Here is a 288,358-nt window from a genome sequence, read left to right as displayed (position 1 = left end):
AATTTTTCTAAAGAAGTCACAGGTATGTCTTCAGAGAAGCCAAAAAAATAAATAAATAAATAAATCCTAAGCAATAAAATGAGTCCAGGGCTGGGGTTATGGCTCAGTGGTAGTGCTTGACTAGCATGTGTGAGACTGAGTTTGATTCCCAGCACCACATATAAATATATAAAATAAAGGTCCATCGATACCTTAAATAAATAAATAAATAAATAAGTCGATTCTATAGTATAATAAATATTGAAATGTATGATCCAAAAAACACGTTTGTGTATCTATACCTGCTACACAGAAAAAGTGGATTCCAGTTCCAGCTTTGTCACTTAAGAGGCTAAGATAAAACACCTAGCCCCTTTGAGCATCAGGTCTTATCTTGAAACTAAAAAACATAAGCACTTAATCAAGATGTCGCCAAAATAAAAAGGCATAATGTATGTGAACATACTTCATGACCTGCAAGAGGCTATAAAGGCAGTTTGAGAGCCCAAACTGGATAATGGTTCATACTTGAGTTGAAACAGATTGACAAAGTCCCCCACTCCAAAATCTTAGCATCAAACAAAGTATTATTTTTATTAAATGCCTTGTATTATTAAAGGAGATTAACTGTAACTATTTCTTTGTGGGTAGGAAGAATATGGTTAGGAAGACGTCAACAAAGAATTACTGCTTTGCATAAACACAGTGGTGTCTGAACATTTTCTTGTAGAGTTAAGTGTAAGTTAAGCTACTGCCAGTAGCTTGTTAGGCCATTTCCTTTTGGCAACATCCTCTGTTCTTGCTAATAGGAAAACTTGTCATGCCCCAAACTGGTGTGAAGACAGAAAGGGTTCAGCTCTCGCCACAGCAGTGTTCTTAGCTGATCACCAAAGCAGAGTATCAACAGAAGGAAACCAACTCGGGGCTTCCGCTACAGGACGACAAAACTAATAGCTGAATATGTCAGTCTCAGGCTTCTTTTAATCCTGTGAAACCTGGGGTTGGGGTGCACGGTATTGATTTTTTTTTCTTCCCTAAATGGATAGAGCTAATGGGAGATTTGGTATCGTGTGGCTATAGCCTTAGTGTGTATTCATTAAGCATCTCAAACTGTAGGTCATATGATTAAGGTTCCAATGCTCTTTCAGTTCTCAAAAGATCAGAAGGAAACCTGGTATTGCTTCCTGTTCAGAAGGCCGCCAGCATGAGCACGGTGGAGGGAGGAGGAATTCAGCAGATACCACAAGGCCAAGAGCAGCTTTGCTGCGTCAAGTCTCTCCCTTCTGTGCTTCAGACCTTCCAGGCGGAGGAGATCAACTCTGTGAGTCTTCTCTTCTCTACTTAGAAGAGGTTTCCTGAGGATTCCTTAGCAATCACAGGTCTTCCTGGCCCTGTCCAATACAAAGACCATTTCTCCAGGTATGCAGCCATGTTTTGCAGAAACACTGGAAGACACACAGAAATTAAGGGCTCACCCTAAAACTGAACGTTTTTCCATTTGAAAGAATGCTTTGTTTTTCTTGGTCCTGCCTTCCTGGGATTTTCTCTTTAAAGCAAGCAGTCATTCTTTTTAAAATTAAATTATCTCTGGAAAACCCTGGAATTAGGCATCAGGGTGTGAGTGTATCAGGCAGGTTATATTTGAATCAGGTTTGCATCGCATCTTGCTCTCGAGTGCCTTCCCTGCACATGCCACCTCCCTGCATCCTGGGGCAACTACATGAAACAGTAATTGTCCATTTACATACTTGAACATGAGAACTCGACCTCTCTGTGCCTTGGTGTTCTTATTTGTAAAATGGGGAGAGTAAGTATTTACCTCGTGCTATTAGGAAATAGCACAGTATAAACATTCCATAGCAATTGCCATTATTATTATGACTACTTGACGGTGAGCACCTTGAACAGGGGTTCTGGATCCAACTCCCAATGCGATGGTGCCAGGCACAGAGTCAGTGCTCAGTGAACATAGGCAGATGGTTAAATGAATGTTTCAACTAGTTGAGCAAGCAGCTGTGAGAACAAGAATGCAACCCAGAGTCTCACTGAAGGTAGGTTAAGAACTTGCTAGATTTTTCTGGCTTAGGATATTCATTGGTGCTTCTATGTCCAGTACAAAAGAAGTGTGTGCGAATAGGAATGGGCACACAGGAGGACTCCACGCTTTAATTGTTGATCTAGTTGTTCTGTGTTGGTTTTCTTGTGGTTTTGTTTTTGTTTGCTTTCTTGGCAGTTTTGAAGATGGAACTCAGGACTTCGCACTTACCAGGCAAGTACTCTACCACTGAGCTATACCCCCAGCCCTGTTGATTTAGTTATTTTAAGAACACATGCATTTATGTATTTGAAGCTGAAAGAGTGTTGATGGTACCCAGCTACAGAGAGACCCAGCACCTGTTGAAGAAAATTAGAGACACAGAAAGATCCTGGGGACCCCAAAGAGGGTTTTTAGAAGCAGGAGCCATTCAGAGCTACAGATGCTGTGAGGTGTAGATCGTGTTGCCACAGGAGGATTTTCCTCAGGAAGATGTCCAAAGCCACAGGGACACCAAGGAAGAAACTGCACTTGGGCTTGCTGTTACTGGGAGAGAATGACCTTAGGGCCTCCGTGGGGGCCATGTGCCAGAACACCCAGGAACAGGCAGGGAGACAAAGTGCTTCAGGCTCCAGGCTATTCTGTCTTGCAACTCATGCCTTTCTAGTGGAAGGTAGAGATTGGCACATTGCAGTGTCTTCCTCTTAAGGAGAGAGAATAGTGGACACTGGGGTCTCGGTCAATCACCTTAGGGAACTCCAGATTCTGGGTCCTGTCCTCACTTTTTTACTCCATTGTGAATGAGGAAAATTTCCTGATTGCCAAATGCTACTTTAATCACATTCTTGTTCAATTTTTCCCCCTTTAAGCATTAAAAGGACGGTCTTATTTTAAAACACAAATCATGAACGTTTTTCATAAGATATTTATCCCTTTTTTGCTAGAAGCTCACTCAGTAAGCTTGGGCAAGTTATTGAACTTAGCCTTCTTCTCACTCGGTTTTCCCATCTATGAATTCTGACTCCCTTTCCATTAAATATGGATAGTGTTGATCTCTACCTGCTGACTCTCCCCTTTGTGTTGGTATTTTATATTCATGGAAGCTCAGCAAGGAACAAAATATAGAATTCAGTGCAGAGTGTCTGTCCATTGGGTTTTCATTCAAAATTCAACAGGTAGACAGAACTCCCGCACAAGGAAACGATGAGGCGACTCAGGGGAGGCAAGTAATGCTGAACATTAATGATGCTTGGATGTGGGCTGCCAGGCTCTGAGAGTCAAAGATGGTCTTTTCAAAGAAAGTGAGCCTGGAGAGGTGAGCAGCGCCTGCCAAGGTCATGCTGAGCAAGTTTTGCAGCCCCCAAGTCGGTGGAGTCTGAGCTACACAAACACAATAAACTTCCTCCTCCTAGAACCAGGTCGGTATTTCCATGCTCAACTTTATGAGATGGAGACAAATGCAATTCTACAACTGCAAATGAGAAATTTATCTAAAAAGCAAGTAGATCAACAGCATGATATTAAGTACCTAATGGGCAAAGATGAGATCAGAAAGCACAAAGGCAGCCGGGTCTTTTGGGGCACAAATGGAGTTCCAGCTACTCAGGAGGCTGGGGTGCAAGGATCACTGAAGCTCAGGAATTGAAGACCAACCTGCACAACAAAAGAGTGAATGAATAAAGGTTACTAGGCAAGTTCCCTGCCCTCAGAGTTAAGCATATTCTTGGTAAAACAAATTGCTATAATTGGTATGTCCCCCAAAATTCACATGTTAGAAGTTTGATTCCCAAATTCATATGTCAATGGGGTTTGGAGGTGGGGTCTTTGGGAAGTAATTATGATTAAACAGGTCATGGGAGTGGATCCCCATAACTGCATTAGTGGCTTTTCAACTAGAAGAAGAGAAACCGGAGCTACCCATGTTTGCTGTGACCATGTGACGTTCTCTGTCATAAACAGCAAAAGGCTCTCACCAGATGCCAGCACCATGCTCTTGAACTTGCCAGCCTCCACACCATGAGTTAAATAAACTTCTCTTCTTTATAAATTACCAGGTCTCAGGTATTTTCATTATAGCGGCAAAACACTAAGATGCAGATTGGTTAATCTAAAAGACCATATTTGTGACGATGTAAGTGCTAAGGACTGATACCACCTAAAAGGGTTGAAGGATTTATGGAAAGCCAGACCTGATGGTGTACTGGGTACATTTTCTAGCAAGTTGTAGTTGTGGCTGGACCATGAAGATTGGGTAGAACTGTGGTCAGGAGAGAGGAAGCAAAATATAGCAGTGTGCTAAAGCCAACCGGAGCTCTCCAGAAAGCTGGTTGCTACATGTTCAGGAATGTTGTGAGCCATTTGTTAAACATGGTGATTACTAAAACTTAATTTGCAAAAACTTAAAGAAAAATAAATTATATTTTAAAAATAATAAATACTCAGAACTCATCACTTCCTAATTCTTTTATAATTTATTGTTATCTATTCTTAACGATATTTCTAACTATTTAATCTCTGTGGTGAAATGTAGGGTGTGCCAGGCTAGCTCAGGCACAGGTAAGAGCCACGGAGTCAGAACCCAGAACCCGGGAGTTGGGTAAAAGCAGGTTTGTGGCGAGCAACCTGCAAACTCGTTTATTGCAGGAAAAACCAAACACTTTATAAACTTTTTGCCCAATCACAATGTGCCACAGGGGAATCAGACCACCAGGCCCCTATACAGATTCCCTTGGTAACACTAGGTCAATTGGGGGCAGTTGTTTACATTCCTAGGTGGTAAGAGTGGAATGCTCCTCTCTGCAAGTTGGCACACTTGAGACATTAACTGCTGCAAGCCAAGAACTAGGATTTCTCCCAACATTGAAATACTACATAAGAGTGTGTTATTGCCCATCTCTTTTTGACTTCATGGTAGGAGTATTTATACAACAAAAATCTGATAACAGTACAAATCAGAGATTGATTAAATGTTCTATTGACTACTAAGAAAGTCATGCAAAAAAAATACAACCTAAACTTAAAATACATTGGTCAGGGTTGGGGATGTAGCTCAGTGATAGAGAACTTATCTGGCATGTACTGACCCCAAGTCAAATCCCTAGTACTACAAGAGCAGGGGGAGATAGATAGATAGATAGATAGATAGATAGATAGATAGATAGATACAAAGATACATAGATACATGGATAGATACATAGATACATTGTGGATGATACCAAAACATTGAGGAAATTTTTTTCTACCACTTGAAAATTATTATCTGATTCAGCAAGAATTCCCTCAGGTCACTGATAAACAGTGAAGTTCGGCATGCTCATTAATGTGAATAAAAATGTCAACCAATCATCATGTTAGAACTACAATGAGAAAGCTGGTTATTAAACATTCATCAGCACACCCTTGGGGGAAGGCCATATCATAAGGAAACCACAGTACATGCAACATGGCAAAGCTGAAAGGCATAGAGTTGTGTGGTGGAAGTGACATGGGCTGTAGTCATGGGTTCAAATTCCAGCTCTGAATTCTGCAGTTTACTAACTGTGAAAACTGGAGCAAACTACATTACATGACTGAGCCTAAGTTTTTTCGTATGTAACACAGACAGTGAAGTCAACCACACTGTGTGATTATGAGCACTAGAAAGACCATAGTATTAAATGCCTAGAAGAGCATCAAGTGCATATCACACACCCAATATTAATGCTAAATATTACAGTGCAATGTTCTAAAACCCACGGAAAATTGATTAAGCAGTGGGTTTATTTAGAGGATGGATGGGAGCATCAAGTCTTGAATTCCAGGTAAGAAATATGGAAATTATTATGTAAATATTTGTGGGTCATTAAAGGTTTCTGATGGGGACACTATTGTGGGTTAAAATGATATCATAAAAGTTGGGGATAGCACTAGCTTGTGACATAAAATACTGTCTTCTACATGTGGGCATCTAATAAACTGCTTAACAATAAACCTCATTTTGGCAGATTCCAAGATGTCTTCTGAATCAAAGAAAGATTAAGTTTTACTTAATATAATTTGGGTGTTAGTGTACCTCAGCATATTCTAATACTTTAGAAATTTAAAAATTTATACCGGGTAGCTCTATAGTAATACCCCATGAAATAATGTACCAGATTCATGGTTTTTCTTTTTGTACACAACTTTTCATCAAATAAATCCCCAAGACCTGGGGTTCTGCCTCCTTAATGTCTCTTGACCCTGCCTGCCACTGACCTTCCCATTGCCTTGTCTGAAATCAGTGGGTCACAACCTTGGTCCCATACTGGAATCACCTAAGGAACCTTTAATTTAAAAAGGGCCAGGGGGCTGGAGCTGGAGCTCAGTGACAGAGCACTTGCCTAGCATGTGTGAGGCACTGGGTCTGACTCCCAGCACCACGTATAAATAAATAAATAAATAAATAAAACAAGGGTAAAAATCAACAACTAAAAAAAATACTTTAAAAAAAAAAAGTGCCAGGGTCTGGTTCCTGCCTCCAGAGATCTGATTGGTCTAATTGGTCTAATTGGTAAGGTAAGGCTTGACACTAGGGCATTTTTAAGGTTCCCGAGGGTTCTACTGTGGGGATAAGCCTCAGTCACCCTCTCAGGATTGCTCCCCTGAATCAATGCACAAGTCAGCTGCCTGGTCCCTGGCCTTCAGGGTTGAGTTCTTCAGTTCTCTACTGTGATTTCAGAATGATCTTTGAAAAAACACTAATTTATCAGGCTACTCTTGCTTTTAAACCCTTCAGTAAGTAGCTCTCCAGTACCTGATACAGCCCAATCTTATTAGTACCAGCCTTCTTCTTTAACCACACACACACACACACACACACACACACACACACCCCTAAGATATTCCAATAATAAAAGGAATAATGACAAATTCAAGGAAAAAATTCAAACCAGAGTGACCTGGCCTAGGGAAGTCGTGGTAAACTCAGATATTTAATGACAGTTTATAAAAACACTGGTCAAAAAAAATTCCCAAGGTAACTGCTCTGCCACATTGAAGGTGCATGGGAGCTTCGCTAGAGAAACCAGCCCAGGCGTAGGAAGCAGCACTCCTTAGAAAAGGGGGGAATCTGGACAGACACATACCCAGGGAGAAGACCTGGAAGGGAGAGGCAGAGACTGTGTGACACCACCCCAGCCAAGGGAGGCCGGAAGCTGACAGCAACCACCAGAAGCTGGGGAGAAGCGGGAACAGGTGCTCCCTGGCAGCTCTCAGAAGGAACAACCCTGCCCACACCGACCTTGACCCTGAATCCTTCAGACCAGGAGAATACATTTCTGTTGTTTAAGCTACCAGTGTGTGGCACTTTGTTTCAGCAGCACTGCATACCTAATCCACCTCCAAGATGGCTTCTTGGTCTAAGAGCGTCTGTCTCTCCACCCACCCAGCCCCAGATCCCTCCTGAGCTTTAATCTCCAGCCATCAAGTCCCCTGACTGCTCTATTCTTTCCTGCCCTCCCTCTACCTGCAATGCCCATTCCCAGACCCTGTACCAGAGGGATCCAAGGACTCCTTAAAGACCAGCACAAGTGGCCATCCTTTCTCTTGTCACTACACCCCACTCCCTCCCAATCAAATGTCCACCATTCCTCCTTAGACACACCATGGCTGTCATTTGTATCCAAAATCACTCCATATCCTCCCAGCTCATCTCTTACTCCAGTTTTTGCTGCTGCAATCAGTGCCTGGCCCACTGCCTCTAGCTTCATGCAGTTGTCATCTGGCTGCTCCTGTCTTCAGCCACTTTGTTTACCTCTCACTTCCTGCTCCTGGCCTTCTCTGATACCAAGACTGGAACATCCATAGAAATCCACTGAATACACACCTGGGTCACCCACAAGAACTGCAGGGGATGTCATACCTCTGGGACCACTCATGTACCCTCTTCTCCCCTGTGCAAACTGTTCTCAGTCACATTTCATAAAGCTCCTCAGCAGCACCAGAGTTTGGACACCAATGGCTTGAGCAGTGGCCAGCTCCAAAAGCATCCTCTTGTATTGGTTTTCCCACCTTCCTGATCCTCACCCTCGGCCCCTCCCTGACAACTGGTCCACGCAATCATCTCCAAGTAAACTACCCACAAGCATGTGTTTTCTATGGCTCCATTTTTAGACAAATACAGCCTAAGACTATGTTTAAACCATGTGAAATTGCCAATATTTGATCATTTCTGACTTATGGAGATGCCAATTTCATGTGATCCAATCTGACTGATGATTATTTGTTTGTACTTATGTGTTTTTTTGTTTGTTTTTTGTTTGTTTGTTTGTTTGTTTTCTGCCATCCTGGTGATAGGAGTGCCCTCCCACCAAGCTACATCCTAGTTCTTTTTATTTTTATTTTGAGACAATATGTTACTAAGTTGCCAGGACTGACATTGAACTTGTGATCCTCCTGTCTCAGCCTGCCAAGTCACTGGGATTAAAGTCATGCAATATAGCAACCAGCTTACTGATGTCTTTTCAAACAGAATTTAGGCTTCTTGAAGTGAGGGAGTGATGCCTTTATCATCTCTGCATCTCCAGCAGCATCAAGCAATGTGGTTCTTCAATCCATGTTGAATAAGTGATCTCCTCAGGATAGCTAAGGAAAAGTTTAAGGTAGGGATTCTTCTGTAGATAATGTCAGGATAATAAAGTTAAATCCCCACCTCACACCTTATATCAAATAAAGATGAATAAAGGGTTTAAATGCAAAATAGAAGCAATTTTTTAAAGGATGACAGATACAGCTTCTAGCCTGGTGGGAGAGGCAAATACGAACCAAAGTTCCACTGTGGCGTGGGTAGAGCTCCCCTAGCAGAAGCATGGGGCTGGAAGAGCACCAAGTTGGACTGAGCTCAGAGGGTGCGAAGGGAGGTAAGCGCTACGCTAAATTCTGGAAGACACAAGGAAAGGAGTCAGAAGGACTGGAGGAAGTGTATTCCAGGCAGAGGGAAGAGCCCAGGCAAAGAAATGGAGGTGAGAGGGTCTGACTGGAAGAAATAAAAGCAATCGTCTTGAAGCTTTCTGTACAGACACTAAGGAATCCATGGGAGTTATCATATTCTGGCTTTGGGGGAAATTAAGTCAAATATCACACAAGTAGCTGCTGAGCAATTGCTCAGAGGTGACATTGGAGTCCTTGCTGTCTTCTTGGGGGTGGACTGGGATCTCTGAGCCATGCTACCTCCCTGGGGTTACTACAGCACTAATCTGCACATGCACCAGCTTTGACAAGGACATCAAAACTTGTTTGGCCCATTCATGAAGAGCATCTAGATTCCAGGGTTGGATGCTGCACAAAATGTACAAGTAGAAACATTGTCCATTCTCTTTGATGGCTTGTGAGAAAGCTATTTTGTAAGTCCTGGGAGCTCTTTGAATCACATGAACCAGCATGGATATCAGGTCAGAGAAACAGGATCCAACAAGGGGCCAGAGAACAGGGAATAAACTAGACTTGCCCATTGTTTTTCAGGGTAGGTTAATTGTAGACTATCGTGCTTCTTTTTTTGGTCTGTGACAACTGAAATGTTTTCCCTACACAAAGTCCAATGTTTATGCCCATTTTACCCTAATGAATTGCTCTATGTAATAGTAAGGCAGTTCTTTTCAATTCAAACTGATAACTTAAGATAACTTTAATGTCCTGGTCCAAGAATCAGTCAAATTGAACCAAAACACTTTGTAACAACCATAGCAATATTTTAGTGTGCATCTTTAAAATACCCTTAAGATAATAAAGTATGTATTATGCCATGAAATTCTTTAAAACCAGAGAGAATGAAGTAAAAGAACACCATGATAGTCTAAAGAGGACTAACTAGTGTATTCCATGCTCCTTCCAATAGCAATAGCGATTGAACATGAATGCCGATAAGACATAATTGTAGGCTTGTCATTTATCACAAACACCAGGAAAATTCACTTAGCTTCAGGAACTTCTGTCACTAAACGGTAGATATAAAAATATCAACATCTTTAAATCACCTATTGTAAGATACCTGTCTTCAGTCACCTGTCTGCCGTCTTCAGACTTCTGATAGGATAAATTGGAGAATGCTGATTAAATCACATCATCACTAACACGCTCGAAGAATTGTGACAGTCATATATTCTCTAAGTTACAACTGTGTTTTATTTATAGCTCGTGTCAAAAATGCCTTGGGGCTTTTGCTCTTCAATTCTCTAGCAGTTTATTTCTTCAAAATTGTGCCCATGTTTTACAGCAAGATCCACAGCAATAAAGCAAGAAATCAGAAAAATCAGCATTGGATATCAACAGTTTAACATTCTCTGCACCCTGGGACAATCCAGAGACAATCGAAAAAAGGTTCTCCATGACCTTGCAGTAGCTGCAAATCACTGTGATCTGAATTAGAATAGCCTCCTCTTCAATAATACATTACAGACTCAGTACATTTAGGCATCCTTGGGGTTTCTCAGTGGGAACTAAGATTATTGCAGCGCAAACCTCATTTTTCTTATCACACAGCTTCCATCAATACATTTATGATGTCTTGTAAAGCACACAATAGAGGGTACACCTATGTATCAGGCCCACATTTATCCACAAGAGCTCAGATAGATACATAAACCAATAAATTCTAAGTAACTAAATGAAAGTGCTAACTAAAATTCTTGTCCAGTGGGTGAATGCATCACTGATCACAGTCAAGATCTGTCCTATTAGAGATTAGGTGAGAAAGCAGACAAGAGTAAGCTAGCAGAGGTCAACTGTAAAGGCCAGAGAGGCAGAGAGGCTGCTACAGCAGATGATGCCAAAAGGCCAAACAAAACCCTTGGCATTAGCTGAGAATGAATCACAGACCATCAGGGGTCCCCATATTCAAGCAAGTTTCTATAGGAGAATTCCCCCCAATAAAAGCAATAAAAAAAAAATAGAAATGCAATGTGTCCCCTTCAGAACCAAGTGCAGAACTTCAAAGCCACATTGAAATGTCAGCATCCATTGCTGGGAGTCCTGCTGGGGACCTCGCCAGCACCCAGTGCCCTCATTCTGCCCTGCATGCACACACATGCACATGTGCGCAAGTGTGCACACACACACACACACACACACACAAACACACATGCACCCTCGTCTCCAGCTTCCTTCTAAGCTAAATGATTCACACAAATCTGTCCCTCTGTAAGATGATAAATTACCATATATCATGATTATAAAAATAAGGGCTAATACATATGCAGTGACAACTGGATACCAGCCACTATGCTTCATGTGGCCTGAATGTTACCTCATGTCATTGTCACCTCAGCTGAATGCAGTGAGTACTATCAATAACCCTCATTTTATTGAAGAGGAGTTCAAGTTTAATGAATTAGACACTTTGGAAAGTATCCACCCGATTCGCAATCATTTTCCCATCTCTTCGAACACCCATCTTTGCCTCACAATCCAGATTGATGATTCCTCAAGAAACACTTGACTGACTCTGTCAGTCAGTCCACTCAAAAGCCCAAATCTGAACTGAGAGCAAGAGAGATGGAAAGTTGGTTGCTGAAAAGAGGAGGCATAAACTTCTGCTGACCCCAGCAGCCCCTGCAGTCCACAAGCAACCTTCCAGAAAACTTCCTTCTTCCAAAGCTACATTTCTTTGCCTTGTTGTGCTCCCCATGCTTCTGAAGTCAAGAGGGAGCAACATCCACTCCAAGAGCTGAGATGGAGCTATATATACACAAGGAAGATCTTGCACCCTCCAGCCTTGGCCCTTTTGTTAGCAGGAGCCGGGGTTGGAGAAAAATCAGCACATTCTGGCAAGACCCCTTCACCCTCCCTTCTCCCATCACTCTGGCTACCACCCTGTGTCTTGTGATCACCAGTTCCTTTATCCCTGTTACACCAGCACCACAGAAGCCAGGACTCCAAAGCATTCTTACATTCCCTTTTTTGACCCCTGTCTCTCACCATCACTCACTGCAAACTTCTAAAATCTTTCCATGGTGCCCACTTGGTCACACAACCCATCCTTAGCAAATTGCCTCCATTCACTGCCTCTTCTGGGCCCAATTTCTTCACCAATGCTCCTACTAAAATCTAAGGGTGATGTTTCTACTGAAACCCATCTAAGGTGGACTTTAATTTCCAGGATATACAAAGAACACAAAAAACTTAACACCAAAAAGACAGATAACCCAATCAATAAATGAGCAAAAGAACTGTACAGACACTTCTCAGAAGAAGAAGTACAAATGGCCAACAAATATATTTTAAAGTGTCCAACATGTCTAACAATTAGAGAAATGCAAAAATCAGTATACTGCAGAGACGCAGCCACATCAATGTTTATAGCAGTTCAATTCACAATAGCTAAGCTATGGAACCAACCTAGGTGCCCTTCAACAGATGAATGGATAAACAAAATGTGGTGTATATACACAGTGGAATATTACTCAACCTCAAAGAAAAATGAAATTATGGCTTTTGCCAATAAATGGATGGAACTGGAGAATATCATGCTAAGTGAAATAAGCCAATCCCAAAGAACCAAATGCCGAATGTTTTCTCTGATATGAGGATACTAATTGACACAAGGCAGGAGCGGGTGGCTAGGAAAGAATAGAAGTACTTTGGATTAGACAAGGGGAAATGAAGGGAAGGGAGAAAGAAGAGCAAAAGGAAATGATTTTCCTATGTACAAATGTGAATCTCACCGTCATGTACATCCACAAGAACGGGGTCCTAATTAGAATAAGATAATTATACTCTAGAATAATTAGAAAATTATTCTATGGTATAATTTTATCAAAATGAATTCTATTGTCATATATAACTAAAAAGAACCAATAAAAAATTAAGTTGGACATTCTCTCCCTCATATCTCTTAAACCACTGGACTAGAGATGGGATAGCTATCCTCTGCTCCTCACTGACATTTCTAGATTTTTCTTCTTCCCTAAACCTCCTCCCCCACGCTCGGTATCTTGTCATTGTATTATTCCCACTCAGTAGCCCTCCTTGTGACAGCAACTACTGAGTCCCCTGCCCAAAATTTCTCCCCTCATTCCTCTAAAAATTTTCCTCCGGATTCACCGCACATTTCTCCAACAGGACTCTCATCAAAAGGTTTGGCGATTTTAAAGTCCACGTGGGTGATCTTTCTCCATTCCTTAGGCTCTTGTCCTCCACCCTACCCCAGCTGCTCACTCCCTGGGTCACAGCTAGACCTAGTCATCCATTACCAGTACCAGCATCAATAGCAAGCATTCCAACTGACATGGCCAACTACCCATTTCCCAGGCATCTCCAACTTAGCACATCTAAAATCCAACTGTCTTTCCCCAAAATCTGTTCCAACTGCTGTCTTCCCATCTCAGGCCAGGGCAACCTCATTCTTCCAGCATGCAGTCTGTCAATAAATCCTGTTGAATTTACCCTCAGAGTATGTGCAGCCTCCAACCACACCTTACCAACTCACCACGGTCACCTGGTGTAAACCGCCGTGATCTCTCACCCTGCCCCCTCTCCACCTAGGCCAAGTCTCTTTTCAACACAGTACCCAAGGGGACCATTGAAAATATAAGTTCAATTATGTCTTTCTTTCTTCAAACACACTCCCTTGACTTTCTATTACATTAAGTGTAAAAAAGCAACCTAGTTATAGTAACTTATAAAACCTCATATTTGCTGGCCCCCCAGCACTTCTTGGACCTGCCTCCCATTAGACCCTCCGTATTTATGCTGCTCCAGTCCCTCTGGCCTCTTCGCTGCTCCTTCACCATGCTAGTTATCTTTTGCCTCAGAATCTCATTCCTTCTCACACCTCAACTTGGAAGTTCTTTCTTCCAGATTTCCACTACTTTCCTCTTTCTCTACCTTCCACTCTTTACTCAGATATCACCTTCTCCTTGAGGCTTCTGTGAGCCTACATAAAATTGCCGCACTGCCTCACACACCATCTCTCCCTGCCTTGAAATGTCCTGTGCCTCTTTCTTGTTTTATATCTCAGCATGACACTGAAACTTCATTCTATACAGTTTTACTTCTGTGTCTGCCTCCACCTGGTGAAAGGCCAACTGCTTGAGGGGGTGGGTTCTTGCAGTTTTTTCCACTGCTGTACTCTCAACACTACAACAATGTCTGCCACATAGGAGCTACTCAATAAATTGTTTTAATTAGCGGGGCACACTAGCAGTCACCTATAATCCCAGCTACTTGGGAGGCTGAGGCAGGAGGATCGCAAACTCAAGGGAAACCCCAGCAACTTAGCCAGACCCTGTGTCAAAATAAACAAAAATAAAAAGGGCTGGGAGCCAGGCATAATGGCACATGCCTTGTACTCCTAGCAACTTTGGAGGCTGAGGCCGGAGGATTACAATTTCGAAGCCAGAGTTAGTAAATTAGCAAGGCCCTAAGCAACTTAGTGAGACCCTGTCTCAAAATTAAAAAAATAAAAGGGGCTGGGGGTGTGGCTCAGTGGTTAAGTACCCCTGGGTTAAATCCCCAGTATCAAATAAATAAATAAAGGGTTGAGGATATAGCTAGGTGGTAAAGCACCCTGGGTTTGATCCCCAGTACCACAAAGGGAAAAAAAAAGTTTTAATTAATGAGTGAATAAACAAGAGCAAATAGAGATAGGCAGGCGAAGCAATTTCCAAGGTCACAAAGCTAGTCAGAGTCCTAAGCATGTATTTATCAGAGCTGCACTCTACACTAAAGACTTCCCTGCCTCTCATAATCACATGCTTGGGATAGCTTACAAATATACACAATGAAATGGTAAATCCTCTGATGATGAGTTTGTTATGCCTTTATTGGAAAGATGAAGAGACAAAGAGAAGCCAATTTGGAATTGTTTACATCAGAGCAAACTCTGTAAAAAACCAGCTGGTGAATATGTCATGGTGTGCAGGCCATTTGATGCCAATGACTCAACCTTGTCTTTGGAGCACAAAAGCAGTCATAGACAACACATAGAAAAGCAGGCACAGCTATCTGCATTCCATAAAACTCATCGTCAAAAACACAGATGACAGACTGGATTTGACCCACAGTCCATAACTTGTCAATCTCTGATTTAAATCTATAAAAATGCAGTTAGGCCGATGGGTAATTGTGTCTCAAATCTTAGGCCATTACAGGAAACAATGATGTAAAGAGAATCAACTTTTAATTTGTTCAGTTCTGGGTTCAAATTCTAGCCCTGCCCTGTGCTATCTATGACAATGGGCAAATTACCAACCTCTTTAAAATTCAGATTGCTAAATGGGCACGGTGGTGCACCCCTGTAATCCCAGCGGCTCAGGAGGCTGAGGCAAGAGGATCATGATTTCAAAGCCAGTTCAGCAACTTAGAAAGGCCCTAAGCAACTCCAGGAGACCCTGTCTCTAAAGAAAATACAAAAAAAGGACTGGGCATGTGACTCAGTGGTTAAAAACCCCAGAATTCAATCCCCAGTACCAAAAACATAAAAATAAAAAAATAAAGTAAAATTCAGATTGCTCACCTGTCAAAGGGATAAATAATCCTTATTTGGCAGGGTTGTTATGAGGCACAAATGAGATGGTATATATACAGTTGACACTAAATTGTACATAGCAGTTGCTTAATAGTGATGGTTACTATTTTTAGGTGGCTCCTGTGAATCCCAAATAGACTATAGGTCCCTTAGGGTTGAAGGCGGTTTTTTTAAATTCAAGGTCACTTTTATATCTAGTTCTGGCCAGGAGATGTCCCTACTGAGCATTTTGTGAAAGACAAACAAAAGAACACATCGTTTTATTTTTTTTTATTGTAAACAAATGGGGTACAACTTGTTTGTGTGTTAGGACACATCACTTTACATAAAGCCTGGTAAACTTCTGAACTCAAGAAGTAACACTGATGTGTATAAACACCAAGTTCTAGAAGCATTTAAATAAAAGAGACCTAAGAATGCTGTGGCTGTGGAATTATGATAATACTATTGAGGATTATTTAGCCAATATAGTTTCATCCGTGTTTTCTCTAGCCCTCTGTTGGTCTGGGGTAGACACTGCAGATCCCCTGGGAACCAAGCTACGCTCTCTGGAGGATGTTAGCAGAACTGCATCTCCCTGAGCCCCTTAGAACTCAGACTCTTTCACCCTTAGAACTCAGACTCAATATACAAATCTGCAAGAGCCCTGCAAGGTGACTTTCCTGCGGGCACATGTTGCTGGCTTGACTGTTGCAGGTGGTTCTATAGCTAAGGCAGAGCTTTCCTGTGTCCCCTGTGGGTGGCAGCCCCCTTGGTGGGCTCATTTCTGCAGTGTGGTTCTTGGTGGGGCTAGAAACTTCTTCCCTGGCCTGCCCAACAAAGTGTATCCAAGCCATGTCTATTCAAGTCAGAGCAATCGCTTTGATCTGGAACTGAACCTGAACCTAGCTCCTTTACTAGGTGCCTCACCGGCCAACTCAGATCATCAGTTTCATGGTCTAGAAAAGACAAAAAATGACCACTGACAGGTTCCTTTACACAGAGAAAAGAGGAAACGCTTGCCTTTTCCAACCAAGTGAAATGCAGGGACAAGCTAGAGGTTGAAACAGTATGAACAGAAGCAAAGGGAGAGGCACATGTTTCCCAAGAGTCACCCCTCTACCAGAGAGGCCTGCTTGAGGGATCACAGGCCCCTCATACAGCGGGGCAGCCTTGGTGCCATCCCCATTGGGAGCACATGGGGGGAGCGGCCCTGCCTGGTACACGGCACAAACACGGGGAGATCACAGAGCTACTCCCCAAGACCTTGAGGCTTTCAGGAATGTCCACATACCTGCGGGGTAAGGTAAAGCACAATCAACAGATTGGAGAACCGTGTTGAAAAGGAAAACCTCAGAATGCAGATTGCTCACTGTCAGGCGCCTATCATTCGCCATTTGCCTGCCTCTCGCCTGTCCATCGCCTGCCTTACACCTATCCATCACCCAGCGCACGAGGTTCACCTCCCAATCATCTGACAACAGTCAGCAAACTGATCGCCAACTGCCCCTGGAGCACCAGCTGCCTGCTGTTGCCTGGAAGTTCTCTGTCACAGTACCTGCACGTTTGGTTACACGTGGCTGCCGCCATTTTGATACAACAGCCAGACCTCGTAGGACCCCTGGCCGGACTGACTGAGCTCCCTCTCCAGGATCCCTCAGCCCGACCCATCACTCCCTGTCTCTGGGGCCCTCACATCGACTGACTGCTCCCTGCTGCCAGGATCCCCAGACCAACTGACTGCGCCCTATCACCGGGACCCCAGACCCGCCTCCAGGATCCTACAACCACACCAAACACACCCAACCTCCAGGACCCCTGCCTGACCAACCGCACCCCGCCTCCAGGACCTCCAGCTGATCACGTCCACACCCTGAGCTGCAGCTCCCCATTTGCCAACACATTTGGAAGCCAGAGCAGCCATCTTGGATAATCCTGGAAGCCATAGCTCCAATCTTTAGGTGGGGCAAATCCCATCCTGAGACGCCTGCTGGAGGCTTGAAGCTCATTGTCAGGTACCTCTCATGCATCAGGTTACTGAACACTGGGAGGTTTCATTACTAAATGACTGTTATACTGTAGATTTTCTTTTTTCTCCTTATTGAAAAAATTTAAGTTTTTATTTCTTTACTTTTCTTGTTCTCTTTTCCTTTTGTTTACCTATTCCCTCAGAGTGTCTTTCTCCCTTTTTTGCATGCTAACATCCAATTTCTTTTGATTACATTCTCACCCTTTCTTTAATCTAGAACTTCTGTATATTCTTTTCTTATCCCATTAACAGTCAAATTCTACATCCCTCTGCATTCTCTTTGTCCTCCATTAGAAACTGCAGACCTTATTGCAAATCTGTTTGTTTTACTGAAGATAATATTTGAATTCATTCCGTTTATTATGACAATTTTGTTATTGTCCTCATAGGGGCTATTTGGTCTAGGATTGCATAGTGTCTGAATTGGGCACTGCTAATATTGATCTCCCCTTAAAGAAAGAGTTTTGGAAACCTATAGGGCCACTATAAGCCCATAGGGGGAAATCTGCAATACCCCAGATCTGCACTGCTATAGGGGAAGATACATGAACAACATGAAAAAACAAGGGAAGAAAATGATACAAACAAATCTAGATTCTATATTAATAGAATCCAATGACAGTATGTTAGAAGAAATGTCAGAAAAGGACTTCAGATTATACATGATTAAGATGATTCACAAAGCAAAGGATGAGATAAGAGAGCAAATGCAGGCAATGAATGATAATACCAATAAGCTGAAAGAGCAAGTGCAGGAAGCAAAAGATCATTTCAACAAAGAGATACAGATTCTCAAAAAAAAAAAAACAAGCAGAAATCCTTAAAATGAAGGAAACAATAAACCAAATAAAAAACTCAATGGAAAGCATCACCAAAAGACTAGACCACTTGGAAGACAGAACCTTAGACAATGAAGACAAAATATTTAATCTTGAAAATAAAGTTGCCCAAAAAGAGAAAATGGTAAGAAATCATAAACAGAATTTCCAAGAACTATGGGACATCATGAAAAGACCAAATTTAAGAATTATTGGGATTGAGGAAGGCACAGAGATACAAACCAAAGGAATGAACAACCTATTCAATGAAATAATTTCAGAAAATTTCCCAAACCTGAAGAATGAAATAGAAAATCAAATACAAGAGGCTTACAGAACACCAAGTGCACAAAATCACAACAGAGCCACACCAAGGCACATTATAATGAAAATGCATAATTCAAAATAAAGATAGGATTTTGAGGGCCATGAGAGAAAAGCATCAGATTACATATAGGGGGAAACCAATATGGATAGCAGCAGACTTCTCAACCCAGACTCTAAAAGCTAGAAGGGCCTGGAACAACATATTTCAAGCTCTGAAAGAACATGACTGCCAACCAAGAATCCTATACCCAGCAAAACTAACCTTCAGATTTGAAGATGAAATAAAATCCTTCCATGATAAACAAAAGTTAAAAGAACTCCAAGCGCCCACACAGAACACCTGCCTGGAGGAAGAGACGAGTGACGGGTCACTGGGGCTTGGAGCATATGTACGAGGCTCCAAGTGACTCTTCAGAGGAGGGGTCGCATAGCCAAGTGATTAGGTGCAAAGCACGGTCCGAGCCGGGGATCTAAGCACCTTTTCTTGAAAGAGCTACACAGAGACCAGCTGAGGGGTGGAGCGAAGGTTCCAGGACTGTGGGCAGCTTCTCTGAGGAGGGGCCACCTAAGGAGACTCGTCTGCGAAGGGCAGGGCTCCCAAGCCCAGGAGGTAGGTCCAGGCCCCTGGAAACGCTGCTTGGGAAGGCTGCCCTGCACAGGCAGTAGTTGTGGACTGAGGAGAACCTCTAGGAGGGGAACGGACTAGTGAGACCTCCCCACCGGGTGGGTCTTCCCCGCCGAGTGAGGTTTTCCCACAAAGACAGTAAAACCAGAGACACAGGCCCAAACAGGCATTGCCTTAGCCCGCAGTCTAGCTCCCCTTTGGATGACCATTGGTCAACAAGTAGAGGCACCTCTGCCCTCTAGCAGGGAATATACCCCACCTGAAGACCACCACCCCTAGAGAGGCAGCTACCTAGGGGAACACCGAAGTATCAACTTCCTCTAAGACTTCAGGCTACTGAAGGATAAGAGGGGATACACTAGCAATCTTCAGGGACATTATAAGTCAATAGAGGAAATCTGCAACATCTCTGCAGTCCACTGATACCTGAACAATATGAGAAAACAAGGGAAGAAAATGCCTCAAACAAATCTGGATGTTATATCAATAAAATCCAATGACAGCATGGCAGAAGAAATGTCAGAAAGGGAGTTCAGAATGTACATAATCAACATGATAAGGGAAGCAAACGATGAAATGAAAGAGCAAATGCAGGCATTGAATGAACGCACCAATAGACAGTTAAAAGAGCAAATACAGGAAGCAAAAGACCATTTCAATAAAGAGTTAGAGATATTGAAAAAAAACCAAACAGAAATCCTTGAAATGAAGGAAACAATAAACCAAATTAAGAACTCCATAGAAAGCACAACCAATAGGATAGAACACCTGGAAGACAGAACCTCAGATATTGAAGACAAAATATTTAACCTCGAAAACAAAGTCGAACAAACAGAGAAGATGGTAAGAAATCATGAACAGAATCTCCAAGAACTATGGGATATCATGAAAAGGCCAAATTTGAGAATTATTGGGATTGAGGAAGGCTTAGAGAAACAAACCAAAGGAATGAACAACCTATTCAATGAGATAATTTCAGAAAATTTCCCAAATCTGAAGAACGAAATGGAAAATCAAGTTCAAGAGGCTTACAGGACTCCAAATACACAAAATTACAACAGACCCACACCAAGGCACATTATAATGAAAATACCTAACATACAAAATAAAGACAGAATCTTAAAGGCTGTGAGAGAAAAGAACCAAATTACATTCAGGGGGAAGCCAATACGGATATCAGCAGATTTTTCAATCCAGACCCTAAAAGCTAGAAGGGCCTGGAATAACATTTTTCAAGCCCTAAAAGAAAATGGATGCCAACCAAGAATCTTATACCCAGCAAAACTTACCTTCAGATTTGACAACGAAATAAAATCCTTCCATGATAAACAAAAGCTAAAAGAATATACAAAAAGAAAGCCAGCATTACAGAACATTCTCAGCAAAATATTCCATGAAGAAGAAATGAAAAACAAAGAAGCAAATCAGCAAAGGGAGGAGATATCCTAAAGGAACTCTCAAATAAAGAGGAACCAAGTCGTGTCAAAAATAAGCAAATAAATGAATAAAATGAGTCAAATGACCGGGAATACAAATCATATCTCAATAATTACCCTGAATATTAACGGCCTGAATTCATCAATCAAAAGACATAGACTGGCAGATTGGATAAAAAAGAAAGATCCAACAATATGTTGCCTGCAAGAGACTCATCTCTTAGAAAGAGATACCCAAAGACTAAAGGTGAAAGGATGGGAAAAAACTTACCATGCACATGGACCCAGCAAAAAAGCTGGGGTATCCATCCTCATTTCAGATAAAGTGGACTTCAAGCCAAAGTTAATCAGAAGGGATAAAGAAGGACATTTCATAATGCTTAAGGGAACCATAAATCAGCAAGACATAACAATCATAAATATCTATGCCACAAACAGTGGCTCACCCATGTATGTCAAACAAATCCTTCTCAATCTCAGAAACCAAATAGACCACAATACAATAATACTAGGTGATTTTAACACGCCTCTCTCTCCACTGGACAGATCTTCCAAACAAAAATTGAATAAAGAAAACTTAGATCTCAATAACACAATCAATAATTTAGACTTAACAGACATTTATAGAATATACCATCCAACGAAGAGTGAATACACTTTCTTCTCAGCAGCACATGGATCCTTCTCTAAAATAGACCATATATTATGCCACAAAGCTAATGTTAGCAAATACAAGAAGATAGAGACACTTCCTTGTATTTTATCAGACCATAATGGATTGAAACTAGAAATAAATGAAAGAGCAAAAAACAGAAATTACTCCAACACCTGGAGATTAAACAATATGCTATTATATGAGGAATGGATAACAGAAGATATTAGGAAGGAAATTAAAAAATTCTTAGAGGTAAACGAGAACAAAGAAACATCGTATCAAAATCTCTGGGACACTATGAAAGCCGTACTTAGAGGAAGATTTATTTCATGGAGCGCATTTAATAAAAGAAGTAAAACTCAAAAAATAAATGAACTAACACTACAGCTCAAAGCCCTAGAAAAAGAAGAACAGACCAACACCAGAAGTAGTAGAAGACAGGAAATAGTTAAACTGAGAGCTGAAATCAACGAAATTGAAACGAAAGAAACAATACAAAAAATTGACAAAATAAATAGTTGGTTCTTCGAAAAAATAAACAAAATTGATAAACCTTTAGCCACACTAACAAAGAGAAGACGAGAGAAAACCCAAATCACCAAAATTCGGAATGAACAAGGAAGTATCACAACAGACACGACTGAAATACAAAACATGATTAGAAGCTATTTTGAAAATCTATATTCCAACAAAATAGAAAATTTCGAAGATATCAACAAGTTTCTAGAGACCTATGAATTGCCTAAACTAAACGAGGAGGACATGCACAATTTAAATAGACCAATTTCAAGTAATGAAATAGAAGAAGTCATCAAAAGCCTACCAACAAAGAAAAGTCCAGGACCTGATGGTTTCTCAGCCGAGTTCTACAAAACCTTTAAAGAAGAGCTCATTCCAATACTCCTCAAACTATTCCATGAAATAGAAGAGGAGGGAACCCTCCCAAACTCATTCTACGAAGCCAATATCACCCTGATACCTAAACCAGACAGAGACACATCGAGGAAAGAAAATTTCAGACCAATTTCCTTAATGAACATCGACGCAAAAATTCTCAACAAAATTTTAGCAAATTGCATACAAAAATGTATTAAAAAGATAGTGCATCATGATCAAGTGGGTTTCATCCCAGGGATGCAAGGTTGGTTCAACATCAGGAAATCAATAAATGTAATTCACCATATCAACAGACTTAAAGTCAAGAATCACATGATTATTTCAATAGATGCAGAAAAAGCATTTGATAAAATACAGCACCCCTTCATGCTCAAAACACTAGAAAAAATAGGGATAGTGGGAACGTTCCTTAACATTGTAAAGGCCATCTATGCTAAGCCCATGGCTAATATTATTCTTAATGGTGAAAAACTGAAAGCATTCCCCCTAAAATCTGGAACAAGGCAGGGATGCCCTCTCTCACCACTCCTATTCAATATCGTCCTTGAAACTCTAGCCAGAGCAATTAGACAGACCAAAGAAATTAAAGGGATACGAATTGGAAAAGAAGAACTCAAACTATCCCTATTTGCTGATGATATGATTATATACTTAGAGGAACCAGGAAATTCCACCAGAAAACTCTTAGAACTCATAAGTGAATTCAGTAAAGTAGCAGGATACAAGATCAATGCTCATAAATCCAATGCATTTTTATACATAAGTGATGAATCTTCAGAAAGAGAAGTTAGGAAAACTACTCCATTCACAATAGCCTCAAAAAAAATAAAATACTTGGGAATCAATCTCACAAAAGAGGTGAAAGACCTCTACAATGAGAACTACAGAACACTAAAGAAAGAAATTAAAGAACACCTTAGAAGATGGAAAGATCTCCCATGTTCCTGGATAGGCAGAATTAATATTGTCAAAATGGCCATACTACCAAAAGTGCTATACAGATTCAATGCAATTCCAATTAAAATCCCAATGATGTACCTTGCAGAAATAGAGCAAGCAATTATGAAATTCATCTGGAAGAATAAGAAACCCAGAATTGCTAAAGCAATCCTTCGCAGGAAAAATGAAGCAGGGGGTATTGCAATACCTGAACTTCAACTTACTACAAAGCAATAGTAACAAAACGGCATGGTATTGGTACCAAAATAGACAGGTAGATCAATGGTACAGAATAGAAGACACGGACACAAACCCAAACAAATATAATTTCCTCATACTAGACAAAGGGGCCAAAAATATGCAATGGAGAAAAGATAGCCTCTTCAATAAATGGTGCTGGGAAAATTGGAAATCCATATGCAACAAAATGAAAATAAACCCATATCTCTCACCGTGCACAAAACTAAACTCAAAATGGATTAAGGACCTCGGAATCAGACCAGAGACCCTGCATCTTATAGAAGAAAATGTAGGTCCAGATCTTCAACATGTCGGCTTAGGACCAGACTTTCTCAACAGGACTCCCATAGCACAAGAAATAAAAGTAAGAATCAACAACTGGGATAGATTCAAACTAAAAAGCTTTCTCTCAGCAAAGGAAACTATCAGCAATGTGAAGAAAGAGCCTACAGAGTGGGAGAAAATCTTTGCCAATCATACTTCAGATAGAGCACTAATCTCCAGAATCTATAAAGAACTCAAAAAACTCAACACCAAGACTACAAATAATCCAATCGACAAATGGTCTAAGGAAATGAACAGACACTTCACAGAAGAAGACCTACAAACAATCAACAAACATATGGAAAAATGTTCAACATCTCTAGTAATAAAAGAAATGCAAATCAAAACCACCCTAAGATTCCATCTCACCCCAATCAGAATGGCGATTATCAAGAACACAAGCAACAACAGGTGTTGGCGAGGATGTGGGGAAAAAGGTACACTCATACATTGCTGGTGGGGTTGCAAATTAGTGCAACCACTCTGGAAGGCAGTATGGAGATTCCTTAAAAACTTGGAATGGAACTACCATTTGACCCAGCTATCCCACTCCTTGGCCTATACCCAAAGGACTTAAAATCAGCATACTACAGAGATACAGCCACATCAATGTTCATTGCTGCTCAATTCACCATAGCCAGATTGTGGAACCAACCTAGATGCCCTTCAGTTGATGAATGGATAAAGAAACTGTGGCATATATATACAATGGAATATTACTCAGCCATAAAGAATGATAAAATTATGGCATTTGCAAGCAAATGGACGAAATTGGAGAATATCATGCTAAGTGAGATAAGCCAATCTCAAAAAACCAAAGGAAGAATGATCTCGCTGATAAGTGGATGGTGATACATAATGGGGTGTGGGAGGGGTTAGTTTTAGGGTTAGAGTGAGGGTTAGGGAGGGGGGCAAGAATGGGGGAAGGAAGGACTGTATAGAGGGAAAAGAGGGATGGGAGGGGTGGGGGGAAGGGGAAAAAAATAACAGAATGAATCAACCAACATCACCCTATGTAAACGTATGATTACACAAATGGTATGCCTTTACTCTATGTACAAACAGTGAAAGAACATGTATCCCATTTGTTCACAATAAAAAATAAAATAAAAAAAAAAACCATAAAAAAAAAAAAAAAAGTTAAAAGAATTTACAAATAGAAAGCCTGCACTACAGAATGTTCTCAACAAAATATTCCATAAGGAGGAAACGAAACACAACAATGGAGGTCACCAAAGGGAGGAACTACCTTAGAGAAAAACCACTCAAAGGAGAAACCAAGCCAACTTAAAAACCAAAAGTAAGACCAAATGACTGGGAATACAAATCATATCTCAATAATAACCCTGAACGTTAATGGCCTAAACTCATCAATCAAAAGACACAGACTGGCAGAATGGATTAAAAAGAAAGACCCAACAATATGCTGCCTGCAAGAGACTCATCTCATAGAAAAAGACATACACAGACTAAAGGTGAAAGGATGGGAAAAAAGCTACCATGCACATGGACTCAGTAAAAAAGTAGGGGTTTCCATCCTCATATCAGATAAATAGACTTCAAGCCAAAGTTAGTCAGAAGGGATAAAGAAGGACATTTCATACTGCTTAAGGGAACCATAAATCAGGAAGACATAACGATAGTAAATATTTATGCCCCAAACAATGGTGTATCCTTGTACATCAAACAAATCCTTCTCAATTCCAGGAATCAAATAGACCACAACACAATAATTCTGGGTGAGTTTAATGCACCACTGTCACCACTAGATCGATCTTCCAAACAAAAACGAACCAAAGAAACCATAGAACTCAATAACACAATCAATAACCTAGACTTAATAGACATATATAGAATATTCCATCCATCAATGAGCGGATTCACTTTCTTCTCAGCAGCACATGGAACCTTCTCGAAAATAGATCATATGTTATGCCACAAAGCAGCCCTTAGGAAATGCAAAAAATAGAGATACTACCTTGTGTTCTTCAGATCATACTGGACTGAGAGTAGAAATCAATGACAAAATAAAAAACAGAAATTACTCCAACACCTGGAGACTAAATAATATGCTATTGAATGAAACATGGATAACAGAAAACATCAGGGAGGAGATAAAAAATTTCTTAGAGGTCAATGAGAATGACGATACAACATATCAAAATCTCTGGGACACTATGAAAGTGGTACTAAGAGGAAAATTCATTGCATGGAGTGCATTCCAGAAAAGAATGAAAAGTCAACAACTAAATGACCTAATATTACAGCTCAAAGCCCTAGAAAAAGAAGAACAGAATAACAGCAAAAGTAGTAGAAGACAGGAAATAATTAAAATCAGAGCTGAAATCAATGAAATTGAAACAAAAGAAACAATTCAAAAAATTGACAAAACAAAAAGTTTGTTCGTTGAAAAAGTAAATAAAATAGACAAACCCTTAGCCACACTAACAAAGAGAAGGAGAGAGAAAACTCAAATTACTAAAATTCATGATGCAAAAGGAAATATCATGACAGACACTACTGAGATACATAACATAATGAGAAGCTACTTCGAAAATCTGTATTCCAACAAAATAGAAACTACCGAAGACATTGACAAATTTCTAGAGACATATGCTCCTCCCAAACTGAACCAGGAAGACATACACAATTTAAAACAGATCAATATCAAGCAATGAAATAGAAGAAGCCATTAAAAACCTACCATCCAATAAAAGCCCAGGACCAGATGGATTCTCAGACAAGTTCTACAAGACCTTCAAAGAAGAACTCATTCCAATACTTCTCAAAGTATTCCAGGAAATAGAAAAGGAGGGCACTCTACCAAACTCATTCTATGAAGCTAATATCACCCTCATACCCAAACCAGGAAAAGACACATCAAGGAAAGAAAATTTTAGACCAATATCCTTGATGAATATAGATGCAAAGATCCTTAACAAAATATTGGCAAACCATATCCAAAAACACATTAAGAAAATCGTGCACCACAATCAAGTGGGGTTCATCCCTGGAATACAAGGATGGTTTAACATCTGTAAATCAATAAACGTAATCCATCATGTCAATAGACTTAAGGATAAGAATCATATGGTTATTTCGATTGACGCAGAAAAAGCATTCGACAAAATACAACACCACTTCATGCTCAAAACACTAGAAAAAATAGGGATAGTAGGAACATACCTGAAGATTGTAAAGGTTATTTATGCTAAGCCCATGGCCAACATCATTCTTTTTTTTTTTTTTTTTTTTTTTTTTTTGTGGTGCTGGGGATCGAACCCAGGACCTTGTGCTTGCGAAGTGAGCACTCTACCAACTGAGCTATCTCCCCAGCCCCCAACATCATTCTTAATGGAGAAAAACTGAAACCATTCCCTTTAAAAACAGAACAGACAAGGATGTCCTCTTTCACCACTTCCATTCAACATTGTCCTCGAAACTCTAGCCAGAGCAATTAGACAGACTAAAGAAATTAAAGGGATACGAATAGGAAAAGAGGAGCTTAAGCTGTCACTGTTTGCTGATGACATGATTCTATATTTAGAAGATCCAAAAAATTCCTCCAGAAAACTTCTAGACTTCATCAATGAATTCAGCAAAATAGCAGGCTATAATATCAACACACATAAATCTAAAGCATTTTTATACACAAGCGATCAAACATCTGAAAGAGAAATGAGGAAAACAATTCCATTTGCAATAGCATCAAATAAAATAAAATAAAATACTTGGGCATCAATCTAACCAAAGAGGTAAAAGATCTCTACAGTGAAAACTACAAAACATTGAAGAAAGAAATTGAGGAAGACCTTAGAAGATGGAAAGATCTCCCATGTTCTTGGATAGGCAGAATTAATACTGTCAAAATGGCCACACTACCAAAAGTGCTATACAGAGTCAATGCAATTCCAATTAAAATTCCAATGATGTACCTTACAGAAACAGAGCAAGCAATTATGAAATTCATCTGGAAGAATAAGAAACCCAGAATTGCTAAAGCAATCCTTAGCAGGAAGAGTGAAGCAGAGGGTATCACAATACCAGAACTTCAACTGTACTACAAAGCAATAGTAACAAAAACAGCATGGTATTGGCACCAAAATAGACAGGCAGATCAATGGTACAGAATAGAGGACATGGACACAAACCCAAACAAATACAATTTTCTCATACTAGACAAAGGGGCCAAAAATATGCAATGGAGAAAAGATAGCCTCTTCAACAAATGGTGCTGGGAAAACTGGAAATCCATATGCAACAGAATGAAACTAAACCCCTATCTCTCACCCTGCACAAAACTCAACTCACAATGGATCAAGGACCTTGAAATCAGACCAGGGACCCTGCATCTTATAGAAGAAAAAGTAGGTCCAAATCTTCAACTTGTTGGCTTAGGATCAGATTTCCTTAACAGGACTCCCATAGCACAAGAAATAAAAGCAAGAATCAATAATTGGGATAGATTCAAACTAAATAGCTTTCTCTCAGCAAAGGAAACTATCAGCAATGCAAAGAGAGAGCCTACAGAGTGGGAGAAAATCTTTGCCACTCATACTTCAGATAGAGCACTAATTTCCAGAATATATAAAGAACTCAAAAAACTCTACACGAAGAATACAAATAATCCAATCAACAAATGGTCTAAGGATATGAACAGACACTTCACAGAAGAAGATCTACAAGCAATCAACAAACATATGGAAAAATGTTCAACATCTTTAGTAATAAGAGAAATGCAAATCAAAACTACTCTAAGATTCCATCTCACTCCAATTAGAATGATGATTATCAAGAACACAAACAACAATAGGTGTTGGCGAGGATGTGGGGAAAAAGGTACATTCATACATTGCTGGTGGGGTTGCAAATTAGTGCAGCCACTCTGGAAAGCAGTGTGGAGATTCCTTAGAAAACTTGGAATGGAACCACCATTTGACCCAGCTATCCCACTCCTTGGCCTATACCCAAAGGACTTAAAATCAGCATACTACAGAGATACAGCCACATCAATCAATGTTCATTGCTGCTCAATTCACCGTAGCCAGATTGTGGAACCAAACTAGATGTCCTTCAATTGATGAATGGATAAATAAACTGTGGCATATATATACAATGGAATAGTACTCCGCCATAAAGAATGATAAAATTATGGCATTTGCAGGCAAATGGATGAAATTGGAGACTATCATGCTAATTGAGATAAGCCAATCTCAAAAAACCAAAGGACGAATGATCTCGCTGATAAGCGGATGATGACACATAATGGGGGGTGGGAGGGGGGCAAGATTAGAGGAAGGAGGGACTGTATAGAGGGAAAAGAGGGGTGGGAGGGGTGGGGGGAAGGAAAAAATAACAATGAATCAAACATCATTACCCTATGTAAATGTATGATTACGCAAATGGTATGCCTTTACTCCATGTACAAACAGAAACAACATGTATCCCATTTGTTTACAATAAAATAAATTAAAATAAAAAATAAAAAAAAGAAATAAGTGGAGTTTGGGGCTGGGGTTATGGCTCAGTGGTAGAGCACATGCCTGGTATGTGTGAAACCCTGCGTTCCATCCTCAGTAGTGCATATAAATAAATTAAATAAAGGTCCATTGATAAAAAAAATTTTTTTGAAATAATAATAATAATGGAAGTGAACATTTGGGATCACTTTGAAGGGCATACTTTGAAATATATACACCTTCCTTCATGGTACATATGTTGTATTTTATATTTCATAAGTCCCGTGTATATATATCTGTGCTGTACATACCTTGTTCACTGATAAGATTGTAATCAATATGAAGATATTACTTCTTCCTCAAATGTTCATGAACTTCAGCATGCTATGCTAAATAGCACTGGCATGTTAATTTTTTTCAAGAGTTATAAAATTAGACAGCTTTTTGCTTTTAAGAAAATCTAGTAAAAGAATAATAATAAAAACTAACATCCAGTTTTTCCCAATACATTATGATGAAACTCACTGGTAATAGACTATATTTGGACTTTTTTATTTCACAAAGGAAAATACATTTATTGAGGCTACATTTCCTCGGTCTCTTACTAAAAAAAAAAAAAAAAAAAAATTTCAACCTCTGTGATTTGAAACACCCATTGTTTGTTCCAAAAACAAATGCCATGTGGAGCTGTATCAAAATGTATATATTAAATCACCAGATATTCTATAGTCAGAGGCTGTGGAAACTAGCAAAATTAATAAATATTGCATAAGAAACAAACTCTACCTTATTATAGTATTCATAAATGAAGATTTTCCAAAATAGTATTTATGAGGAAAGGATTTACATAAATGATGCCTAAAATTGCTATTAAAAATAGCCAATAAAAAACAAATCACATTGATATTTACATCACTGGTATTATATTTAACCACTAGTGCATTTTATAGATTATTTTTACACTCTTATTTAGTAATAAATAACTTGGAAAAAAAAAAAAAGAAAAGGAAAACTTCACTTTTCTTTACTCTCACAACACTTTACTTCAGATTCCAAGTACGTGGGGTTTTCCCCACACCAACTCATTCTCCTACTCTCTACATGCCAACCAAGCATCCATAATTCAATTATGATACCAACTACTTGGAGTTAGTGCAGATCCCCCAATCTCAGTCCTGGAAGACTCCTCCACTCCAGACCCCAATCAAAAGCAGTGAATCCCCAGGGAATCCCCATACTTCTGTCCAACTTGGCTACAAATTGAGAGTTTCCCCTGACTCCTCCTCATGTTCAGTATTTTTGCCATAATTCACAGAAGTCAGGAAAACACATTTATTCATTTATTATAAAGGATATGATTCACCATACAAATGCACAATCAGAAGAAGAGGTGTGTGGGGAGAGGTCAGGAAGAATCCCTATCCCAGAAACTCCTACCCCTAGGGAGTTGGGGCACATCACCTTCTTGGCATGTAGATGCAGTGACCAACCTGGAAGCTTTCTGAATCCTGTACTTTAGGGATTTTGACAGAGGCCCCTTCACATAGACATGATCAATTATTAAGTCAGTCTCCAGCTCTCTTCCCCTCCCAGAGGTTGGAGGATAGGCCTGAAACATTCAGGTTTCTAAGCATGGCTTGGTCTTTCTGGGGACCAGCCTCCATTAAGGAAGCCACCAAGAATCACCTCATTATAACAAAAGATGCTTCTATGACCCAGAAAATTATCAGGGATTGGGGACTTCTGTTTCAGGAATAGGAGACAAAGACCAAATGTTAGAATATAAGATGCTCATCACACTCAGGAGATTATAAAGGCTTGAAGAGTTCTGTGAATGTGAAGAGAGAGTCTACAGATAGGGAGAAAATCTTTACCACATGCACCTCAGATAAAGCATTAAGTGCTAGGATATAGAAAGAACTCAAAAAACTTAACACCAGATAAACAAACAACCCAATCAATAAATGGGCTAAGGAACTGAACAGACACTTCACAGAAGAAGATATACAATTGATCAACAAATACATGAAAAGGTATTCAACATCTCTAGCAGTTAGAGAAATGTAAATCAAAACTACACTGAGATTCCATCTCACTCTAATCAGAATGGCAATTATCAAGAATACAAGCAACGATAAATATTGGCAAGGATGTGAGGGAAAAGGTACACTCATACATTGCTGGTGGGATTGCAAATTGGTGCAACCACTTTGGAAAGCAGTATGGAGATTCCTCAGAAAACTTGGAATGAAAACACCATTTGTCCCAGTTATCTCACTCCTTGGTTTATATCCAAAGGACTTAAAATCAACATGCTACATTGACACAGCCACATCAATGTTTATAGCAGCTCAATTCACAATAGTTAAACTATGGAACCAATCTAGATGTCCTTCAACAGATGAATGGACAAAGAAAATGTGATATACATATATATGATAGAATATTACTCAGCTTTAAAGAAGAATGAAATTCTGGCACTTGTTGGTAAATGGAAGGCATTAGAGAATATCATGCTAAGTGAAATAATCCAAACCCAAAAAGCCAAAGGCCCAATGTTTTCTCTAATACGTGGAAGCTAATTCACAATAAGAGGGGATGGATAGGGAAGAATAGAGTTACTTTGGATTAGGTAGAGGGCATGAAGGAAGGGAAGAGGTATGGAGGAAGAAATGATAGTGGAGTGAAACAGACATTATTACCTTACATACAGGTATGACGGCATGACTGATATGATCCTGCAATATGTATAACCAGAAAAATTAGAGATTATACTCTATGTATGATCTATCAAAATATATAAATGCATTCATATAAATGTCATGTACCACTAATAGGAACAAACAAAATTTTAAAAATTTTTAAAAAGAGTTCTTAGGACAGATGGATGAATGGGATGTTGGTGGATGGATGGATATCTCAGTATTTCACAAATAATGTAAGGCAATATAATTTTTATGTTTGAAAATGGATTCCATACAGTACACTTATCTAAACTCTTAATTATTCAAAGAAAAACTCTAATATTATATGTCAAATCGTGAGCAATGGTTACTTCCCACAGGAAATGGGGAGAGAAGGAAGGAGGGGGAAGCTTCACTTTCTCTTTAGGACATTCAGTCTTGTGTGAATTTTTAAACATGGACTTTTTTGTAATTAAAAAAAGAGAAAACTTTTTGCAGCCTCTTCTTTTATCACAGCTGTTCACCAAGTGAACACAGTCAGGTGTGAAGAGTTGATGTCAAAATGGGTTACACTCTGATTTGCTCCAGGAACCTTCTATTCAAACACAAATACAAGAATATTCTACAGGTTTGCCTCTGTCATTTCTGAGAAAGAGTACATTGGTGACATCTGGATGGTAAATTAGGCCTGTTCCTCAGACCAGCTGTTCTTAAACTGAACAAACATCCGAATCATGGGATGGGGGAAACTTGAAACACGGATTTGCTGGGCACACCTCTGCAGCTCTTGTCAAATTACATCTGGGATCAGACCCAAGAATTTGCATTCCTAGCAAGTTCCCAGGAGCTGCTGATGATGGTTGGACCACACCTTAAGACTCTCTGCCCTAGACCCTCTTACTGCACCTGTGGCCCCAGGCCCAGCAATATGGGAAGCATCCAGGAGCTGGGATCCTGAAGCAGACTCTGCCTCCTAACAAGCTTCCCAGAGGTCTCACAACCACATGGCAGTCAGAGAATACAACTCTAGATGTCCAGGGCCTTTAGCCCCAGCAGTCTGAGATGTTTCCCCAAGCACAAAACCTTCCATGGCTCCCACTCAAGTCCTGGGCCTGTGGTGCTGAGGCAGAGCAGAGTCCTCTCAGCACTCAGGCGTTGGGATTAGAGGGAGGAAGAAGAAGATTCTGATCTGGACAAGAGAGACCTACAGCCTCCGAGTGCTGTGCAGCAGGGAAACACCTTGTTCCTTTATGCACATGTCCATAGCCCATGTGGAGCCATCTTTTCAACACAGCTGCTGAACTTTGTCCTTCTGACCACACAGAGAGGTAGAGGGCTGGACCCCATGCTGGATGGAGTCCCTTACCAACACCATGCTAGATACCCGCCGCCACACACACATACACACACACACACTAAGATCTTCCAGCTCTGTTATGTCCTTTCAGAGATGAGCAGTCTATAAAGACAAGCAGAGTAAAAGTCAGCCAATCTGAAGACTCTCTGAACACTTCAGAGACAAAAGCATGATTTCCACCAAGTAATTTCATCCCAGAGCCCACAGACTTAGGTCTATAGTGCAGGCCACAGGTCATCCCAGTTTTACTGCATTATAATGGTCAGTGTGGCTGTGTCTTTATCTACATCACCATTTGATGAGGTCTCCTAGAATCCTGAAATTCACACTTTGTTCCTCTAATCCAGTAGACTCAGAAAAGAGTAAGTGCTTCCCTCCCACCCAATACCTGTCCCTCAGACCTCCCAGACCTGCCTCTAAGCCCTCTCCTGAGATAGGGATTACCCAGCACCTAGGAGTCTGTGGAATTTCACAGGATATGACCACATCAAAATGTGAGCTTCTTCCCTAGAAGGTGAACCAGGAGGGGAAAATGGAAATTGCAAACAAACAAAAAAGTTTACATCTAAATAGGTAGGCAGTCTTTCTTTTTCTAATCTAGCAATGTGGTTCTGCATAACTCATTTGAAAAGATCAGTGCCATTCCACAGAGACATAGAATGGTGTCCACTGGTCACCAAAACACAGCATCCAGAAGTGGATAACTTGTTGAATATCTGGACAAAAAATCAAATTAAAAATTGGGGGTCAGGTCTGTGGCTCAGGGGTACAGCACTCACCTAGTACGTGTGAGGCACTGGGTTCAATCCTCAGCACCACAAAAAAATAAAATAAAAAACTTATTTAAAAATAAAATGGGGGAGGATGAAAACAGTAATTCCCAAGTGAATAAGCAGGTGCAATCCTTCCATAAATTGCTCTTATTGGGGCTTAGAAAAAAATTCCTAACCCTTCTCAATACATCACTTGTTGAATAGCTATAAAAATTGTACAGCATCACCTCATTCACTTTCACAGCAACCTTCCGTAGTGGTATGGTCCTCTTTTTCACACTGATAGGAAAAACTGAAGCTCAGGGATGTTAACTGACACCAGACCCTACAGTTAGTCAACTGGGTGGGCTGATTTCAGCTAGTAGGCTTAATCTGTAGTCTAGACCACCTTCCAGTCTTGGGGCCTACTAGGGCATTATCACTTGAGGAAGAAACAGCAAGCACAGGTAGGGAAAGAAGATCCAAGTGCCCCTGGAAATACTGGAGGGACAAGCTACCTTTGCATAAAGGTAAGAATCACTGTCTTCCCACTGTGTGTCATGTCTCAGGGTATGTTAAGGAGGTCCAATGGCTCATGCGTGGTTTTGGTACATGGAGAGGAGTCACTCCCAGTGAAAGGAAAAACAAAGTCATGCCTCAACTCCAGACCAGCTCATGGTGGCTGCCAGCTGCAGAAACACTTCACTAGGTCATGACTCAAGTGTTAGTACTGACTGCTTTGACATGCGAGGGGGCCCCCATCATCAGCCCAGAATGACAGCACAAGGAGACTTTCTGCTTCTCAGTCCTGCTATCTATGAGAGTCATTCTTCATTGCCAGAATGACAGATTGCTTTGTGTCACGCTGGGGAAAACATGCGCATGCGCATGCATGCAAACAGGTAATGCTTCAAAGAAGCTCAGCTTGGCTTGACAAGCATGCGGTGATGTGAATTAGAGAACTCTGCTCACATATATAATTCCACATGGGAAAGGGAGGCTGGTTTCTCTTGTTAAAACAATGAGGACTTAAAACACGTCATAGAGATGGCCACCTCTTCATAGGTAGAATTGTCCCCCTGTAAATACCAACTCCACAAACTTGAAATCAGACACTGCTCATTGGAAGAGTTAATGCCACTCACGTATGAAGTGCAGAGAGCACCCAAATCAGCAAGAGAACAAAAGAAATAGAAATAGTGGACTGAAGAAAGACAAGGGCAAGTGTGATTGATAAGTTAGCTCAAAACTGGCCTCAAAGTAAATAATATATAACATAAGGGTCACAAATTGACCCAAATGTCTTGGGACAAAATAGAGCTAAGGAAATTACCCACTGATTTATTTATTATTATCCTAATCATAGATAAGTGTTATCTTATTGAAGATCTACTATGTACCAAGCAAGATAAATGTTATTCCCATTTTATGTATGAGAAAACTGAAACTTGAAGAGGTTAAATAACCTGAAACAAATCCTGCAGATGATGAATAGATGGTGTGAACCCAACGTTGAGCTGAATCCAAAGCACATCAATGATTTCTAATTGGGAAATGGCTATAATTTCTTAATACTACAAATTGGAAAAAAGGCATCCAATTCAAGGTTTCCACAGAAGGGCCTGGAGCAAACACTGGTGGTGATCTGTCCAGTATCCATTCCCCTTTTCTCTTTCCCCTTCTCAAACCTCAATTATGTTAGCTATTTAGTTATCCAGTTTCTGATTTCCAGATGGGGTCCTGATTGATCTAAGGTAATCCTCGAGGGCATTCTCTTAGCACTGTTTCTGGTGTAAGGGTGAGCACATGACCTTACATGACTAGTTACACTGAAGGGAGGGGTATAGGTTTAATGCTTGGGAGCTATTCCTCTCTTTCCCGTGGATAGAACAAGGATTCATCTTGCACTCTGGCCACTGGCAGCCATATTGTGACCATGAAGAGACCCACCTGAAGACAAGGCCAACACCCCAAGGGTGGCACTGGGGTAAGATGGAAAAAAGCTGTGTCTGAGAGGAAAGGCCCATTGAAAGCTGATGGTTTAACCAGTTTTGAAAACTGTGGTACTTATGAATTTCTTATTTTGTGAAATAAAATGTCTATTTTTAACTAATTTGAGGCAATGTTTCTGTCACTGATATATGAAAGTATCCTATCTGATTCGGGCTCCATATCTAAATTATTTTAATAACTCCCCAAGCTCCATATTCCACAATTAGAGACTTATTCCTTTGAATATTTATGTTCCCCAATAGGTAATAGGTTTTTTAAAAAGTACATAATCTTGGAGATTTTTTTTTCCTTAGTATTGTACCAAAAAAAAAAAAAAAAAGGATTTATTAAAGAAAATACTAACATGTTTAATCACATAAAAAGTTGAAACTTTTGGATTTATAAAGCCTACAGGGAAATAACCTAGAGAAAATTTTTTCCACATATAATACAAAGAGCTAATATCCTTTCGATATGAAAAAGCTCTCAAATAGATGAAGTCTCCAAGAGAAAAATGTCCAAAGGTTATGAAAAAGCAATGGATACGAAATAGATTTTGTAATGTTCAATTGTACTAGGAATCGAAAGAACACAAGTTAAAATATGTTCATTTACTAAACTTGCACTTTTTTCCTTATTAAGGAAATGCTGGCTATCAGTCATGCACCTCTGCTCTCCGCATCCTTCAACAGGCTAACCTCAGCTTGTCGCCATGGCAGAGACAGAGAAGGGATGCCTGTCTTAGAACTGGCACGCCGTCACCTCCACTGCAGTGCACGGGCCAACCAAGTCGAAGACCAGCAAAGATTGAAAGGAAATCAGTTCTGCCTCCTGGTGAGAGGATTTGCAAAGTCAAATTGCTAAAACTGTGGTTACAGGAAGGTAGAGAATTGGGCCAATTTTCAATCAGTTTATCACAAGCCTGTATAACAGTATCACAATCACATTTAAATTTTTTTTGTTTATCTATCTGCCATAGATAGATATTCAGATAGACCTATATGCTCTCACACACAGAGACATACATGTAGTGTGTGTGTGTATGTAGGTCCATAGACCATCCATAGAAATCCATTCCAGTTGAACAGGTACTACACAAAAGAGAATATTCAAATCACCAGTAAGACTATAAAAAAATGTTCAACAGCATTACTCACCATGGAAGTATAAATTAAAACCATCAAACACCTGCATCTACCCACCAGAATAGCTAGAATACCAAAACAAAAACTGGCAATAGCACATGTGGGTGAGTATGAAGTTACTGGGACTGGCACACTGCCGTTAGGAATAGTAACTGGTAGAACCACTTTGGGTGTGCATGAACATATGCACACCCTGTGGCCCAGCAATGCCACGCCCAGGCATATGCCCAAAAGAAAGGCACATAAGTACATCAAAGGACATGCTTAAGAATACCCACACTGCCACATCTGTTTCCTACCACTCCAACACTTGACACGGTTCTGTTGGAGTAGAGGACTCAACACTTGACACGGTTCTGTTGGAGTAGAGGACTCAACACTTGACACGGTTCTGTTGGAGTAGAGGACTCAACACTTGACACGGTTCTGTTGGAGTTGAGGACTCAACACTTGACACGGTTCTGTTGGAGTAGAGGACTCAACACTTGACACGGTTCTGTTGGAGTAGAGGACTCAACACTTGACACGGTTCTGTTGGAGTAGAGGACTCAACACTTGACACGGTTCTGTTGAAAGATCATCCTCCCTCTTGGGGGCCATAGGCATGGCATGTCTCCATGTGTAGTTGCTTTTTAATATTAATAATCAATATATCATTCATTAGAAACTTATTGGAAAACATTGGGAAGGTTTTACTGTATTGAGACACAAAACAGTACACAATAAAAATTTAGTAGTAATACATAAGTAAACTATATGAAAATAAACAATTGTAGCTATACTCGAGTTAAAAGGAGCCTGTGATTACTTTAGTGTAATAATTTCTAAATATAGATGGATAAAGAGGCATTCCTCTGAGCTTGGATGCGGTGTTTAACCTTTGTTGCCTTCTTAGTGTCAATAATTGACTCAAGAGATACTTTACATAATAAAAATATTTGGGTTAGTCATAAATATAATTTGTGTTTTTCCTACGTTTAGTCTAATTCTTTGAGAATCAAAATAAGATTGTAGTCTGCCATTAAATGCAATAGAATAGACTAAATATTAACTATAAGTTGATTTCTTTGCCCTTGTTAATAATAGTAAAAGCTTTCACTGTTAAACACTGGAGTTCACAGGTAAGGGTAATTTCTCAGAAAATCTAGTGACATGTTTGTTCTGGAGGTTGAAGGTTGGCAGATGTGGTGCCCTCAGTTTGGCTAGGGGACAGGGTTGTTTTGGTCTGGCTGAGAAATAAGGTTGTTTTGATCTAAGCTATCATACAGAAAGAATGTGTACTTTGAGAAAAAGCATAGATTATACTTTTGAAGGTTTTTATCAATTTTGAACTAACCATAAAATGATATAATCATTATTAAAGAAAAAAATGTATAAAAAGGCTGGCAGAAAAATAAAGATAAGGATTCAGCCTCAGAACACTTAGTGTCTCTGTCTGCTGTTTCTCCACCATGCCAACACCTCCCATCCACCTAGGAACCCTGACCACTGCTAGGGCTGGACCCCAGCACCACGCCACTATATTCATAATAGTCTTAATAAATCCAAATGTTTCATCCACAAAAGAAAAAACAGTGAGGGTATTTTTTTCACAAAGTAGAATATTATACAGCAATTCAAATAACAACTACTGCTCCTTACAACATTGATAATTCTATCAGACATAATGTTGAGCCAAAAAAGCAGATCAAAGCAAAGTATATATTTATGATTATATTGATAAAAAACTCAAACACAGGCAAAACTAACCTGCAGTTATGGAAATCAGAATATAAATGACATTTAAAGAAGAATGAAATTATGGCATTTGCAGGTAAATGGATGGAACTAGAGAATATCAAGCTAAGTGAAATTAGCCAATAACAAAAAAACAAAGGCCAAATGTTTCCTCTGATAAACAGATACTAATCCATAATGGGGGGAGGTGAAGGAACTTTGGATTGTGCAGAGGGGAGTGGGGGGAGGGGTGGGGCAGTGGGGATGGGAAGGATGGTAGATTGAGACAGACATTATTACCCTATATACCTGCATGATTACACTCTTGGTGTGACTCAGCACCATATACAGCCAGAGGAATGAGAAGTTATGCCCCATTTGTGTACAATGTGTCAAAATGCATTCTATTGCCATGTGCAAGCAATTAGAACAAATTTTTTAAAATTCAAAAAATAATAATATAAATGGCTTTTAGCAACAGGCTGGTTGACCCAGACCAGACACAAAGAAAGCCCCTAGAGTGCTAATTACTAGTCTCAATCTGGGTTGTGGTTTTACAAGGCAAAAATTCAAGCTATTTACTTAATGCTTGGGGTCTTTGTCCTATATATTTCATATTTAGTGGGAGTTACAAAATAACAGAAAGAATCAGATTTTTTTGGAAGCTGTACTGTATAAAATTGCAAATGCCTCCCAGGGAGAGTTCTCATTGTAACCACAGAGCACTGGCGAGGTAGTGCTCTGGTGAGGAGGCACTGGGGGGTAGGGACTGAGAGCCAGGTGAGCTTGCAGTGCTGGCCCATCCCATCCAAGGCCCCATCCAAGACACCAGGCCTCTGTGAGGGCAGAGGAGGAAGGCTGGGAAACAACCACGCAGCCTCCGTGACGGCAGAGGGCCTGGGACACAGGCAAAGGCGGCTCCTGGCTGACAGCAAGACCCATTGGAGTGTCCTGCCTCCAGACAGCTCTGTTACCCAACTTCTTGCTTCTCTGCTTCCTGACCTCTGAGGATGAGGCTCAGCGTTCATGATCTTTCTGGCCTTTTTGAATGACCTACGCACACTGAGCAGAGACTGCAACGTCCAATTCTAGTGAGTCACAGGAAACATGTCATGAGAAATGACGGTTAAGTTTAGAGGGACCCAGATGTACTCAGCAGAAAAATCTCATTCTCCTACCTCTCTCCATTTTCTCTCTCCTGTTTTCTCCTGCTTCCTCTACCCAATCCCTCACTCTCAGTCCACTTAGGATCTTCTCATCGATAAAAATGAGATCCATGCTCCCTTGGCTTGAGGCTGCTTACTTGATATTTGGGACAAGATGCTACAAGGAAGAATATACATAAAAAGATAGAACTCATTCTGGGGCACTCTGCCATCAAGCAGATTGTTAATATAAATCACTGCATTTCCATAACATGGGCAAATTGATCATTTCATTCATGTAGACTTTGTCCAAGAGTTTTTTTAATTGTGCCACAATTTGTCTCAAAGAGGTTTTAAGACACATGATGTTAACCACCATAACCTTCAAGTTGAACTTCAAGCCTGAACCCTATCTAGGTTGGCAATAAATTTGCTTTACTAAAATGTAACAAAGTAGCTCACTGAGGTCTGCAAACATAGCTTACAATAATCAAAAGGGACATAGAAGAAAATGATGGGAAAGTAACTTCTGAGGTGAAAAAAATCAGATAGTGTGCCTTTTCTGGAGAGAGAAAACCCACCTACAACATTGATTTGCTTTACAGTCACCAGGGTCTGTTCTCCTATAACCTTGTATGACTAAATCCTGGCAAGGAGACTCTTGGGAGATGATGTTGACTTCCTTGTGTCCCATACTATGTAAACCAACCAACAACCCAGTTAAAATCTAACCCAAACAGAGGATTGAACATGTTTGTTTGTTTTTGTTTTGTGTTTGTTTTGTTAATAGGCCAAAGTCAGAGGAACTTCCAAGTACCCCCCCGGCTACCCTACCCACACGTCATGACTACCCCACAGGAAAAAGGAAGGAGGATCCCCAGCTACTCTCCCCTCTAATCCTGAGACATCCTGCTCAAAGCAACACTGCTACCTCCCTAGAACCTCGAAGCTAACCTCAGAGACACTAAATTTTAGATTTTATAAACCAGCTAAGGGAAAACTTGTTCTTCCTCTCGCCAATCATAGCTGTGTTTTTGCTGATGAGGGTGTTCTAATGCCACAACTAGACATGGAAAGAAACAAAGGGCAGATGTGAGGAACCCAGACCTGTTTTCATTTTCATAAGAGTATGAAGTCCCGATAGCGTATGGCCCAGTCTGCTCCCTGGATCTTCATTCATTCACCCAATTGTGTGCCCTATTAGCATAAGCTGGAAACTATGCTGGGTGGGGAAAACAGATTTTTTTTTTCAATATTTTTAGCTGTAATTGGATACAATATCTTTATTTATTTTTCTATGTGGTGCTGAGAATCGAACCCAGTGCTTCACACAACCTAGGTGAGTGCTCTACCACTGAGCCACAACCCCAGCCCAGAAAACAGATACTATTTTTTAAAATATTCTTTTAGTTGTTGATGAACCTTTTTTTTTTTTTTTTTTTTTTTTTTTTCAGTACTGGGGATTGAACCCATGGCCTTGTGCTTGCAAGGCAAGCACTCTACTGAGTTATCTCCCCAGCTGATGGAGCTTTATTTTATTTATTTATATGTGGTGCTGAAAATCAAACCCAGTGCCTCACTCATGTGAGGTGAGTGCTGTACCACTGAGCTACAACCCCAACCCCAGAACTGATGCTATTAATAAGCTATAATCCCTGGTCGTGAGAAGCTTAAGCAGTGAGAAGACCTGTATTTGTACACATGCTCAAAAACAGGTCATTATTACTGAGTGTCCAAGTGCCATGGCTGGGGATGTGAGGGCCTCTAACAAGGCTAGCAGTGAGACAGGGCAAAGGGCAGGTAGCTAGCTGATCGTTTAAAAAAAGGAATTGAGTTGCTAAGAGCTAACCTGCAGATAGCACTTCCCTGCTTCACTGGTTGTTAACACCTCCAGGGTAGGGGAAGGATCACACTTTCCAACGTAAGGAATTACCCCCTGGGGCTACTCTTTCCTACCTTTTGGGCACATAGGCAGGAAAGAAAGAGAGGGTGAGGGGGTCTATAAAAAGGCAAGACACCCCCACTCCCACCGGTACCAGCTCTGGGTCCCTGCTGCTCTCCGGAGAAGTCTATCTCTGTCTCTCTGTTCTGTCTCTTAAATAAAACTAGCTTTCTATGCTTGTCTCAGCATTTCTCAGGTGTTTAATCTTCAACACTGGCAGAACAAGGACCCCAATCCTGATTTCCAAGATCGGTATCAGTAGGTGAAAGCACATGAAAGAGGCTAGAAAGAAAGAGAGAAAGAAAGAGGAGAAAGAAAGAGAAAGAAAGAAAGAAAGAAAGAAAGAAAGAAAGAAAGAAAGAAAGAAAGAAAGAAAGGAAAAGAAAGAAAGAAAGGAAGGAAGGAAGGAAGGAAGGAAGGAAGGAAGGAAGGAAGGAAGGAAGGAAAGAAGGAAGGAAGAAAGAAAGAAAGAAGGAAAAGAAAGAAAAGGGAGACATCATGGACCAGCAATGCTTTATTCATCACGGAGGGGCACATCTTGGTGTGGGGTAGGGGGTGGCAATGGGACATCTCTGAGGATATGGTTTTCATATGGCCTTAGCAAAGCCAGGTCATTGGAGGAGCTAGTTACTTTTGGAGGACCCTCTTGACCAGCAGGCCAGGTAACGGGAGGAGTTTGGGGTGGAACGGAGGACAGGTAGGTCACCATATCCTTCAGCGAGTAGACTTGCATCCACCCAGAGAGAGAGGTCCAGCCCTCAGCCTGTTAAGTGTTAGCTTATGAGGAAACACTTCTTGGTGGATGTGAATAAATTAGAGATCTTGACATGGGAGATTATTTTGGATTATCTCAGATTATCTTGGATTATCCTGTTGATCCCTAAATCCAATCACAAGCATCCTTATAGGGAAAGTCAAAGTGATGGAGTGATACGGCTCAGGCCAAGGAATGCCAGCAGCCCCAAAGAGTTGGCACAGTCAGGGATGGGTCCCCCCAATACCCCTGCCCCTGCCAGAACCTTCGGAAGAAATGAGGCCCTGCCTGTACCTGGATTTCAGACACTGCCCTTCAAAACCACAACAGGATAAAGTTCTGTTCTTATGAACTACTAAGCTTGTGGTAATTTGTAACAGCAGCCACAAGGAATTAATATGCCATAAGTTGGGAAAGACTTTCCAAGAAAATAATGCCTGAGCTGAGTTCTAACAGGGCCAGGTGACAGGTGAGAAGTCTGAGGTTGATTGTGGCTGGTGTGTAAAATTCAAGAGGGTGAGAGACAAGAGAGTGGTCACAGGCCAAACTACCAGAAGCCCCGTGTTTTTGTTACTTCTGTTTTATGTAAAGTTTCTTCTTGGTGAGTGAAAGGCAGCTATTGCAAGGTGGTAAGTCATTTCCAGTCTAGAGCTAACATTCTAGAAAGGTCTCTCACTGAGCACCAAGGAGACTTTCACCACCACACCCACATTTCAGTTTATCAGGAAATGTCTGAGCACTATATTCCGATATACCCAAATTCTTTCCCTAGAGCCATTGTTACTATTCAGGTCCCATGTGTTCCTCTGCTTTTCTTCTTGTCTGTCCGTAGGCCTCCCCAACACAGCAGTTAGCGTGCCCCTTTACACCGGAAGTCACATTGCACCACTGGACTCCTTCCCATTCCACTTACAGTGAGATGAGATCCGAAGCCCAACCAATGCTCCCTTGTGCTCTTTACTACACCCCCAGCCTGGCCTCCCTTGCCCACTGGCTACAGCCCCAGTGTCGCTTTGCTGCCATTCTCTGGAGGCACCAATGAAGTCCTGTCTGAGGGCTTTTCACAGATTCTTCCCTTTGCCTGGAAAGATTTGTCCCCAAGCTATCCATGACCTCCTTTGAAGTCTTTGCCTAAATGCCACCATCTCTATGAGTCCCACTTTACTACACTGGGGTTTTGTTTTTCTTCTTCATGTTGTTTTGGTTTGGGTTTTTTGGCACTGGGGATGGAGCCCAGGGGTACTCTATCCCTGAGCTATATCCCCATTCCAAGTAGCCCAGGATGACCTCAAACTTGTGATCCTTCTGCTTCAGCCCCACACACTATATTTTATGTTGCAACCCTCACCCAAGACACTTATTCTCCTTACCCTGCTTTTCTTCTCTCTTTTACTTATCTTCTAACATATCTATAATTTATTAATGTCCATCTCTCTAAAATATCATAAGCTCCTTGGGGGACCTTTTTGGTGTTCACTGTCATAACCCAAATACCTAGCACACAGTAGGTGCTGACACATAGTAGATGCTGAGTAAATATTTGGCAAGTGACTAAGTGAACAGAAGAATGTGACTGGGTGGAAGAGAAGGCACCTGGAGGTTAGGGAGCCAGATGAACTCAGGCAGCTACAGGGTTCCTGACTGTAAAATTATGTGATCAAGGACCAAGACAACTTGAAAGGATGGGAGAAAGAATCAAGTCCTGAAAGTGAACTAACAGGCCCAGGAAGAATTTTTGGGACCAGACTGTGTCTGAGTTCAAATAAATTTTCATAAATATTCTGAAATGGGCTATTTGTTATTCAACAAATATTTATTAGGTTTTTATGGTGTTAGAGGATATTCAAACATCAAATCTTGAAAAATTTTGTTTGATAAATGAGATCTCTAAAAAATTATCACATGTCCCAGAGGAAATTTTTAAGTAGGGTATTCATAAGAATATAGCAACTATAAACAAGCAATGCTCAGAAATCCATTCTCATATATTGCTTGCTGAAGTTTAAATGTAAGCAACATTTCTGAAAAGCATTTTGGTAATACATGCCAATAGCCTGTAAAAAATATATTATTGCTAGACGTGGTGGTGCACACCTGTAATCCTAGTCACTCAGGAGGCTGAGGCAGGAGGATAATAAGTTTGAAACCAGCCTGGGCAACTTAGCAAGACCCTGTGAATAAAAATTAAAATTCAAAGGTCTGGGGATGTAGCTCAGTGGTACAGTGCCAATCCCTACTACAAAATTAGTAATAATTTTTGAGGAAATTAGCTAACAACTTCCCCAAATTAGCAAAAGATACAAAGTTACTGATTAAAGAAGCTTAGCAACCTCTAAAGGATAAAACCAAAGAAATCCACACCCAGACACATCATAATCAAACTACTGAAAACTAAAAACAGGAAAAAGTCTCAAAAGTTGTAAGAGAAAAATTATGCACTACTTACAGGGAACAATTTAAATAATTGCAAATTCCCCCTTAGAAATACTGAAGATTAGAAAGAAGTAAAGGAGTAAAATTATTTAAACGTCAAAATTAATAACTCTCAGAATTCCTGTATCCAGGATAATTTTCCTCAGGACTGAAGGTAAATTCATTCCCAGATGAAGGTAAACTAAGAGATTTCATTAAAAGACACTGAAAAAAAAACATTAAAGGAGGTTTTTCAGACAGCAGGGAAATGAAACTGGAAAGAAACTTGGATCTTTAAGAACAAGGAAGAGAAATGGAAATGGTAAAATATCTGGTAAGTGTAATAAATCATGATTCTTGAGTTCTTTAAATTCTGCGTGGCAATTGAAAACAAAAGTGATAGCATTGTCTGGGGTGTGTCATATGTAAATGTGATCTATGGGATAACCATCGTGTACACAGAGGAGGGTAAAGGACCTGCCTTGGTGATGCTGGAATAAGGATTTAATTAATGGGAAAGATGTTCATGCTCTGGATGAGTTGGGAGCAGGCAGACTGTTCTTCAGACCAGAACAAGCCCTGTGACCAAAAGACCCAGCCCCATCCTCACCTCCCAAACCCAACTTTATCCATCTTTCCTTCCAAATCCAAAACCTTTCCCACCTTTTCTTCATGGTACACTCTCAGTAGTTGGTTTACGGCTATCTGGTGGTCTTTAAAACAAACAATAACTGATTCTACTAATAACGACATCAACCATCTATTAAGTATCTTCTGTCAGACTCTGCACCAAGTACTGCTATCGCTAATTCTTACAAAACCGTTAAGTAGGTAATAGTGTTCACTTGTTTCCTCTTGGCAAACGAGGAAACAGACTCAGCATGTTAGCCATTTTTATACTTGTTTTATCTACAATGACTAGACTTACTAGGTTTTTCTAAGGTGTACCTTCCCCGGAACATTTTGTAGGTTCATTAAAACCCAAACTCGAATGAACTTACAAACGTGTTTCAACTTTAATCTTTGAATTAGATAGCTGACAAAATCAGGCTGGTTGTGTTTATTTTAAAATTGAGTTAGCACACAAACCTGAAAGATATACAGGTCAATAAAATGTTTGGGAGCTGGTAGGTCTTGGCTCTAGGCCACCTCTTGGATCCCAGATAGCATGCAAAAAAAAAAAAAAGCTGAGATAGTTGGGAGGCATTTTGTGCAAGCCACAGAGCAGTTCTTGATTCCTAGTGAGATCGGAATGAAACAATTTATGTTTCCAAGCGTGGATACCTTGGCTTGACTTTGCTGCTGCATACTTATGTGATTTCTTGTGCTGCAACCCATCCCAAGTTCAAAGTCAGATGGATATATCTTAGACATACATGTTGGAGAAAATCAATTTCTATGACAAAGGGTGCGATTCCTATCTTGTCTTGGGGCAGTGTTGGCAGCCCTGTCTGAGCACAGCATGTCCATTCCTGAAAGGCACAGCTCTCTGTGTACTGTAAGTGCTAGTTACCACGGAATGTTTTAGACTGAGCTGTAATGTGCACGGAAAGAAACCATATCTAATCATTTCATTAAAATATCTGAGGGAACTTTTCATGGAGGAGGCCCATGGCATTGGGCCTTTTAGGAGAAGTAGAATTTGGATGTGTACAACTGAGACTGGATGAGATGGGGTATGGAGGGCACTCCAAGTAAAGAAGACAAGAACTGGAAAGGGGCCATGTGGTGGGGACAGAGTTTGGAGCTCAGAGTACGTAATCAAAGGAGGGAAACTGATGGGGCCTGCATGAGGCAGGACTCTTTCAATGACAGTTACTCAAACCCAGTTTAAATTAGGTAAATCAAAAAAGGTAGAGAATTCAATATCTGTCATAACTGAGATACGTAGGAATGCAGCAGGCCTCAGGCATTTTAGATCCAAGGGCCAAAAATGTCCTCAATTTCTCTCTTCCCTTTCCTTAGCCGTGCTCACCAACAGAGGCTGGTCTTGCTGCCTCTGACTCTGTCCCTCCACAGATCAACTTTCTCCAGGTAACCTTGTAGGTCTGGGGGTCTGGAAGGTAGGGAATGCACTCAGTCATTCCCCCTGGCATGCCGCATCCCAGGGAGGAGCTTTGCTCAGAGGACGATGGAAAGTCATGAAAGATCTGATTCAGGGTGGTGGTGTGAGCAGCCTTGAGCTTAGCAAGACCACTGTGCACAATGGTGAGACACGGGAGGCTGATGGGAGAGCGTGGAATAATCAGAATGAGAATGAAGACCTGAAGCCAGGAGTAGTGGGGAGGGTGGAGAACGTCTGCCCTGTGAGGAATGCTCACAGCAGCAGGACCAGGTGGAAGAGGGGCATAAACCAGGCTACTGGCCAGTTTTCGCAATTGAGCTGCCATTGGACGGTGATATCATTCACTAAAAGGTGGGCTATGGGAGAAGGTGAGCTTTCTCAGGGTCAAGTCTAAAGTCTTTGTTGCCATAAAGCAGCATTAACTTTGCCCCTCCCTGTTAGGCTAATCAAGTCCACGTTAGATAGAAGGGAAAATATAGACCCACAGAGAGTCCTGCTGAGAACATGTTGTGGGAGAAGTTGGGCGTATGGAGCCGGAAATCACACTCCGTCATTTTAAAAACTTGTTATTTTTGAGGCCCCAAGCTCCAGAAATGAATTCAGAAAGAAAATGGAAAAAAAAAAAAAAAAAAGATAGATAGCAGGAGCGCGGCCTCCACTAAAAAAAGGCTGTCAGCTGAAACCAATTTGGACAGCTCAGCTCAGTCTCGGCTCATGAACTTCACTTTACCTCAGAAGAGGCCTTCAGCTCAGCCTCGGTATACGCACATGGACACACACAAACACACACACACACACACACACACACACACACACACATCCAGAAGGCAGCACTGGGTTTCACAGCTATTCAGCTATTCCAAAGAGAAGGAAGCTTGCTTTGTTTTTTTAAGTAATAATCTCTGTTTCTGGCCTCACTAACTGTGATTTGTAATGAGAAATACATAGATAAGGTCTTTATCCAGTTTTATGGCATAAAGCTTCTAAAATCTTTGAAATGTCTTGAATCATAAATGTCTTGGGGAATGCTAATTAGAAAACTGTGACGGGGGCTCCTGGACAGCCCCTGGATGCAGGGGAACCAACCATGTGATCAGACGGTTAGAACTTTGAGTCCCCCATCCTCCGCCCTCCTTCAGAGAAAGGAGAGGCACTGAAGGTTGAGCTGATCAGCGTTCATCAGCTTACTGTCACTGTGACAAAATTCCTGACATAAGCAAATTATAAGGAGAAGCTACATTCTGGCTTACAGTTTCAGAGGTTCAAATCCATGGTCAGTCAACTGTGGATTTTGGGCCCGTGGCAAGGCGGAACATCATGGTGGAGCAATGCTGCTCACCTCATGACTGCGAGGAAGCAAAGACGAGAGGAATAGGCCAAGGTCCCAATATCCCTTCAAGGCCACGCCCCCAGTGACCTAACTTCCTCCCATGAGGGCCTCCTTCTGAAGGTTGCACCACCTCCCAACAGTGCCATCCTCTGGAGAACAATCTGAGCCTTCCGGGAACACCTGTACAAACCATAGCCATCACCAGCGACTGATTTCATCAGTCATGACTGGGTAATGAGCCCCCATAAAAACTCAAAAGGACAGGATTCAGAGAGCTGCTGGGTTGCTGAACACATGGAATGCATCTAAACACCCAGAGAGGGCACGAAATCTCCAAGACCTTCTCCCACACCTTGCCCTGCTTATTTCCAAATCAGCTGTTCATCTCTAGCTTTTATGACATCCTTTATAATAAACCAGTAAAAGTAAGTAAAGAACTTTCCTGAGTTCTGTGAACTGCTCCAGGAAAGGACTGAACCTGAGGAGGGGGTTGTGGGAACACCCAATTCACACCTGGTTGATCAGAAACATAGGTCATAACCCGGGATTTGGGATTCACATCTGAAGTGGGGAAGCAGCCTTATGGGACTGAACCCTTACCTGTGCTGTGGGATCTGACTCAACTTCAGGTAGATAATGTCAGAACTGAATTGAATTGGATACCCAAGTTGTTTCTGATGGAGAATTGGCTGTTGGGGGATATATCTCCTGACTTATTTTGGTGACCTGAGGTGAAGTATTCTATGTTGAGTGTTAAAATATAGTAGGAGAAAACAACTAGTTTGCTTTCCTGCTACAGTATTCTACAGATGTTTTCAACTTAATATGTCAAATAAGAAATTATTATTTACAGCCTCTCCCTCCTCAAAAAAATTCTTCTCTTGCCTCAGGCTTTGCCATTTCCCTTAATGGCACCACCCTCAACCCAATTGCTCAAACCCAAATGCTAAACATCATCCTGAGTTCTTTCACCCTCCCACATATGATTCATCAGTGTTAGTATCCTGACACGCTACCTCCGAAAGGGAACTAATAATCTACTCACTATCCTCCTTTTTATTATCCAGTCACATATATTGGCATCTATGTACCAGGAGGTATATCCAAGGTATTTGGTAGCTGTATGTTTAAAAAGTTTGGAAGTCACTCATGGTCTATCAGATTATGGACCCTGCCTACTTCTTCATCTGATCTACTACCATCTCACCATCTTTCTTCAGTCCCTGAGAAGTGTTGTGCTCTTTTACACATTAGATCTCAGTGCTTGCCATTAACTCCACCTGGATCATTCTTCTCCCCACATTTTCCATGACTGGTTCATCATCATCCTTTAATTCTCAGTTTAAATAGCATTATCTCAGAGAGACCTCCTCTGCAAACCTCTGTAAACCTTGTTTTCTTGGGTTTTCCATCACAATACACTATGGTCTGAATGTTTGCACTGCCCCCTCAGTATTCATGTTTAAAACTAATCCCCAATGCAATAGGACTAAGAAGTGGAATCTGTAGGTGACCAGGTCTTGAGGCTAGAGTCCTTACAAATGGGATTAATGTCCTTAATAAAAGAAGCCTGAGAGAGCTTGTTGAGCCTTCCACCATGTGAAGACTCACATAAGGCACAATGAATGAGGAAGTGGGCCCTCATCAGATTCTGCATCTGCTGAGGCCTTGATCTTGGACTTCCCAGTCTCTAGAACTGTGCCATAAACTTTGTTGTTGTTGTTGTTTTTTAAAATAGATTACCCAGTTTGAGGTATTTTGTTATAGCAGCTGACACAGACTGACACTGGACATACTGATTTTTTCTAATGAATGCCTTTAGGTTGACTTGCTTATCATCAGTTTTTCCACAAGAGTATAAGCTTTTTGAGGACAGGAATGGTTTGTGTGTGTGACAATGCCCTGTATCCTATGTGCACCTACCTTAAAAAACCCCACAGAAAATCATGGTAATGAATGAGTGCCTGAAGCATTACTTTGTTTTGCAAAGTAGCAATATCTTTATTTACAAAATAATAGAGTTTCACAGAAACAGCTCTCTGTATAAGCATAAACTTTATAATTACACAGAACCCTGTAAATGATGTTAAGTGTCTGGCCTAGTCAAAGCCCATGAAGGGCCTACTTTGGGGGTGACATCTTTCCCTCCCCTCACTCCATTAGTGATCAGCCAGGAGTCCCAAGATAGGTCATGCCTAATTTGCATAAAGAAGCTGATTGCAGCTGCCCAGCTCAATCTATCCCAAAAACCAAGTTGTGTCCTCTCATCTCAGACACCTCCCACAGGGATAGATCTGTTAAAAGAACATAAAATCAAGGAAAAAGAAACTGAGATGAGTATCAGACACATTCCTAAGCACCAAACCTTCTGGCATACATTAACCATCACCAATGTTGGCAGTTCCAGTCTAAAACCACACATAGACTTGAATGCACTTTTTAAAAAATCTTGTGAAGCTTTTTGTAAAAAAAGAAACACACTTTGGAACTTTGGTTATTCTCATGGTGAAGACAGTGGACAGGCATCTTCATGGGGCAGATCTTTGGCAAATTCATCCCCAACTTGTCCTGGATGTTTGCCGCAGTCAGACAATAGCCTTCACACAAGGTTGTTTCTCAACCAATTATTTCTCTGCAGCAGAACTCTCTCTTGGGATCTCCACAGTAAACTGAGTTTCAGAAGCTATTTCTCTCTACTTTCATACTTTAATATAAGCAACAGGACTTTTAAAAACTAAGACAGTTGACTAGACAAGTGTGAAGGATATTAGGACCAAAGAAACAAAACAAAACAAAACAGACTCTGGTTAGCCAAATTACAGTTCAACCCCTTGGTGCTTCAGTGAGAGAACATGGGGAATGGCTGGTGGCCTGGGCACAAAGGTGCCATAGGAAGGGGACGCTCCCAGCAGGGAGACTGCAGGCCCATCCTGCTTCAAATAAAATGCACATAAATATGATTAACTTGGGCCTTCTTCCCTTTTCATGCCTTATAAGAAACAATGCTTATGAGAACATACCCACCACTTTACAAAACATTCTTGAGTACATGTGCTTGAACTGAAGAGTAAGGTCAATGTCAGACAAAACTGAGGCCTCTTCTCTCCTTGAGCCCCAGATCCACCGGTGTACCAGGTACACTGCCCTTGAGCAGAATCTACTTGCAGCATTTCTATATTTACAGAAGTAATAAGACTGCATGCTACTGGGGGTAGAATTGTATCCTCCAGAAAATGTGTAAGCCCTAACCATTACACATAAACAGGGTCTCTGCATGTAATTAGTTAAGACGAGCTCATGCTGGAACAGGATGGGTCTGGTGTTCTTAAAAGGAGGAGAGACCCAGGGACACACACACACACACACACACACACACACACACACACACACGGGTAGAATGTCTCATGGTAATGGAGGCAAAGATTGCAGGGCTACATCCATAAGTCAAAGAATGTCAAGAACTGCTGGCAACAGCAGAAGTCTAGGAATGGAATAGATCCCCACTCCTGGGGGGTCTTCAGAGAGAGCAGAGCCCTGCTGACATCTTGGTTTCAGACTTCAGCCAGACTGCAAGAGAATAAATTTCTGTTATGTTAAGCCCCCTTATTTGTGGTGCTTTATACGGACAGCCTTGAGTCAAAGGATACAAAGAAAACAAAGTATTTCTAAAATGAAAGATAGCTCTAAGATTTGGGGATTTTATGAATCATAATTAGTAAGAGACCTGGAGGACCTGAAACACCTAAAGCAACTCCTATTCCTTGAAGGGAAAATATTCTGACAAAACTCTAATTCATCTGAACCAATGTCATCCCAATCCTTGGAACAAAAAATAAGACCTGTCTGGTTTGTCAAGCAATTAAATTGCTCATTAAACTTGCCACCTGATCTGGAAAACAGAAAAATCACATTAGAATGATGTTAAAAGATGTTCTCATTGCGTATTTTAGTATCTATATTTTTTAAAGTCATGTACTGATAATGAAGTTACATTAGCCTTTTAAGACATCTTTGAACATAAATTGTATTAACTTGGATATCTCAGTAGGTTCAACAGGAGTAATAGAATTATCACCGCCAGAAGCCATGACTTCCTTGGAAATGAAGATTGTATTTTTCCAAATACTATAAATAATGATGTTTAGAAGCTCTGTAATCATTGAATCAGAGAGCTTAAATTTTCATCTGTATTTTTGAGATGGCTTGTAATGGAAATAACATTCTGAAAAAAATATACCCAGAATGTAATTTAGTGGTAGTTAAATACTGGAAAGGAAATTGCTATGGTTGAATACCGGGTCATGGACGGAACACAGCCTAGAGCAACCTAACTAGTGGTAAGAACTTGGTCCCCTCACCCCCTCCTTGAGCTTTGGAATTGCTCACCTGGAAAGTAAGAGTGGGAAGGGATCATTTCCAAGATTCTTTCAAACTCCCCAATAATGTTGACTGTGGACAATTTATTCTTAATTCTTCTGAAGCATATGGACTCAGGATATGCCAACTTCAGTGCTTCTACTTCCAAACAGGCTCTCCAGAGGCTGGGACTGGAGGAAGAAGTCTTATTGAAACAGCCTCCTGCCTCTGGTGCCTCAACCCTGATTTGTGAAGTCTGTTCACCGCACTCACCACTGGGCTGCACTCACTAAGCCCTGAACAATGAGATGGCACCAGCCCGAGGCAGCAACCTTTCCTAACTGCACGAGGCACCAGACAGGCTAGCCGAGGCCTTGCTGCCACTAACCTCAATTTCATTTTCTTTGAAAGGCTGCCAGATTCCTTTGTTTCAGAGAAGATAAATAAAGAATATACTTATTTTAGTTATTGCTATTAATTTGTTAAGGTTCTTATTATCACTGTTCTGAAGAATTGATGGGCAGATTGCTCACTGTCAGCTCCTATCATCTGCCATTTGCCTGCCTCTCGCCTGTCCATCGCCTGCCTTACACCTATCCATCACCCAACGCATGAGGTTCACCTCCAGATCATCCGACAACAGTCAGCAAACTGATCGCCGACCGCCCTTGGAGCACCAGCTGCCTGCTGTTGCCTGGAAGTTCACTGTTACAGTACCTGCACGTTTGGTTACACGTGGTTGCCGCCATTTTGAGACAACAGCCAGGCCCTGTAGGACCTCTGGCCAGACTGACTGAGCCCCATCTCCAGGATCCCTCAGCCCGACTGATCACTCCCTGCCTCTGGGGCCCTCACATCGACTGACTGCTCCCTGCTGCCAGGACCCCCAGACCAACTGACTGAGCCCTATCACCGGGACCCCAGACCGACTGATTGCACCTGGCCTCCAGGATCCCACAACCACACCAAACACACCCAACCTCCAGGACCCCTGCCTGACCAACCGCACCCCGCCTCCAGGACCTCCAGCTGATCACGTCCACACCCTGAGCAGCAGCTCCCCATTTGCCAACACATTTGGAAGCCAGAGCAGCCATCTTGGATAATCCTGGAAGCCATAGCTCCAATCTTTAGGTGGGGCAAATCCCATCCTGAGACGCCTGCTGGAGACTTGAAGCTCATTGTCAGGTACCTCTCATGCATCAGGCTACTGAACACTGGGAGGTTTCATTACTATATGACTGTTATACTGTAGATTTTCTTTTTTCTCCTTATAGAAAAAAATTTTTATTTCTTTACTTTTCTTGTTCTCTTTTCCTTTTGTTTACCTGTTCCCTCAGAGACTTTCTTCCTTTTTTGCATGCTAACATCCAATTTCTTTTGATTACACTCTCACCTTTTCTATTATCTAGAACTTCTGTATAATCTTTTCTTTTCCCATTAACAGCCACATTCTACATCCCTCTGTATCCTCTTTGTCCTCCATTAGAAATTGCAGACCTTATTGCATATCTGTTTGTTTTATTGAAGATAATATTTTAACTCATTTTGTTTATTATGACAATTTTGTTATTGGCCCCATAGGGGCTATTTGGTCTAGGATTGCATAGTGTCTGAATTGGGCACTGCTAATATTGATCTCCCCTTAAAGGAAGGGCTTTGGAAACCTATAGGGCCACTATAAGCCTATAGGAGGAAATCTGCAATACCCCATGCACTGCTAGAGGGGAAGATACATGAACAAGATGAAGAATTGATGGAAAGTTGCATGCACATGAAATTAGGGAACTCTCAGGCCAAAATGATTAATTACAGATAATTTCAAAATTCTAGTTGTGGTCATTGCAGTACACTGACCTCCATAAATACAGCACCAGGACAAGTGGGAGCCAGACAGGCACTGGGTGACTGTCTTGCCAAGGAAAACAACTAAATGTGAGCAAATGGAGCTTCTAAGAGGTCAAGAGATAGAACATCATCATTTGTGTTTTTTGTGCAGAACTGACAGGAGCACAAGAAACACCCAGATGCTTCAGGCAACTTTGCATTTTCTAAGGACTCAGAAATGGAAGACCATGTTTGCTAAAGAAAAAGGGAAATTTGGGCTGGGGAGATAGCTCAGTTGGTAGAGTGCTTGCCTTACAAGCACAAGGCCCTGGGTTCGATCCCCAGCACCGCAAAAACAAACCAAAAGGAAAATTTGAATTCATGGCAAAGGTGGGCAAGGCCCATTATGAAAGAGAAATGAAAATCTGTATCCTTCCTAAAGTGGAGGGAAAAGAAGTTCAAAGATTCCAATGCACCCAAGAGGCCTCCATCAGTCTTCTCGTTCTGTTCTGAGCATCGTCCCCAAATTAAAGAACAAGTGGCCTATCCTTAGGTGATGCTGCCAAGAAACTGGGAGTGATGTGGAATAGCACTGCTACAGATGACAAGCAGCCCCATGAAAACAAGGCTGCTAAGGCAAAGGGAAAGAATTCCGCTGTCTACCAAGCGAAGGGAAACCTGATGCAGCAAAAGGGGAGTCATCAAGGCTGAACAGAACAAGAAAAAGAAAGACCATTCAAGGTTGTTAAATTGTTCAGCTCTAATAAAGTTAGTTTCATGGTTTGTGCTGTGATCACGTTAGCCTAATTACAGTGTATCTCAGTTTTTCATAGTCAAATTGATTAAAACCAATGGAAAAAAAAAAGAAGATCTTAGAAGTGCTCACAGGAAAAGGGCCATCTTTTGTGCAGAATGATAAAGATACAGGCAGGAGGATTGCAAGTTTGAGTCCAACCTCAGGAGGTTAGTAAGGTTGCCCTTGGGAACTTAGTGAGAACATCTCAAAATAAAAGTTAAAGAATAAGAACTGAGGATGTAGCTGAGGGGTAAAGTGAGGCCCTGGGTTCAATTCCCAGTACCAAAAAAAGAAAAGAAAAAAGAGACATCTTGATGAAAACAAAGTATATCTTTAAATTATAGAAAGAAAAACAAACCAGTAAATGCAGAATTCTATAGACAGAAAAAAAAAATCACAAAATATTGAGACAAAAACTTATTCAGCCTGCAAAGGTGAAAGAATCCATCACCAGTAAACATGCACTCTAGGAGCAAACCTGGATCTACACAAAGGAGCAAAGAAAACATGAATTCTAATCTGTGACTTTTTTTTTTTTTTTTAATTCTTCATATGATCTCTTTAAAATAGAACTATTTAGGATTGGGGTACAGCTCAGTGGTGGAACACTTGCCTAGCAAACATGAGGCCCTGGATTCAATCCCCAGCACTGGGGGGAAAAATTAAAAAAGAATAAAAAATTATTTAAAACAAAAATAACATTGTGGGCTGGGGAGATAGCTCAGCTGGTAGAGTGCTTGCCTCTCAAGCACAAGGCCCTGAGTTCGATCCCCAGTACTGCAAAAAAAACTAAGAAAAAAAAAAAAAAAAAAAACATTGTGGGGATTTTAGCATGTCTTACATAAAATGCATGAAAAAAAAAAAAAGCAAACATCTGGGAGTGGGAAAAGAATGTTATTGTTAAGGTTCTTATACAAAGTGATGTATCACTTTGTAGACTATGATAAGTCAGGTGCACTTGTACTCACCTTCAATCCCAGTTACCTGGGAGACTGAGGGAGAATCACAAATCCAGGGGCCAGGCTGGGTAACTTCACAAGCCCATCTCAAGATAATTAATAAAAGGGCTGGGGATGTAGCTCAGTGGCAGAGCACCCTTGGGTTTGATCCCCAGTACCAAACCAAACCAAACCAAAAACCCATAACTGTAAAAGTATAACGAACAGCTCTAAAATTACTTGAATATCAAAACAAAGAATTATAGCTAATAAGCCAACAATGATAAAATGAAAATGAAATAATAAAAATTACTCAGCAAGTTCAAAAGGCAGATAACAAAGAAAAATGGAACAAAAAAATCAAGGAGGTAAAAGACATCAGTATTACTGGTCTAAACACTCCTAAAAGGCAGAGATTGTCAGACTGGATTAAAAAACCATCAGCCTAGCCCACCTGGTGGTGCCTAACTATAATTGCAGGATTTTTAAATTTTGGGTCAGGGTCTTATTTAAGTTACTTAGGGCCTCGATAAATTGCTGAGGCTAGCTTTGAACTTGTGATCCTCCTGCCTCAGCCTCCCAAGATGCTGGGATTACAGGCATGTACCATTGTGCCCAGATTGCTTTCATTTTTGCAGTGCTGGGGATTGAATCCAGGACCTCACAATGGTGAGGCAAGTATGCTACCACTGAGCTATGTTCCCAATCCAAAGTTTGAGGTAAAAGGATGGGAGCTGGGGTCTGGGGCACATGCCAGTAATCCCAGTCATTCGGGGAGCTAAGGCAGGAGGATTTTAAATTGGGGGCCAGCCCTGGCAATTTAGCAAGACCCTGTCTCAAAATAAAAAATAAAAAGGACTGGGTCTTAGCTTAGTGATAAATCATCCCTGAGTTACAAAAGAAAAAAAAAAAAGGATGGAAAACATCATGGTAGTCCTAAAAAAAAAATATTTTTTAAGTACTAGTATTAACATCATGGAAAAAATTTCAAAGCAAAAAAAAAATTATCAAGAATAAAAATGGCATTATCATTTAATAATGATGTGTCAATTTAACAGAATTTAACAACCCTAAACATTACAAACCTAATAACAGCTTCAAAGCACATAAGCAAAAGCAGAATTACATCCACAATCTAGTTAGGGATTTTAAGAATTCTCACTAATCGATGGGGTGGGGGTTGGGACAGAAATATAGAAGACCAGAAGAAGATACAATCTTTTGAAGTGCACATGGAACACTTAACAAATTGGATTATTTGTGGGCATGAAAGTTTAAAAGAAATCAAATCACACCAAATGTTTCCTAGCCTCAATGGACTTAAGTTTGAAATCAGTAACACATAGATCTTTTGAAATCCCCAAATATTACAACACTAAATAACGAACATTTAAATAACCCATGAGTCAAAGACAAAACCTACAGGAAAATCAGAGCATTTTTGAACTGAATGAAAATAAAGACACAACATATTAAAGTGTGCTGGGATGCAGTCAAAGCAGTGCTGAAAAGGAAATTCATAAGACTAAAATGCTTGTATTGATAAAATTCTCAATGAATGACTCCAGCACACACTTTAAACTGTAAGAAAAACAAGAACAACCAAAAATAAGCAGAAAAGAAATACTAAAGAGTAAAAATAAGTGCAATAGAAAATAGATAAAAGCAAAAATCTGAGAGAAAATAGCTAAATTGATAAATCTGCTAAACTGATCTAGATAAAAAGATAGCAGGCCTACATAGAAAAATCCATATATATATATATATCATCATCTCTGGACCAAGTAAGCCATGAAGTCTCACACAATCCTAAATCTATACATCCAACAGGTAGTTTATGTTCTTAAAGTGACACTTTTGACTAATAGGCTGTCTCACTTAAAAGACCACCCTGAGGTCATACGGTTCCTTTTACCAAACAGGGAGCTACACTTCTCATAAAGGGAAGAAAGCATTCCACCTGCTGTTAAACACAAAAACCTCAATTTAGGTGGTGATTTTTTAACCCTGGAAGAGCCTATAACCATCTCAGTTATAGAAACCTGTGAATCTGGAAATATATGTCCCAGAAATAGATGAAATTACTACTCAACAGTGGATAGATTTTAAAATTTTCATTTTATTAAAAATATAGCAACATAATAGCAGCAGCATCTGATAAATCTTTACTAGTACCATTTAAAAGTAATCCTACTAACATAAATATACACCACCTATGCAGAATCTTAATGTTTACATTTTAAACTCTTCCCTTGAAAATCTATAGCACTGTTCTATTGAGCTCATCAAGGTTAGGAAGATAATTATTTAACTATTAAATTGATTTATACAGCTACACAGTATATTCAAATTTAACCTTTTGTGGAAATCATGAATTCTCTAGCTTATTCTCTGAAAATGTTACCTACCAGTACCCCTAAACTGGTAGAAATCACTCTCTTCTAATTCTTTTAGTATGGTTTTCATGAATTTGAATTTACATAGTTACAAAATCACCTAACTAGCAAATAAAAACTAATCAGTAATAGAAGGAACTAACACTCATCCTAATCCTGGGGAAATAAAATTTAGAGGCAAAATATGTGAAGTCTCCTCAAAATTGACAATTTTCCAAATTACAATGTTAACTAGACATAAATTTTAAAATCAGGCAACATATTAAAAATCTACTTAAAAGTATTTTAAAATGTTACATTAGATGTTGGAGGGGAAGCCCAGTGGTAGAACACTTGCCGAAGTCTGATCCCCAGCAACCTCCCAAAAGGAAAGGATGTATTACATATAAACTATAAAGGTATCTAACCTATTAAGTCCCAAGTTTTCAATTCTCTAAATATTTCAATGAAATTGATATAAATGCATCAAAATAGTTTGGAAATCATAGTCTAGATCTTAAATGTCCTTTACATATTTTCAAACATTCTAATCACTCACCTATTACTTTTCTCAAAAGAATAGACCCCTAAGAACTATTACTTCAAAGTTATTATAAGTGGTATACTTGTTGCTCCACTTATGGTTTTATAGGTGGTCATTCCACATCAGGGATGACAGAAAAAAATGGGTTAAACTGGAATGGAAAGATGTGTATTAGGTACTATATCTAACCTGACCAAATATGAATCAAAAACCATAAATGGCTTTAGCTTTTATTTCTAAAATATTACTCTTCATGCAAAATCACCAATAAAAGTATTCTAAGAAAACAACAAAAATTTCACCCATAAACCCAAGATGAAGTAGGGAAGTCAGTTTTGTTTTTAAAAGATTACTTTATTACATTTATACTAAACTCCTGCTTCCAGAAATATAATTTAGCCCTTTTTAGAGCACTAACTTTTGAATTCTGAAAATAAGTCAAAGTGACTATGACATTAGTAAATAAACATATGAAAATACTAAACATATAGGTAGTGAAAACAAAAAAAATATTTAAACACAAAGAGTACATGATCACTGTACTTTCACTTTGTAGGAATGGCTCAACTTCATAACCCACTCAGTTAAAATCAAATACTATCTTTTACCATGAAAATACAAGAAATAGCCTCACTGAAATGTTATTAAATGCATCCCTCCAAAGGAATTTATTTTAATTGCTAACTCAACTAAAAATGATTAAATGAAAACAATCTGCATTTATAATACAGTGCAGATCCAAAAACTAACTTTTAAAAGCCTATTACTATACTTTAAATCCTTAAATTTGAATAATCTCCTCAGTTGACAGCAGATTTGGATCAGTTTTTTTGTTTTCTCAATTTTTAAAATAAAGATAGCAACATACACATACATAGGAATGATTGAGGTTCTTGAAAATGATTTATATCACAAAAGAAATTATTTTCTTGACAAAATAACCTTTTGGTTATAAATACCAGTTTTTATTTTTAATTGAGCATGTCAAAATTTAAGCTTCTGACAGTGAAAATCAAGGCAGACACTTCTTCAAAAGAAGAATTCTAAACATGGGCAAAGTCACAAGATGACCCGATTATAAGCTAAATCAGATTAGATGGAAAATAGTAGCTAAGGAGATAAATGTAGAAGTTAAGGATTTGCAAGTTTTCACACACGAAACTGACTGGCTAGCTTATGAAAGACCTGTTACACTTCAGCAAGCATTGCTGAAGTACGATTTAAGGAACAGAGTGTCTTCTCTGTATAATCAAGCTTAAAAAGAATCACAGAAGGTATGAAGTGTAAAAGGGCTGTCTTTTTAGCCTTACCTCAAGTTTTCCTGACAACATCTACCTGGGAGATGAAAAGAAATAGCCTTAAAGGAAAAAAATCAAAATACCTTTAAAGAAAATAATAAACAAATGGAAACATGTCATCTCTCAGTGAACAAAGAGAACTCATTCTGTCTCACATACACACACAATCTCTAAACCCTAGAAGGCTTTGCTTCCATGTAAGAAAATGTCAAATCTTGTATTCCTAGATTCTCAGCTTTTTAAAAAGAAAATTTTTTTGTAGTTGTAGATAGACAACATGGTTTTATTTTATTTATTTTTACATGGTGCTGAGGATCAAACCCAGAGTCTCACACGTGCTAGGCAAGCACTCTGCCACTGAGCTACAGCCCCAGACCCATTCTCAAGCTTTTGAAAATCACTCTTTCAAAATCAGTATGATTATTTTAAAGCTGAATAAATATCATCAGCACGAAAAACAAAATTAGTGGCAGGAATAAAATTAAATATTAATTTCTAACATTAAAAGAGTCCACAGTACAAGAAAATATTTTAACTTGAAATGATTGATTTGTAGATAGATATCACACAAACATACACTCTCCATGTCAAAACAATCTCTGTGCCAACTAAATCTACTAGAGCAGGATGAAAATTAAGATGTTTTGAAATGTATAAACAACTACTTTCCTCTAAAATACTTAGCTTTATTAGAGAAATGGTACTAAAAATAACAGATTCAAACAACATTTGCTCTATTCTACTTACATATCATAAATAAGACAGCTGTTGATGCAAGACACACACTCCTTCACAATCTTTCCATATACACCCAAGCATTCTTGTATTAGAATAAGCTGTTTACCAGCCAACCTTATGTGGTTGAATGATTAAAATGACCACCTATACTTTACATAGTAAAGCATTTTCCAAAATTTTAATGTACACAGTGACCAAAAAGGAAAAAAAAAAAAAAAAACAAAACAAAACACAGTAATTCTGAACACATGAAGTTGATTAAGCAGCTTCATAATCAAACCAGGCTTCATAACTTGCAAAAAGAACAACTCTTTCCATTCTCCACCAAATACTTAAGTTTCAACAGTATTAACATTTAAAAAAACTCAAGTTGAAACCAAGTAACTAACATGCTACTTAACTTTTTAAATCTATAAAAGTAACTCATCCCATGAGGTAAGGCAACTGAGTAATTTGATTGTATTAGATTGCATTAAAATAATTATACTTGATTTTTAATAAAATGCTAATTAAAAGTACTTTTGGAAATATAACAATAATGAAAAGAGTTCAGAAACTACAAGTTAAAGTTTTGGGGGGGAAAAATTAGCAATGTTGTCATTTTACTACTTGCATACTTTCTGCAAAAAGTGAATGATGGATGACCAATATCTTAAACTCAAGTAAACATAGTCTTAAAAACAAAACAAATAACCTCCCAAATACTCCTTGCCCTCAAGTATAATTTCTGCACATTGTTTATGGGAAAATGATTGAGAGGTAATAATTAAGGCCATCCAATGTAGTCAACTGAAAGGTTTCCTTTGATTTGAGGAAAACAGAGCATGTCTCATTTTTAGTTATCACAGTATAAAACTGATGGTCCCAAAACTGCAGTTGTTTTAAACTTGAAAGTCAGTCTTGAAAACAGAACTTCCTTCTCATATGAGGTGAACTAAGTAAGCTCTTCTGACATACCACTTGCACACTTCTCTATGGGTGTGAATATCTAGATTCCATATGAATTGAGAATGACAAGCACATATAAAATTCTAGAAAACAGTATACCACATTGTAGAAGGCACTAAAGCTTCAGCTTGTGCTCCCATAGCCCATTTTGAAAACCCAGTTTCCTTTTTATGAGGGCATCTTTGCCACCTACAGCTGACAAGTCACACTGCAATATTATTCATAATAAACTTGGAAATGTCAAGAAAGTTCAAAAAGAAATGCTTACTTTGTGGGTAGACCCAATGATTCTAAACACTGAATACTAATACATTATTATTAGTATTCAACACAGTTGCTCTTCCTTTTGAAAGAGAACAGTAGCATGCATTGTCAGTTGTTTCTTAATCCACTTATTTAAGCAATTTTAATCTGTAAAACTATTTTAAAGAAAAACTGTTGTCCTAAACAGTGAGCAAAAGAAAACACAAGAGTGAGAATTTAACACAATCACTGTAAATCCTGTGAAGTAAATGTTAAAACTTCTTACATACTTTGCACTTAACAAGGGTGTGTATATATTTGCACCAATTTCAAGCACATCATCAAACTGTATATAATGAAATTTTTTTTTAAAAAAAGTAAAACAATACAAAATTCAATAACTAGCTTTTTTTTTTTTTTTTTTTTTTTTTTTTTTTTAAAGAGCCTCCAATGTTTACCTCCAGTCTTTAGGGAAAGTACAAATTTGGATCAATGATGTTTAATTTATTTGCAATGGTTCTTGGCAAACACTAACAAATCACATGACGTGTGTCAGCCACCATGGAAACACAGTTTTTATAAGATGAGGGGTTTGGGTAACATCTGGTATTTTCATGATGTCCATGCTTTATTTTCTTACTCAGTAACAAGATGTCCATAACATCACCTAACAATTAGAAAAGCTGTTAGCCTCTAACTTCATACTCGGCTAGATTTCTTCCCTGTTTACATCTTGTTGAGAATTAAAAGCTTTGGATTTTATTCCACCATTGAGTGTAGAGGTGCATAAGACGGTCCTATACTGCTTCTGTTTTGGTAGAGAGGTTTTCTTCATTTGGTTGACAATTCCCATTTTGCTGTACTTTGTTTTCCTCAGTCCTTGGTACGTCCTTATCATCTACTTCTTTGACCACACTTGAATCTGGCTCTTTATTGTGCTCCTTCTCCTACAATAAATATGAAGGTATACATTTACTATTCCCCTCAAGAGTTACCAGCTATGATGGCTAAATGACATATCTTAATCTGTGAATTAATAAAATTGGATGATTTACTTCCATTATTTTTTCATTAAAAAGAACATGCAAGATGTATCAATTTGACTATTGCACTTCTCATAAAACATGAGCAACTAAATTAGAATAGACGAACAGAAATCCTAAGGAAGAACACAATAAATGTGGACAAGACTTAAAAAAGTGAGATTAACCTGTTGAAAGCATGAAATAACTTCCAAAAATAACATAAGAAGCAAAAATAAAGGAATGCAAAAAAGGAAGTAAATATTCCTCTTAGAGAAGACTGTTCAAGAACAGTTCGAATTCTAGTCTCAGTTTAAAGGAGAATACATGAGATCCAAGAGTGGCACACAGTAAATGCTCAATAATTATCATCAATGACAACCCTAACTCTCTACCAGTAGGAAATTACACAATGAAAGTCCCAGAACTCAATTTCCAATACAAACACATTTTATGAAGATAGATAAGAAAACTGACATAATTCATAAGCACTTACAATATTTGTGCAAGAAAAAGCTTACTTGGTAGAATTTGGTTTTCCAATACATAATTCAACAAACCTAATTTTAAATATGTATTACAAAGTCAATGACTAAAGTCTTGTCAAATTTGCTGAAACATATATTGAGGAAAATGGCATCAGGCAGAAATTTTAACAGATAAAAATGTGTCAAATACATTTGATGCCCAGAGATTTTCTAAAAATTTTCTTATTGCATGCCATTTTCTGATTCTCTAAAATAAGGAATGCAATTGTTTAAATCTTAATTGGTTCTTATGTCTTCAAACTTTAATGTGGAAAAATCAGTAATTTATAAATATTTTTAAATGTCAAGGATATAAAAGACGGTTGCCCTCAAGAAGCATTCAGTCTGACAAAGAACAATCTCAATTAATTATTCAGTGCCAAACACTGTTAACTACTGCTTACTTTAACTGAAGTACTATTCTTCTCCAGCTTCTCCTTTCCATCTCTATCATTAGAACTCTTTCTTGTGGAGGTTGAACGCTCTCTCTCTCTTCTTTCACTGATGTGGTCCCTTTCTTTTTCTCTCTTTTTATCTTTCTTATTTCTGCTGTAAGAATATTCATAAGTCAACTTTTAAGAAATCAGACACATACCATATTATTTATCCTTATCTAATACAGGGTATCTAAAATAATACATTATAAATAAACTTGTTAGTAAGTTGGTATGACAAAGTAACAAAAAACAGGTTCTATAACCTGACTTATTCCACCCCTTCACCCTAATGTTTTTTAAAACTACACCAGTTTTTTGCAGCAGCCATCCAATGTTTACATAAAAAACAATTTGGTACTGCAAATGTATTACTTTTATAATATTCAGGATTTATTTATCTACTAGAATAAGGATAAAATAAAACCAAATAGCTAATTTGTACCAGTGGGTTCCTTACCCATGAATTCAACCAACCACAGATTAAAACTATGTGGGGCAGCAACTCAGGAGGCTGAGATAAGAGATCAAGGCCAGCCTGGGCAACTTAGCAAAACCCAGTCTCAAAATTATTAATAAAAAAAAGGGGGGGGGGGCAGGGGAAACTGCATCTGTACTAAACATTTAGACTTTTTTTTTGGTGCTGGGGACATGCATTCTACCACTAAGCTACACACAGCCCCCTACAGAATTTCTTGTCATTATTACCTAAAACAGTACAGTATAACAACTACTTACACAGCATCACAGCATTTCCACTGTATTATATTCTATATTGTGTATATTCTATAAGTAATTTAGAGATAATGTTTACAAGAGGATGTTCACATTATGTGTAAATACTATCTTCTGTTTTATGTTAGGGTTCAGCATTCATGCATTTTGGGATCTACAGGGGGTCCTGGATGCAATACCTCAAAAATACTGAAGAGAGACAGTGTTCTTTTATGAATCTTTTCAAAGTAGTATATGAATAAGCAGAAAGGGAAAAAAAGGATAAAGAATCAGATGTGGCTCCCAGGCAGGGCTGAATGACCATCAGTAAAACTTTGAGGTTCTAAGTGTATCACCTTGGAAAGTGAGAAAACTGGATCCACAGCTCATTCCATACAACAGAAATAAATCTAACTGGATTAAAGACCTATTTTCAAAACTATTCAAGTTCTAGAGATAAACATGGATAAATTCCTTTACAATCTGAGATAAATCTTTTCGAAACATTTCTCCTATCAATTTATTTTAAACTCCAGGTATAAGCTGGGTGCAGAGGTGCATGCCTGTAATCCCAGTGGTTCAGGAGGCTGAGGCAGGAGGAGTGTTGAGTTCAAAGCCAGCCTCAGCAACTTAGTGAGACCCTGTCTCTAAATAAAAAATAAAAGGGCTGGGAATATGGCTCAGTGGTTAAGCAACCCTAGGTTGCCAAAAAAGAAAAAAAAAAAACTTCAGGTATATAAAAGGAAAATTTATAAATCTGCCTGTTTATAAGGCAAAACAATAAAACACCATTAGCCTATTCAAAGGAAAAAGCCCAAAAATACTACTTGAACATATGTGTATTTATCTTTAAATGTAATTCTTAAAATCAAGGGAACAATAACCTCAAAATAAAATACTTGGGAATAAATTTACAGACTTACTCATAAATTTACATCAATAAACCTAACTATATAGCACAAACCCTATAACCCACCATTTCTGGAAATTTTTCCTATACACCAGTACACTACAAAACAATGTTAAGTCCAAAGTTGTTCATTACAGGATTACACAGTATGAAACAAGAAAATTTGAGAAAACCATTCTACTGTAGGCTGGTAAAATAAATCAAGGTACCACCATGCAAATCTAATTCCAAGCGTTTATAAAAAGGAATGAATTCTGACTGACCAATATGGAAAAATTCTATAATAGTTAAGTAAATTGTGTACAACAGTATATATTTGTTATTTAATGAGAAAAATAAAACATTCTCATATTGTATAGTATACAAAACTGGAATGACACACAGAAAAACTTTCATTATTTATGGAGACAAAACAGATGAGCACATGGATGAAATTAAGTATTCTCATCACGAAACTTTTTATATTTATTTGTGAAGGATACAAATGTATTTACTCATTCAAAATATAAAATTTTAAAAACAGATTAAAAAGAAAAAAAACAAATTCTTTTTTAATTTTTCCTGCTTCCTTTTCTTTAGTTTTGGCACTTGTTTTCTACCTACCTCCTAGGTGATGGAGACCTAGAAGACTTCCTTTTTATGTTTTTTGACGTTCTTGGTGATCTGGAAGAACTCCTGCTCCTCCTCCTACGCCTTTCCCTAAAAGTCAAAAACGTCATTTTAAAAAACAAATGAAATAAAAGGCAATTCAAAAATACAAAGCAAAGGGGTCCCTGGTTGAACTTTCAATTAAGTAGTATTCCTCATAAGTCAGTTTTTGTATTATAGTTTACTATTATTTACTTTTTGTAGTGTAGGGATTGAACCCAAGTCCTCACATATACAAGTGTTCCAACATCCCCAGCCCCTTAAAGGCCAGTTTAAACCCACATCCTTTATAAACATATTCTGTTATGTAATTTTAGGACAGGTCAAATTATGAGTCATAAATTTTATAGAGGACAAAAGAACCTTTACCTAAGATTTCATATTAGAAAGAATGGAGGGCCTCCTTTTCCATGTGGTATATCTGAACAATAATTTCTTGAGTAGGTAGAAAAAATATTGATGGTTTATTCTCTCAAATACGTCTTTCTCAGATCCTAAAATGTTTTGCCTATTAGATCCTTTGTCATGCATCTAGCTCCTTGCTGCCCCACTGTGGATTATTGTGTAACAAAATAACAGGTAAATTAGAACTGAAGGGCAAATTAGTCTGCAAAACTAAAATAGGCCCAAGTATTAGAATGTCTCCAAAAAGGTATTTAAATCAGTATCATTTTACAGAAAAATTGTTTTTCCCTCCAGTCTGTCATTTTACTATTGCTGTTTTATTAATTTAAAACTCAGTACACAAGTTGCTTAAATATAGGTAAAATAGTTAAAATCTGGGATTTAAATATGGCAAATTAAGAAATACAGACTGTTAATTATTATTCAAATTATTTTGCTTATTAGTAAATGATGTATACATAAAACTACTTCATTTTTAAGAGTGATTCACTCAAAAACAAAGAACTTCACCATGTTCATAATCCAAGGGATGAGATATAAGAATGTATTTATTAAATGCCAATTGAATCTAATGATACCCTTTCATACCCCTTTTAAGGCGCCCTGATAATCAAGAACCACAGAGTTGAAACAAATCAATTCTCTGGATTTCAATTTCTCTTTACTATCTTATATTTTTCATTTATAAAATTAAACACTAAACAATGCTCACATTATTAGTGGTACATATGGTAAGTTTTTTGGGTTTTTTTGTTTGTTTGTTTGGGTTTTTTTTTGCAGGGCTGGGGATTGAACCCAGGGCCTTGTGCTTGCAAGGCAAGCACTCTACCAACTGAGCTATCTCCCCAGTCCTATGGTAAGCATTTTAAAAGACCAAAAAAGCTCAAGGGTTTTGAGAACATAAGTATCATTTAACCCAAGTTTCGTTTGGTTGGTTTTGTTGTTGTTTTGTTGGTAATGGGATTGAACCCAGAGGTGCTCTACCACTGAGCTACATCCCAAGTCTTTTATCTTTTTTATTTTGAGACAGGGTCTCAATAAGCTGCTGAGGCTGGCCTTGAACTTACAATCTCCCTGCCTCAGCTTCCCAAGTTGCTTAACGGATTACTCATGTGCCACCATTCTCAGTCAAAGCCTGGTTTTATTCAACTAAAATAAAGATAATAACTCACACCTTACACAGTTGCTATGAGGATATAGGATAACAGGAAAGTTCACAGGTTCTGACACATAGTAGGTACTCAATAAGTACCACCTTCTTCCTTTTTAAAAAATGCCTTGAGGTGGTAGGGATTAAGCCCAGGTCTCACACACGCTAGGCAAGGCACTCTACCACTCAATTACACCCTCGTCTTCTTTTCCTTGGTTTTACTTTTATTGACAATAACTTCAAAGCATTAAAAAAGTTTTAAATGTCGAATTTTTCTGGAAAAAAATACAGATTAGGAGACACTCGAAAAGTCTTCAATAATTGATTCAATGTGCTTAAGTGTGGACAATATTTATCTTTTTATTTTGGTCCCCATTTTAATACATATACAATTGCTTTGAACTTTATGGTTCTCAGGCACATTTTAAAAGCAGATACCAAATACCAGTTATAGAATTCTCAAATTTACCAGGCATGATGGAGTATGCCTGTAGCTCCAACTACATGGGAAAGTTAGGCAGGAGGATCACAAATTCAAGGCCAGCCTACTGTTCAAAAATGAAAACTTCTGGTGGGGATATAACTCAGTGGTAAAGCACCCCTGGGTACCACTCCAGTACCCACCCACACTCACACACACAAAATAAAATGATAAAACAATTTCTACAAAGAAGGGAAAGACCTAAAAGATACTAAAGTACAGAGCAGATGGCAAATTTCCTATAAGTTTCCCAGGTTCCTCATATTTTAAAACAACAATAGTTTTCTCATAAGCCTACTGTAAGAACTAAGTAAGCAAAGACACCAAAGAAGTCTATTGAAACAAAATACCTAGTACATGGTAAAGCACAGGTTTAACACAAGTCAGGAATTTCCATTTATTCATAATTATGGTTTTATTTAGAATAAGGGATGTGGGTTTAAATAACCTAGAGGAAGGTTCTCACTTTGCAGTTGTTACTATGGCAACCTGCTGCCGCCTGGTGGCAGTGTACTTATTAATAAATCGAGAGAACATTTTTTTTGGACAGTGCTAAGGAAAACAACTAATCCTCAAAATTAACAAATAACTGAAATTTAAGTGTCATGTACGCAACATGTGAGAGAGGTAAAAATTAACTCACATGACAAAGAACTAACAATGCAACGCGAGAAACCATTTTGCATATTAAAACTTATGACAACATTCTTAAGAAACACAGAAGCCTAAGAGGTTAATTCTTCTATTTCTTAATACCTTCCCCAGACATTCTACCCTCCAAGAAAATAGCAACAACACTGATACTAATTTCTGAGCTAAAATAGTGCACTCTGAGGTTTAACTAAAACTTTTTAAATAATCTTACAGACTATCATGTCTTCCTCCTAGCAGGTTCAATACTGTGGCAATCGATAGAGAAAACATTTACTTTCTAATTACAGAAAAATGTTCTGTCTTTACTGTACTGGTTCTACTTGTATAGAATAATCTTTTTCCCCTCAGTTTAACACTTATATTTTAAATTGTTATCAATTAGCCCTTGGCAAAAAAATTTAAACATTATCAAACCTGCTGGAACTCCGAGACCTTCTTGAAGCATTATAACTTCTGGGTGGTGTTCGGGATTTTTTATCCTTCTTTCTTTTTTCATCTAATTCTTTGGATCTGTCCTTGTCTCGTTCTTTCTCTTTGTCCTGGTCCTTTTCCTTCTCTTTGTCTCGCTCCTTTTCATGCTCTTTTTCTCGCTCTCTCTCTTTTTCCTTTTCTTTGTCCTTTTCCCGGTCCTTTTCTCGTTCTTTATCCCGGTCTTTGTTTTTGCCCCGTTCCTTTTCTTTTTCACGTTCCTTTTCCCTTTCTCTCTCTTTTTCCCTTTCCTTTTCTCTATCTTTCTCTTTTACTCTTTCCTTTTCCTTGATCTTTTCTCGAGTATCTTTCCTCTTGTCCCTTGAAAAATAAGCAAAAATAAATAAATTTATAACTAAAAAAATCCTACCTCCCAAAAGGGCATCACATTCCTCCCCTCTTTCCTCAACAATTACCAACACAAAACAATTTACAATGGCTAAAGACATTATATATTCATTTCTATATAATTCCAGTGTACATGAAGCTGCAAAATGAAGTGATTACCAGGGTGAGTTGAGTAGTTTGGAAACCCCATGAGTCAAACTGACCATCAGATTCAAATCAGTGGCAATCAATATTAATCCTAGATTACTAAAACAATCAGAAAAAGAGTTTTATTTCTCATCAAAAGCCTAAACCACAGCAGAAAAGGCAATAATAAAACCAAAGAAAAAATTATCCCTAATTTTCCTAAAACTCACCGAGAACGTGAACGACTCCTTGACTTCCGTCTCTCCCTTGATTTAGAGCGTTTTTTATGTGGGCTCTTAGATCTACGTCTCTCTTTCTGTCTTGAACGAGATCTGTTATGGGATCTACTCCTGAAGAAACAAATTATTAAAAAATCAAACTTTACTCTTAGAATTTCATTTTTAAAAAATCTTTCAAAATAAGAGAATTTTAAAAAATCCTTCCTAACTATGTCTATCAACTTTTAAAAATTCTCCCTATATAATGCTTTGGTTAAATTACCAGAGAAAGTTAACTTATTTGAAACTTTTATCACCTATTTCATTGACTAGAACACAAAACGAAGAATTTAATAGTTATTCTCTATCTCAGATTTTAGTTGATATTTTAAGGTGTGGCTTTTTTTTTTTTTTAACAAATTATTACATGCCTCAAATTAGCAAAGACTATTTTTCCCATAGTCCAAGTTTTGACACCAAAACTGTCTTTAACACTTGACTGTAAGTTGGTTATGACACCTTAATGGGGAATAGTGGTTATGAGGTTCTTTTCTACAAATTGCTGTGTACTGTTTATCACAACACCCAAGAATAGAGTACATATAAGGAAACAATACTGGTCGGTCAATGTGTGTAACAGCAAAACAAAAAATCATTCTGCATGAGGTAAAACTACATAAAAATAAAATGTGAAGATTTGTGATGCCTCTGTGTTACAGCTGTAACTATGAACACAGCTATTAAAAGAACCCATTATTAATGGAATTTTTTCATAAAAAAATGTTATTTCAATTTTGACTAGACTCCCTTTCCCCACTGAAATAATTGTTTTTAAAATTTTTTTTTTCAAAATGAACTATCTCAGGCACTATTTATTAAAATACAACAAAAAAGAAGCACACAACTTAAAAAAATAAAAAGTGATTAGACTCACCAGCTTTGGAGTCTGACAACCTGGCTCTAAAGTCCAGCTCTGCCACACACTAGCTGGAGAGTGCTAGCAAGTCACTAAACTCTCTAACTCTGTGTTTATTTATAAATTGGAATCAGAATCACACTTATACCTACCATGAGGATTAAATTAGATGATGTATGTAAAACTGGCTTGCAGTCTCTGGCACAGAGTAAACACTTAAATCTCAATTCTCAATATTACTATCATCATCATAAAAAAATAATGTAAGTTTAACATAAATGTAAACTTTAAATTATAGCTTTATTTATTCCAAGGTCAAATGAACTTCCACAAGTACGCCGCACATAATATACACAAATATCTATTTGAGAAATATATAAATGGCCATTATTGTGATATGCTATAAAACCAGAAACATCTCCAGTTCCATTACTAATAAAAAATTTTTTAAACATATCTTTCAGTTAGTCCAATGTTTTAGGTTGTTTTCCTCAGCACTGGGGACTGAGACCAGTGGTACTCTACCACCAACATACCCCCACAGCCCATTTTGTGTTTGAGATATGGTCTTACTAAAAAAATTGAGGTTAGCCTCAAACTCACAATCCTCCTGCCTCAGCCTCCTAGGTAGCTGGGATTACAGGTATGTACCACCTCACCATGCTCCTACAGCTAATTTTCAACTGCTCATCTATTATACAGCTGTAAAAGTAATGTACTTGAGGAAAGAAATTAATTCATTTTTTTACATGAACCCATCTTTATAACATTTTTAATACAAGCTGAGTTTGTTGAAATCTTTACCACTAAAAACCTAAGACACATGAAGGTCAAATAGCAGGTATTAAGGCAGAAGTAAAACTAGAGTACTCTTAGCCCATTTACAGGTATTCACATTGCTTCTATGAACCCAATAAAAAATCTTAAGACTGTTCTAGTTAGCCTTGCTAAAAATATAAATAATTTTTGATTCCTCAAAGCACTGCTTGCCAACATTAAGCAAAGAAACTTCTTTTAAAAAATTAAGGATAGCCCTAATAAATATAAGTTAATAATAAGGAATGGATCGCTTGGCTTCTTATCTTACCCTGTAGGTTCTGAGAGTTCAAGTCACTGCCCAAGAGTTATCATTATATTTTAATTGTGACATTAAATATTTTCAGATCTCCATGCCACCCACTAGTAGTTTTCTGATTAAGAACACTAAAAGCACTCAAGAGTAGGTCCAATCCAATGAAAGATGAAGACTTACCATTAGCAATTTCATTTTTTAAATAATTTACAAAATTATATTTTAAAATTAAATTGTAAATAAGTAGCAACTTACCATCGTGCTGTATCAAAGTTCCTCTGTTAATCAGTTGTTTTCCATAAAACATTACAAAATGTCTTATAGTTCCTATGCTCCTCTATAAAGGTTACTTAACTTAAAAATGTAACAATTCTAGTACTACCTACCTCTCCTAATGCTATCTCTATAAATAAAAAAATATAAAAAGGTATACTCATACATTGCTGGTGGGATTGCAAATTGGTGTAAACACTATGGAAAGTGGTATGGAGTTTCCTCAGAAACTTGGAATGGAATCACCATTTGACCCAGCTATCCCACTCCTCGGTTTATTCCCAAAGGACTTAAAAGCAGCATTCTACAGTGTGTGGCCACATCAGTGTTAATAGCAGCTCAACTCACAATAGCTAAGCTATGGAACCAACCTAGATGCCCTTCAACAGATGAATGGATAAAGAAAACATGGTATATATAAACAATGGACTATTACTCAACCTTAAAGAAGAATGAAATTATGGCATTTGCAAGTAAATGTATGGAACTGGAGAATATCGTGCTAAGTGAAATAAGCCAAACCCAAACAACCAATAGTGAAATGTTTTCTCTGATATACGGATGCTAACTCACAATAAGGAGGAGAGGGACTAGGGAACAATAGTTAGTCTGGATTAGGTAGAGGGGAGTGAAGGGAGGAGAAGGGGATGGAGGAAGGTTAGCAGAATGAATCTGACATCACCCTATGTATATACATAACCATACAACTGTTGTGATTCTACATCATTACTACCAGAAGTACGAGAAATTTATACTTCATTTATGTATGATTTGTCAAAATGCATTCTACTATCATGTATTAGAACAAATACAAAATAAAAAAAAAAAGGTATCAAAATTTGAACAAAGTGGAAACACATCTCCGGGTCCTAGCTAGAGACAAAATGACAAGAGACCCTTCCTCCTGCTTATAAACGGAAGTAACAGAGAAAGGAGGAGGAGGTATTGGTGAGTAAGCACAATTCTCATTAAAGTTGACACATCATAATTGTACATATCTGTGAGGTACAGTGTGACAATTCAATATATGTATAAAATGTACAGTGATCAAATCAGCTTAATTTAGCATTTCTACCTCCTTCCATTATCCAACTTCCTCCAATATCCCTCCACCCTTTCAGTAAACAGATGCCTACTTTTTAAAAAAATTTTTGTAGTTGCAGACGGACATCATGCCTTTATTTTATTTGTTATTTTGATGCAGTACCACGGACCAAACCCAGTGTCTCACACATGCTAGGCAAGTGCTCTGCCACTGAGCTACAGCTCCAACCCCAGATGTCTACCTTTATGAAAGCAAATTTTTTATTTGTCTTTCTGTGCCTGGGAAAGCATGGTTCTAGAAGAATCTGAAGATGGTGAATAAGGAGAAGAGGTGGGCCCCATAAGCAAGACCTGAGGATACCAGCTCCCACTAGCAGAGAAGGGAAAGTTAAGACCTGCTATTCCCTCTCTGACTCATGGGGATTAAGGGAGCTTCTTTCAAGTCAAGATCCTCAAGTCAAACATTTTTCAGTAAGAGATGTTTTTCTACTCCTTTAAAAAGAATAGAGAACTTGTCCTCTTTTGTATGTTTATGAGCTTTGTCAAGGCTGTGTGTCTATGTGTATGTATAAAAGTAGAACATGCTGATCAAACACACACACACGGTACTAATTTCCATTGCTATATAGATAGATCTATAAGAAAACAACTCTCATGAATATCAAGAACAAGAATTCACAAACTTCAAATAAGACTGGATGATACCCTTGAAGGGGGGACTAACCAAATATACAGTACTTAAAATAAAACAAGAACCTTAGAGCGAACAGTGGATAAAGTGGATAGCTCAATTATTTGTCTAATTTCAAAAGCACACACAGCTTCACATAGATTACCTAAGGAAACGACGATGTTAATCACTGAGGTTATTAACACTCTCTCTCTCTCTCTCTCATTAGCAATCCCTCAAAATGAGATTCTTTTTCCTCAGTATAGTTATTATTCTTCACACAGTTTTATATTTCCTTGTTCTTCTTTATACTGTCAACACACAAAAATGTCCAGTCTAGCACCACTGGTACTCCAACTCTGCCTTCTGCTGCACTGCCTTATTTTTTGTAGATAAAACAACTTCCTTTACTTGATTCTGCATTTGCCTCACTATACCATCTTGTTGACAGTGAAACAATTATTTCAGAGATTTTGAGAACTGATTAATAGACCTATATACCACTAAATGGCTAGAAGTATGATTACTAGAAACAAAGTCTATTTTCCTTTATCATTCACTGAATCTCTGATCATCATAAAAAACAAAGTCAACTGGCCATGCTGGCAAGGCTCAACACATAGCACACTGTTTTTTTTCCTTCCTTCTCCTTAATCCCTCCGCCTTCTCCAATATTGACACAACATGCACACATACTTTCTCTCCTTCCTTAAGCATCACATGCAATTAGGATCCACTACATGTATACTATTCAAAAAGTCCCCTCCACACTTAAAAAACAATAGAATGTATCACTTCAGAGATGATACTTGAGGCACTTGCAGTCAAGATGGTATTACAAGTTTACATTTTGAGATCTCCTTTCCAAACACAAAGTAATGACAGACAAGAGAGGAAATAAAATGCCAAAAGTATAATCAAATATAGGAAAAGAAATAGTGTTTAAGGACAGGACAACCCCCAAGATGACACTGCAAGTTACTCTGGGGTTTCAGCTCCAAAAGTGGTCAGAGGAGGGTTCTTATCACCAAGAGTACCAAGGACTTAAGGTGCTCCATTTGACACAGGGTATTTGAAACCAAGATCTGGGGTGTTTTTCCACAGACCTGGAGAGGACTGGGAAAAGAAAACAAAAAAAAGCTGCAACTTGAACAATATTTTCAGCATAACCACTAAATATGTTTCCTTTTCTCAAAAGAATGAAAATTTTCTGCCACTTCTGTGTAAAGACTATGTTTAGAAATTTATCAAGATAGCATCTTTAGATAGAAAGCCAACTTCTGAAATGGAAAACTAGCTGAACTATAAAAACTAAGTATAAAACAAAATTTCATTCTTAACTATAGTCTTATAAGCAGAGCAATATGTATTAACACTAACGAAATTTCTAAATTCTGATATTTTGACAAAAATCCATAAAATCTCAACTATTTTAAATAAGAAACTAAAAAAAAAAAAAAAAAGAAAAAGAAAAAAAATGACAGTAGAAATTCTCACCTGTGTTTTGACTGTGATCTTTTCCTTCTAGAATGGGATTTTGAGCTAGACCTGGACTTTGAGCGAGTGTGGGAACGAGATCGACCGCCTTTTCTTTCATTGCTCTTTCCAGACTCTGGGAGGAAAAAACCACTTTGCAGTGTAAGCTCAGAACAATTAAAGATCCCAGTTAATAATTAGGCACAAGTGGAATGTACCACATATAGTGCAAGGGGCCTACTCTCTGTACATCCTCCTCCTGTGCAATTATCCTTCAGAAACATCCAAGAAAGTCATTGCATAAACTCGTTGAGTGCAGCCACCCTGCAGCAGTACATATAAACCAGATGATTATAAACAGCTGTTCGTAATATTTTGTTGCTGCCATAACGTACGATTAAAACATGTCTGTAATTCCTATGACAGTGATTTTAAGTCCTTTCTGTTATTTTGCTAGAATCGAAATTTAAATTCCGAGTGTTAATTTAGAATATCCACTCAAAGGTTAACCACCTAGACATTTTTAGACTGGATTTTAAAATCACTTTATTGAGCAACACTAAACTTGAATAAGTGTTCCTTTACCCTGCTAAAACAGTTTTCTGTATTTTTCTAAATCACAGGCTCTCTCTTCTAGGTTTAAAATTATAACTTTGAAGCAAACCTGCGTAACATTTTAAATATATTTCCTCTTTTCTTTTAAGCCTCATAATAACACACTTTGCTTTCAGGAAATCATTTTGAACACTGATTTTGCTATTAAAAAATAAAGGGCTAATAAACTCTGGCTAATGTGCCTTGATTCAGCATTATGGGAAAAAAGACAACACTTGTGTTAAGTTATTCTTTGAGTAAGTCACTTACTATTTTTTGAGTTTCAGTCTTCTTATTGGTAAAAATGAAGGGACTGAACAATATTTCTATAATTCCTTCAGGTTCTAAGATTCTATGATCTTTAAGCTATGACCTATATAACAACACTGTGGCCTTACCTGGTTCAATAGCTGCTGAGATAAATGACTGAGCCTCTCGTACTCGCTTCATTACTTCTTCTAACTCCTTAGCTGCAGCCTGAGGTGTCATCTCAGGGGGTTTTACTATTGCATTGTTGGAGTGATTTATTCTAAATTAAAAATATTAGCATATCACAAATGCACACCATATTTTGTAAAACACGAATCAAATGTTCATATGATACACTTACTGATGAGTCTAAGGACATCTAAGAAGCACATTAAAATGATATAGCTAAATACAGAATAAACAAAAACAACCTCAAAACCATAATTCATCTCTCTTCCCCACCTCCAGTCATGCTAAAAAAAGCTGTAAGCAAGGAAAAACAAAAAAAACTAAATCCTAGCTGACTTCTTTAACACAAATAGACCAAAATAAATGTTTTCCATATAGCTTAGAATTAGAAATGCTGATATCAATATTTAAATAAATCATTTCTATCCTTATATTAGGAAATTTTGTTGATAACCTGTGCACCTTGGTAGGACGAAGGGAAAGCTGTACATAATGTGCACCATTTTAGTCAACCTTATTCCATGGTTGAGACAGACACAGCTTTGAATGTGGGAGGCATCTTAAAACTTCCCTACTAGGCGAGAGTGGTTTATCTGGTGCATGCAACGAATGAGATTTGTCTGACTCCATTTACCCCATTTCAACACTGACACAATCAGCTCCCACTAAAAACAGTAAAATCCTGACCAAAGTGCATAACAAAAACCATCACCTATTAAATCAGACAAAACTACACTTGACTTAATATCTGACAGAAACAAAATTTTTGGTCTTAAGTATCTGAAAGGCTATATCAACTTTTTTACAAACAAGGATATAAGCAAATCTTAAAAGTCCAATGTCTCAATTAAAACATCTCTGGATACTTGATATTACTTTCTTCCTGGGATTTGGAATATACTGAAATTCATATTACCAGAAATACAGTAGTTCAGCCCATATGTTAAATTGCCCATTAGTCTAGAGTCATATTATAAAGCCAATTGACTAATTAAAATTGATACAGAGAATCGTTATGCAGGGTACATAAATAATGTTAACAGTAAACTAGATCTTAAAAACAGAAAATGAGAAAATGTCTCCAAATACAACTTTAGGATTTTAAAGGCTAAAATGGCATGTATTTCATTTATACTTAACACAGTCTTCCTTTCCACAAATTGCCAATTACTATTAAAAAGAAAAAAAAAGCCTTAATTACATCAAATATACTTTAAATTTTTTTTAAATCATTAAAATTTCTTGTTTAGTATTTCTTACTTCAGTGGCCTGTCTCCAAACATAACTCCATTAAAAGCAAGGGCCCTTGGTACAGAATTTTGGTCTGCAAATTCCACAAAAGCAAACCGAGTTGGCTGAGTCTCATCACCTGCCATCCGCACAAACTTCACTTCTCCAACTTGTTTAAAAAATTCAAGTAGTTGATCAGCTGTTGTTGTCTGAGGAAACGAAATGACAGTTTTAACAGAGCTATTACATTATCAATCACTATGACTTTTAAGAAGAGAAAAAAGAAGAACTATTGCCCTGTTTCTTCTTAAATTAGTTACCTGGGAATTCAAATTTCCAACATAGACTGTTCTCCTAATTTCATCAATTTTGGAAGGATCTACATTTCCCATAAGTGGTGGCTGTGGTATCTCTCCAAGTGTTGCAATATTGGGGTCTAGTGCAGCTGCTGGTATAGCTCCCAAACTGCTAAGTGAAACACCAAGCTGTAAGAAGACAAAACAAACAAAAAAACAGAGCACATATTTTCTATTAGTATCCAAAATTACCATTCTCTAATCTTGACAAGAATGGATCAACTCAACAAGAATGGAAGGAGATTAAAAAAACTCCTAACATTAAGCCATGTATATTTCTGGATTATTAAAACAGGAAAATCACATTAGTTTCAAACCTAATTGAAATACAACCTATTTCTTAACTAACAGGGAATTTTAACTACCTTTAAGCTTGACACTAAAATGAATAACTGATTTTCAATGTTCAAGGTTAAGTTATCCCCTATAAAGTTTCTATAAACAATGAATTATTACTAATACTAAACCACTGCTCCTAGAAGCCTCTGGCCACAACATTCATCATCAATAATAAACATACAATTCTGTTTCATGTGTTTCTGTTTGAAGCCACCTGAGTTGATATGTGTTGATTCATCAAGACTGAATTCATGATCAGCAACACAACAACTTAGAAATTTATCCAGCATACATTTTCTTCATAAGGTACCTCACAATCTACCTGAGCCTTTACTATTTAGCACTTCATTTGAGGGCCTATCTAAATAGCAAAATCAACAAAAGGCACACACAATCTTAAAATGTGGCACTAAAGAGATTGTAGAAGTACGCTTGTTTATAGCATGAGTGCCAAAACAAGAAGGCAGTGTCACCTTGTTTAACATCATCTGGGAATAGTACGTCAAGCAACTCATATTTCTCATCACCCTATGTATCTGCAAATGACCACAAAGCACTACAAATAATGATTTTTAAGGTTTCAAAAAAACTTTTACTTAGTAAGTGAATTCATAAATATAGAATCTACAAATAATAAGGATTAACTATATTGGTCATTCAAAAACACCAATTATGTGAGTTCCTATCAATGACAATTATCACAGTATATCATTTGGCTGAGTTATTAAGTTAATTCTCATACAGTAGGCATTACCATTATGCCAATTTCACAGGTTTATCCAAAAAAAAAAAAAAAATAACTCAAAAGAAATTAATTTGCCAAATGTTACTAAGACACCAAGGGGTAAAGGCAGGATACTAGTATGGACAACCTCAAGTGAAACAGAAAAATTTACCTAAATAAAAATCTAAAATAGTAAGTTCTTATTTATAATAGTAAGAAGCCAGAAACATTTTGTTCTTTTTTTGGGGGGGGTGGATGGGGTAGTAATGGGAACTGAAACCAGGGGTGCTCTATCATTGAGCTACCTCACCAGTCCTTTTTGAATTTCATTTTAAGACAGGATCTCACTAAATTGCTAAGGCTGGCCTCAAACTTCAGAGATACTCCTGCCTCACCCTCCTGAGGGGCTGGGAACACAAATAATTGTCTAAGGTCTTAATTCAACAGATTAAACAGTTCAATGTTTACCCCTTTCACACGAGGGATCTACTTATGTACAGTACAATACTTACAGTAGTCAAGGGATTAGGAGTTGGTATGGGAAGCAATCCTGCACCAGGCATCAGACTTGTCATAGTTGGAGCAGGAGCCAATAAAGAGAGCGCTTTCGATTCCTCTGGGATTTTACCTGCAGAGGCAAGTTCCAAACATTACCGAGAGCAGAAACACCACACCAACTTTACACTATGATTTTACAATTACCCTTGCACTTAAAAAATAATAATAATAAATGAATCTATCTATCAGATCCGTATAAAGAAATAAATAAGAACTTAAGTCTTTCCTTTTATCCTGGCTCTACTAGGAAAAATAAAAGTGAGCAAAACTTCAAAGACTAACAATCTCATTAATGGAATAATATTTTAAAAATTGAATAATGTAGACAATTATTTAACACTTTGAGCTATGGGTCACCTGTACTGGAAACTTAATGTTCATGAACCAAACGATATCAAGCATGGACGCTTTCCCAGGACGCTGTTTTCGCGGTGATCGAAAGTTGTGTTACACATGACAACCGTTCGTGTTGGCTGCATCACTAATAGCACACAGAACATCAGATACAGAAAAGAAGAACATTTTTTAAAGTTTAATCCCCAGAAATGGCAAATAACCAAATTAGTCAAAAAAAAGAAAAAGAAAAAACAAATATGTGCGAATTGAAACTTGTTCCTTAATGAGTGCCCCTATTCTGTTACTGAAACTACCTTCTTGTGATGCAAACAATTGTGATAACCCTCCAACAGATTCAAGTTCAAATAAACAGAAGAAAACATAAACCTACTTCACGTAGTCAGCTTCAATTTAAAGGAAGCCTACACCCATTTTGTTAATAAGGCATCTCACCAACAACAATCAATGATGCCTAAAAAGAATCCAGTTTCAAAGAATATAACTGGGGGTTGGGGGATCACAAAAAATCTATAAGAACAATGACAAAAAAAAAATCCCTAGTGTCAGGAAACATCTTAAAATTTAACTTTTAGAACCAATTTACATATACTTATCTGAAGAGAAATGATTAATGTTTAAATGTCTTGCTTATAAACATTTAAATGGTTAATAACAATGGTAACACTAAAAAAACTTAAAACAAAAAAAAAAATGCCTACAACCTAAAAGATGAAAAATTCACTCTGAATTACATCGTTTGCCTTATAACCGCTGATTTTAATCAAATAACTTTTTTTTTTTTTCAGTGCTGGGGATTGAACCCAGGGCCTTGTGCTTACAAGGCAAGCACTCTACCAACTGAGCTATATCCCCAGCCCTTAATCAAATAAAATTTTGATTAAGACTGCAACTTTCACACATTTTTATCTTAGCAAAAAAAATTCTGAAAAAGTTGACTAAGTGTAGATATATTTAGAAGAATTAGTCATGCTGTAGTTGGCTAAGCATTTCCATTATGAACTTGTCAAAAATGTTTTAAAATAGTGTACAAAAATCACACTAAGCTGAAATATATGTAGTAAATTTTCAAAAGCACCATGCCTGGTTTCAGTGGTAAAAATCCTATTTAAAACAATCATGTGCAGAGAGATGAATCTCTGAACATTATTATCTGAATATATCTCTAAATATGGATAGAATTCAAGATGGAATTTAAAACTTGCTTTAAATGTTGGTTGTCTTATCTACTGGAACAAAATAAAAGGTACATTGTAGTAGCTTTAAGAACTCTGTAGCATCTAAGTTTGTATTACTTTGCCTAATTTCAAAGTTACTTCATTATTTCAATGTAAATTCTGACAGAATAGATTTTTTTAACATGCATAAAGATAAATGAAAAGTAGGTAGGCCTTATTGAAGACATTAAATAACAACCTATATTGTACGTGTTAGTTACTAGTATTAACACATGTATTTTTGTATACCCACATTGATACTATACTATTTATACTGATACCACACTCTGTTATATAGATTTTTTTTTTAAAAAAAGGTTTGTAAAAGCTGAACACCCTTGATAAAACTGTAGTCCTGAGGTGAAAACCCTATGCTTCAAAAAAAAATGAGTTCCAAACTTAATATTACTTGTCAATTAATAAGCCAAAATATCCATATATAGTGCAGAACAATTATACAAACAAAAAGGGGATTTAAATGGGCCAAAAGTTGATCACTTAGTATTAGGAAGTCCTACTTTTGGCTTCAATACCAGAAGGCTGTCAGACTGTCTTTCATAAGAGTAATGAACTACTATAAATCTACAACTCTACACTCAGTAATACTTTTGTCTTATTCTATTAAAGGTATTTTAAGAAAAAGTTCCACTGCTCAATTTCCAAAATAAAATCCTATCAAATTTATCCTCTAAATAATATCAGAGTATATAAGTATTTCAACAATCAAATTTAGCATTTTTCCCAAACTGTATTCCTTAATAATGGAAGGAAAAAGAGTATCTCTCATATTACTAAAGTGAGTCCTAACCTCAAAAGCTATTTAGAAACTGGTAACCTCTGATTTTCAACAAAAAATTCAAGCAAACAGAAAAACACACACACAAATAATCAATAGTTTCTCAAATATCTGTTCCCCAAATAGGCAACAAAGTCTTCATAAAACAAGGAAATAAGTTGTATAATAAACAATCATAAAAATGAAAGACTTTTCTCCCTATCCCCACATTGTAAGAAATTTGCTTATTTTCCTTGATGATTTTGTATGCCTAAAATTCAGGGGGGAAGGATGAAAATTAGAAGTCATTCGTTCATTTTTATGAGCGATACAAACTTGGGGGGAAAAAAACTACAAAAATATTATCCTAAGATCAGGAAGTGTTCCTAAGATCTTTATGAGTGTTTGAATGTTTCAAGTATAAAATGTACCTGATCAATCTATATACACCAATTAAGACTCACACTAAGGTACTCAACACTATATTCTAATTTATTGCATGAAAAATTTATTTTGTCTTAAGGTTGAGCTGTGTTAATTATCTCCCAATATAATTTGCAACACGTTATGAACCTTAATGGAATACCATTTACAAAGAACTGGAAAACCAGCTCACAAGTTAAAGTGAAAGAGATTTAACATAACAAAAACAAAAACAAAAACAAAAAAAAAAAAAGGGACAAAATAAAGAAAAAGAAATGAAATTAAAGTAAAACAATAAAAAACAGAGACAGGGCGTCCATCTTCTGCGGTTCAGACTCCGATCTCATTTCCCCAATGAAGGTTTCACTTGACGGCAGGTTTAGTGGCATGGCAAACAATGCCTAACTCAGGCAAGTGTAACAGGTCTGCCTTGGCCAGTCTAGTCATCTAATAATGCACAAATATCACATAGAGAAAACATACAAAACCAAATTAATAGTCAAAATCCATCTACCAGAAAATGTGGACATAAAGTTATGACTGATGATTAGGCTGACGCCTTCGTTAATGTTTGACCTTATCTTTCGTAAGTGTTAACATTTATAAAAAGAAATCTGAAATGCACGCAACAACAAAAAGAGATCATATTTAGACAAGTATAATGAAAGTATATTTTATTTTGAAATGGCATGTTTTATTAACAATAGTTAATGCTTAATAAGTATGAAACTGTTACACATCAAACATTACTTTTACGGATTAGGACCTTCTCATGTTACTACCTGAACTAAAAAACAGTCAACTAAAAAAACTTTTCTTAAAATTTTTTCTATGATTTCTCTCATTTATATCATGATTGTTTCTAGGACATCAAGGAAAGAATGCAGTCAGTGACATTCAGAGCAGACTGCTTGCCACACACCACATCTCTTCTTAACAGAACTTCCTCTTCTGTAATGCTTTCCTTGGGTTTATTTCAAACCCACTATGCTATCTTTTGTAGTACAATAATGCATTATTTCTTTCCTGGCAGTGCATAATCACTTTTAACAGCTCACTGTGAAATTCTTCAGGTTCCATAAATTCATCTCTGTTGTACTTAATGTTAACTAATGAAAAATGTGTATCTAAACATTTTTCTAATACCAGTTATTTTATGTTAATGTTCTGAAATATTTACTTATATATATAACTAAATTACTATGAAAGTATGCTTAAATTTTCATGTTTGAAACAGTAAGTTTGTCTCTAATGGTAATATTAAAAATACTTAAAAATCTATAAAAAATGTGCATTTATTCATCTCTATGAAGTAAAACAAAGATTAAAAGGGATATCAACATGCCCATAACCTTGTCCATTTATGACAAATCAGTCAGGGCTTATCTGATACAAGAAACATTCTATAGGAATATAGCAAGGTTCAACAAAGCAACACTGATATAAAATTCTTCCTTCCAATTCAATGTGATCCAACCCTGTGCTGTTGGTTTAATTTTGATATGATATTTCAGTTTAATAAACTTTCTACTTGATTTTCTTTTTAATGAGGTTTCTTGGTATGAAATTTCAATATAAACTATACCATTAATCAGTTTTTTTCCTAATTCATTTTCCAATTTTGGGCTCACTGTACTTCTACAGAACTGTACTTCTACAGATAAAGATATATATAAACAAATAATTAACTTTGATCCATTTTTATTTTCCCTAACTACTCTAATCCCCAAACATGATAAAGACCCTTTCAAATTTACCTGGAAAAAAAAAAAAAGAAAGAAAGAAAAAAGAAAAAGAAAAAAAAAAAAAGCCAGAATGTCCTATTCTGGGACTTCAAAAATACCAGCCTGGTACTCACTGTACTTGACTAAAATGTTTTTGACGTCCCACAACAGACATTCTGAAATAAGAATAAAACCCTGAAAGTGTAGCAAACTGCTTATTATACGTAAAACTGTTTTAATGTTAACCTGGTTACTACGAGAGGTGTTAAAAACTATACATGAAAGTCCATCAAATTGTTTCTTGGAAACTACTGTTGTAAAATAAGTCATCATCATCCACCAGAAGTATCTACTTGTAAGGGCATTTAAATTTATAATAATCCAATTCTAAATCCATGTACACATGCCAGAGTGCTCTAAATAAAAGTTAATAACACACCTGTTAAACTGTTAAAATTCAGCATAACTTATTATATAAGAATAGTTCTGTAAAAAAATAAGTTACTAAAAACATTAGTAATAATTAGCTTTTAAAGCAATCATAAAATTTAACAAATAAACATAAGACCCTTGGTCCTATTCCTATCTTCGACAAGTATTTTCTCAATGGATGCTTTCAAAAATTGCTTACCATGATTTTTTTTCAGTTATCCTCCAAAAAGAATCAATTTTTTTTTGTTTTGTTTTGTTTTTTTTTTTTTTGGTGCTGGGGATTGAATCCAGGGCCTTGTGCATGGGAGGCAAGCACTCTACCAACTGAGCTATATCCCCAGCCCAAAATGGAACCAATTTAAAAAGTAAATTCCAGTTGAATAGCACACTAAATACTGAATATGAAACAATCATCTCACAGTAAAAATAAGTTACCTTAAAAGAATACTTGAAGATACAAATTATGAATATTTTTTCTTATAAAGATCACTTAACCCCAATTGTGCAAAATGTATATACTTATTTGTAATATTATTAGTACTATACACACAGGTGGATGCTTACTTCTTTGTACTTTTAAAGTCAGTTCCCTTATCAAGTTAACTATTTTTTTTTTAACTGAAAAAGCTCTCTTCACACTCTGCAAATTTACTACAGAAAACTAAAGCAAACAAGAAGCCAAATACTTTATGCAGTTGTAAAATCTTAAACATATATAAGTAATAAATTAACCACTTTAATTTTCCATTAGGTAAAACTCTTTCCTTCTCCAAATTTCATTCTTGCTGTCTCACACACACACACACAGAGTACTGTCTATTTGCTAATTTGTAGAAAGCCAAAAGGCTATAGTAACAGAACAGAAATTAAAATAATAGGAAGAAAACATGAGATACTAACCTTCTGCACAAGGAACAACTATCAGAGCTCTGTCAATAAAAACCGTGTTAGTTAGATGCTGGGCCACACCAACACTTGATGGGTCACGAAACTTAACATAACATACTTTGGAGGAAAAAGCAAGAGGAGCGTTGCTGCAAGATAAAAACAAAAACAATTGGACTAATAAACATTTGCTTGGTTTTGTCATTTTCATTTAAAATCTTTCTTACATCTTTACATACTCTTAACCAACCAAGTCTTAGGAAATTGTTGCTAAGAATAATTAAAACATGAAAATGGCAAAACTCAGTCACTTCATTGGGGTATCTCCCACCAGACAGAGGCAATCTAGGCAGGCCTATAGCCTTATACATATATATAACATGAAACTTAATCAGTCCTAAATCTCAGTGAAATGTGAAATTAATTGATGTAATCCAAAAATGTTCAATGTGTCATCCTAAATAGGCAAAAATCCCTTTATGAAAGCTCCACTTCTTAAGAATTCAAATTTTGTAACCATCCCAAACCTTAAATGTGATTCCCAAGCATTTACATCACTAAAAGCAGGGTTGGGGGTATACATAGCTCACTGGTAGAGAACTTGCCAAGTGCAAGTCCCTGGGTTCATCCTCAACACAAAAAGCAAAAGTCATTAAAATTTAATGGTGGTCTTAAAAACAACCAGGTAATATGGAATTAATTAAGTTTTTTTGCATATACCAGTTAGTTTCAGGATAAACAGCAATGTGATTTTCCAGACCCTCCCAAAAAAATTATAAACAAAATTTTACACATTTTGCTGTTTTAGTAAACAATGTAGACTCTAATTCACTGATTCAATTCCATCTAGGGCAGACCTATAGTAAAAAGGAACCAAACACAGCACAAATAAAAGGAACTTTTCCATAATATGAATCTATCTTGTTAGATTCCAAAATTTACTACTCTCATGGACATTTTGTCAATATATCCATAATTATTTTTCATTAAAGTCTGTAACTATAGCAGGAAAAAAATATACCTAATCTATAATATAAATGTCCACTCATTTGAAACATTAAGATATTTACACTAAAAAAAAGAGATCATATGAAAAACATCATGTATAACTGGGATAATAATAGTAATTTACTGTGGGTTACAAAACATTTCTAGGAAGTTAGCCACATCTCCAAACTAAAAGTGGCAACGTCAAGATTTAAAGTCTAATCATGTAAACCCAAATCTCATGAAACCTTAATCATTCAACCAATCAAGAATTTTAAAACCTTTCCAAGGGGCTAAAGGTCTTATAGCTCAGGGGTAGAGTAAGAACATGCCCAGCATGCTCATGTACAAGGCCTTGGGTTCAATCCCCAGCATACCTCTCCCCACAAAAACACCATTTTGAGTTACTATTTAGTCATTCCACAAACATTAGTCATTTTTAAATTCAAAAATCTTTCTCTGTAATCCCTCACATACAGCAACAAATCCATCTTTAAACAATGTAGAATAACCACATTAATGGTTAAGTTTTCATATATGCTATTAAGTCAAACACATAAATGTATTTGCATTTAGAACTTGAAACTATATTCATTGCTCACATAATTGCTAAGGCTAATGAAGTTGATTTAAAAAAAGAAAAAAACTACCTCTTTCCTATTCAACTCAGTTTACTTCCTCTGCCTAAAAATCATCAAATCCAGGATTCATACCAACCCTCATCAAAAAAATCCCCTTACCCACCATCTGAGTCAAAGCATTTCATATATTGCTTTAGAGGTAACTATGTCCACAATCACACTTACCCACCATTACCAAATCCCCAATTTAAGCCTCTCCTGAGTTCTAGACACCCAGATCCACGGGCTGATAGTACATTTTGATTCGCCCCTAACTCATTAAATCCAAATCCCATTCTCCTTCCATACCAACCCTGCCCTTTGTCCTTTATTTCATATCTCAGTTAAAAATGTCATCACATTTCTTCCCAAGTCTGTAATTCAGGAGGTCACAGTAATTCATGCTGTTTACCAAATATTTCCAAAGTTCCCTCTGAGTACATGGTAAATTCCATTTCTCTATTCCTTGAACATAGGTGTGGCCCTGTAACTTGCTTTGGGCCAATTAAATATGAGCAGAACTAATTTGTCTATTCTGTAAAAGTTTTAAGAACCACTAGTTGGCTCTTTTTCTCTGAACAGTGACTAGTTATGTTCAAAAGATGAATGGATGGTAGATTCATCAGATTCATCCAAGAATGCCCCCAATGAGTACAATTCCAACCCCATCAATTTAGTCTAAGAAATAATCTGAGATTTGACTTGTTTCTAAAACCCTGCCTATCCTGACAAACCACCCTTGATCTTTTCAGCATCTCATCCTATAGGTCAATAAATCCTGCTGAGTCTACCTCCCAACTATGGTCACATGAATTCTTTCATCATTCTCATTATCAATGCCTTAATTCAGGCCTTCGGCACTTGCCACCTAGATTACTATAATGGTTCCTAATCAACCACACTGCATCCAACCTCAACCCCTTATAGCTATTTTTCCACAAAAACTGACCCTTCTAAACCCTAAATTGCATCACGACACTCCACAGATTACATTTCCTCAAAGGCACCCTTCTGGTTCTCGCTTCATCAACTAAGTATATCCAAAACTCCAGGCAAAGAAATACCTGTAGTTCTAAGAAAACATCCTAAACACCTGGGTCTCTGCACCTGCTGTTCCATAGGGCAATGATGCCCTGACTTTCCTTTTTAACATAAAAGTTCACTTTTCTTCAAGGCTCCAGTTTCATGTCCTCTGGTAAGTCATCTTAAAATGCCTCCAGCCTGTGCTACCCAAGACGTTCTACATAGCTTCAGCACAGGAATTATCACAATTTCCTTATGTGAAAACCCTCAGAAGAGCCTACTGGCTTCTCTAGTCACAATTAATCAGCCCATCACAAAAGCCCATTCCACTGACTGACCAATAACCTAAAATTTGGGTAGTCAGGCTTGACTAAATGAACTTGAAACACTCAGATCTTTCTGTTAGGCTGAAAAGTGGCTCAGGCAGATGATGAGGGAATACAGAATGGATCTGCAAAGAAACTGAGCAGATATACAGAAACATACCTAACAATAAAGCCTCTTTAAAGAAAGAGGCAGACAGTCACCTTGATTTTGATACCTTTCTGGTTCCCAGGTCCACTTCCCAGGAGGCCTAGCTGTTCTATACTCATTATCAAAATTCTCTTTCTTTTTGATAAACAATGTCTGTTCTTAAGGCAGATTGGGTAACACTGTTTCTGTCCTTTGCAACCAAAAAATAAAATCTACGATTACAATGACCTACTATTACCCTAGCAATTGCAACAGGAATACTCTTTTAGCCCTGAAATCTTCATGAACCTGATAAGCAAGTCAACACTTTAGTTACCTAAACTGAAGATCCTTTTGTGAAAGAAAGAAAACCAAATCATCATCATTAAAAATTAAAAACACACTGCCAAATATCCCTAGTTGAAACCCACCTCATTTTAAACTTTGAATTTTAAAAAAATCCACAGAAATAGGAAATCTGAGACTGATTTGCAAAACAACTACATATGAAGACATGACACCAAGACCTGAGAAACCTGGGAACTGGTTAAAAAAAAGTTTGTCTATTCTGTTCTAAAAGCCATTATTAAGCATGGAAGCCAGGTATGGCTACATTGCAGCTTTACCCATTTTCTTAATCTTTATCTCCAATTACCAATTTAAATAAACTTACATTTTATTTTATAAAAACTTACATTTACTTTATAAAAAAGTAAATATTTAAGATTTTCAAGAAAAATAGTAACATTTTATTTTGAACACAATACTAAAATATGACAGTGGCAGCCTCCACAGAGATGATAAATCTCAGCAAACAAATGTGTATTTATTTACAAATCAGCCTGGTTCCAAACTTTATATTTAGAACTTTCTCTCTAATATATCTAAACCAATAAATTTTCTTTCCTTTTTTCTGTGTTGGGGAATCAAACCCAGGGCCTCATAACATGCTAGGCAAGCACTATCATTGAGCATCATTTCAAGTCCCTAGATTTACTTAAACAGGATTGTCTTTTTTTTTTTTTTTTTTTTTTTTTTGGGTGCTGGGGATCGAACTCAGGGCCTTGTGCTTTATGGCAAGCACTCTACCGACTGAGCTATCTCCCCAGCCCCAGGATTGTCATTTTTTATTTAGACATTTTGACAGTTTTAATTTTTAAAAACAGGTTTCAGATTCCAACTAGTCTAAACATAAGACTCCACAGAAAGTAGCAATACCCAGATTTAGCAGAGCTTGATGTGACTGTTAACTTTGTCTTCTTTCATTCAACATGATGACGACAAATACACATTTTAAAAGCCCAGATGGTATATATCCTACATTTTACATCAACGTACACTGGACATTAGTATACATCCTTTAGAGGAAATACAGAAAATAATAATAAACATGGGCAAAATGGGAGTTTTATGTATGGAAATATTACTTGATGCATCATTTTATCACACGGCTTCTCCACAGGGCTCCAATGATATTTAGACAGCACAATTTCTCCTTATAAAAGGCTTTCTTATGAACTACTAACACTGCTAATAAGCCCACTAATCATCACTGCTGACAAAAACAACCGAATGATGCAGCTAAAATATATCAATATATATCATGATATAATTTCCAAATATAACACAGGGTATATTAGTGTTTAAAAATTACTATAAACAAAGCATGGGGATATGAAAAATGCTATTACAGTTTAAGTGAAAAAAGTTTACAATTGTTAACTATACGAATCCTTTGATAATACATTATAATAAACACATAAAAAGACTGGAAGGAAATATATGCAAATGGAGGGGTTGTGATGGATGGTAGGATCACAGGTGTTATTTCTTTTTTCTGTATTTTCAACAAAGTGGTTATATTGATCATATTAATTTTTTAACCTTATAAGCTTAAATAAGTAGCTGATAGATTTTACCTTTCATTCTTGGAACTTTGAAGACTAGAGAAGTGAAGGAAACCAGCAAGCAAAAATAACACAGATAAAATCTCCAGTGTTAGAAATCAAGACAGGATTACCCTTTGGGGGTTAGTCACTTGAAAGAGAATACAGGGGACCTGTGAGAGTGCTGAACTCCTGACTGGTGTGCTAGTTACCTGGGCATGTTTACTCCGTGAAACCTCATCAAGCTGTACACTCACAATCTGTTCATTTTTCTGTCTGTACATTACACCTCAATAAAAAGTGTGCCAAAAAAAAACAAAATTTCTTACTTGTGTAAAATAGTTTTAATAAGCTATGAAATTAATCTACTGTGCAAAAAATTAAGTTACTCTGGATACTTAACCACCTGACAGCACAAAAAAGAATGACAAGTTACAAATAAGAATAATGTTTATAATAAATGCTTATAAAAATTTCAATATTTAAAATGAAAATGAAATTGAATTACTGGCTTATGCCAAAAGAACTAAATTTTAAAACTGAGTTTTCATTTTAGCAACTAAAATCATCATAATTTTTTGGGGGGGTGGGATAGGTACTGAGGATTGAACTCAGGGGAACCACTGAGCCACATCTCCAGCCCTACTTTGCATTTAGAGACAGGGTCTCACTGAGTTACTTAGCACCTCACAGTTGCTGAGGCTGGTTTGGAATTCTGGATCCTCCTGTCTCAGCCTTTGGAGCCACTGAGATTACAGGTGTGCACCACCAGGCCCGGCTAAAATCATAATTTTTGTGGTGCTGGGGATTGAACTCACAGCTACACACATGTTGCACAAGCATTCTACAGTGAGCTACATCCCTGGTCCCATGAAATTTTAGTAAAAGTCCATTTTCACATTCAACAAAACAAATTTATTTCCAACTTCAAAACAAATGTCTATTCAGCTTCCAAAAACTAATTTTAAAAATACTGTTTTTAGGATAGTTCAAAACAATTCTGTATCTTCAATACAACTACCCCTGCATTTTTGTCCAGTCCAGCCCAAATTTGCAAACACATCTTTAACACAAGGAGTAGATAATAACTTCATTATGAAACCGAAAACCTGTTAATAAGTGTGTCAATATTGCTACAAAATAAGAATGAGGGATCTCATATTGCACTTACAGAAAAATTAAGGAATTCGCCTTAGAAGTATTTTCTTGGGTGGAGGGGGGGACACACATTTATGGTACTGAGAACTGAGCCTGGGGCACTCTACTACTAAACTACATCACCCGTACCTTTTAAATTTTTATTTATTTATTTATTTTGAGACCAATTTTTACTAATTCACCCAGGCTGGCTGGGAACTTGAGATCCTCAATAGGCCTGGCTTATGTGTATTATATTTATGCTACAATTTAACCAACAGTTTATGTCATACTAACTCTATTTTAATGCAACATCTTTAACTTTTAAACTCCAAGTAATAACATTTAATTTTTTTAAAAAAATTCCATCACTAAAGGTCAGATAATAACTGGCAGTGTATTATTACCCAGACCCAGGATTCAATCATATAAATGGTATTGGCAATGAAGATTACTCTGTGATATACTTCCTCTACCTATGAGATACCACAAGGTTAATTCCCAGGGGTTCATGGAGAGACTATTTTAATGACTGACTCCAATTCTTCCAGGATACAGCACTCCTCCAAATACTTCTCAATTATGAAACACTGAGTACTTAAGAGACGGCCGAAAGCATCTGCAAAAGTTAAATAATACATTCAAAGCTATACTGCCATGGCTAATCAATCAAAATATGTATGTGCACTTATGCATTAGTCTGGTCAAAAATATATTACTTGAACAAAGAAACAACCTCTATAAACTCAGATTATGGTCTATTCCACCAGACAGATTGGAACTATAACAGTGTTAAAGTCATGAAGGACTTTTTAAAAGATGATGAAGAGGGGCCTGTTCTAGATTAACTAAGTGTCATAGCTGGTCTCTGATGACACGCTAGATCAAAAAAAGAAGGGGGAAAAAAGTAGTATTAGAATAGGAAAATTTTAATAATCAACTGTAGCAAAAAATTAAACACACTTGAAAGGAACATGGATGTTCAATGTATTATTTCAACTTCTGCACGCACGAAATATTTCAAAACAAAAAAGGAAAACGTATGCATCACTGTGAAATCAGTCAAATCAAATGAAAATTTTTTAAAGGAAAGACGTTCTGGGCAATTACTTCCGCTTCCTTCAAAGGATTTTGATATAACGAACAAAATACTGTGGTTCTTAATGTCCCAAGATCTACCTTTAAAAATAATAATAATAATAAAAGACGTTTATGTACGAAAATCCCATACAAGTTTCAGGTTTTCCGATTAAACAATATTCCATAAAGGGGGGGGGAGGCAAATTTACCACTTCAAATACACTACTTGGGAAGTGGCTGTGGCCTGCGAATGCCAGTCAAGATCTGGACTTTAAAAGTACACCAACAGTAGAGATAATCCTCCTCCGATTTACACTTCAGGTTCGGTCCAGCGTAACCATTCAAGAGGAAATTTTAATCTATAACCAAGACACGGTCTTTAAGAACACGGCCGGGCTAGGTTAGATAAACCAAAATGATGCTGTTTCGAGTTCGCCCTGGGTAACAAAAACAACCAGAATTTCATCTTGTCATCAGCCGCAGGTTTCCTGGTCATCACTAACAGCCTGGCACCAAGATCTTAAGACCTGGGTAGTTGCTCAAGTGCAGGCTCCGCGATTTTCAGAGTGCAAAAACGTTATCAGGCGTTTGCCATGAGGGCTATTCCGGGCCCACCTGCGGCCATCTTAAGTGGGGGTGGGGGAGGGATGGGGCATTGAATTCAAAGACCAGGCAGCGAACACAAGTCCCGGAGGCACGAGAAAGGAAACCACCGTAAGTCCTTTGTAAGGGCTCGGTGCAGAGGCTGAGTCTCAAAACCTGAGTAACAAGGACAGCAGGACCATGGGGCTGCGGGCCCCGTTGCCCTAATCAAATATGGGCACCAAGGTAAGCCCAGGCGATCACGTGACGGCGCCGCGGGCCCGCGCTCTCCCCCACGCCTCGGTTCCAGAGGTCTCTATGGCGCCCGCGCCCCTCCCCCAGCCGAGCTCCTGCACTTACTCCGGGGGGTAGAGCCGCAGCTCCTCGATTTCTCCTAGGAAGGAAAAAAGCGTCCGCATCTGCTCGCTAGTCACCGCCGACGATAGATTCGTCACCTGAATTACCGCCGTGGGGGTAAGGCCGAAGCCTAAACCCAAACCGAAGCCTGCCCCGCTGTTCATCCCGATCCCACTGCCGCTGCCTTCCCGCTCCCCAACGTCTACGACGCGTCAGCGACCAAGCCGGGAAAGCAGAGGACGCGCGGCCGCGAGCGCGCTCCCGCTGGCGAATTCACGACGCCGGGCAGGTCTAGCCGCCCATTTCACAACTCCCCTGCTCCCGGGGCTGCGCGCGCCTGCCGGAAGCGTCGCCGGGGCAACTCGGCGGGTCTCCCGCGGCTGCGCCCTCCGGCCCCTGGGCTCCTTGACGCGCTTACACTACTCTTCTCTCCGTCAGGATTTTGATCGGTGATTTTGGGGGCTTTTGTTTGTTTATTTTTTTCCCTAAAACTCAATCATGTTCTCCTGCTCTTGTCGGCGTGGAGGACCCCGGTCTTTCCGGTCTTTAGGTCGGGCTGGGAAGTCAAGCGGCCTGGCCTGCTGATGCCACCGGGGCACCACGGACAAACTGCAGCGCAGCATTGTTCAGTACAGCGGCTCCCACGTCGCCTATCTTTACGAAAAAAAAAAACAACAACAACAACGAGAGCCATCCTAATTGTGAAAAACCCTGGAGATTATCACAAAACGTGGAGGTTCCGATTGAAGTAAAGAAGGAGGCAGTGAATCAAAGTTTCTGCGATTGTTTATAACGTGATTTTTTCACTCGTTCTGCAGATATTAGTGTTTATTGTTATATACTGGACACTTAGACAAGGACACGTAAGGGACACAGATCGTCCACTTAGAACTTGCAGCCTGATGAAAGACAATATGTGAGTCTAGAGTAGCTCTTCTCAAATTGCCGTCAGCCACACAACCCTGAGGGTCCTGAGAACCTTTCAGTAGGTTCTCAAGGTCAGGGCGAGTTTCATACCACTAGGTTTTGTTAACTTTTTTCATTTTACTGACTTTTGCGCTGATGATCTAAAAGCAGTGGTAGACACCTTAGCAGGAACCAAGACAATGTCACCAAACTACTAGTAGTTAATATTTTGTATTTCTCACCTCCATCCAGGCACACCACACAAAATTCAAGATTTTTAAAGATTTTCTCTTAATGAATATTCTTCACAAAGGAGTAAAAAATAACTAATCTTATCAAATCTGCATCCTAGAATATAGATCTTTCAAATAAGTGTGAAGAACTGGAAAGTACTGCTATATGTTAGGAATAGTTGTCTCTAGTAAAAGCACTTATTTGAATTTTCATATAAAAAATACAAGTTTTTCTAAACATGTATTTGTCTCCTTGAGCTTAAAAGCTTGCCAGTACTTTTCTGCTGAAATCACCAATGATGTCAAGAAATGTATTTCTTAAATTATGTATACATAATGAAACATGACAACATTTGAACATTCTGTACAACTTAATAAACAACTAATTTCCAAATAACCAATGTGTGCTATTACCAAAAACAAAGATTGTTGCTTATGCAAGATAAGACTGACAGATTTCAGTGTAGTGGAGTATATAAAAGTTTGATTTATATATATGGTTTCAAACTAATCCACATTGCAACTGTATTTTAACAATCTACCACATGCCAAGTTTGGTGTAGTATCAAAGAATAGATTTATCCAAAAAGGCTATGAACATAGTTTTTTTTTTTTCTTCTTTTTTAACACTTTATCTGTGTGAGGTCAGATTCATTTCTTTCAAACAAAACATACTGCAACAGATTGAATGCACAGATATAAGAATAAAGCTGTCTTCTAGCAAGTCAAATATTAAAGAGGTTTGAAAAATAAAGCAATGCCACTCTTCTCACAAACTTTTCTTGGAAAATGTCATTTTGTCTTAAAGATGCATCATTTAGCCAGCTCGGTGGTGCACACCTGTAATCCTAGTGACTCAGGAGTCTGAGACAGGAGGTTCACAAGTTCTGGGTCAGCCTTATCAACTTAAGGAGACCCTGCTCAAAATTTTAAAAAGGACCAGGGATGTAGCTAAATGGTAAAGTGCCCCTGGGTTCAATTCCCAGTGCCCCGCCCCCATGAAATCATATATATTAGTGCAAAGAGTTTATAAATGCTACTTGTTAATGAGTTTTTTAAATATCAAATTTTTTAGTCAATTTCTAATGCAGTAAATATGAATAACTGCCCCATACATCAAAGTTGTTTAGGGTTCCTAATAAATTTTTTAGAGTGCAAAGGGTCTGAAGACCAGAATGGGATAAACATACGGGGAATTGGGAACACATAGGGAGGGCCCTTAAACTTAAGTCTTTTTTAAAATATTTTTTTTAATTTCATTTTTGGTTGTAGGTGGACACAATATCTTTATTTTATACTTTTGTGGTGCTGAGGATTGAGCCCAGGGACTCATGCTAGGTGAGCACTCTACCAGTGAGCCATGTGAGCCATAACCCCAACCCCTAAACTTAGTCTTAATGGAAGAATTCCCAGAGCTATTGCTTGAACTGAATCTTTTTTTTTTTTTTTTTTTGGGGGGGGGGTACTGAGGATTGATTGAACCCAGGGACCCTGAACCACTGAGCCACATCACAAGCCCTTTTTTTATATTTTATTTAGAGACAGGATCTTGCTGAGTTGCTAAGTAAGTGCCTTGGTAATCTGCTGAGGCCGACTTTGAACTCACAATCCTCCTGCCTCAGCCTCTCCAGTTGCAGGGATTACAGGCATGCGCCACCATGCCTGATTTGAAATAAATCTTGAAGGAGAATTATATAGAAAAGGATGAAGGGAGGAGCAGTAAAGTGCGTTCCAGACTGAATATACAAAGGCAGGAAAGTATGTGAGAACCCAAGCAAGGTCTAGAATATTCAAAGCTTATTGTTACTAAACCAAAAGCTGAAAATGACTAGAGACAAATGCAAAAGAATAAACCTTAGTGAAGGATGTGGTGGTGCTATTGAAGACCTTGGAGCAAGAGAGTGGCTACAATCAGATTCACATCTTAAAATAATCACTGTCACCGAAATGTGGAATTACAGTGGAAAGGGTGGAGACTAGAAGCAAAGGGTCTGGATTACAGTCTTGCAATAACCTGGATCAGCTATAATGAGGTCCTGAGCAAAAGTAAGTAGTGGTAGTACTGGAGAGAAAAAAAAAGTTCCAAATATGGGGATCATTAAACCCACTTGAAGATAAAAGGATAAAAGCTATTCACTCAGAAAAATATATGGATATACACTAAGTTTTAGCTACAATTACTAATGCTTTTTGGTCCTCCAAAAGCCGTACCTTGGATCTCGTGGTTTGACAACAACTAGAACAGCAATTTTCAGACTTCAATGTGCATCAAGAAATCACCTACGTGGCAGGACATGGTGGTTCACACCTCCCAGCAACTTGGGAGGCTGAGGCAGGTGGCTTGCAAGTTTGAAGCCAGCCTTTGCAACTTAGCTAGGCCCTGTCTCAAAACAAAATATTTAGAGGGTGTAGTTCAATGGTAGAGACCCCCCACCCCCCAGGCCTGATTCCCAGGAAGGGGCCTCAGGGGTAAGGATCACCTAGAGGGCATATCACTGCCCATTACTGACCCCACTCCCAGAGTTTCTAGTTGGGCAGGTTTGGAGTGGAGCCTGAATTTTTTTTATTTGTTCTAATTAGTTATACACATGACAGTGCAATGCATTTTGACATATCATACATAAATGGAGTATAACTTCTCATTCTTTTGGTTGTACATGATGTAGAATTATTCCAGTCAGGTAATCATATATGTACATAGGGTAATAATGTCCAATTCATTCCACTGTCCTTGCCACCTCCATATCCACTATACTCCCTTCACTCCACTCTAATCCAGAGTACCTCTATTCTTCCCTAACCCCTCCCCTTATTGTGAATTATCACCTGTATATCACAGAAAACATTTAGCCTTTGATTCCTTGGGGTTGGCTTATTTCATTTAGCACAATATTCTCCAGCTCCATTACCAGCAAATCCCATAATTTCATTCTTCTTTAAAGCTGCGTAATATTCCATTGTGTATATATATTCCACATTCTCTTTGTCCATTCATCTGTGGAAGGGCATCTAGGTTGGTTCCATAGTTTAGCTATTGTGAATTGATCTTCTTTAAACATTGATGTGACTGTGTCACTGTATTATGCTGCTTTTAAGTTCTTTGGGTACAAGCTGAGGAGTGGAATAAGTGTGTCAAATGGTGGTTCCATTCCAAATTTTCTGGGAATCTCCATACTGCTTTCCAGAGTGACTGCACCAACTTTCAATCCCACCAGCAATGAATGAGTGTACCTTTTCCCCCACATCCTCACAAACATTTATTGTTGCTTGTATTCTTTATAATTTCCATTCTGACTGGAGTGAGATGAAATCTCAGTGTAGTTTTGATTCGCATTTCTCTAATTGCTAGAACTGTTGAGCATTTTTTCATATGTTTGTTGATTGATTGTATTCCTTTTTCTGTAAAGTATCTTTCAGATCCTTAGCCCATTTATTGATTGGGTCTTTTTTTTTTTTTTTTTTTTTGGTGTTAAGATTTTTGGGTTATTTATATATTTGGGAGATTAATGCTCTGAGGTGCATGTACTAAAGATTTTCTCCCATTCTGTAGGCTCTCTCTTCATGTAAGAATTGCTTTGGGTATTCTGCATCTCTTATTTTTCCAAATGAATGTCATGATTGCTTTTTCTATTTCTATGAAGAATGTCATTGGAATTTTAATATGAATTGCATTAAATCTGTATAATTTTTTGGCAATGTTAATTCTGCCTATCCAAGAACATGGGAGATCTTTCTATCTTCTAAGCTCTTCTTCAATTTCTTTCTTTGTTGTTCTGTAGTTTTCATTGTAGAGGTCTTTCACCTCTTTCGTTAGATTGATTCCCAAGGTTTTTTTTGTTTGTTTGTTTGTTTGGTTTTTTGTTGTTGTTGTTTTTTTGAGGCTATCGTGAATGGGGTAGTTTTCCTAATTTCTCCTTCTGTGTATTCATCACTGATGTATAGGAACACATTTGATTTATGGGTGTTAATCTTGTATTCTGCTACTTTGCTGAATTCATTTATTAGTTCTAGAAGTTTTCTGCTGGGGTTTTTGGATCTTCTAAATATAGAATTATGTCATCAAGGGCTGGGGTTGTAGCTCAGAGGCAGAGTGCTTGCCTAGCATGTGTGAGGCTCTGGGTTTGATCTTCAGCACCACATTAAAAAAAATTAAATAAAGGTATTGTGTCCATCTACAACTAAAAACATATTTTTTAAAAAAGAATTATGTCATCAGCAGATAGTGATAGTTTGAGTTCTTCTTTTCTTACTTGTATCCCTTTAATTTCTTTCTTTCTACTTGCTCTGGCTGGAGTTTCAAGGATGATGTTGAATAAACGTAGTGAAAGAGTGCATCCTTGTCTTATTCCGGTTCTTAGAGGGAATGTTTCAATTTTCCTCCACTTAGTATGATGTTGTGGAGCCTGAAGTTTTAACAAATTCCCAGGCGATACGGCTGCTGGTGGTCTCAAGCCTGGATTTCAGATCACAAAAACAGTTTACTTAGCCCACCTGGTAATCTACTGTTGATAGTAAAGCAAAGGGAGAAGTTTGGGTTTCTGATTTGGAGGAATGGGTGAACAATGCTGTAAGTAGAAAAATACCAGTGAAGAGTAACTTTGTAAGAAAAGAGTTGAAATATTGACATCTGTTAGGAACAGGTTTCTGAAATGAAATTTAGAAAACATGTCTAGAACTAAGATATAGATTACGATTTAATACTTCAAGTGACACAGTTAATGCCAGTAACACTTGTGGCGAAAGTGCAAGTCTTAATACCAAAGGGATAAAAACAACAAACGGCCAAGAGCAAAACAAAGACCAGGAAGAGCCAGGAAAGAGGATAGTCACACAAATAGAAGGAGGCAAAAGTTTTCGTATGTAAAAAGTAAGAAACAGGAAAAAATGATGGGAAACATCAAATTCTGCAAAGATGACAAGACCAGCAGATGATGTGCCTATCAGTAGATACAGTGTATCAGCAGATACAATGTGACTAATGAGACCAAAGCTCCACCAAGCAGTTCAGGGAAGCAGAGGCAACAGTCTCATTTCTCCAGTTCAATTTCATGAATCGCTCTCTCTCTTTTTTTTTTAAGTGCTTCTCTGGGGAATCCTAAAAGCAAACTTATTCAATGCTTAGTACTCTTAGAAAGTTACATACAAGTAAATAAATATTTCATCTCCAGGATTTACTCCAAAAAGCAACTTTAAAGTATGTGTCCCTTCATGAATCTCTTGATGAAGCTTCTCAACCCTGGGCCTATCCAAGCCCTGCCAATCACAGACTGCTCCCCCGACGTCTGAGATACATTTTAGAATTCCAACCTCTGTGCCCTGTTCTGTCTTTAAACTCGGATCCATTCTCATGGTTCCAATATTTCTTCATCACCAGGACTCTAGGTTTCATCAGTATATAACCTAACACCTTCTAAAACAAAATAAGACAGGCAGTGACAATGTTTCAGTGGCAATAAGGGCTCCTCATAAGGAGGACCAGACCCATAAGAGCCACCCAGAAACCAAAAATAAGAGAGAGAAGCTACAGCAAATAAATGGGGAAAAATTAGAAATATATGCATTAATTGTTTAATGTTTCTATTAGACTGAGAATCAGGAAGTGACTTTGGAGACAGTAGTTTCAGAGAGTACAGAGAAAGGAAGAGAACATTTAAATGGAATAGGTACATGAACTCTACCTACAAGAAGAGGCTTAGTGACTTTGTTTAGTCTGCTTGCTTTGCTGTCAAACAAGATGTCTTATAAATCTATTCCATGGAGTTTGAAAGGACATTGTGACAACAGGTAACAATTTAGAAGTAATTTCAGGTAAGGAAGTGTCAATACGTAGTCCTATTTTTGAAAGAGGAGTGCCAAATAAGACTTAGGATAGCAAGAGAGCACTGAGAGAAGGATTCATAGGTTGTACTTGTACTAGAAAGAATCAGAAAAGGAGGGAGAGTTGTGCCTGTGTGTGTATGTGTGTGTGCCATCTATATGTCTGATGAGTGCACACACACATTTGTGGTATGTTTTAGAATAAGACTCTTCCAGAAATTAAGCAGAAATTCATGTTCTTCTGTGATAAACCACCTGACCTTTTTCTTTCAGGATCTAGAATTCTCAATTCATGATATCTTTCATGGGCTAGTTCTGGAACTTTACCATAGGCATTGCTCTGGCTAATTTAAACAGAAAGGAAAATATAGACAGTGATGGCAAGGGTATTTCACAGAGTGGAAGAAATAATTGTACAACCAATCTTGAGAAAGTATGTGACCAGAACGTGTTTAGAAAGCTTAACAGACTTTGGCCACTCTAAGCAAGACAGAAAAAATATATATGCTATGTTTTGGATGTATCTCCCAAAGTTCATATGTTGGAAACAACCCACTGCAAGTGTTGAGAGGGAGAACTTTCAAGAGGTGATTACATTATGAGGACTCTGCACTTAGAAATGGGTTATGGGTTACTGGCTTAAGTCACTGTCATAGCAGTGGGTTCATTACTGTGAACCCACTTGGCATACTGAGTCAACACCTTCTAAAACAAAATAAAGTTTAAACTTCTAATGAGTTCCATTGTTTAGCTCTCTCTTGCTCTCTCCTGTGTTCACAGGAACACACACAAGGGCTCTCTTGCCCTTCTTCCTTCTGCCATGGGATCATGTGGCAAGAAGCCCCCCTCCCCACGCAGGACCCTCAAACTTGGACCTTTCAGCTTGCAGAACTGTAAAAAATAAATCTCTGCTCTTTACAAAGTAATGAGTCTCGGGTATTCTGTTATAGCAGCATAAAATGGACCAACAGTATTTAATAGAATTGTAGACAAACTGCACAAACAAATCTTAAAAAGGAAAGTGACCAGGGCATCTCTGGGAGGTTTAACAACAGACATTCATAGGCCACCTCAAAAGTACCGTCAATCAGACAAATCAACTCCAATAGCTCTCCAGTTCACACAACCACTGATCTGCCTCTTTCCATCCATTTGCCTCTGCTGGAGAGTATGTATAAATGGAATTGACAACATATATTCTTTAGCATCTGGCTTCTATCACTGAACATGTTTTTTAGGTTCATTCATGCTAGAGTATGTATCAGAGTTTATGATTGTTTATTGCTGAGTAACAGTCCATTGTAGAATATTCAAAATGTTTATTCAACGGTTAATGAGCATTTGGATCATTTTCATTTTTGTGTTATATGCCACTATGAACACTCATACACTCATTCCTCTTGGGTAGATACCTAGGAGGGTCATATAGTAAGTTTCTTTTTAAAAAAAAATTTTGTAGTTGTAGATGGACAGCAAGCCTTTTTATTTATTTGTTTTTGTTTATTATGTAGTGCTAAGGATCGAACCCAGTGCTTCACACATGCTAGGCAAGCACTCTGCCTACTCTGAGCTACAGTCCTGGCCCTAGTATTTCTTTAACTTTTAAGAAACTGCCAGACTGTTTTCCAAAGATGCTATACTTTTTCTTGTTTGTTTGTTTTTAGTGATACTGGGGATTGAACCCAGGACCTTATACATGCTAGGCAAGAGCTCTATCACTGAACTACATCTCCAACCCATTCTTAATTTTATTTTGAGACAGGTTCTCAACAACTTAGTGAGGCTCTAAGCAACTTAGCAAGACTCTGCCTTAAAATAAAAATAAAAATATAAGAAAAAATGAAAGAGCTGGGGATGTAACTCAGTGGTTAAGCACTCCTGGGTTAAATCCACAGTACAAAAAAGTAAAAAATAAAAACCCTCCCAGGATTGTGATAAGGATTGCATTGAATCTGTAGTTGAATCTAAGGTTTCCCATCCACGGCTATGGAATGCCTATTTATTTAGGTCTTCCTCACTGTCTCTCTGCAGTGTTTTATAATTGTTTTACCCTTGTTAAATTCATTCCAAAGTATTTGACTTTTTAATGTTATTGGGAGTGCGATTGTTTTCTTATTTCATTTTTTAATCTTATTATTTTTGGAGGAGTGGGTTTCTTTTTTTTTTTTTTTTTTTTTTTTTTTTTTTTTTGTCTTTTTTGGAACTGGAGGTTAAACCCAGGGTTTTGCAAATGTGAGGCAGATGCTTTGCCACTGAGCTACATTCCAGACTTTGATTTCAGTTTTGGACTGCTCTTAGTATGTAATTTTACTCTAGTAAAATAATTTGATTATTAAAATTTGTGCATATTGATTTTGTATCCTGAGACCTTGCTAAAGTAGTTATTTTTTGTTGTTTCTTTTGGATTTTCTATATACAGGATCATATTGTCTGTCAATAGGAAACAGTTTTATTTATTTCTTTCCCTGTACTCTGTATATCTTTATTTTTTATATTATTATACTGACTAGAATCTCCAGTGCAAAGTTGACAGAAACAAGAAGGACAGACATCTTGGTCCTGTCCTGATCCCTAGGGGAAGGCTCAATCAGTAAATATGAGGCTAGCTCTAGGTTTTGTTTTGTGGTTGATGTTGTCTGACCTGCAGGGGATCAACCCCAAGGCCTCCCACATGCTAGACCAGCACCTCACCTCTGAGTTGTACTCCCAGTCCTCAGCTGGTTTCCTTGATTTTAAGGAGACTAACAGTGAGGATGCTCCTTTACAATACTAGATTGTTAAGTTTTTATCATGCATAAATGTTGGATTTTTTTTGCATCTACTAAGACAATTATATGATATTTCTAGGATAAATGCCACATGGTCATGGTGATTAATCTTCATTATATGTTGCAAACATTTAAATATATATCATATAACATATTATTATGGTGCAATTATCTAATTATATAATTTATAATTTGTTGGCAAAAATGTGTTCAAATTATACCTGATTATCCTTCCAATGCCTATAAGATCAGTAGTAATGCTCTCTTTTTCATTTCTGATATTGACAATTTGCCTTCTCTTTTTCTTGGATGGCCTAGCTAGAGGATTATTGATTCTCTTGCTCTTTTCAAATAAGCAAATTTAGTTTCAGTGATTTTTCTCTATTGCTTTTCTGCTTCCTATTTCATTGATTTCCACTCTGATTTTATTATTTCCTTGCTTCTGCTTGCTTTGGGTTTAATTTGCTCTTCTAGTTTTTTAAGGTAGGAACTTACATTGTTGGTTTTAGACTTTGTTTTCTAATATCATTTAATGCTACATGTTTTTCTCTAAGTAATGGGAAATACTCCCTTTAGGTTGTTGGGCAGGTCTGACTGTTCAGCAGCAGGCGTCTCACCCAGAAGCCCTACCATACAAATTCAAGTTGCTTTTTGTTACTGATTTATAATTTGTTTTGGTTAGAAAACATAATATGAATAATTTTAAATTTACTGAAATTTGTTGTATGGCCTAGTATATGTTCTATCCTGGAGATGGCTCCATGTGCACTTGAAAAGAATGTGTATTCTGCTGTTTGGTAAAGTGTTATGTAAATGTCACTTAGGTCAAGTTGGTGGACAATGCTGTTCAAGACTTTTGTTTCCCCTGGGTGCGGCAGTGGTAGCACACACTTATAATCCCAGGGACTCAGAAGATTGTGTCAGGAGGATCCCAATTGTGAGATCAGTCTTGGCAACTCAGTGAGACCCTGTCTCAAAATTAAAACTAAAAAGGTCTGGGGGTGTAGGTCAGTGGAAGAGTCCCCCTGGGCTCAATCTCCAGTATTTCCTTGTTTGATATGCTATACAGGATCCTAGCACAGGAGAAGCTGCCCACACTTCAGAAGCATGGTGGTGGGCAGCTATATGCACTGCAGGAGCTGGGTTCTGGTAAAAGCATGCATCTTACAGGAGCTGCCCAGTGAAAGCACACTAGAACCAGGAAGAAAGTCCTTTCATGCTGCAATGATGTTCCAGTGCCCTCTACTGAAAAGGTAGATTTGATATTATGCCATCTAGCAAAGGAAAAAATATACAAAGGGCCCAGAATCGTTTTCACAGAAATGAAAATCAAGGGTGTATTTGGAGATAAGAAGTAAGCAAATTTGTCACCTCTGTTGTGTGTGGCCACTAATGTCCCTGCTTTGTTTTTTTAAAATTCTTATTGTATCTTTTAGCTTGTTTCCTATATGTTGTCCCTCTCTACATAGTCTGGTAATCACTGGTCTGAGAATGTGCTGAAACAACTCAAACAAGTAAGGTTTCCAATCCTGTCTGTGGATGTGGATGTGGGTTCTTGAGTACATTCAAAATTCAAGCAGTTTTCAAGTCTGTCCCATGTGTTACTTCCTAGCAGGCCTTTTCAGGTGTCCCACACACATGCACACAGACTACCAGTTAGCTAGAGCTGTGCAGAAAGCCTGTCCAACCTCCGTATGGCTCTCTTATTGACTGCAATATTTCTTGCTAGTCAGCAGGTCTACCACTCACCCAACCAGACCCGTAACCTGTGAACATTCTCCCTTCATTTCCTATCCAGTTTGCTACCTTTACTGCAAGTATTGGGTGGTATTTTCTGCTGATTGCTCTGTAAACAGTAAACCCCCTTCGGCAGTGAAGCTGCTAGATTCCATGGCCAGCTCCATCTTGGTAGACTTCATGCCATCAGAGCATGAGGAGGAATGGAGATAGGAGCACCCCAGACGGTGCTCCACAGACTCCCCACTGCTCTTACTCGAGGTTTAGCAGTTTTTCATAAATAAGCACTTCTCAACTTGCTTACTTAGTCAACTTTCCAGAATCCTTAAACAGCTAGTTTAGACAGTTGTCCAGTTGTTTGTGGGGAGATCATCTTCCAACCTCTTTACTTCATTATGACCAGAAGTTCCCACCAATGGACTTCTTTATATATATATATATATATATATATATATATATATATATACATGCAATATATATATATATATATATATGCAGGTGGCACATGGTGCCAATTTTTGCAGATATTCCAACTCAAGTTTACAAGTTACACCTTTGCCACCGCCTTGGCTAAATCTTGAACTAGTACACAATTCAGTCATGCAAGAGTGCTGATCTTTGCATGCTTAGATGTGGCATACTTGTTTTTGATAGTCATATGCTTTGTAAGCCCATGCTTCACCATGGCTATTTGTAGCCAGGTGCTGCATAATAGGAAGAAAAGACTCTTTGGTATGTAACAGGTAATGCTATAGAGTTGTTGTCCATTCACCATTATCAAGAATTTTCAGTGCTAAGCCAAAAGCTCCTGCTGCAATTTGAGGAGGAAAGTGCACCATACCGTAGTCCAACATAGTTCCATCAGGTATTTAGCCATAGTATGTTTCTCAACATCAACCTCTCCGATCCTAGAGGCTCTATGAAGGAAGTGCAGTGGTAGGGGGCAACCCAGACCAAACTTTAAAACTCTCAGAAACTTCATTTCCATCTATCTGATTTGGTGCTTAGTGTAAGTGTTGTTAGTCACAAAAGCAAAGTCGCCAATTTCTGGAGGGTACATTTCTTCGTATTTGCTTGCAATAAACATGGCAGTGACACCAACCAGCTGCAGCATCTTCTTGGGCACATAATTATCCTACAACGAGAATTTCACCTGGATAAATAACACGTACTTGAAAAGGAGATACAGTTATGAAGGAGACATACAGCAAAATCTTAACTAATGATGTCCTATCTCTTGAGAGATTTTAGCTGAAAAATCAGTTTCTTGGACTCAACTAGGATCCTAGAATGGAGAACCCTTAGTTACTGAACCAGCTCACCTGCATGAACCGATCAATAATGGCAACAGTCATATACATGGTCTCCTGCAGCAACCTGAATTTCATTTGAACCTGTACTAGCCAGTCAGGATGGCTCTCATGTTTCCAGTGACTTCCCGACCCAGTAGCTATTTTGGTCTCACTGATTGTTCTTCTTCAAGTTGTCTCAGATAAGCATAAATATCCTTTACATATTCACTACAAAGGTTTGGATCTGCTCCCTCTTCTGCATCCACATCATTCACTGCAAGAATTACATCAGAAAAAGCCTGACAGAGATATTCTTCTGCAGGAGCACATCCAGATGCTTCCATTGGGCTTGGAGAGGGAGTATCAACCAAAATAGGTTCATGCAAAAGTTTTTCTTCCTTGACAGGCTCAGGTTCAGGTTCTGGTTCAGTTTCAGGCTCTGGAACACACACAGGTGCCTTTTCCAGAGGTTTTGGAAGTTTCTAAGCAATAACTTTTCCAGTAGCTGATGGTTTTGCTTCCTTTTTCAGAGGCACTCTAGCCTACAGCTGTTCACTGACTTTATTGCCAATGTCTCCAAGAGCTGTTCTTGGCCTTAGTCCAGGCTTGGAGGCTGCAGCAGTGGCCACAGGGACACGCTTTGCACCTGCCATACTGATCTTGGCCTTATTTTCAGCATTAATTTTTGTGTTCCTGGTGACTTGGAGCACCATGGCTTTCTCTTCACCAGACAGCAGTTCAGCTGGCAGAAGCAGGAACAGGAACACCGGAGCCTCGGACCAACCAAAGACCTGACCCCACCACAGATAAACAGCCGTTCCTCTGCAGCACGCCCCTCCAATGGACTTTAAAATGAACATTTATTCACCTCTGGGAGAAGGTTCATAACACTTGTCATTTATGTGAGGCTCCTAAGAGGTGCAGCCATATGACCAAATCTCAAGGAAACATAAATTGTTGGTTTAAGTATCACAAATTTCTCTCATTACATACCAAATTTTCTGTATTTTTCAAATACAGAAAATAAAGCACAGAGTTCCACTCAACATACACTTGCTGAGACTGACTGTCAGGCACTACCCCAGGTGCTAGGGTGACAGCAGTGAACTAAGAATCCTCTGGCCTCATGATAGTGTTCCAGGGAATTCAATTCCAGAGGCTGGGAAATGTCCAAGATCACATGACCAGTGAGTGAAGGCTCCAGGCTGGTTGACTTCCCAGGCCTTTCTACTTTGCCTCTCAACCATAACTCAGGTGTGAATGATGTTTTTCAATGTACAGTGAATTTTAAACAATTTTACCTTGCTTAATCCTCTTAAACATACTTTCAGGAATCTTTGAAATTAGCTGGGAGTGGTGGCTCATGCCTGTAATCCTAGATACTTAAGAGGCTGAGACGGGAAGATCACAATTTTGAGAACCGCTTGGGAAATTTAGGGAGATCTTCCTGCCTCAGCCTCCTGAGTAGCTGGGTTTACAGGCCTGCATCACCACAACTAATATACTTTTTACATTCTTGGAAAAATTTTTGAATAAGTAACACATGCACAGGATGAAAAACTCAAAAGATGCAAAAAGATAGATAGAGTCTCTCTCACTCATGTTTCCCTTTATACCACTTTACCACTTGTTAACATCCTTCTTGGCCAGACACTTAACTGGGTACCTATAGGTCTTAACCAAAATGTTTCAAAGTAACCATATATACACACTATATAGTGTTAAGGCCATTATAAAGGTAGTTGAATTTTTAAAATAAGTCTTTCTTGACTTTTATCCATAGGAAATTGCATTGATCATATGAGCCATACTAAAACCCCTTCCTGACTTTCCTGGTTTTAAAAATGAGGTAATAGCTGGCACAGTGGTGCTCTTGTAAGCCCAGCAACTCAGGAGGCTGAGGCAGGAGGCTCCGGAGTTCAAAGCCAGTCTCAGCAAAAGAAAGGTGCTAAGCAACTCAAATGAGACCCTGTTTCTAAATAAAATACAAAATAGGGCTGGGGATGTGGCTCAGTGGATGAATGCCCCTGAGTTCAACCCCTGGTACCAAAAAAAAAAAAAAAAAAAAAAAAAAAAGTGGGGAAACAGTCAAGCAAGAATTACTATAAACTAGGGCTAAAAGAATAAAGTGACTTAGTCCTTCAATTAAAATTAAGTGTAATGACAAATTAGTAAAATGGTGAAAAGAATATAGATGTTCATACTACTAATTTTTCAAGTTTCTCATATAAGTTTCAATTTTTCAAAGTAAAGGTTTTGGGTGTAGCTCAGTGGAAGAGGACTTGCCTAGCATGTGAGAGGTCTTGGGTTCAATCCCTAGCACCACAAAATAAATATATAAATAAATAAGGCGATGACAAGAAGATATCTAATTTTTAAAACATTTAAATTTAATTCAGGCATGATGTGTTTCCCTCCCAAAACAAAGGAGCATATTAAAATTCTAATTTTAAAATGAGATAAATTTTAATTGACTTTTTTCTTCCTGTTCTGGGGATCAAACCCAAGGCCTGGCAAGCACTGTTTCACCCCCAACCAACCCCCAAACAATTTTTAATTTACAAGAATGTTAGGAGTCATCTATGAGCTGTGTGTGAACTGAGCAATGTTCCAGCCATTAGACAGAGAAGCCGCTCCTTTGGGAACTCCTGGGCAGAACCCTGCAGTTCCAGAATGGCCAAATCACCCTGTCCTAGCTCACAGCTCCAAGTTCAAACCCAGCCCCTGAGATGGAAGTAACCCGCCAAGAACCAAATGCCAAATAACCTGTTTACTGCAAGATCCCTGCCACACCTAGAAGCAAGCACTGAGAGACTCCTCCCACACTGAAACCTTATACCTACTGATCCCTTTTGATCTGCACCATTATAAATAAAGAAAGTGGGGCTTCTTCTCTGTTAGAGCCAGACCCTCCTGGTCGGCTCAACTGGTCACACCCCTGCTTAAAAGATATTTTTGCCTTTTGACTTTATTTTCTGATTTATTACTTTCAGAGCTTTCATTTCACAGCCAGCCCATCCCTCTAAGAGGTACCCACTCCCTCACCCACGAGACAAGAGGGACCTTAACTTTACGATATGGTTTCTTTAAAAATCAAGCTTCCTATGTGCACATGTATTGATTTTTTTTTAAAATTTTTATTTTTTACAGACTGTATTTTGATACATGGAGGAACTTTCAGTTTCTATAAAACACAAACACACATGCTGGTTTTGGTGAGGGATACCTTTAATTGTAAGTGAAGTGGGCCTACCAGGATATATGTGAGAGTCTAGGTCTTGAATTAGAAAACTGAACTAAAAATAATTTGCAAAATTAAGTTATATGCATGTTCCAATATACTGCAAAGAACCCCACCACTCTATATAATTAATATACACCAATAATTTTTTTAAATGCTACCAATGGAGAAAACTTATAAAAGGGTAAAGATATATATATATATATATATATATATATTATAATATATATAAAGGGCAAATACATATACATATTTTTATAACTTCATGACAAAAATGCTATATTCAGTTATGACATTTGCCTTTTTATCTGTAGAATTCTTTTGGATGTTTCATGTACACAATTAAGTTGTTCTGTATAATCATATGGTAATCATATTTCCTTTCATTTCTTATACACCTTGTTTTATTGTATTTGTAATGATGTTTTTAAAATGTTAACTACAGGTACTCATATAATTCTGGAAGAATCATTTCACCATTAAATGAAATCAAGTGGGTTGTGCATGGTTTTTATCTTTTTTTTGGTTTTTTTGGTTATTATCATATGAATAAAGATGTCTCTATTTGTTTTGTTATGGGTTTATCACTAGCAATAAATTTTATTAAATGATTTTATACATCTAAAACATTTGCAAGAACGTGTTTCTTCAACACAAAGAAAACCAAGTTAATGACAGCGAGGTTTTTAGACATGAGTTTAATTAAGACCCAATTATTTTTAGCATTGAATTAACTGAGAGTTGTTATATAAGGAATTGAGTTGAGAAACAGGAAAACAGTAGCAGTTCTATTTCTTCTCTAAAAGTAGCATTTATAAAATCCCATTACTAATGGGATTTGCATCTTCAATGTTTTGAAAATATACAGAAGCATAAAATAATCCATTTACTATCTGATCATTCAGAAGTCTGTTAAAATTATGGTGTATATGCAGCTAGCCTTTTTGTATACATATACACATATTTTTACAAAATGATCCTGTGCCAGTCTCCTTGGTTGTGTTCTGTGTTTCCTGAATCTTGTTTTTCTTGGTTTTCTTTTTCAGTTTGCTGGACTATAGCCCTAAGTGATTTCCTAAGAGGGTGTTATGTCACTAAGATTTGTCAGGTCTTATGTATCCAAAAATGCTTTCTTCAATTGACAGTTTGATTGTCTACCTGAGTGCGAATAGATAATTATTCAAAGTGATTTTTCAGTCACTGTTCATCTTCAACCATTGCTCATCCAGCATTGCTAACAAAATATTATCAGATATCATCCACAGAATTTTCAGTGGTCAGTTTTTCCTCTCTACAAGCTTTCAGAATTCACTAGAAAAGCCATCTGAAGCATTTTAGAGGGGCAGGAAGAAGAGAAGGTTTTAAAATACAAATTATTTAATAGTTTAATAGTTATGTACATATTCAGATTTTATATGTCTTCTGCAGCCCGTATGCTAAGTTATACATATGTGTATGCATGAATATTTTAGAAATTTGAACATGTATTAAGCTTTGCAGATTTATTGGCATAAAGTCACTCCAAATTTTACTTTATGGCCTTTTTAATGAATGAAAGGTCTATCATGGTGTTCCCTTATTCATTTCTCTCCTTTTTTCCAAGGTCTCACGAATAATCACTTCTATTAGTTTTTAAAAATGTATTTGTTTTCTATTTTATGACTTTCTTATCTTGAGATCCCTTCTCTTTTGGGGGGTTTAGTATGCTATTCTTTTTCTAATTTCTTTTTGATGGAAACTTAAATGATCGCTTTTGAGTTCTTTTTTTTCTTTTCAATGACGTAAATTCTTGTAACATCCTCCCAGAATAAGATAAAAAATATATTCAGCATAAAAAAGCTACTTCATGTCCCTTCTAATCAATAATTCCCCATTATTTTTACCTCAATTATAATAGATCAGTTTTACCTGTTTTTGATTTTTCCTGAGGATGAAGTCATACTCTTATGTACATCTTCTTATGCTTAATTTTGTGGTTTTGAGATTGATATTTTGTTATGGATATTATAAGATAGGTATATATATATATATATATATAAAACTTTGGAAGAAACTACCAAAGGATTTTCCAATTGGTTATATTGTGTAATACCCAACAAATAATATTTGAAAGTTTTCATGGAAATGTTTTTATTTTTCTTGGGTAAATGCCTAGGAGTGGAATTTCCAGTTCATATAATTAATTCTTTAACTTTTATAAGAAAGCATAAAATTTGGAAGGAGGATCTGAAGATGTGGTCATGTTCCTGTATCTTTCCATCGTTTCTGTTTACAAGCATGATTGTGGAGGTGTAGGGCTGTTCGTACTTGGAGCTGCATGGAAGATACCAAGGTCCAAGCTTCAAGTGTGCAAGGGGTCAAGACACAGTTCATCTGTTTTTATCAGTGCAGATGCAGCAGGTGCAGAATGGTTCTACAAATGTTCTGGCACCAGATTCCTAATCCCTGGATTATAGTTATGGTGGTTTGTTCCTGGATATAACAGTTTTTGTGGCAGCTCCAATTCCTGGATCACAGATAAGGCAGTATATTTACAGAGCCAAGAGCTGCTGGAATAACTTCCAAATTCAACAGCTTATTACCAATTGTGGCAGAAACAGCACCTCCCAACTAGGCTAGTTTTATAATGTTGTTCTCAGAGTCATTTTTTTCAGTAGCCCTTATAGAGATCTTATAAGCACCAAGTTTTTCATACTGAATTCCATTCTATTGTAAGTAGCTATAATAATGTCTTAGTCTGTTTTGTACTACTGTAACAAAATACCTGAGGCTGAATAGTTTATAAAGAAAATAGATTTATTTAGCTCACAGTTCTGAAGGTTCAAGATGGCACTGGCATCTACTCAGCTCTGGTGAGGCCCTCATGGGAATGACATCAGGGACCAAACATGTCTGAGAGGTAGAGAGATCACATGGTGAAACAGGAAGCAAGAGAGAATGCTAAAACAACCAACTTGCTTTATTATTTTGAAAACTAATCCACCACTCAAGACCAGCATTAATCCCTTGGGATAGTAATGCCCCCCATGACCTTCACCTCACCACCGTCACACTAGGTACCAATCCTCTAGCATCCGAAACTTTGGGGGACACATTCAAACCATAGACAAATGATAGCAAGTATTTCTGGTATCTGAAAGACACATTATACACTGAATATAAAATAAAGCAACACAAAATGTCTAAAAATAAGACAGGGGATATATCTGAGGGGTTAAGCACTTGCCAAGTATACACAAGGCCCAAGGTTTGAATCACAGCACTGCAAAAAGAAAAAAAAAGTCTAAAATTAATAATGGTAGGCTAAAAAAAAGCAAGAGATCATGATCTTTTTGTTGATTAAGGTTGAATTCAGAGTGAGAATCAGTAACTGTGAAATTAAAATTATTATATATCCCAAATACACGAAATCAGTTTTGCTCAAAATTATACTTGAAACCACAAGCCACAAATTTATTTGGCCCCTAATGAGATTCTTTACTTTATTTAGTTTGAGATAGGGTCTCATTATGTTGCTCCAAATGACCTCAAACTCCTGGGTTCAAGTGATCCTCCTGCCTCAGTTTCCTGAGTAGCTGAGACTACATGTACCGCCTCACCCACCACCACTCCTGCTAATGAGATTCTTTTAGTGAAGAAGTTGTTGACCCAAGGAAATTTGAAAACCTCAAACACTGAGTTTGCCTTCAAGTTTTAGGGATTAATGTTGAAAAATATTTAATTTTGTTTACCATAAACTTTAAGTTAAACCTTACTTATTCTGTATTTGGCATCCTAAACTTGAGTTTCTAAACAATTTTACTTAAAATACACATGAAGAACTTCTCTGCAATATTCCAAGGTTTGTGCCTATGATTTTTTCCAAGCAATACTGACCTGTCCTTGGTGTTATGTGAATTTGTTGTAGATAAACACATTCATTTGTATAGTGAATTGTTTTGTTGGCATACGGTTCTAAATTTATTGGCATAAGGTTGTTCATAACATATTTTATGATGCCTTTATTTTAATATCTGTAATGAAGTTTCATTTTTTATTTCTTTTTAAAAAAATTTTTTATTTGCAAATGGATCTTTTATTTCATTTATTTACATGTGGTGCTGAGTATCGAACCCAGGGCCTCACACATACCAGGCAAGTGCTCTACTACTGAGCCACAACTCCAGCCCCTCATTTTTCATTGCTAATGTTATGCCTTCTCAAGCCCAAAATAAAAGAAAATAAGATCTGGTCACATTATAGTCAGATTATAGAAAGAGAACAATAAGGGAAAATAATAAATGCAGTTAAAGACAAATGGCTTCTTTCACATAAAAGAATACTAATAAGAATAGTGGCTAATTCCTCTTCAGAATTAATGAAAATTAGAAGGGAATGGGAAAAATTTATACTGTTGAAAGAACAAATGACAACTTGGAATCATATATCCTGCAATATATGACGAAATAAGACATTTTCCTAAATTGGAAACTGAAATAAATTGCAATTAGTTCACCTCACAATGGCACTGGTATCCACCTGGAAGCTGGGTTACTCAGAAGACTAGATGGAAGGATCACAAGTTTGAAGTCAGCCTGGGTGACACAGTAAGACTCTGTCTTTTTTTTTTTTTTTGCGGGGGAATCATACTGGGGATTAAACCCAGGGCACTCAACCACTGAGCTACATCCCCAGCCCTATTTTGTGTTTTATTTACAGACAGGGTCTCACTGGGTTGCTCAGTGCCTCACTTTTGCTGAGGCTGGATTTGAACTTGCAATCCTCCTGCCTCAGTCTCTTGAGTCACTGGGATTACAGGCTTATGCCATCACACCCAGCTAAACTCCATCTTTAATAATAATAATAATAATAATAATAATAATAATACTTTCCCTGAGTATAGAATTCCACTGATTCTGCTACTCTTTGGGTTGCTCCTTTTGCTGTTGAAAAATCAGCTGCTAGTCTATTTGTTAAATACTTGTCTTGATGATATTCTGTTGCTGTTGTTGTTGGTTTTTTCCCCTGATTTATTTTAAGATCTTCCCTTTAATTTCTGTGTTCTAAAGTTTTATTATAACATTTAGATTTTCCTGCTGGGACTTCATTTGGTTTCTAAGTCTTTGGATTTGCTCACTTTGGTTTTGGTCTGAGACTACCATTCTTCCTTGTCAGTTCACAGATATGTTTTAAGATTTTATTTAAAGGGCTTCATTCAGAATTGTTTTCATTGTGAAAGTTTGCCCAGGATCTGATCTACCACATTATTCAAATGAGAGAATGTCTCTTTTGAAGATGCCAAATTCAGCAACCATATTTTAAGTCTTTAAGTATATCCTCTCATTCCTATTCTTTTATTATAGTGTCTCATTCTTTTTTAAAAAAATTTTTAGTTGTTGATGGACCTTTATTTTATTCATTTATTTATATGTGGTGCTAAGAATCAAACCCAGTGCCTCACGTGAGCTAGGCAAGCACTCTACCACAGAACCACCACCCCAGCCCTATAGTGCCTCATTTTTTATGGACATACAGTCTTCAAAAATCTTTTAAGAAACAACTTAGAGCCAGGCATGGTGGTGCACGACTGTAATCCCAGCTGGTCTGGAGGCTGAGGCAAGAGGACCACAAGTTTGAACCCAGCCTCAGCAACTTAGCGAGACCCTGTCTCAAAATAAAATAAAATGAAAAAAATTTTAAAAGATTGGGGATTTAGCTCAGTGGCAGAGTACCCCTGATTCAATTCCCAGTACTGTAAAAAATAGATAAAATAGAGAAAACTTAGAATTTTAAAATTTTATTTATTTTCCTTTTACTGTTCTCTTTTTAATTTAATTTACTATTCTTGTGATTCTTTGTTGTCAATTTATATGTATGAATGAAGGACTAGTGGCAAGTGTGTAAGTAGTCCTGTTCCTTCATGGGTCTCTCCCCAGCTTTGAAAGTCTTCTTTGAGCTCTTTGTGCCAGAAACTGTCATCCTGCAAATTTCACTAATGTGTAAAAAGCAAGAAGCCAACAATCAGTAAATCCCAGAAAGAAAAAAAAAAATTTATGCCTGGAGTAAATATGGGGCCCTTGGTACTTGTAGCCCAAACAGGGAATGGGGTCAGAACAATTATTCGTGTATAGACCTGGGTTAATTTAGACCAGGATGAGAAAGTCATGGCAGTCCTGCTCAGTACTGTGCATGGTGTGTGTGCACGGCTGAGGAGTTAAAGGAGTGAGCTGCCATCTATGAAATTATAACTGAGTGCCTCCGACTCAGAATCCTGCCCAGGTGGAAAAATAGTTTTTTCACTGACTAGATGAGGCAGGGAATTGAGAAATAAGGGAATCTACTAAGTGCCTGGTTACAGCAGCTGGGCAGGACCTGTTCCACAGACATGCCAGATGGGGATTTTGACTGGGATACACATCTATAAAACAGGAATGGAGGGAGGGAAGATAGAACCCTCTCTTGTTTCTGTCATGAAAGGATGTTGCATTTTGTCAAATAATTTTTTCTGGATGAAACAATCATGTGGATTTCTCCCTTTCTCCTACTAAAATGATGTATCTCATTGATTAATTTTTGCATCTTTAACCACCCTTGCATTCCTGGGATAAATCTCACTGGGTCATGGTGGAGAATCCTCTTACTGTGCTGCAAGATTTAATTTTAAGCTGGCATTTTGTGAGGACTTTTGCATCTATGTTCATAATGATACTGCTCTGTACTTTTATTGTGATGTCTTTGTTTGACAGTTATCAAGGTTAATACCACCCTCATAGGACAAGGTATTAAGTGTTTCCTCCTTTGTTTTCAGAAGAGTTTGAGAAAGATTAATGTCAATTCTTTTTTTTTTTTTTTTTTTTTTTTTCCTGTATTGGGGATTGAATCCAGGGGCACTTAACAACTGACCCATATCCCCAACACTTTTTTATATTTTATTTAGAGACAGGATCTCACTAAGTTGCAATTTAGGGTCTCTAAATTGCTGAGGCTGGCTTTGAACTCACAATCTTCTTGCCTCAGCCTCCTGAGCTGCTGGGATTACAGATGTGTGCCAATGTACCCAGCTACTTCTTTAATCATTTGAAGATACCTTGTCCTGGGCTTTTCTTTCTTGGAAGTTTCTTTGATTCAATGTCTTTATTGTAAATTACATTAACTATGAACAAAGAAAGTTTTATTTTTTCATTTCCAATCTATGTACCTAATGAAGATACCTTGTCCTGGGCTTTTCTTTCTTGGAAGTTTCTTTGATTCAATGTCTTTATTGTAAATTACATTAACTATGAACAAAGAAAGTTTTATTTTTTCATTTCCAATCTATGTACCTTTTCTTTTTCATTTATTACTGCATTAGTAAGATGTCCTCTACTTCCATTTTGAGGCTGCCCAAGTTTTTGAGACTTCCATTTTTAAGTTGCCCAAGTTGGCCTCAAGCCCCAGGAATCAAGCAATCCTCCTACCTCAACCTCCAAAGTACCTGAAACTAAGGCTACTAGGAATTCCAGTACAATGTTGAATAGCAGTGGTGACACAGTGTGTTCTTTTCTTGTTCTTAGTAAGAAAAGTATCTAACTTCTCACCATAAGTATGCTTGCTGTAGCTCTTTTGTAGTTGTTCTTTAAAAAAAAAATCTTTTTAGCTGGATAAGGTGGCACACATCTACAATTCTAGTAACTTGGGAAGTTGAGGCAGGAGGAGCGTAAGTTCAAGGTCAGCCTGGGCAACTTGGTGAGACCCTGTCTCAAAATAAAAAATAAAAAGGGGTGGGGATATAGCTCAGTAATAGAGCACTCCTGGGTTTAGTTCCCAATACTATAAAAAAAAAAAATGGCTGAGGCAAAAAGTCCCATTTTATTTCAGAAAGTTTCAGATAGATACAAAGTAAACAATAGTCTCATTGCCCTCCATGTCTAATCATCAGGTCTAACAATTATCCACACACTGATGTTCTTGTTTCAGCTCTATCTCTATTCATAAGACAGAACACATGTGACTTCTCAAAAATTGTAATTTATTTTTATTATTCATATTATGAAAATCACTCTTTGGGGGATAGAGATTATGAACTTTGACAAATGAAGAAAGTCAGCAGCCACACAAAAAAGATGCAAAATAATTTTGTCACTAAAAAATATTTTCCCATGCTGCCCTTTGTAATCAAACCCTTCTCTCCTCCCCAGTCCTGGACATCCACTCATGTTCTCCATCTCTATAGTTCTGTTCAGTATATAGCACTTTGAGACTGGCTATTAAAGTTTGGTTGAATGACTAGAAACAATGACACATGTCTGTAATCCCAGTGACTCTCAGGGGTGAGGTAGGAGGATCACAAGTTCAAGGCCAGCCTCAGCAACTTAGCAAGACCCTCTCTGAAAGTGAAAAATAAAAAGGGTTGGGGACGTAGTTTATTGGTAGAGTGCCCCTGGGCTTAATCCCCAGTACTATAGATAGATAGATAGATAGATAGATAGATAGATAGATAGATAGATAGATAGATAGATTTTAGATTTACCTATGTTGCTGTATGTAAGAATAGTTTGTTTCTTTTTATTTCTGAGTAACATTCCACAGTGTGAATGTACCAATTTGTTTATGTGTCCATCAGCTGAAAAACATTTGCGTAATTTCTTATTCTGGTGATTGTGAGTAAAGCTATTAAAACATTTGCATCAGGGTTTTACATGAATAAAAGCATTCATTTCACTTACATTGATTTTCAAATGTTAAAACAGTGTTGCATTTCTGGGATAAGCTTCCCTTGGCCATGATGTATCATCCTTTTTACACGTTGCTGGATTTTTTTTTTTCCTTAAGAATTTGGGGATATTTATCGAGTTCTTTGTTAAATTTATTTCATTTTTTTCATTTTATGTGGGTGATACTAGGGATTGAACACAGGGGTGCTCTACCACTGAGCTACATCCCCAGCCCTTTTTATTTTTTATTTTGAGACAGGGTCTTGCTAAGTTGTCCAGGCTGGCTTCAAACTTGTGATCCTTCTGCCTCAGCCTTCCCAGTCATTGGGATTATAGGCATGTGCCACTGCACCTGGCTCAAGTAATTTTGGATTATGAGGAGGGTACTTGGGACATCATGTTGTGAGGCGTGAGTCTCTGGGTCCTGTGTTAAAACCCTCTGGAGAATATGTGTATGTTAGGTCTAGACTGCAAACTCTGTCCCACTTCCCATGAGTCCTGGTTCTACTGTGACTTCAGTTTTCAAAGCCTTTGCTCTGCTATTTTGGACATGTCCCATGCTGCTTGTTCTCAGGGAAACCGGGTGGCTATTTTGTTGCTGTTGCTTGCTTGTTTGTTTTTATCATAAATTTTAAAGACTTTGCTATCTCACTTTGCATCTATCTTGCCAGGGAATAACTCAAGAAGGGGTCTTTTGTTTTTTTCACTCATAGAATTATGAAAAGCTATGTGCTTTTCATGATTGTTTCCACCCTCTCTAATCCCCAGAGCCCCACTTTCCTGATCCTCTTGTTAAAAATATGAGTTTTCTCCTGGTGTTTTAGCTGCCTACACTGCCATGCAATTCTGCATGACTGAAGCTACCCTTTGAGAAAAGTAGTGAGAGAGAAAATTTCAGCAATTTCCATAACACTTTTTGAACACATGATCCCCTTTCTTCTGTTTTTCTGGCCATGAAGATGGGTTTGCTCTTGAAGTTTAAAGCATCTGAAACTCCACCATCACAGAGCAGTTCGGTGATCTGGCCACCCCTGGGGAAAAGCTAGGAAGAAAGAAACAGATTTCCTCACAGTTGGTGAGATAGTGTTAATCAGTTTTTCATCACTGTACCGAAATACCTGAGAAAATCAACTCCAAAGAGGAAAGTTTTATTCTGGCTCATGATTTCAGAGGTTTCAGTCCATGGTTGCTTGGCCCCTTCACTTTGGGCCTCTGGCAAGGCAGAGCATCATGGCAGGGAGGACGAGGTGGAAGAAAGATGCTTACTTTTTGGCAGCTGGGGAACAGAGGAAGGAGCTAAGACAAAATACAGCCCCCGAGGGCACACCCTCAAGGATGCACTCCCCTTCAACTAGTTCCTACCTCCTACGGTTTCCACCACCTCCCAACAAGTCCATTAAGCTATGAATCCACCAACAGATTCATCCACTGATGAGGTTGGAGCCCTCATGATTCAAACACTTCCCCAGAGCCCCACCTCTGAACACGCCGCGCGGGGGACCAAGCCCTTCAGCACATAACCCTTTGGGGGACATTCCATATCCAAACCATAATACACACTTTCCACCCCACGGGGACCCCATTTTCCTTCCTCTGGACAGAACGACAGTTTCCCTCAGAGTTCTTCCTGCCCATGCTCATTTCAAGTTGTACATCATTTCTGCCCTGGAAGGTGAAATAGAAAAGAAGAAAAGCTTTGGTGACTGATCCCAATACAGGCCATTTTTCAAATTTTAACTACCCTCTCATTCTGCCTGCTGTTGTTGACTTTCCATGGAGATCACATAGCCACTTTTTGCATCTATCCAAAGATTTCAGTTGGGATCTCTGTATGGAGAGAGGATGGAAAGAACTTGCTTATCACAACATAACCATTCATGTGATTTTTAAAAAATTCCTCTCAACACTCAGGACAGAGATGCTTTTTCATAGTTTTTCTGGGCTGTGGGCACAGTTTTTCTAGTTCAGAGGATCAGCATTTGGAAGCACCAGACTCTGTGTCCCGGTGTGGTTCCAGCTCACTAAGCTCCCAGGGACCACATGTACCTTGTGAGGCTGCTGAAATCCTGACAGACTCAAGACTCTATAGTTACGACTCTGTGGGAAGCCACACTAATCCTGGACCAGGTTCCCTTTTTTTTAATTAATGGACGATTTCTCTTCTTCCTTTTGTGTTCCTCATTCCTTTCTGCATCATCAACCATCCATTTGGGATCATTTTCCTTCCATTTGAAAAATAATTTTCAGAATTTCGGGTCTCCTGGTGGTGAGTTTTCTTAAATTTTGTTCGTGTCACAACATCTTTCTTAGGCTATTTTCACTGATTACCGGATTGTGTATTACCACTTGTTTTCTTTTCTCTCATTGAATTTATTGTTCAACTATCTTGGTCTTATTATTTTGATTAAAAACCAGCAGTGTATCAAACTATGGCTCCTTTGAAGGGAACTTTTTTTTTTTTGGCTGATTTGAGGATTTTCATCTTCATCTTCAGTTTTCTACAGTTTCACTATAGTGTTTAGCTGTGAGTTACTTATTACTTATCCTCCCTAGGATTTGTTGATTTCCTATATCTGGATGTTGAAGTCTTACATAGTTTTTGAAAATTCTTGACCTTTATCTGATACTATTACTTATTCAAATACTCTATTAGCCAAATTTTCTAACTGGTTTTTAGTTTATTCTTTTGTTTCTGAAACCTGTTGATTACTGTTTTTTTGTGAGGTTGTCTATGCATTTATACTTTTTAAAATTTTTATAATTTCTAAATGCAATTTTGAAGTTTAGGCAATTTTCAAATTTGTCATAATTTGTACTATTTCCAGAATTTCTAAACCCATTTCATGAAAGTTGCTCACCAGCTTTCACTTTATAATAAAATAAATTCTCAATTTCCCACTCTAAATAGTTCTTTTCAGATATTTTAAGACCATTTTGCAAGATTTGATGCTGTGATTGCTCCCTTCTTGAATTTTTCTCCTCTCATGGGGTCAGAGACACCACTTTTATATAATTCTCCTTGTATTCACTTCTTTTCCTCCTCCTCTTCTCTTTCTTCTTCATCTCCTCTCTACCCCTTCCTTTTCTTTTTCTTTCTCTTACACCCCTCTTATTTTCTCTCTCCCTTTCTTTACCTATACAAATTTCTACTTAGGGTAGGGGTCTTGGTTGAAGATACTGAAAGGAAGATCAGTATGAATGTCAAAATCAAAGACAAATACATGCAAGTATCAGGGTCTCTGACTCCAAGAGTTGGCACTGTTCTTTTTTTTTTTTTTCCTGCCCTTACCTGTCCTTAATTTTGACATTCATACTGAGGTCTGATCAGTATCTTCAACCATGATCTTTATTCTAAACTAGAGATTTGTATATCTAACTGCTCCTGTTCATCTCTCCTTGATGACTTATAAATTGTTCCAACTCAAAATGCCCAAAAGTGAGCCATTATTATTTCTGGTCGACATATCAAACCTGCTACTCTTTGCCTTTGTCACCCTCCCCAGTTACACACATTCCTTCAGACTCTCAGCTGCCATGCATGCTATGCTACAGCCTGTTAGACTGCGCTAGTTCCTCCAAGGAGCCGTAGTGTTTATTTTTCATGCTTATTGCAGAATGACTACTGTGCTACATAAGTGTATTAATGCCATCCACAGTTCATTGTCCCTAACCTATTCCTGTGAGTCAGCTAATCTCTGGCACTAACTATTACATGGACACAAAAAGGTGCATGGCACCAAATACCCAGCCCCCTCCCACCCCATCAGCTCACTTCTGAGTCCTGGATAGAGGGCTGTCTGGGCTGACAAGTCTTCCTTCTCAAGGGATGTGGCTTTCAGGAATAATAATGTCCTTGCTGCCTCCTGGACTCTGACTTGAATCCTCGGTGCTAATCTTTCCTATCTCAGTGGTAAATAGAGGAGTGAGGTTGGACAGGAGGGTGCTGTCCTACCAGGAGTGGTGAACATAGTTCCCAGTGTATGACTCCTACCCCCTCTCCTGCTCACGAGCCCTCTACCACAAAGTTGATACGTAAGAATTAGGCAATGGACCTCTCATATATATATTTCCTCATATGATTATGTAGGAAGTGGGAGTCTTATTATTCATTGGTTTAACTACTTTAGTATGGGGAGACAAGTTTTTTGTTTTTTCTCGCGGTGCTAGGGATTGAACTCAAGGCCTCACTCATGCTAGGTGAGTGTTCTACCATTGAGCTACGCCCCCAGACTTTTTTTAGTTTTTATTTTGAGACATGGTTTTGCTAAGTTCCTCAGGCTGGTCTCGAACTTGCAATCCTTCCTGCTTCAGTCTCCCAAGTGACTGGGATTACATGTGTGTAACAACACACCCAACAGGACAAGTTTAATAAAATTTTTCATCAAACTGGTTTATGATGACATTTTTTTTTTCTTGCGGTACTGGGAATCGAACTCAGGGCCTTGTGCTTGCAAGGCAAGCACTCTACCAGCTGAGCTATCTCCCCAGCCTATGATGACATTTTTTGATTCATGATGCATTATTTCTAGCAGAAATGTAATTTTGCCCTTAACATAATTAGAACTTTAGCTTTTATTTTAAGTCTAGAAAAATATATATAAAGGGAATTTGCATGCTCAGACTGATGCTTACTTCATATTTTTCTTTTTAAAATTCCTGGGTGAGATAATCACAAAACAGAATTTCAAGAAATATTTTTCACAGCCTTTTTGCCTTGCTTTCACAACACTTCTTCCTTGACCTGGAATGTAGTTTGCAGGCGTTTCTGCGACAAAGTATCACAAACTAAGGAACTAGAGTCACCGATATTTATTGTCTCACAGTGCTGGGGGCTAGAAGTCTGAGATCAGGTTGTGTGGGTAGGCTCTGCTCTCTTTAAAGGTGCTGTAGAAGGTTATGTTCCAGGTCTTATTCCAGTTCCTGATAGTTCCTTGGCAGTGGCAACACCCCCAAGATCCTCCAGTCTTCACAGCGTTCTGTGCATGTATGCATGTATGTGTCCAAATTTCTGTCCTTTAAAAGCATACTCGTCACACAGGATATGAAGTCAATCTTACTGTAGTATGAGCTCATCTTAACCAATTACATGTGCAATGACTTTACTTCCAAATAAGGTTCCTTCCTGAGGTAATGGAGGTTAGGACTTCTATATATGACTTTAGGGAGTACATAATTTAATCCATAACAAATGACTTTCCTCATTGGTTCATCTAAAAATGTCTGCTCATTTTTCATGGGTCATGGCACCTCTGAGATCCTCCAGGGATCATCAATGATTTTTTTTTCCTTTGTGGCCCTTCTGGGCATTGCACTACCTCGGTTGCATTTTACTTTCTATCCTTTCTCTCCCTACTAGAGCATAAGTTGCTGTGGAACACCTGTTGCGTTCATTTCTGCATCTCTAGCATCCAGTAGCAATAATCAATGATAAATTAATACTTGTAGGTTGGATGAATGAGTTGTAGACCTATTTAAATATAGAGAAAAACAAGCAAATCCCAAGTGTCTGTTTACAAAAAGAAAAAAAAAAAAAAAAAAAAGGAAGAATACAGGGATCTCATCCAGTCAGACTCAGCATTTGAGAGAAACTTGCTGTTCCTCAACACAAATAGAATTTTGTGGATCTACATCTATATCATCCCGTATGGTTACCACTAGCCACATGTGACTATTTAGAGTCAACTTAGTTAACATTAAATGTATTAATGTTACACTAGCCACATTTCAATGTTCAATAACCACATGTGGCTATTAGCTGCAACGCTGCACAGCACGCAGAGAACACGTCCATCATTTAAGTCAGTCCCATTGGAAAGTGCCAGTCTAGATGGTAACATACTTTCAAGGAGACAATCCTTTCTCAAAACACATACTTCAATTTAACCACATTATTTAATCCTTTTATATAAGACAGACATAATGTTTGGTATTGGCAAAAAAATAACAAATGAGCAATTAACTCTCTGATCTTAAGTAACTCACCATTTATGACTTTAGTAATTTGTTTGAAAATACTTTGCTAAGGAAAATTCTGTTACATTTGAAGTATCACCTATTGAAGCAAACAAAAGTAAGGAAAGCTAACAAAACATCTCAGTGATGACACTGTCTCTCTCTATTGGATTCTCAAATGGACACAGGAATAAGGGTGAAAATAGGTTCCATTTATCCTACACACCTGCAAAGTTCATGCTATTGTGCACACATGCTGATCAAAGTGTCAAAGATGGAATAGGGTCACATTTTAACTTGACACACAGGTTCCCAACCTTTTAGTTTAGAAACTGCTTTGGTAGTATTTTTACTACGAATAATGAGCAGACAGGATCTGGATTTAGTGGGAATCAGGAGAACTTTTCAATGACATATGGCAAAGCCCCCTTAGGGTCACCTTATGTGTCACAGAGGGTCACCTATGTGTCACAGATGGCGTTTGTGCAAATATTCAAGTTAATTAATTTGAATTCCAGACAGATATATTGATTAACTTATAGACAAACTAAAAATATAAAGAACATTACTGGAACAACAAAGAGAAGCCACTCAGTATGGAAAATAACTGTCTTCAATGCATAGTTAAGTTCAAAAGCGTATTTATGGAAATATTTCAATCCTTTTCAAAAGTATTACTCTAAATATCATATTTGGTTTTGAATTACACACAATGAGTACTTTCAAACTTTTCTACTAGTCGATGGTGTCCAAATACTATCATATTTGATAACAACCGATTCAAGATCTCTTCTTTTCCTTAAAATTTAGAAAACCAGTCTAAAGGTTTTGATAATAAGGGAAGAACTTGCTAGAAACTTCTCACTCCAGACTTTATATAACTTCTCTGTGGTGTCAATCATCAGGTATGTGTGCTTTTATAGATTGCCTTTTCCCCTTAACTTTGTGCTTATCATACTATTTTTCTATATTGCTTTCCTACATTCCTAATTATCTTTTAAAACTTATACAATAAACCAGGTACTTGATTTAACTATTCTCATATAATTGCCTATTTCTATTATTACCATTTTTAAATTTTATATACAGTACCACCGTGAATATCAAAGTAACTTTGTTAGATGTAGTAACACCAGAAATCATAATTTCATCAGAAAATAATTACTTTAAAAGTCAGTATTGTGGGCTGGGGATGTAACTCAGTGGTAGATTCATTGCCTAGCATGCACAGGCCCTAGGTTTGATTCCCAGTACTTCATATTTTTTTAAAAAATGTCAATATTGTAATATGTATCCTGATTCTTTTATATCTAGCAAAGTATAAAACAAACTAGACAACATAGGCTTTAAAATTATGTAGAATTAAATTCTTATCATTTTTAAGATTTTTAGAATTATGTAAAAATTTTGTAAATTTTTGTTACACAAATAAAAGATGCCCAGTGACTATGAATTACAAATAAATGAACATTTGAATTTCCCTAATGTGCTAATCCAGTGGAATCCTTCCCTCCTTTTAAAGTTTCAACACAGAACTTTCATTAATTTATTTTATAATTAATGTTTGACAAATGAAATTCATAGCTTATTAGTAGTATCTCCAAAGCAGTAGCATAAATAATAATATTGAAAATGAGAAGAATAATGTATAGCTATACATTATTTTCTCAATATAGTAGCAAGAAGATTTTTTAAAATATTTAGGTAGAAAATTTGATGTGACTTGCTCTGATTATCATCAATAGTTGCCTGATTGGTTAGTAAATAATACTTGAAAAACTTAACCAGTTAAAACAAATTCATTTTGAAATAAAAAATAGGATGATTAGAGATTTTTTTGCCTTTGTTCCTAAAGATAATGAACATACTGTTGAGTTGTGAAGAAGCTGAGGATAGAGGGCAGATGGCATTTTTGGCAAACATTAGGCACGTCTGAGAGTTGGCAACAGGAATTGGCTGCTGCTATAGCATACGGTGCTCATAATACCTCAGTCAATTAAAGAAGGTGCCGTCCAAGGTTTGCCAGTCAGAAGACAACTTAACTACTTTTTCAGAAGCTGAGAGTGCTTCTTTCGAACCTCCTATGGGGCCAAGCAGCCAATTTAGGATTCACTCTGGACAGCTTGCTGATATCAATTTTCCAATGAATGCCAAGAAATATTGCTAATGTAAAGTGCTCCTGTTTTTTATGATAGTACTATCATTTTTTCACAATGCGCAGATAAGGTACAGAGATAAGAGAACTTACGTAAAGTCACATAAATCAGTATGAGCCAAATGGCAGATCCAGAATTTAAGACAGCTTGGAGGAGACAATTGGGCAACCTATGTCCTGTTCCTGATGACCCCGAATGAAAACAAAAACAAACAAACAAACAAAAAAAGCAGAAGGAGGAATACCTGGAGAGAGAAGTTGATATTCTCCATAGAGGGGGGGTATGTGGATCTCAGAAGAGAGGTCATTGAAAATAAAGTTGTCCACTGGATTTTCCGCAGTGACTAAATCTCCTCCGGGTCTGCCATCCAAACACAAGCCTTATGACAGAGATCATGAGATTCAATCTACTATTAGACTCTTGTTTAAATGTAGGGCCTATGAAGTGTTACCCTTTGGAATGAAAGAGGGATAAAAAGAAGTCCAAAACTCAACACATTTTTCCAGTGACCCAGATGAAAAATAGAAAGTATGTATGTCATATTTGTGAATCACAAGGTGTTAGGAAGAACAGTAACCTCATCAACTTGTGAAATAAGGATATGAAAAGATCTCAATAAGCAGAAATGATAAATCCTACCTCACAAAGAGAAGTTCAATAGTAATAAATAATAAGGCTTTGCCTTTAGATTAGGCCACCATTTAAAAAATTATGGTAAATAACATGATATGAAATTTGTTATTTTATTCATGTTTACATGTATGGTTTCAGCAGAGTGTCTTCACATCGATGTACAACAGATCTCTAGGACATTTTCATCTTGCAACACTCAATTCCCCTTCCCACTTTCCCCCAGATCTTGCTAAAATTTTTTCTACATTCTGTTTCTATGATTTTGACTTCATTAAGTGCTTTTTATGAGTGGAATCATTTAGTATTTGTCCTTTTATGATGGGAATATTTCACTTAGCTTGGTGTCCATGAAGTTCATCCATGTTGGGGCATGTGCCAGCATTTCCTTGTTTTCAAACTGATAATATTCATGTGTGTGTATCGCATTTTCTTTATTCATTCGGTTGTCCATGGACATTTAGGATGCTTACTTCTCTTAGCTATTGTGAATAAGGCTGTAATGAACTTGGATGTACAAATACTTCCTTGAAATCCTGTTTGAATTCTTTTTAATATACACCTTGAAGTAGAATTGTTGGATTGGATGGTAATTCTCAATTTTTTGAGGAAGAGATTTCTTAATGCTTTCTAAAACAGCTGCATCATTTCATATTCCCATCACTGCACACCAGGGCTCCAACATCTCTGCATCCTCCAAAACATGCTAGTTTCTGTTCTTTTGATAGAGGCTATCAGGATATGTGTGAGGTGGTATCTTCTTGTGGTTTTGATTTGCATTTCCCTAATGATTGATGATGTTGAGTATCTTTTCACCTGCTCATTGATCATTTGTATATAATTTTTGGAACAATGTTTATTTAAATCCTTTGCTCATTTAAAAAATTGGGTTGTTATTTTGTTGTTTTATAGAAGTTCCTTATATATTCTGGATATTGAACCCTTATATGATTTGCACTTATTTCTCCTCATTTCATACATTGCATTCACTCTGTTGATATTTTCTTTCACCATCAGAAGTTTTTAAGTTTACCGTAATCCCTGTTGTCTGTTTTTTATTTTTTATCTTTATTTTGTTGCCTGTATTTTGGTATTGTATCCAAGAAATCATTGCCAATTCCAATGTCCAATTCCTCTTTTCCTTTGCATTAAGTTTTGTATAAGGTATAAAAAACTTGTCCAACTTCATTCCTTTGTATGGTAATATCCAATTTTCCAAGCACCATTTATTGAAGAGAATGTCCATTCCCTATTGTGTAGTCTTAGCAAATTTGTCAAAAATCATTTGGCCATTGTTCTGATTTAGATATGTGGTGTCTCTGAAAAGCTCATGTGTGAGACAATGCAAGAAGGTTTAGAGATGAAATGACTGGGTTTTGAGAGCTCTAACCCAATCAGCAAATTAATCACCTGATGACTGAGTGGTAAGTGAAAGCAGATAGGGTGCGGTTGGGGGAGGTGGGTCACTGGGGGAATGCCTTTGGAGTGTATATTGGAGTGTATATTGTATATCTCTCTGGAGAGACCTCCAGAGAGGTCTCTCTCTCTGCTTCCTGCTGCCATATCCCCAGCTGCTGTCCTCTACTATACCCTTCTACCATGATGTCCTGCCTCACCTCAGGCCCAGAGCAATGGAGTTGGCCATCTATAGACTAAGATCTCTGAAATCGAGAGCTCCAAAACAAACTTTTCTTCCTCTAAAACTGTTCATCAGGTCTTTTGGTCACAGCAGTGAAAAAGCTGTCCAAAAGATGTATGTAAGAGTTTACTTCTAGGCTCCCTATTCTGTTCCATTGGTCTATATATTTATCTTTATGCCAGGACCACAGCATCTTACTTACTCTTTCTTTGTAATGTATTTTGAAATCCAGAAATGTGAATTCTGCAACTTTGCTCTTATTTTTTAAGATTGTTTTGGCTATTTGGGTCACTTAAGATTACATAATTCTTTTTGATGCTGTAGTAAATGGTATTGTTTCTTTAATTCTCTTTTCAGATTGTTCATTCTTATTGCACAGAAGCACAACTGATTTTTCTGTTGACTTTATATCCTGAAATTTGGCTGATATATTAGTTGAAAGTCATGTGTGTGTGTCTACACATGTACATAATTTTTAGTGTTTTCTATAAGTAATGTTATCTGCTAACACGATTTCACTCTTTTCCACTGTGGAAAAAGTTTCTTTTTCTTTTCTAATTTCTCTGGTTTGAAATTACAGTACTATGTTGAATAGTAGTAGCAAAATTAATATCCTTACCTTGTTTCTGATCTTAGAGGAAAAGCTTTCAGTATTTTACCATTGAATATGATGTTAGCTGTGGGTTTTCCAGTTTTTATTGTGTTGAGGTAGTTTTCTTCAATTCTTTATTGAGTGCCTTTATCATGAAAGTGTTTTGTTAGTTTTTTCTGCATCAATTTCAATGATCATGTGGTTTTGTTCTTCATTTTATTAATGTATTCTGTAGATTGCTTATTGTTTTATAGTTGTAGATGTAAACAATACCTTTATTTATTTTTATGTGGTGCTCAGGATCAAACCCAGTGCCTCACACATGCAAGGCAAAGCTCAACCACTGAGCTATAACCCATCCCTGTAGAATGATTTTTATGTGTTGAACTATCCTTGAATTCCAGGTATCCTTGAATTCCTTGGTTATTGTGTATGATGCTTTTAATGTGGCATTCAATTTGGTTTGCTAATATTATGTTTAGAATTTTTGCATTAAAGATATCAGTCTGTAGTTATATTTTGTGTGTCTAATTTTGGCATCCAGGTAATGTTGACCTAATAGACTGTGTATGGAAATTAACTAATTAACTTCCTATTCCTTAACTGTTTATAATTCAAGGGGAGATTGGTGTTAATTCCTCTTTAAACATTGATGGAATTCTTCAGTGAAACCATGTGTACCAGGGCTTTCCTCTGTTGGGAGGCTTTTGGTTACTGATTCAATCTCCTTACTAATTGTTTTTTTAATTTCTTCATGGATCAGTCTTGGGAGGTTATTTCCAGAAGTCTATCCATTTTTCAAGTTTATCTGATTTATTGGTATACAACTATTCCATAGTCGTCTCTTCTAATGCTTTTTGTTTCTGTTATACCAGTTATAATGTCCCCCTCTTTCATTACTAATTTCAGCTGTGTCTTTTTCTTACTTAGTACAGCTTAAAGTTTGTCAATTTTGTCTATCTTTTCCAAAAATAGATTGTATTTCCCCACTTTTTTCAATTGTTTTTCTATTCTTTATTTCATATCTCTGTTGTAATCTTCAGTATTTACTTCCTTCAGCTCAATTGGGGTTTAACTTGTTATTTTTCTAGTTCCTTGAAGTGTAAAGTAGGTTGTTGATTGGATATATTTCTTCTTTAATATAAGTATTTATTACTATAAACTTCCCTCAACTTTGCTTTTGTTGTGTTCTGTAAATCTGGCCCATTGGTTTAAGGTTGTGTTAATTTTCACATTTTGGATTTTCCTTCTGTTATTAATTTGTAGTTTCATTCTATTGTAGTCAGAAAAGATACTTTGTATGATTTAAACTTTCTTAAATTCATTAATACTTTTTTGGGGAGTGGGCTACCATGTAGTCTATCTTAGAGAATGTTCCATGTCCTCTTGAGAAGAATATGTCCCCTGCTGTTGTTGAGTGGAGTGTTCTGTATATGTCTGTTAGATTCAGTTTGATTATATATAGTGTAGTTTAAATCCTGTTTTTCCTCATTGGTCATCTGAAAGTGGGGTATCAAATTCCCCCAGTATTATTGTGTTGCTGTTTCTCTTTGTTTCTGTCAATGTTTGCTTCATGTATTTGGGAGCTCTAATGTTAGATGCACATATATTTATAATTGATAGATCTTTCTGGTGAGTTGACCTTTTTATCATTATATAATTGTGACAGTCTCTGTCTTAAAGTCTATTCTCTCTCTCTCTCTCTTTATAAAGACAGAGTCCTGCTATGTTGCCCAGGCTGGCATCAAACTCCTGGATTCAAGCAATCTTCCTGCCTCAGCTTCTTGAAAAGTTGGAACTACAGGTATATGCCACTATGCCTGGCTTTATTTTGTCTCTTTGGGGTCCAGTTTACATGGACTATTTTTCTTGAACTTTCAATTTTAGCCAATGTATATCTTTTTTTTTTTTTTTTTTTTTGCTGTGCTGGGGATTGAACCCAGGGACTTGTGCTTGCGAGGCGAGCACTCTACCAACTGAGCTATCTCCCCAGCCCCTACCAATGTGTATCTTTTGACCTAAAAATGAGCCTCTTGTAGATAGCAAATAGTTGGATCTTGTTTTTTAAAATATCCACTCAGTTAACCTATATTTTTAAAATTAGTGTGTTTAATTTTATTATGGTTTGGATCTAGAATGTCCTCCCCAAAAGCTTAAGTGTTAGGCAATGCAGCAATATTCAGGGGGTGAAAGATGGTATTATGAGAACTGTATTAATGGATTAATAATTTGAATGGGCTACCACAGGCACATGGGGCATGATTGGACGAGAGGGGTCACTTGGAGTGTGCCTCTGGGGACTGTATCTTGCCCCTGGTTCTCCTTTCCTCTTCTGTTCCCTCTCCTCCCCCACTTCCTGGCTGCTATGCTAATGGCTTTACCATTGCCCTTCCACCATAATATTTCTGCATTGGAGCCAGCTGACCATGACTATGGACAGAACCTCTATAATTGTGAGCAAAATAAAGCTTCCCTCCTCTCAGTTGTTGTCGTAGGTTTTTGGTCACAGCAACAAAAAGTTAGCACAAATTTGTTTACATTTAAAGTAATTACTGACAGGGAAGGACTTACTACTGCCATTTTGTTAGTTGTGTGTGTTGTGTGTGTATGTGTGTTCCTCACTTCTTCCCTTGATACCCTCTTTCTTTCATTGATGGGTCTCTTTGTCTGTTTTTAGTTATTTGTTTTTAGATTTTAGGACAGTCTGGGAAATCTTTACTAGAAAAACAAAAACAAAAAAACCAATAGGATGTCCTTTGCCTTAAGATGATTGGTTTGAAATTGTTTTGACAGGGATGCTCCATATTTTTCCTTAAGTTCTATCTTACTTATAGTCTTCGGTACTTTTTTGAGTAGTTTTCTGCATGTAAACCATTAATATTTTTATTAGATATACTTTTGGGCTTTCATTGTCTATTCTTCAGTTTGCCTCAGATGTTCCATTAGCTCTTCCTTCTCACCTTCTATTCTTTCCTTTTCCTTTTTTTCTGTTTTCTTATTTTCATTCTTTATGTCATTTATAATGCTTTTAATGTTTCTCCTTCCTAGCCTGAGCCCTTGTCTGTTACACTTCAATAGCACTGCATTCATAGTTCATGGTTTCTCACATAGGGGCAAAATCTATTTACTGATTCTCAGACAAGGTACCTAAAAAACAAAATTGGGTCCCTTTTTGTGGATTGGCTTTATGACAATTTTTTTGTTTGTTTTGTTGTGTATCTCTGGTGGTCCTGGAACCAATCTTCCATAAATACAGAAGGACAAGTATATAGGGAATATGTTCAATTTAAAAAATTTTTAATTTGTTCTTTTCAGATATACATAAGAGTAGAGTATATTTTGACATATTATACATACATGGAGTATAACTTATTCTAATTAGGATTCCACTCTTGTGGTTGTACATGATGTGGAGTTTCACTGGTTGTATATTCATATATGAACATAGGAAAGTTATGTCTGATTCATTCTGCTGTCTTTCCTAGTTCCATTTCTCCTCCCTTCCCTTCATTCCCCTTTGTCTATTCCAATGAACTTCTATTCTTCCTTCACCCCTCCCTATTGTGTGTTAGCATCTGCATATCAGAGAGAACATTCAGCCTTTGGTTTTTTGGTTTGGTTTTTTTGGGATTGGCTTATTTCACTTACCATGATAGTCTCCAGTTCCATCCATTTACTAGCATAATTTCATACTTCTTTATGGGTAATATTCCATTGTGTATATACACATTTTCTTTGTCCTTTCATCTGTTGAAGGGCACCTAGGTTGGTTCCATAGCTTGGCTATTGTGAACCGAGATGCTATAAACATTGATGTGGCTGTGACACTGTAGTATGCTGCTTTTAAGTCCTTTGGGTATAAACTGAGGAGTGGGATAACTGGGTCAAATGGTGGTTCCAAGTTTTCTGAGGAATCTCCATACTGCTTTCCAGAGTGGTTGCAACAATTTGCAATCCCACCAGCAATGTATGAGTGTAACTTTTCCCCTACATTCACACCAACATTCATTGTTACTTCCTTTCTAGTTAATTGCCATTATGACTGGAGTAAAATGGAATCTCAGTATAGTTTTAATTTGCACTTCTCTAATTGCTAGAGATGTTGGAGCATTTTTTCATATATTTATTGACTGTATTTCTTCTGTGAAGTGTCTTCAGTTCCTTTGCCCATTTATTGATTGGGTCATTTGCTCTTTTGTTGTTGTTTTTGAGTTCTTTATATATATCCCGAAAATTAGTGCTCTATCTGAGGTTCAGGTGGAAAGTTTTCTTCCATTCTGTAGTTCTCTCTTCACATTCTTGTTTCCTTTGCTGTGAAGAAGTTTTTCAGTTTGATACCATCCCATTTATTATTGATTTTACTTTTTGCCTTTTAGTCATCTTGTTGAGGAAGTTGGTTTCTAAGCTGACATGATGAAGATTTGGGCCTACTTTTTCTTCTGTTAGGTGTGGGGTGTCGGTTCTAGTGCCTAAGTCTTTGATTCATTTTGAGTTTTGTGCAGGGTGAGATATAGGGTTCAATTTCAATCTACTACATATGGATTTCCAGTTTTCTCAGTACCATTTGTTGAAGAGGCTATCTTTTCTCCAATGTATGTTTTTGGCACCTTTGTCTAGTATAAGATAACCATATTTATGAGGGTCTCTATGACAATTTCTTTTTGTCACTAATATTTCTTATTTCACTCCAGGGAAAGCCAATTTTAGGTGTTAACTTGTCATCATGTTCATAAATATTCAGTACCCTTTTTATATTTCAAAACAGCTGACACCATACATTTCTAGATCTTGTGCAACCTTCAAGTATTTCATCATTGAATCTTCCTCTAGTATTTTTCTGTTCTTCATGCCACTTCTGTCTTTTTTATTCTCACAGTCTTTTGTCAGTTTGTGTTGTTCCAAAACATGCTGGGGTAGGAGTCTATCATTAGCTACGTAGCTTGGTGTATGAATCTCTTTATTGTAATCTCCATATTTGGCTTCGCATAGGAAGCCCAAAGAACTGCAGGTTCTGGTGGGTAACACAACTCATCATATATGATGATTTCTTAAATGTGCAAGAAGAGCAGTCTCCAGGTTATTTCTTGAATTAGTTCCTCAGAAACACCTTCAGTAAAGAATTTATCTCTAAACTTGAACTGTAATGCTGTGCCATATTATTTGTTTAGGTTAAGCCATGTAGAATAACCTTTGCATGTAGAATAACATACGGCAGACAAAAAAAAAAAAAACAAAACTAAAACAAACAAAAAACCCAGACCACACAACAACAACAAAACCAAAAACACAGACCTCACACAATCTAACTGTTTTCACCACCTAGTCAAAAACTTGTTTTCCAGCTGTATTGGGCTGAATGGCAAATTCCACATCAGCATCCATCATGGTTACATGTATTTTGATTGGCTTTGGAATTTTCTTTCTCTTTTTGTTACCTTCTTTAAAGATTCATCACGTCCAGTCCATAAATTCTATTGTTAATTTCCTGACCAAATGCTGACCAGCTGGGCACTGCACAGCGGCACTGGGTGGTGGGTCTGTGGCAGGGAGGAAGAAAGCACTGGTGTTTACGGTAGTGAGATGTTTTGGTTCTCTTCTCATTTCCCACTGTGTATAGTCTATATGTTTTCTTTGTAGTCACCACTGTAATCACATAAAACATCTTAAGAGTTACAAGATCTGTTACAAACTAATAACGACTTAACTTCAATCATATAAAAACACTCCTCTTCCTACCTCTGCCATTTCACATTGACACAAATTACCTTTCTGTATTATGTATCCATTAACATAGCTTTACAATTACTTTTTGTTTTTAAAAATCAGATTTTAAATTGACTTACATGTCTATATCACAATTCTAGGGATATTTGCTTGTATATTTACCTTTACCAAGGAGTTTGGTATTTTTGTATGGCCTTGTGTTGCTGTTTGTTATCCTTTTGCTTGGGCCTGAAGCACTCCCTTTGTGGGATAGATTTAGTAGTGAAGAACTCCTTTGGCTTTTGTTTACCTTGGGTAGTCTTTAATTTCGCACTTAAGAAGAGTTTTGCCAGATAGCATATTCTGGGTTGGAAGTTCTTCCTTTCACTACTTTGAATATGTCATCTCTCTCCCTTTTGGACTAAAGTTTCTGTAGAGAAACTTGCTAATAATCTAAAGCAGTTCCCTTGTACATCATGAGTCATTTTTTCTCTTGCTGTTTTTAAAATGTGTGACTTTCTCATTGTGTGTGTGTGTGTGTCTGTTTCCACATGACGTGGCTCAGTGTGCTCTCTTTAGATTTATCTTAGTTGGAATTATTTGGGCTTCCTGATTTTGTATCCATTCCTCTCCTCTGACTTGGGAATTTTGGGACTTTATTTCTTTGAATAGGGTTTGTATCCCTTTGTTCTTCTGTTTTTTATTTTTTTATTTTTTATATTTTTTTGGGGGGGGTGCTGGGGATCGAACCCAGGGCCTTGTGCTTGCAAGGCAAGCACTCTACTGACTGAGCTATCTCCCCAGCCCCGCTTTGTTCTTCTGGATGATAGAGAATAGTAAGACCAGCAAATTCCACAAGCATGGGCCCAATTGCTGGACTAATTTGCATTTGTTACTTTCTAAATCAGAAGTAATGCCATGTAAAATATGATGACAGTTGACATCGCATTTTATAACTCTACACATAGTAGTTTCGGTAGAAGTATTGTTCACAAAGAGACAAATCCATATCCAGTGTTTATTCCAGTAAGAATAAAGCAGTGCCCCTTCAATGATGGAAATAGTCTAGTGCAATCAACTTGCCACCAGGTCGTTGGCTCATCACTCCATTACTGGTCCCAAAGTCTGACGAGATTTCTACTGCTATTAATAACCATGAATTTAGTGACTTAAAACAATAGAAGTTTATTATCTCAGTTCTGGAGGTCACAACTTTAGCATGATCTCCCTGGGCAAAACTCATGGTAACAGCAGGGCTTTAATCCTTCTGAAAGCTCTAAAGGAAAATTGCTTCCTAGACTTTTTCAGCTTCTAAAGATCAGACCATTTTTTGACACCTGATGTATGATTAAAATGTTAGTTTTTTGTTGTTGTTTTGGGAGGTCTTCAATTTTTTAATCCTATAATAAAAATCCTGTAATTTTTTTTATCATGTCCATGTAAAAAATTTATAATTTTTTGATGTTTTCTCATTATTAAGCTGTTTACAACAGTGAAGAGATAAACTACATTATGCAATTTGTTAAATATCACCCATAGAATATTACTTATCTGTATTTAATGTAAGAAAAAAAATGCTTCAACAGTATTCATATAACAATTGCTCCATGTAGGAATGCCAGTAGCCAATATTAAGCTCAGCTGCATTTTCAAACCAACCCTGCATCTTTATATTAATGGACACATGGGATGTTGCACTTTAACCCCTAAATTTGGAGTGTAAGATGTTGTTGGACATAAGTATTATGAGATCAGTAAGTTCTTAAGGTGCATAGCTATAAAAAAAAAAAAAAAAGTAAGTTCTTAAGGCACATAGCTGTGAAACCTGGACAGAACACTCCTTAATTTCTAAGAACAACTCCAAAATTCATTTGGAAATTTAGCCTAGAGGTAAACATAATAAACCACTTTTTCCCCTCTCCCAATCCCCCTGTCCCATTAAAAATTTTTTTAAAAAATTTTTAGTTGTTGATGGACCTTTATTTTATTCGTTTATTTATATGTGGTGCTGAGAATTGAACCCAGTGCCTCACACATGGTAGGCAAATACTCTACACTGAGCCACAACCCCAGCTCCAAAATTTTTAAACATATTTTTTTAGTTATAGATGGACACAATACCTTTATTTTACTTATTCAATTTTATGTGGTGCTGAAAATTGAACACAGTGCCTCACATGTGTGAAGCAAGTGATCTACCATTGAGCTATACTCCTAGCTGCTCACACCTCCGTCCTACTTAAAAAATATATTTTTAGTTGTAGATACACACAATATCTTTATTTATTTATTTTTACGTGGTGCTGAGGATCAAACAACCCCAGATTCATCATCACATCCTTGAAGACAATTTTTTTTTTTTCCCAAGAAATGACTGAACGGGAGCTGAAGAAATAGCTCATGTTGGAGAGCACTCGCCTAGCATCAGCAAGGACCCCGGTTCTGATCCCCGGCCCCTCAGAGGGAAGAAAAAAAAGAAAAGAAAAAAGAAATGACTGAACAGAAATGCTTGTTGAATATAGCAAAAATGACTGAACTTGAAATTCAAACCTTGGTTCAGTTTTCTGGCTTGGACTGGTCAGGAATCACTTCCTTCAGAATCATTAGTAAATTTGAGTATGCTTTAGCATTATCTTCTCTTTCAGCCCTGCAATCTTTTCTGGTACAGGTACATTGTGAATATTCAGCTCGGATGAACTTACTATAGCTCTTGTTTTTAAGACAGTACACCATTTTATCACTGGAAAGGCAGAAGGCAGCCAAAGCAGCAGTATGGGTGGAATACGATGGTAACCAATGGGAATTTCACAAGGACTTCAGAATAAAAGGTTGGAACTGCTGCATTTGAGCGAACCTTCATTGCCAACCACGAAGGACGCTTCCAAAAAGACATTATTTGTGACTCTGGAGAAGACCACCGCCCCGAGGGAACTTGTCAAGTTCCAGGTGAGATGCACTGAATCTGTGAGCACAGAGTGGCACTGCACTCACTGGAACACTGTGCATCTCTCAGGCTGCAGCCACGACAGCAGCAGAGGGCCGATTGGGGGTTCCTTTGTCCCATGTCCTGTCAGGCCAGGGAGCAAGGATCCCTCCACTACCTGTGTGTCGCACTCCATATAGGTGGTAAGAAAGATTCATTGATCACCTCAACACCATCACAGAAGTCACCTTGGGGTAACTTTACACAACGTGATCGATGGCACCAAGGCTGAGCCTACAATTATAAAAATCCTATAATTCCTTTTATAAAAGAGTAACAAAAATGTATAAACTAGCAAATTAATTATCAAAGCAAGAGACTTAAATATGCCACTCTCAAATATGGACCTATCAAAGAGACAACACATAAGCATTTAAAAAGCACAATTTACAAGTTTGATTTTTTAAAGCACCACATGAAGCATGGTAGGGGCCCTCTGTAATTCCAGAGACTTGGGAAGTGGAGGCAGGAGGATCACAATTTCAAGGCCACCCTGGACAACTTAGCAAGACCTGTCTCAAAATAAATAAAAAGGGTTGGGGATGCAGTTCAGTGGTAGAGTGCCTGAATTCAATCCTAGTACTGAAAAAAGAAAAGTAAATTCAACTCAATAAAGCTGACAAAAGCAAATTAAAAAACCCCAACAACCTCACCTTCCATTAAGGAACATAAAAGAACTAAGTTTAGAGAAAATGCTATGTTAGCGATGAATTAATACTATGAAGATGTTTTCTCTCTCCAAACTGTGGCGAGTGGTGACTTGGATCATGGTCTCTGACTGCCTTGTGGTTGTGGCTGTGCTTACAGTGGGAACTTCCAGTGCAAAATGCAGGTCAAGATTGCCCAGTTGCTATGGTGATGCCCTGCCTGAGGAGGTTCTATGCAAGGCATGGGACTATCAGGCTTGACACTGTGTTTAGACACCAGCTGCCAGGGATAGAGAATTATTGGCATAGTAAGATCATTATAATTGCTTGCAGGTGCTTCCACCTTCAAGCCTGCCAGTTCAGAAGAAACTTTCTCATAGAAACCCTTTCAATGTGCTGAGCTAGCTCTGGGTTATTGTTCCTCCATCAGAGGATGATGTCCCACCTGGTCCAAGCTTTCTCTCTATTAAGTTTTGTCTTTCTTAATCCCCCATCACCTGGTTTCTAAGATTTAGCCATGCAGGTTACAGTACAAACTCATCCATAAGGTATAAGCAATAAAATGTGATATACTCTAGGAATTTATTCAACAAAATTATTTATTGGCATAAAGTTGTCCATAATAATCCCCTTATATTTTTTAAAAAAATTTTTTGTTGATGGACCTTTTATTCACTTATTTATATGCAGTGCTGAGACTCAAACCCAGTGTCTCATAAATGCTAGGCAAGTGCTCTGCCTCTGAGCCACAACCCCAGCCCAGCCCCTTATTATCTTAATCTTTATTATCAATATTTAATTATTTTTATAATTTTATAATTATAATTATTGAGATAATTAATAAATTATTGAATCTAGTGAGATTTCCTTTCTCATATTTAGCATTGTTAATTTGTCTTTCATTTTTTCCAGTCTGGGCAGAGAGTTATCAATTTTATTGATCTTCTCAAAGAACCAACTATGAGTTTTATTTACTTTTTTTTTTTAATTCATCAACTTCTGCTTTTATTTCTTCATATCCCACCATTTATTTTGTGTTTGAGCATCTTTTTTCAGTTTTTCAGGGGTATATAGAGTATTGATTTGAGATCTTTTTCTGGTATAGACACTTAGTGCCTATAAATTTCCCCCCAAAGCACTGGTTTGGTGGTACCTCAACAATTTTGTTATATGGTATTTTAATTTTCATGCAGTTCAAAATATTTTCTAATTTCGCTTTTAACTTCTTCTTTGGCACCAAGGTTATTTAAAAGTGTAATCTTTAGTTTCCATGTATTTGGGGATTTTCTAGATACTTCTATTATTGTTTTCTTACTCAAATTCTATTGTGACCACAAAAGATACTTTGAATTCTTTAAATACTTTTGATCTTATTGAGACTTCTCTTTTGGTCCAGAATATAGTAATTTAATTTGGCAAATATTTCACATACATTTGAAAGGCATATGTTTTTATTGTTGTTGGACAGAGAATGGTATAAATGCCAATTAGATCAAGTTAGTGTGGTTCATCTTTTCATAGTATTACTGATTTTTGCCTGCTCCTATCAACTGTTTTAAGACAAGTATTGAAATCCTAATTATGGATCTTTTTTTTTCCTTGTGAGCCTATCAGTTTTTGGTTCATGTATATTGAAATTCTATATTTAGAACATAAATGATTAAGGGTGTATCTTAAGAATTGACTCCTTTGTCATTATAAAATTATGTGTTTTTTTTTTACTTTCATTCAGTTCAAAACATTTTCTAATTTTACTTTGTCACCTAGGCTATTGAAAAATGTATTCTTCAGATTCCATATATATGGAGTTTTTTCATTTGTGACATTTTTACTCTAATATCTGTTTTGATGTTATTTTGTACTCTTTTTTCTCTTCAGTACTAGGGATTGAATCCAGGGGTACTCTATGTCCCCATGTCTTTTCTTATTTTTATTTTGGGACAAGATTATTACTAAATTGTCCAGGTTGGCTTTGAACTTGTGACCCTTCTGTTTCAGCTTTCTGAGTTGCTAAGAGTACAAGTGTACACCATCATGCGCAACTTGTAGCTTTCTACTGATTAATGTTAATGTGAAATATCTTTTGGCTTTAAAGTGCATTTCTCATACACAGCCCACTGTTGTCTTTTTTTAAAAAATCCAATATGACATCACTCTTTTAGATATTTATAGATCATTTACATTTAATATGCCTTTTGATAGGATTAAATCTAAATCTAAATCTACCATCTTGCCATTTGTTATGCCTTGGTTTACTTTTTCCTCTCTCTGCCTTTTGGAGTAACTGAATAATTTATTCATGATTCCATTTAGTCTCCTTTGTTAGCTTTCCAGATAAGTTTTATTTTAGTAATTGTTTTATTTATGCATGTCTAACTCCTCACAGTCTATCTTTGAGTAATAAATTACTTCACATAAACCTTATATTTAAATTTCTCCCCTTCTGATCTTTATGCTATTATTACAATTACATATTACAGATTCGATCCCTTTTGTTTTTCAGATAAATATTAAAATTTTAAATATTTAACCTATGAAAGTATCAATTTTGATGTTCTTCATTTCTTTATATATATAAATCTGTATTTCCGTTTGATATTTTCTTTTCACCTGAAGAACTTTAATACTGCCTGCAGTGTGAGCTTGTTGATGTTGGATCCTTTTCAGTATTTGTCTCTCTGCTGCCCCCCAACCTTAATTTCTTTCTTTCAGTACTTTAAAGGTGATGCTTAACTGTCTTCTCACTGGTACTCTTTCTGGCAAGAAATCTGCCATCACCTTTGTCCTTGTTCTGTGCATAATGTCTTTCCTTTTCTGGCTGCTTTCCCACACTTTCTGCTGAGGATTGAACCCAGGAGTACTCTATCTCTGAGTTGCATCCCCAGAACTTCGTACTTTTTGAGACAGGATCTCACTATATTGTCCAGGCTAGCCTCAAACTTGTGATTCTCCTGCTTCTGCTGAGTTGCTGGAATGACAGTCATGACCCATGTTGCCCAGCTCTGACTGATTATATTCTCTGTATCACTGGTTTTGAGTAATTTGATTATGATGTTCCTTGGTGTCATTTCCTTCATGTTTCTTGTGCCGAGTGTTGTTCCTTGGACCTGTGTTTTTTCCATTTTAATCAAATTTGAAAAATACTCATCTATTATTCCTTTTTTTTCCCTTCAGAAACAATAATTACACATTTTGCTGAAACTGTCCCACAATTTACTGTGATTCTATGGATTTTAAAAAAATTATGGACTTTATTTTGGACTTCCTATTTTTTGTCTTCAAAAACAATATTTTTTCTACATTGCGAGAGCTGTTGATTTTATTTGGCATATTTGATACCTCACACATTTCTAGTATAGTCAGTTCTTCATCACTGTAACCAAAATAAGTGACAAGAACAATTTAGAGGAGGATAAGTTTATTTTGGCTCATGGTTTTAGAGGTTCAATCCATGGTTGGTTGACTCCATTGCTCTAGGTGTAATTGAGGCAGAACATCATGACAGTAGGGTATGGCAGAAGGAAGTTTCTCTGCACATGGCAGTCAGGAAGTAGGCAGGGTGGGGGGGAGACAGGTTGCAGGGAAAAATGCACCTGTTCAAGATATGCCTTCAGTGACCTACCTTCTCTAGCCACACCCCACCTTGCCTACAGTTGCCACCCAGTTAGACCACTGAAACTAGGAGGGATTGGTTAGGTCATGGCTCTCATAATCTACTTATTTTATCTTTGAATATTCCTGCATAGACTTAGAAGGTTTTGGGAGATACCTCATATTCAAAGCATAACACAGGTCAGATTGGAGCAACTTTTAACAAAAGGTCAATTATTCTCCACTGAGGCAAGACCCTTCTTTGTACCCTACCCTGTGTCAGTGAACCATGAATTTTCTAGTCCTGTTGATGGGAATAGGCATGTGCACAGGGCACTGTTAATTGCAAGTGCAGGTCATTGTTACCATGCTTTCAAATAGTCTTCCCCTGGTCTTGGGAACTTTCCTAAGTTGATCCCATGCTGATCAGTACTCAGCTGAATTCACAAAGAGGACCCTAGGCAGAGTCCTCTGTTGCAGCTCTCTTCATTATTTTGCCCCGTGAACTTTATCTCCCTTTTTTTTTTTTCTGGACTCCTAGCTTCACCTCCTTATCATGGGGAGTCCACCAGACTCTGCCTGGGTTCCCCTTTCCTGCTTCATGACTAGAAATTTTCTCAAGGTAGTAATCTAAGGACAATCACAGGGTTTACCTCTTTTCCCTCCCCTGTCCTTCACTATCATTATCCTTCACTTTCTGATGTTCAATATTCTGAAAATCATAGTTTCATATAATAATTTCAGGAGGAAGAGTAAATCCATCATGGCCAGAAAAATCAATGCCAAATAACTTACCCTGAAATACACATGAAAAAACAGGAGCAAAGAAAAAGTATCCTATTGACATGGCTCCTCCAGTCTCAGAGCCAAATAGCCATAATCCCCATTGAAAAAAGTGGTAAAGCAGTGGTGGAACTGTGGAGCAATGGCCCAGGCAGGCTGCAATGTGGGCAGAGAGCACAGAGCCCACCTTGTCAGCACAAGCCTGAGGTGCCATATGCAGGGCCAAGGCAAGCCAAGGTTCATCCACCTGTTGTGCTAAGGCAGCCCAGAGGGCCAGGGTGGATACCCACTTCACAGGGCACTGCAGCCAGGAACTCCCACATATCTATAATCCAATCATTTCACCCTCCCACTTCCCTACTAGCCATAGGAAAACAGAAGAGTGGCAGACCTGAATGGGATTGCAGGGCTAACCAATAGCAATCCTACTTTTGCAAACCCTGATTAGCATAAATTTGGACCAACAGTATTGACCCAAGTGCTATATAAACCCCTAGACTAGTACAGTCAAACCAGCAACCCCTCTTGGGTTACCTCGCGCCCTTCGGGAATTCTGTTTCTATTCAGACTTGAATAAATCCTACTCATACACTCACTCCTCCTCGTCTACGAATTTAATCCTTCAAATTCATTAGATAAGAAAACAAAGAAATTGGCAATGAGCTGCAGGGACTGCTGCAAAACTGGAGAGCATAGTCTGCCATTAAGAAGAGCAACATATTTCTTGGCTGCAGAGGCCTGCAACTTATGCAGACCTCATCCACCAGCATAAGTGGAGAAATTCTGGTTTTATTATGCTAGAAATGTAAACTGTTGAGTCCCAACCTCAAATTACTGAATCAAAAGTCTTGTGAGTGGGAAGACTTCCTTAACAGAAAAATAAGAAAGCATAAATGATAAATTTGTTCATATACATATTTACATTTTTTTTAAAGAGGTGCCATAAACAAAGGTAAATGCTATGGACTGGGAGATGTCTGCAATATCTAAAATGATAGTACATATATCTGGAGTATACAAGAAACTCCAGCAAATTAGTCTTTAAAACTTTAGAACAAATGAAAGTAGTACACAAATGTAAAAAGTAGGACATTTACAGAATGGTGGACCTTAATGGGTGTCAAGTATAGGTACTCATTGCTCACTCTAGTGATCAAAGGAATGATTTACAAATACCAAAATGTAACAGGGACTTAGACTCCTCACTTGTGCCTGGAGATGTCTGATGGGTGGCTAAATGCAGAAATAAAGAGTTGGTATCCCTGCCTCCATTTTTTAATCCATCTCCTTTACTGAGTCACCTTGGATTTCAGGAACAATGTCTGATCTGATAACATCTTGTGATGAGTCAAAGCTACTCCCAGGCAACAGCAATTTTTCATTCTGGCACAAGGCCTCACTTGATCAATCCTGAGATAATGGATAGACCACACCTGATCACAATCACCTGCTCTGGCAACTTTGAAAAACTTCTAGCTATGCAGAATCCCAACCCTTACCCCCACATTCTTTTTTAAAACCTCAAAGTCATTATCAGTCCCTGGAAGATAGGGCTAAGGAAGGGGATCCCCCTGTCTTCCTGGTGTAACTACACTGATTAAAATTCCTTTCATGATTTTCACCATTATCTTTTCTGTTTGTTTTTTGAGAGGAGTGGCTAGAACTGATTTGCTGGATTCCCAGAGTGAGCTATATCAGCAACCCATTTTATGTGAGACAAGGTCTCACTAAATTGCTGAGGCTGGTCTCAAATTTGCCTCAGCCTCCCAAGTCACTGTGATTACAGAAGCGTGTCACCAGGTTCATTTTATAATATAATGTTATATTCATCAAACATACAAGAGTCACATAATATTGTTTGCAAATATGTGGGGAAACAAGATCTTCACATCTGGCTGATAGAGTACAAACTTATGCAGACGTTCTAGAAAGTGATTTAGCAGAATTTAGTGAGATTAAGTAGTATATAAGACCTAACAATTACACCCTTAAGTAGGTTATCTGAGAAATTTTCACACATATCCATAACATGACATTAATGAGAATACTCACCACTGCATTATGTATGGCAGGGGATAGGTGGAACAAGTGGAATATTGCAGGTGTTCATCACTAGAAAAATGGATAAGTAAGATGCAGTGGAGTCAAACTACAGGTACATAAATCATTGTGTGGGGGAGGGGAAATCTATAACCCATTGCATTTATTTATATGAATAAAACCCACACATAGAACTACTTATTCTTTCTGTAGTTATCATTAATCATCCATAAATTGCAAGTTAGATTTTCCTGTAAGCAGTTAAAGTTAACCAATATGCATAGTTTCTTTTAGGAAAAAAACTAATTCTCACTTGAAGAGATCATGTTTTTATATTTATCCATATTTACTCTCAATTTTATAATTATTTCTCTATGTAGTTTTGGTTAATATTGTTTCTTGGATCTCAAATCTCCTTATGAGATTTATTTTTCATTTTGTTGGGAGTATACTTCTTATGGGGAGGGGAGGTCAACTTCCAAGTCCTTGAATTCCTGAAACAACTGTCTTTAGTTTGCCTTCTCACTTGCATGACTTTCAAGTTCTGACATTGCTTTGCTGTCTCCTTGCATCCAAAGTTGCCGGTGAAAGTTCTGATGTCAATTTGATTCATTTTGGAATTTTTTAGGACTTTCTTCATACCTGATCTAACATTTGATAAAGATACTGTATATTTACAAGTTTGGTGCATATTTGTGGTTTTCACTTGTTATCAAATGGGTCCATTCAGTCTGAGAACATATGTTGTGCTTCAACTTCAGAAAATTTTCTTAGATTTTCCCTTCATTCTGTTTCTACTCTCCCTTCTTCCTTTGAGGGAAGATTTGTCAGAATATGAAGATTTTTCTTACACATCTCATTTCACTATTTTTTTGTTCCATTTCCATTATATTCCTTGGGATCTAAATCTAAAGAACTTGATTTGCTCTTTAGGTGTCTCCTACTCCTTCAGTCCAACAGTTGAATCTGACAATTCCATTATAAGTTATAAAGAAATGTTGAAACTGACAGTTCTATTTTACATTATAAAGAAATGTATGGGCTGCTGATGTGGCTCAGTGGTAGACCACTTGCCTAGCATTTGAGAGGCCCTTGATTTCATCCCCAGCACCGCTCTCCATAAAAAATACACACACCCTGACATTTTTACAAACTGATTATCCTCTCTCAGAAGATACAGTTTTTAATATTGATTTCTTTAGACATTGATGCTCCTGTTTGGTGACTCCCCACATGCTCACCCCCATGGTTGCTTTTCCCCAATGTTCCATCATTTTGTTGTTTTCACCTTACTATGAGCCTGAAATGGTTGTTACCTGATTACTGAAAACTATATGCACTAAGGGGGGGCAAAGGAAAGGACATCATAGTTGACTATGATAGATCAACAGGCCTGCATTCATTTTTCCTTCTTAATCTAACCATCTACCCTCATTGTTTCTCCCTTGAACCAGACAACTCTTCTATACACTGTTTGGTGGTCAATGACAACTCTTTCTTGATCCTTTATTCTGTCCATCTTTGAGACATCCCTGAAGCCAAATCCACCTTTAATGGTAGAACTCTTGCTCTATATGCCCCACACCTTTAAAAAATTATAGCACACTTCTTTCTTGTTGAAAACTACTGAGATTAAATAATACTTTTACTTATATTAACATTTAATAATGATCATTTTTGTTCTTTCTAGGTATGTGGACAGAGGGAAGCTTGAAGCATGAAGAATGTTATCTTGAATAATTAATATAACATTTAAGACTGCAAATGATTCTTCCTCTTCTTGGGAAAATGAATGTTCCTTTGAGGGATGCTATAGTAAAGGATGATCCAAATGTAAAAGATGTTTGATAACTTTAAGTTAAATTAAGTTCATTTAATTTAATTTAATGTTCTAGGCAGGCATTAGTTCTCAATAGTATTGAAGATTAGTTGGGTGCAGTGGCACACGCCTATAATCCCAGCAACTGGGGAGGCTGAGGCAGGAGGATCTCAAGTTAAGAGGCCAGTCTCAGCAACTTATTGAGAGCCTGTCTCAAAATAAAAAATAAAAAGGGCTATCTATGAATGTAGTTCAGTGGCAAAGCACCCCTGGGTTCAATATTCAGTACTACTATTACTACTACTAGTAGTACTATTGAAGATGATACTTCAAATCATTATGCTGAAATTTATGCTTCTTGATTATGCATATTTCCCCCCAATTTTTGTTAACTTTTTAAAGGTTTTCTGACCAGGAAATGTTGCTAAGAGAACAGATGAGAAAAAAAATCCTTCTAAAATTATGCCTTGGAGTAAGTTTGATGGATTTAAGGAAGTCAAGTCAGGAAATACATAAGCTTCTTTCCTTTCCTTTTTTTTTTTTTTTTTTTTTGTGGTGCTGGCGATTTGAACCCAGGGCCTTGTGCTTATGAGGCATGCTACCAACTGAGCTATGTCCCCAGCCTTATAAGCTTATTTTCATTCAAAATAAAAGCTTTGTTGTATTGGGTGGGAAGAGCATAACATTGTGGCTTAGATTTCCTCCCTTACCAAGATATGTGAGTTCTCAACTTTTATCCTAAACCTAAGGACTGACTGATCAGATAGATGGACCACATACATGTAGTTCCATGGGAGGTATTTCATTTTAAAAATTCCTTTACAAAGAGACAGCAGCATCCTGGAAAAGAAGACAGCATTCTCTTAAGAATTTTCCAAAACAGAGTGACTGTACTTATAAACTCCTTGGATATAAACTGTGTAAAGAATTCACAGCTGAAGATATAAGATTGTCAACCTTTATGAAGGCTCTAATTAGAAAGAAGGGAATACCTGGAGGCCTATACTGGTTGCCTATCTAATATAGATTACTTTTCTTTAAGAGGAATCTTGTTCCCTTATTCATGATCAATTGTGTATTCATTAATGCTCTTGATAAATCAAAAGTATTTTTATTTTAGTGTCTTTTATCATGGTAAACTTATTTACTAAAGATTAAAGTATCTTAATAAAAATGCAACGGAACAAGAAATACCTTTCAAAAAAGATATTACTTAACATCAATCTATAGCTGAAACAAATTTCCTATGCTAGTGGCAATCTTTAGATATTAAAAAAAGCAGTAATTCAAGGTAAACTATACTTTTCCATTCTCAGAAATATAGCGGAAAGGCTCAAAAATAGCTGTATATCTTTCATGAGAATTCTACTAATCCTGAATTTCATAAAATAAAACACAATTTTGAACAGTATTACTTTATCCTGTTTTACTTCAATCTAGATATATACAAAAATTTGGAATATGGCATAAATGCTGGTTGATAAAAATATTACATAACTGCTAATGGGATTTTAAGTATAGAAAATTAATATTTAATAGTTCTGTTTGTATTCAAAAGAATTTTGAACATCTTGTATATTCACATCTTCAAGATCGGTCCAAAGAGGTCAGGAAAATACTTAAAAAATAAATACCAGGAAATTTTAGAGTTTTTTTTTTTTTTTTAATGTGGATGAACTGATGATTCCTAAATGAATCAGTATTCATTAAATATTTATGTCAATAATTCCGTATTGAATAAATTACTCTGATAAATATAATTTTTATTGGTATAATTTTTTACTGGTTGGAGTAAGATATTTTAAACACTGTTAATAGAAATAAGGGACATTTTTCTTTTTTTTATTTATCCCCCGATGGTGCTGGGGATTGAACCCAGGGCCTCAGGCATATTAGGCAAGCATTCTACCCCTGAGCCACACCCCAGTCCAAGAACTGTTTTTGAAAATTTGCTGCACAATACTTATTATGAGCCCAAGTTTTAACTCAACAGAATATAAACTCAAAATATCTTCTCCATTTCTGCAAAAGACTTAAATTATTATTCTTCTATTCAAACTTTGAAACTTTATTACTACTGTGGCAAAAATTCTAAAGAAGAGCCCTTGTCACTTAATTTTCTTCCCAATATTCTTGAAGGTAATTTTGGCTATTAAGTGCAAAATTTTTTTACTTCTTTTTAAAAAATATTGTATCATGTATTACTCCTATTGGTAATAAACTGCCCAACTCAACTTTACATGTTGCAAGAACATTACATAAATTTTAAATTAATTAGAGTAGTACAAAATGCTAGTACATGTAACATTTGTTGTGCTTGAAAATATTTCAATACAATATGCAGATAATATACTTGAACTTCTAATAAACTTAAATAAACTTAATCTGAAAAACCAATTGTCATATGAGACTTAATTCCTTTTTCAATACTGTAGTCTTATATAATTGATTCAAGGGAAAGTAGTTGGCAGTTTTGCAATTATACCTATCTTACGTATTCCTAATTTAAAGTGGAATGTGTGTAAATCTGAAATCAATAAAAGGAGAACATGACTATTTTACAATGCCAAAATTAGTATTTTAAAATGAACTAAGAATAAAGGGAACACTGAGACTTGTCTTAAAGAAGCCATTTGTCATTCTTTTTTAGAGATTACAACACACATACAAGTGAATTTTATCAAAATACAGCACATTTCTTCTACTATATCCATAAAAATCAATTCCTATGTAAAGAGTACTGAAAATCAACTAAAATGAGTTAAAATTTACAAAGAGTTGTTAAAGGGTTTCAATCAAAATTATTAAAACTATACAGGTACAATAATCAATTGATAACATCTTGAAAGAAGTGCAATATTTGAGTCACATATTTTTAAAAGTGCTGCCTACTTGACTAGAAAGAATGGAAGGTGAGTCCAACTCATTTTCAATGTAGGTTGGTATTTTAGCTAGTTCTATAAGTCTTCATTAAATCAAGGTTGAAGAAAAAAGCATAATACATTAAAAATTCCCAAATTACATTTCTTAGACATAAAAAATGAATGCAAGAAACCGAATATTGCTCTAATAAAAGGTTTCAGAGTAGCCTCAACTAAAAACAGTTATTGGTCTTCTATGGCACTTTTTTCTGGTCCAAATAACCATGCATTAATTGTTACCACTGCATGTTATTCAAATTTTATTTGATTACATAGAACAAAACAAAAAATTAATGGTTTGGATAAACAAAAATTAATAAACCTCTATGATCAAATATGTATTACAGTAACTAGGAACGAAGGCAGTTGGTGGCAAAACACTATTACACTGATGCACTTCGAAACCCTTTAAAGACTCTGAAGCATTGAGTTCACATTTAATGTCACCTGTATGAACAGCCCTTTATTGAATACCTCTACACACTGGCAGGTCTCAAGGACCCTTTGCTCAACAACTCTCCACAGCAATTCTCTATCACTGTGCCAGTTTCACAAACTTGCTTTGGTTTCCTAGCTCCATGCGTACTCCATGTTTCCTTTTACTTTACCAAGGCAATGCAAGGCCAAACAAAAATCAAGAGGCTTTTCCAAACCGTCTTACATTTTGTAGTGTTACAGGCAACTCGATTTTAAAACTGGCCATTTTAGTTTCATTTGCTGCTTAAAATAACAATTATAAATTAGATTAAATGGAGTACTACTTATAAAACAGACTATAAGTACCACCATTTGTTAAAAGAAAAAAATATCAAAAACAAAACGGGATTTCCATAGCACAGAAAATGCATGGACATGCATCTATAGTAGAGTTAAAAATTTCCTGTGACTAAAAAATTAAAAATTCAATCACCAGTAGCAAATGTATAGTCAATGGCTATGACAAGAGCAGATATTGTAGAGCTCATAAAATGCAATTATTGTCTTTTCACCTTTTTAAAAAGACATTACAAGTTTATTGCATTATTCTATTAATAAAAACACATTAACAGAGCTTTTTTTTCATTCTTTGCTTCCAGATTTTTATATGAAATAACTGTTTTAATCTGGCCTTGGAAAGTGAACCCATCAGCACCACCTTCACCTACTCACTCTTCAACTCAATAAGCACATAGCAAAAGCCAACACTTCAAATCTCTTGCCCACGTCAGAAAAAGTAGTTTCAGCAGAAAAACATTAATACCAGTTGAATAAAAATAAGGGCATAAAAGCTGAGAAAGATAGCTCTGCCATCTGTCTCTGGGCTACAACCAAGGCTAACTATTGCCTTGTACACAGTTCAGTCATGTGTATGAAATCCAAAAATAAACCTACAATCTATACAAAAACAACATAAGCTTGTTTCTGTAGCCTTGATTGCTATGTTTAAAAACCTAACAACAAATTTTATATGGTATGAATTCAACAGTCTCCTTTATATTCTGTACAGTGGTTCTTTCCCTCTAACCACAAGCTCCATTATTTCATTAATGTACAAATTTGAACATAATTGAGTTCTTCTTTATATATAAAAATAGTCAAAATATTAATTTCCCCTGCAAGTATCTTCCAATAAATCTTGCTGTCCTTCCCCCCATTTTGTTTTGTCCACAGTGCTTATGAGGAAACTTCTCGTATAATGATGAGTTCTACTGTATTCTGGAAAGTTTTTAGCAAGGACACTGCTTGTCCATGTTCAATATTGATAAAACTGTAGCCATTAGCCTAAAACAAAGAGAAAAAAATTCTTTTAGGAAAAACATTTCATAGTAATGTATTTGTATTTTCAAACTTGTATTTCTGCCAGGTACTTTGCAAACCTGGCAGGAAAAAAAAAAAATCACTTTGTCAATTTAAAATAACATTTAGACTAATGGTACCACCCACAGGTACACAAAGTAAGTCCTTGAAGATGGTGCCCAGAAACCTGTATTTTGCTTAAGTTTTCAGACAATTCTGATTTAGCAATTCAGTGTCAGGAACCACCTATCTAAAACAGTGTCAGATAGGGTATTGTGTGTATGCTAATGTGCACTTGAGGAGACCAAACTCCAAGGATAGCAGAGGACAAAGTCAACTCTTTACCACTGCCTTAGAGCCATCAGATCAAGACCACCACACTTTATTATGAAGGCTAACAAGGACTGAGATCTGATTCTACACCAGATACTCAGATGGACTTCATAAGAATGAAATTCTGATTCTCAAAGTAACACTCAAAGAATCTTATTTTAGAGAACAGAAAACCATGCACAGATAGACAAAGTAAATTCTGCAATCATAAAATGAAACCACAAAGTTGGGGATGTAGATACAGGTACTGGGTTCAACCTCCACTAATGGAAAAAAAAAAAATTCTGAAACCACAGATTCCAAGATGATTTGGAAAAACAAAGGGGGAGAGGGTTTGGCGGGAGGGGCACACAACAGATGAATACTAATGATAATGTGGCAATATGTCAGAAACTGGTGACCCAAAAGTGTATATAGATGTTTATTATACTATTTTTGCAGATTTTCTGTGAGCTTGAAATTACATAAAAATTAATTTAAAAATATTTTTAAATTATTCTTTTAAAAAAGTGTTGGAGCCAGGATTCAAACTCAAGTAGTCTGGCTCCAATTTGTATTTTCAGCTACTCAACTCAAACATCTCTTGTTATCGTTTTTTTTTTTTGGTTTGAGAGTTATTTCTCATTGTTACCTGAATTAACAACAGTGAAGGCAAAGTGAGAAAGACAGTTTTACTTATGTCTGAGGCTTGTCTTCCTCTTAAGAGTGCACTATTTATGTGTTTAGGTAAAATAAGTTTCTGAAGAAACAAAGAAAAGGAGGGGATATGGGAAAATAAAAATGGTTTCTCAAATTTTCCTCTTCATTTTGATATGATGAATAGCTTACTTCCAAGAAGTAGTACTCTGATCAACTAAATTAGTAAAAATTAACATCCTGGAACTTAAGCAAAATACTATGATATAGCAAACATATAACCATGATTTTCAAGGTAGAAAGTGGAAATATTTTAAGTTATGAAAACATTGAGTATGTTGTAAAATGAAGGAAAATAAGAAAATTTATCTTAATTACCTGAATTATTTTATCACCTGGTTGCAGTAATTTTGATGCTGGTCCTTCAGGCTGTACCCTTGTTACAAATATACCCTTCAGCAGCAACAACAAAAAAGATAATTATTTAACTAAAAACTATAAGCATAAATAACAGAACAACAAGAAACAATTCTTTTTCCACATTATGCAAATATTTGAACCATGTTACAAGTTTTTCCCCTGATTTCTGAGTAGTACTGTGAAAACAAAGTTATTATTGACTCTAATAATTCTGTGTTAATGTTATAAAATTATTTCCACAGATTTGTGAAAAATTAGTATGAAAATTAAACATCACTTGACAATATCAAAAATATTCAAAAATTTTGGCTTTTATCCTCCAACAATTAATTTGAACTGAACAAATTACACAACAGCTAGGGCTGGGGTTATTGTTCAGTGGCAGAGTGTTTGTCTAGCATGTGCAAGGCACTGGGTTCAAATCTCAGCATCACATATAAATAAATAAAATAAAAGTCCATTGTCAACTAAAAAAAACCTCCCAAACCAAAAAACAACAGCTGAGCAGGGTGATACATGCCTATAATTCCAGCTACTTGGGAGACTAAGGCAAGAGGATCAAAGGTTTAAGGTCAACCTGGGCAACTTAGTGAGACCCTGTCTTCAAATTTAAAGGAAAAAAAGTAATTCAATGGTACAACTCTCCTGAATTCCATCCCCAGTGCCACAAAAACAAAATAAAAAAACATAAAAATCAAAACAGAAAGTTGAACCATATGGAAATAAAAAAGATGTCTTTTTTATTAGATTTACATAAACATCAACTAGATTTCTGTTTACATATAAGAGGTATTACATTAATAAACGAAACACAATGGGTGTTCAAGCTTATAAAAACAAAACTTACATCATCGTCAGGTCTGAAGGGGTTTCCTCTACCCCCAACACCTCCTGATATGCTAAATCCAAGCTCTGGATCCTTTTCAACCCTCACTCGAATCTGATTTAACATGAAAATAAAGAAAACATTACTATTTCTGAAAAATTCACAATGTAACACCACCATATTTAAATACTGGTGAATTAAGTTTGAGGGGAAAAAAAAGTAAGAATTCATCAAAAATAAATATTTTGGCAGATGAAGTGAAACTAAAATGTAGAACATTATGTTAATGAGTTAGTGAGTTATTAAAGGCACAGTGGGATTATAAGGCATAGCTCCTAATTTTATTGCTTATGAGAAGAGGGAATCAATTAATTTTAATGCCAGTGTATACAAATGGACCAAGTATACTATCAATTTTCACTTGTGGAACAGCTAAATTATACAGTATCTCCCTCTATTGCCTTGTATCATAAGATATCTAAAAGATCCATTGATGATTTTAGGTGACTAACTTTTCATTTCCTGAATTTGCTTTTATGCTCCAAGAAGTGGCATTTTTTAAATCTTATCAATCGACAATAGCTTTTATAACCTAGTTGTAAAAATAAATGCAAAAAACCTTTTTGCTATAGAACACTCCCTTTCACCAGAGATTTAACCAAAATAAAGCATGTGATCTACATTTAAGCTTCTAATATTATTAATCATTTTATCAATAAACTATCAAGACATGAATATATAGGCCATAACTTTCTAAGATTAAAAATACTCAAAGTAGTATGGACATGAAGTAGTATGGAAACTTCCTAAGATTAAAAATATTCAAAGTAGTATGGACTGTCACAGAATGATATGCCAGTTCAGTTCTACTATTTATATTTCTGGAAAAGGTCTAACTACTGGAGTATCATCAACCAGTTTTAGAAAAGCACCTGCCTTAGTATTTTTGGCATCATGATTTTTAAAATTCTAAGTCCTAGGTCATGATCATAAAATCAAGTTAAAACTACAAAGTTTAACACTTTAAAAACTTAACAGAAAACTTAAATTTTAAACAAAATGGTAAAAACTTTATTATATGGATTGACTGCTAATATTAACCTCTAAGAATACATGAAAAGTTTAGCTCATATTTCAAACAGACTTGATTATTCTTACCTCTTGTTTTACCAGTTCATGGCCTTGTCTAGGAGAACAATGGGGTTGTGTATATGGAGGCTGGTGGGCCACTTTCAGCATCAAGTAATCAATTAGTTGTTCTCTAGAGGGATGCCTTGCCACAGATGCCTGAGGGGGGTGATGTATTTGACTATAATTTGCCTGAGGCCTGAGAGGCTGGCCCATCTGTCCATTACTCAAAGGCATCTAAGAAAAACATGAAGTATCTTAAAATGACCAATAATAATGTCTTTAATGTCTTTAACAAATATTTGGACTTTTTTTTGTGGAGCATTACAAAAGCACTAGAATTTTAACATTCTAAATCACACAATACCATTTCACTTACTATTTTCCTCCAATTTTAAACCTTAAAAGAAAAAAAAGCTATTAATGACTAAGTTCTAAATTTGCTTGAGTGCTTCTTGATAGTGAATTACTCTTTTATGCTTTCAAATCAAAGTGTCATACCTACATCTTAAATTATTTGTTTTTGTTAGATAAAAATATATCTCCTTCCAGATGGTAACATGGTAAATAGTCTACAGAAATTCTAAAATTTAAGGAAGCCTATTTGAAGGGTATTCATTTCCCATACTAAATCAGAGCACAAATACATAAAAAGGTGCATTTGCTGATGTTTTTCCTCTGGAAAAAAATAACAAATTATGGGTTATAATTTTTTCCTAATTTACTGTATTTTTCTACCTTTATTCCATTTCTTACAGAATTAACTAATTATAGGTATCTACAAGGTAGTAAACTGATTTATTCCTTTCATGTACAGTGTGTATATATGTATGAAGGTGGCAATTTTAAAACTCAATATTAATTCCATAGACTAACCAAAAATTAAACACTGATATTTAACTTTATTTTTCATAAGCTAAACAAAAAGTTTGAGATTAGTGTTTGTTGTTAAAGGACTAAACTTAATATCCCTTATTTTTTTAGAGGCTAAACCTGAATTTTGGACTTATAATTACTTTTGTGAAAATGTGACTTAAAGCTTATTCTGTTAGTGTGAGGAATCTAACTAGAAAATAAGACGTTACATATCTTATGTTTCTGCACAAAAACATTTTTATGTAGAAAGAAGGTAAATGTTTAAGCTGCTTAAGCACTTAAAACTTCCTTGTTGGTTAACAGAAAGGTAACCTTGTCCACAGAGAAATTACCAGAAAATTTTGTGGGAGGCAGTCATGGCCCCTTCCCCTAAAATTATACAAAAGCTGAAAGGTTTGGAGAACAATTTGGCAGGAGTTTTAAGAACTTCACACTATCCTTACTGTGCACTTGTCTTTGATGAAGAAATTATTATTTAAAAAGGGTACTCTTTTTTCACTATTGTACTCCATTATATTTGAGAATTTAGTTCTGAAGTCTAGGAACATGCCTGGGTTTTTATGGCAGGGTACAGGATGATATTACTCTGTGGCAAATCTTATACTGGTGTGGAATCTAGAAGGAAAAAGAGATGTTATATCACTCGTATTACTATTTTTTTTTAAACTATGGTTGTTTATTACTTGATCGCTACAGATTTAAAGCAACTAAGCAGCCCAGGAGTAATTAACTGGTTGTGTTATGGCTTTATTTGCATGATTCTGTAGAGAGCCCTTGTTTTTCTTTGTTTATGCATGCCATTTATTCTTATGTGCTTTTTTTGCAGGGTGGGGTGCTAAGGTTTGAACCCAGAGCCTCACACAAGCTAGCAAGCACTCTACCATCAACCTATAACCCTTGCCTCCTGACCTACTCTTAAGACTCCCGGACACATAGATATTTGGTTTCGCTATACCAGTGTTAAATATATAAAAAAAAAAAATGTATTAAGTTATGATTAACAGATGGCCCAGGAGATTTAAAGAGCAGAAAAGAAACTCAGTAACCTAAACCACAAAGTATATATTAAAAAAAAAAAAAAAAAAACCTGGATGATAGCACTCAATTAAAAGAAAATGGGATTAAAAACATATGAACTTATTATTAGATGGCTGGATTCCTCTCTCAAAAGCAACATGAAAGTTTTCTATAATAAATATGTTTCATAATTACATCTTGTTGTATCAGAGGCAAGTTTAAAAAAATAAGAAAGAACAGCTGAGGGAGAAATGGTAAAGAATTATCATTTGGCCTTGGCCACAAATAATGTATCTCTAAATGAGTAGCACTTTTTTTGCTGCAGAAATATTAAGAATACGATCACCACCTCTATATACAATACAAGTCTTTCAAGTTCATTTCTAATTATACTTTAAGAATTTTAAAATATTTTAGTAATGATTAAAGATCCTAAAATAAAGAATTTAAGACAAGTTCATGTTCAACTCTCCAAATAGATTTACTATCAATAATGCCAAAAAGTCCTTGATTAAAAAGATAAAATAAGTACTATAAAAATCAAACTGCAACAATAAAATAATTCTCCAGTGTAGAAAAATCATGGAATAAACTGAGAAATAGCAGATAGTCAAGCTCTATTTTGTATTTCTAAATTAAATTAATCTTTACTGAGGTGGAAAAGCCCTTACAAAAGTATTTTCAGTTAATATATATGAGATTTCTAGTTCAAAAGCTGCAAAACATGGTAAGCTCACAGACACTACTTCATTTATTTCCTAAGCACCTACTTTCATCAAGCTGTCTGGAAGAACATCTTTGTGACTAAGTGTAGCTGATGAGTAGTTCTGCTGTCCTGAAATGAATGTATCATCCTGGCAAGGATCTCCTGGACTGGATGTCTGGGGATGCTTCAAATGAGGGGGAAATAAAAAGCAAACAAATAATAACCTTTGAGATGTAAAACCAAAATGTTGATGATGCTTGATAATAGGAAAAAATACTGCTAGAGAACAGAAAGATGGAGAGCAAAATCAAATATCACTATCATCACTGCCATCAATTAGGACTTTTAGCTTCTTCCAAAGGCATATGGCAAGATGTTTGTTCTTATTATGTATGAAAATGTTGTATGATATATACTGTTAATCTTTCTTTGTAAGACATACATGTAAAAGACAAATTCTATGTGACTTTTTTCCCTCGTTTTATTACAATAATACCTAGCTTTTAACTATCTCAGCTATCTGTTCATCCATCCATCCATCCATCCATCAAGTGATTGGTAGTACTGGGGATGGAATCTAGGAGTGCTCTATCACTGAGTTACAGCTCCATCCCTTTTTATTTATTTTTTTATTTTATTTTGAGGCAGGGGTCTCACACAAAGTTGCCCAGGCTAGCCTCAAACTTGCAATCCTTTTGCCTAAGTCTCCCAAGTCACTGGGATTATAGGCATGCGCCACCAAATGTGGCTAAATTTAATTATTAATGAAAGCAGCCTCAATTTCATGAACAACTGATATACTCAGCACTAAATAGAAGGTTTTTTGGTAAAAAAAAAAATTAACTATTGTTCTTTTAACAGCACAGAAACACAAAGGGCTTTTTTTTCTGAATTATCATAATAAGCAGAACTAATAAACTTAGTTTTATAAAACATGACTATCTTAATTCTGTCACATACTCATGTCAATGTTTTAAAAGTGCTGATTTTGAGAAAGTACTAGTTCTTATCTTCATATGCCAAAAAATGTTCACATTATAGTTTACCTGAGATAGTTTTAGAAAAAAAAAGGCTAAATTGTCAATATCCTGAATATTTCTTATTATAAACATGTTGAAAAACAAGACAGCTATATTTTTAGTTCTACACAAAAGATATATTTTAGAAAACAAAAAAGACTGTGATAAAGTACACTATTTATACTTTCAAAATAGTATATTCCTAGCAACATAGAAATGTAAACTATATTATGTTGAAAAATAATCTGAGGGGCTGGGGAGATAGCTCAGTCGGTAGAGTGCTTGCCTTGTAAGCACAAGGCCCTGGGTTCGATCCCCAGCACCCAAAAAAAAAAAAAAATAAAATAAAAAAGAAAAATAATCTGAAATCTACTTCATTATGATATACTACAGAAAACACATAAGCTTGAGGATTTAAAATTTAGCCTTAAAAACTATATCTGCCACCAATCTATCACAGGCAGTTAGTTGCTAGTTCAAACCATGGCTTAGCACTTTTTGAAAAGTGGTTTGACCTCATGTTGTGTACTTACACGATGCATACTTCATTTTCCTTCTCCCTTCTTGTGATGTTCTTTTAGAATATATAATAACCAACTTAGCTCAAAGCCTAAAGTTTAAACTGAAGACTGAATGTACTAGCTTATCTACTCTTTATAATGACAAGTATATCATGAATTAAAAAGTAATCAACAGATTTGAAGGCTCTAAATGTAAGAAAAATAAGCACAAAATGTTATTGTAAAAGAATGTGGAAAGAATAATTGTTTCAGATTACTATAAAAAGAAAAGTATACCGGAGTTAATAAAAGTCACTGGTCTTTACTCACTGGACTCTGTTGGAATTAGAGCTCAACAGTGACCATCCATCTCTCACTCTTTCAAATTAGGAAATTTCAAAAAGATTGCTTCTACCTTAGTAGCATAGAAATCAAATAATGGCAGGAGACAGAGGACAGGACAAGACTAGGTCAGGTGTAGCTATGGCAAAGTGAATCCGGGAGACAGATCCTACTCTAGAACACAATGAAGCAAAGTCACAAATGTTTAAGTGGGGAGGGTATGCACAGGGAGCATTCAGGAAAAAGTGAAGAACACAGAAGTAAGCAGGATTAACATGAAAACAAAACTATGGGAAGGGATAAAATAAGCTAAGTAAGGGAAGAAAAATCTTTTCCGGACAGAAGGAAACATTTATTTAGAGGCCCCACTTAATACTGAGCCATGAGAGTTGTCCTGTCCTCCTTTTTCTCTTCCATTTTTATGTCTTATACCTAACTTTCATTAAAATAATAAAACTTTCTTTTTCACTACTAAACCACAGTGGGTGATAAAGGATTTGGATTTTGCCTTTTCCTGGAACTTACTACATTTTCTCCAGTCTCACACTTAATCATTTTCAGCAAAATATGAGTTGACTTTGTGCACATACTTAGTAGCCAATTCTTAATTACTGTAGTTAAAATTATTCCTTTTACATAAAAAAATCAAGAGCTGACTACATCATTAGTGTATGACCAAAGATACTACAGAGATAAAGGCCAAAACAACTTTTAAGAAAGTTTTAGAACCAAGCCATGGAAGAACTCAGAGGATATCATGATTTCTAACCCACATTAAGCTTTTATTTTTCCTAGAAACATTAAGACATTTAAAACTTTGCATTTCTTTTCTATGCACTAAAACTACTGGTCTACTGTAGGTACTCACTCGAAAAATGTGCCCACCAGAACCTCTTCCGTCTGTAATACTCAAGGCAAGACTGCCCTGGCTGCCATGCAGATCCCTAGAGCTGCCATAGTGAGAGCTGCTTACAGCAGTAAAATTGGAATTAAAGGACCTTGACAGCATGCTCTGAATAAAGAGGGGACAGATTTAAGAGAGATTAGTATAGCATGCAAAATCCACAAGACATGTTATGTACATAGATTTATTTACAAGTATCCCCACCTGATACCACAAAGAAATATCATGCAACATTGAATTTTTCAGAGGCACTCAAAGCAATGAGCACTATTTACCACACATTTACATGACACCATACACACATAAACATAAATTACATGTAAATATAACCATTCACATGTTTAAGCACTAAGGAAGAAAGCAGAAACATATGGCTGCTGTTATTTAATAAAAGCTATTATTTTCTTTATTCCTAACATATTATATATTTCAGAAAATAGAAACTGATGACATACCCAGATGTATGAGTATCTATATATCTATATAGTATCTATATAGTCATTCACTAAACTAATTTCTCTATATAAGATAAATTTTACCAACCAGCAATTTTAAGCTAAGTGTATTTCTATAGTCCATTTCATTCTACAGAAATAATACAGGATTCCAGAAATAAACAGATCTATAAAATCGCTATATCTTTTTATTATTTTGTGGATTCTAAAATAATACTAGAAAAAAAGCTAATTTAATAGCCCAGACATGCATTTTCCCAAGCCTTTTCACGAAGAATAAAGATTTAGCAAGGCAATTCTGAGATTCTGTAAACATGTGATTAGAATGTGAAAATAAAGAAATAATTCATACATACACACAAACATACATACGCAACACACTCTATTTGTTACACAGAGCTTTAATGTGTTCACTTGAGTGGCCTAATTGATCCTTTTAATGATATGCAGATTCTGGAACAAACTTTTATGTCATCTCTGAACATGGATGAGCTTACTGTAAATTTTTCACTAACGCTCAAAATATGTCTAGTTTTGAATTCAGGCTTGTGTCCAACTGCCTCCTGTCACAATACACTATACAGAGCCCAATTAAATGTGAGGCATAAAGTCCTGGGCAATGATGCTCATTACATGCTGATAAGTTTTGAATGGAGGTAGGGTACATTTCAGTGGTAGGAAAGCTGTGGGTTTAATCCTCAGTTCCCCAAAACACATAAACAAGTAAACATAGCATTTATCAAGTTGTGCTAACCACATTATGGTCTGGAGTGTGTGCTTCATATCTAAAGTTTTTATGTAGGAAAGAGTATTAGCAAATGCTGATATCTACAATAATTCAACTTTGAAATAAAAAGTTTTTATTCTTTTCAAATCAATTCAGTCTTGAGATTTTTAAGGTGATATCTATTAAAATGTTTGGATTCCAGGTATAATTTTTATGGGTAAAGGGAAAAAGAAATAACTAAAAAGGTTTAAAATCCACTTAAACTTCAATAAAAAAACCTATCATTACTAAACTCCCAACTTTTGCAAAGTAGTAAACTTTAATTTGGGGACTTACAAGGTACAGCAGGCACTGTGAGATCCTCTGGGAAAAAATTTTAAACACCCACTCTTGCCATTAGAGGTCTATGTGTGTGTTGGAAATGAACAGAGGTCCTTTCTCCCTCTCCAGCACTTTGAATCAATGAAGTTTGAAGTTCACATCCTGCTGCTATACCTAATTAGTAATATGCTTATGTAATAATTTCAATATGCTTAAGCTACTCATATATTACATGTATAGTACATTACGTGTATGTCTGTATATTATATAATGACACAATACATTAATGATTTTCACATTTAATGATTGAAAACAGTCATTTCTACAAATAAAAAAGGAAAATTTCAGAATCATGTAATTTTTTACAATGTTTTTGAACATATGAAAAGAAGTCATCTCTAACCTAAACTGGGAACTTATAGAAATAAAATATTAAAAATATAAGATTTTTTTCAACTATATATGTATTATTCAAATTATGTTACTAAGAATTCTAGGTTATTTTTATTGAGAGATTATTTTGGGGAGGATGGTGTCAAAATAGTAGTAAATTACTCAGATAAATAAAAAGAACCACATGTAACATGATTTGTAGGGATTAGGGTCAGGTTTTCTCATTGAATAAGGAAAAAAAAATCACAAAATGGTCAAAATTAATCTGAAAATTTCTGAAATCCTTCATAATCTACAATATATATGATTTTATTTATAGAACCCACATATTAAAATTGAGAGCCTCTAATATAAATTAAAGGAAGAACAAAGATAAAATCTATATATAAAGGTTTGGCTGTACACCACTCTTCCCTTAAAATGATAAAATTCCTGGCAGCTAATGATATGGAAAGATGCTGGAGAAGTCTTATGTGTGCACATATCACAGAACTCAAACAGACTGTTTTCAGAATAAAAGTGTCTAGCATCATTAGATATTTAAACTTACTAAAAATAATATATTTATCTTTTCAGTATCTCTTAGAGAAAAACTCACATGAGTATATGCTTTGTATCCCAACTTTGCATCACTTACCCTAATATCATATTGTGTTCCAAGTTACTTGGACACACAATCATCACATCAAATACAAAATATTCAAAAGCAAGAAAATTACTTTTTGCCATACTTTCACACTACACCACAATGGACTAAGGTCACCAATCTCCTAATTTCCAGTAATAAAAACAAAAACAAAACAAAAAACACTGATTACCAAATATATCAAACCAGAAGACTTGGCTACTTCTTGAATCCTTCCCCTCATCCAATCCCTAAAACAAAATAACTGTTGTCAAAATGTCAGATTCATCTCCACATCAGTCACAATCCTAGCCTAGGTATTAATCATTTTAGTTGCTTTATTATTGAAAATGTTTTCCAAACTAACTCTTACCGATTCATCCTGAATACTTTTGCCTGAGATATTTTAAAATATCTTTTATCATTATCAGTCTTTAGCTCAGAACATTCAATAGTTCCCTAGGCTTTTAAAATTGTTCCCTTTACTCTATGTAACACCTATCATTCTGAATAAATTACATAACTATTCTATGTCTCAATTTCTTTACTACAAAATGTGATAATAAAGATACCGCATAAGGTCTTGTATGAAAATTTGGAAATATTTGTGCAGAGAGGTAACAATACAATGGTGCTTCCTGGCACTCTGTAAGTCCTAAATAAATTTAATTGTTATTATGACCATCTATATCCACAATCTGGCCTAAATTTTATTAACAAAATTTCTCAAAATAAATTCCTAACTCAATCAGGCTCAAGATTTTGATTCTCCCTGCTTCCTGTATTCCTTCCTAATAAAACTTTTGCCCTAACCTATTAATCTTACTCCAATGTATCAAAATTTTACCAGTGTTTCAAAAAGAGTTTTCCTTGAACAGGCCTATCTTCTATGGTTACTCTGACATCTATCATTAGTTTACATTTATCCTGAGATTTAAAATTAAAACAAAACTTAAAATTACTTTTAAAATTTAAAATCCCCACATTGGGCACAGTAGTGTACACACATAGTTTCTGCTACTTGTGAGGCTGAGGCAGGAGGACAAGCTGAGCCCAGGAGCTCAAAGAGTCAGCCTGTATAACACAGTGAGACTCCACATCAAAATAAAAAAGGTCAAGCATTAGGGTACAGCCTGTAATCCCAGCAGCTCGGGAGGCTGAGGCAGAAGGATTACAAATCCAATGCCAGTCTCAGCAGTTTAGCAAGGCTCTAAGTAACTTGGCTAGACTCGGTCTCAAAATAAAATATAAAAAGAACTGAGGATGTAGCTCAGTGGTTAAGTGCCCCTGGGTTCAAACCCTGGTTTTAAAAAAAAAAAAAAGGGTCCACAAATCTCATCACTGAGATAATTACCATTAATACACTACCATTTCATTTTATGAACTAAATTTCCTATGGAAATAATTTTTCTGAACTATATACTTTCTGAACAAGATATGACTAATAACAAAGTCATAAAGAAAATACTGAATTTCTTTTAAAAATTCTATTTTAGTGGGAATCTTGTATACGTGTATATGAATAAACATATAGCTTCACAAAGTGTCTCTATTGATGTTTTCTTATTTTCCTGTCATATAAGTATATGATAGAAATATTATGCAAGATTATCATCTATGATAAATGGGTTACATTTACAAGTTAAAAACATAGTATCATTTTCTGAAAAGGCCTTTATCTTTGATATAAGAAATCTACTTATATTAAATTAGGAACTATATTTTTGAAATTTTTTAATTTAAGAAATAATTTTTAACACCATAAAATAACTTATTTTGTAATAAAGTATTTTGATATTTTAAATAAAAAATATTCGTTTTAAATTGTCTAATGTTTAATGTTTATATTCTAGCAGATGATTCTGAGGATGAGGAAGACAGTAATAAACACTATCACTTATATAGGCGCTTATTGTTTTTAAATGCTTTTTATGTATTAACTAATTGGCAGGGGGTAATGCTGGGAATTGAACCCAGGGCCTTGTGCATGCTAAGAATGTACTCAATCACTGTGCCACACTTCCAGTCTTCATTTAATTTTTAATCAATCCTTTTGTTGCATCTACTTTATAGATAAAGCAACTGAGGAAGAGAAAGTCAACGTTGCTTATCTAATGAGCATATTATGTAGCAGAGACAAGAATCCGAAAAGTTATACTGTCAAAATGTTATACCTTACAGTAGTTATTATTTATTTTTTACTTAAAAAGTCAAAGAGAGGTCACATTTATTTTCTGGTAAATTCTTTAAAAATATGGTTTATCAAATATATGAATGCATTTTTGATAATATATCTGAAGATGAAATTTTTACACAAGGTAAAAACAGATTCACATTTGAATACTTTTTAAGATCAAAAAGAAACAAAGAATACATTTAAGAAAGACATGGAGAGAGATGGGCTAGTGGTTCAATGACAGAGTGCTTGCCAAGCATGCATGAGGCCCTGGGTTTGATCCCCAGCACCACAAAAAGAAAAAAACAAATCAAAATACAAAGAAATGGAGAATAAAACACCCTAGAAAGAACACAGCAGAGCTATAGTATCAGCAGCATATACTTTTGGTATATGCTGGAAGTGTATTCCCACCAATGAACTGGAATATACCACTCACTAGTCAGTTGGTAGTCTGGGAGGTGAGTGTCCTAGCAAGCACATAATGGGGAAGAATACCTTTCTTAACTTCCAAGTATGATCTATGCATCCTTAGAAATGGAGTTAGCCTGTCAGGTGTGGATTTATGTTCAGACAGTCTGCTGTTTCTTTTCTCAGAAGTCTTCTCTTAATTTCACTGATTCTCACGTCTAAAGACACAGCTAGAAAACTAATGTCATACACTCTCTAAGAAACCACACAGCAAATTTCTAAATATGCATTTTATGCAATGGGTAGGGGGGAAGCTCAGAGACACAATGAACTTGCTTCCTATTTACTAAAGACCAGATGCATCAGTCAGACAGGAGAGAAGTGGGAGAATAAGCCCTCTAGAAGTAAACTACACAGAACATAAGAACCAAATGCCTTTCTTCCTCCAAGTCTACTCAGCTATGTCCAGTAATAGTGGTATTCCCCCAAACTGTTACTTAAGGAACAAATCTCAAGCTATATCCTTTTTATTCAATCATTGATTACAGGAATATTCAATCAGAAGTAAAGTCGATTTCAGAACCATCTCTTGAATTTGTTCCTTTATCTCAATTCCACTGGTAACAGTTCACATTTCATTTCTTCATTGGATTGCCAAATGGCCTCATAACTGAATCCTGGCTATACCCTTCTTTCTCCTAAAATCTAGTTCCACACTGCCACCAGATGATTATTTATTAAACAGACTATATGACTCTTCTCCTTTGTTAAGAAATTTCCAAATTCCTCATAAAAAGCACACAAATTCAAATAGCCTCAATAGTATATGTAGACTTACAGTTGAAACATAACTGGTAAGTGATAATGAGATAGCTACAGTTTACAGATGTTCAGTTATCTAAAGTTGAGAAAACCTCACTGAAAAGAGCTAACATTATATGCTATGATTTAATATGAACTGATATAAAAACCAAAATCTTAAGGAATATGCCTTAAACAGTTGGGTCACATTTCATAGCATATATACTAATTTTATAGCATAATTTTATTTCTTTAATTTTTAACTCTTTTCAAAAGGATCTACATATAAAGGTCTAAATTGATCAAGAACATTATTTTATCAACTATTTCCAAGCCACACTGGAGCCACAGAAAGACTAAGTTCAAGAAGGTCAGAAATGCAGTTGAGAAAAGTCAAGAATAAATGCCATGCCAGGAATCATCTGTGTCAATGACAATGTTAGATGAAATATTTACATTCGCAAATACATCTCCTGTTATTTTGTTAACTACATAGTGAACTGATATTTTCTCAAAACATTTACATAATCAATAGTTATTAGTAGTGAGCAGGAGGTCAGAAAATGCTAAACAGAGGTATACGTATTATTTCCAGTAAATGTGTATGATCTCAAAGAGATAAACCCATAAATATAAAAAGTGAATATAAGACCATTAGAATCATTGGGGAGTAAGAGAGAAGAAAAAAGCTTATACTACCATCTCAACTGTCCTAAATTTAAACTTGGAACTCTGTTCCCAGTATGAGGAGAAAATGCCTAGAATGTAAGTAGATAATAATTCATAGTATCTTGTTTCACTTTGATCAAAAGACAAAGAATACCAAGCATTTTTAAGGAACAGAAATAAGTTCATAAAGAGAATAAAAAACCCAAGTTCAATTACCTTTTCTAACTTTTTGGCCTCAATGTGTCGAAGTACTTGTTCTCGCCAATCATGAGGAACTTTACTTTTTCCTGGAGGATCTAATAAAGAATGCTCAGAACTGACCCTTGCATTTGGTCTTTTTGAAGGACTAGTCCGTGAATAATTGAAATCACTAACAGACATAGTTCTCTCTGGTATTTCATTAATAGAGGGTCGAGCACTCTGAGGTCTTGATGCATTTGGACCATCGATGCTGTATGTCCGTGCAGAAAGAGGTCTCTGTGATCCTGACATCATTGGAGGAGTTCTTCCTGCTGAATGTAACTCTCTGTATGATAAATAATCTCCTTCAGGAATTTGGCCACGTCTTGTGGGACCTGGATCACCGAGATTTACGGATGCTGTGGAAGACACACTACTCTGTCGCTGAATTGTAGTTCGAGTTACTGAAGGAACAAGTCGGTCATTTGATGAGATGGCCCACATTTCTCCATGTCTTGTTGGGCCAAGTCTCTGATGTAAATGGTATGCAGTATTAGCTCTAACATTGTTATGGTTAGAGAAATTCATATTAGCAGAATGTCTAGCATAGCTGTGATTTTCTGTGCTCTCTGATCTTGGAAGGCGCTGAGAAGGAAAACTGACAGTATCTATTTGGGAACTTTGTTTAGAGTGCCATAAAGTGTCTTTGACTGCAGCATTACTACTGTATTGAATATTATATTGTGGAGGACCGTATATATGAGGTGTAGATTGTGGGTCACTTGTTGGGGCTCTAATTATATCTGGTTCCTCAGGATTATGATTTGAATCAAACTTGAAAAGTGCTTTTGTTCCTGATATTAAATCAGAAGATGAAGAGGAACCAGTAAATACTTGCAATGGTTGATCATACAACAATGTGGCAGACTTGCTTCTTACTATATTTTTTCCATCAATAGCAGACGTGATTTTAACTGTTGCACTTGGCTGCTGAGGTCCATTATCACTAAGAATATCATAAATTTTTAAACCTCCAGTGTCCATATTAGTTATACTGTGAGATTTTACAACAGATCCTATTGAACCACTTCTCTGAGGGGAGAGATCTTCAGTGCTTTTGGAAACACCCATGTCTACAGAAGAACTGGTGTCTTGTGGTTCAGTCCTACTAGGAGACTGTGGAGTTTCTTCAGAATGTCCATTTAACTTATTTATGGATTCCAGATTAGGATACTTGTTTCCATTTTCTAAATGTTCAGCTTCCCTTTTAGAATCAATGCTTAAAAAGCTTGTTCCAAGTACTATATCCTGTGTCTTTGATCTTTCCATAATCTCAGGTTGAAATGTATCATTAAGTTTATTAAGATTCATGTTGATATGGTCTAATTTGTGAGATTCATCAGACGTAGCTGTTGAATCAACACTTTTCTCAATTAGAACTAATCGCTCTTCAATATTCAAATCATATTCAGGTAAGTTAAAATCTTTTTTATCATGAACCTTGAATGTTTCCCCTGGTGAATTGTTTAAAATATCTCCATTTTGCAAAAGGCTGTTATAATTTTCATCTTCTTGCCTAAAATAAAGATAGTTTTATGAAAAAATAATAAAACCAAGTTTTCTTGGTATTGGGGGAACCATTAATAACTATTTCATGCATAATAACACAAGTTAAAAGAGTTGATGGAGTCACAAATGAAAGGCACTTATAATCAAGTTTGTAATTTTAAAATATAATCTTCATTACAAGATGTATATATGTAGCAAAACATCACCTTACCACATTAACTTGGACAATTTTCATGTTCTTAATGTATTAGTTAAAAATAAATTTAAGTGAAAAAAATTACCTTAAGTGATATAGGTTTATATTACATTGGAGACAAGTAAAATGTCACTGAAACTCATATAATATCAACTAATTTTCATCAATATGCTCAAATTTGCCACAAAATAGTTTAATAAAGCCAAACTATGAACAAAAGTGAAATTATGTATCCCATTCTGATTCTTTTTACAAATGTGCTAAATATGAAATGCTTGAGGACGGGCAGGTATATGGAGAGAAAGACAATAACCTTAGTCACGATATAAAGAGCACAGGACATTTTTATGGGTAATTCTGAAGCCTTACATTACTAATCATATTAATAAATTAACTATTATTAAATTTAAGTATACAGATAAGGAAATTGTACAAAGCAGAGAACTAGTCACTCAAAGATCTACGTTAAATAAGCAAAAAGGACCAAAAGAGAAACTAAAACTCATCACTATTCTAAGTGGCTACACTGTACCTGTCAAATATTTTACAAAGGCACCATTCCAATATTATAGAAAACATGTTATTTCTACTTGATGGTACAAAAACACATTTGTGTGTACTCTTACATTAAAGCTATGTTTCTACGGATACTCCTTACTACTGTTTTCTCCAGTAAACAAAATGTAATATTTAGTATTAGAAATATAGTACAAATAGTTACTGATAAATTCTTTGCTTAACCTTCATTATAAGTTCACTATATAAAATATATAACTTCATTATATAAAAATTATGATTAGTAAAAATTTTATTTAACCAATTAATTATTATCTTAACATCTAAGAGATTACAAAATTGGTTTTTTAAAACACTAGGTCACAACCTAAAATTCAGAGAACACATTCAAATGATTCATAATTATAACTATAAAATATTTAAACTCATTTTCAGGCAGAAAATTTTTCTTCTTTTTAAAATACAGACACTAAATTTTACTTAAATATGCCTGGAATTTGAGAACAATTTAACTCTAAATGATAGTTTAAAATATCTGTACAATCAGTTTTTGGTTCAACTGCTGCCCAAATCTCTCTCTCAAGCAGACTCCAACTGAAAGAATGACATCGAGATCAAAAGACAAGTTTTGTTTTTAGATGTTTAAAATTAGAGCTTTATGGTTATACACAGTAGTTGGGTTCATCCCAACAAACTCATACATGCTTGGAAATTGATTTGTTTTTGTTTTTTTTTAATTAATATTTTTAGTTGTAGATGGGTACAATACCTTTATTTATTTTATATGGTCCTGAGGATCAAACCTGGTGCCTCACACATGCTAGGCAAGCACTCTACCACTGAGTCACAACTCTAGACCTTAGTTTGATTTAACAGCCAAATTTCTTAAGAACTTAAATAATAAAATAAGTTTTAAACTGTGTCAAATTCCAGGATACTGGAATTTAATGTTTATGTTTCTCTCAGAGGGTATGTTGTACAAAATTAAGTCTAGACCAAATATACACCACCAATCAAGAGGATCTGAATGAACCCTTCAATAGCATCCCCCCAAAACAATCCTGCATTTCTAAGTACAAAAATAATCCTTTGAGCTTTAATGATTCCAAATAGGCTGTTTAGGCTATAATACCTAGAAATACTGTATAAATGTTCAACTTTCTCATGAAGTGATTGAGAATCTATCTTGTTTTTGTTTCCCCACTTAAAAAACTGCTTTCAAATAGAAATGTGTAAAAATGAAATAAACTATTAAATGGAGGAAGAAAACATACTGTCTGAACCACTTCTATAATACTTGTCAATTTTTAATGTTTTAGTCATATATTTATTTATTGTACAAATAAATAATTTTGTAGGAGGTTCACAAACCTGATTTTGGAACTAATATCAACATGAGTTTGTTTCACTGGAGAGCACAGTGAGGTGTCTTGACTACTATCAGTATTAAGAGAAACTGAATCAGACATCCGAGATGGAGAAGAACAATTGCTGTTATTTTGATTGCTATTATGTGTAACTTCATCTGATAAAGAATCTGCATCCTTTGTGTCATCTGGAATAAACAAACAAACAAAATTTAAGACCACTGATAAACTGACCAAGAATTTGTGGGAAATGCTTTCCACTGATGATAAATGGCATTTACATTGTCCTGCTTCCATATATGAGGTAATATATAATATGAATAAGAAAATAACCAGAGGCATCCCTGAAATTCAGAAATTCGGTCCTAAATATACACAAAGATTAAAGAATTTTAAGATCATGATACTTTTTTTTTTGGTACTGGGGATTGAACCCAGAGTTACTTTACCACTAAGCTATATCCCCAGTACTTTTTAGTTTTTATTTTGATATAGGGCCTTGCTAAATTGCAGAGTCTAGTCTCCAATTTATGATCCACCTGACTGGTCTCCCCAAATTGCTAGGATTACAGGCAGGCGCCACCTCGCCTGGCTCAAGATATTGTTTTTAATGTAATCAAAGTAAGGGTTTCCCAGAATTTGATTTAGTTTACTGACACAAATACTGTTTTTTAAGGATCTCAATTAATTATAGTGAATATGCATTCTAGCCATTTACAATTCTGAAAATCCACAACCAAAAATACAGTTCTTAGTTTATATTTCTGACCTTATCTGAATAAGAAATTATTCAATATATGCTGATAATAGGAAAAATGTAAGAAATCCACAAACATACAACAAAATCAAAGAATTTTCAAAGGTCAGCTCTTCATGTTTTTAAAGTATTTCACAAAATTGTTTATGAATGGCAACCTCTCAATATGTGAGATGGTTCTTAATTATATTAAACAGAATCAGGCTGTTCATATTCTATTATAGACAAGTAGTATAGAAAGTAATGCTTTTAAAAAGTAGTGAAAAAAGGTCAAAATAAGGCTGGAGATGTAGCTCAGTGGCCGAGTGCCCATGAGTTTCAATCCCCAGTGCAAAAAAAAAAAAAGAGTACTTTTAAACTACCTCAATTCTAGTCAAGTCATGGAAAAAGTGTTTATAGACACATCCATGGATGATTATATGAATTAAGAGTATTTTTGCTGTTCTCAGATTTTAGAAACATAGCTCAAGAAGTCTTGTAATCTCAACCTCAAGGTTATTTGAGTATTGGATTCTTAATTTTTAAAATACAATTAAAGTAGATGGCTTCTGATGTTCTTTTCTAGATACATTGCTCTTCTTTCTTATGGGGCTATTACGATACGTACATAACAGCATGTAAAATAGCATAAACTTAAGCAACTAGTAAGTGAAGTACTTAAACAAATATTAGGAATCACTACCATAATCATTATAAACCCAAAGTATACCTTGATAGTATCACTGATGCCACAAAGGCAAAATGCTGGATAAACATTTGGTAGAAATAACATAAAGATAATAAGGCATTGGTGATAAGGGGTGAGTGAAGAGAGATATCCGTTAAATCCATTTCATTTCTAAAAATCTAAAATTCAGTTACAAAAACAGATGGCAAGAGTTGGGGGAAGGAATTTAAAAAATTCTCTGGGATACATAACATTAATGAGTATCTACTGTTTATCAAGTACTGTGCTACATAATACTTTATATAATCCAGGCACTCAGACTCACGGCATATCAAAACAGATATGTACATATGGATAAAATTAAATAACCCAAGGATCACATAGTAGATTATAGTAGAAGAGATGGAATTATAACCTAGGCTTATCTGCCTGCACAGTCCATGCCCTTGTAAGTATGTTTGCATGAAAAGAGAGAAAAAAATCTATTAAGAAAAATCCTGGTAGATTTTTTTCAGGAGGACATCTTTTCAGGAAGGCATGTTTAAAAATGTGTTTCTAAAATACGCTTTAAATAAGATAATATTCAATGAAATCTATCTTTAAAAATTCATAAATTTTATTCAGGTAATTTCTATTAGTGCTCTCCTTCAACATCTAACCTTTTTTGTTATTACTAAGTGCTACGACTTTTGGCTGGTTAATAGAGGTTTCAATTAATGGTGGTCGCATCTCTGCCATTTTCATTTCTTCATCAGAAGAAAGTTCTTCAGATTCCTAAAGACAAAAGGGAAATATTTATGAAAGTTATATTTTGAATTCTTTAAGTGGATATTATATCATATAAACATCAAAAGGAAAACAAAGAGTATTAAGAACATGCGAGAAAACTTTTTTTTGGGGGGAAGGGGGACTGGGGATTGAAACCCAGGGGTACTTAACCTCTGCGCCACATCCCCAGCTCTTTTTTTTTTTTTTTTTTTGTGGTGCTGGGGATTGAACCCAGGGCCTTGTGCTTGCAAGGCAAGCACTCTACCAACTGAGCTATCTGCCCAGCCATCCCCAGCTCTTTTTTATATTTTATTAGAGACAGGGTCTCACTGAGTTGCTTAGTGCGTTACTAAGTTGTTGAGGCTGGTTTTGAATTCATGATTCTCCTCAGCCTGCTGAGTCACTAGGGAAACTCTTTATTGTAATAGTTAAAATTAGTGTATGATTTGACTTGTTCAAGAGATGGCCATAAACTATGGTAACTATTAACAATATGTGAAAATACCTATGGGAGAAATTTCTGTGGCAGGCCTTATTCAATTATATTAATGATTACTATGTGCCTGGTACTACATCAAGGGACAAAGACACAAATGAATAAAACACAATCCCTGCCTCTGAAAAACTCAAGTTTAATGATGGTGCCTCAAGAGAATCTCTCCCTCACCACACAACGGCACAAACCTACAATCCCAGTGACTCAGGAGGTTGAGGCAGGAGGAATACAAGTTCAAGACCAGTCTCATAAGCTTTAGCAAGACCCTATTCAAAATAAAAATAAAAAGGGGTGGGGATTCAGCTCAGAGATATAGTACCCAAGGGTTTAATTCCTAGTATTGGAAAAAAAAAATTTGTTAAAAAAAATTTTCCCCTAATTTTCAAATTTATTTTTTTAATGATCAATTTATGGTAATTTTATCCAATTTGCAGACAGATTTTTAATATTCTCCATGACTTTTTCCCCTAATATTTGGCAACCGTCCCAGACACCTACAATGGAGTACTGTCAGACAGCAAAAATGACTTGTTAGAAAACAAATATCTTGTATATGAAATCAGATTTTCTGCAGGCTATGTCACTCTTAGTTAATATGGTCAAACAAAGCCCTTAAGAAGGTGCTCTAAGTACTACCACATTTTGGGTGTTGTGGGTCACACAGTCTCTGTTTCAAATATTCAACAATATGCAAATAAATGAGTGTGACAGTGTTCCAATAAAACTTTATTTATGTATAGCATAATTAGAATGTCATGTAATTTCCATGTCATAAAATAATATTGTTCTACTGAATTTTAAATAAACTTATTCTTAGCTTGGAAGCTAAAAATAGGCAGAGGGTTAGATTTAGGCCAGAAGTCTTAATTTACCAACCCTGTTCCAGACTGTATATAATGGAAACTAGTAAATATATTTTAGTTTTTAAAAGTGACTAAACAGGAGAATAATATTTTGAGTAGAGAAATGCGGAAATAAAAGGTATGGCAAGTCATACAGCTAGAATTTAGGATAAACTCAGAATAAGTGTTAAGAGACAAAAATAATAACACTGAATTGCCTGGAGAATGGTTGTTTCCTGACTACACACTCAATTTAAGTTAAGTATGGGTCATTATCAGAAGTTGCCAAACGAGGAAGAAAAAAGATCAGAATTATATTTGGCAACTTGGCAAGACCCTGTCTTAAAATTTTAAAAAGTGCTGGGTATACAGTTCTGGTATGAAGAATGTACGAGAAAGACAGGTGGAAAGGAATCTACCTATCATCAGTCCTCAAGAGATTATATCTTTCCTTAGGCAAAGGCAAAGGTAATGGCAATGGTGGTTGGTAATGATTAGAAAAGGAATTTCAAAGAAATTTTGGAATTAATCAGGACTTAATGGCAGAATGAATGTGAATAAGAGAAAAGGACAAGAGCAAATGATTTAATCTTTAATATCTACAACATCTATACTGCTGCCCACACTTTTCCCTTCATGAAATTAAACTACGCATGGGCTTTTGGGAACTGTATTTTTCTAAATCTCTTCCCACCTTTCTGTCTCCTTTGCTCATGTCAATCAATCTTGGTTACTTGTACATTCTACCACTATCACTCCAAACACAAACGTGGGCAGTTAGCTCACATTTCTTCCTTTTCTTAGGCTGTACACAAAGATACTACCATTTTCTTCAAAAACTATTTACTATAAACAATTCTGTAATTTATAATTTAGCTTTATCTTCTGAGCTGAAGATTCATACTTTGGTTGAAAATGTCTAACTGGTCTTGCCAATTGCTCAAATTTCACATATCCAAAAGCAAACCTGTTCTTCCAAGCCTATACATTCTCTTCAAAACCCTATTCTGTTAATGGCATTGTCAACTTAATTAGTCATGATTATGTCACTGTTTCCTTTTCTCCCTTCTTTGTAGCCAGAGATATTTGCAAGCTTTATCTCCTATAATCTCACAACTAACCCACAGACTGTATTTTCTGCTATCCTCATTCAAAAAGTCATCAAGCTTCGAGAATTCAGTAGCTACTGTAATATAACTATGATACATAGCTCTATCACAGTAGTATTCAGGACCCAACCTACTCTGATTTAATTTCATAATAGTAACCCTGACATATTCAATCAGATGGAACATATTTTTTTTTTGCGTTTTCCAAATGTTATTCTTTGGCTCTCATTATCCCCCCCACACACAAATTTCATTCAGTTCTCCTATTTCTTTCCAATGGAATTATTTCAAAAATATAGGTCAAATGTCTTCTCCTTAAAAGGATCCATGGATCTTCATAGCTAGAAAAAGATCTCTTGTCTTGATTTCTGTAACATCAGTACTTTTCTTAGACCCTTAGCACAGCCTGACACTGGTTATTTTTACATTCCATTACTATCATGCCAAACACAGTACCTTAAACATAAGACTCATTAAGTGAGTACTAAGTTCACTAGGATAAGTATAACTTTTTCAGTCTATGTTATATAAGCTTCAATACATACATAGTATATTAGAGATATAATCCATCTATAATACATTCAAAAGATGTGAGGTGTGTTTTGTTTTTGTTTTTTTGATACTGGGGATTGAACTCAGGGGCACTTGTCCACTGAGCTATATCCCCAGTCCTATTTTGTACTTTATTAGAGACAGGGTCTCACTGAGTTGCTCAGCATCTTACTTTTGCTAAGGTTGGCTCTGAACTTGCAATCCTCCTGCCTCAGCCTCCTGAGCCGCTGGGATTATAGGCATGAGCCATGGCACCCAGCGTGAGTTTTTACTCCTGTAGCAAATGCAAGCTCATGAGACAAATGTGAAAATAAATGATGTACTTTGAACTTTCAGAAATAGTTACTATAACCCAAAACATCACTATTTTTGTCTAATAGAACTTTCTAAAGTGATGGAAATACTCTATATCTATGCTAATATAGGTAAGTGATAACCACTAACCAGCCAGATAATGTCATTCAAAATATGACTAGTATGACTGAGAAGCTCAACTTTTAAATTTTATTTAATTTAAACTTAAATAGCCATTTGTAGCTAGCATGTAGTTTATAGTACAGCTATAAATAAAAAAATGCCTCAAATATCCTTATTAAAATGTTATATCACCACTTTACATTACTACTAGCACTGTATGAAGGGAATATAAAATGGTGCAACTATTTGGCAATTCCTCAAACTGTTGAATCTAGAGTTGTTGTAAGTTCCAGCAATTCTACTCCTATACACAAGAGAAATAAAAACAGATATCCATACAAAACCTGTGCACACATATTCACAGCAGCCTTATGCATTACAGCTAAAAAGTGTAAATAACCCATGTGTCCATCAATTGAAGAATAAACATGGCATACAATGGAACAGCATTGATATATGCTACATGATCAGCAAAAGAAATCAGTTACAAAGGACTACATATTGTACGGTTCTGCTTATACAAAATGTTAAAATGTCAAGAACAGACAAATCTATAGAGGCAGATAAAGTATATTTGTGGTTGCTGAGGACTGAGGGGGATGAAGAGATTGAGCAGTGACAGGGTGTATAGGCTTTCTCTCTGAGGTAGTAAAAAAGTGTTCAGAAAGTGACTGTGGTGATGGGTGCACACACACACACTCATACACACACACAGACTGAAATGTATACCTCAAATGGGTAATTATTAAAGGATGAGTGATAACTCAATAAAATTGTTTCTAAGATAAGAGTTTTTGTTGATCCACTAGAAGAAACTCCACATCTAAAAGAGTCTTAAGATACTTAACCATAAAACCATTCATATTCAAAAACAAAAGCTTAGTCAAATAATGGATTTATGCCAATCATAACCTTTTCATTTTTGAGTTTCAGGAATAAAATATTTATTTTATAGATCAGACCATAATCTAATAAAAACTGTATAAATATTATACTTTAATAAATAAGTGATATTTTAGTAAATATGAAATTTCTCAATGATGAATTCATTAGCCTATTTTCTGCAATCATAATATCAAGTTTCTATCTTTAGTTATCAGCAATGAAAAATTAAATTGAACATTCTTACAATTCCTCCAGAATAATCATAAAGTCATATACCTCAAAAACATCATCATGGTTAACAATATGCTTCAAGTTCTCAGGGGCTTTCATATTTGTAGTCACTGGTAAATTTCCAGGACTGATCTCAGCTTCAGGTTCAGTGATCTTCTGTACAGAGTTCCCTATCATATACTTTTCTCGTTCATCCACTTTGCTTTTTATTGCAGTAATACTTTCAGAAGTCTAAGTAAAATAAGAAAACAAAGATCTCATATTCTTTAAATTTTCTATCTATTCTTGTACTGAAGTTCAGCTAAATTTACAAGTAATATATCAACGTCCAATTCTAGATAAATCTTAAAGAAACTTCAAACATGGAAACTGTAGCACAGATAAAAATGCCCACTTCAGGAAGAGTGACCCGAAAAGATTAATGAGCTAAGTTAAAATTCATAATTCAGTCAAAGCTACTCTTCCTTGTAGAAGTTTTAAGGTTGGTATAGCTGAGTGAGTCACTTGGTTCAGCATGCTCAACAAAGTAGAGTTAAGATGGCTTTCTGCTTATTGTGGAATGCAAAGTAACTGTAATGACAAGATAAAACTTTAGTTACTGTGATACAATATGAATGTGGGAAATTCAGTAAAAGAATATACAACTTGGAGATTTGTAAAAGTTTCTGAAACATTCCAAGGAAATGTCAAAAGTATGTCATAGCAAATACATTTAAAATTAGAACTAAGTAAAGTGGAACAATTTCAAAATGAGGAAAATGAATATTTCCATACTAATGACTTTTCTGATGATAATGAATGATATATTCTTTGAATTTAGTCAATGATTTTTTTTAAAGGCAATGTTGACACCACCCTGCCAATATGGACATTGGATAGCCAGAGAATGGGAGCAATTAGGGAGTTCATTTCCCAGTTTAGATAACTGAGAACAATTCAGAAGCACATTTAGGGTACAAAAAGATCATTATATCCATTATCTTAAAAATTTTAAAGAATTTGGAATAGGTTGTAGTCAATTATTTTAAATTGAGCTTTCTAACCTTCACACCCACATCTTTATTTACAACTTGCTGATCTTCATGGGGTTTCAAATCTCTTCCAGGGTCTTCAGTGGTCTCTTCATCTTTTAATCTATGTACAATGGTTTGAACAGTTTTAACCATGTTCTTAAGTTCATCTGGGTATGGTGTTGGGTATCTCTTTAAATTTCCCTCCTAGAGAAAAAGTGAAATACAAATTATAAATATTTCCAATGTCAATCACACAGAATTTAATCTATAATCCTTCTGAACAATTGGAAAATTAGTTTATAGGGATGGCTGTGAAGATAAATAATAGCATTTTAGGTTCGATGTAAGTAAGGTTTTATCAGAAAATAGTCAAAGATGTCATAGTAAATTTCAGGGTTTCAAAAGCTTTTTTTAGTACACTTAAATATTTTCCATTTGGAGATATATGATAGGGAAACTGCCAAAAACTCTTTTCAATTGTCTTTGAAACAGATACATGCTTGCCAACATATGTTTAAAATTCAGACATTCATATACTTAAGTTTTATGTGCCAGAAACCAAACTCTTGCCAAGACAGCCTAACTGTCATTTTTCTGGGATTCAGCTAGTTTACAAAAAGGGCAGATAATCACATCCTTAAAGTTACCACAAAACATGCTCTTTGCTACTTACACCACTGCGACACATACTCTCAATCCCATAAAAAAATCAGTGTTCATAACAAATAGTTCTTTATCTCTAGGATTTATATAAACAAATCATTAAAGAAAATGAAAGGGGAGAAAATAATCACTATAAATGAGAGAGGGAAGGAATGATCATCTTTGATTAAATTTAGAAAACACCAATTCAATAATAAAATACTGGTTAATTTTTCTAGCCTATAATTATGTTTTTTTTCTCACATTTATATATACTTGATATTTAGCTTTTAAAGACACAGTTTTAAAATGCTCTCAAATTCTTTTGTGTGTGAAATATTTTGGATCAACAAGTGCCTTGAAGACAAGGAATAAATATACTACTACTTCCACAAAACAGCAACAGTATAGATAGAGAGTATACATTTAAATATCAGCAGACCAGTTTCAAATTTGAAAGAAAACCTAACAAACTCACTCTGGGAGGTGCTTCTCTTTCATCTTTGTCTTCATCACATTCAAATGCCACCTGGGCCCGCTGTTTCCTCTGTTCTTCCCACAACGAAGGATTAAAACTTTCATTATCTGATATGAACATAACTAGAGAAAAGTAAAAAAAAAAAAAAAAAAAAAAAAAAAAAGACTACATAACTATAATTATAGTGCTATAATTATAAAAAAAACCATTATGTGGTCAGAGTTTTCATTACAAGTTATATTTGTTACAATAATGCCAGATGTAAAATCCCAGGGTAATAACCAGACTTTGATTTTAAGATTTCTTTCTTTTTAGTATTAGGGATCAAACCTGGGGCACTTAACCACTGAGCTACATTCCTAGTCCTTTTTATTTTTTGAGACAAGATCTTGCTAAGTTGCTTAAGGCCTCCCTAAATTGCTAAAGCTGGCTTTGAATTCAGAATCATCTTGCCTCAGCCTTTGAGTCTCTGGGATTACAGGCATGAACCACCATGCTCAGCTGATTTTAAGTTTTCTTTACAATGTTACGATCACAATTTTTTCTTCCCTGAAGCTGATATGCCTTGTTTTGCAACCAAAAGAGTTACTGATGAGAATCTACCAACTAAAACACTGTATATAAATCCTTTCACCTAAGTTTTGCATTTTCACTTCCTTTTAATTCCAAGATTCATTATGTACACAGAGGAAGGGGACAAGTTTGATAACAGAGTGAGCATTTTGGCTTAAAAATAATTAGTCTGATGGTATATAATTACATTCTTTGCATTAAATATTACATACCATATAGATGATACTAAGTAAATAAAATACTCAGAATATATGTTCTATTTCAAAATATAAAGAATATTAAAATTTAATGTAAATCCAATACTTATTCTACTTCAGATATAAAGATTTAACAACTCACTTTTCTTGCTACCTATGATTACGCATCTAAGAAAAATCTAAAGCTCAAAATAATTCATCTGACTGTTAGACATCACTCTATAATTTTACAATACAAAATAAAATCACAACTTTTGCCCACTAAAAGAAATTACCTATACGTACTCAAAACAAAAAGATATTAAAAGCATTCAACATTGGCAAATTAAAAAACTGAAATTCCTAGAAAACCCAAATATGGTCAATTTGAATATGCAAAAATAAAATAATACCAAGGAGAGGGAAAAGAGGAGGAAAAGAGGAGATACTCAGAACTGAAAAGGAGCAAATTATATTCCATGCATGTTCAATTTGTCAAAATGAATGCTACTATTATGTATAGCTATACTGCACTAATAGAAAAATAAAATAATACCGAACTCTTCAAATTATCATTTGTATTAAGCCCTTTTAAGTAATTTGGGCTTCTTAACCTCTTCAAGTCTCATGATCAAAATAAGGATGGCATTAAAGAAATATGAACAATGGGAATGGACTCATCTTTTTCTTTGTTTTCATTACTCAAGATTCTTATTTTAATTACTTTACTGAACTGCTTAACACTTATTAAATGAATTGGATCATTTTTATTCAAAATAAATATGGACTGTGATCCAAATGCCTATTACCTTTGTGCTATCACTAAAAAGGCAAGCAAAGCCAAACAGTTGCCAACAGAGTTTTTCTAGAATTCATATAATTCCTCTACCTATCTTGGGTGGGGGAATTAATCTCAATTAATCACTAGTCAACCCAGAGATGCCAAAGAATGTAAGATTACATCAAAGCAATTTTACACCAGTATTTATTCAGGGCAGTGTAAGCAACTTTGACCATGACTCTCATTCTTGTCAACTCCTGGTCACCTATACTTCTTACTCTTTTGTATAAATCTCTTATCTTTGAAGATTAAGGGCATCAAATAATATGATTTTCTACCCAATCTACTCAGTCATATTCACTGTGTAGTCTAGTAAACTGGTAATAGGCTTTTTTTCCCCCAAGACTTGCCAATAGTTTGAATGATGCCAATGTGTGACAATCCTCCCAATACTGCATTTTATTGTTTTGTGATGTCTTCAATCCCAGTGTTCATCTGCACAACAGCTAAGTGATTCACAACCACGGTCATTTTCAAGACCTGGGCTTCCCATAAGTAGTAATAAACAATTAGAAAACGCTAACTTCACTAAGCTAATTACTTCTTGTCCTTTGTAAGAAAAAAAGAGGGGCTTTGATAAGTTCTTGTTTCTTGGTATGTTTAATGATTGTTAGTTTTTAAATTGAATTTGAAGTTAAGCAGGCCATATAGCCCATCTCGTAGAGTGCCTGCCTCACATGCTGGAGGCCGGGTTCGAGTCCTGGGCACTGTGGGATTGCAGAAATAACAAACAAATGAAGTTAAGATTTGTGAGATGATAAGAGCAAACTTCTCCACTGGAAGGTTTACAATTAAATCTTTTTTTGCAAGTAAGATCTCTTTTCCATGTATTTAAATCTACCTCTAATCTCCATTCTTAGCAGTATAATGAAACACAGAAATATGTGTCATAATAAAATATGCTTAATTTTAAACTGTCAATATTGATGTACTGTTAGATCAAATAATGCTACACATGAGAAATTAAGAAGTTAAAACAGATGTGCAAATTCGGCCTATGGCACTAATAGTGCAACATGGGAAATTACAGCAAATACTTGGCTCCATCAATAAAAACTTGTCTTTGTCTTATTCAATGGGACTCATGTCTTTTAATTTTCATTTTTCTGTTTAAAGATGATTTCTGGATAATAGGAAATAGGAAGAAAGAATGAATGTCCTATAAACAATACTATGATCAGCTACATAATATGTTCAAATAACCAAGCTTGTAGAGGAAGGATAGAATATTTTTTTAAAAAAATTTTTAGTTGTATATGGACACAATGCCTTTATTTATTTTTATGAGGTGCTGAGGATTGAACTCAGTGCTTCACACGTGATAGGCAAGCGCTCAACCAATGAGCTACAACTCCAGCCCCAAAAGGACAGAATATTAATACTTAAAATATCTGCAAGGAAAGGAATGGAATGATTCCTTAGTTTACAGAAGAGATTTTAATGTCCAATTACACAGTCTGGCAAACTATTTTAGTAAAGGGTCAAATAATACAATATTTTAGGATTTGTAGACCATAAGATTTCTGTTGCTACCACTCAACTCTGTAGCTTGGAAGATGCAATACACAATATATAAATATATAAATGGTGGCTGTATTCAAATGGAACTGCTATTGTCATTTCCAGAAAAGAAAACTGAAGCTAAGAATTTAATTTACTTGCTCATGATATTTTTTATAAATGGAGATAAAGGATTTATTCACATTTTCTTCTTCAATGTTATGTATTAAGACTTATAAACAACTTCAGAACATAGATATTTTTACTGGTTACAGAAATACATACAGAAAAATCATGATTTTAAGTATAATGTAATAATTGTTACACATACACACACACACACACACACACACACGCATGCACAAAGTAAAACATATTAAAAGCAATTTGCTATCTAAACTTCACACCGTAATTCACAAAAACTGTTTTGGCCAGCTGTAAAGAGTATATTTTCTCTTACTGGGAAAAATGTAGAAAATAATTTAGCAGTAACATTCATAGTCAGTAGTCCATAAATTATTCTGTTCTAATGGACAGATTTGTAAGGATACATATTTGCAACAGTAGATTGTTTAAAACAGAAGTGAACTAAATACTTCCCTGTTTAATATTTCTAATCACATAACATTTAATGTTTTCCTAGCACTGAGCTAAATGTGATTTTAAATAGGGAGAACTACAACTGATGAAGTTATTGATTTAATTTAAAGGCATTTCAAGGAAGAAAAACAGGATACAACTATACCTCCAAATTCAAGTGTCTGCGACCCTTGAGATGTTACCTTATTTTCCATCATTTTGAGAGAAATTTTTTGACCAATACTCCATCATCTTGTCCAACCAGAATAAAGTCTTTGAGACCTAAAATTCATTTTGCACCTTTACTTTGATTAGTTGGTATTTGTTTTGAAAAGAAAAGAAATTCTTAAATTCCTACCATCCTCAGTTCTTGGTTGCTGAGGGAACATGTAGTTAGTGAGCACCATTTTCTGAGTCTCTGTATCAGTTTCTTTTTGAAGAGGTATCAAGGGTTTGGACTAGGGAAAGAAAATAATGTTTAATTTTCAATAACTCTAAAGAAAATACATTTCCAGCAATTCCTATTTTTTTTCTATAAAGCATCACAGTGTAGGTTACAAAATCAAATTTAAATATATACCATAACATTTTAGGCACTGATTTGAAACAATATAAAAATATTTTTCAAAACTAGTTGTTACTGTAAGGTAAAGTTAGTGTATTTAGACATTTAAAATATCACTAGTTATTACATAGTGATTTATTTAATCAAGTTTAAAAATAAACCTTTCAATTTTATGTTATTTTGTCCTCTTTAGTATTTACCTTTGCAAAGACGGTTCAGCCTAGTTACCCAAAGGCTAAAAGAGAGTCCTTAAAAACAACTGTTAAGTTGTAAACTGCATCTCTCTCCTTCCCTCCTGTCTCCATTAATGGTAGCAACAAGTAGTGGAGTTCTCTGGTAATTTGGACTTCATTTTTTCTAAGACTTTTTGCCTATTTGGTTAACAAATGTCAATTTACTACTACTATTTCTTTTAAGAAACAATTTCTTTTTTCCAAATTTTTTGTTGTTGCATTATAGTTGCATATAATGGTAGAATTAATTTCTACACATTCATATATGCACACGATATAATAATATAATGAGGCCAATATCATTTCCCCATATTTACCCTTCTCTCCTGCTCCCTGGGTCCCTTTATTCTACTCTACTCATCTCCCTTCAGTTTTCATGGAATCTCCCCTACCTTTCTTTTCCTTCTTCCTCTCTAGCTTCCAAATATGAGAAAAAATATTCAACCCTTGACTTTCTGAGTTTGACTTATTTTTTTTAACATAATGTAATCAAGTTCCATCTATTTTCCTGCAAATGAAATAATTTTTTATGACTAAATAAAACTCTAGGTGTACACACATACACATATATACATACACACATTTTCTTTATTAACTGATAGACACTTAGGTTGGTTCCAAAGTTTGGCTATTGTGAATTGTGCTGCAGTGTGCTTGTATCACTATAGTATGTTGACTTAATTCTTTACAATAAATACCAAGGAGCAGTATAGTTCTATTCCTCATCTTCTGAGGAAACTCTGTACTGATTTCTACAGTGGTTGTACTAATTTTCAATCCCATCAACAGTGTGAAAGTGTTCCTTTTACTTCACATCCTCTCTAGCATTACTTATTGTGTGTGTGTGTGTGGTTTTTTTTTTTTTTTTTTTTTTTTTTGTATTGGGTGCTTTACCCTTTACTACTGAGCATATCCCCAGTCCTTTTTATTCTGAGACAGAGTCTAAGTCTCACTAAGATGATGAAGCTGGTCTTGAACTTGAAATCCTCCTGTCTCAGTGGCCCTAGTCACTAGGATTGCAGGCATGTGTCACTGTGGCATTATTTGTACTCTTGATGGCTGCCACTTTGAGCGAGATGAAAATTTCCAAGTAGTTTTGATATGTGCTTCCCTAGTCAATGAGCCTCTTAAGACAGGGTTGGGGGTGGAGTGTTGGGGTCTCCTCCATGCTAGGCAAGAGTCCTACCCCACCAGCCCTCAATTCACTTCTATATGTAAGTAACTCTTTTTTCCAATGCATTCACCTAAAATCCTACCAATAAAAGCCCTGGCTGACTCCAGGCAAACAGAGAACTACCCTCTTCTCTCATGACCCCATCAGTTTATTCTTTGAATTATTTATGAAAACGTAGCATATAGCTAATTCCATCATGTAATCTTATTCCCAAACATTTCAAAACTTAGTGCCCCATCCTTGTTCTGCAATAAACAAACTGGCCCACACCTTGAACTTCTGAAATTTTCCTTGACTTCCTCAGACAAAGGGACCCCGCAACAATGCTTTTTCCTGAAGTCTCAAATTCTTATCCCCCCACACCTCATCTGTCCTAACTCAGGAGGTAGAGGTAGCACGTACAATGCCATGAGATTATTACTTCTCTATCCTCAACTTTAAACTCCTGTCCTCTCTCTTTTTAAAAATATATTTAGTTGTATATGGACACAAAGCCTTTATTTTATTCACTTCTTTTTATGCGGTGCTGAGGATTGAACCCAGAGCCTCACATGTGCTAGGCAAGCAGCTCTACCACTGAGCTACCACCCCAGCCCCCAAACTCCTTGTTCTTTTGAGGAATAAAACCTTTGTCCCCACATTTGAGCCCTTTTCTATTATCCAATGACCCCTAGTAGTATTCATCTACAGGTTGAGCATTCCTAATACAAAAACTGGAAATGTGAAATGTTTCAAAATCTGAAACACTTCTGAGTGCTGATGTGATCACACAAGTGAAAACTTCACACCCAATTTCATTTGACAGACTGTAATCAAGACGCACAAAATTACTGGGCATGGTGGTACATGCCTGTAACCCCAGAGGCTTGGGAGGCTGAAACAGGAGGATCCCAAGTTCAAAGAAAATCTCAGCAACTAAGAGAGACCCCAAGCAACTTAGTGAGACCCTATCTTAAAATAAAATATTACAAAAAAGGGCTGGGGATGTGGCTCAGTGGTTAAGCACCCCTATGTTCAATCCCTGGTACCACCAAAAATGAAAAAAAAAAAAAAAATGTACAAAATTACTTAAAAATACTGTATAAAATAAACTTCAGAAGGTTATGTGTATGTGAAACATTAAGGAATTTTGTGTTTACACTTGGGTCACCAAGAGATCTCATTTTGTACTTAAAAAGTATTCCAAAATCCTAAAAAAAAAAAAAAAAAAAAAGCAAACAAACAAAAATACACTTTAATAAGACCTTAACAAAACTCTTAAAGCTCCAGAAATAAAACTAAGAATCAATAAGTGTGACTGCATTAAATTAAAAAGTTTCTGCACAGGAAAGGAAATTATTTAAGAACATGAAGATAGAAGATATAGAATGGGAAATGTTCAGAATGGCAAATCTTTGCTGGCTACTCTTCTGACAAAGGAAAATATAAAAAACTTAAAAAAAAAAAAAAACCACACCAAATAACCCAATGAATAAATGGGCAAAAGAACTAAACAAACACCTCTCAAAAGAAGACATACAAATGGTCAAAAAATATTTGAAAAAACGTTCAACATCCTTAGCAATCAGAGAAATGGAAATCAAAACAACACTGAGATTTTATCTCACTCCGTTTAGAAAGGCAATAATCAAGAACACAAGTAATAATAAATGTGGCACAGTTATAAGGAAAAGGTACACTCATATATCACTGGTAGATCTATAAATTAGTACAAATCACTTTGTCAAATAGACAGTCCTCAAAAGACTAGGAAAGGAACCACCATATGACCCAATTATCCCACTCCCTGGTATTTATCCAAAAGAACTAAAATTAGTACAGTATAGTGATAAATGTATACCAATGTTTATTGCAGTACAATTCAAAATACCCAAGTTATGGAACCAACCCAGGTGCCCATCAAGTGGGTAAATAAAATGCATTATATATACACAGAGAAGTTTTTACTTAGCCATAAAGAATAATGAGATTATGTGTGGGCTGGGGCTGTAGCTCAGTGGCAGAGCACTTGCCTAGCAGGTATGAGGCACTGGGTTTGATCCTTAGTACCACATAAAAATTAACAAATAAAATAAAGGCATTCTGTCCATGTACAACTACAAAAACATTTTTTTAAAGAAATTGTGTCATTTGCTGGTAAACGGATAAAACTGGAGAACATCATGCTAAGTGAAATACTCTAGACTCAGAAAGTCGAAGGTCATATGAAGAAGCTATAAACAAATAAGGAATTTAAAAAAGAGTGGATTCCATGAAAATAGAAGAGAGAACAGAAAGGGAATCAAGGGAGAAAGAGAAATGATGGGACAGGGGAAGAAATGCTCCACAAAACTGACCAAATTGTGTTGTATACATGTATGAATATATCACATGAGTTCTACTTTTATGTACATCTATAAATAGAAGGAAGACCAATAGAGTAGAAGTAGGGGAAAAGGGAGAGGGAATAGGGCAGGGAAAGCAGAAGTACTGGAGATTGAAAGGGAACAAATAATATTACATGCATATATATATATATGAATATGTCAAAATAACCTCCACTATTATTTATAACTGTAGTGCACATTTAATAAAAATCTAACAATTTTTTTAAACCTGAAAAAAAAATTCTGAAGTCTGTAATATTTCTGGTCCTAAGCATTTTAGATAAGGAATACTCAACCTATATTCCCACCTCTTTATTCCAAATCCTTCCAGAGTAATGGGTAATTCAACAGATGTAAAACATAGATGCCGTAGCTAAATGCGGCCCAGTGATTTCTCAGTGGATGTTTGTGGGAAGGAAAGGAAAAAGTCCTCTTACATGGGAATATCACAATTATCTGGGAGGTTTTTTAAAAACCAATCACCTTGAAACTATTTAACTGTCATCATTGCATGACTATGAGAAGATACTAAAAATCATTTAATTACTTACTTCACAATGGGTGAACTGTGTGGTATAGGAATTGTATTTCAATAAAGGTGTTAATGAGAAAACTAATGGACTGCTATTTATGAAGTCCAAGGACAGAAAAAGAGGTTAAAAACTATTTATCAAGCCTCTCAGTTCCCTGAATCCCCAACCCTTGATCTCTGATCTTACTTCATTTCAGCTATTCATTACTTTTCCTTGCCATAATTAGGGTCTTAGAATATTGCTTGTAAATGTCCTTCCTCTGAAATCGAAAATCACTCTTTAACAAATACTTATAAGTATTAAAATAATACTTATTATTGAAGGACTATATGACAGGCACTGGGTTATAGAGATGCGAGTAAAATAACCATTTTTATGGACTTTGTGAAGTTTACGCTATATATGTAGGAAGAAACAGGTAATAAAATACCAATTGCAATACAATATAATTACAGCATGGACAAGGTATAGGATGCTAAAAGAACATACAGGGGAAGACATACAGGGGGAGCTGTGAATAGGATAGCATTTCTGAGAGTCTAGGTGAAGAAAATAAGAAGGCAGAAGGTGAAGAAATGAGAATGAAGGTGTAAGGGGTAGAGATGCAGTCACAGGATGTAAAAGGTCTTGAAAATGTTTGCTGTGAAGAAAAAAAATATCATGAAAAGGTTTTAAATAGATTAGTGGTAGGATCAGATTAAAAGATCACTTGAGTTACCATGTGGGTCAGAAAGGATTTAGGGTGATGAGAAGTAGGAAGTAATGACAACATTTAAAGGCAGAGGCCTATTAGGAAACTATCTCAGTAACCTATGTCAGCAATGTCCAATACAAGTACAATGTGAGACAAAAATGGGAATCAAATAATTTATCATTTCTAGTAGCTACACTATTTTAAAGGGCAAAATAGATTAATTTTAATAATACATTCAATTTAACCTTATATAAAACATAATAATTTAACACATAATCCCAAATAAAAATTATGAATGGGATAATTTATATTTTGTTTGTACTAAGGCCGTAAAATCCAGTGTGTATTATATTTACACCAGATCTCTAGTAATTATAAAAATGCAAATTAAAACTACACTGATGGGCTGGGGGGTTGTAGCTCAGTGGGAGAGCACCTGCCTGGCATGTGAAATGCACTGGGTTCGATTCTCAGCACCACATATAAAAAAGTAAAGGTCCAATCACAATTAAAAATTATTAAAAAAAAAAAAAAAAGGAAAACTACACTGAGATTCTGTCTCGTTCAGTCAGAATGGCAATTATCAAGAATACAAGTAATAAGAAATGTTGGCAAAGATGTGGGGAAAAAGGTACACTCATTGCTGATGGGACTGCAAATTGATACAATCAGTATGGAAAGAAGTATAAAGATTCCTCAGAAAACTTGGAATGGAACCACCATTTGACCCAGTTATGCCACTCCCTGGTATATATCCAAAGGACTTAAAATCTTTGCCATCCTTGAACCACAAGTTCCTTCACATGGATAAAAGACTCTCCAAGAACTTGTCTCTGTCTATCTCATTTCCTACGCCTTTCATCTTAAAGGTCATGTTCTAGTCACACTGACCCACTTGTTGAGTTATCAAATATACTAGGTTGCTTTGCACTTAAATCCTCATGGCTCATAATATACCCTCTAACAAGAACACTGTTATCCTTTCTTTGATAAAAATCCTTTTCCTCTTTTGAGTGGTAATTCAGGTACCGCAGACATTGTCTCCTCTGGGGAACCTGATTTTAAATCCCCAAGTTACCCTCTCCATCTGTGCTCCTAAAGTAGTCCTAACTCATCTTGTACCAGACTGTATTACAGTGATTTTCTAAATATCACTGTTTTCCCTATCTTAAACAGCCTGGCACAAAGGAACTGTTCAATAACTGGTTCTTGAAAATCACAAAATGAATGAGGGAATAAATAAACAACTGTTTTCATGCCTTCAGAGACTCACTCAAAACATTAGTCATATACTAATCTATGTAGTAATTTTAATAAATATTAAATAGAAGAGCAATCTGTTTTTGAAATTCACAGACCCTTTCCACTAAGTTTTTTAAAACATAATTTTTGTTTCATACAAGGGAAATTTTCTAGCTAGATCTGATATTATTTTACTAAATATTCTGCTGAACTTTGAGGAATAAAGACCCTGCCATACAATTTTTGTTTTTAAACAATAGTGAGTAATGGGAAGAAAATCAGAGAATACTGTAAATATGAAGAAACTGTAGAAGTTGATAATTTCACTAAAATGAAAAACCTGCCATAATTTGCTGGCATTGATTTATCCACAAAGTGCTACTTTACTAATAAAAGTTAGTGTGACATCAGGAACTATGCCTCATCCCTACTGTATCTGGCATAAGACAGGGCTCCACAAATGTTTTCTGACTCAAATAACTAAGTTTCAAACTCAAAATGGTCAACAGAGATACCAAGAAGAGTTTCACATGCAATATATGTAGTATTCAAGCTCTAACAAAAGCAAAAATATTATCATTTTAATATTTTCTTTCCAAATTTTCAAAGCAGTTAAATACTACAGTCTAATTAATACCCATGGATTAACATCAACTTAGGAATTTTAGGATATTAGTAAGAGTTAGGTAGGAAATGGGTCCACAGTTAAAAAGTTTAGGTAATCCTGGAATACAAATAAGTGGGTTTCTTTACTATAGCAATATTTCAAGGATGGTAACATAATCAAAAGAGGGATGTAGTAAGTTTTCTCAAGCAAATTTGGCTATGAATGGAACTTGAGAACAATATGAGACCAGTGTATACAAATCTAGGAGAAAAATAAGGTACTGGTCAAAGTCAAATAGTAAAGAAGGACTGTGTAGAGGGAAAAGAGGGGTGGGAGGGGTGGGAGGGGTGGGAGGGGTGGGGGGGAGGGGAAAAATATAATAAACATCATTACCCTATGTAAACGTAAAAAAAATAAATAAATAAATAAAAAAAAAAAGAATTTCAAAAAAAAAAATTAAAAAGATCAACAAATTATATATTCCATTTATAAAATGAAATTTACCAGGAAACCTTGCACACTTTTGGTGAAAATGTAAATTGGTACAATTATCATGGAAAACAATCAAGGGAGTCCTCTGAAAAAGTTAAAGGACCACTATATGATTCATTAATCCCACTACTGGCTTTATACACACACATACACACACACACACGAAATAAATTCAGCATTTCAACAAGATAGCTGTACTCCCATGTTCACTGAAGCATTATTTACAACAGCCAAGATAAGAAATCAACCTAAGTATTTATCAACAGATGAATAAATACAGAAGATGTGGCATATGTATATGTATAAACAATGAAATACTATTCAGCTTTAGAAAAGAAGGAAATCCTGTCATTTGCAATTACATGGATGAACCTGGAGTACATTATGCTAAGTGAAATAAGCCAAAGATAAAGACAAATACCACATGATACCACTTACATGTGGAATCTAAAATAGGTGAACTCACAGAAATAGAATAAAATAGTGGTCACCATGGGCTGAGTGGGAGATGAATTAGGATACAACAATTAAAGGGTACAAAATTTCAGTTAGACTGGAAGAATATATTCAAGAGCTCTACTGTTCACCATGATGACTATAGTTAAGAACAATGCACTGTATTCTTGAAAACTGCTCAGAGAGTAGATTTAAGCATGCCCAGAAAAAAATGACAAGAGTATGATGCCATGCTATTAAAGATAGGGAGTACTGAATCTGACTTCCTAATCTCTACTCTTATGGGTTTAAAAATTAAGTAAGTACAAAAGGCCTTATTTTTTACTAATTACAATTGCAAAAATTATGTTCTAAATATTTCAAAGATTTTTCTTTATATATTAAATACATTTTTATATGTGTACCACAGTGTATAACTTCTCTTAAATGGGCCTATGTAAATTAGAATGCATAATTATACAACACAATTGGAATTTCAGTAATTAATAGGATCAGAATGCCTACCTGATTATCTGAAAGCCACATAGCAGTCAATTGCTGTAGCTTTGTAAAGCTAAAGGGCAAATTCTTCAATCTGCAGGAAAAAAATACAAACAAAAATTAAACTTTAAAATAAGAATATTTAAAATGAATGAAAGGGCTGGAGATGAATGAATCAAAGCTAAATCTAATGACCTTCTGAACAATGCTATAACATGATATATGAAAACAAGATAAAAAGGAGAGAAAAGTCTAATATAGGTCTTTGTACAGACATAAGACAAAAAATGATCTAGTTTTAACAATATATTCGTCAACTACATAATTCAGCAAGAAAATGTATAATTGCTATCTTCAAAAATGTGTCTTATGTACTAGTCACAACTGTCCTTGCCTTAGAGAAAAAACAAGGACATATTAAGTACTATTTTATAAAATTGTTTTGGCTTTTTATTAGTATTTAGGAAGTACTCTTAAAGATAGATGGTTGTAAAAACTGCACCATTCTCTGTATTTTTTGTAAGTCATTACTTATACAATTGAGAAGACTTTATTAAGATGATAATAAAATAAACAAAGTAGTACAAGCACTTATAAGAATGCAAAAATAAAATAGTACCCTATTTAAAACAGAATGTCTACTTCAACCTTGTTTTCTTAGGCCTAACTAGTCTTCTGTGACTACCTATTCAGACAATTTGTTAAAACCTAAGTCCTCTAGTTTGGGAAGAGGAAGTATAAGCCAAAACAGGGAGTTAATAAGAAAGCAGTTCTGTTTCAATAAAATGGAACTGTAAGAATATCATTAACTAGGCAGAAAACTGAGTTTGAATTAAAGCTCTACCTTACAAGCAATATAAGTCACTTTAATTATATATGAATCTTAAATTTCTCAAATAAAATGGAAACATCTGTTGCACTATTCCACAGGGTTGTTTTAAAGACTTCACAAGATATTATGAAAATAAAATGTATAAAACACTTTACAAATGGTGTTTTAATCAGTCTCATTAGTATTTTTACTTCAGGAAAAGGTATGAATATTTTGTTTTTAACTTAAATACTGTTCCACTTTAGTGATCATAGTGATCCATTTGCTCTGCACTTAGGCTCTGCAGTCCAAGCAGTGTAAATGAGTGTACCTCTGCCCAGAAAAATAGAAGCAACAGATTAGACTGAAAATTTGACTTGTTCAATGGTATTATTAAGGTAAAGATCTGACTTTAGGAAAAAAAAGTTATAAGAGAATAAAGGTTGTATTCCAAAATGAACAGTGACAACTACAGTAAACATTACATCAAAAAAAAAATTAGATCAGTCTCTTTAAACAAACTTTACAATACCTATGAAAAGAGGAACAAGCATTAGCTATGCTATCATAGCTTACGAAACCTTAATTTCATTCAGTCTTCTAAAAATCAATTGATGAATGAGTATTACAAACCTATTATCACTTAAATTAATGACTTTTAATTTTTGCATATCACCCATTTCCTCTGGAAGTGTCTCAAGTTTATTAGAATGGAGAAACAGCACAGTTATATTTTTCCAGTTTCCAATCTGAAAGAGAAACATTTGGCCTTCAGGTTAATGAACATAAGAACAATATCATATTTGAAAGTTATGAAAAAGATTTTTGCATTTATTAGAAAAATATCTTTATTCCTTTTTTAGTTATTAGTTTTGATGAACAAAGGAAAGTATTTAGGTACTTATTCTAAGTTAACATAGCTATTTATTATTCAGAAAATAATAAGTTGTTTTATAAAGAAAATAAATGAAACAATACTTGGAGCTATAATAAAGATAATTAGAAAAAAACAAGAAAACAGAAAGCTAAAACAAATTTAAAATATAGTACCTCTGGGGGTAATTGTTGTAAATAATTATGATCTGCAGCAAAGGTTCTAATGTTAGTAAGCTGTCCAATAGATGAAGGCAAAGCTTCAACTTCATTGAAACTGCAATCCAGTTCTTCTATTGATATTAACCTTTAATTATAAATGGAAACACATTATTTTAAAAAGTTTCCTGTACATAATTCAAAATTTAAGAACATGAAAAGCTGAATTTGACTGTGATCCCAGTGAAACTTCATAAAGGTAAACTTCATCAAATTAATAGGTCTGTCAATTTTTACTATAAAAATACCCAACCTGCACACCAGTTACTTACTTAAATATTTGTAGAAACTCCTTTAGTTGTTATTTATGCAACTGTCTGAAAATACAGTCTGAAAATATGGCATACTGAACTGAAAGTAATAATTTCAAGAATCTACACATTTACCAAAAAACGTACCCTCCTACAGATTCTGGTAGATACATTAATTGGTTTTCATCTATTTTTAGAGTTGTGACATTCTTCAATGAACCTATTGAGAGAAGAAATAACAATTTTTCAGCTCAAACTAGAATTCAATGTGAGACATTACATTTGGCAAGAATTAAAAGAAATTTGTAAACTAACCATCAAAAGAGATACCACTCCCAATTCCATTCACTCTCTTACCCTACATTTTCAATTTTAGCTCATATCCCTTTTAATACAGTGTATATTTGTTTACTAACCCCCACCAAAATGTAAAATTTGTAAGAGAGGGGACTTTCTGTCTGCACTATTTACTGCTATAACTCCATTCCTAAAAACAATGCATGGTAGAGAAGAAACCATCCACTCCCCACCAAAAAAAAAAAAAAAAAAAACTTATTGAATTAACAGAAGCAATGGCAATGGTCTATAACAAACCATTCTATGTATATAAATATTAAAACGGTAAAATATATTTTAATTTAAAAATTAAAAATGTTGATTAAAGTAGAATGCTAGTGAATCTGCAAAACGTACATTATCTAAAACGACTAATTCAACTGAGAAATACATAAAAGTTATTTTTTGGTTCTTTTATTAACTTTTTAAAAAAATTTTTTTAAGTTGTAGATGAACCTTTATTTTATTTATTTATTTATATGCGATGTTGAGGATCAAACCCAGGGTCTCACGCATGCCAGGTGAGTGCTCTTACCACTGAGCCACAACCCTAGCCCCTAACATCTTCTTTGGGGTTTGTTTATATAGTCATTTTATTGATAATACACAAACTTAGAAGAAACCAAGATGTTCTCCAGTAGATGAATAGATCAATAAACAGTAGCAAATCCAGACAGTAGAATATAATTCAGTGCTAAAAATAAATGAGCCATCAAGCCATGAAAAGAAATGCAGCAATCTTAAATGAATATAACAAAGCCAATCTGAAAGGCCACACATTGTATGAGTCTGTATAACATTCTAAAAAAGGCAACTAACAGAAATAGTTATGGATCCATGGTTTCCAGGGGTTTCAAGGAAGGAGGGATGAAGACACAGAGCAGAAACCATTTTTAGAGGAGTGAAACTATTCTGCATGACATTACAATGACAGAGACAGGTCATTAAACATTTGTCAAAACCCAAAGAATTTGCAATACCAAAAATGAAATCCAATGTAAAATGTCAAGTTGAGTTGCTAACACATCTTAAAGATAAAAATATTTAGGATTTAGTCCTTTCATTGAAATAATTCAATTCCCTTGATATTTCATTTAATAAGAAACTTAATACAAATTTATCACTGAATTTATTTATTTTTTAAATTTATTTTCAATGCTGGGGATTGAACCTGGGGCCTTGCACATGCCAGGCAAGAGTTCTACCACTGATTCATACCCCCAGTTATTAGAGATACAGATTTAGTAATTGCAGATCTCTCACAGGATTTGTTCAGCAAGTCTGATTTATTGTCTGTTCTATAATGAAGTAGGCCTGGGAAAAAGTTACTAAATAAGGGCTATGATTAAAAGTTGAAAACCAGTTATACAGATTCTTTACAAGATTTCTTTAGTATAAACAAAGCCATAGTAACATTAACAAATGAGTAAATTGTACAACTAATCATTAGGAATAATTCAAAAAAGATCTATTATGTAGCAGTACAGTAAAATTATGTGGTAACAAATAAAACTTTCATGGAAACCTTCAGTTTAATCAAAATTACATGAATTTGAAAGCAATACAAACCAATAGTCTCAGGCAGCTGTTGAAGTGAATTGCTTGATAACAGGAGGTCTTGGAGATTTTCACATGCTGAAATTCCTTCTTCGACCATTTCAATATTATTTTTAGAAACATCCAAATATGTGAGCTGTTTCAAACTACCAATAAACTATAAGTAAAAAAAAATAATAATAAAATAAATATAATTAATCTATCAAATAATTTATAAGAAGTATAGGTAATAAACAATGTCAACTTAATTCATAATCAAATGTTAACATGAGAAAGAGGACTCAAATTGTGAGTGCCACTAGAAATATAGTCAGTAAGCTAAGAATTTCTACTAACTTTAACCCAACGGAGTGACAGGATATATATTTTTCTTTAGGAATGTAGGTGTCAATCACCTCCCTAGAGAGTTACATATATGGGGATTCTTAGGCCTTCTTTAGATTTTGGGAGTTTATAATTTATCAGTCAGAAAGAAAGTTCATGGAAATCATCCTAGCTTAACATTTCCACAGACAAAATGATTTAGGATATCAATTCAATTGCTACTATTGGAAAGGATATACTCTATACTACTAAGAAAAGACTAAGTTACAGAAGTTTGTTATAAGAATTTACATAGAATATACCATCCAACAAAGAATGAATACACTTTCTTCTCAGCAGCACATGGATCCTTCTCTAAAATAGACCATATTTTATGCCACAAAGCTACTGTTAGTAAATACAAGAAGATAGAGATACTACCTTGTACTCTCTCAGATCATAATGGATTGAAATTAGAAATAAATGACAGAATAAAAAACAGAAACTTCTCCAATACCTGGAGACTAAATAATACACTATTATATGATGAATGGATAACAGAAGACATCAGGAGGGAAATAAAAAAATTCTTAGAAGTAAACGAGAACAAAGACACATCATATCAAAATCTCTGGGACACTATGAAAGCAGTACTTAGAGGAAGATTTATTTCATGGGGTGCATTCAAAAAAAGAAGTAGAAATCAACAAATAAACGACTTAACACTACAGCTCAAAGCACTAGAAAAAGAAGAGCAGACCAATACCAAAAGTAGTAGAAGACAGGAAATAGTTAAAATCAGAGCCGAAATCAATGAAATCGAAACAAAAGAAACAATCGGAAAAATTAATAAAATAAATAGTTGGTTCTTTGAAAAAATAAATAAAATTGATAAACCCTTAGCCACACTAACAAAGAGAAAGAGGGAGAAAACTCAAATTACTAAAATTCGGAATGAACAAGGAAACATCACAACAGACACGAGTGAAATACAAAACATAATTAGAAGCTATTTCGAAAATCTATACTCCAACAAAACAGAAAACCTTGAAGACATCAACAAATTTCTAGAGACATATGAACTACCTAAACTGAACGAGGAGGACATACACAACTTAAATAAACCAATTTCAAGCAATGAAATAGAAGAGGTCATCAAAAGCCTACCAACAAAGAAAAGTCCAGGACCAGATGGGTTCTCAGCCGAGTTCTATAAAACCTTTAAAGAAGAGCTCATTCCAATACTCCTCAAACTATTCCATGAAATAGAAGAGGAGGGAACCCTACCAAACTCGTTCTATGAAGCCAATATCACCCTGATACCTAAACCAGACAGAGACACATCAAGGAAAGAAAATTTCAGACCAATATCCTTAATGAACATCGATGCAAAAATTCTCAACAAAATTTTAGCAAATCGCATACAAATATATATTAAAAAGATAGTGCACCACGATCAAGTGGGTTTTATCCCAGGGATGCAAGGTTGGTTCAACATTCGGAAATCAATAAATGTCATTCACCATATCAACAGACTTAAAGTTAAGAATCACATGATTATTTCAATAGATGCAGAAAAAGCATTTGATAAAATACAGCATCCCTTCATGCTCAAAACACTAGAAAAAATTGGGGTAATGGGAACATTCCTAAACATTATAAAGGCCATCTACGCTAAGCCCATGGCTAATATCATTCTAAATGGTGAAAAACTGAAAGCGTTCCCCCTAAAAACTGGAACAAGGCAGGGATGCCCTCTTTCACCGCTTCTATTCAACATCGTCCTTGAGACTCTAGCCAGAGCAATTAGACAAACCAAAGAAATTAAAGGGATACGAATAGGAAAAGAAGAACTCAAACTATCCCTGTTCGCTGATGACATGATTATATATTTAGAGGAACCTGGAAATTCCACCAGAAAACTTTTAGAACTCATAAGTGAATTCAGTAAAGTAGCAGGTTACAAGATCAATGCTCATAAATCCAATGCATTTTTATACATAAGTGATGAATCTTCAGAAAGAGAAATTAGGAAAACTACTCCATTCACAATAGCATCGAAAAAAATAAAATACTTGGGAATCAATCTCACAAAAGAGGTGAAAGACCTCTACAATGAGAACTACAGAACACTAAAGAAAGAAATTCAAGAAAACCTTAGAAGATGGAAAGATCTCCCATGTTCCTGGATAGGCAGAATTAATATCGTCAAAATGGCTATACTACCTAAAGTTCTATACAGATTCAATGCAATTCCAATTAAAATCCCAATGATGTACCTCGCAGAAATAGAGCAAGCAATTATGAAATTCATCTGGAAGAATAAAAAACCTAGAATAGCTAAAGCAATCCTCAGTAGCAAGAGCGAAGCAGGGGGTATTGCAATACCAGATCTTCAACTCTACTACAAAGCAATAGTAACAAAAACGGCATGGTATTGGTACCAAAATAGACAGGTAGATCAATGGTACAGAATAGAGGACATGGACACAAACCCAAATAAATACAATTTTCTCATACTAGACAAAGGTTCCAACAATATGCAATGGAGAAAAGATAGCCTCTTCAACAAATGGTGCTGGGAAAACTGGAAAACTATATGCAATAGAATGAAACTAAACCCCTATCTCTCACCCTACACAAAACTCAACTCAAAATGGATCAAGGACCTCGGAATCAGACCAGAGACCCTGCATCTTATAGAAGAAAAAGTAGGTCCAAATCTTCAACTTGTTGGCTCAGGATCAGATTTCCTTAACAGGACTCCCATAGCACAAGAAATAAAAGCAAGAATAAACAACTGGGATAGATTCAAACTAAAAAGCTTTCTGTCAGCAAAGGAAACTATCAGAAATGTGAAGAGAGAGCCTACAGAGTGGGAGAATATCTTTGCCAACCATACCTCAGATAGAGCGCTAATTTCCAGAATCTATAAAGAACTCAAAAAACTCTACACGAAGAATACAAATAATCCAATCAACAAATGGGCTAAGGAAATGAACAGACACTTCACAGAAGAAGATGTACAAGTAATCACCAGATATATGAAAAAATGTTCAACATCCCTAGTAATAAGGGAAATGCAAATCAAAACTACCCTAAGATTTCATCTCACCCCAATTAGAATGGCGATTATCAAGAATACAAGCAACAATAGGTGTTGGCGAGGATGTGGGGAAAAAGGAACACTCATACATTGCTGGTGGGGTTGCAAATTAGTGCAACCACTCTGGAAAGCAGTGTGGAGATTCCTCAGAAAGCTTGGAATGGAAACACCATTTGACCCAGCTATCCCACTCCTTGGCCTATACCCAAAGGACTTAAAATCAGCATACTACAGAGATACAGCCACATCAATGTTCATTGCTGCTCAATTCACCATAGCCAGATTGTGGAACCAACCTAGATGCCCTTCAGTTGATGAATGGATAAAGAAACTGTGGCATATTTATACAATGGAATATTACTCCGCAATGAAGAATGATAAAATTATGGCATTTGTAGGCAAATGGTCGAAATTGGAGAATATCATGCTAAGTGAGATAAGCCAATCTCAAAAAACTAAAGGACGAATGATCTCGCTGATAAGCGGATGAGGACATATAATGGGGGGTGGGAGGGGCTAGCATTAGGTTTAGGGTTAGGTTTAGAGTTAGGCTAAGGAGAGCAGTAAGAATGAAGGAAAGAAGGACTGTGTAGAGGGAAAAGAGGGGTGGGAGGGGTGGGAGGAGTGGGAGGGGTGGGGGGGAGGGGAAAAATATAATAAACATCATTACCCTATGTAAACGTAAAAAAAATAAAAAAAATAAATAAATAAAAAAAAAAAAAAAAGAAAGATAAAACTTAACAGTTTCACCCCCCAAAAAAAAAAAAAAAAAAGAATTTACATATTTTAATCAAGAATGTGCTCACAGTAAGAAAAGTGTGATTTGTTTCTGTTTAATAAAGAATTAAAATAATCCATTTTTAACTAACTAAAAGTAATTTTAAAATGCACAGTTCAAATACTGCAAAGAAGCAACAGCAATTAGTGAAGCTGTTCAAAATTTTATTTACATACCCCTGGAATAAAAGTAAGTCTATTACCATCCATCCAAAATTCTTTCAATCCACTTAGTTGCTCAAGTACTTCAGGCTGTTTGGATAGAAGGAAAAATCCAATTAATTTACAGGAATGTCTTTATCTGACAAAAGAAGCCCTGAGAATATCTAATGTAACCTTCAGTTTCAAAACATTAAATATAAGGGGGAAAAGTTGGGTGCAGGAGAGAAGCACAGCCAAGATGTGAGCCATTCCACTGCATTACAGTTACTACAATAACAATACTAAAGGGAAATTCCAATAGATAGTCCATAAAAGTAGATTACATAAAACTCATTTAAAGTTTTGGATTACACAATAGAGTCAAGTATCTACACAACTAATAAAGAAATAAAAATAGGGGGTCTGGGAGTACAGCTCAGCAGTAGAGCACCTGCTTAGCATGTGAGGCTAAGACCCTGAGATCAATCACCAGCACCTAAAGAGGAAAAAAAAAAAAATAGGATCCACTGCCTGGAAGTATATAATAAAAAGAATTTCTCATTCATTATCAATAAAAAGATAAGCCTTTTAGAAAATCTGAGAAAAATCACAAAGATGTTTCTTATGACATTAATAATGAGGGAGAAAAAAGGCACTATACATCTTAAAAAAAAATTCAGTGGGCTGGGGAGATAGCTCAGCTGGTGAAAGTGCTTGCCTCACAAGCACAAGGCCCTGAGTTTGATCCCCAGTACCACAAAAAAAAAAAAAAAAAAAAAAAAAAAAAAAAAATTCAGTAAGGGAAAGGTGAATAAGCAAAGGCATAACCACATGACAAAAATAGAAAATTCTGCTACTTAAACTCCTAGTGGAAAATTTTAATTACATGGTAAAAAAAACTGCTTATAACAGTGTTAAAGACCTAAAACTAATTCTAAGGGTTGTTGTGGACCTTAGTATTCAAGGAAAATTTGCTCTTGGGTATTGGAGTTTAAGACTAGAATGCTTCTGTCACCCCACAAAGCCAGTGCAATAAACGACCAAGTGACAGCAAAGAGTACCATCATATCTAATCACTATAATAATGTGAGTCATACATAAAAAAGTCACATTTATAGTCAGATTTATTGTTAGCATATATAGATAAGAATTCTAGATATATCTTGGATTAAACAAAATTTCCTTTTGTGCTTAACTGTTGCAATTCCATTAGTAAGTTTTTTTTATAAAAGTATAATGGTGAAAGATCAAAATGGAACAAAAATGAATGATTCTGAAAGCTAACTGGATTCATAAAATAAACAATTGAGAATTTTATGTAGTTAATATGGAAACTAATTAATATATTAAAAAACAACAAATAAGGGTACAGTAAATAATTTAGGAAACAGTATATTTTTCCTCCCATAGGGAGTTAAAAACTCCCCACGGTGAAATCCATAAGGAATCATTTTCAGTTAGAACATAACAAAAAATATAAGAAAGTATTTTAAATAAAATAGAAGGTATCTCAAATCAATATGGTCCTTCACTGGACACAGGTGAAATGTATAATAAGCTATCCATAATATTCATAGGGCACAGAACACACAGTACTGAGAAATTCTTGTTCTTAAAACTATCATTTGAGGTTGTGGCTCAGTGGTAGAGCGCTTGCCTTGCAGTGTGTGAGGCCCTGAGTTTGATCCTCAGCACCAAGTGAAAAAAAAAAAAAAAAAAGAAAGAAAGAAAAGAAAAAAAAGGTATTTTTTCCACCTACAACTAAAACATTAAAAAAATTTTTTAAAAAGTCAACACAATTTTGAACAAACTCATGAACATAATTTAAAAATTTTAACAATTATATTAAGCTTGATGAATTCCTTTTAAAAAAGAAATCTAGCTTATTTTCTGAGGTATTTTTGAAAACTAAATAGAAAAACTGCAAAGACCCACTCCTTTTCTTTTAGATTCAGCATCACAGTATACTTAGCATACAAAGCACAAACACAACTGACAGTTCTCAATACAAACTCAAAAATAATAAACTGTTTCATTCAATAACTTTCCCTTTAGAACCTTTATGCAAAACTATAGAGAAGTATCTTATCACTAACCAAATTCATAAGTAACACCTGAGGGAAATTATTTTTGACTCAAAACTACATTACTGCTGCTGTATTTGAGAATGATTTTTTTTTATTTCTTAAATTTTTTGCTTCCTATGCTAAAAACTTTTGGCTATCTTTCCCATGGACCTCTCATTAATTTCATATTTTAGTCAGACTTTTTTCAGACTTATCTATGTATCTGGAAAGTTCAGGTTAAGAACTTCCATATTTATCTTCCTATCCCCCGCCTTCTGGACTGTGGACTGAAACCAGGACCCTGCATATGCTAGATAAGCACTACCACTGAGTTTTATCACTAGCCCTTTCATTTTTTTGAGACATAGTCTTGCTAACTGATCCTCCTGCCTCAGCCTCAAGTTACTGGGATTACAAGTTATGCCACACACACACCCTGCAGAATTTTCATATCTTATACCTCAAAAAATGTATACTTTAATTCAATTTTTAAGGGAAATACTTGAATTTTCACATTTTACCCTTGATCACATATAAGGCTTACAGAGAATGAGATTACTGAGAACTTACCACTTCTGTGAATTCATTACTTCCCAAATCCAGTCTTTCCAGCTGGGTCAGTCTATTCATGGTTCTATTCACAATGGAGTAATAAAGAATTAACTATACAAAAATATCAAATTACATGGATGATTTCAAATTTCAGAGTCAATGCGTGCTAATATAAGGAAGCACAGGCTTTCATATGTTGACAAAAATGTTAATTTTCTAAAACAATGTAAGTCAATATTTCCTAGAAAAAATGAATTTACTGAATATTCTCTAATTTTGGCTTCTCATAAGTCTTAATTTCAATTAAGCAACTACAATGAACTTAAAGTCACAGGTCAGAAAATGAATAATGGGTTTTCATTTTTTAACAGAACAAATTTTCATATTGTGTGTGTGTGTGTGTATCTCAGTGAATATTTGGTAAATACATATTCATTCACTAAAAGTAATTTCGACAAGTCTTTTTCTTAACACTTTTAGGTAACTATAACTCTGAAAATTAGTTTTCAAAATGCTAAGAATAATATATTGTTCCTCACATGTTCAAGCTAAATCCAATAAAATTCAAAATATAGGTTTTGAATTTTAGAGTTCATAGATTATTTTAAAGCAATAATATACCATTTTTAACTTCCCACTTTACAACACTTCTCACCGACTAAAAGTTAGAAAAATGTCCATACTGGTTTTGTGATGAAATAAAGTGTTTACTTTTATATTACCTTCCACAAAGGTACCTTTTGAAAGTAACGACGAATTAATTCAAATGTGTATTTATGCTCTTAAATTGCTATTTTTAGAAAAACCCGTTACTTAATCTATGGAGATGCTCTAAACTGCCCATAAGCAGCTTCACATTAATGACTTTGTAGGACATGACAAAACAACATAACAACTATATTTCTGCTATCATTAGTACTATACAGTCATATGCTAACATTTTAGAAATGAATTTCGTTTAAAGCACAAAGGCATCTTACATTATGACAAAACAACAAAATATTTTTCTCTCAACATTTAACAAACAAAAATTAATGTTAAAAATTAGTTCAAATATTGTTTCAGCTTTTTAATTTAAAAAATGTAAGAATCCACATCATAATTTATGTTATGGCCTAAAATGAAGTTTTTTCTCCAACCTTTATTTCATCATTGCCCCTTTAATTCAATTCATCCCAAAATGCCAAATTTTCTCAAAGCCTCTTTAACTTAGATTTACTGAATTCCTATTCTAAGGTACTACAGCACTATTTTCCATATGCATATCTCTGGTTCAGAAAAGCTAGAAGTAAGCTGTAGCAAAGGGAAAAGCATAAAAAAGCAAAAGAATTTCCTCCAGGAATTTTCTCCATATGCATAAAATCACATGCTATGATATTAAGCTTGTATGTTCAAATTACCATTTCAGGTAGAGTTTTTGAGAAAAAAAAAAAAAAGAGGGCTGTGAGGAGGGAGGAATATTCAAAGAACAAAACAAAATCATCCATTTCTTGTTTTGACATTATTATGACAAGAGAAAATTCATGTGTAGCAACTGAACACATAATAATAATGGAGGCAATTTGTAAAAATAAAGCAAATAGTTTCAGAAGGGGTATAAAAATGAAGTCAGTGCATTTGAAAAACTGAATTACAGACAATATCTAAGAAAAATTAAGATTTAAAACATTTAGGAGGGGATGGGGTTGTGGCTCAGTGGTAGAACGCTTGCCTAGCACATATGAGGCACTGGGTTTGATCCTCAGACCAAATAAATTAAATAAATAAAATAAAGGTATTGTGTTCACCTACAACTAAAAAAATTTTTTTAAGAAACCTTTAGGAAAATGTGAATGATACAGATATGTAACAATAAAGAGAAAATAAACTGCAACAACAAAAAAAGTATCTCCACCTCAAATCTCTGTAGTTAATACTGGTAACTGGCTGGCATAGCACTTCCTGTAATCCCAGTTACTTGGAAGGCTAAGGAAGGCAATCACAAGTTCAAGGTCAGCCTCAACAGCACAGTGAGACCTTGCCTGTCTCAAAACAAACACCAACACCACTACCAACAATAAAAAAAGAAGGTCAGGGGCTGGGATGTGGCTTAATAGTACAGAATTTGCCTAGCAAGCATGAAGCCCTGGATTCAATCTCCAGCATCATCAAAAAAACAAACAAACAAAAACCCCAGAGGGTTAGTTAGAGCTCAGTGGTACTGCTTGCTTTAGTCTGCAAAGTCTTGGGCTCAACTCATTGTATGTATGAATGAACATAAGAATCTATCTATCTATCTATCTATCTATCTCAGAAATAAAATTTCATTTTAGATTAAGATCTGGCTTACTAATTCAAGGAGGAAATGGAAATAGTATCCCTCAAATTTCCTGTCATCTATGTTTAAAATTCATTGTATTTATCTCATTTTACCTTCTCTTCTGTCTCACAGGAAGAACTTAAGTTTTTGTGTTTCTGGCAGAGTGCTCACAAATTCTTTAAGCAGTAATTAATTTGCACTTAACAACATATGTAAAACTATAGGTCTTCCTGTTAAAATTCTAATTATAAAAATGTCCAGACATATAATCTGAATGCACGTGACTTTCCTAATATTTAAAACTATAGTTTTATATTTTTTGAGGTCTCAAAGGTTTTAATCATAAATCTTATAAAGGAAGACAGAATTATATCATCAAGTTTATTGATAGAGCCTGATCTGAATATCTAAAAGGAGTTAAAATCAGTGAATTACCTATGGTATCAGACCGTGTTTGGACCTTAAATGTCCCCTAAAGGCCCACCTGTTGAAGGCTTGGTCCTTAGCCTGCAGCACAATTGGGAGGTAGTGGAACCTTTAGGAGGTGGGCCTGGTAGAAGGAAGTCAGGTTATTGGTGGCATGCCTGTTGGGCATATAGTTATGTCCAACTCAGGGCCTCACAAATGCTACACAAGCATTACCACTGAGCTGTACCTGGCCCTGTCTTTGTAACATGTTTGTTTGAGACAAGCAAGGTCTCACTAAGTTGCCCAGGCTAGCCTTGAACTTGTCATAGCAAACCTCAGCTTCCCAAGTAGCTGGGATTATGGGTATAAACCACAAGAGGATGCTGGAATCCTGACCTCATCCTATTTTCTCTCTGCTTCCCAGACACCATGAAGTGAGAAGCTTTGTTCCACCATGCACTCTCACCACAGTGTGTTTCCTCACCACAGACCCAAAACCCATGAGACCAATCATGCATTAAAACCTCTGAAACCTGAACCAAAATAAACCTTTCCTCCTTATAAGTTGTTTATCTCAGGTATTTTGTCACAGTGACAGAAAGCTGACTAACAATGCACATTAATTATAGGTTTAGTTATAACAGTAAACAATTTATATACTGTTATTCAGGTCTCTTAGAAACCAGTCAAGTTTTGAGCTAAGCCAGTACCAAACTGGTAAAATACATAGACTTTTTAAAATTTAATATGGTAATTCTTACTTTAATTTACATTCACAACCATCAATAGAAACGTCATTCATTCACTGAACAAATATCTAAAACAAACTATCATTTGGGGAAAAAGAAAAAAAAAAAACTAGACATGAACTCTGTCCTCAACTTACAATCATGTGGGGAAAAGACACACATGCACATTTACATGTTGGTCAGGGAAGAAGAAAGGTACATATATAAAACCAAATATATGATGTGGCAAATACTGTAACAGATATGAATATGATGCCATCAAAGCTGAGTACAGAACAACTAACTCCTGGGGTAACTGAAGATGTTTTGATCCTCAAAAAGTAATAATTAAGTCTTAATGATCCTATTTTAATAATAATTAAGAAATTTTTTTCTATAAAAGACCAGATAGTAAATAATTTAGGGTCTGTGATAAGGTCTTTGTCACAACTATTGAACTAAACCACTAGAGAGCAAAATCAGCCAGAGGTAATAAGTAAATTAATGAATATGGCTATGTTCCAATGAAACTTTATTTGCAATTATGGACAATGGGCCATAATTAATCATGAACCGTAGCTTGCCAAGCCTTATATGATATATATAGCAATGTATTCAAGGTGTTTTAAGACATTTTTTTAAATAAATCAACAAAGAATTCAGTGCATTTTGAGACTTTTTAAAAAATAGTTTCATCTTCACATTTGCTCTTACACTGCCAACTCTTCCTGGTGTTAGCTTACAGTAAGAGAATCAATCACCCAATTTCTCATTTAAACAGATGAGAAAGTCAGACAGTCAAGTTTTACAGTTATCAGGCTTCAATGAAGACCATACAGATCTCTCTTAATGAGTGATATGTATGGGCTCTAGTGTAAGAACTTGGATCTCTATTTAGGACTCTGGTTGACTTTACAAACTTAATTTTTCTTTTCTTACAAACTTATTATTTGACTTTTGTATTACACAAAAGATTATGCCTCAGAGAGCTATGAAATCACCAACAGACATATTTTGAAACTTAACATCAGGAATTATAAAAATACAATCACCACAAATATAAGTCTTTAAAAATAACTTGCACTCAAAAATTACTTTTTTTTTTTTTTTTTTCACTCACATTTTAGATAATAAATATCTAACTCTTTTTGGGGCATATGGATTAAAAATTCAAAATTGAATTTTCAAAAGCAAAGCACCTTTACTTACTTAGGCAACATTTTTAACTGGTTTTCTCTAAGTTCTAATATCTGAAGTTTAGTTAATCTGCAAAACAAAGAACAAGTCAAGTATCTACAACAAAAAATTTAATAATGCCATATCTGAAGAGTTTAAAACTACCCACATTAACTGCATAATTACTATGTGTGGAATAACATAAAATATTACAGGGAATAAAAAAAATACTGTTAAGAAAGGGGGAAAAGGCTTTTAGATATCCTCAAAGGGACACAGTGATTTCCCTAAGTAAATAATCCTAGAGCATATTCCATGCCTTCCACTAAAAATATCCACAAAACTGTTTATTTAAGAACAATAATGCAACTCTAGAGTATAGCTCTGAGAAGAGATAAATAAGGGACCCATAAGGCCATGAAGGAGGAGAAATCTGCTGACAATTCAGCAATATCCAATTCACTAAAAAATAGGGAAAATTAGCAGATTAAACCAGATACAGAAGAGGAATCTAAAAAGTATACTGTTTTAGACAAAAGATAACCACAAAATTAATGTTTAGTTTGCTAACACTTTTGCCAGTAATTAATTTAAATGCAATAACTTGATACCTATTATTCATTAATTCATTTGTTTTTAAGAAAATTACTCAGGGACTTGGGGGATGGTGCAGAGAGATATAAGTAAACACATACTGGTAAACCAGAAACAGTTTTCTCAAAAATTTTGATTCAATGGGAAATAGCAAAAGTTTTTACGTTAATAAATACCAAGAATATAGCATTCAGTATCTCGAATATACACATACTATCCCTATGAAAACTTTGTTTTTTACCACCTTAAAAACCACTTTTTTAGTTTTAAACTCTCACTGAAAATAAATTTGAAGAGAAATAACAAGATTCAAAGAAACTATAAAAATGACAAGTTTGGTACTCAAGACATTAAAACAAGAGGATTGCCTATTCTAGATCAGCCTTGACAACTTACTGAGACTCTGTCTGAAAATAAAAAATAAAAAGGGGAAGAGGTCTAATCCTCAGTACTGCAAAAAGAAAAAAAAATCAATACTTGGAGATAATTATAAAAGAAGAGCCTATGAAACTATAACATGTTATTACTAAAGTACCTTATAGTTTTATAAACAACAAAAGCTAACAATTAATGTTTTTTAAAAGAAACTATAATTTACCTGCCAAAATTAGCTGGCAAAAATTCAAGGAAAGCATCATTCAGATATAACTGGGTTAAGTTTAACAGCTGAGAAAATCCATCAGGGAGCCTATATAAAATATATCAGAATTTAAATTAATTTCATATATACAATTTCAGCCTGCACAAGAATCTGTCTAATGAAGACGTTTTCTCAACAGAAAATATCACCTCTTTACTATCATTAGTGACCCTCAAATTAAGATTTGCCTTTTGTAATACTATGTCCACTTCAATGTTTGTAACTTCATCTCTTTGGTAAGAGAAAGTGAGGTAATATTTGTCTTGGTAACATAAAATCTGCACCAAGTTAACCAAGAATGAGCCATAACACAAAGAAATATAGACATAACCATGAAAACAGCAGGTACCCTTCAAATTCACCTTCTCTAACATCAAGTCAAAGCACTAAAGGTGTTTCAAAACCTAGGCAGAGACCATTTGAGCAGAACAATTCTTTATTGTGAGAAAGTTGCCTTGTACACTGTAGGATGTTTAACTGTGACCCCTGGACTCTACCAACTAGATGCCAATAGTGAGCATGTGTGTGCACACCCCAACCCCCACAGTGAAAATCAAAAATGTCTCCAAAAATTGCCAAATGTTCCCTGGGGTAAAAACAGACTCCGGTGGAAACCACTGGTTTAAGATTATTTTGATTGCCAACATTTAGCCCCTAAATAATTAAGGTTTAGAATTCCATGAGCAAATAAAAAATAATTAAGGCCATGTAAGAATCTACATGTATTACTTTCTATTTCTTCTTGCTTATGAAACAGGATACAGATGTAGAACTTGATGCCAGAGTATTATTTTCATATGAAGAGTATATATATCCTTCTTTTTGTGTTTGCCATGGATTTTCACAAGTATAAAATCCTTATGCATTAAGACACAGCAGACTTTGACTTATCTTATTTTTCTGTTACCTCACATGCCAAGTGAAGTAACTGTGTGTTCAGAAAACCTTTCCAAGAAGTACAGTAAGATAGTACATGAAAGCTGGTTTCAACTTTCAGCTTAGCTATATATACTAAGCTATGATTCAGTCCATTTCTACCTTCACCATTCCATTTTTGTAAAACTTACCAACTTTGGGGTCAAGAAAACTTTGTTTACAGTCATTACCATCATAAAAGTACATTTATAACCTCTGGTATACATCACAACCAATCACACATATTTTGTTTCGTTTGTTATTTTGCCTTCTTGACCTTTAGTTTCTTTTATTATTTTCAAAAGTTTGAGTGTCACACACAAAAGTCACACATCTGATTCCAAAGAAGACACATTTTGGCACTGTATAAAAAGTGAGGAAACCTGGCAGATTCTAATCTCATTTCTGATCTGTGAGATCTGAATTAAAAATACTTGTATTATCTTTTTGATCTCAAATTTATAACAAATTTACATCCGTAATATTAAATATAGAAAGACTGTTTAAAAGTTTCATTTTTTATTCTAAAACTTTACCTTTGTATAGCTTTAAGAGTGACATAAATTTTGCATTTTAATATGTAAAGTAATATTCTACTAGTGCTTCAAAATTGTTTTATTTTTTTAAAAAACCACATAATTCAACTGAGAATAACTTACTTAGAAATTGGGTTTACACTGGCCTCCACAACAGTCAAAACTTTACAATTTTTTATATTTTCTGGAAACTCTTGTATTCCTAAAACACAAATAATAATCAAATTAAAACAATGTATTACAAAGACCAAAACAAATAAACAATAATAATTAACATATACCTTGCAGATTCTGAGAATAACTTGCCAACTAAGCAGGAACTTGACAAACTGATACCACCAATGAGAACCAAATAGAACTACCTCCACAACAATTTCTCTTTTCTAGTTCATTTTTCCTTCCTTGGCCTCTATATAACTGCTAATTACTTAAATTGATTTTCCTTCCTTTCCTTCTCTTAGCACTACTGAAAATTAGTACCTTCTCTATGTGATAAGGACACAAAATGCACAACATTTAACATTCTTTCTGTTTTTCTCACATAAAGGATAGCTTTTTAAACACTAGGATCCAGACTGAACTGGCCCCTCATATACATAAACAAACAAAGCTGAAAACAAAGCTGCAGATGAGAGTTGAAAAATCTCTCACATATGCCCACAGATATGCCTGAAGGCAATACTGTCCACATATAACAATAACACATTTCTCTTTCCTGCATCTATCTTCTTTTTCCCTTTTTAACATTCCTCTCTTTTCTTAGTCTTTTTCCTTCACATAATCCATTAGCACACTCAACATAAGTGCTTAAGGAACATAATGATTTCTGCACACTATGATGTGTATTTTAAGAGATCTACTCAACATTTCAACTTTACAGTAGGCTTCTACTTACAATTTTTTGGGGGAAAGTCAGGGGTAGTACTGCAGATTGAACTCAGGGCCTCATGCATGCTAGGAAGACACTCTGCCACTGAGCTATATCCCTAACCCTTGGAGTATCCTTTTAGGCCAAATGTTTTATAAGTCAGAGGGGTAAGTAAGTTTTTAAAAATTCCCACTCTGTTAGAGACCAATACATTTGCAAAATATGATATAAGTATTATGATGTCAAATTTTGGTAGAAGATTCTAGGCACCTACTCATTTCCTAAAGTTATCACAGCAAAAATACAGCAACAAATAACTGGTAAACTAGCACTAGTCCACAGAAAACTTTAAACAGCACTCACTGTTCTAATCTTTACCAGAGAAATGCTAATCAATAACTTTTTTAAAATTTCAAATATAAATTTTATATTGCCTGTTAATTAAAAAAGATTCATTCCTCCACGAACATAATATGATTATCCAACAGGGTTGTCACCCTTTTAAGTTTAGGACCATTTCAACTTTATCATCACTAGATAATTCTAAGTAAGCTTACCATAATGCCATGTATAGAGTTTCAGGTGATGAAAAATGAATGATGCAAAATCACCAACTAACAAACCACAGTAATAACTACTTCAATCAAAACTCATCAATAAGCTGGGTGTTTAGCTCAGTGACAGTGTGTACGCTTAGCATGTGGTGCAAGGTCCTGGGTTTAATCGCCAACAGTACCAAAAACAAACCAGAGGAGGGGCTGGGGATACAGCTCAGTTGGTACAGTGTTTGCTTACTTTGCATGCACAAAGCCCTGGCTTCAATCCCCAGCACCACACACACACACAAAATAAAAATAATTAAATAAATAAATAAAATAAAACAGAACAAAACCCCTCACCAATGGATGCCAAAATTAGTGTGTAAAAAAAAATAAATAAATAGGACACTATTGTGGTCTCAAAGATTCTTTCTACAAGATACTTATCAATTGTACTCTTTTTTTTTTTTTTTTCTTGTGATGCTGGGGATTGAACCCAGGGTCTTGTGCTTGCAAGGCAAGCACTTTACCAACTGAGATATATCCCCAGCCCTTATCAATTATAAAAGGAAAAATTGATTGAATCTGACAGGTACCACCTTAACATTTTTCAAAGTCAGCATCGCCAGTTAACATCAATTATCACATGGCAACTTGTCTGAAATGCCCTGAGAAACAATGTATACTTGCCAAAAACATAAAACCTACATTTAAACATAACCAAGCATCAAACAAACCCAAATTAAGAGAACTTCTATTTAAAAAATGGCCAGTAATCTTCAAAAGAAACATAGGAGGTGTTAGAAACCACTCAAGAGGAGAGAAGGCCTAAGAGACCTGACAACTAAATAGTTATGTGAAATGAACAAGCACTGATGAGAACATGGAAAAATAGGGAACTACATACACTGTGACAGGAACAGAAAATGGCTGTGGAAAATGGCTCCTAAAAATGTTAAACATAGAATTACCCTATGACCCAGGAATTCTACTCCTGTGCACCAAGGAAAATTAAAAACATGTTCCAACAAAAACTTGTACATGAATGCTCATAGAATTATTTACAACAGCCAAAAATAGAAATAATCCAATGTCCATCAACAAATGAATGGATAAAGAGAATGAATAAATGAAATGTGGTATTATGGAATATCAATACATGGTATGACATAGATGCATCTTGAAAACACTATGTGAGGAGAAAGCAATCATACAAAATAAGGTCATGTATTATACATGATTGAATTCATATGAAATATTCACAATAAACAAATCCTTATAAACATAAAGCAAATAAATGGTTACAAGGTACTGAGAGAAACTGGAATGGGGAATGACTGGTTAGTGGGTTCAGGAATTCCTTCTAAGATGACAACAACACTCTAGAACTATACAGTGGTGATGATGAAACAAAAGTGCACCAAAAGGCATAAATTTGAAAATGCTAAAATGGTGAATGTTCCCACAATAATATAAAAAAAAATTAACCAGATGCAACTGTTAACATATTAATTTTTTATTTGAATTCAATGAACAATTGTGATTTTACATACAAAATACAAGTTTTTAAGGAGAAAGTCACAGTCCCAAAATTAGAACAATTATGTTAATTGTTTTTCTTTGTGTTTGGACAAACAAAACATATATAATTTGAAATAGTGTTAAAAAAACAAGAATTGCAATCTCTCAAAAACAGTAAGTTGTAAATGTAGTGGTCCCTTTTATCTTACTCATCTCTGTATTTCCAACATCTAAGACAGAACCTGTCAGAATAAGTACAGGTTGAGCATCACTTACCTTAAAAATTCTTTGGATTTCAGCCTTTTTCCCCCCCAGATTTTGGAATATTTGCATGGGGAGTGAACCAGTATAAATATGAAATTCATTTGTGCTTCATATGTACCTTTTATCTATAGCCTGAAGGTAATTTCAGATAATATTTTTTAAAATTTTATATGCTTTTACTGCAATCCATCACATTAAGTCAGGAGTGGAATTTTCCACTCATGGCATTATGTTGGAACTCATTAAAAAAAAAAAAAAAAAGCCAGATTTTGGAACACTTCAAATACAAATTTCAGAGTAGGGATGCTCAACCTGTAATATTATAATCACTAAAAATGTATTTATTAGTTTAGTATTATGTAATGAAAATTAATGTTTATATCATCTTCATATACAAATGAATATTGTATATTTTTCATATTTTAAAGTACTTTATTCCATAACACATAGTTTACAAAAAGTAATCAACCAATGCTGATGAAATTAACTAACTATAAATCACCACTAGCTTTTAGGTAGAATAACAGTTTTCCCCTAAATCAGAAGCTTTAAAATATTTATGCAAATTGCTAGCTTTGACTTCAATTTCTACCATGTTCGCTGCTTGATTCTAAATCTGTATCTCTAATTTGCTCGCCTTCTTAATTCCACATAGGACTTTTAAATGCCCATTAGATTTTGTTTAGGTACCTCAAACTGAAAGATACTTTCAGTATACTTTCCTCTATTACTCAGCAAATATGTATCAAAGGCACACAAAGTATCAGACACTATGCTAAGAACTATAAATATGATGACAAGGTCCCCTTTATGAAAAATTAAAATATAGAAAGGAAAACATTTTCTTTCTCCCACAGTAGTATTTTTTCTCATTGTCTTTTGTACCTTTCTCCTGTTCTTCAGATCTCTTAATGTTGGGGTACAACCAGGGCTCATTCTTTGGGCTTTTCTTTCCACATTCATGCCCTTGTTTCCAATTATTAGATTTCCTCAGGCTCAAAGAATTGCCTTCTGCTTTACCTACAAACTTAAAATTCACTCTTTCTGGGCTTTTAGACTCAATTAAAAAGAAAGGCCTTGGTTACCCTTTCCAGAATTCCTACACCAGAAAGAGATCTGCAGGCCTGGAGTTGTGGCTCAGTGGTGGAGCACTTGCCTAGCATGTGTGAGGCACTGGGTTCAATCCTCAGCACCACATAAAAATAAATGAATAAATAAAGGCCTATCAACATCTAAAAATATATTTAAAAAAAAAAAAACTTAAAAAAAAAAAAAAGATCTGCAATAAGAACACAAAAATGTATTTAACAGGTCTCTTCAACCCTGGGGTAGATGTTTGTAGGCATGTATGTACTTAAAAGATGATAAATACTGCATTGAATTAAAGAGCCAGAAATAAAGTAAGCAAGTGAAATTTGTCAGCAAAACCTGACTTTCTCATTCTAAGTTCAAGTTACTATGAAGAGAATAGTGAGGGTTTGCATTACATCTGAAACCATTAGCATGTTGTTTAGGTTGGCTAGGAAAATGTGTGCTACTACAGTTAAGGAGAAAATGTACTACTTCCTACCTAGAGTGTATGTCTATACATGTAGGAAGCCAAGTGGATATCAGCTTACTGTAATGATTTAAAAAACAGTTAAAGGTCAGAAAGAGAGAGAGAGATCTGGTTTCTTGATCTTACAATTCCTGTCTTTTTATTCAGTGTGTTCACGAGAATTAACAACTACATAGTCTTAACTTTTATCTCCTTTCACCACCAACTTTCTCTATCGACGACTTTGGCAGAATGTTTTAATCATCATACCTATTAGCCTTCTCTATAACAGAGGTCATCTGGACCCAACAAAATAAAATTTTTCTAACAACCTGGCAATTGTGACAATATTACAGATGGAGTAATAGAGACTTAGATTAATTCCCCGATATTAAAATAGGAACAATAAACAGAAGCAAAAAACAGAGTACATATTTTTTTATTCCTAAGTGTTTTAATCATTAAACCACACTAACCTGTCCAATTGAAAAACCCAGGAAGAACTATATAAAAGATCAGAAACCATGGCAATCTAAATGCTTAAATTCAAATGGAAATGTTTTAAAATACATAGTTTGCTGAAAATATTATTAACAAAGTATGCCACAATGTTTTCTGGATCCTTCCAAAAAGGGCAAAATAGCTAATGAATCTCAAAACTGTACCTGATATATTAAGATATATTTGAATATTACAGACTAAAACTTGATATAAACACCTCAAAGCAGAAAACACCAGAAATTAGATATAAGGTTATATATCTAATTCAATATTTAATAAGATCAAATGTTATAATAGAGAAAAAAAATGGATGATATCTTAATTTTCTTACTCTTATCCATCCACAGCAACAGCAGTCATGTGAATACTAAAAAATTTTAATAACTTCAAACTATGAAGAACACTATGTTCACTTAACATAATTAATCTTTCTTTTAAGCAATTTATTATCTAACAGAAAATTCCAACTAACAGCCAGGCACACACCTGTAATCCTATACACTCCACAGGCTGAGGCAGGAGGATTGCAAGTTCTGGGCCAGGCTCAGCAAATTAGCAAGAAGACCCTATCTCAAAATAAAAAGGGCTAGAAATGCATATTAGTAGTAGAGGACTTGCCAACTGTAAGGTAGACCCTGGTTCAACTCCCAATATTGGAAAAAAACAAAAATCCAACTAAAAAATTCAGATTTCTTACACCCAATCATATTAACCTAAAATGTATACTATATTCTTGTTTTCAGTAAAGTAGGCTTACAAAGGCATACATGCTAGGGTTAAATATTACAGGTTGATTAAATTAGTTCTCTAAAAGTAAAATGAGTTCTTTTTTTAAAAAAATAAATATTTTAGTCATAGATGAACCCAATATCTTTATTTACTTATTTTTATGTGGTGCTAAGGATTGAACCCAGTGCCTCACATGTGCAAAGCAAGCACTCTACCAATAAGCTACAGCCCCAGCCCCCAAATGAGTTAATTGTTGTCTCTCTTCAACTATCTCTGTTCACTAACAATGAAGTGCAGTTTCATTTAGGCATCAAAGATGAAAAGAAGAAAAATTACAAAGAACAAGAAAAGGCAAGGTATTATAAGCAATCGTATAGAAAGAATAAATCCATTTAATTTTTAGTCAAAACAAATTACAAGATTTTATTGGCAGCAAACACTAATGTCATTCTTTAGGCACAATACCTAAGTATTTATTCTGAGTCTTTTGATCATATAAAAATATTTCCAACTACTCAAAAACACTAATGGGCTGAACGAATCATTTAAAGTAGGCTTTCAGTACTAGCAGCAAGGAATGCTGAAACTAGGAAGTTAAAAGAGATACACTGTGACCTAATAAAAGTCATCATAACTGAAAAACATGAAATTCCTTACAAAGTTGTATGGAAGTCTAGGATATTAATTTATGGTGCTGCAAGGCCAGGGTTTAGCCATAATTCCACTATTCTTCTTTAGTATAATAAACCTGGAGTTACTGAGTTTTTAGTATATGTACAAGCATTTTTATTATTGAGTCAAGAAATATTTCCATATTATTAAGACTGGTAACAAAGCTTACTAGGTATGTACACTTCCAGATGCATACAATTTAATATCCTGATTATCTTGAGTCTCTTTCCTTATACTTTAACATCTCTATTTGAAAACATGGAAAAGATTAAAAAATAACCCCTTGTGATAGAAGAGTAGACTTGATGGCTTCTAAAGTCATGATAATTCTTAAATTATCTAATGCTTCAGCTTGAATTACCTACTAACATATGCAGAGACATGATTTTAATACATTAAGTTTATTCACTTTGAGATTTGTCAAGCAATGCGTGGCACTGTATTAAGCAACCCAGGGATGGAAACAAGAATTGTTCACACTACCCATAAGAAGTTTCAAACAGCAACATTTATTTAACCTAAATAAAATTATGAGTGGGAAATATTTTACACACACACACACACGCACCCCAACTGGCCTGAGTTCTTAAAAAGCGTCGATGTCATGAAAAAGATGGACAAATTTTCCTGATTTTAAAGACCAAAAAGATGCAACAACTAAATGCTACATGTGATCTCTAACTTGAAAGGGAGAAAAATGAGGCAAAAGAACTAAAAAGGGCAACAAGAAAAACATGATACCAAATTTCTGGAGAGTGAGAATGATACTAAGGCTATGTGAAAGGATTTCCTTGTTCTTGGGAGATGCATACATCTATGGATGAAGTCTGTGGTACCTCCAATTTCAATAAATTTAGTAAAAAAGAAATTTTACAAAAGCAACAACGTGTACCTTTTTCTTGAACACATTTTAAAAATACACACCAAAAAAAGAGAAATAAAGCAACTGTGACACAATGCAAACAATTGATAAACTCGTGGGCATTTTTCCAATTTTTATAAAGGTATTTTACTTTAATATAATTTTTTAAAATAGAGTAAAAAAGACAAGTACATCACTATGAATGAATCAAATATAAACAAAGTTATAAATTAAAAACACAAATTTTCCATATTCAACAGAAAAATTTTAGCCTCAGATGACTCAATAACAAAAGCTAGGGCTGGGGAGATAGCTCAGCTGGTAGAGTGCTTGCCTCGTAAGCACAAGGCCCTGAGTTCGATCCCCAGTACCGCAAAAAATGTTTTAAAAATTTAAAAAAAAATAACAAAAGCTGAAATAAAATATTATCTTTAAAGCTAAAATCTATTGGCTACTGAGAACTTGAAAACCTGTTGGGTAAGAACCACTATAAACTTCACCTAAACCTATGATTAATCATAAACCCTCAAAATGGATTTGTTTCTTAAAATAGATGTGCTGATAAGATCATTTTTCTACAAAACATACAACTTAATTGCTTCTTATGAACTAGGATTTAGCAAATGAATACATGTAATACTTTTTTTTAACTGTTTTTTTTTTTGTGTGTGTGTGTGTGTGTATAGACAGACTTGCCAAAGTTAACTGTTAATTTGTAAAACTATAATGACTATGATTATTTTAATCAGTACTAAAATGACTTGTAAATAAGTCATGAAATTCATTAGAAATGATACAGGAAGGATTATTTTCAAATCACTACGTATTTGCTGTACTACTGTACTAACTTGATGGAACTCGTTTATAAAGATTTTCGCCAAACGTTAGAATTATTTGAATATCTTAGCATTTAGTGTTTACTGAAAGTCAGTAGCATTCAAAATCTATTTGTATATGATTCTTTCATTTTTAATTATAAAAGAAATACATGTTCATTTTTTAATTTTTTCAAAAGCTAACTTCTATTTTCCATATATTTGTCAATGTATTATCAAATGAAACAAGACTGTTTACTCTTAGTAATAATTTCAACATTTGCAAATCTATAAATGTGATACATAGCACCTTAACAGAATGAAGGAAAAAATTTTTCAATAGATGCAGAAATAAACAATTGACAAAATTCAACATCCCTTCATGATAAAAACTCTCAATGAATTAGGTACAGAATAAAGGCCACATAGGTTAAACTCACAGTTAACATACATTCAATCATGAAAGCTGAAAGCTTTTCTTTTAAAATAAGCAAGAAGGTAAGGCTGCACACTGTTGCCATTTCTATTCAACATATTATAGTCATGTGCCTCAAAATGTTGGACAACAATGGACTGCAAACACAACAGTGATTCTGTAAGATTATAAGCACTCCTTCCTAATTATTAAAAAATAAAGTCTTGTATTGATATTCAGGCAGTAGCCTCAAGACGTCTCATGTTTACTACATCTCTTAATCACATCAAGAGACCACCACATCAAGTCATTGACCTATATTATTTAAGTCTGTGTTAAGTATGCTCTATGATGTTCACACAATGACAAAATCACCTAATGACATATTTCTTAGCACACAGCCTTGTGATCAAGCAATACACGACTACACTAAAAGTTCCACTCAGGGCAATTAGGCAAGAGAAGAAAATAAAAATCATCCAAATTGAAATGGGAAAAGTTTAACTGTCCTTTTTTGAAGATGACATACATGATCTTATACATAGAAAAACCTAACGACTCCACAATAAAACTGTTAGAACTAACAAATCCAGTAAAGTTGCAGGATACAAAGACAACACACAAAAATCTTTGGTAATTCTACATATTAACAATAATCTATCCAAAGGAAAAAAATTGTTAACAATCCACTTATAATAGCTACTGTTACAATTTGGATCTTTAATGTCCCCTGAAAAGGTCATGTGTTAAGCAATGCAGGAATGTTCGGGGAAGAAATGATTCGATTATGACAACTGTAACCTCCTCATTGGATTAATTCATTTGATAAATTAATAGTCTGAACAAACTACTGAGTGATAACTGGGGGTGGGGGGGAGGACAGCTAGAGGAAGTAGGTCACCACAGTGTGCCGCTGGGGATTATATACTTTCCCTGGCTCCTAGTATAGTCTTTTGCTCACAAGAATGTGTGTTCATATGCTTTGCGCATGCTCACACACTCCCTCTCTCCCTCTCCCCCCTCCACTCTCCTTCCCAGCTTCTGTAAGCATCTTTCCTCCACCATGCCCTTATGCCATGATGTTCTGCCTCACCTAGAGTCCAAAGTAATGAAACTGGCCAACCACAGACTGAACCCCTGAAACTGTGAGCTCTCAATAAGCTTTTCTCCTCTTTTTTTGTAAGGTATTTTGGTCACAGTAAAATTAAACTAACACAGTTACCATAAAAAACAAAAACAAAACAAAACAAAAAAATCCTTAGGAATAAATTTCATCAGAGATGAAAGACCCATACACTGAAATCACAAATACACTAATAAAACTATAAAACACAATGAAAGAAATTAAGGAAGAACAAACAAATGTAGAAGACATCCTATGTTCATAGATTGGAAGAATCAACATTCTTGACCTTGAATCAAGAAAGTCCACACTATCCAAACTGTTCTACAATTCAATGCAATTTCTAATTAAAATTCCAATAACATTTTTCACAAAAGACCCTGAGTAGCTAATGCAATGTTGAATAAAAAGAACAAAGCTTCAGAAATCACACTCCCTGACTAAAAAATACACCACAAAACTGCAGTAATTAAAGTAATGTAGTACTAACACAAGAACAGACACAGACCAACAGAACAAAACAGAATTCAGAAATAAATTCATGACTTTATGGTCAACTCGGTTTTTACAAAGGTGCCAAAACACACAATGGGGAAAGGCCATTCTCTTCAGAAGTGTTGGGAGAAGTGGACATCCCCATGTAGAAGAAAGAAATTAGGCCCTTATTTTACAAAATATGTAAAACTCAACTCAAAATAGATTAGTGGCTTAAATATAAAACCTCTAACTACAGAATTATGAAAAGACAACATAAGGGGAAAGCTTCAAATGCTCTGGAGTTTGGCAATGGTCTGGACAATTTTTTTTTTCTTAAATAAGGGGTTAATATCCAAAATATGTAAAGAATTCAAACAAACCAATGGCAAGCAAACAACTTGATTTTAAAATGGCGAAGGACCTAAATAGGTATTTCTTAAAAGAAGACACACAATTGGCCAACAGGAAAATGAAAAAATGTTCAACATTATTAATTATCAAAAAATGCAAATTAAATCCCCAGTGACATATACTTTACACATGTTAGGATGCCTATTATCAGAAAGAGAACAGAGGGCTAGTATAGCTCAGTGGTAGAGCACTCACCTAGCCCTTGCTCAATCTCCAGTAATGGAAAGAAAAGACAAAAGTGTTGATGAGGATTCAGAAAAATGGGAACCCCCAAATACTGTTGGTGGGAACATAATTTAATACAGCCATTACAGAAAACAGCACAGAGTCTCCTCAAAATGAATTTTTAAAAATATATACCCAGTACTAACTATGGTAGTACTGCATGTATATCCAAAGAAAATTAAATTAGCATGTCCAAGAAGTATTTGAGGGTTGGGGGGCAGGGCGCAGCCCAGTATAGTAGCTCTTGCACTATATTTATGGAGGAGTGGAGAGAGAGAAACATCTGCAGAACATCTTGTGTTCTATACCTAAGATACAGAATTGACCTACGTGTCCAATGACAGAAAAGTGAAGAAAGAAAATGTGGCATATATACACAATGAAGTACTATTCAAACTTGAAAAAGAAGGAAAACCTGTTATTTGTGACAACATGGATAAACCTAAAGGACATTTCATTAAGTAAGTTAAGAAAAGAAAGTCAAAACTACATGATCTCACTTTCATATGTAATCTTAAAAAGACAAACTCACAGAGGTAGAGAGTAATATGGTAGTTATCAGGGACTGGAGGCGGGGTGTGGGCTGTGGAGTATTAGGATATGTAGATAAAAAGGCACAAACTTTAAATTAGACGGGAAAAACAAGCTGAAGAGGTCTATTACACAACATGATTACTACAGTTAACAACTTAAAAATAACTTACACACATTTTCCTCTTGCTTTATCATAGCTTTTATACTTATAAAACAAAGTCCAAGCCAAGACTATAACATTAAATTTTACTGATTGATATAGAACAGGTTGTAAAATCTTTACAATGGAAAAAGAATTTTTATATTTATTTGTGAAAACAACAGAAATCTTCATAAAAGATATTCCCAAGTACAGAAATTTAGGGGAAAAAGACCTTACCATTTTTGCTGACATCTAGTTCCCTGAGATTAATAAGATTTGCAATGGATGCTGGTAACGCTGTTAAATCATTGTCTGGCAAACTCAGTTTGTGTAGAGACTGACAGTTAAAAAGTTGCTAGTGAAAAAAGAGAGAAAAGGATTTTGATTATCTTTTAAATTTCCTTAAATATTTTATATATTACCTTTTACAAATAAATATTATTATTAGTTACATTTAAATGGAGTGAGTAATACCCATACTATTATCAGAAAAGATCTTTCATTGTTCTATTTAAGCTATTCTGGACTACATGTGTACCACTTAGAATGACTCACATCTTAAAAAAAAAAAAAAATGATTGATTTACATCCTCATACTTCTACCCTAAGTGAAAAGTTAAACACACTTTAGAGTAAGGTAATATACTCTACTGAAATAATCAAAAAAAGGGGAGGGGAGGGGGTTGTTACATTTAATAATATATATAGCTTGTCTTTCAAGTAGGCTTATTCCAAAATGAAAGCTGTATTTAATATATTATTCCAAAAATATAATATTGTTAGCAACTAGATATATAAGGAATCGGAAGTACTACAGCAAGTCCCTTTCTTTTCAACACAACACCCAGATGGACACCCTACAGCTAGTGATTAGGGAAGCTTGACTCATCTTGGTCTTCATACTTGCTGAAAAACAACATAAAAGGAAGAATACTAAATTACTAGGCACAATTCTACAACTTAGGATTCTAATTCTTAAACACACAACCGGAAATCCTTAATATTTTACCCACAACCTTTAGATTTCTCTTTAAAATTACCTAGGATACCACACAGTTTCCAAATGTTATTACTACTAGTCACCAGGAAAGAAAGGCTTTTGCACACTTACATTCAGTAGGTTTGTACACATACCAAAATCTAATGCAAATACTTCAAGAAACAAGTGCTATATGCAACATACTTTATTTTCTAATATATTATAGTTAGGGATGCCAGCTTACTACAGGATGCCCAAATAAATTTGAATTTTAAATAATCAATGAATAATTTTTAGTACAAGTACATCCCATTGCACAGAACATACTTACACTAAAAAAAAGTATTTCTTCTTCATCTGAAAATTCTTCAAGTGTCCTACCATTTTATTCTCTAATTGTCACAGTCTAAATTATATAGTTCATTTTTCAAAATGCTGGCCATGTGTACTAAACTCTTTTATAAGCCACCAATGAGTCTCTGGTCCACAGTTTCAAAAAACACTGTTATTCGGATAGCTAAAGATCTTAACAAAGCTATGTTGTTGTTTTTAATAAAACAAGAAACCTGAGCACAGAATAGCAAAAGAAAAAAATACATTAAAAGTCTAGCGAACAAACAAGATGGTAATTTAATAGTGTTTCATGACAATAAATTTCTCCTTCCACTTACTGCTAGGTATCAAAATAAATCCTCCAAAACCTTTCTAAGCAAACTTCAAATAAAGAAACAGAATACTATCTCTAAAAAGCTGCTTTAACAATAAACTCAGGAAGCAGGAACTAAAATGACAATTATCCCCAAATGCATATCAATGTTTTATGAAAACTAGAAAAAGGCAGCATTAATTTCAGTTCTTTCTCTAGTTAAATCTACAGGGTCTACAAGTTGTACAGTCTCATTATCTAACTTAGCAGTTATAATATGCTAGAAGTAAATACAAATATTTTATTTTCTCAAAATTTTATATTGGTGCATTATAGTTACACATAATGGTGTTATTTGTTGATACATATTCATACATATACATGATAACATTATAAATTTGCCCAATATCATTCCCCAGTATTTTCCTTTTGCTTCTCCCAGTCCCTTTCATCTACTCTATTGATTCTCCTTCAATTTTCATGAAATCCTCCCCACCTTTCTTTCCCTTTTTTCTCTGTAGCTTTCACATGAGAAAGTAGTTAATAACCCTTGGCCTTCTCAGTTTGGCTTGTTTCACTTAAACAAGGGTCTGAAGTTCCACTTATTTTCCTGTAAAAAACTTAATTTCACTTTTTTTATGGTTAAATAAAGAAAAATTCCATTGTGTATACATGTGACACTTTCTTTACCCATTCATCTGTTGATAGACACCTAGTCCGGTTCCATAGTTTGGTTATTGTGAACTGTGCTGCTGTAAACATGGGTATGCATGTAGCACTATAGTATTCTTTAGAATAAATACAGAGGAGTAACATAGCTGGGTCATATGGTAGTTCCATTACTATGAATTAGAGGAATCTCCACACCAATTTCCACTATGGTTCCACTAATTTACAGTTCCACCAACAGTGTAAAGGTGCTCCTTTTTCTCCGCATCTTCTCCAGCATTCATTATTGTTTGTTTCTTGATGGCTGCCAATCTGACTGGAGTGAGATGAAATCTCAGTGTAGTTTTGATTTGTATTTACCTAATTGCTAATGATCGAACATTTTTTCTTACATTTGGCCATTTGTATTTCTTCTTTTGAGAAGTGTCTGTTTAGTTCATTTGCCCATTTATTTGGGTTGTTTTTTTGGTGTGACTTTTTTTTTAGTTCTTTGTATATTCTGGATATTAATCTTCTGTCAGAAGAGTAGCTAGCAAAGATTTTCTCCCATTCTGTAGGTTCTCTTCACATTCTTGATTGTTTCCTTTGCTGTGCTGAAGCTTTTTAATTTGATGCCATCCCATTTATTAACTATTGGCATTATTTCCTGAGCTTTAAGGGTCCTACCCAGAAAATCCTTGCCTGTGCCCGTATGCTGGATGTAACTCCTGCCTAGGTATTTGATCCATTTTGAGTTGACGTTTGTGCAGGATGAGAGAGAAAATTCTAGTCTCATTCTTCTGCATATGGACAACCAGTTTTCCCAGCACCACTTGTTAAAAAACCTGTCTTTTCTCCAGTGTATATTTTTGGCATCTTTGTCAAGGATCAGATGACCGCATCTGAGTGGGTTTATCTCTGAGTCTTCTATTCTGTACCTTGGTCTACCTGTCTGTTTTTATGCTAATACCATCATGCAGTTTTTGTTACTATAGTTCTGTAGTACAGTTTGGAGTCAGGTATTCTGATGCTTTCAGCATTGCCTTTTTGGGCTTAGAATTGCTCTTAAGCTATTCTGGATCTTTAATTATTTCAAATGAATTTTACAACTGTTTTGTTCTGGTTTTTTAGTCCTGTGAAAAATGTCGTTGGCATTTTGATGGGAACCACAGTGATTCTATATATTGCTTTTGGGAGTATGGTCATTTGAACCATATTCATTCTGCCTATCCATGAACACGGGAGGTCTTTCCATCTTCTTGCATCTTCTTCAGTTTCTTTCTTCAATGTTACATGGTTTTTCTTCGAGAGGTCTTCTGTTTCCTTGGTTAGATTTATTACTAGGTAGTTTTGTTTGTTTTTTGAGGCTATCATGAATGAGACTGTTTTCCTGATTTCTTTCTCAACAGATTCATTTTTGATATTTAAGCAAGTTATTCATTTTTATATGTTGATTTGTAACCTTTTAATTTGCTGAATTTATTACCTCTAGCAGTCTTTTGGTGAATCTTCTAAGTATTAGGAGCACATCATCTGCAAACTGATAATTTTTTACTTCTTCCTTTTCTATAACTTTTATTTCCTTCTCTTGATTAATTGTTCTACCTAGAATTTCTAGTACTATTTTAAATAAGAGTGATGAGAGTAGACATCCTTGTCTTGTTCCAGATTTTAAAGAGAATGCTTTAGTTTTCCCCCATTCACTACAATTTTGGCTTTGGGTTTTTCATATATACCCTTTATGATGGTGAGATAGGTTTCAACTATCTCTAATTTCTTCAGTGTTTTTATCATGAATGGGTGTTGAAATCTGTTGAAGGCTTTCTTTGCATCTACTGAGATGACAAATTGATTTTTGTCCTTAATTCTATTTATGTGACGAAATACATTTGCATGTTAAACCATCCTTGCATTGCTTGGATAAAACCGACTTGGACAGAATGTACAATCTTCTTAAAATGTTGTTGAATATGACTTGCTAATATTTTATTAAGGATTTTTGCATTTAAGTGCATCATTAGGTGTGTTAGTTTGTAGTTTTTTTTTCCTTGATATGTCCTTATCTGGTTTTGGCATGACTGTAATACTGGCTTCACACAATGAATTTGGAAGCCAAATTCTTTCTATTTCATGGAATAATTTGACAAACACTGGCATTAGTTCTTTAAAGGTGTGAAATAACTCAGCTGAGAATTCATCTGATCCTGGGCTTGAATTCATCTGCTCCTGGGCTTTTCTTAGGTAAAAGGCTTTTTATTACTGCTTCCATTTGACTTCCAGTTATTGGTTCATTTAAGTTTTCTAAGTCTTTCTTGACTCAATTTTGGCAGGTCATAAGTATCTAGGAATATATCCATTTCTTCTAGGTTAGGTTTTCCAATTTATAGTATATAAGTTTTCAAAATAGTCCTTAATGATCCTGTGGATTTTGGTGATATCTATGATGATTTCTACTTTTTCATCTCTGATTTTTTCATTTTGGTTTTTTCTTTATTTTGGTTAGTTTGACTAAGGGCTTAGGGCATGATTTAGGGCAAATTAAAAAATGGAAATACATATATATATATATATAGGTAGAATTATGGCAACATAAGGAATATCGAATTTGTAAGGCAAAGCAATCTTCACAGATAATTCTTGAAAGATTGTATTATCATACCTTTGGAAGCTCTTCAATCTGATTAGCATCTAAATAGAGCTCTTCCAAAGTTTTTTCAAAAGTAAAAATCTCTTTGGGAACTTGTTCCACACTGCATTTCTTTTCAAACAATCAACTGTTTTACTGATCCTTTGTATTTTTTTATTTTCAATTTCATTGATTTCTACTGATTGTAGAATTGATTATTCTTCTTTTTCAAGGTCTTGAGAGATATATCATTAGGTTGTTCTGGAAGGATATTTCTGATTTTCTTATATAGACATCAGAAACTTTCTTCTTAGAACTGTCTTCATAGTGTCTCAGAGGTTCTGATATGTTGTATCACCATTCTCATTTGACTAAGAATTTTTTATTTTCTCCCAATTTCTTCCATCACCCCTTCATCATTCTAAAGTGTACTGTTCAATCTCCAAGTGTTTATAAAGTTTCTGCAGGTTTTTTTGGTTTTGACTTCTAATTTTATCCCATTATGATCCAATAAGATTCAAAAAGTTGTTTCGTGGTCTAAAATGTGGTCTTTTTAGTAAAAGGTTCCATGAACTGCTGAGAAGAAAGTGTATTTGGCTGTTGTGGGATGAAATATTCTATAGATATCTGTCAAGTCCATTTGGTTTATATTTTTCAGTTCGAAAGAGTCTTTATTCAGTTTATGTCCAGATGACCTATCTATTGGTGAAAGAGATGTGTTGAAATCACCCAGTTGAAATCATACTTGGGTCTATCTGAGGCTTTAATTCAAGTAGTATTTTTTTTAATGTAATTAGGTGCACCAACATTTGAGGCACAGATATTTACTACCATTATATTTTCTTGGTAGAATATAACATGACCTTCTTTGTCTCTCCTGATTGATTTTGGCATTAACATTACTTTATCAGGTATCAGAGAAACTACTACTCCTGCTTACTTCCCATCTCCATTCACATGGTGAATCAATTTCCACTGTTTCCCCTTCAGCCTGTGGCTGTCTTTGCCTGCAAGTGGATTCTCTCACAAACAACATATAGTTGGGTCTTGTTTTTTAATTCATTCTGCTAGCCTATATCTTTTAATTGGAGAGTTCAGACCATTTACATTCAATGTTATTACAGAGATTTTTATTAATTCCTGCCATTTTGATTTATTTCTAATGTTTAGTTCGGTCCTGTTTCTCATTTGCTTAGCTAGCCCTCAAATGAAATTGGCTTATTTGTCAGCCTGGGGCTTATTTTTTATTTCCTTTGTGTGGAGTATTTCTTTAAGTTCTGCAGTGCTAGCTTAGTAGTCATGAATTTTTTGTTAGTTTCTGCATATCTCAGAAGGTTTTTATTTCTTCAATTCTAAGGATAGCTTTGCTGGATATAGCAATCTTATTGATAGTTATTTTCTTTCAGGGCTTAACACATCATTCCAAGTCCTGCTGGCTTTTAGAGTTTGTGCTGAAAAAACAGAAGTAATTCCAAATGATTTGCCTCTAAATGTGAACGTGATGTTTTTCTCTTGAGGCTTTTAAAATTTTATCCTCATTCTGTATTTTAATTATAATGTGTCATGGAGAGGTTCTTTTTTGATCTTGCCTATTTGGGGTTCTGAATGCCTTCTGCATCTGGATGTCCACCTCATTCTCAAGATTTAGAAAATTTTCTGACACCGTGAATAGATTATCCACTCTATTAGCCTGCATCTCAAAATCATCCTCAATTTCAATGATTCATAAATTTGATCTTTTAAATGTTGTCCCAGAGTTTCTGTATATTCTGATCATGGTTACTTATTTTCTTTTCTTTAATACTATCTAAATGATTAAGAATGGCCACTCTGTCTTTGAACTCTGAGATTCAGTCTTCGGCAAGGTCTACTCTATTAGAAACTTTCAACTGAACATTTTATTTGATTTGTTGGGTCTTTCACTTCCAAGATTTTTGTTTCTTTTTTAATATCTCCATCTCTTTATTGAATTTCTCATATCTTGTACTGACTTCCTTAATTCATTGGTTTTTTTTTGTTTTCTTTAAATTCATTGATCATTTTTATCATTCTTTCGAACTTCTTATCTTTCATTCATTTCATTATCTTTGGATTAAGTTGCTGATAAATTATGAACTTTAGGAGATGTCAGTTTACCTTGTTTTTTTCCTATTTCTTATACTCCTGTGTTGGATTTTATGCATCTTATGAGATGGATTTCTCTTCCACTCTTATGTGTTGCCCTTCTGAGGATAAGGCCTTCTCTTACCAAAGTGTTCTAGAGTGATCTAGACTGAGACACCTCACAGGTGTGATATTTACAGTCTTCATGTTAACTGCTTTTGCTGTGGAAGTAGATGTCTGTGAGTAGGAGCTGAGGGTCTACACCATTTATTCCTACTTGGGGTCTAGTTATTAGTTTAGGTTTTTACCTCTTCTATTCTTTAAATATAGTTGAAGCCTGAGTGTTGTTAACTTGTGTGTGGAGCAAGATACACTGTCTTTTGACTGAGTTTAGTTGAGCAGTCGAGTATCTATCTATGTTGTGAACTTGTAGTGTCCCAGAAGTAGTCCAGCTCTTTATATCCTGAGCCACAGAGCAACTGGAAATGTAGCCTTCCTCTAATCTGCCATCTTGGCATTAAGCATTTCCTGGTTTTCAAAGTACCCAGTGTACTCCCTATAGATTTTCCAGTATCTGCACAGCAGAGCAAACTGGGCCTCCTGAGCATATTAAAGGGAGTCAAAAAGATGGATTCCAAGAATAGTTCGATGCAAATTTTTGTTATCTACACAAGTATTCAAGCAATTAATCTGAAGTTTAAAAATCTATTTCGAGGGGCTTGGGTTGTGGCTCAGTGGTAGAGCGCTTGCCTAGCATGTGTGAGGCACTGGGTTCGATTCTCAGAACCACAAATAAATAAATGAATAAAATAAAGTTCTATCGACATCTAAAAAAAAAATTTTAAAGTTACATTGTTAAAAAAATCTATTTTGAAAAAATATAATTGTGTTGCATGATTTAGGGCAAATTAAAAAATGGAAATACATATATATATATATATATAGGTAGAATTATGGCAACATAAGGAATATCGAATTTGTAAGGCAAAGCAATCTTCACAGATAATTCTTGAAAGATTGTATTATCATACCTTTGGAAGCTCTTCAATCTGATTAGCATCTAAATAGAGCTCCTCCAAAGTTTTTTCAAAAGTAAAAATCTCTTTGGGAACTTGTTCCAAACTGCAATGAGAATAATCCAAAGTAGTGACAGTCTCTTCTTCCCCTCGTAAACAGCGACATGGTACCAACCGCACAAACAAACTTCGTTTTGTAGTCATTTTTAGATACTGTAATATTCAAATAGAAATAAATTTGATTAAAACATACATAACTAACAAGTTTTCTAATTCACTTATTACAATTCTTGTCACAGATAACAATCCCCCTACTACATACCAATGGAGTCTATTTAACATTGCTTTAGTATACACATTTATATCTATTGGATTTCAAATTAGACAAAAGTACTTTAATACTTCATCCAACAATCCATACAGCAACAATTTATATGTTTCTACTAAAACTGCTTTATGAGTGCTTCTTAGTTCTTTAAAAGAAACAATCTAATACAACAAAGATTTTTCTTTAATTACTGACTTTAAGAATTCTGTTTCACATCAAAGAAAGAAAATTTTAGACCAATATCCTTGATGAATATAGATGCAAAGATCCTTAACAAAATATTGGCAAATCGTATCCAAAAACATATTAAGAAAATCGTGCACCATGATCAAGTGGGGTTCATTCCTGGAATGCAAGGATGGTTTAACATCCGTAAATCAATAAACGTAATCCATCATGTCAAGACTTAAGGTTAAGTATCATATGGTTATATCAACTGACGCAGAAAAAGCGTTCGACAAAATACAACACCGCTTCATGCTCAAAACACTAGAAAAAATAGGGATAGTAGGAATATACCTGAACATTGTAAAGACTATTTGCGCTAAGCCCATGGCCAACATCATTCTTAATGGAGAAAAACTAAAACCATTCCCTTTAAAAACAGGAACAAGACAGGGATGTCCTCTTTCACCATTTCTATTCAACATTGTCCTCGAAACTCTAGCCAGAGCAATTAGGCAGACTAAAGAAATTAAAGAGATACAAATAGGAAAAGGGGAACTTAAGCTGTCACTATTTGCGGATGACATGATTCTGTATTTAGAGGATACAAAAAACTCCTCCAGAAAACTTCTAGACCTCATCAATGAATTCAGCAAAATAGCAGGTTATAAAATCAACACGCATAAATCTAAAGCATTTTTATACGGAAGCGACGAAACAGCTGAAAGGGAAATGAGGAAAACAACTCCATTTGCAATAGCCTCAAAAAAAATAAAATTCTTGGGCATCAATCTAACCAAAGAGGTAAAAGATCTCTACAATGAAAACTTCCAAACATTGAAGAAAGAAATTGAGGAAGACCTTAGAAGATGGAAAGATCTCCCATGTTCTTGGATAGGCAGAATTAATATTGTCAAAATGGCCATACTACCTAAAGTGCTATACAGATTCAATGCAATTCCAATTAAAATCCCAAAGACGTACCTTACAGAAATAGAGCAGTCATGAAATTCATCTGGAAGAATAAGAAACCCAGAATAGCTAAAGCAATCCTTAGCAGGAAGAATGAAACAGGGGGTATCACAATACCAGAACTTCAACTATACTACAAAGCAATAGTAACAAAAACGGCATGGTATTGGCACCAAAATAGGAAGATCAATGGTACAGAATAGAGGACACGACATAAACCCAAATAAATGCAATTTTCTCATACTAGACAAAGGGGCCAAAAATATGCAAGGGAGAAAAGATAGCCTCTTCAACAAATGGTGCTGGGAAAACTGGAAATCCATATGCAACAGAATGAAACTAAACCCCTATCTCTCACCCTGCACAAAAATCAACTCACAATGGATCAAGGACCTTGAAATCAGACCAGAGACCCTGCACTTATAGAAGAAAAAGTAGGTCCAAATCTTCAACTTGTTGGCTTAGGATCAGAGTTCCTTAACAGGACTCCCATAGCACAAGAAATAAAAGCAAGAATCAATAACTAGGATAGATTCAAACTAAATAGCTTTCTCTCGGCAAAGGAAACTATCAGCTATGCGAAGAGAGAGCCTACAGAGTGGGAGAATATCTTTCCCACTCATACTTCAGATAGAGCACTAATTTCCAGAATCTAAAAAGAACTCAAAAAACTCTACACCAAGAATACAAATAACCCAATCAACAAATGAGCTAAGGATATGAACAGACACTTCACAGAAGAAGATCTACAGGCAATCAACAAACATGAAAAAATGTTCACCATCTTTAGTAATAAGAGAAACGCAAATCAAAACTACCCTAAGATTCCATCTCACCCCAATTAGAATGGCAATTCTCAAGAATGCAAGCAACAATAGGTGTTGGCGAGGATGTGGGGAAAAAGGTACACTCATACATTGCTGGTGGGGATTGAAATTAATGCAGCCATTCTGGAAAGTAGTGTGGAGATTCCTTAGAAAACTTGGAATGCATCCACCATTTGACTCAGCTATCCCACTCCTTGGCCTATACCCAAAGGACTTAAAATCAGCATACTACAGAGATACAGCCACATCAATGTTCATAGCTGCTCAATTCACAATAGCCAGACTGTGGAACCACCTAGATGTCCTTCAATTGATGAATGGATAAGGAAACTGTGGTATATATATACAATGGAATATTACTCAGCTATAAATAATAATTAAATTATGGCATTTGCAGGCAAATGGATGAAATTGGAGAATATCATGCTAAGTGAGATAAGCCAATCTCAAAAAACCAAAGGACGAATGATCTCACTGATAAGCAGATGATGACACATAATGGGGGGTAGGAGGGGGGCAAGAAGGGACTGTATAGAGGGAAAAGAGGGGTGGGAGGGGTGGGGGGATGTAAAAATTAAAAGAATGAATCAAACATCATTACCCTATGTAAATGTATGATTATGCAAATGGTTGTACTCCATGTACAAACGGAAACAACATGTATCCCATTTGTTTACAATTAAAATAAATTAAAATTTAAAAAAAAAGAATTGTTTCTTCCTAATTAGAATAAGTTATATGTATATGTATATATAAGATGTCAAAACACAGTTTATATATATAGACATACATATATGAAGAACAAATAACGAAATAAAATAAGAAAATAAAAAAGAATTCTGTGTTTCTTAGCTTGATTATGTGCAGTTTTGAGTAGGAAGCAGAAATGTAAAAACATTTTCAGTTTTCCTAACCAGCTATCAGGGATCAGTCACCATTTAACTTCCCTATGATTCTCCCATATGAAAATTCCCATATACCACAATAATATGTTGTTTCAATCAAATATTAGCCTTAAAGTCTTTCTACGGAGTTTACAGGTCTGAAATATGCTTAAGGTTGCACACTGGAACACAAATTTGCTTAAATAAATTACATACTTCAAATTAACTGAGAGAAAAAGCTGATCTTGAATTAGTGGAAATTCTCAAGGCCAGTTTCACAAAGTATACAATGTATGCGCACAGGTTATTCCAACTAGGCTAAGATTATATGAGCAAAGAAAGACCTACTCTAATAAGTAAGAATGAATCATAATCAGTGTTATCAACTCTTTGTACACAAATGATAAATTCTTACCCTACTCAGTATCAAATTACTCCTAAACCAGGGTCAAACCTAAGTTAAAGTCAATAAGGCCTCAGGCCGATAATGTAAGGTGGTGTCAAAAGACTCAGTAATCAAAATAAATACCTTAATACAATTTTAAAGTAATCCATTTACGATCAAAATGTGAAATGTTTAAATAAAAACAAGACCAGTATTACTGATTTGCCCTTATGCCTTCAATACGGCTCTGTATGGCATGGCACAAACTCTTCTTCAAATTATGTATCATACACGAGTGTTTGACAACAGGTAGGATAAATATTTCCCTTGCAATCTTCTTTAAAATCTGACTTTACTCAATCACCAAATGTCCAGCACTGTGCTAAAATCTTTAGGTAAACTATATGCATATACTCATTTCATCCTCACTACAACTTTCTATGACACATTATCATCTCCATTTTTCCACTGAGGACTTATTGAACTCAAGTCCTCAAAACAATTCAAATATTAATGGATATTTGCTATATACTTCAGGATTTATGAAAAAAAAAAACTATGATGCCAAACATTACATGTTTCTATCTAGGGTTGGGAATATAGTAGTGAACACTTGCCTACCACATGCAAGGCCCTAGATTCCATCTCCAGAACCGCAGTGGGTGAAAAAAAGTTTCCACCTAAACTCTTGTCAGAAAATAAATATCCAGAAAAGCTTACTGCACACTTACTAACAATCCATGTTGTACAAAAGCATGTTTTACCAATAGGAATAAACAGTTCATCTTTAAAATTCTGAAAATGGGTATAAAATTTCTCATTCTATACATTTTAAGAATATCACTAATATTGAGTTAGGAGTGCATTTAGAACAATAGGAAGAATTCTATCTGCACTGCCCAGTATGGTAGTCACACATGTAACTATTTAAGCTTAATATTACAGTTAATCAAATAAAATTTCTCAGTTACACTAACTACATTTTAAATGCTCAACAGCTACATGTGGCTGGTGGCTTACCAGAGTAGACCAAACAAATACAGAATATGTCCATTACCACAGAAAGTTCTATTGCACAGAGCTATTTTAATGTCTCAAACTATGATTCTAGCACATCATAACTACTGCATGTACGTACTTACATAGTTTTATTTTTATTTATTTATTGGTACTAGGGATTAAACTCTGAGGCACTTAACCACTAAGTCATATCCCTAGCCCCTTTTTTTATATTTTATTAAGAGGGTCTTGCTGAGTTGCTTAGGGCCTCACTAAATTACTGAGGCTGACTTTAAACTTGAAACCTTCCTACCTCTGTCTCCCAAGGCACTGGGATTACAGGTGTGCTCCACTGTGCCTGATTATGATTTGACAGTATCCAAAAAATTGGAAAATATGGCCTAGAAAATCCTGAATTTCAGAACAGAATTTCTAATAATAAAGGACATCAAATGTTATTATTAAATATATGTGATTTAAAAGAGTGTGACATCAGATACTTGAGGTATAAGGTAAATTTCAGGTTAAAGCAATTATAACGATAATGAAAAACCTGCAAGATTTATCTGAGAGCAAATCATGTTGCAAACAGGTGGACAGAAGTTGTAGAACTTACAAAGGACAATGAATTCAGAAAGGGAAGATTAGATAGACACTTGGCTCTAAGAAGCTGCATAGAGATTACAACTCAAAAGAAAATTCTCTGTGGATAGAAGTTATGAGGTGAACACTTTAGACCCCAAATTAAATTCAGTTTTGCTTTGTTTGAGACAGGTCTCACTATGCTGATCCAGGCTGGCCTTGAAATGTTACACTTATGTGATTTTCCTGTATCAATCCCCTCAATAGCCGGGACTATAAACATGTGCCACCATAATTTTAGACCACAGATTAAATTCAGCAGGCCTAGAGCCAATAGAAAAATGGACCCCAATTCTATACACACCTGCAGATGGAAGTGGTACAGGATAAAAACGGATTAAAACAGAGAAAGGTACTCTACTGTCACATGTATCTAAAAAGAACCATTTTTTTAAAAGGTAGAAAAACCTTAATCCTTGAGTCCAGAGGGGAAAGTACAATACAAAAAAACAAAAGTAAATGGGTAAAAATTCCCAGAGATCCTACCTTACACAATAATCCATTTTGTTATTCCTTACACAATAACACACTGTATTACCTCTTACACAACAATACAAGGAAGTAATCCACAGAGAGACAGTCAAGCCTGAACAGCAACTGATCATGGCAATGTTAATTTGACTTTTAAGAAGAGAAGAACTATTTTATTAATCAGAAGCAACATTGTAGAGGCTAAGAATCTTATAATTAATATGGAGGAAAAAGAATCAAACTACAGGACATAATATGCAGAAAACTATCTAACAAAAGAAACTAAAGCTACTTACCACTGGGTTGAATTTGTCTCCCTGATGTTTCTTAATTGAACCAACATTCTACAGAAAGCAAAAAAGAATAAAAATTAACAATAAAGGAAAAAGAATCAAAACAATAAAAATGAATCTCTATAACTATAAGGAACATCTCTAATTCCTAATTAACATCCAAAAAAACTGATATTCTAAAAACTGACCATTATAAACTGAAAATAGGACCAAATAACCAAACTGAAATACATTTCAAAGAGAGACAGCTTAAACGCCAAAGGGTCTTAATAAAAAGTATACACATGCACAAACATACACATATGTAAATATATATGTAAATAAATATCCATATAAATATGAACAATCTGTTTCTTGAAAGTTCAGTGATATCCATGAATATGTTTCAGAGTTGTACAGTCACCCTGAATATATCAACCTATTAATCTATGCACTAATTGATTTAGGACTACTACATTATTTAACCTTCTCCACAACTGCTCCATATACTGCACACCACATGAAATTATCTTTTGTATATAAGAAGCAAAGATGGTTACTAAATCTTTTGTCATTCAATATACTCACAGATGATGTGATAGCTTGGTAGAATGGAGCTGCAAATAAACTAAAATGGAATAAGATAGTAGGAAAAGGTTGGAAGTAAGAGTTATGAGATGTTTTTGTCAGAAACTTTAGTTTGAAATGGCTGAAAAATACCTTAGTGAATCCTAAGTAGGCAGCTAAATAGGGTATGCAAAAATGTAAGGAAAGATCTAAGCTGAGGATATTAATTTGAAAATCATCTGCTTATAGATTCTATTTAAAGCAATAAAATTGGATTGAAATCATCAGGAATATGAGGGTAGACAGAAAAAAGACCCAATGAACGAGCCCTAAGACATTATGAAATTAGGGGTCAGAAAAAAAGTGATAAGAACAGCAAAAGATACTGAAAAGTAGCGGTTGAGAGGCAAGAGAACTCCCACCCCAAAAAATAGGTGATATCCTAAAGTCAAATGAAAAAAATGTTTTGAGGAGGAAGGAATTAACAAATTCTGTTAATACAGACTTAGAATTGCTGCTGTGTAATAACATAAAGAGCACTCATCATTTTCACAAGACCATTTCTACTGGACAAGCAAAACTTTGGAGGGCATTCAAAGAAGAGCAGAAACTGAGGAACTACCTCAGAAGAGGAGGTCCTGCTCAGCATGCAGGAGGCCCTGGGTTCAATCCCTAGCACCACCACAAGAAGCAAGGGAATGAAGGAAGGAAAGAGGGGAGGGAGGACTGGATACAACAAACATATATCTCAGGTAGTTTTGCTACAAAGGACCTGAAAAAAAGACCAGTTGCCAAAGCAGTATATGAATCAAAAAATACAACAGTGGATTTGTAGGCACATGGGGAATAATGTGGCAGAGAGAACTCACTGATTTTTCCCCCAGTGGTGGTACTAGGAATTAAACCCAGGACCTCACACATACTAGGCAAGCACTACACCACTGAGTTATATCCCCAGCCCTTTTTAATTTTATTTAAGACAGGGTCTCAGTAAGTGGTTCAAACTGGTCTCAAACTTGTGATCTTCCTGCCTCAGCCTCTCCAGTACCTAGGACTGCATATCACAACTAGCTGATAAAGTTTAATGAATAGGATTTGGGCAACCTCTCATAGATTGCCCTTACAAAATCTTCCACCACTGGGGAGGAAAAAGTGGCTAAACTGAGGAAGAAAACAGAACAAAATGGAACTCAGGGATAACTGTGCAACTAGCTGAATAAAATTCACTCACTATTTTTCAAAAGTACAAATTACCACACCTTCTCCCTAGAGGTTCTGATCTAGTATATTAGGCATAAAACTCAACATTCTTTATCATAAAATGTCCATGTGATTCCTTGTTTGTTTGTTTTTTTAAACACAGTGTCAACAATAGCCAATAAATACACAGTCATTCTTAGTTGATCTATATCAAAGCCACCATCCTTTAACTCTCTCCATTCTCTATTGGGGATTATTTTGACTAAAGTCTCAGTTTGAGAATTACTATAAAAATTGAAAAGTAGCTGGGCATGGTGGTGCACACCTGTAATCCCAGTGACTTGGGAGACTGAGGCAGGATGACTGCAAGTTGCTGCCAGTCTCAGCAACTTAGCAAGACTGTCTCAAAAATAAAAAACAAAAGGACTATGGATGTAGCTCAGTGGTAAAAGGCCCCCGAGTTCAATACCCATTTTGGAACTGAAAAGTAAAATCACTATAAAGGTTTATCATTGTTGCTATTGTTTTTAGATATACATGACAGTGCAGTGTATTTTGACCAATATTATACATACATGGGGTGCAACCCATTATAATTTTGATCCCATTCTTGTGAATGAATGTGATGTACAGTTACACTGTTACACTGGTTGTATATTCATATGAGCATAGAAAAGTTACTGCAAAGGTTTTTAAAGATTAGTACATTATATTTTCATATGTATTAAAAAAGATCCATTATTGGAGTATATAAATAGTATATAATTTCTCTACACTTTTCAACTCCCTGCTATACTGCTTCTTCTTGGCAAAAATCCAAGGGGGGAAGGTAAATGGAATGATTAGGCTGAATTATTTCATTCTGATTTTGGGTCTCTGTTGGATTCTCATCCCTTCCCTAAAGTCCAGAAGGTCATTCGAGCATCAAATAATTTATTTTCATCCCTTCACTGTCTTCCCATTTATGTCATTCCTACTCCTCCATCTACCTATACCCCTAACAGGTGACTCTCCCCAGGTAGAGAAACTGCTAAGTCACCTATACAGGACTTATGTATCTCTCGAATTCAGATCACTAACTCTTTCTTGGATTCACTCATTTTTTTTAATATATTATTTAGTTGTAGATGAACACAATACCTTTTTTTATTTTTATTTTTTATGTGGTGCTAAGGATCAAATTCAGTGCCTCACACATGCTAGGCAAGTGTTCTACTACTGAGTCATAACCCCAGTCCCTCCACCAATTTTTGCTAGCCATGTTTTTTGTGTGATTTTTACACTTTTCAGGTTTTTATTACCAGACACAAAGGTCTCATGTCCTCCTCTATCCTAATTAGAAGTAGAAGTCTCAGTAGATTGCCAGTATAGATTAAGCCATTCAATTTATAGAAAAAGTACTCTCATGGAAGATACCCAGTCTCACACCCCTTTGTGGAAGAAAGTTGGTCAAGATAGAGGAGTCACCTACAGAATTCTCCTCTACCTCAGTTGAGGAGGACCAACATAATTTAAGGAACAGGAGTTCCTCAAATTATTTTTTATGTAAAAGGTCTTTCCACAGATATAATTAACTCTTAAAAGAGTTGCACTCATTCTATAATCTGGAGGAAGAGGTGGGAGGGAATGATAAAAGAAACAGCTCAAAATAGTTTGTAACCAAACTTGGAGAAGGTGAAACAGAGCAAAAAAGAAGTATCTGTGGGCAAATTCCATCCATTCCTAGAATGGAACTGTCTGGTTTATTTTCAGTAAGTCAACTAAAACAGTATACAGAGACAAACATGTGGCAATGTGTAACACAAACATGTATATTCATAATATTGTTGCTTAATGTGGGAGGGATGTTAAATCATGACATTTCAAATCTACAGCTTTCTCATACAGTCTTGAATGTATTCTTTTTTTTTTTTTTTTTTTTTTTTTAATTTGTTCCAAATGCTTCCCACTACCGACAATCCTGTGACAGGAGTAACTTCCTTACATGCATTCCCTCACTTACCTTCTTCACTTACTAGAGTAATTCCCAATATCCTTTACTTTGTTAGTAACTTGTAAAAACTTCCTTTCCATCACAAATTCATTAAGTACAATCTAGGAAAGCTTGATGGGAACAAAACAGGATGATCAAAAATTAGTATCTTATCAAGGGCAATGTTAAGTCTATAAATAAAGTCTCAAGTGGGACTGGGATATAGTTTAGTAGTGGAGCATGTGCTCTAGCCTGTGGAAGACCCTCAGTTTTATCTTCAGCACTATGAAAAACAAACAAACAACTCTAAGGAACAATTGATTTTCACCATAAGCTATACCAACAAGCAGGTACATATTATTCTTCTATTTTAAAAAGAACTACTCCAGAAAACATGTTTTTCCAGTCACCAGTCTTAACTCTCTTCTTCGTGACAAAACTTCTCAAAAAAGTTGTCCACATTCACTGTCTTCAATTATTCTACCAATTAACCTTAAATCCACTCCAATCACATCTTTGTCACACTGTTTCTATGAAAACTATTCTTCAAAGGTCACCAATGGCCTGCGTATTACTAAATCCAAGAGACAATGTAAGCTCACATTTCATTTTATAAAATTTTCTCAAAAAATAAAAACCATGACCAGGTGCAGTGCTGCATGCCTATAATCCCAGCTACTCTAGAGGTCGAAGCAAGAGGATCACAAGTTCAAGGCCAGCCTGGGCAAACTTAGTGAGATCATGCCTCAAAAATTTTTAAATAATAATAAAAGGGGAAGGGATAGCCCCAGGTTCAATCTCCAGAACCGCAAAAAATTAATTAATTAAACTTTAAAAATTAAAAAGGGCTGGAAATGTAGTTCCGTAGTATAGTACTCCTAGGTTCAATCCCTAGTACGGGAAGGGAAGAAAGGAAGGGAGGGAAAAATTAAAGGCAGGCAGGCAGGCAGTCATTCAGTCATGGATAAGTATTTCAAAATTACTTCTCCAAAAAACAATAGGCACCTAAGGATTTGCAAACTTCCAAGTACTGTAATTTGATCACATGGTTCAAGACTCACAAGAAAGAAAACTTTCCAATTCATATTACAAATTCAGTATAACTCTAATACCAACATCTTTCAAAGTTAGCATAAAGGAATCATGTAACACCTGGACTCCAGAAAACTTCAAAACACCCTGAATTAGAACTAGACCTGGTTATGTACCCTGTAGTCCCAAGTACTTGGGGAGGAGAGGTGGAAGAATCAGTCAGACTTCTGAGTCTGAGGTCAGCTTGAACAATTAACAAAAAAATCCTAAATTATAAAGTAACTTTAGCAGCATTAGAACATAACTAAGGAGAACTGATTCTAGGAATGCCATCATGAATAAAAATGAGAAAAATCCAATAACTTACATCACATAAAGAAATGCAAAGGGGAAAAACAGATCTTCTCAACAAATACCAAAGATCATCCAATTAAGTGTTCACATCCATTCTTGACAAAAATCCTAGTTAACTAGAAATCAAATATTTCCTCAATTAAGAAGCTGTGTCTAGTTTAAGAATAAAACAAAAGAATATCAACACAGGAAAAGGTAAAAAGGCAATCCATAGAATGGGAGAAAATATTTTAAACCATATAGTTGATAATGGACTTGTATCTGTAACATGTAAAGAACTTTTGCAACTCAAAAATAAAGCAAAACAAAAACTTAAAAATGGGCAAAGGAGTTGGGCATGGTGGCATTCACCTGTAATCTCTGTGACTTGGGAGGCTGAGGCAGGAGGATCTTAGTTCAAATTCAGCCTCAGCAACTTAGTGAGGTTCTGAACAATTCAATAAGACCCTGTCTCTAATAAAATATAAAAAAGGCTGGGGATGTGGTTCAGTGATTAAGTGCCCCTGGGTTCAATCCCTAGTACCAAAAAAAAAAATGGGCCAAGGATTTGCATTATTTCTTTTTTTTTTTTGAGCTCTGCTGGGGATTGAACCCAGGGCCTTGTGATTACAAGGCAATCATTCTACCAACTGAGCTATATCCACAGTTGGGCAAAGGATTTGAACAAGCATTTATTCAAACATAAAACAAATGCCCAAAAGCATTTGTCATTAGGAAACATCACTAATCATTAGGCAAATACAAACCAAAACCACAATGATATACCATTTATAACCAACTAGGATGGTTATAATCAAGACAGACAATAACAAGTGACAGGATGTTGAAAAATGAGAACTCTCAGATATTACTTATGGGACTGTAAAAGGATTCAGCTGCTTTGCACACAAGTTGGCAGTTCCAAAAAGTTAAACATATTTATTACCAAATGAGTCAACAATTTCACTCCTAGGTATATAAACAAGCAGACCTTTGAAAAGGCACATTCTCAGAAAAACTTGCAACTAATACTCATAGCAGCATTATTCACAGTGAATAAAATGTACAAATGACCCAAAGGTTCATGGATTAAGAGATAAACAAAATGTCATGTGAAATATGTGAAATATTATTTAGCTATAAAAAGGGATAAAATACCCTTTATGACATAACATGAATGAACTTTGGAAACATTACATTATGCTTTGCTATAAGAAGTCAAACACAAAAGGTCACATGTTATATTAATTCACTTTTATGAAATACCTTGAATAGGCAAATTCATAGAGACAGAAAGTAGACTAGTAGTTGCCAAGATCTGAGGTCAGGGAAGAATGGGGAATTACTTCTAATAAATATGGGGTTTTTTTGAGGGACTGATAAAACTGCTTTGGAATTAGTGATAATGGTTGCACAACTTTGTAAATACATTAAAAAAAAAACTACTGAACTGTAAACTTTAGAAGAGAGAATTGTATGATAGATGAGGTATACCTTAATTTAAAAATACCTTTCAAAGAAAAATATTAGGAAGCCAGTTAACACCACTTTTATGTATTAATACAATAGATTCCAAGCTGATTTTGAATCCAATTCAGTCAGCACCTGATCGTTTCTTTAAAATTTCTTTCCCTATTAAAAATTTAAAACTGCTTACTTCCCAAAACTCTATAATTTATTCCCAATTTACCCTTATACAACTTTACTACTGAAACAATTCTTTGCTCTGATTAAACCTTTTAACCCTACAGACTCCACATTCCACCTGCCTACTTCAATATATTAATTATTTCTTTGGATCTTTAAGTGGCATTCAAAATAAAGTTGATTGTAAATAAAATGTTTTTATGCAGTGTGTCCATTGTCCTAGAAATTGAGCCAGACCTTTTGAAAAGCATGACCTGATTTCAGCATCCTGGATGAAGGTGCTGTAATGCATGAAATTTCACTACTAGTTATTTCTTCTGGGCCCTCTTCAAACAAACTACATTAAAATGCAAATTCACCTAGGAGAGACAGGCCCTAAATTTTTTAAGGTGAACTTCTTTATAAGTCTATTTTCCCTTAAATTAGAAAGAAAAGGATAGGGAAAAGCAGTAACCATGAGGAAACAACTGAAAAAAGGTAAGAATTAGCAAAACAGTATGAAATTCTCATTTTTCTGTAATCTAGTATGTTTGCTTAGGGGTTAAATTACACTAGAAATTATTATAAGCATCACAAACTTTCCAAAGAAAACTAGATCACTCTCAATACTTTGTTATTAAATAAAGGTTTTTTGGGGGGAGTGGTAGTGGTACTGGGGATCAAACCCAGGGCCCCACGCTTACGCTTTTTAACTGAGTTACATGGCCAGTCCCTCAAGTATTTTTAAAGGGTAACTATTAACACTTATCTATAAAGCTTAAAAAATATCACCAACTTGCTTAGTCCTTTTATTTTATTTTTTTTCCTGTACCAGGGATTGAACCCAGGGGCGCTTGACCACTGAGCCACAACCCCAGCCCATTTACATTTCTTAATTAGAGACAGGATTTTGATGAGTTGTTCAGAGTCTCTCTAAATTGCTAGGGCTGGTTCTGAGCTCAAAATCCTCCTGCCTCAGTCTCCCGAGTCACTGGGATTACAGGTATGTGGGTGGTACAAGGTGCTTAAACTCTTACCTTTAACAACTTTCACCTTTAGCAGGATTTGGATCTACATTAGGCATAACATCCATAATTCTATTAAACCATCCAAAACATTCTTTAGGGCTGAAGATTCATTTATGTTGTAGTAAACTAGTATCACAGATGTAGAGAGAAAGGGAAAAAAATTCAGCTTCTTCTACTAATCAAACATGATTTTTAGTCAGGCATGATTGCACAAGCCTGTTATCCCATCTACCAGGAGGCTGAGGCAGGAAATTCACTACAGCCTGGGAGTTCAAGGCCAGACTGAACAACACAACAAGATCCCATTTCAAAAATTAAAAAAAAAAAAAAAAAAAGAAAGAACAAAAAGTTAAAAAAAAAAAAAAACAATATTTTTAGAGTACTTTTAAGTAACAAATATTCTTTAAGAGTCTTTGCAGGGGCTGGGGAGATAGCTCAGTTGGTAAAGTGCTTGCCTTGCAAGTACAGAGCCCTGGGTTCCATCCCCAGCACTGAAAAAAAAAAAAAAAAAAAGTCTTTGCAGAAACTGTGAGGTGCTTACTATCATGTTCAATCACATGCACTGAACTGATACTGCTCTAAATTGGGTTAATTTATGGACACTGAAATATAAAAAGGTCACAGAACAAATAAGAGGTCTTTGATGTCAAGTCTTTTAAGATATGACATATAATAGCCTTTCCATAACATTAACGGTTCTCAAACTAGTGTAAGGTTGATCATCTTTAAAAAGTCCAAATGTGTCAAGGACCACATAACTCCTTTTCCAATATCCCTCGTGAGAAAACACTGATATGCATATGGATTTTTTGTTTTTCTGCAATAAAACTCCAAGGCCCAAGTAGGAACCATTCTAAATTATCAAAACTGAGAAAGATTTTGACTATGCCAAAATGATCAACAGATACAAAAAGAAAAAAAAAAGACATATCAGACACTTTTAAAATAGACTCTTAAATCACAATGATTTCTTTCTCTGAAAAAAAGGTCACCCCAAACCTATAGAATGCCCTTGTGCAAATTTTAAAACTACAGCAAGCAGACACATGCAATAAACAACCTGTCCAATACAGGCGACCTACTCCAAAGATTCTTCTCCCATTTGTAAGGAGTAGCCACCTAACATCCATTTTATTGCCAGGTTAACACTGTCCACCTGGTTCTGGCAGACTGGAAAAGAGATGGGCATCTAACTCATGATAGGCAATCATTTTCTCTCTCCCCAGGATGTGTGAGACTGAAAAACAGCAAGTCTGTCTCTGCAATTAGTGAACTGTAACATCCGAAGCCAGAATCTGTGGAGGTGGTACATCTACCATATGGACACAAAAACAATGCTCATCTGAAGAAAGAAAAATATAAAAGACGTATGGTACTGTGTTCCTAATGACTTTCTAGTTATTTGTTCTAAGTTCTTCCTGAGGTCAACTGCATTCTAGTCTTTGAGTGTCCCTAAGACATGAGGACATCCTTCATATAAGCCTATTTTTACTGATTTCTGTCACTTTTATTCAAGGAGTCGTACTAATACAATTTACTTATACCAACACTTCTGAACTGAAAATCTGGAAAACGATTTCTTTCAAATAAATGAAAAATCTTTGCAAATCACTGTCTCCAATTTTTCACCTATCCCAAGAAGCTCAAAACCTATTCTAAAAAGGGATTTTGGTTTTTGTTACAGTTAAAGAGGACTACACCTGAAGACTTGACAACACAAACTTAAACACTGAAAAAAAAAGTCATTTCAGGTTGAACCTGAACCTGAAAATATCTATAATTGTCATAGCATTGCTAGACACCTGCTCTACCTTTTTTATTACATTTCAACCAGTTTAGAACTATTGTGAAACTTCTAGACTGTGCATAAAAAGGACAAAACTAAATGCCTAAACAAACAGCAGTTATGGATTACAATCATAAATGGAATCAATCAAATTAATGCTGAATGACTACGTATGAATTTCTGGTGCTAATTACAATGTAAGTACAACAAATATGACAGTGAGTTACTACTACTAGATGCTGAGTTCTATGTACGACACTAAAGATAAAGACAAGATACTAGCACCTGCCTCAAGGAGTTTCTAATTCTATATAAAACAAGATCACAAATAATCACAATATAATGGGACAAAATCCATCAATAAAAATACTAAGGTGCAAATTTGGAAAAAAGGAGACCAAGCAGCACAGTGGTAAAGAAAAATAAAAATAGCATCTATGAATCCAAGTGTAGAACAGCTCTGAGAAGACAGGAAAAGTGTTGCTATCAGATGAAAACGTGTAGGTGGAGGTAGGTTTTAAAATATACAGGAATAAGATTAGGATGGTCAGCAGGGAATACCATGCTAAGTAATGTGTACTTTAACTGGTAAGCAGGATTTCTTAAGACTATAAAAGGCAAAGGAGTGACACAGACTGTTTTAAATCAGTCAGTCAGCAGTGTGGAGCTAGGACCAATCCTGACATTATTTAGCCAGTAATGTAACTTATAAATGTGAGAGGTATTCTTGCTCTTAAAATCGTAAATAGAAAGTCAAAAGCAAAGGAAGATCTTCAGCAAAAATCTATTTTTCACCTACTGCATGCCAGACATCTTCATGCATTAAACCATTATGTATCCTTATAGCTGATCATACCAATATTTTTCAGAAAATATAATGAAACCAAAACAGGCAACTTTACCAAGATTGTAAGGACAGAGTTCAAACTAGAATCCAGTTCTCCCAACTTCAAAATTCACTGCTATTTCCCTATACTGCATATCTTACTGCCAGTTTTAGTAAAGCAAAGTCATTAATATTTGACAAAAGTCTTATACTGCACTAGATTATGTAATGTAATGTGGACAATTAAAATGTCATGTTGTCTTCTGCTGCTAATTCAATTACTTTTGGGCAAGGTAACAAGTGAAGCCACTCAATATATAAAAACAAGGGCTCTAAAAAGAGGAATATCTGAAGTTTATCAGGCTTAGTATTTTAAAAAATTAAAACAGTGGTTCCCTAAACAAAAGCGGTTAAACAAGGATTTAATTATTGCAAAATAACAACATATGACACCCTTGGAATAAACAGAATTGAAAATTTAAGGTGTAAGAACAATGTGGGAAGGGGTTGGGTCTGTGGCCAGTGGCAGAGAGCTTACCTAGCACGTGTGAGGTGGTGGGTTTGATTTTCAGCACCACAGAAAAATAAAATAAAGGTTCTATCAACAATTAAAAAAAAAAAAAAAAGAACAACTTGGGAAGCATATGTAAAACTACTGTTCCCAGAAAGCTATGTCTATACGTAGCTTTTATTTGTTCTTGTGCAATTTTGGTTGTAGCTGGGGTAGAAGGTGGGTGAATCTGCAAGTGACACAGAAACATATCTCAATGCAACTTGTTAAAAACTGCATACTGAACACTGTTGACAATATAATTTTAATAGAAGAAATTGTCGATAACAGAAAGGTTATAAATAAACTGATGAAAATTCAATGAAAAACATAGTAAGTAAACCCAAAATAAAATTATTTTGGAAAAAATACTGTTTTACCTTTGAGTCTAGATTATCATCATTTACCATTCTGTGGTCCTGAACAAGTTACCTCACCTCTTCAACTTCTCTATGGGAGTGATGGGGGGAGCATAATGCCTATATTTTAGTTGTTCTCAGAATACATGAATATCCAACACAAAGTCTAATATACATTAAGATGAATTAGTAGTTCTGCTTAACTACTACAGTTACCTAAATTTTAATGATCTTATTACTCAATTGAAAGAATTTTTTCTTCTGGAAGTATTTTATATATATTACTCTTTCTCACAAATATTTTGTTTTTATGCTTTCTTATATGTATGCTTTATTGGATATGGGGTAAGCATGGGTTTTCTGGAATACTTGTTCTCACATTAGCTTTTTTTAACTGGAAACTATCACATGCGTACTATTTCTCATTCACAGTACTGCCTTAAGCACTATATTGTACAATTTGTAGTATAGGAAGAAAGGCCACTCAATCATGATTGTTTTGTCATTTGAAACAAAAGATTTGTGAAAAGAAGCTACATCATTCGTATACATGTTTATTTTATGCAAACTAATGAGCTACATTCTCCTGTCCCAAAATTTAATTAAAAAATAAAAATGCAAGTGGTTCTGTCTACTCTCCTGCACTTTGTAAAAGTAGGATCTTGAAATGATGGATGTCAATTTTCTTTTCCACAGTCCTTTATAGCCTCATAACTACACCTTGTTAATTGCTACCCTGGTGTTTAAATAAACTTATCATACATGAGGCTTTGACCACAAGCCAAATATATGTTATTTGATATTCAATGGAAGAAACAATGATCTTTTCAAAAACCTAAAGAACATCCTGACACCTTCCATACACAACAACTTTAGAACGAACTTTAGAAAGAAATTCCACTGTTTTACAGGATAATTTAATGTGGTAGTTTGAACATTTACACAAATTCTCTTACACTTCTCCCCCTCAAGACATGGAATCTTGTTCCCCACCACTGTAACAAGGGATGGTCTTAGTGACATGCTTCTTACAAATGGAATACACTGGAAGTGATGCTACATGTCATCCAAGGATAGGTTAAAGAGAGTAATTCAGTTTGCACACAGGCTTTTGTTCTTTTCCTCTTGTCTATTTGCCCTTGGAATTCAGCTGTCTGCTATAAGGAAACCCAAGCCTTACTGAGGATATATGCAGGTGTTCTGACTCACACAGACTGGCCCACAGGCACATCAACCACCGAATCAATGAATAAAGCAGCTCTAGCAACCATGTAATTGCAAACACATGAGAACTTGGGCAAGAATCAACTAGTTAGCCAGTGAAGCCCCATAAACTCAATGGGTAGTAATAATGATTCCTGATTTTTTTGGGGGGAGGGGGGTTTACCAGGGATTGAACTCAGGAGCACTCAAACACTGAGCCACATCCCCAGTCCTATTTTGTAGTTTATTTAGAGACAGGGTCTCACTGAGTTGCTCAGCACCTCACCAATGCTGAGGCTATCTTTGAACTGGAGAACCTCCTGTCTCGGCCTCCCTGGCTGCTGGGATTACAGGCATGCGCCACCACGCCCAGTTACATCAAGTTTGAGATGGCTTTCTTCAAAGCAGTAATCAATAAAAAGTCTGATTAACTAAGTCATCCTTATTAAGAGCTATCTGGCCTGGAGATGTAGTACAGTGGCAGAGTAACTGCTTAGTATTTACAAGGTCCTGGTTTCAATCCCCAACACTGCAAAAAGAAAAAATTGCTGAGAGCTACCTTGAGAATGAGCTATTGAAAAGCAAGATTAGTGCAAATGTCTATAGTACTTAAAAATATCTCAGTTTCACTAACTTCAAGTAGCACAGAAATTCCTACACCATCAGTGAAAAAGTCCCTAATACTTCAAATGTAAATTGTTCATATAAGAGAAATATATTGTTTTACTGAAGTAAATCAAGGATTAAGAGAAGACTTGGCTCTGAACAGGGCATGGTGGCACATGCCTACAACCCCAGCTACTTAGGAGGGCAGAGGCAGGAGGACTGGAAGGAGACCAGCCTTGGAAATTTAGCGAGAGTCTGTCTCAAAAAATAAAGAGTTGAGGTATGTAGTTCAGTGGTACAGCACCTCTTATTACAAAGAAAATGAAGGAACAAAGAAAAAGATTATGAGGACAATTACATGGCCTCTTATTTTATACTGCTTTGCACTTTAGCCTGATATTAAGAAACAGCATTCTTCTTCAGTGAAATCATGGTGCCCAACACCTATACAGAAAGTCCAGAGTTTTCTTTTTCAGAAGTAAGCATTCACCTTTTGACTAAATAAGAATTCCAACATGTTAGACACTAGGAAAATCTCTCTTGTTTGTTTTATTAATTTTTTTTGGATTACACTATCTTTATGTACCAATTTCTTTTAATTTAAAAAACAATAAGTCAGTTAACTCTCCACAGGTAATGTAGTTCTTTTCTTTCATTTATGTTCCCCAACCATCTCCTGATATTTGGAAGAGTAACACCTTTATCTGTGTGCTTGGTTCATTTAAAATACTCTACAATATACATAATGTTTTAACCTTAAGGTTGCTGGAGAAAGGACCTCTGTGCATGAGACACTAATATATGGAATATGTTGTACTTAGCCATGAGCTGGGTATGAGATACCCATGAGCTGGTATAATACCAGACCCTGATACCAGAGTCGATGTGGATGGATTACCTAGAATCCTTTCTGTGGTATTCAAACAGTGTTTTTATTTTTCCACTGTCATTGTGTGTATGTATGTGTGTGGGTTTTTATAATAGGAATCTTGTTTTAAAATGTAGCTTCTAAAATTTAATACAAAATGAACTCAAAAAACTCTACACCAAGAATACAAATAACCCAATCAACAAATGGGCTAAGGAAATGAACAGACACTTCACAAAAGATCTACAAGCAATCAACAAACATATGGAAAAATGTTCAACATCTCTAGTAATAAGAGAAATGCAAATCAAAACCACCCTAAGATTCCATCTCACCCCAATTAGAATGGCAATTATCAAGAATACAAGCAACAACAGGTGTTGGCAAGGATGTGGGGAGAAAGGTACACTCATACATTGCTGGTGGGGCTGCAAATTAGTGCAGCCACTCTGGAAAGCAGTATGGAGATTCCTTAGAAAGCTTGGAATGGAACCACCATTTGACCCAGCTATCCCACTCCTTGGCCTATACCCAAAGGACTTAAAATCAGCATACTACAGAGATGCAGCCACATCAATGTTCATTGCTGCTCAATTCACCATAGCCAGATTGTGGAACCAACCTAGATGTCCTTCAATTGATGAATGGATAAGGAAACTGTGGTATATATATATATACAATGGAATATTACTCAGCCATAAAGAATGATAAAATTATGGCATTTGCAGGCAAACGGATGAAATTGGAGAATATCATGCTAAGTGAGATAAGCCAATCTCAAAAAACCAAAGGACAAATGATCTCGCTGATAAGCGGATGATAATGGGGGGTGGAAGGGAGGTAAGAATAGAGGAAGGAGGGACTGTACAGAGTTTTAGAAAAGGGGTGGGAGTGGTGGGAGGGAAGGAAAAAATAACAGAATTAAACAAACATCATTACCCTTTGTAAATGTATGATTACACAAATGGTATGCCTCTACTTCATGTACAGAGAAGTTGTACCCTATTTGTTTATAATGAAAAAAAATTAAAAAAATAAAAAATAAATAAATAAATAAAATTTAACACAAAATGTTTTTTGTTGTGCAGTATATACAACAGATACCTTAAAAATTAAAACAGAAACAAAAAACTTGGTGTAGTGGCACACAGTATAATCCCAGCTACTCAAGAGACTGAGGCAGGAGCACTACAAGTTCAAGATCAGACTGGGCAAACTTAGCAAGACTGTCTCTCAAACTAAAAATGAAGGAAGGGCTGGAGATGTAGCTCAGCCATAGAATGCTTTCCTGGCATGTGTGAAACTCTGGGTTTGATCCACAGTACTGCCAAAAATGGGAGGGGTATACTTGGGGTGTAGCTCAGTGGTAGAGAGACCCCTGGGTTCCATTTCTGATTATCCCCCCCCCCCAAAAAAAAAGGTCTGGGTTGTGATCCAGACTGGTATGTTATAAAGCTCCCCAGATAATTTCTATCATGCCTTAAAAGCACTAATCAGTGTCTTTCTTCTGTGTACTCCCCTGACAAAGAACAAAAATCAGTGTTTAATAAAATTTTTTTTTGGGGGGGATGCTAGGGATCGAACCCAGGGCCTTGTACTTACAAGGCAAGCATGCTACCAACTGAGCTATCTCCCCAGCCCCTAAATTTCTAAAATTAATGACACAAAAGCTAAACTGCTAAGTTGCAGCTTTAAAACAAATTCACCTTCAGGTCTAATCTGATTTTCTTCTTCAAAAGTCCCACCAAAAGTGCAAACCACCTATAAATGATAATCAAATTTGTCTGTATTAAAATTTCACTACAAATATAACTTAACAGAAGCAATACCTTCATTTACAAACTAACAACATATTATCATTTATCTTCCCTAAGAATTTCATGCAAAAAAATTTTAAAGCTCAAAAGTAAATTCTAGAAAGTCTAGCTAAGCCTGATAAATTGAGGATTCCATTTGCTCTGTTGATTTCCTCCTCAAAGTTGCCAATTTTTAAATTATTCAGTTAATAAAGTTTTCAAATAACAATCAATGTACATACAAAACTATTTCAGAAAAGCAAGAGGATCAAACAAAAAGTAATTTTATCTTTAATTGCATGGATCAATATGAGAATTATTGTTATTCGACAAAAGCTATTCTAAAATAGTTCTTCTGATTAACTATCAAAAATGTATCTTTTAACAAGTAATCACATGATGAGATGGAACTTCTATAAATAATGAAATTATGTTCTTGACACAAGAATGAGACAGATCTATTTTTTGTGATTTTGAAAAACTAATCTTATAGATAGATGATTTGGAAAACAAATATAAAAACCCTTGAGCTTAACTATAAAAGCCAGCATCTGGCTGGACATGGTGGCACATGCCCACAATCCCAGCAATTTAGGAGGCTGAGGCAGGAGGATCACAAGTTCAAATCCAGCCTCAGCAACTTAACAAGGTCCTAAGCAAGTTGATGAGATCCTGTCTCAAAAGAAAAAATAAACAGGGCTGAAGATGTGGCTCAGTGATTAAGCAGTCTTGGATTCAATCCCCAGTACCAAAAATATAGAGAAAAGAAAAAGAAAAAAAAATCCAGTGTCCTATGAACATGCAGTGTAAGAATCACAAACCAGAAACTTTTACAATAAATAAGACAATCTTAGTTTTGAATCTTTTAAATTTTTAAAACCATTACTAATTAGTATTACTAAACCAAACTATTCATTGATAAGCAATACCAGATTTTAATCCCTAAATTACAAGTGCATAGATACAGAGAATACACAGTCTAGGAATAATAGTTTTGCCAGTTCCAAGTATTACTTGGCTTACCTTCCTAGTCTCAGGATGAGCCATGTTTGAAGAAAACTGTGGGCCTTGATGAAAATTATGAAAACAGGGAAAAGATAATTTAAGATACCTAAATCCTTAGTATTAACTCTAAAATCAAAAATATGAAACACCTTAATTTATGATGCTGAAATATACTTCATTTAACATACTACACTATTTAGAAGTTATGAAAGTTTAAACAGAATCATAGTGTACAAATTTATTTCCTCTCTCATGTTGCTTAAGTATTAATATTTGGTTTTAGCCATTTCAAAAATTACATACACACTCACACACAAACATCTACAAACTGTATTTTAAACTCTGAAGCCTTCTGGATGAATTTGACCTCTTATTAGTCGCTTAGTCAATTTCTCCAGTCTCCCAATACAATTTTCCAATTAGCAATTAACTCAGAAAATAAAAATGCTCTAATCAAACACATCTTATATAATTTTGGGACACAGATCAGGAAGGAAGTCAATGACCTATAGAACTTCTGCATTCAAATGCAAAATCACTCACTCTTCATTTTCTTTCTTCAGGTATCCTCTGTGACATACATTACTCATTTTCAAAACACTGCTCTTTCATTCACATAGCTTAAAAATAAACATGACACATTCAAGAACTTTAGTAATTAACGAGCATTTCATTCAGATATTAATTTTAAATATATAAATATATATACATACACATGTATACACACACACACACACACACACACACCTGTAAGAAGCTTTACTTGGTTTTATAGCTCCTCTCAGGTTCAATACCAAATATTTAGTTTTCAGCAGCACCACAAAGGTATGACATCCTAAGAAACTTGACTAGTGCATGATCTCTCCTGATACCAGCAAAAGGAGATTGTTAAACTGGTTACTCGCTCTAGAAACCAAAAAGGACCTTTTCCACCAGATACCTAAAATTTGAGGCTAGGGATGCAGCTCTGTGGTAGAGTACTTGCCTAGAATGTGCAAAAGCCCTGGGTTCAATCCTCAGCAACAGCCAAAAAGAACAAAAACAAAAAACAAAGATTCCTAAACTTCATCATCACACATTCTGTAACTCAAATAAAAAAGTAAGAGACTATAGCACAAAGAATTGACAAAACGGCATCGAGTTTTTTTTTTTGTTTTTTTTTTTGGGTGCTGGGGATCAAACTCAGGGCCTTGTGCTTACAAGGCAAGCACTCTACCAACTGAGCTATCTCCCCAGCCCCGTTATTTTGTTTTTCTAAGATATTTCCTAGCAGAAAAGAGTCCACCTCCAAAATGACATCATAATTAATATTAACTGCTAACCACCTACTGGTAAGACAGATCTAGAATCACTTAACTAAACCCTTCAAGTCAACAGATGTGTTTCAGAAGTCAGAATTTTTCAGTTAGTAGAATATCTCTGTAAGGAAGTATAAAATGTACAAATGTTAATTCTAATGGAAAATGATAAATACTCAAAGTCAGTCTCACATTACAGGTCAGTATAGGTCAGATTTTACCTATGAAGTGAATTAGGAAAAAAAAAGAAAAAAAAAGCTCAATATTTAGAACTTTCTGAAACCATAGTTACATGAGGGATTGTGGAAGTGAAGTTCAGATGTTTCATTGGATGATTAAAATTTCCCCTTTTAGCATAAAGTAAACACAATACTTTATAGAAATCAGTCCAATAGTGATTTTCAAAAGGGTTACTATGAAATATATGGAGATAATTTCAGCTGTCACAGTGAATGGATCTGCCACAAACCAGTTAAGGTTAATGTAATGGAGGGGGTCAGTCCTGCACAACTTTAAAATATCCTTCAGTCATGAAGCCAGAAACCAAAGGTGTTTTTGTTGTTGTTTTATTGTTACATACTGTTTTAAAAGACTGTAAATAGTAAATTAAGGGAAGATTCAAATTTGTTTTGTTTGAAATTTTATCAAGAGATGTTTCTCCATTTCAAAGAATCTTATAACAAATGCCAAAGTCACTTGTAATTACAATTCAGTTGCCAATATTGTATACCTGTATCCACTGGCATATGTAGGAAATGCCTTCATGATGGGTCGACATTCAAAGGCAAGAATCTAACCAATGAATCTTAACTCTGGCTGTACATGAGAATTCATGCCCAAACCAACAACCTAAAACAATAAAATCAGAATCTCTAGAATGTATGATCTAGACTTCAGTATTTTTGCTTTGTTTCCTGTTTTTGAGATAAAATTTATGTAGTGAAATTCACAGGTCTTAAGTATACAATTATACTGGAGTAAAAAACGCCCCATCAAAATACAGAACACTTTCATTATACACAAAGTTCCCTCATGTCCTCATCCATTTAATGCTCCTACTCTTCAGAGGCATATTTCTAATGTGATAGCTTAGTTCTCAATGCTTCATCCCTGTTGTATCAATAATTCATTCTTTCTGACTGCAGACTGGCATCAGTGCATGACTATACTGCAATTTGTTAATTCATTCTTTCTGTTAATGAACAGTTGAGTTGTTTTCATTTGAGATCTATAAAACTGTTACAAATCTCCCAATTCATTTTGGAGACCTAGTTTCATGTCTCTTGGATATACACTTAGGGGTAGAAATGATGTACACACGTTTAATTTTAAAATAAATAGGTACCAATATTCTTTTCTAAACAAAACTACCCTAAGATTTCATCTCACTCCAATTAGAATGGCTATTATTAAGAATGAAGCAGCGCTGGTGTTGTGGCCCAATGGCAGAGCACTTGCCTAGCATGTGTGAGGCACTGGGTTTGATTCCCAGCACCACATATGAATGAATGAATAAAATAAAGGTCTACCAACATAAAAAAAAATAAAAAAAAATTTTTTTAAAGAATTGAAGCAACAACAGGTGTTGGCGAGGATAGGGGGAAAAAATTACACTCATACATTGCTGGTGGGATTACAAAATGGTGCAGCCACTCATTCTGCTGTCATGTATAACTAAATGGAACAAACAATAAAAATAAATAAAATAATGATGTTATGTTCATCTATAACTAAAAGAAGAGTTTATAACATACATATACATATGCTACATTTATTAGTACATTCTCCATTGCTATAACAAAATATCTGGCATTGGATACTTTGCAAAGAAAAAAGGTTTATTTAGCTCACAGTTTTGGAAGCTCGAAGTCCAAAACCAGGCATCTATTCAGCCTCTGGTGAGAGTCAGCTGCAGATGAGATACAGAAAGGCAGGTGGCATCACGGTAAAAGCACATGTAAGAGTAATCATCTTGCAACTGGAAAGCCAGCGAGACCAGGGAGGGACCAGACTTACTTTTAACAACTCTTTTATGAGAACTAATCAAGTCCCATAAGAACTATGTCAATTTTCTCCTAGGGCAGTGCCCCCCAATGACCCAACAACCTCTCTCTAGACCTGACCACCTCTTAAGTTTGCCACTGAAGACCAAGCCTCCAACACAAAAACTCTTAGGGGATACATTCCAACTATATCCAAATCACTAGCACACGCTGTGTAATAAAAGGGGGCACAGAGTCATGAATCACATACACATCTCTGAGAACTAAATGAACTGGATTGATCCTATTATCAGAAAAATAAAAATATACACATAATTATAATTTTGTTTTTAATTTGTATTTATGAACAACGAATCCATCCTCAGAATGTTTATAAGCCTATGGAGCCCAAGTTAAAAACTCCTACTCTTACTTATAAGTAATTAATATTTATATTAAATTCTGAGTCTTAATTTTATGTGATGACCAAAGTGAGAAATCATAAAAGACTGACATATTAAATCACAATAACTTACAACAAAGGATACCACCAATGTTTTTAGAAGTTATGAAATTATAAGAATGCAATATTAAGACTTCTTCCAAATCAAGATGACCTCTAGAGAAAAATAAAGGACAATAAATGTGTAACTCCTAAAATGAAATAAAACAATTTAAAATGGTCACCTCATCAAATAAAAAGGACTTAAAAGAGCAAATTATTATTATTTATATCAGATTAGCAAACATTTTTAAAACTGATAAGCATTAGCAAGCATACTAGATAAACTCATTCCATTATACTCCCATGGAGGTGTGCGATGATACCTTCCTAGATGATAATTTGACAACATATGTAAAACAATGTTAGTTGTGTACACAACAATACTACTTCTAAAAATGTACTTAGGAAATAAGAGAAAGTACACTTAGATGTATTACAAAGTTTCACTGAAGGGTTAAGTTATATTAGCAAAAAATGATGGGGGGAATTAATATACCTTAATAGTGGTTGCTAAATATTTTTTCAATAAACACTGAGTACAAAAAGGATAACTTTAAATAGTACATAGAATATTGAAAAATTTTCACAAATCATTCATGCACAGAAGAATCTGGAGGGACATTCTGAAAGTTTTAAACATTAACTTTGGAGGAGAGAAGTAAATTAAGAAACAATATCATTATCTACAATTCAATACTGTGTGCAAATGTTTTTAAAGTATGGGCACTTCACACTTTAAAATATTCAAAAAACAGCGAAGTATTTCTACTTTGACAAAGTACCATTATAAAATCAATACAATTTCTTTGTAGATCTGTTGTTTTTTTTTTTGTTTTTGTTTTTTTCCCTACAAGATACAAAAACCAGGGCTGGGGGTGTAGCTCAGTAGTAGAGCATATGTCTAGCAAGCCTGAGACCCTGGGTTAGATCTCCAGCACTACAAGCAAAAAAAAAAAAAAAAAAAAAAAAAAGGCAGGGGGAAAGGTGCAGTTTTGTTTTGTTTTTTCTTTCTCTAAGATACAAATAGTTCATTTAAGTTTACTTTGCATCTAAGCTATTTAAAGATTTCCTTTTGAAATCAAATCTTTTTTATCATTCAACCACAAGAATGGGATCCTAATTAGAATAAGTTATACTTCATGTATGTATAAATATGTCAAAATACATTCTGTCATGTATATCTAAAAAAAAAAAAAAGAAAAAAAATCTTGATCTATGATTTTTCAGAGATTAAGCTTCCAACTAATAAACTAATACAACTATACTTTCCATTAATATGGCAATGTCTATCACCCGTAATGACCCAGATTACAGTTTACTATTGTACCATTTAAAATCAACATAATGATTAAAATCAACATGGTATTCAAAGGCTGGAAAAAATTTTCTTCAAGCCCCAAACAAAAATAACCATAGTGTCTCTGTAGATTTACTGGACAGGTACTGAGATTGATAACTATTCAAAGCCACTGAGGACTACACCTCAAAAAATTTATACATCCTAAGCTGCTTGTAGTATTACTACCATACATAAACAGAAGCGTGGTTAAATACTTAACAATAGCCATATTCCAAATACATAACATATGAGACATATGTGAACTCTTCTTTTTATTCTGTCATAGTTATCTCCTTAATTTTTTTTTTCTATTCTACACTTTTTTCTTTATTTTATTTACTTTATTTTGTTGTTGGTGGTGGTACTGGGAATTCCATTCAGGACCTCAAGCATGCTGGGCACATTCTCTACCACTGAGTTATACCCCATGCCCTTTAAAAATTTCATTGAGACACAGGGTTAAGTTGTACAAACTGGCTTTAGGTTTGGGATTCCCTTGCCTCACCTACCCAAGTACCTGAGATTATAGGTGTGCATAACCACCCCCAACTAGCTGTCACTGAATTGTATCAATTTACTAAAGCTATTTCCTGGCCTATAGTCTAAATTAGCTGGAACGAGAAATTTTTCCTCAAAAAATTTTACAAATATTAGCCCATATTCTGAATTGCTATACATGTTTTGCAATTTTCTTTTTTAAGAAACAGATAAGAGCAAATGAGAAGCAATGCAAAAGCAGAAATGTTTTTGATTCAGCACATGCTTTACAGACATAAAAATTCCTAAATATTCCTAAAAATATATAGCTATAGTCCTCCTTTTCACTTCTGAAAAACCTCATTCTCTAGGCAAGGATATTTTGATAAAATTGTTTCAGGTTGAATTTTTAAAGTTTTGTCTTCTACAAAGTGCCAATCTCAATAAATAATTACTTCTACAGTGTCTTTACCAATACAAGTATCCTATGTGTCTATAAATCCAAGTTAACACAAAAACAAAGACAATATGAAACAGTATAGCAGCACTATGAAAACATTATAAAATTAAACTTCAATGATGTTTATTATTTCCATTAAAGAATCCTTAAATTTGTTGTACCCAGGTTCATATGTAACGAAAGCTGAGCCAACAAGATGTAAAGGTTGAGATCTAACGAAGTAATCCCTCCCTAACACAGTACTCTCATCTACTATAGAACCAGACATTCCAAGAGTCAATATACAGACTAAAAAGACTACTTTTCCCCAATTTCTTCATGCTGTTCAAGCACTGGACACACCTCCATGACAGGAGCTGCAGCATGGCTCCTGTTTTTTCTCCTTTCCTTCCTCCCCCACTGATTACTTTCAAAATTTACTACTCTCCAGACTAATATGGTTTAGAGGGAAAATTATCTATGCCTTCAATATATTGTCTTAATTCAAGAAAAGCTTTCCTTCCCTCCACACATTACTAGCAAACTGCCAGTTAGATGATGGGGGTAGGGAAACCATTATTCTGAAAACAGTAAGTTTCACATTTTTAAAAAACAACACAGATCTACTTCGAGAGGGGTTGAGGGTTGGATCTAATTTTCAGTACAGCACAAAAGGATGGCAAATAAGTGCTCTACCATCTCTGCTTTTACAATGAACTGACAACCAAACACTATTCCAATCTAACCAATGCCTTAACATCTGTACATCTCATCCTTACCACTTCTAGTTTAAAAACAACTGGAAAGATCACTTGGCTAGACAAAGTAGCACTGCCAAAAACAATTTAGGAAATTACTGAAATTAATCTTCCCACAAACTATTTTTTTAAAAAAGCATAATAAATCCTACTTGAATTTGTCCAAAGGTAGAGTTGTATAACTTGGATGACCATAGTAAAGATTCAGGGAAAAGAAACTGTAGCAACATTCATCCCTCAGACCTAAATAACAGTGACTCCCTGTACTCCTTGCTTTGGTGGGTGTCCCAGGCCAGCTATACAACCCTTCCTAAAAGCAAGGAGTTCCTCGCACAAAAGAAACTTGTCTTACTAGAACACATGCTTCCTCCTCCTCTAATTCTAGACTATGTACTGTGGGCATTAAAGACCCTAGAATTTCCTGCCCAAACAGCCCTGAGCCAACTCCAAAACCTCTTTCACTAGACCAGTCTTGAAGAAGGATGACACCATGAGAATCTGTGCTCTTAGGCCTGAAAGGTGAGCAAAAGTCAACTTTCTGTAGAAGATGTAAAGAGACCTTGGATATATTGATATAGTAGTGCCTAAATCCCCTCAATTGTGGTGAAGAGCTGTGAAGAAACGTGTCTGTAACACCACAATTTCACACAAGAAATTCAGGATTCTGGGAATATCAAATTCTAAACTGGCTTCCTGTCATTATTAAGCTATACTTTTGAAGGTAGCAGGATAAAACATTTTATTAGGCAGGTTCAAGCTTGACTTATAATTTTAAAATTAGATAAATGGTATGTGAGGCTCCATTTACATCTCTGTCCCTTAACCCACAAAAATTAAAGGCAAGCAAGCCTAGAAGGCTTATTTCTCCCAAAGTGTTCAATCTAAGATCCTTTAAGTTAGTATTCAAATTGTAAATCGCCGTTTCTATGACTTTGAAATGAACACAAATTTAATACACAGGGTGTTTGTAAAGGTAGGAAATATAATATATATTAGTTACACATTCAAATAGTAAGATCAATATGCTTTTCTATCTCCTTATAACTTTTCAGGGGACATACCTCTAAGTTTAAATAAATTCAATGGTAAAGAGAAAAGTACAATAAATGTAGTATTTAACCTGTTTCCAGACTTATGGGATTCTACAGTATAATTTTAATGCCCCACCAGATTAATAATAGAACATAAATGCATCTGAAAGTTGGAGAAAATTATAATGATTCTTTATATGATATATAAATTCTTTTTTTTAATTGTAAACAAATGGGATACATTTTGATTCTCTGTACATGGAGTAAAGGCATACCATTCGTGTAATCATAAATTTACACAGGGCAATGTTGTTTGATTCATTCTGCCATTTTTCCCCTTCCCCCCACCCACCCACCCACCTCTCTTTTCCCTCTATACAGTCCTTTCTTCCTCCATTCTTGCACCCCTCCCTAACCCTAACCCTAAACCTAACCCTAACACTAACCCCTCCCACCCCCCATTATATGTCATCATCCGCTTATCAGCGAGATCATTCGTCCTTTGGTTTTTTGAGATTAGCTTATCTCACTTAGCATGATATTCTCCAATTTCATCCATTTGCCTGCAAATGCCATAATTTTATCATTCTTTATGGCTGAGTAATATTCCATTGTATATATACACCACAGTTTCCTTATCCATTCATCAATTGAAGGACATCTAGGTTGGTTCCACAATCTGGCTATGGTGAATTGAGTAGCAATGAACATTGATGTGGCTGCATCTCTGTAGTATGCTGATTTTAAGTCCTTTGGGTATAGGCCAAGGAGTGGGATAGCTGGGTCAAATGGTGGTTCCATTCCAAGCTTTCTGAGGAATCTCCATATTGCTTTCCAGAGTGGTTGCACTAATTTGCAACCCCACCAGCAATGTATGAGTGTACCTTTTTCCCCACATCCTCGCCAACACCTATTGTTGCTTGTGTTCTTGATAATAGCCATTCTAATTGGGGTGAGATGGAATCTTAGGGTAGTTTTGATTTGCATTTCTCTTATTACTAGAGATGTTGAAAATTTTTTTCATATATCTGTTGATTGCTTGTACATCTTCTGTGAAGTGTCTAAATTCTTTATTTTATAAAAAATATATAAATTTGCCTTACATTTCTTAACTTTTCAGGTATACTATATAACTATACTTGAGGCCAGTGATCTACCAAACAGAACTTCAGTCCTTACACCTGAGTTATATTTATATCCTTTTGTGGAAAGCAGTAGGACACATAGAAGCAGTAAGCATATAAATATACACAGATTCAGATCTGCAAAGTAAATCTATGGTGACATATTATTTAAAATTTTCAATATTTCAAAGAGAGATGGCAAAATTATCAAAAGGCACCAAACAGTATACACATGTCAAATCAGTCACTCACAATAAAACTTCTGCTTTAATTTCAGCACAAATTATAAGAATTCAGCCAAGTGCACATGCCTTTAATCTCACCTACTAAGGAGTCTGATACAGGAGTAATCACAAATTCAGCATGCCTGGGCAACAGTGAGACGCTATCTCAAAATGAAATATTTTAGAAAGGGCTGGGGATATTCATGATAAAAACACTGAATAAACTACAGACAGAAGAACCTATCTCGACATCATAAAAAGTATATATATATAATAATATATATAATATATATGTATATATTATATAAAGAATGAGTCAGGCATGGTGGCGCATGCCTGTAATCCCAATGACTTGAGAGCCTGAGGCAGGAGGATCGTGAGTTCAAAGCCAGCCTCAGCAAAAAGTGAGGCACTAAGCAACAGTGAGACCCTGTCTCTAAATAAAATAAAATAAAAGGGGGGGGGGCTGGGGATGTAGCTCAGTGGTCAGATGCCCCTGAGTTTAATCCCTAGTACCAAACAAACAAACAAAAAAAGGTATATATGAAAACCTCTAAGCCAAAATCATAGTAAATGGGGAAAAACCAAAAGCATTCCCTTTAAAATCTAGAACAAGGCTGGGTATGGTGGTGCATGCCCATAATCCCAGCAGCTTGGGAGGCTGAAGCAGGAGGATTGCAAATTCAAAGCCAGTCCCAGCAACTTGGCAAGGACCTAAGCAACTTAGTGAGAACCTGTCTCTAAATAAAAAATTGAAAAGGGGTAGGGATATGGCTCAGTGGTTAAGCACCCCTGAGTTCAGTCCCTGGCACCCTGAATAAATATGTAATAAAACAAAATACCATCTGGAACAAGACAAGGATGTCCACTCTCACCACTTTTATTTAAAATAGTACCAGAAATTCTAGCTAGAGCAATTACTGGACTACAGAGCTACAGTAACAAAAACTGCATGATGGTATTAGCATAAAAACAGACAGGTAGACCAATGGTACAGAATAGAAGACTCAGAGATAAACCCACTCAGATGCGGTCATCTGATCCTTGACAAAGGTGCCAAAAATATACACTGGAGAAAAGACAGGCTTTTTAACAAGTGGTGCTGGGAAAACTGGTTGTCCATATGCAGAAGAATGAGACTAGAATTTTCTCTCTCATCCTGCACAAACGTCAACTCAAAATGGATCAAATACCTAGGCAGGAGTTACATCCAGCATACGGGCACAGGCAAGGACTTTCTGGGTAGGACCCTTAAAGCTCAGGAAATAATGCCAATAGTTAATAAATGGGATGGCATCAAATTAAAAAGCTTCAGCACAGCAAAGGAAACAATCAAGAATGTGAAGAGAACCTACAGAATGGGAGAAAATCTTTGCTAGCTACTCTTCTGACAGAAGATTAATATCCAGAATATACAAAGAACTAAAAAAAAAGTCACACCAAAAAAACAACCCAAATAAATGGGCAAATGAACTAAACAGACACTTCTCAAAAGAAGAAATACAAATGGCCAAATGTAAGAAAAAATGTTCGATCATTAGCAATTAGGTAAATACAAATCAAAACTACACTGAGATTTCATCTCACTCCAGTCAGATTGGCAGTCATCAAGAAACAAACAATAATGAATGCTGGAGAAGATGTGGAGAAAAAGGAGCACCTTTACACTGTTGGTGGAACTGTAAATTAGTGGAACCATAGTGGAAATTGGTGTGGAGATTCCTCTAATTCATAGTAATGGAACTACCATATGACCCAGCTATGTTACTCCTCTGTATTTATTCTAAAGAATACTATAGTGCTACATGCATACCCATGTTTACAGCAGCACAGTCCACAATAACCAAACTATGGAACTGGACTAGGTGTCTATCAACAGATGAATGGGTAAAGAAAATGTCACATGTACACACAACGTATTTTATTCAGCCATAAAGGAAAATGAAGGCTGTGGTTGTAGTTCAGTGGTAGAGAGCTTGACTAGCATGTGGGAGTCACTGGGTTGAATTCTCAACACCACATATAAGTAAATAAAGGTCAACGAACAACTTAAAAAAAAAAAGAAATTATGTTACTTGCAGGAAAATGGATAAAGTGAGGACATTGTGTTTAGCAAAAGGTTAGGAATCATGTTTTCTCTCATACAAGGAAGTTACAAAGGAAAAAGAAAGGGGGGGGGGCAGGGTAGATCTCATGAATACCAAAGGGACATCAGTATAAAAAAGAGGCCATGTAGGGGGAGGAAAAGGGGAATTACTGGGGTATAATACAGACCAAATTACATTGTTATATTGTATACATATCTAAAACCATCTTGTACAACTATAGTGCATCAATAAAAAAAATATGGAAATAGGGTATGGTGGTGCACACCTATAATCTCAGCAACTCAGGAGGCTGAGGCAGGAGAATCACAAGTTTGATGCCAGTCTCAGAAACTCAGCAAAACCCTGTCTCAAAATAAAAAATAAAAAGGGCTGGGGATGTGGCTCAGTGATTTAGCACACCTGGGTTCAATCCCCAGTATCAAAAAAAGAAAGAAAGAAATATGAAAGAAAAAATTACAAGACCTAAAAAAATTTTTTTTTAAATAGGAAAAAAGAAAATTAAAGAAAAAAGAAAGGGCTGGCGATATATCTCTGAGGTAGAATGTTCCTTGGTTCAATCCCCAGTACCACCAAATTTAATGCTATGAATGCAAATTTAAATGAACTTTATAGTTTGTTTATACTTAATTAGTAAATCTGTGTTGTTATGACTACATAAGGTCTGAACATAAATTATATAGCTTTAAGAATGCAGATATTTAAGATTATTTTTAAATTCAACAATGAGGTGGTATTCTCTTAATTATTTTCACTTAAATGAGATTAAAAGTTTACAAAAATTACAAAAAAAATTACAAATTATAAAAGTATAGGAAATATTACTTGAAATAGTTATGGTCACATCAATACTTCATGCCAGACAACATATTTCTCTTTCAACTGCAATTCAGAAGTTTACTATTATTTTTTCATTCACTTAAGATATTTATTGAGCACTTTTTACGTATCATATACTGTTTAAGGCAGTGAGGTAAAGAACAAAACAGCTAAAATCCTTGCCCTCCTGGAATTTATATTCCAAGGAAAGAGAGAGACAACAGACAAGAAAAAACAGTTACACTGTTTTAAGTAAGGTAAGTGCCATTAAGAGAAATCAGTATGAAAAACAAATGAGTTGCCTTCAGAAACAGCATTCTCCTAAGGATCCCAACTTTATTTTCACATGACAAATTTGGGAGGAAGGTTTTCCACTGGCTTGTCACTGGCATTTAGTTTCTACATAAAATCCAATCATAGCCCAGCACATGCTTGATTTTAATCATTACTTTCACAAAATCTACATTCTAATGTAATGGGACAGGTAAAAACTCAGGATCCACAACCATCATACAGATCAAATGAATTCCAAATGTATGAAGTGACTAAATTTGCTCCATTTTTATTAATGTACTCTTTACTCATTTAAGTTTTTGTATTAACTAGATAACAAGCTTTCTGACTATGCCATATTCCCTTTTGTATGCCAATGACATATACCTTATAAACAACTGGTCCTAAAGGAAAAACCTAAAAATGAATGCTAAAATTACTAGGAAAATCTTTAAAAAGAAATAATATCTATACATGTCCCCCAAAATAACTATGTGGTAGTTGAAACACTATGCCTTAGTAGTTCCTTTCTGAAGAAAGTGGAGCCTAAATTTTCTCTCCACTGAAAGCTGAATTTCTAACAATAGATTATGGAAAGGTAAAAAAATAAATAAATTTACAGTGGGGAAACCTGACAGAGACTACCTAATCAGGTATTCAAAATTCACATTTCCAATTTAAAAAATCATGTTCATAATTCCGATTTTAAAAAAATGTGTTCAGGCCAAGCATGATGGTGCCCACCTGTTAATTCCAGCTACTGGGGAGACTGAGGCACGAAGACTACACCTCACACAAGGTTAAAGTCAGCCTGGGAAACTTAGAAAGAACCTGTCTCAAAAATAACATAAAAAGGGCTGGGAATGTAGTTCAGCGGTAGAGCACCCCTGGGCAAAATCCCCAGTACCAGAAGAAGAAGAAGAAGAAAAAAAAAAAAACCACATTAAGATTATATATCCTTCTTAATTGTTATATTTTAGATATTAGGTGTCCCCCAAAATTCACTTGTTAGACAATGAGAGAAGGTTTAGTGGTGAAATAATTGAGTATGAAAGCTTTAACTCAATCAGTAAATTAATCTTCTGATAGGGGTTAACAGTGATAACTATAGTCAGGTAGGGTATGGATGGAGGAGGTGCGTCCCTTGAGAGCATGCCTTTGGGATATATATTTTGTCCTTGTTGAGCAGAGCTTTCTCTCTGCTTCCTGGTGCCATGTCTCCTGCTGCTTGCCTCTGCCACATATTTCCACCATGATGCTAATTCTACCTTACCTCAAGCCCAAAGGAATGGACTCAGCTGTCTATGGACTGAGACCTCTGAAACCATGAGCCCCCAAATAAACTTTTCCTCCTCAAATTGTTCGGATCTTTTGGTCACAGCAGCAAAAAAGCTGACTAAAACATTAATACAGTAAGAAAAGCACTTTCCTTGAGTGGTATTCTTCCTAAAATACCATTAACCCAGTCTAATAATGAAAAGCAAAAACTAAAAAACAAAAAGAGACAAACCTAAATTTAGGAAAATTCTAAGTAGAAATCTTCAAAAATCAAGCTCATGAACACCAAGAAAAAACTGAGAAACTGTCAGATTGAAGGACACTAAGACATGAAAACTAAACACTACATCTTGGACTGGATCCTACAATAGTAAAAGGAAATTAGTTGAAAACTTGGTAAAATTAAAATATAAGCTATAGATTAATTAATACTACTGCACCAAGAATAATTTCTTGGTTTTGATAAATATGCTGTGGTTATATAAGATGTTGCGAGATGTGTGTGTGTGTGTGTGTGTGTGTGTGTGTATAACTATCGCTGAACTATCTTAGCGGATTTTTTTGAGGTGGGGGCAGTAATAAGAGATGGGACTCACATGTAGTAGGCAAGTGCCGTGAGATTGAACTCATGTGCTGAGCAAGTGCCATGTCTACCACTAAACTACATGCCAGCTCCCACAATTCTTTTGTAAATGCAAAATTATTTCAAAATGAAGGGTTTAAAAAAAACTAATTCTGGTATTTAAAATTTTGTGAAAAAGGGAGTGATTAAACATGAACTGGAGGAAATACAATCTCTGTGAGTGGTACTAATATTCCAACATTCAATCATTAAGAGTTTTAAATAACACTTCACTGAAAGTCACCCCCTTTGATTACATCAAAAGTGTGTTTTTCATTTGTTTACTTTTTAGTTAATTCTATCAAGCAAAACAGAACACTGTGCAGCTGAAAATTAAGTACTTCCTAGGATCATGATTGATAATTTTTTTTTAATGCCACAAACATGTGACTGGTAATGCTATTTGAAAACTTGAAAATTTCCAAAGCCAAAATCATCTGTATTATATACTTTGTTGTTTTCAATGGTCTCAGTAAAGAACTTACATTAAATGTCATAAGCAAATCTAAACCTGACTTTTGAAGAAAATACAAAGCTTCGTAATAATTTAAGCAACACCTATAGAGAAAAACAATGGACATAAGTCCATGAGACATAAGTAGTTCTCCCCCAACCGCACCAGGGATTGAACCCAGAGGAACTTAACCTCTAAGTCACATCCCCAGCCCCAGCCCTAGCCCTTTTTTTAAATTTTGAGACAGGATCTCACTAAGTTGCTTATGGCCTCACAAAATTGCTGAAGCTGGCTTTGAACTTAAAATCCTTCTGCCTCAGCCTCCGGGGCCGCTGGGATTACAGGTGTGCACCACAGTACTTGACTCAACTTTGATATGATATTAAGCACACCATTTCCTCAATTCATTTCAAGGGTTATCAATAAGCAAAACAAGAAACTCCAGTATGTCATCCTTTCATTAGGAAGTAAAATCCTGAAAGTAGCTAGCAAAAGTCCAAATATGAACAATGTCTATAGGAGTATAAGAAATAACTGTATCCATTCATGTCTATTTTATCCTTAGATGGTTAAGAATACAACAAAACCTACACTTAAGAAACACATTAGCCTACCATCATAATCTACCTACATCAAATTTTTTATATATTTTATCCTTCTTATCACTAATAAAAAGGCCTGATATACAATACGTGCCAAAATAATTCATTGTCAATAACACTGTTCATTCATTACTCAATAGCCCTTTCTTAAGGGAATTCACATTTCAGAAACTTTAAAATTCAGTGCAAGGAAAATCTTTAATCTCCTTTGTGGTATAATTATTTAGGGTAATAAGAACCTTGGCTCCAAGTAAGCTTAGCTACATCTGATGATCTATCACAACAAATGCTACATTACTTATATAACTTAAAAGTTATATTATTTCCATACTCCTTACCTTGGATCTCATCTTCTATTAATTATGCATCCACATGCTATTGAAAGTCACTTCAAATCTTAAATCGATTCCCCGCAAAAAAGTAATAACCAAGTTGAACATATGAGGATACTAATATATGGATAAAGAAAAAGAGAAAAATAATCAAAGAAGGATGTCCTTGACAGGCATGCACCTGTAATCCCATCAAGACAGGAGGATCACAAGTTTGAGGTAAGCCTGGGAAACTTTGCAAGACCCTTTCTCAATTTTTTAAAAGGCGGGGAGGGAAATGAGGAAGTAGTTCAATGGTAAAGTGTCCCCTGGGTTCAATCCCCAGTAAAGAATGGGGGTGAGAACCAGGAATGGTGGCACAGGCCTGTAACCCCAGCCTCCAGAGGATCAAAGCCAGCCTCAGCAACAGCGAGACGCTAAGCAACTCATTAAGATCCTGTCTCTAAATAAAATACAAAATAGGGCCAGGGATGTAGCTCAGTGGTCCAGTGTCCCTGAGTGCAATCTCCAGTACAAAAACAAAAAAAAGTGAGGGTAGGAGGGTCCTTGAGATATCATTTGAAAAGATCTCCAAACAGAAAGTTAACACAGCAAACTAACTGCACAAATAAAAAAGGCAGAATGGAATAGCAGATCCTAGCACAAAAAAGAAAAACCTATGGCCTCAGTTTCTTAATTTACTAAAAATCACTACGATGTCCTTCATTGTGAAATAGTTAAACAAAATAGTAGTATATCCAACCCATATCACAGAATACTAATTAGCAATAAAAATGGACAAGCTGAGCATTAGGGCACTGGCCTATTAACCCAGCTACTTGGGAGTCTGAGACAGGAGGAACCCTTAATTCAAGGCTAGCCTTGGCAATTTATCAAGACCCTGGGTCCAAAAATAAAAAGGGGCAAGGGACGTAGCTCAGTGTCCCCAGGTTCAAACCCTAGTACTACAAAAAAAGGGCAAACTACGGTTATACATATTTACACAACAACTTTAATCGATCTCCATAGTATGAAAGCAAATTCCATTTATATGACACTTTTGAAAAGACAAAATGACGAGAAGGGAATTTGGGAGGGAGGTGAATCCCAGTAATAAAAAACATAAACAGGGATCCTTTGCAATGATGGAACCATTTCTGTCTTGACAATTTCAAAATGGTACTATAATTCTGTAAGATATGACCACTAGAGGAAATTGGATAAAAGGTACACAAAACCTCAGTGAAATAATTCTTAAAACTGCATGTGAATCTATAATTATCTCAAAATAGAAAGTTTAATTCCCAAGATAAATCTGAAGTAAAACATTTATAAACTGAGGGAAGAGACAAGAATACTATAATTTTTACTTCATTTTCAAAAGAAAAAAATAGGTAACCAAAATGCCCAAGACCAATTTTAAAACAATATAAAATAGTTTGTATATTTGAATTTAAATTGAGTGGCTAAGCACATATTAAGTTATAAAATCAAACTATAAGTTTCCTAAAATAGAATCTTTTCTTAAATTTTTTGAGCCTAGGGTCTCACACATGCAAAGCATGGGCTCTACTACTGAGTCACATCCCCAATCTTTCAAAATAATTTTTTGATATGACACCAAAGGTACAGGCCACAAAAATTAACAACCAAAACTAGACAAATTAGATTTCTTGAAATTTTAAAAATTTTGTGCAATCAAGACATTATCATTCACATATGAATCACAACCAGTGTAACTCCACATCACATACAACAACAAGAATGGGAAGTTATATTCCATGTATGTACAATTATTTATGGCAAAAAAAAAAAGTAGGGCACAGTAGGGCACACCTGTAATTCCAGCTACTCGGAAAGTTGATGGAGGTAAATGTAGCTCAGTGATAATACTTGCCTAGCATGTGTGAGGTCCTAGGTGCAATCTCTTGTACCACCAAAAAAAAAAAAAAGACAGTATCAACAAATAGCATAAATAATGGGAAAAAATATTTGACATTTATTACCAAGAACTCCTACAAGGGCTGGGATTGTGACTCAGTGATAAAGCGCTTACCTAGCACATGTGAGGTACTGGGTTCAATCCTCAGCACCACATAAAATAAATAAATAAATAAATAAATGAATTGTGTCCACCAACAACAACAACAAAGGAGTTCTTTTTTTTTTTTTTTTTAAGAACTCCTTTAAAAAAAAAAACTTAAAAAAAAAAAGAACTACAACTCAAAAAAAACTTGGGTTTAAAATTGAGCAAAGAACTTGAATGGACATTTTTTCCAAAGGAGGTAACTGAATAGAGCCAATAAGCACATAAAAGAAGTTCAACATCACTAACAATAGGGTAATGTAAATTAAAACTACAATGAGGGCTGGGGATATAGTTCAGTTGGTAGAGTACTTGCCTGGAAAGCACAAGGCCCTGGGTTCAATCCCCAGCACCACAATTAAAAAAAAAAAAAAAAAAAAAAAAAAAGCTGCAATGAGATTCCATCTCACATCCACAAGTATTACTACTCTCAAAGAAACAAAACAGAAATGCAGAAATGTAAGGATGTGAAGAAATTGGATTCTTGTGCAACACTGGTAGAAATATTTAAAAAGTACAGTTGTTACAAAAAATAATATCACAATCATTCAAGAAATTAGACACAGATTTACCAAATGATCCAGCATTCCACTTTTGGATATATTCCCAAAAGTATTAAAAGTAGAATCTCAAAGAAATATTCATATGCTCATGTTTGCAACAGCTAAAATGTAAAATCAACCCAAGTGTCCATACATGGATGAATGGATGAGAAAAATATGGCATATCCAAACGATGTAATATTATTCACTCTTTAAAAAAAAAAAGGAAATCCTGAGTTACGCTACATCACGGATGAACCTTGAGAACATATGCCAACTGACTTAAAAAAGAAAGAGTGGCTGCCAGGGACTAGGGGAAGGGATTACTATTTAATGTTATGTTTCAGTTTTGCAAGATGTAAAGAGAGGGATGATGGTGAGGGTTGTACAACAATATGAATGTACTTAACACCACTGAAGCAGTACACTTAAAAATGGAAGGAAGTTATAAATCCAAATAAGGAAAAATATTGTGGGAAGTTTCAGCAGAAACAATAGTACTTGAATTGAACTTAATAGATAAGTACTATTGTATATAAAGAGGATAACCAGCAGTTGTAGAGTAATGACAAAAAATTATAATGAGAGAGTTTTCATTTTCATCTAAAATCATTTGCTTATTTCTCAGAAATTAAATGGGCCAATATTCAAATTTTAATTCTCCATAAACTATAAATGCCAAATATGATTTCTTTAAAGAATCTGTTCTCAAACACATGATATGTCATTTTGACATTAATAAATTATTCCTACATATTTCCCAGTAAAAGTAATCTGATCTCAAATATTGCAAGTGCCTTAAAACAAGAATACTCTCAACTCCTCACCTTCCTCCCTTAAATACACTCATTCATGTATTCCACATCACTGCTGCTATTCTTAGGAACAATGAAGGATAAATGTCATTATATATTTGTCAAAACCCATAGAATGTACAACACAGAGTGAATTTTATTATATATAGTGAACTTCAGTTAATAATAATCTGTCACTATTAGCTCATCAATTGTACCAAAAGTACCACAAGAAAACAGCTTTAATAGAGAAAATGGAAAGGAAGGGCATGGGAACTTTCTATACTTTCTGCTCAATTTTTCTGTAAACCTGAAACTTACTCAAAAAACTTAAGTCCATTTGGAAAAAAAAATCTGAGCTCATATTACAGAATTATGTATAGTTTTAAGATAAACCTTCCTATGGAACTTCTTGGCTCAAATATTAATACCACCATTTCTTGTAAACTGAGCTGTATGCCAGTTATTTCTAAAATTAAAAACAATCATCTGTGACAAACTGTTATCTTCCAAAAAGAAAAAATAGGGCTGAGGTTGTAACTCAGTGGTAGAGCACTTGCCTAGCACGTATGAGACCCTGAGTTTGATTCTCAGCACCACATAAAAATAAATAAAATAAAGGTACTGTATTTTAAAAAATTTTAAAGAAAAAATAAAAAATGTACAAACCCAAAATTTCCTCACTTATGTAAACCCAGAAAGAACACTTCTTCTCTATAGTTATTTTAAAATCTTTAGAAGGGGCTGGGGTTATGGCTCAGGGGTAAAGTGCTTGCAATTGAGCAAAACCCAGACTCAAAATAAAAAGGTCTAGTAGAGCACTTGCCTAGCATGTACAAGGCCTTAGTTCAATTCCCAGTACTACAAGAAAAAAAAAACTTGATATTGATTAATTAAGTATATTGAAACTCAACTACTAATAAAGATAGAATTTTTAACATAAAAAGATGATCTATTCAACGAATGATGTTACAATTGGTTAGAAATCTACAGAAATAAAGCTACACAATTATTATTTCCTTAAGCCAAAATTTTAAAAATTAGGTTATTACTTTTATAATTGGCATAAATTCTTTCCAACAGGATTAAATTCAAAAACGCAAAAGGACTGATGAATTTGATTACATTATAATTTAAATTTATATATAGCAAAAACCATAATCAAGGCATAAAGCAACAAACCAGTAAAATATCAGTTAAAACACAAAAAGCCTATAGAAACATACTATAAGAATTCTTTAATTCAAACTTGCCAATATCATAATTAATAAGCAGTAGATTCAGATCCAGGTATTCTGTCTCCTAAGTCTATATTCTTACATACTATACTACCTCTCTCAGAGGTGCAAACAGTGCTATGACTTAGATGTGGTTTGTCCCCCAAGCACTCAAGTAGCATAAGTTTGGTCCCCAGGGTGGCAGTGTGGAACCTTTAAGACGTAAGGCCTAGGGCTAGAGATGGAGCTTAGTGGTAGAGTACTTATGGAGCATACTAAAGGCCATGGATCCTATCTCCAGCAAAGCAAAAGGAGGCAGGTGGAGTGGGAGGTCTTTGTGTCAATTGTGGGCATGCCCCCAGAATGAACTGTGGGAGATCAGAGCCTCTCCCTGGTTTCCTGTCTTGCCATGTGATTGTACACTCATCTTGCATTGTGGGGCCATCAGCTAATAAGGTGATGCAGTCAAGAAGGTTCCAGTGAGAATCAGCACCCTACTGATCAGACTTTATTTAGCCCCCAAAACTAGGAGCTAAATAAACCTCTTTTCTTTTTAAGTATTCAGTCTGAGGTATTTTATTACATAACAAAAAACAGACTAATACAGATACCCATTTTAGACCAAAATGTATACAAAGTACTCTTACACTTTTGGTGGAAACACAAACTGATAACAAGTCCTTGAAGGGAATTTGACTCTAATTTTTAACTAAACCCACAGGAGTATCTCTGGGAGACAGGATTATGAAGAATTTTCATTTTCAATGTTACATATTAACATATTTGGATTTGTATGAAAATATTATTTTTACAATAAAAAATTCAGGTAATTGTTTCAACCCTTTGCCTATCAAAGTCCTTCACCATTTGTCCCTTTTTCCACTTTCCTATCCTACCCTAAAGCATCTCATTCCATAGATACTTACAAGACAAAATTGTTAAGAAAGGTACTGATTTAAATGACTGAGGAAGACGACTCAGGATATCTCTGGTTTGGGAATGGCTTTCAAAAAAACAGCCGACACTACACCATGTTAATATCATATATTCATGACAAATAAAACAGCACCTACTATCTACAGTCCCTACAATCCTACAGTTAGCACCAATACAATGAACTGTATCTTTTTAAGTCCCCAGAGATTAAAAAGGGAACCCAAATTATATCTAGTAACAAAAGGCTATCTCACAAAAGGTATGTTTTCTTAAATCACTTCCAAAATCTCCAGGGATGGGGAAGTCAAATCAATTTATTCTAGGCTAGGTGACAGCCGTGGCAAGAAGATTTATTTTAGTTTACAGGTTTTGTACTCTGGTCTTAATACAAACATACTCTACTCTTCCCCCAGAGTCTAGAATTAACTTAAGGTTTAAAATTCCAAGGACATTATTATGAGAAGACAGAAATATGCTTCAAACTTTGGGATGATACAAACAATAGAATTTCAATATGGAAAAACACAGTTGCATCGAAATCACTGCCCTTATCCTGAAATACAACAGTTACCTCCACAAGGAACTTGTTCAAAGCACATAACAAAAGTACTGAATTTGGGCCAGGGATTAGCTCCAGTGGTAGGGCACTTGCCTAGGATGCGCAAAGCCCTGGGGTAGAGCCCTGGCAACACACGAAATTCTTTCAATACCCCTTTTCAGAGGAACCTGGAATTATTGAGGAATAAAATATTTCACCTAAGTGTACTTTATTATAAAATTAAAGCTTGCCCTTTTAACACTTTAGAATTTTATTCCTTTAGAAATACATCAGAAATGCATTGCACTACAGGAACTTCTAGTTCAAAATACCCTCACATGAACACAAATAGAAAGGAAGGAAAACTAAGTTCCACTAACCAGATAAATTACATAGATGCAAAGAAAAAAAAAAAAAAATAGAATGAACACCGTAGTGCTGGATTAAGTGTTATCGTGGGCTCGTAGTTTTCTCATATACACAAGTAAATATAATGGGTATACAAAATATTGCTAGCCCTATACACTGAGAGGACCTGAGGCAGCAACACCCCAAGAGCAATGAACACAAATCCAGATCTTGGCCTTTAATACATTTCCACTAAAATAACAAAGAAAAGTATAAGGTATGTTTAAAACATCTTATTGTACTAAAAAGTATGAAAGTTCTCAGAGAGAGAGATAAGAAAATAATCTGGCTGGAAAGGATTTTCACTGACCAAGTCAAGAACTATTTGAGCATTAAAATAAATGATAATAGATTACAACACTTTGAATAGGAAACCATGAATCTAGGAGATGTAAATAAATTAAAAATCTGATGAGAAACAAAACATTTGCATAGTTTCAAAGTATCTATCCCAACCTCCCAACAAAATAGTCATTCACTACAAATGGGGAAACAATACCTTGAAACAAGGACAAGTCTGGCAGTCACAACTTTTATCAACTAAATGAATATCAATAATGGTACAAACTTAAATTGTCACCACCTGCTAAGATGCAAGAAGAATGCTGCATCACATCTATGACAAACTTGCCAAAAATCTAATCATAAAAATTTAACCATGAACTCTAATCAAAGACCAATTCATGAAAAATATTAGACAAATAAAAATTGAGAAGTATTCTACAAAATAACTAGGCTTGGAATTTTTAAGTGTCAGTAAAACCATAGTAGAGCATGCAAGACTTAAGCCTCTAGTAAATTTCTCTATAAAGTAAAGGCAGAGATTGTTCCAGATTAAAGGAGAATAAAGAGACAACTAAATGTAAGACAAGGGGACAACGAGTGGAGTTCAGAAATTAGTCATGTATTTGTGCTAACTTTCTAATTTTGATGATTATGTTATGTAGGGAAATGTCCTTGTTCACAGGAAATGAACACAAAAGTATTTCAGGGTGGCAGCCATCAGCTGGACAACTTGCTGTCAAATGATTCAGGAACAAATAGCTTCAACTTTTCTGTATGTCTGTCATTGTCTCAGAATCTAAGTAAGAAAAAAAGTTTCATAAAATCATTAGTAGTAGGGGCTGCCAATATAGCTTAGTTGCTAGAGTGCTAGCCTAGCATGCACAGGGCCCTGGGTTCAATCCCTGGCACCACCACCACCAAAAAAAAAAAAAAAAAAGCCTCTTCAGTTAATGCCAACCCGCTAATGTCTCAAAGTTTTCTCCTCTGTTAAATCAACTGAATATAACATGTTGAAAACTTCCCAATTTTGGGCTGGGGATATAGCTCAGTTGGTAGAGTGCTTGCCTTGCTAGCACAAGGCCCCGGGTTTAATCCCCAGTATGGTGCAGGGGGAATCTATAGTATACTGAAAATCTAGAAAGGTTATGTCTACAGACAAGAAAAGTAAGTAAGTATACCAAGTGAATTAGAAGAGGAAGGGATGACAACAAAACACAATAAAGTAGGTTTCCCCTATTCTCACTTTCAGATTCTACCATTTCAGTTACCTATGGTCAACCGTGTTTAGTTATCTAAGATCAACTCCAGAAACAAACAATTCATAAGTTTTCACTTGTGTGCCATTCTGAATAGCATAATGAAAGCTCAAGTGATTCCTTTGTCCAGTATGTACACACTGATACACTGACTTCTGGTCACTTATCAGTCATCCAGGTTATCAGATTCATTACAGAGGATTGCAATGCTTATGTTCAAGAAATCCTTATTTTACTTAAATAACCCTCCAAAACAAGTTATGCTGACAATTATATATGCCTCAAAGAATCCATAAAGTGTTTCCTTTAAGGGTTCAAATTCTCAATTAATAAGGAGAGAAAAAACTGCATGCTTTGCTAAGATCTTCATTAAGAACATGTTCTACATATGAAAATGTAAAGAAAGAAAAAAAATTTCATGCTAATTTTGCTGTTATACCTCAAACTGCAAAAGTTACAACCATTAGGCTGTAAATGCAGCTCAGTGGTAGAAGGCTTGCATGAAGCTGCGTTCCATCTCTAGCACAGAAAGAAAGAGAAGGAAAGTAAAAGAAAAGCATAGTCATAGTGGGTGGTTAAGTGCTTACTCAAGATGGAAAAGGCATTAAATTATAGGGTTTGGGGCTGGAGTTATGGCTCAGTGGTAGAGTACTTGCCTGGCATGTGTTAGAGGCCCTGGGTTCCATACTAGCACCACATATAAATAAATAAAATTAAACAAAAAGATCCACTGACAATTTATATATATATATAATATATATATATTTAAAAATAAATTTTAAAAAGTATAGGGTTGATACTATCCATATTTTTAAGCATGCACTGGAAGTCCTGGAATTAATCCTAAGAAGATCAGAAAATAGTACTACACATTTGAGGGGCCAGCTACCCAAAACGAGCATAAAATGCAATCTCCAAAAATGTTAAATTTTCTTAGCAAGGAGGAGTGGGAGAAGGAATGTCCTGGGCAGTCAGTTAACCAATTAATAAAACTGAAGTAGAATGTGAATGATTAAAGCATCTAATACTAATACAGTTCTCTGTAAATGGGAGATCTGCCTTATAACTGTGAAAATAAGAGTATCTGCTGGGGCCAGGAAGTAGTCAAGCTATCTACACACCCTAAAAAAAAGGCCCATTTGTTAAATAGTCCTCTCTCTCCTCTTCTAAGCAATAACCTAAGCAAGAAGAACACACGCTGGAAAAACACACTTAAGAGAGCAATACAGTTAAAGTCGGGCCATAATATAAAACTTTGACCTCCATGAAAAATCTAACATTTGTGACCACAGTAAAAACAAATTTCAAAACAATGTTAACATCTCAGACTCTAGGTTCCATGTCAACCCAAAACCACAGCTAAAAAATAAAACTCAACTGCTATGAAAAAAAGTTATTAGAAACTCTATTCCAAAAATGAATAAAACACTAAAAACCAAATGAGCTAAAAAAACCAAGTCACAAGATTCTCCCAAAATGCAATACAAAAGGACCAAAAAAAAAAAAAAAAAAAAAAAAAAAAAAAAAAATCAAAGGAAGTAATGAAAGCTCCACAAATTCCAATCCACTATGTCTTCAAAGTATGGTCACCAGGTCCTGAGTCCAATGCCACTAGTCCTGAGACTCTTCAAGGGGTCTTTAAGGTCAAAACAATTTTTTCATAATACTCTAAAGTCATTTTCCCTTTTTCATTATACTGACATTTTATATTGATGGTGCAAAAGCAATAGTGGGTAAACCTGCTAGCACCTTAGCAGGTACATGTATCATTACTACATAGTCCCAGATTTTTTAAAAGTCTCAAAGCTCCAAGGTGTTTTCAATGAAACAAAATAAGTGAAGTAAAATAAAATAAGTGTATCAAGAAACAAAAAATAACAAAATTTTTTGTTAGATACCGCATTATTAAATATGTCAACATTTGGAAAATACATGTAATTCAGTGAACCAATATTTTCCAAATGACCAATGCAGGATGTTACAAAATCATGAACAGGTAAAAGATTTATCCAAAGTACAAGATAAAAGAATTTTAAGATAACTATAAGAATATAAGATATGATATATATCATAAAAGATATGATTTCAGAACAATATTGCAAATAACCTGTAGAAAACTCCTTGTCAAATTCTGGTTTATCAAATACTTACCAAATTTTGATATCAAAGAGTACACACAATTATCTAAAAAGTCTGGGAAAAAATTTCTCCCTTTTCTAACCACATCATCTGTATAAGGCTGGATTTTCTACATATACTTTAACCAAAACAACATATTGCAACAGATGGAATGAAGAAACTGATAAAGAATTAAGTTTTTTTCTATTAAAGGTTAACATTAAGAGACTTGTAAAAGTACAAAAACTGCCACTCCTTTGGGTCAATTACAGACAGTTCTCTATATCCATGAGTCTACAATCATGAACTCACTGAAAATATTTGGGAAAAAAAATTGCATCTGTTCTGAACATATACATACTTTTAGTATTTACATTGTATTAGGTATTTAAGAAATATATATATATAATTTAAAGTACATAGGGAGAATGTATATAAGTTATATGAAAATAGTACACCATTTTATATAAAAGACTTTAGCATCCACAGATATTGGTACGAAAGGTTAGGCCCTGGAACAACCTTCCATGGATACCAAGACACAAACTGTTATTTGTTCTGGGAAGTAGTTATGTTTTTATTAGAACAATATTATATTAACATGCAATGGTTTAGATAACGTAAATTAGTTTTTTAAGTTTGTTTTAACTTGTAATACAGGAAATATAATAAATAAACTACATAAGCCAAAAATCCTGGGTTCTCAGTAATTTGTAAGATTAAAGGGTTCTAAGACCAAAAAGTTTGAGAACAGAGGACTTAGAGCTCTATTTCATAACATTATACCACCTTATAATAAAATGAATCCTTTGACAGGCACATGAAATGTATAAGGCACTCTGCCCCAAAGTAGTCCCAAACTACTCTACAGATGATCCCTGACTCAACGGTTCAACTTAAATTTTTTTCTCTTTACTATAATGCACAAGTGGCATGCATTCGGTAGAAACCATACTTTAATGGGTTCAGTCCCCAGTACTAAACACAAAAAATAAAAGAGAGAGAGAGAGAAAGAAAGAAAAAGAAAAAGAAACCATACTTCAAATTTTGATCTTTTCCCCAAGATCATATGTAGCAAGGCATATACAATATATACAACACTCTCTCACAAACCATGAAAAAGGATTGAGGGTAAACCATCAATACTCTATAATGGACTGCGTTGCAGGGGGTTTTGTTGTTGTTGTTGTTTCTTTGAATTCAGGTATTCAATAAATTACATGAGATTTTCTACACCTTATTATAAAATGGCCTTTGTGTTAGATGACTTTGCCCAGCTGTAGGCTAATGTAAGCATTCTGGACACATTTAAGACAGGCTAGGTTGCTGGGCACAGTGGCAAACGCCTATATTCCCAGTGACTCAGGAGGCTGAGGCAGGAGGATCTAGTGGATCTAGTGTTCAAAGCCAGTCTCACTCAGAAACTCAGTGAGACCTTGTCTCTAAATAAAATATACAAAAGTGATTAAGCACCACTGGGTTCAATCCCTGATACAAAAAAAAAGATAGACTAGACTAAACTTATGTTCAGGTTAGGTATATTAAATGCATTCTTGACTTACAATATTTTACTGCTTTTATGACAGGTTTAGCAGTACACAATCCCATGATAAGTTGAGAAGCACTTATGTCTTCTAAGTTATTCAGTCTTCTTTCCATTTTTCTATTCCCTCTCTATAATACCACAGGTCATAACTTCATATTGTCAATGTGCCTTTCTCACTCCCCCTAAGACACCAAAAAGCCAAGAGCTCACTATGTTCAAAAGTAAATGGACTTTGAATAAGGATGCACCTATAACTGAAGTCCACAAACTTTATTCTACATATTTGATTACATAAATGTCATTTTCTATCTTCTAGTTTTTCTATATATTCTCAATACCTAAATTTATCCATGTATAAATGATCTCAAAATAGCTAGAGTTTATTAAGCTAACTTTTAGATATTCTTCTGTTCTACTGTCGCACATGCTATCATTTTCAAAGCCTGGCAAGACCTTCATCTAATGGGGTCCAGAACAAAATATGAAGTGTGAACAGAGTTCCTGTGTGCTTATTTCATAAGGGGGTGGGGGGAAAAAAAGACAAATTCAGAATTTTAAGGACACTAAAAAAAAAAAAAAAAAAAAAAGACAGCTAACTTGATAGCTAAGACAGCAAAGAAAGAAACAAAATGGAGAAGGAAGGTACCCATAATACATTTACATTTAGAGAGGCTACACCTACACACCCAAACACAAAACAAAAATCAGATAGGGGGATCGCAGAGAGTCAAGACACATGAAAATATTTAACGATCCAATATGATCTCAACAGTTAATCCTAGGGACATTAAAAAGGAAGAAGGAAATTGAGGAAACAAAATAAATAAAAACAAAACAGTATATAAACGAATGTCAAAACAAAACACTCTGACGTGTACCAAGATGAAACACAAAAGGGATATTCAGAATTAAATGGGGCTGATCAAATTCTTTCCACTGCATGTTTTGAACAGGTTTTTAAGAAAATTAATAAAGTTTGAAAAAGAGGGAAAAGGCAAAACATAATTAAGAAACAACTGGTAAACATGGAAAAATAGGGGAAGTAAATAACTATAAAAATGGGAACCTAAAGGAATTAGAAGAGAAAGCTGAATAATAATTAGATTTCTTTTTTACAGGTAGGAAACCAAAGACAGGAGAAAACTGAACAGTAAATCTGAAAAATGGAAGTAGCATGGTTCAGGAGTTAGTGTTGACTGGAACCAAGAGAAAAAAAAAATTTTTTAAAGTGCAAAGTAGAAATAAACAAATCTCTTGAGATAATTCAAAAGCAGATATTATAGAGCATAATTCACATATATAGATTTACCATGGAAATAACAGTATATATTCAAAAATTGAATAATCCATCATGAACAATTAAACACATGTTGTCAGAAAAGAAAAAAAAACATTTCTTTAGAGGTTTATAAATAAATAGTCCAAGAAAAAAAAAAAAAGCATGTAATGAATAAAGAATTAGCAAGACAAAAGGGTAAAAATGATAATGCAAACAAAGTTAAGAGTATTTAAAGAGAATGTGGATAAGTAGTAGCAATTACAAAAAAAAAAAATTTGCTATCCAACATCACTAAAATTCTTCAGAACCCCCAATATTTTGTAAATACTGCCATACTCTATTTCTATAAAAAAAAAAGCTACTTAAAATCTAAATCTTATCCATAAGCAATAATCTCAAGCAAATGCCTAAATAGGCACCTAATTTTCCAAAATTTTAAAGTATTTCTTAGAAGATATTGTTTACTACTAATAGCCCAATATCAATGTCTAAAATAACAATTTTAGAGATTTACCAATGCTACAGAAGCAGCACACAACAAAAATGTGGTTTTCATATTTGAACCTCTATAGGCTTTTTATACATGAGGTTCACAATAGCTTGATCCCAAGTGGCAAGGAGATTTCATAACTCAATACCAAATAGATGATGTTTTGAAAATTCATGATTACTTTCAATACAAAAGCCTTTACATGTGAATTTTGTACAATATAAGCAAAAACTTTGGAAGTACTCTACATTTGACAAGTTAAGAAAACACACACAATATTAATACACAAATTTTTAAGTCATTTTGAAATATCTTCACTATCCTTTTTAAGCCTCTTTGCGAACCTGTCACATTTACAAACAAGGCCTTGAAAATATTTATAGTTTGACAAAAGTATAAAACCTAAAACCCATTCAGTGCTAAGCTAACAGAATTTAGTTTGAAGTAAACGACAAAGTAAATTATGCCTTATTGGGGCGGGGGAGGAACTAAAGATAACTACGAATGTACACCTCACTTTTAAAAATATGTTGTCAGAATCTAAACATTATACCTACTTTTCCCTAAGTGGGGCGGAGGGGGAGAACCCTCTCTAAAAACAGGAGTTTAAATAGTCATTTTCAAGTGCTATGATACTTTTTTTTAATATAAACGTTACAAACATGGGAAAAACACCTTCACAAAGTACTAAGTCTCTGAAAAAGACTTGTTCTATTAAGGCTTGTTGCTCTGAGGCCAAGTATAAGCCATATAAGGAAACTGAAGTTCAATGTCATTTATTTTGTTCCCCTCTTTTAGGTGCCCAAGAATAATATCTTTTGCTGCCTAAAATCATCCAAAATCATAAAGCAGATCAGTCATGCACTTTAAAATCCTTGATAAAGCTACTCTGACTTAGCAGGTTATTACTCTACGGTTCACAAATTTTACCAAAAATTGAAAGAAAGAAAACTATATCCAGACACCAGGCTCTAGGAACAAAACAATACATAGAAATAGTTAAAAGATTCTCTTTTTGAAATATCCCTTATTAAAGATGAAGTAACCAAGAACAAGTTGTGGAATAACTTGATCCTGATCTTTAAAACCTTTGCTCTTTGAACTAAAGAAAGTCAACTCTTTTTTCCCCTCAATTTCCGGTAAAAACTTTGGTAGCATCAGATTAACTAAACATTAATTTATATTTAAGACATACCTACCAAAAGACTACCTTATTTAATATTTATTCAAAAGTACATTATAGGGCTGGGGCTGTAGCTCAGTGGCAGAGCACTTGCCTAGCATGTGTGAGGCACTGGGTTCCATCCTCAGCACCACATAAAAATAAACAAATAAAAGCCATTCTGTCCACCTATAATTACAAAAAAGATTTTTAAAAGTACATCATTATCTCTGACTTCCCTTTACCACAACAGCACTGGAATAAAACTAAACTTTAAAAGACACACACTAAAACAATATTTCAGGTTTGCTGCAACCAGAACTAGTTTGGTCTATGAAGCCTACCCATTGGTTTAGAAACGCTCATAACTGACTGGTGGAATGTCTGCCATGCTCGACAAATTCCTGCCCACTCGGTAGGCACCTATCACTTATTAGGCAGAACCAAACGAAATCAGATGAGCGAACACAAAAATCTGAATCTCCTACAGTTTAAAAAGCACAACAATTTATCGCCATCAACGAGATTACCATGAAAATTGTTTTAAGCGTTTTTACTTCCCTTCCTGTATAGGCTGTTCTGAACTAGAGAAGTCCTAACAAATCAACTACTTACAAGTGTTTGTTGTTTTTTTAATCATACCTCTCTGTAACCCTTACAACGTCCTTTTTCCTCATAATGGATCAGTTACATTTCTAGCAGACATATGCTTTCAATTAATCAAACAAGCTTTGTAGGGTACGAAACGTTTGAAAAGAACAACTGAAAGACTGTATTACCTCGCCATGAAAAACAACTTAAGTCCAACAAAATACATTCATAAGGGTTTGAACAAAAATCTCTCCATAAACGATAAACTCAGAAACCAAAACAATCGGCAGCAACATAAACAAATGCGGCAGCCATCTCAATAACACCAAATCACTCGCTCCAGCGACCTTTCTTCCAAAACAAAAGTTGTCACATTCAGCAACTTAATATACATTGTATATGTTCCGAAAACCTACAACTTCAGGACCTGTGCTGAACAAAGGCACGCTTTCTTCCGATTGCTGAAAACTTTTCGTCCCACCGCATTCTTACAACCTCTTAGAAAAGAAAAAAAGGAGTTCAGATGGTGGAAGGGGGAGAAAAATCAGTTCTACTATGTAGCTCCTAAAATACTACCCACTCCAACTTGAAGAAAGAATTCAGGTCAACTTGAGCAAAGTAAAAATACTACCGTCTGTTTTCCGGCCCATGAACTTTGCGACTTCTAGACACTTTTCGTGAAAATTACCTTTCGGTCGGGCAGTGTCTCAGGGCAGCGCTTTCAAGGCTCCGCTTGACATGATTTCCTTCCCTTCATTAGTCACTTAGGATCCAGCCGAATTTCTCTCGGGTGAGAGCGGATGTGGAGTGGCCTCCCGCAGAAGAGTGGGTTGCTTGGGTGGGGGTTGGGATGCGGGCCGGCTTCCTGCTCTCGAGTTCTGCAGGAGTTTCCCAGCCCCAACTAGGATCTCCGCCGAAAGGAGAAGAAAAAAACTTTTCACTCGTGACACCGCCCGGAATTGCCGTGCGAAACTCACTTCCTGCCTTGGCGAAAAGCAGGATCCAGCTCGGTCCAGGGGAACCCGGAAAACCAGCTCCGCGCGCGCCGCCGAGGGGGAGGGGAGGGGGCGTCCGTCGCGAGCCTCGGTCCCCCGGCGCCCCGCGCGCCGCGCACACCCAACGACGGCGGGGCCCGGCCGGCGGGGGCGAAGACGCGGCCGGAGCGCTGGGCGAGCCTCGGCCGCGCTAGGCCGCCGTCGCCACCTCCTCCTCCTCCTCGCCGCCGCCCCCAGAGCTGTGCGGTGGGGTTATTGTCTTGATAGCGCCTGCCGCGCCCTTCGCCCGCGCCGCCGCCGCCGCCGCCGCCCCGAGCCGGAGCCGAGGGGCCGCAGGCTGGATGGCGGCCCCCTCCCCGGGCCGTCCGTCGGGCCGTCCGTCCTTCCGTCCGTCCCTCCCCGCTTTCTCCTCTGGCCCTCGGACCCTCTTCCTCTCGCGCTTTCCCGCTGCCGTCCCTCCGCTGCCCTCCTCGTTCTTCTCCCCTAGCGGCCGAGGCTTCCTCAAGAAGCGCAGGAGGTGGCGCGGGCTGCAGCCGGGTCTCCTCACGAGCTCGCGGGGCCGCGGCAGGGACCAAGGCTGCGTCCCGCGCCGCCGCGCCACATTCACTCGAGCGAGAGACAGCGAGGGGAGGGGGGAGAGGGAGGGAGAGGAGAGAAAGGAGGAGGAACGGGGTTGGGGCGGAGGGGAGTCTCTGCTCACAGGCCGCGGCGGCAACAGCGCCACCGCCCCGGCGGCGAGGGGGAAAGAGGCGGCGAGGGCGGGGCGGCCTCCCGCCGGCAGCGCCCAAACCGCCAACAGCCCAGCTGAAGGCCGGCGCGAGCCAGTCAGCGCGCGGGGGCGGCGCGGGCCGACGTCCGCGGCGGCGGGGGGCGGCGGGCCGGGACCCTGGCCGGGGGGAGGGGCCGCCAGGGGCCGCGGGTTCGCGTGCGAGGCGCGGCGGGAGGCCTGCCCGCGGGGCCCCAGCCAGCTGCTTAGCCCGCGGAGTGGGGAACGCTGAAGACGCCGACCCGGGTTGGCTCCTCGCTGCCCTGCGCCCAGCCCTGAAGACCGAGGGTCCACCAGGCCTCCACCGCCCTGGCCTCTCGAGTTTCTTTGTACCACAGTAATCGGTGCAGAGGTTGTTCAGGTCCAGCCCAGATTTAAAGACAGCAGGTATATCTTTCAGCTACAGCTCTTCAACTTCCTCTAATGGCACGCTCAGGTTGCAGGAAACCACCGCGACAGCTCTGTGGACCTTCCCACGCCGGCCCTGACACCGAGCTTGCTCGCACAGCAACGCTGCTGGGGCTCCTCCAAGTCTCAACCTCACACGGGTGGGGAGACAAAGCTGGCGCTGGGAGGGGAAAAATGGCCCGCGAAATTGCCTCAAGATAGTGTCTTTGTTAGAGGAACTGTGGATACACATACGAATGCGACATAGGCTTCCAACCCCAGCTGCTTCTGTAGTGCAGTCGTTGAATTGCGCTGGCCCTGATAGTTCAGCCTGGCAGGGTTTGCGTTTATTGCCGAGAGAGACTCAAGCATTCTGTCAACACATATGGCATAGAAATCCTCAACCATAACATTGCACAATTTTTGCAGTTACTGCTTTAAATATGTTAACAGAGAAGATGTCCTTGTTTTACCCAGAGAAGAAACCGAATAGATATGGAGCAAACCATCATAAACCCCCACTCCTTGCTGTACTTAATTCTGTACAGTAATGATAATTAGACTCTGGGTCCCAGAAGTCACTAGTTCATTTCTTCCGTCTGTATTCCAGAGATAATTATTTATTACCAAGTTTGAGTAAAGAGCTATATGCCCTACAGAATATTTTTGGCTTACATCCAAAGGAAAGAGTTCATAAAATCCACCAAAGAATTGTTTACTAAAGTGAGTTCTATGCTAGTGACAAACATTTGAAATAACCCCAGAGGTACTCAAGTCATTTTGAATAGATATGGGATTATGTTACCTACATCCAGATCTACTGGAATTAACACAGGTATTAGTTCCTTAGAGCAGAAATTGAAGATTTACAATAGTACCCAAAGCATTTAGTGCTGAATCAGAGGTAAGAGCATTAGCCAGAAGCTAGGAAATGGCAGGTACACTGGTGATACCAAGCTGGGTATCTATTTTATGTGAATATAAATCTTAACTGCATAAAAAGCTAAAGTTTAGAGGGTTGGATGAGCTATGTTTCATGGTCACTGGAAAGATATCTTTGAAAAACTTGTTTGAGTCTGATCAGAACTCAGTGGCATAGCTCTGAACTGAAAGGGTCCCATTCCTAAAGCATCCCAGGATGGACTAGCCCCCATACCAGTAGGAAATCAGCTGGATTCTGGGATTATAGTGAAGTATCAGAAATTCAAGTAAACCTAATCTGCCTTTTCAAACCTAAATAAGTAGGACCTGACCAAGTCTCTAGAATAAGAATTGACCTGGCCCTAACCTTTTTTAAAATTTTAATTCGTACTGAGGACCCATCTGACAGAATCATTCAGGCTAGAAAAATCCCTATCACCAAAAGCTCTTCTCCAATTCACCTGAAATTCTGCCATTAGAGTTTTATCCCTCTGAGTAGTTACTCTAATATAAAACCATAATCCATAAACCCTAATGTTTTAAGCTTTAAAAGCCATTTATATCTAATTCATCAGATTGTTTCTCTAAAGCAGCTTTTGATGGAAGGGAAAAAGAGATAACATATGCTGATGCTGAGTAGATAGAAGAGGGGGAAAGGCCTCTCATTCCTCTATGCACTATAGGGAGCATAGAGGAGTACATGCAAAAAAAATGACCCCCTCTTGATGGTTAAATAGGTTCTATGTACTCATACTTTAACAGTGAGCCCCCAAACACTGAGTGCCTTAAGAGAACAGAACATCTGTAAACCTGTTAAAGCAGGAGGATCCCAAGTTCAAGGCCAACCTCAGCAACTTAGTGAGCCCCTGACTAGAAAATCAAAAGATAGGTCTAGGGATGTAGCTCAGTGGTAGAGTGCTTGCCTGGCATATACAAGGTCTTGGGTTTGTTCCCCAGCACCACAAAAAGTGAGAATGGAAGCAAGGATACACTCGTTAATATACCTATTTTGTAAAATATTTAATAATCCCTTTATAGAGTACTTTCCCAGGAATTCTGTATCTGTGAAATG

The 288,358-nt window shown here is 35.9% G+C and overlaps 2 protein-coding genes, 1 non-coding gene and 4 pseudogenes across 11 annotated transcripts; 2 read left to right on the top strand and 5 right to left on the bottom strand.

Annotated features, from left to right (window-relative positions):
* Positions 1–1,183: 1,183 nt before the first annotated feature.
* Positions 1,184–55,407, top strand: LOC124986317 (high mobility group protein B1-like; annotated as a pseudogene).
* On the top strand, positions 54,976–55,049 carry Trnav-uac (transfer RNA valine (anticodon UAC)). Its single transcript has one exon. It is a non-coding gene; the product is annotated as a tRNA-Val (tRNA).
* A 3,122-nt stretch (positions 55,408–58,529) lies between the features above and the next one.
* Positions 58,530–94,618, bottom strand: Srek1 (splicing regulatory glutamic acid and lysine rich protein 1). Of its 3 annotated transcripts, none has more exons than XM_047555167.1 (12): positions 94,310–94,618; positions 86,197–86,330; positions 80,326–80,441; positions 78,715–78,879; positions 78,425–78,603; positions 77,125–77,255; positions 76,154–76,268; positions 70,694–70,813; positions 69,936–70,310; positions 66,787–66,882; positions 64,530–64,671; positions 58,530–63,523 (listed from the first exon to the last, which is right to left on the bottom strand). In XM_047555167.1, exons 1-12 carry the CDS (start codon positions 94,468–94,470, stop codon positions 63,374–63,376), a joined length of 1,884 nt encoding a protein of 627 aa, XP_047411123.1. In that variant the 5' UTR covers positions 94,471–94,618; the 3' UTR covers positions 58,530–63,373. The 3 variants fall into 3 exon arrangements, with proteins under 3 accessions (XP_047411123.1, XP_047411122.1, XP_047411124.1); XM_047555166.1 differs by having other exon boundaries at positions 64,530–64,674; positions 94,310–94,616; XM_047555168.1 differs by lacking the exons at positions 86,197–86,330; positions 94,310–94,618 and adding an exon at positions 80,729–83,577 and having other exon boundaries at positions 64,530–64,674.
* Positions 94,619–106,314: 11,696 nt separating this feature from the next.
* On the bottom strand, positions 106,315–107,772 carry LOC124987423 (G2/mitotic-specific cyclin-B1-like; annotated as a pseudogene).
* Positions 107,773–132,753: 24,981 nt separating this feature from the next.
* LOC124986316 (radixin-like) lies at positions 132,754–135,603 on the bottom strand (annotated as a pseudogene).
* Positions 135,604–138,200: 2,597 nt separating this feature from the next.
* Positions 138,201–146,301, bottom strand: LOC124986315 (protein Mis18-beta-like; annotated as a pseudogene).
* Positions 146,302–150,671: 4,370 nt separating this feature from the next.
* On the bottom strand, positions 150,672–285,184 carry Erbin (erbb2 interacting protein). 7 transcript variants are annotated; one of them, XM_047554840.1, is made up of 28 exons: positions 284,906–285,184; positions 240,341–240,441; positions 236,596–236,643; positions 230,642–230,839; positions 222,846–222,963; positions 211,097–211,175; positions 209,481–209,570; positions 208,322–208,378; positions 203,696–203,759; positions 201,096–201,170; positions 196,745–196,889; positions 194,987–195,059; positions 194,547–194,676; positions 194,130–194,245; positions 192,710–192,779; positions 184,202–184,301; positions 180,175–180,296; positions 179,085–179,258; positions 178,087–178,272; positions 173,401–173,515; positions 171,322–171,505; positions 167,706–169,245; positions 160,876–161,019; positions 158,211–158,330; positions 155,578–155,784; positions 154,441–154,533; positions 153,552–153,626; positions 150,672–152,189 (listed from the first exon to the last, which is right to left on the bottom strand). In XM_047554840.1, the coding sequence occupies exons 4-28, from the start codon at positions 230,828–230,830 to the stop codon at positions 152,082–152,084; spliced, it is 4,374 nt and encodes a 1,457-aa protein (XP_047410796.1). In that variant the 5' UTR covers positions 230,831–230,839; positions 236,596–236,643; positions 240,341–240,441; positions 284,906–285,184; the 3' UTR covers positions 150,672–152,081. The 7 variants fall into 7 exon arrangements, with proteins under 7 accessions (XP_047410796.1, XP_047410795.1, XP_047410799.1 ...); XM_047554839.1 differs by lacking the exon at positions 240,341–240,441; XM_047554843.1 differs by lacking the exons at positions 155,578–155,784; positions 240,341–240,441.
* Between the last annotated feature and the right edge of the window lie 3,174 nt (positions 285,185–288,358).

This window comes from Sciurus carolinensis, chromosome 6 (assembly GCF_902686445.1).
Source record: "Sciurus carolinensis chromosome 6, mSciCar1.2, whole genome shotgun sequence".
In the NCBI taxonomy this organism is placed as follows: Eukaryota; Metazoa; Chordata; class Mammalia; order Rodentia; family Sciuridae; genus Sciurus; species Sciurus carolinensis.
The sequence above is the reverse complement of the archived record's forward strand: the minus strand, read 5'-3'. Positions and strand labels throughout refer to the sequence as shown.

Excerpts from the sequence above, each read along its gene's own strand:
- Srek1 (XM_047555166.1), bottom strand. The coding sequence starts at position 94,470 with ATGAACAGCGGGGCAGGCTTCGGTTTGGGTTTAGGCTTCGGCCTTACC. Across the intron at positions 78,604-78,714 it reads TTGGAAATTTGAATTCCCAG|ACAACAACAGCTGATCAACT; the intron begins GTAACTAATTTA and ends TCGTTTCCTCAG. Across the intron at positions 70,311-70,693 it reads AGGAGTCGTTCACGTTCTCG|GGACAAGAGGAAAGATACTC; the intron begins GTGAGTTTTAGG and ends TTATTTTTCAAG.
- Erbin (XM_047554840.1), bottom strand. The coding sequence starts at position 230,830 with ATGACTACAAAACGAAGTTTGTTTGTGCGGTTGGTACCATGTCGCTGT. Across the intron at positions 222,964-230,641 it reads AGATTGAAGAGCTTCCAAAG|CAACTTTTTAACTGTCAGTC; the intron begins GTATGATAATAC and ends TTTTTTCACTAG. Across the intron at positions 203,760-208,321 it reads CAGTTAAAAATGTTGCCTAA|AACCATGAATAGACTGACCC; the intron begins GTAAGTAAAGGT and ends CATTGTGAATAG.